This window comes from Falco punctatus (assembly GCF_963210335.1).
Source record: "Falco punctatus genome assembly, chromosome: 4".
Lineage (NCBI taxonomy): Eukaryota > Metazoa > Chordata > Aves > Falconiformes > Falconidae > Falco > Falco punctatus.
Window position 1 is genome coordinate 24,569,528 of NC_137583.1, and position 259,927 is coordinate 24,829,454.

The 259,927-nt window shown below is 41.0% G+C and overlaps 6 protein-coding genes across 17 annotated transcripts in view; 3 read left to right on the forward strand and 3 right to left on the reverse strand.

Moving 5' to 3' along the window:
* Window positions 1-39,664: 39,664 nt before the first annotated feature.
* On the forward strand, window positions 39,665-47,049 carry TRH (thyrotropin releasing hormone; the record flags this gene model as incomplete). The annotated part of the gene is made up of 2 exons (XM_080387673.1): window positions 39,665-39,959; window positions 41,136-47,049. 2 exons carry the CDS (start codon window positions 39,665-39,667, stop codon window positions 41,720-41,722), a joined length of 882 nt encoding a protein of 293 aa, XP_080243799.1. The 3' UTR covers window positions 41,723-47,049.
* A 4,950-nt stretch (window positions 47,050-51,999) lies between these two features.
* On the forward strand, window positions 52,000-70,434 carry RBSN (rabenosyn, RAB effector). Of its 2 annotated transcripts, XM_080387583.1 has the most exons (12): window positions 52,002-53,997; window positions 54,352-54,632; window positions 57,636-57,779; window positions 59,638-59,738; window positions 60,383-60,428; window positions 60,541-60,702; window positions 61,573-61,814; window positions 62,683-62,753; window positions 64,402-64,488; window positions 64,967-65,069; window positions 65,479-65,553; window positions 66,472-70,434. In XM_080387583.1, the coding sequence occupies exons 2-12, from the start codon at window positions 54,470-54,472 to the stop codon at window positions 67,594-67,596; spliced, it is 2,319 nt and encodes a 772-aa protein (XP_080243709.1). In that variant the 5' UTR covers window positions 52,002-53,997; window positions 54,352-54,469; the 3' UTR covers window positions 67,597-70,434. The 2 variants fall into 2 exon arrangements, with proteins under 2 accessions (XP_080243710.1, XP_080243709.1); XM_080387584.1 differs by lacking the exon at window positions 64,402-64,488 and having other exon boundaries at window positions 52,000-53,997.
* On the reverse strand, window positions 61,149-72,241 carry MRPS25 (mitochondrial ribosomal protein S25). Of its 3 annotated transcripts, none has more exons than XR_013928122.1 (6): window positions 72,046-72,241; window positions 71,856-71,962; window positions 71,537-71,624; window positions 71,085-71,323; window positions 61,633-61,747; window positions 61,149-61,475 (listed from the first exon to the last, which is right to left on the reverse strand). XR_013928122.1 is itself a non-coding variant. In XM_080387663.1 (5 exons), the coding sequence occupies exons 1-4, from the start codon at window positions 72,177-72,179 to the stop codon at window positions 71,131-71,133; spliced, it is 522 nt and encodes a 173-aa protein (XP_080243789.1). In that variant the 5' UTR covers window positions 72,180-72,241; the 3' UTR covers window positions 61,149-61,747; window positions 71,085-71,130. The 3 variants fall into 3 exon arrangements, 1 of the variants encoding a protein (XP_080243789.1); XR_013928123.1 differs by adding an exon at window positions 63,933-64,044 and having other exon boundaries at window positions 61,149-61,747; XM_080387663.1 differs by having other exon boundaries at window positions 61,149-61,747.
* Window positions 72,242-75,940: 3,699 nt separating this feature from the next.
* Window positions 75,941-122,553, reverse strand: NR2C2 (nuclear receptor subfamily 2 group C member 2). Of its 7 annotated transcripts, XM_080387615.1 has the most exons (16): window positions 117,275-122,553; window positions 116,379-116,533; window positions 114,060-114,143; window positions 102,915-103,025; window positions 99,568-99,768; window positions 98,367-98,469; window positions 97,130-97,309; window positions 94,867-95,014; window positions 93,113-93,206; window positions 92,566-92,699; window positions 90,823-91,000; window positions 89,688-89,809; window positions 89,028-89,167; window positions 85,948-86,085; window positions 84,293-84,398; window positions 75,941-82,146 (listed from the first exon to the last, which is right to left on the reverse strand). In XM_080387615.1, the coding sequence occupies exons 3-16, from the start codon at window positions 114,117-114,119 to the stop codon at window positions 81,972-81,974; spliced, it is 1,890 nt and encodes a 629-aa protein (XP_080243741.1). In that variant the 5' UTR covers window positions 114,120-114,143; window positions 116,379-116,533; window positions 117,275-122,553; the 3' UTR covers window positions 75,941-81,971. The 7 variants fall into 7 exon arrangements, with proteins under 7 accessions (XP_080243741.1, XP_080243742.1, XP_080243740.1 ...); XM_080387616.1 differs by lacking the exon at window positions 116,379-116,533 and having other exon boundaries at window positions 117,624-122,553; XM_080387614.1 differs by lacking the exon at window positions 116,379-116,533.
* A 5,642-nt stretch (window positions 122,554-128,195) lies between these two features.
* Window positions 128,196-238,255, reverse strand: FGD5 (FYVE, RhoGEF and PH domain containing 5). 3 transcript variants are annotated; one of them, XM_080387543.1, is made up of 21 exons: window positions 237,986-238,255; window positions 225,448-228,388; window positions 195,689-195,818; window positions 185,015-185,073; window positions 184,874-184,904; window positions 171,178-171,333; window positions 169,122-169,274; window positions 166,840-166,927; window positions 163,795-163,845; window positions 161,566-161,624; window positions 155,020-155,091; window positions 153,371-153,439; window positions 145,775-145,858; window positions 144,088-144,167; window positions 140,100-140,199; window positions 137,814-137,951; window positions 136,614-136,716; window positions 134,737-134,867; window positions 132,928-133,056; window positions 131,057-131,205; window positions 128,196-130,310 (listed from the first exon to the last, which is right to left on the reverse strand). In XM_080387543.1, exons 1-21 carry the CDS (start codon window positions 237,996-237,998, stop codon window positions 130,274-130,276), a joined length of 4,773 nt encoding a protein of 1,590 aa, XP_080243669.1. In that variant the 5' UTR covers window positions 237,999-238,255; the 3' UTR covers window positions 128,196-130,273. The 3 variants fall into 3 exon arrangements, with proteins under 3 accessions (XP_080243669.1, XP_080243670.1, XP_080243668.1); XM_080387544.1 differs by having other exon boundaries at window positions 166,840-166,924; window positions 169,122-169,278; window positions 171,182-171,333; window positions 237,986-238,254; XM_080387542.1 differs by having other exon boundaries at window positions 169,122-169,278; window positions 171,182-171,333; window positions 237,986-238,254.
* A 12,670-nt stretch (window positions 238,256-250,925) lies between these two features.
* LOC308063937 (uncharacterized protein) overlaps window positions 250,926-259,927 on the forward strand; it is a 40,783-nt gene continuing 31,781 nt past the window's right edge. The window contains exon 1 of the mRNA XM_080387654.1: window positions 250,926-256,202. The gene's annotated coding sequence lies outside the window, so the exon portion shown is untranslated. The remainder of the gene's footprint in view (window positions 256,203-259,927) is intronic.

Consider the following 259,927-nt stretch of genomic DNA (forward strand, 5'->3'; position numbering starts at 1 on the left):
AGCAGAACATTAAACCTTGCTTGCAAATACAATGGCAGCTGCTTTGGCCTATCTTTTAACCTTCACTGGCATGCTCTGACAAAAATCTCAGCAGTCATAACAACACTGCTTTTGCTAGCATGGCAGGAATAAAAAGTGCTGAGCCGCAAAGCTCACCATTAAAAAAAGGAGACCAGGAAAAGTGTGAGCCTGCAGGACTTAACCGAAAACAGGCCAACAACTTGGCAGCATAGAAAGCAGGGCAGGGGTCACGAGTTTGCTAAGAGCATTTTCACAAATACACGTGATGTCAGTGCTTTCATGGCAAAATGACACCTGTTAATCAGGTAGATCTGGAAAGACTGGATAATATAGAAGATAAAGTTCTCCAAGACTGTTCTACTGGAAGCTGTGGCACAGCAAGAGACAACTGCCAATTCAGATAAAGACTAAGTCATCTCAGATCAGGGTTTAGGGCAGTACCTAATCCTAGGAAAGAGTGCCAGGAGGTTAGGACTTCCAAGTCAGATGTGGACTTTGAACCTGCAGAATGAACCTGTGTAATGACGTGTCAGATACCAAATGCTATGGGCAAATCAGATTCAAACTGATTTGGTTTAATTTTTCAGCTAGTATATATATCTCTAATACATACCCATGCAACTCAAGTTTCAGGGAAGGGAGTTCTGTTTGCTTTCAAGCATGCAATGTCAGGTACACTGCAACAAGGATCCTGTTAGTCCACGTGCTTATCTGGGTTCTTTCTGGCTTATGATTTCAAATGCTTGCTATTGGGGATTCTGGATGGCTCTGTTTGGGGATTTGCAGTATAAAACAGACTTTAGGAACTTGATTTACAGAATTTTCTGACACAAAGGCTTGTTATGGCACCATGGGTTAAGTAACCAAAACTATTTACACATCACTTTGGATCTGCAGGACCAAATCAATAATGCCAATCAGTTTATGAGTGATGACTTCTCGAACACTATTGCGAGCAAGAGTGTCCACTGGCATAGTAGGTTTCAAAGCTAGCCAAAACCTCTGATGGGAACCAGAGGTGCAATGAAAACAGTGCAAGGGCAGAAGTATAGTGCGAGCACTGACTGTGTGATGTCATTGCTCTGGTATGAAGACTGTGTTTAATTAGTAGGTAGGGGAATCAAGGCCAAAGTAAGATAATTCTGTTCTAAAAGCACATAATGGAGGTTAAACATAACCAGCATGGATCATAGGGACAGAAGGAAGATGGGATGCAAGGCCACCTTCATCTAGGTAACTGTATCAATGATATCTTTCGAGGCCAAAATTACCTATGTAACAGTGTCAGAAACATCAAATTTGGGTACAGATGTAACAAAATCGGGACAAACAAGGAAAAACAATTAGATCTGAGTTGTTTATCTGTGAGGAGTTTGGGGAGACCCCGTGCTCTAGCATGTGATACAGTGTGTCCCCTGCCATGCAGCAGGCTGTGCTGCTGGGGAACAGACAGCATTAGTGAGGTGATGCTGGGGAACACCCCTGTGTTTGGGCCAGTTAGTATGTTGGAGGTGACACATTTTCCCCCACAGAGGTCCACTGGACCTCGACTGCCTTGCCCTCCCATGGAGGGCCTGCACTGAGAACTGGCACAGTAGTGATAACGTTGAAACGCTGCGGATGGGGGAAAGGCATGGAGAAGAAACACTCCTTGCTTCGACACTTCTTCTCAATGAAGCAGAAAACCCTGCAGAAAATAATGGCGCATAGATGGGCAACATCTTGTTTTTCACACTCCACACGCTGCAGGGCATGCTGCAAATGCTGTAAATGAAGCCTGATTTCCATGTGGCTTTGCATGTGTAGAAGACACTGGGGAGAGCAGAACAAAATGGCATCTCCCCTGAACTGGGTAGGACTTAGGTAACGTTTATAGTCTGTTAACACTCTGGCTCATAAATCCTGCTAGTGTGTGCTGTACACACACCCTATGGTGCATAATTATGGCTTCTTCATTACCTCTTTTATTTATTACCTGTAAATTACCAAGGCAGAGGATGGATTTCTGAAGCAAAGACTGCCTAATGGGAAGACCCTCCCTTGGAGAGGAAAAATTGAGGCTGGACAAGGAATAAGCATTTCTCCCAGGAGACAGAATGAAATGTGTGCTGCATCTTTCTGCAGACTCCCTTCACTATTCACCTTCATGAGCCAAAACCCAGCTGAACCCTTCACAGTTTACCCTGCCTTTGCAGCTTTTGGAGACACTTACACTGGCAAAGCATGAAACCTAAGTATTTTACAGATACCAATTGGGCACTTCACTCAGTACTTCAATAGAAGTAACTTGAGAGAGATGGAAAACTGTCTACTGATGGATGTAACTAAGAATTTGATCCACAAAATTCTAGGTCTCCCCGGAAAGTGATCTGTATCCTCCCTGCTCTGTTACACACTGAGTTGATGCAGAGGAGGTGGTTGCTATGATTGATTTTGCCTGGCTCAGTCTCTGCATGAGAAATCTGGTAACTCTTTCCATACTGGCTTGTAGTTTTGCTGAGACAGAAACCGCAACACTCAGACTGTTCACTTAGAAAGGGTTACAGAAGGCTGAAGAAGCTGAAGGCATCAAAAAAACCCCAGACTTCTTAAAAAGGCTGTGTATGTGTGGTAAAGTAATCAAAGATCCAACAGGTATCTCCACTGGAAAATACTAGTTTAAAAGATTTACATCATATTTCCTCTCTTGTGTTTAGCAATGGCTAACATCTAGGAGGCGTGTGACACCCACATGATAACCAAAGTCCCAGTTAGTGTCATTAAAAAAAGCCTGCAAGGCATCTGTTAAACCAAAGCCCAGTGAAATCATATTGCTTTACAACAGAAGGAAAGTCTGGTGAGCTGCAGCGTAACAGAGATGGAAATTAAACCAGAAAGTGCCCTAGTAAAACAATCACCACTGGAAGCAATTTAAGGGGGGTAAAATGTAGAGCTTGTTTTTCTCAAAAGCCAGTGGCTGGACTTAAAAAGAAATTTCCTTAATTATGCAGAACCACAGAACAGTTGGGGTTGGAAGGGACCTCTGGAGCTCATCTGGTCCAACTCCTTGCTCAAGCAGGATCAACTACGGCCAGCTCTTCAGGACCACGTCCAAATGACTTTTTTAGTACCTCCAAGGATGGAGATCATCCAGATCATTAGTGCAGATGTTATGTGGGACTGGACCCCTAGGGCACACTGCTAGTTACTGGCCTCCAACCAGACTTCATGATAGTGATCCCCCTGGGCCTGGCCATTCATTCAGTTTCGAATCCACATCACTGACTGCCTACCCAGCCCATAATCTACAGTGTGTTTATGAGGATCTTATGGGAGACAGTGTCAAAGGCCTTACTGAAGTCCAGCTAGACAATATCCACTGCTCTCCCCTTGTCTACCAGGCCAGTCATTTCATCATACAAGTTTATCAAGGCAGTCAAGCATGACTTCCCCTTGATGAAGCCATGCTGATTATGCCTGATGATTTTCTTGTCCTTACTGTGCCTGAAAATTAGCTGCTCCATCACATTGCCAGAGAACAAGGCGAGGCTGACCAGTGTGTAATTGCCTGGGCCCTCCTCCTTGCCCTTCTTGAAGACAGGAGTGACAATTGCTTTCTTCCAGCCTTCGGGCACTACTTTCAGTCACCATGATCAATCAAAGATTATTGAGAATGGCCTTGCAATGACATCTGCCAGCTCCCACAGCACTCCTGGGTGCATCCTATCAGGGTTCATGGACTTAGGGTCCAGTTTGCTGAAGTATTGCCTGACCTAATCTTCCACCAAGAGTACATTTTCCTTGTTCCAGCCTTTCCCCCTGGTCTTTGGGACCTGGGATTCCTGAAGGTCGGTCTTGCCAGTAAAGACTGAGGCAATCAGGCATTCAGTACTTGAGCCTTTTCCAGATCCTGTGTAACCAGGACCCTTGTCCCATTGAGCAATGTGCCCACATTTTCCCTAGCCTTCCTCTTGTCTCTTCTGTACTTACAGAAGTCCTTCTTGTTGTCTTTCATATCCCTGACCAGATTTAATTCCATCTGGGCTTTAGTCTTCCCAAGTTCGCCCCTGGATGCTCGGACAATGTTTCTGTATTCCTCCCAGGTTACCTGTCCTTGCTTCCAACCTCTCTGTATGCTTCCTTTTCATGTTTGAGTTTGGCTAGGAGCTCTTTGTTCATCCATACAAGCCTTCTTGCATTTTTGCTTGACTTCATATTCACTGGGATGGAACACTCTTGAGCCATGAGGAGGTGATCTTTGAATATTAACCAGCTTTCTTGGCCTCCCCTTCCCTCCAGGGCCAACACAATGGAGTCATTTTTATTCAAACTTCCAAATCACAAAAGGCTAGAATGACTTCAGGGCCAAGAATCAGCAGGAAGTGCTTTAATGGGAATCTTTTCAAGCTAATTCCCAGAAGTATAAGAATGGTTATAGTGCTTTGCTTTGAAATACTCCAAGAGTGGTTCCTGATCAGGGGCTCACTTAGTCCCAGGTACCTGTATGAACAACTTACAAAATCCTAGACTAGAAATTACTCTAATGCCGATATGCAAATAGAGCCATGCCATATTACTGTACCAGTGAGCCAGCTGCTTATGTTTCAGCAATGAGCTCAAACCAGGCTCCAGGTATCATAACATTTCTGCGTTTCTGACTGATCTGAGCATTGCATCCCACACCCATCAATGCACACAAGTCATTCACAGACCATAGTGAGAGTAAGATGTGCCCAGCTACAACACCAGCAAGAAAGCAAAGAGTGCAGCAAAATGTGAAAAGTTCACTGTAGAGTAACAAGATTCTTTCAGTGTGTTGTAAGCAAACAGACTTCCCATAAACTCTGCCAGCCAGTGGCTTGCTCCTATAGGTCCTGGAAGTCAGCAGCTGCTTTCAGTTATAGAAAACATTTTCTCTATGCACTTCTTCTCTTTTGTTCATCATGGCTCACCAAGTAGAGCACAGCCTCCTAAGGAGCAGGAAAAAACATACCTTTTACTGCTAAACAGACTCTTAGCTCTGACCTCTATGTCAAAGGAGCAGGAAAGGACACTGATGCCAAGGTTGGCTCTGAGTGGTTACTATGGCTTGAACTGTCCGTCAAAGGTACAATCTGTCCAGTTTTGGCATATCAGAAACACTTAATCCAACCTGGGGTATGTCAGAGCAATAGTATATCCCCAGTTGGATATTAAAGGGGTTGTAATTTGATTGTCTGGCTCCTGTGACTAAACTGCTGCAGCTTTGCTCTTGTGGTCCAGAAATCCTAGGGAGCTTTCCATGAAATTACAGCTTGTTACAACTTGAAGGATGTACTTTACTCTCTAGATAATGGTGTAATGCAATAGTATGATGACGAAAAATAATGTACCTTCATGTGCAAAGTGCCCTGTCTCTTCTAAGTGCTCTGATCCATCTGAGGAAGCTAATAAAAGAAAATAAATTAACGCAAATAGTAATAAAAAAGTAGCCTTTTCCACGTGGCACTTCCAAGCAAGTCAGCCTCATATCGTTGCTCTTGAGATAGATAAATGTGATCAACCCCCTCTGCAGATGAAGATGCTGTATTAAAACACATGACGTTGAGCTGAAGGGAAGTTTGAGCCTGTCACAAACACTTAAGAAAACTTGTGGCATTTTTCAAGAAAGATATTCTGTGTCTTTTCCACTAAAGGATGTCACCAGACCAATGAATTACTGGGCTGCTTTCTCTGCTGGTACGTTTCTCTGGCTTCAACAGAAATACAACAATAAACCAATGGACTATTAGGCTCAAATCACTAGTGGCCACACAGAATAAGGAGGACAGTTCATTTCTGCATTATCATATTCTTTTCCAGATCAGTAGGAATGAGGGAGGGGAGGAGAGAAAGGAATCTTTCTCTTAATGTATGCATGCTTAGCCTCTTTTCTTAACATTGGTGAAGTGCTGCTCAACTTTGTGAGACCAATAGCTTTACAAATAGTTTCCTGAATGACTCGCCTCATTCTCTAGATAATGGCGTAATGTAACAACGTGATGAAAACTAATACACTATGATTTTCACAGTGCTTTGCCTCCTGTGAGCGATCAGGACCTACATTAAAGTTTCTACACTAAAAGTCAAATCAGTAATATGAATGATTAAAAATACAGATCCACTCTATGTTTGATGCTCATCAAGCAAATATTGTAGCTATTGCAAACAAAACCACCAGTATTACTAAATTCTGATGCTGGAATGGCAAAATCCCAAGGTCTACTCATCAAGTAAAAAAAGTCCTTTTGTTGCCCCAGAAGGCCCTGTCTGGGGCCATCTCCAGATCCAGTAGGTAAGGAAAGTAAAGCAAGACTCCCATAGGTATTGACACCAACCAAATAGGGACTGGGAGTATACAAGTGACCATATCACAAGGCAAAGATGAGCTGCAAATGTCCTAGACCACTTTCCCACAAGTAGAGGTCAGGCAGTGCGTAGCAGAGTTGGCACATTTCAAGGGATGGAGAAGGCAGGAGAACAGCAAAACACATTCGGTACAAGGTAATGGATCTGGAGTATGCAGGTAGCATTTTTTCTCTGGGGAAACAGGTGAGAAAAGCCCAAGTATTGGGCTAATAACAAGGAATGGAGGCTCTGAAGGGATTAATACCCCATCATAAAAAGCAATGAAAATGAATAATATCCCCTGTCCTTTAAAATGTGGAGGAAATGTATTGCTCTTGTGTACTTTCTGGGAATGTTTTCCCTATATCAGTCCTGGTACCAAAAAGACCAGTGGGGGTCTATGGGGTTGGACCATATCTCTTCCAACACTATGCAGGAAAGGACAAGAGTGGTTTCTCCTGTTAATGTTTGTCTGGTTTAAAGACTCATGACCTTGTTTGCCAGCTTCTGGAGCAATGGCAGGTACACAGACTGGCATGTTAGAGAGGCAATGCTGGCACCTTGGCAGATCCATCTTCCCAGACTTCTCCTTGGTAAATTCCTTGTACCTGCAAGAAAGCAGCAGAAGATAAAGGAGCCTGCTCAACTGGAAATTCCCAGCTTAGCTACTATCTCTTCTGTTCAGTTTGAAAAAAGGCAACTGAGCATAATCAATGTTTGTGCTGTACTTTTTCCCCTTAGTATCCAATCACAATCTCTGCACATAGTGTGGAAGCTGCTAAATGTAACAGGAGTTGCTCAGCTAATGACTGAGACCATGAACAATGTACACAGGTGACCACCTTCTGTCCTGCAGTCACCTCCACTCCTTATTGCCATGGCTACTCACATAGCAAGGACAGATGACCTGCAAACAATATAGCTACTGCATTGTCATCATTTTCAGCACAGTGCAATGTAACAAGTCTGACAGATCCAAATTTGCCAGCACCGCATTTTCCAATTCAGGTTGATCTGCCTCAAACTGAGATAGGGCTGGTACAGTAGTTCACAAGATTACAAAACAACGATCTTACCTGCTACTTCTACATAGTAATGAAATGATGGCATTGCTGTAAGATTGGAAGTCAGGTTCAAACAGCTAAGCTAAAACTCTTCATGCCTCACGCTGTTTTACAGAATACCATGAGTCCCTTCTCTGACTGCCACTTCATCCCCAGAGTGAGCTGTGCTTCTGAACAACCTGTGGTCATTCCTGCACGAATCTGGTTAAATGGCTTGGGTGTGATTCAGTGTGAAAGGCTCTGTTCAAGATATACAGCAAGAAAGCAAGCTACTCTGCATCTACATCAGTGTTTTTCACAGCAGGTGTTGGCTACAGTACCTTCCTTCTTACCTCCCAGAAGGAGGTAATATTGTGGGAGGAAATTACATGCAACACTGACTTGATGTCAGCTCAACTACAATCCAGCAAATTAGTGCCTGGCCAGGGTAAGACAGAGACACAAAGCAAGAGCTTTTGAGAACCTGTGACCATTGGGTGCAGAATCTGGAAAGGTCCTCTTGGGATGAAAGATAAAACAGAATTTGTCTCCCTCTTTCTTCTCAGTGGCTGGGTCTAGTTCCCAATCTCTGTTCCACCAGCACAACAGCTCCTGTGCTACTCCCACCATTCCTCCTCCCCTGGCATCCCGTCCCACTCCATAGCAGGGGAACCAGGAGGGAAATGTGCAAATTCCAAATTGATGATGTTCTGTGCCATTTGCCAGAGAAGACCAAAAGCTATGTCTCTGGGACAGACTCTCCTTTTATTATTCACTTTTGCTTACAAATGAGACATTATTTTCTTACTCTGTAAACTGTTTACATTTGTTCAAGCATTTCACAATAGCAAAGGCAAGGATGCTGCTAAGTAACTTTCTGCTACTGACAGCCTGATCCCAGTTGTGCTGAACTCCCTCGGCTCCTTGTCATTTCAGCACCTTACTGGCACGCTTCAGCCCTCCAGTGCTCAGCTCCGGAAACAACACCACAGCAACTTTCACAGAAAGTCATTCCCCTTCCCACTCAGAGCCTGACCCAGGCCAAAATGTGTATAGTATAGGCTGGCAACAGCCAAGACTCTCAGCTGAACAGGGCAAATGCATTTGTAGTCTGAATTAATCTCCTTTTTTTTAGGTCTGGTTCTGTAGGTGCTGAGTTTTAGCACTTCTTGTTGAAGCAGAAAGGTCTCAGTGCTTACCAGTGTTAGACCCTTTCTGTACCTGAAATTGTAAAAGGTATGTTTCACAGAATCGCAGACTGGTTGGGGTTCAAAGGGGCCTCTGGACATCATCTAGTCCAACCCCCCTGCTCAGGCAGGGCCACCCAGGGCTAGTGCCCAGGACCGTGTCCAGCAGCTTTTGAGTATCTCCAAGGATGGAGACTCCACAAGCTCCTGGGGCAACATGTGCCAGTGCTCAGTCACCCTCACAGTGACAAAAAAAAAGTGTTCCCTGATGCCTGAGGGAACCTCTTGTGTTTCAGTTTGTGCCTACTGCCTCTGGTCCTGTCACTGGGCACCACTGAGAAACAACCTGGCTCCATCTTCTTGGTACCCTCCCTTCAGGTATTTACATACATCGATGAGATCCCCCCTGAGCCTTCCCTCCTCCAGGCTGAACAGTCCCAGCTCTCTCAGCGCTTCCTCACAGGAGAGCGGCTGAAGTCCCTTCATCAACTTCATGGCCCTTTGTTGGGGCCATGTATGTCCATGTCTGTCTTGCAGTGGGGAGCCCAGCACTGGACACAGCACTCCAGGTGTGGCCTCATCAGTGTTGAGTAGAGGGGAAGGATCCCTTCCCTTGACCTGCTGGCAGCGCTTTGCCTGATGTAGCCCAGGATACCATTAGCCTTCACTGTGGCAAGGACATATTGCTGGCTCATGTTCAACTTGGTGTCCACCAGGACCCCCAGGTCCTTTTCTGCCAAGATGTTTTCCAGCTGGGTGCCCCAGCTTATACTGCTGCCCTGGGGGTTGTTCCTCCCCAGGGACAAGACTCCGAACTTCATGAAATTGTCACCCTGCTTTCCAGCCTGTCGTGGTCCCTCTCGACTGCAGCACGACCCTGTGGTGTATCAGCCACTCCTCACAGTTTTGTGTCATCTACAAACTTGCTGTTTGCCTCCCTGGGCACCTGGCACACCGCTGACTAGCTCTGTTTCTGCCTACAACATTGCAGCATATTCCACGCATTTGTCACTCTATTTCAGGGTGACCTCATTTTTCAAAGGCCTTTCAACCAGTCAAGTCCAACTGTACAAAATTGGTGTAAAATACTTAGAATGCTATAGTACTTGCCATGCTGATGCATCCACTATTACCTGAACTGCATTACACCTGCCAAGGTGGGGGAGAATGTTTCCCAGATTTCCAGATGTAGGCTCAGAGGATGGGGGCCCAGTCCAGCATTGCTCTTGGCATCACAGCTCCCAGCAGGGAACACGTCTGAGCCAACCCCACCGCTCATCTGAACTACCCCTTGCTGCGTGTACATTTCTTTACTTGGTGAATGGATTGCCGTTGATTCCCAGCGGTCTTCAGAGAACTAGAATGAAACCCTAATCATGTTTTTCCCCTCAGTGAGGCGTAACTGCTCCAAGAGTGAGCGTAACAAACCGACCACGTCAAATCTACTTTTTTTAACCCAGCAGTGCCACCTCCTGCTCCCGTTACCGCGCTGCAGCTGGGCTGGCCCAGGAGCCTCCCTCGCCGTCCCGTGCCCCACCCCCGCACCGCTCCACCTCCCTGGCCGTGCACGGCCGTTCCCACCGGCTCGTCCTTCCCAGAGCTCCCCGGCACGCACGGGGGCGGGGGGGCGAGGGCTCCCCGAGTGCTGGGGGCGGCGCGGGGCACAGGCCCTGCTGCCCAGCAGCTCCTCTCGCCCTCCTGCCCCCGCGGCCGCGGGTTTGCGCTGCGGGAGCTGGCAGGCTGACTCGCAGCCAGCACCGGGCAGCAGCCGCTGGCTGAGGAGTCCACGGTACCGGTGCTGATGCGGCCCTCGGGTGTCGCGTGATGCACATGAGAAAGCCAAGCCTTGCCGCAACATTCAAAGGCCGCGTTTGCACACCACTGGCATCCAGGGAGAACAAATTTTATGCGTGCCCCTGAAATACATAACAAAGCTGAGGGCCCCTCTGATACATCAGACCCGGCAACTCACGTTCATAACGAGCTGGTAACATCTGTACAGCCAGCAGATGTGTTCTTCTACTAGGTAAGTGCGGGCGGGATGCGCCCAGTCACCAGCCAGGAGTGCCGATGCGCACGGGTGCGCCGCATACTACGCGGCCTGCGAGCAGGGCAGGGAGCGCGCACAGAGCTCACCACCACCGTCCGCTCTCCCGGCTCGGCGAGCCCGCCCAGCAGAAAGGCGAGGCCCCCGGGCGGCCGCGGCTGCAGCCCCTGCCGAGGGCGATGCCCGCCGCCTTGCCCCGCCGGGCGCGCTGCCGGGCGGCCGCGGCAGAGGGCAGCAGCGCGCCGCGCTCGGGCGCCGCGGCCACGCACGACCGACCCCCGCTGCCCGCCCGGCCCGCGGCGCCGTTCCCCGGCGGCCGCGCTCCTCCGCTACCCAGCGGGGCGCGCAGCTCCCGGCGCCGGCTGCGCCGCGCTCGGCAAGGCCCTCGCGTAGGAAGGGCGGAGGATCAGGCAGGCATGACACTCGTGAGAGCTCCGGGTTGTCCCAGCTAAGGCAGCCAGGAGAGGATGAGGCGCAGGAACACTGTGCGGACACAGCTGTCCTCTGCCCTGTCCCTCCTCTCTCAGTCAGGGGAGACACAGGTGGACTCACGTAGCTGGGTGCTCTTCTGCAAATTGGGTGGTAGCCTGCCCAGACCCCGGCCACGCAGGTCTCCCGCACAAAGAAATGCTCACTGAGGCAGACAAGGGATACACAGAGAAAAACACTACATCTCCCTGTTGCCACTTTTGTGTCCGCAGGAAGCAATGCAGAGTTTGTAATCACGACTTTGAACTACAAGCAAGTTCGCAAGCAGTGCAGATCGTTGCCTAGCAGGCTCAGACCTAATTGCATGGGTAGGTGATGCCACCTTCTTGCTGTGAGCAGCCTTTATGGACCAGTGGACCTCTTTTAAAGAGCTGCTGGAAAGTTCCCTCTAGCTCTTCCGAAGTGATCAAGTACAGCATCTAAGACTACTCCAAACCCAAAACCTTCTTTGACCAAACATGACACATTCATCACAGTAACTTCCAGGCAGATCACTTCCAGGGGGTATCCTTCACTTTTTAATCTACGCCCCTGATGATCATCAAGATTAGTGCCAGCATATATAGAATGTACAGCACTCCTATGCCATGTGATGCCTCTCTGTTTTTCCTGTTAGCTTAGAGCTTAGCTTCCATCTCTCAAGTGGGTGATACAGAACCATTTTTTAAACTGTTGACAAAACCCAGTTTTATTTCTTTGAAGGATAAAGAACGAAAGGGTTGGGGTATAGCTGACCAGGATATGTCTACACAACAGACCTCTGGAAACAGACAGGCAAGCTCCATAGCTCGCTCTGGCATGACTAATCTGCAGCAGAAAGACACTACTATTGCACATAGTGGGTATCATAAAGACACATGCACACACACACACACACACAAAGAAAAGAGGGTCAGACCAGAACTGCACATACGGACAACTTCCAGGAAGTGCGCACACTCAAAGCAGGGCTGAAACCTGAGTTTCCTATCTAGTGTCTGGGCTAAAATTTCATGTTGGTACTTTATTGCTTACTACACACCAGTACCCTGGACTTGAAGTGGATGCAAGAATTATTTCCTGTAAGAAAACAAGCTATTAACTGATCTATAGCCATTCTGGGTATTTCCACCACTTTTATTTCACGCTGCTACTGCAGTTTTCCCTGGCTGTGCATTTTTAATTCAAACTTTGTTGTGCTGAACTCATGTCTTGAGAATCAAGAGAGAAATTATTTAATCCTTCTGTTGTATAAAATGGGAAGAATGACTGCACTGAGGAGGTGGTGGACTAATGAAACCTTTGGGAGCAGGTTATTCATTGCAGGGGTGGGGGGACACACCACAACACAGCTGTATCATAGCAGAGGTTACAGGGTTCCATATGGGCCAGATCTTCAGGTGGAGTAAATCACAGCATCTGGCTCAGCCTGGTTAATCAAGTAGTGCCTCTTCAAGGGAAAGGAGTGGGTAGGTAGCTTACATGCCTCAGTCCCTAGAGTTCATACTGCTCCTCTGATGCAGCACTCAGCTACATCATGGCCACTGACAATTAATCAAATATTAACACACAGCTCATTAGTCTGAACACTTGTAAACATATCCAACAGCATTGCATCCTTCAGAGCAACTGTGTTCATCCCTCTTCTGGCACCACAGGGACTTTGCTGCCTATTCGCAATGTCTTGTTAGCAGCTGCTCTTGCCATCTAAATGTTTTTCCGCCTCACACTTCATGTTCATGTAAAGGCTATATAAGGAGCTAAGCTTGTAACACAGAGTTACAGACAAGAGTGTGTTAGTAAAAATGGTGTTTTATTCAAACCAGTTTAGTGCTAAGATGGATTCACGAAACATGGAGACATTCAGGTCAGTTAGAAATGAATAAACAAACCTGACTATTATTAACTCATGAATAGATTTCTGCATCATTTTCCCCCCCCAAACAGAACAGTGGGACAGTTTGCCTTTACTTAATTCAAGAGAAAAGAAAATGCTCAGATGGGACAGAAATCAGCAGTGTGATATAGGAAAGGGGTTGTGGGATTGTGTCATTGACGGAGCATCTGACAAAAAATGCAACATACCAAGTTCTTTGTGAACCCCCATTACATAGAAAAGTGAGAGATGTTTGCAGGGAAGCTGTCTATTGCTTTGTGGCAGGCTTTGTCAGTCTTCAATGGCTGGCTGGCTCCTACCTAGTCTTGTTACTGTTCCTGGGAAAAGCTACATGCACCAAACTGATACTACCACTAGCAAGAGGACGGCTGGTTATTATGGAGGTTGCCATAATGGTTCATTTTGGAGGAAGAGAAACAGGCTTCTGCCCTTGCCATTTTATTTCACAGAAACCAATCAGAAGTTAAGGAGTGTGCCACAATTCCAGTGCTAGCTCTTTGCAGGCAGGATTATTGTGCAGGAGACCTGCTCCGTGAAGTCCATTCTGAATACCTGGGCAGGCTGGTGAGCAGGCAGAAAGCTGCCTGTAATGAGGTGCTGCTGATACCTACCTCATCTGCCACAGTCTAGCCCATGTTAATAAGAAAGCTAATAAATGCTATGAGAACATGTACGTATGCAGGGGAAATGTATTTAGAACTAGCTGTTTGGGTGTAAGTTTAATGGGTCGCTCTACTGGGTATTTCCTTAGCAGATAGTCACTGGTATTTACATTCTCTGAAGTTAAACTTTACTCCTTCCCAAAGAATTATAGAAGCAGCTAGGTATAGTTGTGTTTGCGAGCATGAGGCAGAACAGATGGACACCAAAAAACTGCAGGGCCTTTTTTTAATGAGACCAGAAATCCTGCATGTATGCATTAAACCAATGCAGACAAAAAATCCAGGATGCAGGCTTCACTGGTGCTCACATATGATCAGAGTGAGTGCTGGCAGATCAAATTCCTACCAGACATCCTTCCCTCAGAACAGGATTTTGTTGTGACCTATTTCTTTCAGGCTCCAAGCTATGATCCAAGAATGCAGCTTTTCTTTCAAGTGATGATGACTAAGAGAGCATGGGGCAGGATGCATTTTTAAGTTTATACTTTCTATAAAGCTTTTTTTCTGCACTACCATTACAGACGTATGTGTTTACACTTCTAGGGCAGATCCAAGTATTTCTTAGTCTCCAGGTGTGTAAGTGTGCTAAAAACACTGAAACTGCTGAGAGGCATCAGCAGTTATCTAATATAAACTTTCATGGGCATGGTGTTATATTAGACCTAACAGAGATCTATAGTAAATATAGTTGGTTTCTCTATAACCGCATCTAAACAAGAGATGGGATTTGTATCACCAAAGTAGTATAAAAAGAAGAAACCACATCCCTAAGAAACCTCAGAAGCCCCAAAGAAAACCCACACCCTTGTTTGACAATTTTTGAATTACCAAGGTTTGCAAGTAACAAACACACAACTGGCCTCATCTATTGGAAAGATTCAGAAATAATTTAAGATTAGCCCATGTCTAGCTCTGGGTAAGTCAGTGACACAGTACCACTGTTTTGCACCTGCAGCTTTAAAACTGTCTTACTGCTCAGACCTCTTCCCATCCCTAAGCAGCGCATTTTATAACAGGAAAAGGCAGAAAATGCAGGAAAAGGGCAAAAAGTAAAAGCTTTACTAAGTCACTGTCAAGGAGCAGCAAGGGCTGGCTGCTCTCCTGGAGCTGAACGCAGTACCGCAGTTGGCAGGGCAGAGGCCTCCTGAAGGCCACAGCCCGCCCCATGGTACCCGAGCAAGATGAACAGGAAAGGCCCAGAGGCTGGTCCTACCAGGAGCCCAGACGACCGCACAGATTTGTAGTGGTGACGCACATCCAAAGCCAAGCTAGGAAGTCTAACTGCAAGTCAAGGCCAGGTCCAGTGATTGCCAGTCAGGGCCACGGCAACATGGCAGGCTGAGAAGCCAGCTGGATCAGAGTCCACATCCAGGAGGTCCATGGTGAACCGAACACACTGAACTGAAGGCTGGTACACCAGGCCTGCCCGAACGGAGCCCCCGGGCCTGCAGGCAGGGCACTGGGGAGGGCCAGGCCAGGCTGTTCAGGGCCATTAGGGCTGTTAGTGCCTGCAGGGCCCTGACACTCAGGAGAAAATCATTAATTGCAAATAATCAAGGAAAGATTTTAACTTACACTGAGGGAAGACATTAAGAGTCAGGCCAATAATTAAAGAAAAGATGAGAAAAAAAGCAGAAATAATAGCTATAAGAAATAAAAGCAAGACAAAAGTAAGCAGGACAAAGGGGAAACATAGCAGCCCTGGGCCAAGCTGCTGGGTTAGTCCGGTTCCACAGGCAGAAGAGCAGCAGAACAGAGGAAGACTTGGGACACTAGCTGGTGGCAGAGGCACTCTTGAGTTTGCATCAGGGTCTGCTCTCAGGTTTGGATTCAGGGCTGTTCTCAGATGACAGAAAGACCTGAAGCAGGAAGGACACCAAGAATGTTATAGCGAAGCATTGGCCAGAAGCTCCCTGGCATCCACCAGGCTCAGCATGCAGATTCTGCCGTTACCCCTGCACAGCTGGGAATGCGGAGGGCCAAAGCTCTTCTGCAAAGCACATCCTGCAGCAACAGCAGCGGAAAAGATCAAGGAAATTCAGCAGAACAGGTTGAATAACTGATTGCTTTGAATGTAACTGAAAGATTTTGCCAGGGTCCTGAGTGCACTAATAGGCTTAATGGCCCTGAACAGCCTCACCTGCAGCTTCCACCCACACCCCTGCCCACAGGCCCAGGAGCCCCATTTCAGCTTGTGTTGGGCTTTCAGCCCCTGCATGAGCTACACTGAAAGTGTACCAGTTTCTTGCTCTTTCATAGTTGTGCCCCACTGATCTGGATCCTGACCACAGATTGACTTCCCAGCTTCACCTCAAACTTGCCTTGTCACTGTGGACCTGCCTGGCAATCACCAGACTGTCTAACCCTGGTGACAGCCACTAGGCCTGATCCTGACCTGTGGATTGACCTCCTGGCTTGACCTTATCACCACAAACTACCCTGACAATCTGGTTCACGCTGGCTGCCATCCTCAGGCTGCCCTGCTTGCTGCACTTGGGTACTGCAGCATGAGCTTTGGTCAGCGAGGCCCCAGCCCTGCCAGCCTTGTCGCCACTCACCTCCTGGTTCTCCATCCCTCAGCGAGGCCCCGGCCTTGCTCTTCCCAACAAGTTTACTCTGAGCCTCTGGATGAGAAGGGGAACTTGGATGTTTATCCCTGTTTCTGCTCAACAGCAGCTTCATGACAAACATCCTATAGGTATTATGCCTGACAACGTGACATCAGGGGAAACGCTCCAGTCTCAGTGTGTGGGGCAGTGTGAAGTCAATACTGACATTCATTACAAATGCTGTAATTCCAAGGCTTCATGTCAGGTTTCGTGTTGTGTCCTGGCTGAGACCTAAATGAGTGTGAAGTGGCTGACAGCATTCTCATCACCATGGCAAATTATTTCATTGGGCTCCTGATGAACAGCAGGTAATGCAGAGGTGCCGAGGCATGACAGGAACACACAGCAGGAAGCCATAGAAGACATTATTGATTCAGTCACTGGAATGAGATGTCCCAGAATAATTATGATCAACTACTGGGTTTACTTACACAGGAACGAGGGATCAATACTCAGACAGACAGCTTTGGAAGAATGATTTGGTGGCATAATGAGTTTCTCTTTTTGTGACAATGAGTGCTAAACTTCCAGTTCTCATACACTGGGAGAGAAAAACATGCTTCCATTTTTCAATGTAAGTAAAACCTTCCAGGTTTTCTACCTTTCTGAGGATGCATGCAGAAAATGAAGGCTGTGGAGGAGACAAAATGGATTCAAGACAGTGAGCACAGTGTACTTGGTTGCATTTCTCAGAGACTCGGTGCTTTCAGGCTTCACAAGGGAAGTACAAAGCCCATGGATACTCCCCCAGTTCAATTTACCGGGTAAGAACCTTTGTGAGAACAAAATTGAATGTTCTTACAAGAAGGAGCCCATTGTACAGGGAGCACTTCAGGAGAAATGCTGGAAGGAAGGACAAAAATAATGAAAAGGTTGCAAATTTTAAAGACTAAATTGAGTAGTGTAAGATTACCTATTTCATGAGACATCCTGTAGAAATTTAGGTTAATCAGGCCTTTTTTTCTAGATCTATGTAAGTAATAAGAAATGAGAAAATACAAACATAGATACAAGCCAAAAGCTGCAATAAAATCCGTAATTTCCACTTGTGCTGGAGGAGATTAAAAAAAAATTAAATAACTCTTTGGTGTAATTGTTTCTTTATGTCAGCTCAGTATGTAAGTAGCAAAGAGGGATTCTGACTGAAGGGGACTACTGTTTTACATTAATCCACTGTCAACAAGTTCCTATAGGATCTTGAGCAAGGCTTGAGAGACATTTGCACATGCCAGCCTATATTGCAGAGTACATTCAAAGCCTGAAAAAGTGGCATGTGTGCAGGGCGGGGCTGCTGCAGGTGAAGCACTTAGGAAACACATGCATGGCACAGTCAACTGCTGGTCATTCCTCCAAGACCAGTTCCTACCAGAGCTCATTCTGAGCAGCTGTAAGTCCTACTAGGCCAGATGCTGATCTCAATTATACCCATACAGGCTCTGAGAAATAACTTGTCTGACTGTAAGACCTACTGGCTGAATGTGTTGTTCAGTCTTGAAGTTCATCTATTTGAAGAAGAGACCTAATAAAATCACTTAAGTCAATACAACCAGCTCCAGCTATCCCATGGGGAGAGCTGGGAAAAGGGACAGGAGGGGCAACATGTGGATGACACAGGAATGCTCATATTCCATAGCAGGCTCTGCAGGGAACTACTGAAAGCAGAAGTAGTGTGCTGGCCAATACTGGAACTATTCCCTCAGCAATGGAACCAGCTTGCAGTTAGGGTTGGGCAAAAATCAGGTTTACTTTTGGAAAGGACAAGGATGCATTTTTTTTCATGTAGGTGGAGTCTGGAGGCCAGACCAGTGGGTTGAGGTTAACCCCACTAGAAAGTGCTGAATGATGGTAGTGAGCTATGGTCCTGCATTTGTAAAGAAGTATTTCTTCTGATGCAATTTATAACTAGTAAAAAATAACTAGGAAGACAATTTGTGAGAGCAATCAGAATCCAGCCCTGACCTTATGCACCAGCCTGTAATACTTGTAGCCATGAACGCTCAGACAGGACAGGCACAAAAATATTTAGGGATACATCATTTCACCAGCATGCTTCAAGCCCTTCCACCCCCACAAAAAAAGTGAAGTAAATATGCCTCAAGCTTCACCATGCTGCAGCTTTGCTCAGCAAACATTTCATTTTATGTAATGAAGTGAGTATATACCTACTTGGAGTCCAAGATTAAAACTATCATTTACTCTAAGTGCTACGTAGTGCAGGCACCTTCTTCACGTAGTTGAAAATGCTTTATGAAATCCAAGCAGCAAGTACACAAAGAGATAGTGAACACAGAACATGAATTATCTGTGTAGCCCAAACCACACAGATATTCTGTTCATTGCTTTGTTTTACAAAGATAGCTAAAATTTGTCATGCTCCATACAACAAGCTTTATCTCTCACTGACTTGGTCAGGCAGAGAGGATAGCATAAAAGATCTGTCTGGTCTCATAAACAAGACTTGTCAACAAAGAAGTTTGTTCTACATGAGGTACTGCTGGATCAATAGGTAGAAGGCTGAAAGGAAATGTCACTTACCAAGGAATAAAGACACATTTTGCAGGAACAATGTGTTGTCATTAGGTATAATTGGGCAAACGGTGGTATGATCTTAAAAGCCTCAGTTGATCATATTCCCTCGAGTGCATTATTCAGTTAGGGGAAAGGGGTGCATTATATACGCCATGCTTTATTGTACTCCTGAAGTGGAGAGCAGGTGTGAGAAAACAAACAAGTCTGTAATGCTTGCTTTGCAAATCAATGCTTAATCACTCTGGCTCTTATTTCCATACCAGATTTAACTTTTTGATATTTATGAGAGCAACTTGGCAGCTCCCCTATTGTGGCTCAAATGAGTAGCAGGTCCAAAAGACTTTTTTTTTTTTTCCAAGGCTTTTAATTCCTAATACTAGTGCATATGGTTTATTTCAGGTCAGAAACAGCAGCTATAATGAGACACCCAACTGAAAAAAAGATTGGATGAAGAAGGCCTGCTGGAAATGCGAGCCACACAATGTAAACGGATAGCATATAGTTCCACCATTTCCTATTTCACTGTGTAAGTATACAAGTATTATAAGAGTAAGACTTCAATATATAAAGCCTAACTTACATCTTCCATTCCTTTTAAGAAGTCACTTCTCTTCCTGTATTACTTCACTACAATTCCCATCACTTACAGGATAAAACTGGAAGTGAGAAGCCTACTTCCAGGATATTCACAGCACGTTCACCTTTGAAATATTCTCAGTCTTTGGGACCACAGTCTGCTTATCTAGCTGGATACTGTTCAAAAGACATCCACTTCAACAGGTGTTCAAGGGAAGCCAAAGGGCAGGAGGTCAGGCAGTGGGATGAAGAGGAGTTTCAGTAAGTCTGCCGAGTAGTGAATTCTATGTGAGTGGGAAGGAAATACATATTCTCACGTATTACCACTATGGCTGTTTTCACCTCTCTCCTGTAACACATTTTTGTGGAAGAGCGTTAATGTTTTTGAACAGAGTAAATAAAGTACACCAGCACACATTGTGCAGTGCTGGAGGCAAGGGATTGGATTTGATGGACCACAGGTCTAAGTACGGTATGCTAAACCATGTGCTATGAGGTGCTAAGATTGCCAGTGGCATCCCTACAAATGGTTTTATTATCTCCCTACACACAAGTGAATTCCTATGCCCACCATCCTCTCAACCATTATCAACAGCAGTACACATTAATGGTTTGATTAATAAGGGAACTTTTAATTAAAACCTGAAAGAAGAGACATTTGACCTATCAGAGCAGAAAGTGGAATACTGCTTAATGGTGGATTCCACATAACAAAGTTACTGCAAAGCTAACGTTTTCCTTTCTGTGTCCAAGAGCCATTACTAAGAGAAGAACAAGCTGGTTAACTAGGACATAAATGAAGACAGAAACAAAGACCACAGCTACCTCTGGGAGAGAAATTAAGCTTGTATAAAGTGTTACAGCTAACATTTTCTGAGCAATACTGTTTTACATGTGGTACAGCACCATGCACAGAAGCATGGCTACTGCACATGAATAAGAGTGTGGCACGTGACAATGCAGTCAGTCAGTCTTGGTCATCATTTCCAAGCCACAACAGGCCACACCATGTGTTCTCTTGTGGCTGTCTGGTGACTTCCAGGGAGCTATGCCAATGTTAGGGAAGGCTAAAAGTCAACAGTTCACTCAAAAACCATCATGGAAGACCACTCCTCACGTTGTGCCAAGCTCCAAGATCACAGGAACATCCCTGAAGGCTGTGAATGTGAATAGTTCTTTCTAGTTGTCAACATAGCAGTAGTTGAGATGTAGCAGTGACTTATCACAGGTAATTTCTCCTTGTTGTGATCTACTCTGTTTAGGGATTTAAGCTGCTTCTTTTGTCTGGCTTCTGTAAGATACAAACTAGATGTGAAAATCTTTCTGCTCTCAGAAATTCTTTATTTGAACCACCCTATGATTGCAAATAGGATGTTGTTATCAAAGCAGAAAGGGCAGTGCATAAAGAGAATTTAGATTTTCTTTTGATAAAACAATGATTGCTAAAACCCCCATCACTCAGGTAATTAGTGTGATGTTTTCAGATGCCTGATACAACAGCTTCAAGAGGGAGTTTATCATCTCTGAAGAGGCAGCTCCCAGACTGATCTAAGGACAGAAGAAGTAAAGGCATTGCAGTTTGAAAAGTAACTGCCTCCTTCCAGTACGGAGTTTTGCCTCAACAGTCACTGGCCTTGCTTAGTCATCACATTGTCTGTGGATGAGGAGGAAGAGAGAGCGAGCAGAAGTCTGGCTACAAATTGCCTACAGGTGCTGTGACCCATGCCAAAGAGAGAATCAGAAAAGCTATTTCTTTCTGCCAACAAACACCTAAAGGCTATCTGAGATCTGCTCCCAATATGTCTGTTTCATTTTGTCTTCCCCTCACTAGGTCTGCGATCGAGAGCTTGGCAGGGTGGGCCCACACTGTCAGAGTGTCTGCATTGGGGTACAAACCATTATTATTACATTGGGTAGTGCTATCATTAGAGTGCAACATTTTCTCATTTGTGCAGAAATATGTATCTAAATTAAATGCAGAGCTGCTAATGAAACAGTAATATTTACTACACACTTCACTACCTCGTCACAGTTAAATATAATTGAGTTGTGTTCCAATTCTACCTGGGAGCATCCTGTGAACAATCATGTCACAAAGCAGCCCCAGAAGCCCTGGAATTCTCTCTGGCAAGAGGTAATTAAATAAATGTTTGCAATCTTTCTTTTCTAAACAAGCAGACAATAGCAGCCCCTGCCCTTGATAAAATAAGGAAAGATCAACAGCACAGTTTGTTGCAGTCCTAGAATTACTTGCACTAAGAAGCAGGTCTTATCACATCAGAATAAAGGCAGAATAAATACTTCAGTCTTTGTCCTTGGAATGTCTAGCCCTGTGCCAAGAAGTTCTGACCCTTCTTCATCAATCTCATCAGCATGCTGACTAAATCACCTGGGGCTGAGCAGTCCCTACAATTTATGCAAGCAAGAATATGGTATGGATAGGAAGAAAGAGAAATGAGACTGCCTTTTTCAGTGATTACTTGTAATTAGATATGATTATGCTTAACAGTGACCCAGTTGATGTTGGTCTAAAACCAGGCTGCCCCAATTCTACCCTCTCTATGCCTACAGCTGTGTGACTGTGCTCTGTCCCTTGCACCAGCAATTCATTATAAAACTAATGAGTTCCTTGAACCAAGATAGTAATATGAGAATTCTCATCAACTGCTGCTTAATTACAAGGTCACCAATTGAGTATTTTAGTTTTCTCCTCAGTCCTTGTACTCCCCTAAAGGTAGTTTGTTCACTGTGACAGATACCCTAAGGAAAAATGCTCCCCTGACAAAGAACTCTAGTGGAAGTATCAGGCCTGTCACCTGGCCAAACAATCCAATAAAATTTTCTTCTCTGCTGTTTAGTGGCTAAATTAGGAAGTCAGTGTGTTCTTATTTTCAAGTCTCATATGTGAAGTAGCAAGACTTAATTTAAAGACATCTTGTTCAGTCAGAAACATCTAAATGGTCATTGATTATTTTTCTTTAGTTGGATGTGTGAGTCTCTTTAAAAGTAGAAACTTTGTTATTTGTACTCTGTCCCTGTTGCTAGACAGGCTACAGGGCTTGTGTCAACATCACTGGAATAAAAAAATAGGAGTTTGAACAAGTCAAGCCTAAACTCTGACACTCCTGAGAACCAGAAGGATTGCCACTGAATTGAGATGAAGAAGGTGAGGCCCAGTCACTTTGCTTAGTTAGAAGCATCTGCAAGGACCCTGGAGAAAACCACCCCAGAAAATAGCCTCATGTATGGACACTTCACAATAGCTGCATTGATTAGCTGCAGAGACCTGCAAAATCCCCTTCGACTTTTATGGGCAGAAAAACATAATTATGCCAACATCTTGGAAATGTTGAAACCTAAGTCTCTCTGGAAGGTGACTTCAGAAATGTTGCTCCCATCACTGGAATCTAAAAGCAAATTAAGTCCTCAAATGAGTACGTTATACGCAAGTAATTAGGTCCTCAAAGGAGAGAACATTAAGATAGCCATAGTGTGCTATCCAATAGAACAGGACAGATGAGTTAAGAGTTGTTTTCCATTCATAACAAGCATTTGTATAAACACACTTCCCATGCTGCTCGTGTTCCCTGTTTTTTGAGACAATAAGCACAGCAGTAAGGTTAATGTTTTCACATGGCTATGCTGATTTCCCCTGACTGAAGGTTGGTGTACAGTGTATAGAAAAGGTGTCCACGCAGACTCTTACTCCTGGTCATTTTTCTGAATACCACTGCAGATCAGAAACTATGAGGCTGGTCTGCAGTAATCTAGGTAAAAGAGATGGTTGCCCTTGAGTCACACACATCGACAAGCATCTGGCACTAGGGGCTCTCCTAGGCCCCTTTGTCTTCAACATCCCTTATAAAACAGATAACACCCACGTCAACTACCCACATCTGCACTACCTTCAAGGCTTTCTCTGCCCCAAAGTGATGCATTTCTTCAGTTCACAATTCCCTTGGGTTTTTTCCCATGCTAAAGCTTTTGTGAACACATTTCAAGATGTCCCTACCTAAATACAGTATTACCAGCTGTAACTCACAGATGTCCACAACTGAACCAACCTGTTTACTACATATATGCTCCCTAGCATGCCTAGATGATTCTTACCTCTTCTCATTTCAGCCACACAATCTTAAAGATTCAAACCTGGGCCCAAAGCAAGAACTCAGAAGAAGCCAGAAGCAAGATTTTACTTCTGTGAGAGGCAGCTGGTCCCAGCTCCCACATCCCACTGATTCAGCAGCTCCTGCTTTGGTCCCATCTTCTGAGCCTGGCAGTAGTCTAGCTCCTGCTGAGCTGGGAGACAATTCTTTCTTTCACTTCAAGTACTGACTGCCTTGTGCAATCTTTGCTGTTTGCTGGGTTGTGAGAAAATATTAATTCTATTAATATTTACAAATTTCATAACTCAGAAGATAACACCTGCTGTAAGTTACTGATTGTCACTTCCTAATCCATTCTCTGAGCCCCTCTGGTTTCAGCAGCAACACAGCACATTACTCAACAGTACCAGCAGCTCACAGCTAATACAAGAGATGCTTGTATTATAACCTTCTTGCCTAATGTTCTCAAGTTCTTGAAGTACAAAACAGCACGCTCTGCTGCAAGTGCCAAGGCAGTTCTAGAAGAAAGCAGGACTCCTTTAAGAGTATTCAGTTTGTGGATAATTCAGGTTTTAGAATCCAAAGCTATGAGGAGGCATGAAACAAAAGCTTTTCTTTTGTGTCCTGTTGCTTTGCAACATGATTCAAGTGGAATGTAAGTGGAGATGATTGGGAATTTTGCTTCAAAAGTGCACTTCTGACCTGAACTACAATGCTAGAGATATCCTGTATCACCTATTCGCCCCCTTAGCTCCACTCAATGAAGCTTAGCTATGACATTTTGTCCAGTGCTCCAAGACAGACCATCTCACCTATGTTAAACATGAGGTGATGCATGCTTGTACCTGAACATCATCTGTTTTCTTCATTGGGTTTCACCCACACTAACTGGTGTACAGGTATTCTGAGTAGGTCATAGAACAGCAGTCTTATCTGTGAACATGAATTTGGACTCCTAATCTAAGTTAAAATGCCACTTACTCTGTCTTCACCATAAAGGACACAAATAGTTTGTAGCAGCCACTTACTGTAAACCTTCCAGAATACCACTGAAGCAACTGCTACTGTTATTATTCGCAAGGAAAATGATCTTTTGACAACCAAATCCCATCCCCATCAACAGGTCACAGCTGTTGCCAGGAGTGGTGGCTGTACCTTGAAATTCTTTTGTTTTTTTCAAAAGAAAAAGTTGTTCTGAAGCTTCTGATCATAATGACTGATCTTCAGGAAACAAATTTTTAAGTACATATCAGATACGGGGTTTTAATACCTTGAAATCTCAAGTGTATGCTCAAGGCTATGGGTTGGGTTCATCGCTAGCATTATGAAAACAGTAGCATCACTACGTTTTGATGATTTGAGGTTCTCAGAGTAATCAAATCAATTTCTGTCCAGTTTAGCCCGCTGCAGTAGAGGGACTTCTACTTTATTTCTCCGCCAGCCTTCACCTCACACTTTATGCCCTCAGGTTTTATTTTTCCATTTTTAAAAAGTCATGAATATTCAGGAGTGTTTATAAAACAGAATAAAATGTGGTTTTATATAGTACTTCTTGTACTTGGGCTGCAAGATCTCCTTCTCCAAACAAATTATTCTGATTCTCACAGTGTGCTGATGGAACAGTTATTATGCATCTTGGAATGACTGCCTGGAAATCGGCCTATGTATAAAATAATGTGAAAGCAGCTTTCTTCTGGTTTTTGCTTTCATTTTTTAAATTAATCAAGATTCTTCAAAGAAGGACAGGTAGAAAAGGTCAGGATGCAAATGAAAATGCTCTGTGTTACAAAGAAAAAGTGGTTTTGTCTTAAAAGCTTGTGCTTTATTTAAAATAAATTAAATGAAAGAAGTAGTTCTGAATGGAATTATGAATAAGCTCCTAAAAATGGAGTTTAAAATGGTAAAAGTGAGAAGAAATCCACTTCTGCCATAAAAAAACCCAGAAAATTGAAATTGGAATCTGAGTACTAAGTACATTTAGGTAGCTTACTGCCAGGTGGCTGACTAGTGTTGTCTTTTGCAGCCAGAGTTTTACTTCAGAGCTGGCATTCAAGGAGAGAGAAAGCCAAAGGGAAGCAGGAGGAAGGATATAGATCAGGGGTCCTCAAACTACGGCCCGCGAGCTGGATACGGCCCCCAGGGTCTTCAATCTGGCCCCCCAGTATTTACAGAAACCCCCCCGACCCCCCCCACCCCCCCGCCGGGGGTTGGGGGGGGAAACCGAGCAGCCGCAGATGACTGCCTGCCACTTCATCCACGCCAGCCCCCTGGTTAAAAAGTTTGAGGACCGCTGATATAGAGAAAGTCAGAGAAAGGGGGAAGTCATGGTTGGGAGGCGCTTTGATGGCATGCAGAAGAGCACAGCTGTATCCTGTAATGTTCAGTTTGGGAGCATGTATTTTGTTACTAATACAGCCCAAAGGTAATTGCTCAACTTCTCTTTTACTGCAGTTCTCACAATCTCACATTATTTTACTGCTCTTTCTGATATTGACTGATACCAGACCCACAGGAGCAGCTGAAACATTTGGGTCAATGCCAACTCAGCCCTGTTACAACCTATGGCTTGTCTTGCTTAGAAAAGATTTAAAAAACAAATAAAACAGAACAGCTCCCCAAGAATGAAAAGCACATCTGGGTGAAAAATTGTCAGCACCGTGTGGATGCTGAACATTTAATAATACATGGCCAATATTAATGTATACCAGTTAAAGATGATATAATGGATATAGCTGCCATTTGTTTCACTGGGCTCTGAACAGCATAGCTGCACTGGCAAGTACAATCCTCTGAAACGTACCTCATTAGCTCTGTCGACCTGCCAGAGCTGCTACAGACCAAATCCTGGAAAGAAATGCCACTGAGCAGAGGCGTTGCTGTTGTCTACCAGATAGAAAATTTACTCCAGACTAGACCAGAAACAATTAATAGACTATTTCCCATTCTTAAAAACACCAAACAAACAAACCCCCACACACAAAAAAACCACCCTGCACCCCTAGACTTCCAGCCTCATTCTACTTAATCTTCATCTTAACTGTTTTTTTTAAGTAAGTAAATTCATCCATGATATAACTCCATTGAAATTACTGCCTCAACCCCAACCTTGATTCGGTCTTGAACCTTAAATCAAGGGAGTTTTGACAGGAATTTGGTTCTGCTGGGCTATCAAACATTGCTGGTACCAAATTAAAATAGAGGATGCTTAAGTGAGATTTCTTTGTGAGGGAACTTCTTCCTGAGTCTTCTAAGCTTCACAAAATAGTTGTATTTTTAGCATCACTATAAAGAAACTTTCTTTTTGAGACTCAATATCAACTTCATTTTACACCTCCCCATTGCATACTGCAGCAAAAATAATAGGCAGTCACTTCATGAGTCATTTGTTTATCTCAGTGCCTTTGAAGCATGGATGTGATCAATGACATTAACATATTTTCTGAAGTAAAAAAACATTAAATAACCAAAGACTTTCAGCAATCTCTAGTGATATCAAAAAAAGATATACAATATCGCTTTTTTAACTTGATCTTTTCACTTGGATCTCCAGGACGTAACACCTACATTCTAGGTGCTAAAATCACAGACTTATTCTAGATCTGTACTACTTCAAGGGCTGAAGTTGATTCACATGCTGTAGTAGGACTCTACTTCCACTCTCACACCCAGAGAGGACAGCTGGCCAGACATACCTGGCACCTAGAGGCTGCCACTGTTACAGATATTATCAGGTCTTCAAAAGACGAAAGTGCCCAGGACAATGACTACTTCCACAAACCTGGCTACTTCATTTGTGTCTAAATGGGGAAGATAAACGTTTGAAAATTTCATCACAACTGTCAATTCATGGTCATTAATTTATTCTCAATTTTTTACATTGTCAATTTGCCAGCCAGTTGAAAACTCTAAGCACCATATTTTAGTAGTAGTAAAACTCTTGCAGTCCTGCACACTAAGTTACTGTGCTAGGAAGGTCTAAACAATAATACCATGTAGTCAGGTTTCTGAAGCAGAAATGCAAAGAAGACATCATTTATTATGTAATCAGACACTGCTTTACCTCATTAAGGTCCTCAAACTCTCTGCAGCTATACATCACTGACCTTGTAATTAAATGGTTTGCAGCTACCAGCGGGTAAAAGGACTTAATAAGCTCACAGTTTAAGTCCTCCATAGAATGAGCACATTGCACCTGGCTTGATTGGCAAAACTGGCTTCTTTATACAAGCCAGGAAAAGGACTTGCTAACTTAGAGCCAGCTTTACCAATAGTTCAGAGCTCCTCTGTATCTACTGCTGTACTGAGTCTGGTTAGAATGGAGTTAACATAAGCACTAAGCAGTCTGCCATGTCCAGGTGCTCAGAAAGTGCCAATTGGGAAACTGTCCTCTCTTAATCTGGTGTAATTTTCCATATATGCTGTATGAAACTCCCTATGTAAAACCAAGTTAAAGTCTACTCTGTGGGGTAACAGCAGTTGAGAGGTTCTAGTCCCTAATGAGATAGATGTTGAATTTTGCTTCCGGAATGCAAAAATCCACATTGTCTGTCATCAGCATCAAGGGTCTGACAGTTTAAGTGGAGATTTTCACTTTTTCTTGGGACTCTTGCACACCATTTTTTTCTAAGTTAGGCACCAATCTCATATTACAGACTGGAGACAGAAATGCAAAACGTAAATGCCTTTAAGCAGCTCTCTGCAAGATCATCTCTGTTCTTAAATCTATACAGGATCTTACAGCAGTCTTTACCCAGAAACCTCAGACAACCTTACTATTGGAAAACCTGGCGGATCCTTAGCCTGGGGTGATGTGCTCATAGGCAGAAATTATGAGGGATGTACACAACTCTTTATTCTGTAGAATTCTGTAAACATCTCGTGCTTAGCTAGATCAGTTATTTGTGTCCTCAGAGAGGTGAGAAAGGCATATGTAACTGAGGCCAGTGTAGTGTGCTGGGTTGAAGTCTCCAAATTCTTTTCACAGCACCATGTTAAAGAGCAGCTGAACCATGACTGAGAGAAGCAAACTTCAGCTGGAGATGTGAAAACATAATGAACTATGTAACATACTTACAGAGGTGGGTATCATTAACTTAGTATCAATTTAGCAGTGTTTTCCAGTTCCCCACTACAGGTTGTATTGACCATCTTTGTACAAAAGGATGTTTCTACAACTACTTTGCTCAGTACTTGGCCCCTCACAGAACTGCAAGTGATTCTAATGAAGATGGAGTTACTGTTCTTCAATAAAAGCACAAGTAATTGTAAAAAGTAAGATTTACTCTGGTGTTGGCATAGAGATCATTTGTTATTCAAATAACAAAGGTACTATGTTCATAAAGTACAGTAGTGATCAATGGCACTACCTGTTTATCAGGCAATGCTTGGCATTTCCATAATTTCTCCATGCAGTAACACTTGAGCTTCACTTACTCAACATGAGCAGTCGGGGCTCAGAAATAATCTCAAATTATTCCTGAGATCTCCCAGAAAGTATTTTAAAAACAGTCTATCAGCTTCTTGTTCTTGATGAGCCATTTCAAATGTCAAAATATTGGGTCACATTTTTGAATAATAGCTACAAAAATATAATGTTATGAAAGTTTTAACTCCACATCTTCCATGATGGCCTCTGAATTAGCATGGAAGTGCAGGTCTAAAAGGGACTTATAAGAATTATTATTTTTTTACTTTTTCTAGTTGCTTTACTTTTTTTATAGTTTCTAGATGTATAAGCATTTTCTAGGTCACCTATAGATCATCAGAGGGCAAATTTAACAAAAGGATTGTTTTTATTAATGACCTTTTACTCATCCCTTTGAAGTCATTCTAAACTCTGCATTGTCTTGCACCACAACTTGAAAATCACTAACGTGTTACAGCTATACCTATATTCAAGGATGTTAAGACTATCGCCAGCCATTCCAGGAGTGCATTGTAGAATTCCATCATAACATTTAGGTGCCAACATAGAACATTTCAAATCTGCTAGCAGCTATAGACAAGGAAAGAAAACAAGCCAGAGGAGAAAACTAAAGTCATCAGTGGTTTGTATCAAGAATCCTGTGAAACTGCACCTTTAACAGGATGCTGCATCGTTATTTATGGGCCAAGAAAAGTGTTCATATGACAGTCACCAAAGCTTCACTGGAGTCCAATCAAACACAATTTTTCTATTTACCATTTTCTTGACTTAAATTTGCACACCAGGCCCACTGGTCCTGGTGAATTCCACTTGCTTCCTAAAAAACCCAACCCAACTATTAACAACACTTTTGACTTCTCTTGTCATGATCCAAGACTCTCATAGCACATCACAAGCATCACACAGCACACTGTATTGTATCACTATTGCTTATTTGTGGGCAGGGAACACAAAACGCAGGTATTTAAGGGTCTACCTAAATTAAAGTTACCATCTACGAGAACTCTGACTCTGGTTTTAACTACAGTTGGATTTCTACCTTAATGCAGTACTAAGAGTCACTAAGCAATTCAATGGGAGAGACAGAAATAGAACACAGCTATCCCAAATCTCAGACTCCATTCTAATCAAATGACCATGTGGCCTTCCAGCTTGGTGCTTATAAAAATACACTAGCTGCTGTAGTTTGCATCTGCAAACCACTGTCTAACTGGCTTTTAAATGTATCTGTGTTCACATTCAGGCTCAGCCGAAAAGGCCTGGGGGGAAGGGGGTGACAGAAGAGTTGAGAAGCATATAAACTTTGTGCCTCACATCTTCTTAGCAGAAGCAGGTATCAAAGGACTCAAGGATCTTCTACTCCAGTGCTTCCTGTCCATTCACTCAGCTTCCCTTGGGATGCACAGAGTGTGCCAGCTGGGCAGATGTGAAGAGGAAGCCACGAGAAGATCACACAAGCCATTTCTAAAAGCCAGAACTACTCATCTCAGAACAGCTTTAATTATAAACTCTGACCTGAAATACCCTGAATACCCAGTGATTCTCACTTCATGCTGTTTGCTTGTAAACAAGCCCATTAAGCACATTGGAGTCTATTGTTATTACAATGACTATGAAACTTATAAAGGTGTGAATTATATAAGGGTCTTTGTCCTTAAGTAGCTAGTAGTACCATATGAAAATCATCTTCCTTGAGTAACTGGTTGTGGGGATCTTTTTCCTCATCCCCCAAGTCTCTCTGTTGTGCATCAAGCTTCATCTAAGTAAGTATGAATGATGGACAGGGGAACAGTTCTAAATGAGTACTCTCCTAACTTCCCTCATATCAACTAGGTAATTCACTCAACCCTCCAAAGAAGGGACTTGCTGACCTATTGTGCTCTATGAAGTGTGCACACCTCTGCACTATATTAGATCTTCGGTGACTTCTGTGGTTAGCTATGTACAAGCTGTAGCATTTCCCAGTTGATTTCTAGCCACTAATGCATATCTTTGATACAGCAAAGGCTTGGATTTTAAGTAATAGCTTCCAGTTTCACTAGGACCATTAGTGATGAGCACAAGTGGTAGAAATAAAAAGCCCCCAACTACTCAATTTGCTATATGCTTTGCAGACACAGTGGGACTAATGGACAGTACCAGAAGCTATTATCGCTACTATTTGCCTAAAACCTTCCCATAAATGGTCCATGTTTGAATCGGAGAGCTAAAACTCCAGTTGTTTTCATCCTGCTGGCAATGCCAAGTGACCAGCTTTCTTATAAGCCTGCCTTGCAAGGGGGAAGAAATCCTTGCCAGGATAAAATGACTGTCTTCTTTCTTCCAAGTCCTTTTGAAACCCTGCAGCAAGGCTTACAAATCAACCGTAACCTAGCCCCAATTAGCTTGATGATGATCTACAGCGACCAAAATTCTTGAAATATTTATGCCCAACACAACCAACATGATTATTCCATCCCCTCTTATGCCTACAGGTGTATATGTACATATGTGTGGTAGGTATAGGTATCTGTAGGTGTATGTATACACACATATGTAGGCGCATATGTAGGTGTATGTACATACACCTATGCTTCATTCTAACTCTCTTGGGATGGACAGTTTCAGTTTTACTTCTGTATAGTACTTACATAATGGGATTCTGATCTTCAGTGTTGCTGTGCTACAGGACTCTTAAAAACCAGCAGCCTAAAAGATAAAATGATTAACCTTACTGCAGGAAGAATAATGCATGGTGAGCAACTTTAAGCCCTCACAAAATGAACAGACCAAGTAACTTAGTAACCACTAAGAACAATACAGCACCTAGAAAAAAGGAACAGTTCATTAGTAAAAAACATACACATAATGCATATGTATACTCACAGACACACAGAAACAATAGAGAGGAAGGAAGCAATACTTGAACTGTTATCTATTTCAACCAGCTCAGCTGATATGACTGGTACCTGAAATTATCTTTGTTAGTAACACCAGACCCCTGTTCAAAATTGCTCTCTACATCTGATTCCAGGCTGCACCTTCATTAAAAATACCTGCTCTTGGCTGCTGTGTATAGTAGGCACAAATGCAGCTGACTTGCTGATGTGGTCCTGCCACTGGCCCAGTTTTCCCTTTATCAGACCAACACAGACAACTTGAAAGCATATCACATTTGCACTGCATCCTTAAAGCAAGACTTGAGGTCACTTTTACTGAACAATGTATACAAATGAACTGCTCGCTTTTACAGCAACTGAAAACAACAATCAGAAAATTCTTTAATTTTAAAAGCTGCTATAGAAATGTCTAAATTTCAAGAGGAAGATGTTCTACAGTGAGCCACAAGGGTGGCTAGAACTCATTCTGCTTTTACTCCATCTTCTTATTTGTGCTTCCACTATGGTCTCTGATCAATAACCACTGGGCATGCATTATGCATGTCAAGCCTTCAGAAGCTTCTGAGCCTTGTACCTCTGACATCTGAACAAGTAGGGGGGATTTTCAAATATGCTCTGTGCTGACTGCTCCCAGCAAACTTGACAGAAGAACTAGCTGCAAGCTGAGGATCATGACTTTAAAACCCAAACCAGCATTTTCAAATGCTTTGACCAAACACAGAATCTCTTATCAGCTCTCCTCTGGCTCACAAATTTGCTCACTTTCACACCCAATTATAGCTTCTCTATTATAATTAGGATGTGTTAGCAGCAAGTGTAAAGGAACAGCATAGAGGAAACAAATTGGCATGTTACTCCTTTAATTGCTATGGGAAGCAGCAACCATCTATTTACAAACCTCCCACTGAATTTCCAAGTTACTTGACAGTGTGAATCAGACTTCCTTCTTAAAATGAAGCTGAATGTCCACCAATACTATCATACCAAATCAAATCTCCCTGGGTATCTTCTTGCTACATCACGAAACTTGCCCCAGCTTAAGAACAGTATTTTGGCAAGGTATACCGAGCTGTAAATTTGCTTTGTCCGATGACTAATACCCTGTTGGAAGGGAACAAGAATCTCTTGAGTGCTGTCATTAGCAGCTGTGAAAAAACAACAGGTGGGCAGCTGGGTTTTTTTGGTGCCTGGAGGCATCGCATCTTGCTTGTTTCATTAAGTGTCATTATTTGGTTTGAAAGATCCTGGACTGTGCCTGAAACAAGAGACAGGGCACAGTGATGCTCTTTCTGAAGATGGCCACTTCCTTCCCAAATCACAGGGTTCTCTTGACTAGAAAACTGTAGAAATGACCCTGCATAAACACTGCAGAGATAATTACAAAATAAACATTACAGTGAATCCGTTGAGATCTTTAATTCCAAATTGCCATCATCCCAGAAGGAACAAACTGAGTTAGACTGACTCGTAAGTATATAATTAAGCCTGTCAAGTTCTGACTCCATAATATGCTGTTTAATATTGAAAAGTCTGGCAGTAAACCAATATGTGGGATTAATGTCATAATGCTTTGGTTTTGCTTCCTCATGAAATTATAAAACAATTTAGCTGATATAAGCAACATGTCATTTATACTCCTTTTGGCAACAGTTTTAATATTATACGGGATATTCCTCCTTCCCTCTAATATAACAGCCTTCCCTGGCCTTTATGGATTTAAATTGGTGGAAGAGAGCTGCGCGCGCTCCATGTGGACTTTACTCAGTAATTCTATTAAGAGCTTCCTCGCACAGAAATTAATGTTCTCATCTCATTCAATACTTGTCCTATTCATTATTTAAAACAGAAGACCTAATCTTTCCCTATATTAAGTTTCCTCAAAGGATTTTCTATTAGTTTAAAGGAATTCAAGAGATTCAGCTCCAACACTTCTGTGAGGGATCTGCATGCATTTTTATGCGGTGTAGAACACCTATACCAGTAACCAGGACCTCATCTACACTGTCTAGAAGCCAATCTGGAGCTAATATTCCTGTTCTGGCCAGGTGCCAGAAGTCCAGAAGTCTGCCTGGCCAAAAAACCCATAAATCCACAACTTCTTTCGAGATGCCCTATTCCTTGTTTGTGAATCTGAGATTATGTTGCTGCTGTACCCCAGCGTGCAGGTCTAAGACATGCTTCATACTCGTTTCAGTACTCTCTGTGATATTTCTGTTTCTAAGCACACCTATTACGAAAACTGCACTGAAGTCTCAGAATGTCAATGTTTGTTGCTGAGCAGCTCCTATTTTCAGAGGAACAAAAAGGATCATTAGCTACATCTAATCAAGTTTTACCCAGGTACTTTAAATCAAATAGAAGAACCTGTTAGACTTAAGTATTTCTGCACCCAGAGCTCAGATTGCTACATCCTGGGGAAACATCGATCTCAGTACTCCTATGACGACAAAGATTTTGTTGCTGAGATGCCCTGAAGATCCTGGCCCACAGAGCAGAATCTCTGTCCACTTCCACCAAGATTCTTGCATTCACTTTCCTCATCCTAAACATTATTCCTCAGATGTCTTAGTAAAACATTTGTCCTGCCAAAAGAAAATAAATTTCATTTCTAAATCTCCAAGCAACACCAAGGCTACGTATGGAAAATTACATCAATGTTTAATTATCATCATAGCTAGGAATCTGAATTCAATTAAATTTGCTAAACCTCAGCTTCCAGGTACTAGTCCTTCTTATGCTTTTACCAGTATAAAGACAGAAAACACATTGTTGTTATCTTCTCCAACTGTAAGGACATAAACACAGTAATCAAGCCACCTCACAACTCTGATTAAATATGAATGCTAAACTGAACAGGATGGTATCTGGCCAACACTTTGACCATAGACTGGCACTGTGTCTGGGATGGGGATATTGGTAATTAAGTGCAGAGAATATGGAACTGAAGGGATTGCCTGTCTTGCAAGTCTATTCCTCTACTTGTGATTTAGAGGGCTGGAGCTGACAGTTTAATAAGAACATCCCATCTGCAAGAGCCAACTGGGGATGTACCACAGAAACAAGTTTCTGTCAGAAAATGTTTTTTCAAAACTGACATGCTTTGTAAACACATTTTAGCTGAAAAAAAATTCCACTGAGTTTTGAGACCAGCTTCCTTAGCAGGGCTGGTGAGGAACCAATGCCCCAAACACACACATCAGGAAGCCCGCTCAGATTTGCTAACTCTAGAACTTCTTGACTGCTCCCAGCTGCCTGATGGTCTGTGCAGGTCAGAGAACTCCCCATTGGGGTTAAGGTATTGACTCAAGATTTGTGGGTAAACTCCAACACAAAGTAACAATCAGTACAAACCCCACCTTATACTCCAAGGACACGACAAATTTTTAACCTTACTTCTTCACAATACACAGACAGCAACCTAGCTCTCCATGCCATCTAGTTTTTTGTTTTTTTTTAAATCCTGCAAAAACAAGCCAATTCACACATTTCTTGCCTTGTGAAAGAGATAGACTCTGTGCAACAGATGGTACGCACGATGCTTAATGTGCTCCAATATTTTATGTTAAAAAGAATAGAGAAAATGTGATTAACTGAAGAAAACATGTAACGAGATTGAGAAGCTATGACTGAAGCCTTCAACCACATGACGAAAACATCCTTTATTTATAAGACATGCTGGGCTTCAGCAGCTTATCAAGAACGCACTGTAAGGAGCCAGCAACAGAATTCTTTACAACTTCACTGTTCTGTTTCACTTTTCTGAAGACTTGTTTAAAAATGCAGCTCCCAGGCCATCAATGCCCATTTTAATTTATATGTCAATATATTAATTTTTTAAACTCGGGTGTCGTACCATAAGAGACCTTAAAAGAGTTACCAACCCAGGACATTCCAAGCAGCTAGTGTGAAGTAAATCTAACCCCTTACCAGGTTCACAATGACTGATGCAACAGCAGTTCCCAAATCTAGGGCATAGCTGACTATGGTATAAATAATGTAATGGAGAAGACGAGCCATGAGCTTGTCCAAAGGAATCAGGGGGACACAGTTTAGTTTGTGATGGCTGGAGAGTCTTAAAAAGAAAGTAACTAAAGGTTACGTGACAGACTGGGCATTGACTGCACAGTCTCATGCATCTGGCCCTTACTGCACATGCATAGCATGACTCGGTAAGAGGCTTCTGCACAGAGCAGCTCCTGCTCTATCTAAGCTGGAGCTACACGTGCAAGCTTTCTATGCTGTCTGGATTAATTTAAGCTTTATTTCCAGCTCATAGTTACATATTATGAGGACTTTCACATTGGAAATAGGTGGCAAATGCTGATTTATTGAACTGTAGTCATACACATTTTCAAAGTGTAAGTCTTATCTATTTTATTATTTCCAGGCAGCTGAGAAATTCAGTATGCCAACTGCTGTATAAGTGAAATCTGACTCATTCACTCAGTGCTAAGATGAAAAATGTTCATATGGGAGGCTATTCTTAATAAAAAATTCTTAGCTGCTCCTTGATTTAATTTGCTTTATGATTTTGTATATGTGAAAGTGTTTCAGCTGTTTAACCTCCTCTTTTCCCATCTACGTTTTTCAAGAGTCATGCTTCAAAGTGTGAAAGGATTTTTTAAAATTCAATTCAATATGTGAATCTTTTCAAGTCAGAGACATCCAAGTTCTAAGGATAACCCCACTTAAGGAGAAATCTGGCTGATTTCAGTGGACTCTGGATTACACATTTTGTTAGGGAAGATCCAGAGCTAAACTACAGACAGCTATTTCCTTGTTAAAAAAGCAACTGCTATTAATGAAGGCATTTAAAACACTTTCCAGCATTCTTTAGATTCCTGGAAAGCCCTAGTGCATTGCTTAAAATTAAAAATATATAAGATCTGTCTTTACAGGGATCTTTGCTTTGGATGAGGGACTATTAGCTGCCCATTCATTGTTTACTGGCCTGCTATAGTAAACTGCCTGTTGATCTTTAAATTTAATTGCCCTGCCAGTCTTTTGTTCTCATGCCTGCTCAGGAAAACAATGCTGACATGGTCTTAAGATTGGCAAAGACAATTATGTTCTGCACATAAGGTGCACGGTATCTCAAACTCCCTTAGAAAACCAAACAAGAAGGAAAATATATGCCATATATAATTGTTACAAATTGTTATGTATGCCAATATGATTGTTAAAAATGCAATTATAATGCTGTAAGCCCCAGTCTCTGTCCCCACTGCAAGTCTAGAACAAGTGCATTGACACACAAGACTCTTCTCAAATTACACCAGGGTAATTAATATCAAAAAGCACATCTATATACAATTGCTGATACATTTTTCCTGAGATATTAAAACAAAATTCAGATGACCATACTCTCATGAATAAGACTGACGTTACGGCTGTGTTCCATTAAAGTCACCCCAGAGAATCAGCTTTCATTTCCTAAAGAACCGAAAACAACTTTCTTCTTGTGTATTTTCTGATCCATCACAGAAAGGTGAATGGAGTGGGGGAAAAAAGCTCTGTAAGGTGACCATTTTTTGTTAATTTCCAATGGATAATAAGCCACACTGACAGAGAACAACTGACTTTGCTTTTTTACCATATAAAACTATTATATGGTAATCCCATCATCTATTCAGACATAAAATGCCTTTTGCCTTAAGGAAATTTACAGGTCACATGAGGATGCACATGATCTGTAAGCATAACTGATCCACTTTTAAGTGCAGTGCTTTTAAGAGTATCCCCAAAATGCTTTGTGTCTCAGACTGTGGCACAGCACCCTAGAGAGATGCTAAAATGCCAGTGTCCTACCAAGAAGGCATTGTCAAGGCATGGTAACAGGTTGTTGGGTTTTGTCACTACTTACTGCTGAATTCAAATTTTAACTTAAACACTTTGATGGCAGGGATGAGGACATACAAAGGTAGTTTTGTGTTTGTGACAATGGTAGTACATAGGAAAGCAGAAAAACATTGACTTCACTTGGTTGAAACCTTCCATGTAGTAACAATAAAAGAATCCTGAATTGCTTCAATACTGTGAGCAATCTGTATTCCAGTTTTAGTCCCACATATTGTCATCAGGATGATTAAGATTATCAAAGAATTACTGGCTCCTTATCTGTGCCATTTGCATGATCTGTTTTTAGCAGTACTGTGTGGAAGAATATCTTAAATAAACAGATGGGTTAAAGAGAGGGAGTCTTATTTCTAGTTACAATAGTATAATGCTTTCTGAAGCACATAGCAGCAACATAACTGTTTCAATATCTTGTACTATGCACCCCATATTCTAATGTACTATCTATGGAACCCTATGCCAAGAAAACATGGACTTGTAAGCCAAAACCTGTATAGTGGCATTCAGAATAAGAACTCATGGTATAACTTTACTAAAATATAATCTGTTACACTTTTTCATTGTTTTTCTTCCTTAGCTTAATTACCTACCTCTCTGTATTTACTCCACAGTGCTTGCTTAATAGAGGATACACAAGCTTATTTTTGTTAAGCAGAGAAAAAAACTTCTTTTCCCTATAATTTCTTACATAAAATTCAGCAATATCTTTAGAGAATGGAAAAATAGCAATTTCTGGGAGCTGACCATGGACATAGGGAGGTCAAGAAATAACTACCAGAGTTTTAAAATGCATTCCCAATGCAGATCTCTAACATCAGTTAAAAAAAAAAGAAAACAACACATCACCTAAATTACCTCACAGCTATTTGCATAAAGGGTCCAGAGGCAGTACAGTATAAGTACAGAGACACAAGCCATCCAAAGACCACTTAGCAACAGTTCTATTGGATACTCTCTCTGTCTGTAGCAGAAAAAGGGCAACTCTGAAGCTCAGATGTGCAAACAGCTTTAAAGGACTAAACAATCTCTTGGCAGATGCATCAAGCAAAAATCTGAAACTACAAGTCAGGTAATTTACGAAATCATTTCCTTTCTAGCTGGCTAAATTTCCTTCTAAATATCGCTCTGAGCCAAATAACCTACCTGACATTGTTAGGACTGTTATCCAAGGACTTCATCAGAAGTGACAGAAACCTGCCAGGTAATAAACTCATTCTCTACTTCAAAAAAAAGGTAGAACTTTTTGTTCTTGTGCATTTCTTTTATGTTCTGAAGATATAATTAATCTAAATGACTGCTATACTAATATTAAAGATGTATTCCATTCTGCTGAAGGAACTCTGCTTACTGGAAAATAAAACCACAATAAGTGGCGTTAGAAATTCCAGTGCTAGCTAGAAAAAATAGAGAAACTCTTGTTATCTTGATAAGAGGTAATAGAGGATAACCATTATTATTGTGTCTCTGAAAAAAATGAGGTGCTTCCCCAATGCAAGAAACATCCCTGACCAACAGAGCATAGCTATATTACTATATTGACAAATAGACACACAGCTACTTTAAATGTATAGAAATAGATATTAAAAAACTAATGGACGATTAAAGTTGGGCTGTAACTAAAGGTGGAATGAAAGTGCTGCAAATCCCAGTATTATTTTTAAATGAACCTTTAGCAAAGGGAATTGCCTGGTGGAGACTGTAAGTGCAGGTATATGTGTGTGTACCTCATGTGGGGAATCAGTAAACACAAGAGTTCAAGAAGCAAATTATTTTTACCTCCCAGCAGAAGGCAAAGCAAAATCACTGGCTTTCAGAACTATCTGTGCATCAGGAAGTTAGGTGCTTAAAATGTTCATATTTATTCTGCCAGAAAAATTAACAAGTGCCTGATTTTAATTATGAAGAATTTACAGATTCTTTGAAGAATATGACATAAACTGAGAGGTTAATAATAAATGAGGAAGGACCCTCATGAAAGACTTAATCCCTATAGCAGCGCCAGATTTCTTTTCCAATGTCTGGAAATATTGCTATTGCTACTAGGTTTGTTTGCTCCATCCTCCTCCCCTGTTGTTCTCTCTCTAGTGGAAGCTGTAAGACTCCCCGTCCCACAATGCCATCTATCCAGCTGCCACTGCTGTTCGTCTGCCTCACCTTGTGGGGTGTTCGACTCAGCAGGGGGCAGCCCCTTTTGGAGGGAAGTGAGACCATGGGAAGAAGCCCCCTGGATGACATCCTGCAGAGATCTGAAAGCCTCATTCTTCAGTCTGTCCTCAAGAAAGCTGAAAAGGAAGAAGAGATGAATAAAGGTATATATAACACCAAGGATATCCATCTGGTAATGCTGGCATAGTACTTGGTCCAGCGTATAGTTCCCAGGTTCTAACATATGTATTTGTTACTCTAGCTAAGGGCAGGGGAAGGATAGGAGGTGTGCTGCAGCACACTGACACAGAGTTCTCAAAAGGCGCTTTATTCTTTAAGATCTCCCTGCTTAGGCAATGCTGTATCACCACTAACCAGCTGCTGCATAGCAAGAAGGCAGAAGCCTGTCACAGAACACTTGCCTGTCTGGCAAGTGCTTCCCTAGGGAAGCTCTAAGAGGACATTCCCAACTTTCGGACCCTGTACCTAATGTTAATTTGGAGGTGGGAGTGCTGCCATTCACCTACTACCTCAAACTACTGGTTTCTACACCCCCAACAGAGCTGGGCTTTTCTGTGGCTGGGAATGCAGAGGCTGCTCTAGCGTCTGCCACCTCCTAGCTTGCAGATGCTCTGCTCTCACTAGTCACAGCAGCAGAAACAAATCAGACTCAGGCACTGCAAGAAGCAGCACCTAGGTGCCTGCCAGCAACAAGGAGCACAGAGTCCTTTCAGAGTGGAAAAAGGAGCAAGCCCCAGATGCCCATAGAAAAAGCCTTCCTCCCCTCTACACATGAATGCTGAGAGCTGGTCAGGTCAATCCAAGACCTGAAATATTAAAAAGAGCTTAAGAATGAGCAGGAGATACTAACAGAGTTATGACTGGTAGCTGGAAACACTGAGCTAGTTTTCAAATGTCCACATCCCTGCTTCTACTGGTCTCGCAGCCCTATCCTTTCCCTGTCTTGTGCTCACTTCCAGCTCTTCCCCACCTCCTGCAGCTGATTTCTTTCAGTTGCTCAGCATCTTTTACTCACTTCCCTTTACCCAAATCCAACACATTTACCTGAATCAACACATTAGGCTTTGTCATTGCATGTCTTTCCATCCAGCTGCAGCTAGTTCTAAATAGATAATCCATCTTTGCTAAAAATGTGGCAGAACCATTTTGACAGATGCCATCCAGAGAGATGAAGTTCAAGACCATATACTTCTGTTTAGTTAAATGGGCATAATAAGAACAAATTATTATCCTGCACCACAGAACTCCACAAATTCCCATTTCAACTTCCTTAGTGAGGACTATGGGGGATCATTAATACTATTCTTTTCCTTGGACAGGATCAAATGCCCCTCTGCCAGAATGGCTTTCCAAAAGACAGCAACCTGGGAAAAAGCACCTAAGTGACCTGGAGAAGAGACAGCATCCTGGAAAAAGGGATGTCGAGGAAGATGCATCTTATGAAGACATTCAGAAGAGGCAGCATCCAGGAAAAAGAGAGAGAGAAGACAACCTTGACAGCTACCTGGAGCTGAAAAAGCGACAGCATCCCAGCAGCAGGTCACTAGTGAATCAGTACACTGACATCCCTAGTGCACAGCTAACCTACTTGAATGAGTTATCCAAAAGACAGCATCCAGGCAGAAGGTATTTGATGTACAATCACCAACATCCTAGTAAAAGAGGTTGGAATGATGACATAGACCTAAATGACCAACACAGCGAGAAACACCAGCACCCTGGAAAAAGGCACTGGAATTCTGACAGTTCAGATGATGCAGGCCCCTGCAGCTTTCAGGAGTCCTTCACCTGTAAAAAAGGCAGCTTGTTGCTTGATTTAGTGGAAAATGTTAGCAAAGACAGGGTAGAAGAAAAACGCCAGCATCCAGGAAAGAGATCAGCATGGGAAAGTGAAACAGAGGAATGAGAAAATAATTGTGTATCCTTTGCATTTGGTGAAGCAAACAGCCAGATCACTATAAAATTCTCTTCACTCCCTTTTGCCTTCCTGCTGCTGACCTCTGCATCTATCTTAGTCTTCAAATCCTCCACTTTAGGAAAAGCGCTTATTTCCTTATGGGCCCAGACCTCAGAATAAACCCAATGTGTGTCCAATTTTCTGTTCCCAAAGGACTAAAACAGGCTTTTAAATATCTGTTCTGATGCTGCTAAAGTGGAATAATTATATGGTTTACTCCCATATCAGTGAAATCAGTATATTAATAGAGAGGGAGAAACAAGAACAACATATGCCAATTATTTTAAAATTAAATTGAATAGGTTTTCAGTTATAAATAATACATTAATGAGAACTGAACCCTTGCACACTGCAATCTGTCCAGACAGTAAGCACTAAACACAGGTAGGAACTGTTCCAACTGGAAAGATTAGATGACTGACTTCATAGTTTGACTTGGAACTGGCACATAAACTCCCTTATCATCTAAGAGGCTGTGCAAAGGGTTAAGGCATGCCAGAGCATCTCAATACCAAATTGTGAACCTGACTGCATATAACCCATACTAGAACTCCCACCCTGGTGTATCCACATTTCAGTCATGACACTTGAAATCATGCCTTTTCCTCAGACATCTAAAAATGAAACAAGCAGACATTCATTTCTTCCAAAAAGGATTTCCAGTGTCTCTCCTCTCAAAGGAATGCTTTTACTTTCCATGCTGAGACTCCCAAAAGTGTTTATTTGATATGAATGATTCAATAAACATCAACAGTCAAGTCTGTGTGTCCTTATTGGTTGTGCAAATATACCGCAATAGAGTGAAAAAACATAAAACTAACCCAAGCTAAATAAAAATAAACAAACTAACATCAAAGGGTATTTTTCTAGGCACAATCTTGCATGCTGGTGGTCAGCACATGTTTATACATAAAACTGTTTCGCTCCTGAAGTGGAAGGATGATTTGCATATAGACATGATTCCCTTTTTAAACCTTCTACCCACACAAAATTATGCATCTGGGCTAAACCCACAGCAGCCCTGTCACCTAGTTCACAGGGAACTTTTACTAGAAGTCTGATTTCCTGTTCACAGGTCTAAACAGTATTTTCTGATTTTTGCAATTAGTGCTTACTTATTGAGTGCACTGTTATTTGTACCACTTCTTGTACATTCAAAGAGGTTATAGTACGTCAGTATTTCACTAGAATGTTATTTTTTTATAAACAAATGAGTATGTTTTGCACTGACATTCATCTTTTCATCCCTCTCAATACCATCAAGACACATTAAGTGCCTTGAGTGTTCCTTTCAAACAAGACTGTTTCCCCACTCAGTGCCTCAGAGGACTGCCTTGGTTACAGAAGTTAGTTTTGCCATATGGTTTAGTTACTCTGAAGAATAATTAACCATCTCAGTGAGTTTCACTGAAGTAAGATGCTCCCAGGCTGATCAACGCTTAACATGGTCTATCAAACAACTTCTAACTTTGGAGATCATGCACTGTTTAATCTATGTGACAACTGGCAGACCCCTTCTGTTGACAGGGGGTTTCTAATTCACAAGTGCAGATGAAATTCTCAAAGGAGGTAGCTGGGAATGTTCCATACACCCATACACCTTGAATTCTTTCAGCATGCTTTCTTTATACGGTGACTTTTAAAACGTTCAATTTTCATTGTATAAGGGGGAGGGGGGGAAGACTTCTCTAAAATATAGCATTTCCAGCAATTTATGAATGCTTCTTAGAACTCAGGGAATGCTACTACACAAAACCGCCACCACTCCCTACAAAATGCCCCAAATAAGTGAAAAACAGAAAGGAAAAAAATGACCAAGTGTGTAAACATAGGCAAAAGCAAAACCACATCACAGTTCCTGCAAGACAATGATGCTGCAGTGGCTGCTACAAGAAAGCCAAGGTGGGAAAGGGAGAGAAGCACCAAAGCCCACGCTCAGTTTTTAATGTGCAGGTGCAAACAGCTGGTTCAAGCTACTGGGTTACTGCCTATAAAATCTACCACGCTGAGTAAATCTCAGATGCGCTTTAACTGATTTTATGTATGTCTAATTTTCCCATCTTCTTTTTTTTGAAGTTCAGAGTGCTCCAGTATTTGCAGAGATGCCAAGTTCTGCCAGGGGTTAGTCACCTGTTTAAAAGCAAGACTATCACTACTATAATTTTTTAAGGAATTATTTCCATTGGTTTTGAGTTGTTTTCTTTTGTTGGGAGTGTGTGTGTGGTTTTGTTTTGTTTGGGGTTTTTCTGGTTGGGTTTGTTTGTTTGTTTGTTTAAAAAAAAAAAAAAGCCAAGCCCCAGCTGACAGCACTTTACAGTAAAACACATCAGGTCATTAATATCATGCCTACAGGTTTTAAGATTTGTCTCAGTTTAGAGCTGCTGAAAATGCACTTGCCTGGCTGGGAGAGGCACAATGTAAGCAAATACTGGGAGAGCTCTGACACATTTCAGTTACTTAAAACCAAAAACCAACTTTTTTACTCCAGCAAAAGGTCTCTGGAAAATGACAGAAACACTCTCAGGGATTCCTGGGCAGGGGTGGGACCACATGTGAGATTCCCTTCCAAGTTGCATAGGCCAGTTCAAAGGACAAGACACAGATTTCCATTCAGAGAAGCACGTCAGGCCAGCATCAGGACCCATACATGTCCATGCACAGAAAACAGAGCAATTTGGACACCGAAACATGAGTCAAAAGTCCTGAGCTTCTGCCAGTGACCTGGGTTTGAAAATCCTGGAAATTCAAAGAAGTTGATACTGGAAAAAGAACTGAATACAGGACAACTTTCTGCATATTTCCCATGTATATTACAGTCAAAAGAGCCAGCAAATCTGCTACCGAGGCACTGTAAAAATGCAACCATCATTGCCAAGTAGCCAGAAAAGTGACAGCCCCAATAGAAATCCCACGAGGATGAAGCACGATACGCTTAATCTTCCACAGATATTTGTCTGATTATTGCTAGTTGCAGTTCTCTTCAATCCTGGGCTTTCTGTGCCTACATGATTATTTTGATTATGCTAAACATGGCTCATGGATCTACATTATCTCTGAAAAGACTTGGAGATAGAGCTACAAGTGCAACTTAGGAAAGAATGAAATTAATCACTGAACTCAAATTTTCAGGTAGGTCAGAATTTGTACTTGGGGGGATCTGATAACCTTAATTCCATGCATTTTTGAAACATAAGACCATTTACAAAAAGAAAACAAAAATCCTGGTTTTCTCCACAAAAGCTAACATTTACTTTCAGTGGCAAAAATTACTCCATCGTTCTATTACTTGCAGAAAAGACTCATTTGAGAAAAGGAAAGGGAAGGTTTTCATTGGGGAAAAAGATTACGTATTTTAGGAGTTCTCCTATCTTTTTTTTTTTAAAGTAACTCAAACACAATATTTCAATCTTGCCAATAAATTTTGTCCAGACTTTTGTTTTGATTGAAAATGCATTTTCTCTCAGTGTCTGCCTGAAAATTTTCTCTCCCTTAATTTCCTCCTGCCTCCTGCAGTGCTGCAGACATACCTATCGTCATTCAAGTGCAACATTCTTTCTGTTACAGACATCATCCTCAGAGGACCACCTGCCACTTGTGATTTGACAGTTTTGTGGCTACGAAGCACACATATGCACAAGTTCTGAAGTTAAGTTTCTGTTAAATTTACCTACACCCTAAAAACTTGGCTCTGGAGTTTGGCTAAGGGACTAACCAGAGAAGAACCAGCTTTTATACTACAATACTCTGCCACTTTAAACAGTAAATATAGTGCAATCTCTTAGCAACATGAACTACACAGATACATACTACTTAGTTATAAGGTAAGAATTTGTTAATTGCAGCTCTCATCGTATACCTTCCCCTGTCATCTTTTATTACAATTTAACGTCCATGCAAACACCTACACATTACTAGCTTTGCTCAGTCACACATGTAAACGTACTTGCACATTTTAGTAACAGCAGAACAGGGCCTTTCAGTTGCAAAGTTCCTTGATGAAGTGCACTATCTGTCTGTAAGACAGTCCATGGCTCTTCAGGTATGGTAACAAATCAATAGCAGACTTGGTCCAAAGGTCATGGAAGCCAGTGGAAAAAATCTCCCTTGTCCTTTGCAGAATCTGGATTAGGTCCACAGAACAAAGCTGTGCACTAGCCCTAACATGGCACCACAACCATGCAAAATCTTATTTCCAGCTTTAATTGAGAGTAAAACAACCATGCACAGATGAGTACTTTGTTTATTCTACTGCAGTTTTAAATTTCTAGTATGTTACCCGTTATTAAGACATAAGGGAATTTCATTCCTAAAGAGCAAATTTTACAAGTGTCTTCAAAATGAGCTTTGTTTTCAAGGGGGGTGGGGTGGGGGATTGATGTGAACAAGCTGTATAATTAATAATTTCTGCAACTAGTTTCACCTTCTCTCACAATTACCTTCCTGCGTCCCCTCCCACACACTTACCAGCCTTGACCTCTTTGCTCGCCCACTGTAATTGGCATGGGCTGAGTGTTTCCAAGGGACACATGGCCCCAACAAATGCCCATATGACTACTTTTAATGACCCATTTTGTTGGAGAAAGTTTGAAAATATCATCATCACCTCAGCTGAAGTAGAATCACTGCTTGCTTGGTAATTCACTCAGTTAACACTAAACAGCCAGCTGCAATTTTAAAGCATCAGTCAGTACACTGCTATTAATAAAAACTATCAAAAGAAGTCAAGAGGAAAAGCACTGCAGAAGGGATGAGCCTGGGTGACGTCTAGGCTGTACAGAGATATGACACAAAGATGCAGACAGGGAAATCCTTTCGTTTTTACAAAACTGATATGTGGACTACCTGCATTAGAGGGCAGAAGTCCACAACCCCCTCCCAACAATAACAGCCTGAACTCATCACTCCTACAGGGTAATGAGGAAGGATTCAGGTTGAACAGAGGTATCTGATAAAAACAGATGGGCATGTTCCTTGAGAAAACAGAGCTGTCTACCTGTCTATTACTTTTAGACCTGTGTGAAGATATTTGTGGTTTGTTTTCCTTGATGAAGCCACTGCAGCTTAAAAGTCCAAAGAAGGAAATGAAGAAAAGGACGTTTATCAATTACCTGCCAATTCACTTTGTCTGCTTACATGAGATGAATGAGCACAGGCTGAAGGAAGGTAAAGCAGAACCAAAATCTTATTAGATCACAAATTGCATTGGTATGCTGAAGCATGATACTGACTCCTGACAGAGACGGGGCATGTCAGATACTGATACAATGGAATGACCCCAGTCATGAGTTTATTTCAGTCACTCTGGTTTGAACCGACAGCAGTAATCCAGACAAGAAAGCAGGATCTCACAGACACAGCGGCACAGGAAGTGTTGAGCAACCAAAGGAACATCTTCCTCATTTACTCACAGACAACACACACTGCACCTTCCTCATCTTCACATGAATTGGAAACAAGGAAAATCCAGACTTCATAAATCATGCAAATACTCGTGTAGAATGGGGTGGAGGTAAACCAGGATCCAGTTTGCCATATGAAAAGAAGTTAGTTCATTGCCATCTGCTCTCTATAATGGATAGCCTAACTGAATGCAATTGAGTATGACACAGCAAAGTCACTTTAATAGCTGCTTGGTATAGGAAAATGTGAGATTATGACTGGGAAAACTAGGAGAGGTTGCCTGAAATATGATTGCTGTTTTAGACTACTTTTCATAGATAAGCATGTTTCCAGCATAAATTCCCTCGATTTCGAGGCTGCTACTCATGTGTGAGGTGCCTGAAGAAGCTACTGTAAAGAGAGAAGAAGAGCAGGAAGAGGGGAGACAAAAGCCAAGACATGAAAAATATAGTAAGACTTTATGAAAGGTTCTCTGAGCCAAAGCAGTCAAGACAAAAAGCAAGCTCCTTGAACAAGCAGGTGGTGTTGAAGACAGCAACAGCCCTGCAACAAAAAAATAATCACAAATCATTCACTGTCAAATACCCACTGTTGAGAGTATTCCACTTACTGATTTCAGACATGCCACTTTCAAGATGTGAACTGGTTGCTATACAAATTTGTAGGGGAAATAGAAGACAAGAGAGGCTACAGGAAACAGCAGTCACACATGGGTGTGCTGGAAATCTGAAATGAGCCCTGAGCATAATCTAGACATTGTAGCTATATGAATCCTACCGTTAAAACATTAAATAAAATGTAAACACAAAGAAATTCTGAATATTCCTGTCTCTCCTCTTTATATATGTAAACGTGGTGCCATTCCACGGCACTCAGGACCAATATGCCAGATTCTTCAGCAGTGTTAAGGGACAAGATAAACTTGAGTAGATGACTGGCCTGTCGGTACTGAAGCAGTTAATAGGCAAATCAGATAAACAAGGCTCAAAAAGTTGTCATCTACAGCTCTTACAAATCACCATGCTGTCAATTTTGATTGATGAGTCTGCAAACACAGGAAAAATCATACCCTCTACATAGACTAATTAAACAAATTTGGTTTGTATCAAAATGTTTACTATAAGCAACTGGAGTATACTGAATATGAGTTTCGTTAAAAGGAACAGCGATATGTAAATTTTTTAGTTCTCTGAACAAAATGAATAATACAGAAAATGTTGGTTTAGATCCACCTAAACAATCAAATGAAATTTTCTGAGATAAATGAAAATTAAAGTTCACTTTATGTTGTAGGAAGAATTTTGCGCTACCCATTTCAGCGCTGGGAGATTTTTTTTTAAATCATAAAATTGAATTCAGGCCAATTCTAAACACAGCATTAATTGAAACTAACTAGCTGTTTAGTTTAGGGACTGGTTAGAAACTCTGGTTCCACTCTCCTGCCTCAAAGTCTATACTGAACTCAACATTGTTAATTTACAGATATTTTAAACTTCTTTTCAGTGAGTAAGCCATATTTGGGCAAAAATGTTCTACTGCATTCTGTGAGAAGTAAACAGGTATGATTAAGAATTACTTTCAGTCTACATTTACCTCTCCTGTCCTGGGATCAGGTTCCCCATTATTTAACATTCCAAAAGACACTGAAGACATTACAAGAATTGAAAGAATATACATGAATTTAACTGCAACACAGTTCTGCCAGGACTGTGCCACGGTTACTGGGCTGACTGTGTCCCTCAGCTGTATTCCCACTGAAGCCTCACCTCTTGGACATCAGTAGCAATGACCAACTTTGCAACAGACAAGGTCTTAGAACTCACTGAGTTATTAAAACAACACACAAACATATTTTACAACTTGTTTACTCAGTGTCTGCAAAGGGCTTTGAGCACGACAGAGCAGGACGAGTTACATAATGGATATGGGGTTTTGCAGGCTGAGCTTTACAATATATTCCAGTGGCAGAACAGAGCAGTATATGCCTGGCTTTGCTTCTTGAGCAAGTGTTTGGAACACATTCCTTTCCTGGGCTGTTGCTCATTTACACTAATTCACAATGGTAAGCCATTAATGATTCAAATGCAGTCCCCAACAGCACCTGCAGCATTTCAGTAAGGTTTAATGTGTCCCCCAATACCTCTCTTCCTACTGCAACTACCTGGATGAAGACAATTTTTGATGGAACATAAACAGGATTGCTTTAGACTGAGCTAGATTTTCCACTTTGTGAATGCTCTCTGTGTGGAACAGTGTGATGAGCCAAAGTGTCAAGCAGCCAAAGTCTATTCTCATTTACACCAGCACAAACATAGATTACACTCCACCTCTGTAAAGGAACGTGTCTTAGGGAGACAGGAGACCAAACTTCCCTTTAAGAGTAAACAGACACCATTCAACACATCACTACACCTGGCATGCTAATTCACATTATCACTTCAATAATTCCCTCTGAGAGACTCCCAGTAAAAGTCTAATACTCTGGTAAAGATCCAAATCATATTAAACAGGTGTAGTCACTTACTGGGGAATGAGTTCCTCAGGAAGTGTAAAGACCACTTATATTTGGAAACATACAAACAAATGACATTTTTCTTTCAAAACACTGATTGATATTGATCTTTTCAAGAGTGATTGATACTGCATGGTGTCTGACCAGTAATTCAAAAAGATTTATTTGGCAAGATGCGTTCTCATAGTCTGTGGTCAAACGTAGTACATCCAAAAAAGCACAATTAACTAACTATAGAGTCAGTTAAATGTTTAATTTCTGGTGCACATGCCTGCATGTTATCATTCCTGACACAACTCACCACAGGCAGTCCTTCTCACTGTATTATCTGTGTCCCATCAGTAGGCTATTAGACTTCGATTGTTGCATTTACCATTTTAATAAGCCTTTAAGAATTTTCTTTTCAAAATGAGCAGTTACTGAAGCTGTAGAGAAGGGCAGGTTTAAGTAAAGAGCCTGCTGTCCAGTACAGTCTTGCTTTTCCTTATACCCAATTCTTACTACTTCTAAATGACAGGAGAGGACCGAGCGAGGGTCATCAGGGCCTCACTGCTCAACAGGCAGGACTATCCTGCCTGCTGCAGGAGAAAAGCGTTTTAAATGGCTACGCAGCCCCATGTGCTCTGAAATCCACTGCGAAGGCCCCCAGCATGTCTTCGGTTGCTCTCAGACGTGCTTGGTGTGCCACCTAGTGACAGGCACCTCTTCTATTCCCCACCCACCCCTTTCTCTTGTCCCTTCCCTACACCCACTCAATGAACAAAATACACAAAACAGGAAAACTTAAATGCTTACAGAACTCCCGCTACAAGCCCTGCATCTACTCGTCTTTTGTTCTTCACTTATTCCCACTATCGTCCTTCTCATACTCACATACTGTCCCATCCAAACACAGATCTTGCAGCTGTTTCAGAGACACTTGTATTTTGCTGGAGCATTCTTTCACTGGGTTAGTGAGTTCTGTATCACTGGCTTCAACAGGGTTCTGGACAAAAGGAGCAAGGTAACAACAAAGGGAGGGGTAGCTGGTTCCACCTGAGCTTTTCCAAGGCACAAGCATGGCTCAGTGCCAGGAAACTGCCCAGCTCCAGCAAATCCAAGGGAAGGAGGATGATACCACAGGTGAATTCTCAAAGGCACTGAGCCTCAGGCTCATTCCTGCTCTCTGCCTCCAAGTAATACAATTGGGAAAAACAGTACCCTGTGTTGCTCCAGGTTTGTCTTCCTCAAGCATTACACTGCAATGCCCTCCTTCACATCCCCAATTGCCCACTTCCTCCTACCCCATCCAAAGCCCTCAGATTCATACACAAGTGCCTCATCAGAGATGGGAATCAATTAAATCCTGGATTTTCCAGCCTGTTTTGAGAAGAACTGTCGTCTTATGGACGAGCTAATGGAATTCTTAGCTTCCAGTCTGACAGAAGCAGCAGAAACACAGGGTGACACAGGGATACTTCTGTGTAAATCAACATCATAAGATATAAGCAAGCAGAAAAAATGAAGACTGAGGGCCAAACTCATATTTGATGAGTCAAAGGAACATACAATAGGATTTACAAACTGTTCTCTTAAGGCTTGCCTACAGTGCCTTCCTCTGACTTCCTTCAGAACTGTAAAAGACAACTCACACGGCACAGAATTAAAGAAAACTTCAAAACTGTGAGCCTAATCCACAAACTTAATGCCTTCCTTGAAGGAAACGTGTGCCTGCTCCAAAGAATGGAATGAAATGACTCTGCTGGTATTATCACATAGGCAATAATTTCAATTTTTCAGCACTAAGCAGATGTACTTACTATTAGAAACATACTTGAATCCTCAAAAATCTGCTAGCTGTATTAGAGAAAGAAGCAAATACTGTAATTCCTGCATTCAACAGTTCCTAATCTTGGGATCAGCCAAGATAAGGAACACTCTCAGAATTAGTATGAATCCAGGAAAGCAGAAATTCAAAGTGCTGTAGCTACCCCAAATTTGTTCCCCCTGTTTCCTTCTGTAACATGGATGACTGAATGTGATGCTCACAGGAAGAGCAGGATTTTATATAGGAGCTAATGTAGAATAACTGCTATTCCACAATGACTGCTCCAGGGTCCTCCCTGTTCAGACATGGCTTAAAGTCTTGTACCTAAAACTGATGCAGATAACCACTCCCTACTGAGAAAGGCCACAGGAGACTAAAGTCTACTTGTACTCAAGGTTCACATACTTCTGTAGGAAAAGGTGCCTTCTTACGGTGTGAACACAGTAAAAGAGATCAGAAAATAGGCATCTGTGGAAAAAAAAAAAAAAAGATGAAAGGATGACAGTAATGAGAGAACATGTTTATTAATTGAATCCCTATTTCCCAATATAAGCCTACGCAATGAGAAACCCCTGGAGCTTTCATGAGATGTGCATGCTAGGTGGCTTTGCCAGCTCAGGACTGAGTACGTTGAGGAGCACATTTTGGCAGGCCTGTTCCATGTGCGGTTAAATCTCTCCAGCTAAGTCTGGAAGAGGCTGGAAATACACTTTTTATACAACAAAAGCAGCATGAAAAGTCAGACTGTTACTTCTATTTTTCCCTTTTTATCCTTTAAGTACCATCCTTCTTTAAATGCACTGCTAGTTTCATTTCTAGTCCCTACATGCTGAGGACTTTGCAAGTTTTAAAATGACACTGGTAACACAACAATATTTTCAGGTTCTTAAGACCATGGCGTTAATACAGCTGCTTAACTTATTACATAATTTTTTTTAAATTGAACAAGCAATCATACCTTCTAAAAAAAAGCTTAAAAAGCTTATAATTTACCTGAGTGCACTGCAGAGAGAGCACCTGACTAGGGCAGCTTTTATGGCATGAAAAGATCTCTTACTAGCTTTTAGTATCAAAGAGAAAGTGGGTCTGCTCTGCATGCTGAATAGGAAGGTGACTGTAACTGACATTCCACATTATTTCCACAGCTGCCTGTTTCCCTTTTCATAACTGAATGAAGAATGCATTGTTTTCAAAACCATTTTAAGACTTTGATTTCCCATTACACTTGCTGGATGATGGAGCCATAAATACAAACCGCGTGAAATTCACTGGTGATGTGATAAGTGCTGAGTGGTCGAACCACAGGAATGAGACCAAAACTTAGAATGGCTATTAAAAACAGCTGTGGATGAACCGTATCTGGGATCATGCAATATCCTTGAGCTGGAATTTGCAATCCCTAGAAGCTGGGCATCTAGTTATAATTCAGGTCTTGGAAAACACTACCCCTTCCCCCTGCTCCTTGTTGAAAATGTGTATTTTTTTTAAAGGACTTAACTTCAAGGATGAAAGTGCAGGACATTAACAGTGAAAATCCACCTTTCATGGACAGGACTGGTGTAAAAAAACATTGCTACGTAAAAAAATCTCTGCCTCCAAAGGCCTGGAATTCTAACAGATAAAGCAAAAGTATGGTTATACACTCCTATTATTTCCTCCACACACTAGGGCGTGTGGAACAGCGCAAATTTCTGCCAGTCGAGATTAAACAGAATAGCATCAGAAAAGGGACAGTGAAAAGCTTCTATCATTGACTTAAACAGCTCTTTGTCAGGCAGCAAGGGCAAGCAGCGGTGAGGGTCCTGGGTTAAGTTTGGAGCTCTGTGAGTAGCAGGTCGTCTAGTGCTATGGCTTACAGTTTTGGAGCACTTCCGAGTGACCTGCAGGCTAAGACTTGAGAACATCAAGCTTGCCCCTGCTGGCAAGGCTGGTCTTGTTCCCAACGTGGTCAGTATAAGGATACAAAGCACAAACCCAGCAGCGGCTCGCAGAGGCGGGGTTACGTGAGTCCTCCAGGAGCAGCGGGAGGGAGAGGAGGTCGGCCTCCCCCGCCCCAGGCCCCGCTCCTGAGGGGGTTCTGTCACCGCGGCCCCGCACTACCTCTCCCACACGCACCTGCGAGCCTGGGGGCGCTCCAGCAGGGCCACGACCAGGGGCTGTCCCTGGCTGGCTGCAAACAGGGCAACCGCCACCGCCCCTCAGGCTAAGGGAGGCCCCGGGGAGGCCGTGCCCCCGGCCATGCCTAGGCCACCGCCTCCCCTGCCTCGCCCTCCATCGATAGCTCTGCGCGTCGCAGCGCAGACCTTCGCCGGGCCTCACGTCTCCCTCCGGCCCCGGATGAGCCCTCCTTATCCCCTCCCTTCCCGCCCATCGATGCCTCGGCGCTCGCCCCGCCCTCCGCCGTCACGCCAGCACTCCCGGGCAGTTGGGACGCCGAGCGGGTGGGAGCGCGGCAGGCCGTGGCCTCCCACCGCCGGGGACACGCACCCCTACCTCAGCGCGGAGGTGAGGCCCGGCCGCCCGCCTGGGGGCGGTGGGGCGGGGCGGGACGGGGCGGGGGCCCCGGCGGCCGGCGCGAGACCTAAGCCCCACCCCTTCCCCGCGCGCCCCCCGACCCGGCCGCGCGGGGGCCCGGGCCCGGCGTGTGCTGCCGCCCCGCGCCTGCGCAGGGCCCAGCGGGGCGGCCGGCAGCGCCGGGCCCGGGCCTGTTCCCCCCCGCCCCCGCTGCCGGCTTCTCCCTCCTGAGCGGAGGCGCGAGCGGGCCGCGGGCCTGCGGGGCCCCGGGCGGGTGCCGCATGCGGGACTGTGGAGGGGCCGGGCCGCGCCGCCGGCCTGACGCCGCTGCCCGGTTTCTTTCAGGAAGCCGCGAGGGACGATGCCGGTGCCGCGCCGTTCGCCCCCGCGCTTCGTCACTGCCAGGCGGCCGCGCCGCTGCTGAAGCCGGGAGCGAGCGTTGACCCGCCGCCAGCGGCCGGCCATGGCGGCCGGCTGCCCGCCGCCCTTCGGCGACCCGGGCGAAATGCGGGAGGGGTTCCTGTGCCCCCTCTGCCTGAAGGACCTCCAGTCGTTCTACCAGCTTCAGGCGCACTACGAAGAAGAGCACTCGAGTGAGGACAGAGATGTCAGAGGACAGCTCAAAAGTAAGAGGCATGACAGTGGTGCTAACGCGTTCGTTTTCGCCGTGTAAAATTCCCCGTGGCGAAAGCTGCTTGTGCTGCCAGCGCTCTCAGAGTCATAGCACAGAATCGTTCAGGCTGGAAAAAGACCTTTAAGATCATCGACCCCAACCCTTAACCTAGCACTGCCAAGCCCACTGCTAACCCCAAGTGCCACCTCAGCACGTCTTGTAAATCCCTCCCGGGATGGGGCCCCCGCCACCTCCCTGGGCAGCCTGTGCCAGTGCTTGACAGCCCTCTCGGTGAAGAAATTTTTCCCAACATCCAATCTAAGCCTCCCCTGGCGCAACTTGAGGCCATTTCCTCTTGTTACTTGAAAGAAGCGACCGACTCGTACCTTGCTACAACCTGCTTTCAGGTAGTTGTAGAGAATTGTCTCACTTGTCTTAAGAATACTAAAATACTAGTTGATGTGCATTGCCAAGTGGGGTACAGGGTTCTGTTTTTCTATATGCCACCTTAGGCCAAGGCATAATTTTTATGTTATTCCCAATACTTTCAACAAGTAAATTCCAAATCAGGCACTTAAACAGTCATCACTCTTCAAGTATCTGATTTTCTGCATGAATTTTATTACTGGTCTGCTGGGGTTTTTGTTTGTGTGTTTTTTTCTGATGACTCTTGATTTACACAGTAACCCAGATGAATTCCCGATCATTACTTGAAGACCTTACAGGATATGGTGAATTTCTGGTACTTGCCAGGTACCAATTCATTAATCCCTGGTTTTTGACAGTAGATAAAGCTGTTGTTGCAGTTAAAGTTAAGGAATGTGGTTGGTGGGAAGAGGTGGAAAAGAGTGTGGGTGGTGGAGCTGGCTGTAGATGCTGGGAGTGTCCCAGGGTTGTGCTGTGGATTACCAACTGTTGCTGCTGTTTGAAAAATCCCTTTGAGTTCTGTTTAACTAAAATATTTTTTTTTTACTTCTCTTGTGTACACAGTGTCATTTTATATTGAGAGAAGAATATGCAAAACCTGGTGATAAGTCTGTTCCCTGCAAAAATCTTTCTGGTTTTATTATATTAGAGATAGTGGCCTGGCAGTCTTGAATTTTTACCCTCACCCCCTTTTTTTTCTCCCCTCACATTGCTGATTATTATTTCAAAAGTCTTTTCTCAGTGAAAAGTTTGTTTTTAACAAGCCTATCATAGGGGTAGCACAGTTGAATATTTAATGAATCTTTAAGTTGCTTTCCATCATCTAGCTACTTCTTGGCTCTTAGCACTGTGCTCTTCTTGGACAGTGAAGGTAGATTGGTCAGTACTGCAGTCATGTTCTCATCATGCGTAGATACAGTGATGTAATAGCTGCATCATGAAATGCTTCCATGGAGCATTTAAACCACAACAACAGTATGGTTTTCATTGCGATTAGAGAAAACAGCAACTTAAGCCTGGTAACTTTTCCCAGGTGCTTCTTTTATTTAATACAAAACACCTGCATTTTGATTTTGGTCTAGTGTTATTTTAATCTAAAATAGTGTACTGTGGCTTCTCAGGCTGTCTTTCTTATGTGTTCTTGCGTAAAGGATGTTGGTTTCATCTGCTTGCTTTCTGTCCTAGTTGTTCATGTTAAGGTCTATCCAGTGAAGTCCCTTCTAGAAGAAAGGCCAGCAGAATCATCTATTTAAATTACTTGTTTTAGGGACTCGTGTTCAAACTGTGGCTCACAAGTGGTTGCGCAACTTTGTGCTGAACTCTTGACTATCCTAATTGTGGAATTCTAGAAATGCTTACAAATCACCTTATTACTTCAGTCATGCCGAGGTGGTTAAATTTGACTTCATGGTAAACAAGACTGTGAAATTTCACTTGAAAAGCTTCTGTGTCTGCAGCAAAGCCCTGAGGCATCCCTACTTCCTTTTTTGAGTATGTCAGACTTTCAAAGTCTCGAGTGCATCTACATTTTCGATGTAGGTGGTGTAAAATCCACTTAAGAAACTTCAGTGTCTAAGCTGTCCAGTATGGCAGATGGGGAGGGGGGAAGGTAATCCTCTTTCTTAAATGGTGTTGCAGTGCTGGCAGAGCCCTTGCCAACTTGACACAGTTGGGTTGAGCAGTGCACTTTATATCACTGAGTGTCATTTTGGGAGGTAGCATGACATCAGCAGCTGAAAAACAGCTAGGAATTACTATGTCGGCATGAGGAGCCTGCTGGCACAGCCCTAGTGGCTGAAGCGCAGAGGGGGCAGACTCCGGTAAGGTCAAGGTGGAAATTCCAGTGTTTCAGACAATAAATAAGAAAATTAGAAATACGAGAGGACATGCTAACTCATGGTTCCCAGCAGCTTGTAAGAAGGCTTGATGTATAAAAGATCCAGTTCAAGGAGGTACTGAGTGTGTTTGGAAAAGGAGCACCCTCAACTTCTGCTAGTATTCAGACAGGAACATAGCTGCAAGGGCAATAAAAGCTCTGAAGTTTGAAGTTCCTGGTCTTTATTTTTTTTTGGCCCAGGAGACTGCCCTCCTCTCACTAGCATTCATATGAGGTGATGCAGTGGGCTGTTTGGTACTCTTGAAATTATTCAGGTGTACAAGCACACTGAAATTTGTAGTTTGAGCAACAAGACAAAGAAAGTGCTGAACATCCTTGAGTCATGAAAAAATCATTGGGACTTGAGAGAATGAAGATGGTGTCTATATGATGTCCCAGAATGCTGTGAAATGGGTCCCATAGTTGCTAGGACAGCTTACCGTTCTATGGTGAAGTCCCTGAATGGAGTGTCTAAAACTACTTTGTCATTAGGACCTTAGTGCTACTACTTTATGACAGATAAGAAAGAGCATTTTGTGCCATCTGTGATTCTCTGAACCCTGTTCTGGTTCTAAACAGAACATGATGAGGAGAAACTTGTTATCAAGGAGAAGGGCTTGTGCTAAAAGATGAGGAATAATCCATACTGGTTTCATATGACAGATATTCAGTGACTGCTTGCCACGTTTGATAACTTGAGTTTAACTTTTTCAGATCTAGTTCAGAAGGCCAAAAGAGCAAAGAAGAAATTGCTGAAACAAGAAGGAGATGACAGAACTGATTCTGGATCTCAGGAACGATATGAGTCATTCAGCTATGGTGGAGTAGATCCATACATGTGGGAGCCCCAGGAAGTAGGTAGGAGAGCTAGAAGGTGATACACAGTGGGGTTAACTTTTCTTTTAATCTTAATTGGGTACGTGCTACAGTATTGCTGAAGTTGCATGGAATTGTGTCTGCATTGCATTTGATTTGCTGTAGCATGGAGTTATGGTTTGCATATTGATTTTGTGCAGCCCACCTACGTTGTCTGTGGGATGGGGAAAATGCAGGTAATGGGGGGGTGGGGGATAGAGGAAGTGTAGAATCGGTACCCCAGCAAACTTTGAGAACAGGATAGCTGTTAGTCACTTTACTGTGTCTGAGCCATTGAGGCCTGGTGGTGGATATGTATTTACCCCTGTGCATCCAGCTTTGTTGAAATGTTCTGCAACCACCTTGTGGCTTTTTACAAAACAGATAATCCACTAATTAATTATTATGCTATAGTTATAAAAAATCTCCAGCTTTTGGGCTACACTTAAAGTAGCTGTTAGTTTACCTGTCTGACAGAAAGCTTGTCCATCAATTTTAAACTTTCAGCTTTTTCCCTGGATTTGAGATGTAGGTCATCTTTCATTAAGAAGAGGTTTAATTTTTTTTTTAAAAAGGGGGCCAAACCCCCACCCCACCCCTCTGAATATAAATCTACATTTGTAGAATTTGAAGGATAAGTCGACTGAGCTTGTAATTATAAATACTGCTACTGGAAATTGCCTCCTACTATTACTGGAATGTCACATCTTCATGGGGAGGAAGCAGCACTATCTCTGCTGGTAAAGTGTTCCCTGTGCTGCTGACAGGCTAGGACTTAGTCCTTTGGATCTGCGGAGTCTGGTAATTACACTTTTGACTTTAATTATTTCAGCAGCAATCATAGTATAAATATTAGGTAAGAATAAATTTAGGCAGTGAACTAGCAGAAGGTTTCTGAATATTAGAGAAATGAGAACTGTTTCCTGATCATAGTGGAGCAGGTGAACCTTACAGGTTTTAGAGTAGGATTTGGTGGGTTTGTGAAAGAGACTGTGTGATGTCTCCGAAGCAGTGGTGGAATTCAGTTACCCAGAGGGGCCCTTTCATTCCTGTGAATTCAGCTTTGGAGTTTTTTTGGTTATTTCACTAGTATGAGGAAGTGAGATTCTTAAAATTACATAGGTAGTATTAAAAAGCAACATCTAATTTTGTGTTCTACCACTCGGAATAAAGATACTTTTTTTGCATTACTATTAAAAAAAATATTTTTTCTGTAAATTTGAATTTTTTTTTTAATACCTCACTTATCTGACTAGGAAAAGGATCAAAACTGAAACTTGAAACCAACATTGTAGAGTATGAATTGTACATTTCTTAAAAAGATGCTAATATTGTTCCTTTGTATAGTTGGTGATCAGTTATCTGTATATCTGAACTGTCATCAAGGATTTGATTCAGAACCTCTGAAGGTGGAAGGATGATCAGAATTCTTAAAGAGAAATTGCTGTTGCGTAGGCCTCCATTAATCATTGGATCTGCTTCTTCCCTTAGTTCAACATTGTAGCCAGGAAACTAGAGGGAGTTGGTTTTGAGACTACTACTAGTTGATAATAGCTTGCCAAACATAACTGAGGGCTGAAGAGGGGGGAAAAAAAATCTGTTGCAGATGTTCTCTGTAACATAGTGCTTGTTTTCTGTAGTAGAAATAAAACACTGTTTATTGCTAGCCTGGAGATTAGGCTTTAACCTGCATGTTTTATTTAGAGCAGCACTGTGAAAATGTAGGATTCTAATCTGTCTTTATAATTAGATTAGAACATGAGAAATAGATGTGAACAGAAGAGACAGCTCTCTTTCAAGAGGCATTTAAATCCGTACAGAACACCTGGGTCACTGTGCAAACTTTCTGCTATCTCTCCAGGTGCTATGAGAAGCCATCTTTCTGATTTCAAGAAACACCGAGCAGCCAGGATTGATCACTATGTAGTTGAAGTCAATAAGTTAATAATCAGGTTAGAAAAGGTAAATCTGCTGCTTTTTAATATTCTACCCTTCTGAATGCTTCCTAGATGAAAAAAAAATCATATTTTAGTATGAAGTGTGCCCATTTATCTGCCAGTGCACTTTATAAGAAATACTGAACTATGACTCTCCTCACGCATAACTGTTTTCCTTTTCTATCCTTGAGTGCTGTGCTTGGTCTGACCCTGTACTGTGGATATGATTTCTGTTTCTATGCACTGTTTTCAAGCTGAAGATGCTACTTCCACATGCTTCAAGAACCATCTGTTTTCCTGTATGTTTTCTCCATCTTTTACTTTACTAAATTTCTCTCTAATGTTTTTGTCATGATTCTTCCAGCTCCTTATTCTTCAAAATCTGCCAATGATATACTTACTTTTTGGCTCAGATGCAGTAATGTTGGATGCTGGAAGGATTATGTCAAAAATGCCCTGATTTGTACAGGTTTGGCATTCATTGTTTAGCACTACTTGTGTGAATATGGCATTAGAAATAAGATAGTTGCAGGGATCTGGTGTAAAACAGGCTGAGACTCGTATCTCCTAAAAGTGTCAGGTTTCTTTTTCTTGTTGGGCTGGGTTGTGTTGGGGTTTTTTTCTTGCAAAAGTACAGTTTTCTTGAATGAATTGTTTATCATCTTCTAGCTTACATCGTTTGACAGAGCAAACACTGAGTCAGCTAAAATAAGAGGTTGGTATGAACTTACCTCAGACTCTTTGCTCCTGTAGTTTAACCAGCTGAGGAATTAATTGAATGAGTATCTTATCTTGTGCGTATTCCCTCCCCTCTTGCTTGGTCACAGCTATAGAGAAGTCTGTTGTGCCTTGGGTCAGTGATCAGGATGTTCCGTTCTGCCCAGACTGTGGCAATAAGTTCAGTATTCGAAACAGACGGCACCACTGCCGCCTTTGTGGATCGATTATGTGCAAGAAGTGCATGGAACTTGTCAGTCTTCCTTTGGCAAGTAAGTACAGTGTGTGGTGTTAATTCCTGCTTTCCTTAGCTCACTCAGGGTGCTAACTGCATCCTGGCTTGTTGCCATCAGGAAAAAAGCTTCTGGTAATATTCTGCCTTTGCAGAAAACTTGGCCCTTAATGTATCATTGTTTCATGCAGACACTTGTCAGTGAAACAGAGTAAGAAGAATGATGTCTCCATTCTTTGTCTCTGTTCCTCGTTCATCTTTGGAAGTGTTACATAACACTGAAAGAGTTACTAGAAGTAGTAGTATATACTAGTAGTAAATGTATTTAATATTTAGTGTCTTACCCTACTGAGTACCATAACTATGCAGTATTAACTTAAGGAATTATAAGTGCCAAGGTTCTTGACATGTAAGATTACTGTGGCTATTTCCAGTCTTGCCCATGGTTGTCCAAATGCTGACATTAAGGAAATTCATCCACAAGCCTTGAAGAAGCCCTTCAAACTTTATTTTCTTCATCTAGTGCATTGGAGAGGACACAGTTCTCCAAGAGAATGACATTAACTATGCTTTTTTGAGCATTCAAGCATAAAACATGGACAACATTAATGTACCTTTTCTTCCACATGCTATCCTATATGCAAGCTTCAGCATGAGAAAGCTTCTAGGCGTAAGTAGAGTAGGTGGTTCTCAGCAGTCTGCTCTCTAGGTGCTTTTAGAATGGAGCAGGATTTATAGTGAAGACCCAAATTCTCACTTGCAGTCTTGGTTGTCATTGGTTCCTTGCATGTCTTTCATGGTTTTCTAATTTACCTGAGTATCAAGTTTCTGTTAAAGCACAATTCATTTGTGTTGGTAAAATCTGTCAGCTTCTCCAATCACTGTAAAATTACCTGTGTATAATTTTTAGGCAAACTCACTAGTGCCAGCAAAGAGGCCTTGGGTTCTCATACTAGCCCGAACTCCTCACCTAATAGTGTCCATGGTTCCCGCCGTGGCAGCATTAGCAGCATAAGCAGTGTCAGCTCAGTTCTGGATGAGAAGGATGATGACCGTATCCGTTGTTGTCGGCACTGCAAAGATACCTTGTTGAAAAGAGAACAACAGATGGATGAGAAAGAATACACTCCGGAGATTGTGAAACTCTATGAGGTAAGTCAAACTCTTTGCTGCTCTGATCCTCAGTGTATCTATCTGCAGTTGTCATTACCTGATTTTCGGCTTGTTACCTCATGTCCAAGCTCTTACTTCATGATTTAATACTCGCTTTCAAAAGTGAGTTCAAAAAGGCTTTATTGGGTGTTTATGCCACCTAACAAAGGTGTATTGGAAATTGTGGAGCCAGTTAACCGTATAGTATTTATATCCTATGATAACTCAAATGTTGTTTTAAGATACATCTTCATTCTAATCGTCTGGAACTAATAGTTCTGAGATGCCTTTCTTAAAATTTGAGCTATGTCAGTTGGGATTCCACGGAACAGTCCTTGTTTAAACCAATGACATGCTGTGTGCTTTGTTGATGGGCTGCACTGGAACTACAGGATTCAATGTCAGCACTGTTGTCCTCACACTGATGGCAAGTGCTTTTTTGAACCATCTGTATCAATCAACAGCATATGGCCGGAACAGTGTGTTCAAATATGCTGCGAAAGCAGGTACTGACAATAGTCAGGTATCTTTTCAGTAAAGTCTGCACACACCCCAGGTTAATATTAATGGGAGTTTCTGCTGGTGCACTTTATGAAGAGGTTTAAGGCTAGAAGTTGTCCAAGTCATCCATTAAAACAGCTTCTGAATTCAAAATTCACCTTGCAGGCGTACAGGGAGACTTCCTCTGTTCCTGCCCATGCCATCTGTGTTCTGAGGCTAACTGGAGGGTCGTGTCATCCTCAATAGTTAAATGGCTTTCACCACAGTCAACTTTGAATGTGCACAGGCAGCAGGAAAGGTTTATGTTGGCATGTTATTGCATTAGTTTTATTAACATAAGTTACTTATACATTTTGTCTTAAACAAGAAACTCCGACTCTGCATGGAGAAAGTTGACCAGAAGGCACGAGAATACATAAGGATGGCAGAATCACTAAAGTAAGCTCCATTTGCTGTTGTTATTTATGAATATATGTATTTTTCCTCCCCAAAAGCATGGGAAGGACTAAAGAAATGGCATGCTAAGGCTGCAGGAGTATGTAAATTGTAAGAAAAAGCAGTGTTAGGTTATCTGTTGTCTTTTGGATGCTCTTCAAACAAAGTAGTATTTAATTAATTATTAATGGTCACATTGCAGACAGAGAGGTCCAATTTATTTTTTTTAAAGTCAATTTCTGGTGAGGCGCCACTGTCATACTTTGACATGTCATGTTTGCAAAAAGGAAGTACAAAGTTACAATTCTTGTTGTGTAAATAAGCCTCTTTGAACTGTTGAAGTAAGATACTGCTGCCTTCAGCTGCATGGTATGGCTTCCAGGTAGTGCCAGCAGCAAATGCTTCTCACCTGTTCTTGTGTAAAGCGAGCCACCTTCACCTGACAGTTGTTCCTGAATCTGGCTGGCCTGCCCTGTGCTGCAGTGTATAAGCAGCACATATTGTGCTTCTGTGCGTAGTTTCTCGTGGTACTGTTCTCTCATTGGGGTAACTTAAACTTCTCCAGCTATATCTGCAGGAGGTTGTCATCTTATACTTCTGGCTTGTACAGTAGAGGAGTATAGACATTGGTCTTAGACTATGAAGGACGTTCATTTGGGATGTTAAAGTTCACAAATACTTCCTGTACCTGTCTTTAGATCGGGTGGTATAGTAAAATTAGGCTGTTGTTCATCATAACAAAACCATTTTTGTAAAAACACACCTGCCAAAAGGAAGAAACAAGTATAGAAGGTGAAAACCTAGCTAAGCTGCTCCTGGTTTTTGTCGATTCTTCATGAGAGTTGGTGTTATGTGGCTTGACAACTGAAGAAGAGTAAAAATATTAATGTCCTTGGATAATGGAAGCACATGTCAGACTTCTTACTGATGAAATTAAAGATTTCTGACCAGGACTGAGTCTCAGAAACTTGGATCATACGGATAGTGGCATTGCTTTTGAGAGAGTGATCCTTGTCTTTTGTGTTTGTGATACAAAAGGAGAGGAAGTCTAAAAACTGCTGAAAAGTCTTTCCCAGTAAATCATAATTTGTTTCATCAATAAATGTGATATTCTAGTAAAGTGCATGTAATTAATTGTGTCCCCATGTGGACAGTCAGTTACTAGCATCTTAAATGCTTTACCTATGTGGGGTTGCAGGCTTTTGCTTTCTGACAAATGCTAGTAGAGATAACTATTTTACTTCAATGGTATAGTTAGTTCCTCAGTCAGTCTGTTTTTTCGATACCCAGTTGCCTGGAAAAAAACCACAAAATAGATGCATTTGCTAAATGTGTGTATATTTTAGATGTTACTGGTAGAGACGCCTTCCTGTGTTAAAATACAATTTCTCCTATAATAGTAAATAATAACGCAATCATAAATAAAATTCTCTTCTGTGGAATGTTCATGTTCGCAAGATGATTGTCATTTTCCACTTCTGTCACAAGGAAAGTTTTTAAACACAATGAACTAGAAATAAAATCATTCAGCCCCTTTAGTGTTAGCTGTTCTTACCATTGTTGAATCTTAGTCATCTTGGGATAATTTTTAGTGTTATATATATTGTTAGCTGGGTGCATGTCTTACAATAAAGTTGTATTTATTTCTTAGTGCTGGGGAGACAACCTACAATCTTGAGCACGCTAATGACTTGAGGGTGGAGATTCAAAAAGTATACGAATTTATAGATGCCTTAAGGTAAAAGAAGATCTCTCTCTTCACCCCCCAGCATGTGTCTGTCTCCCTCTGTTAGGACTTCTCTGTAGTTTTTCTCAACTGTTGGTGTCTGTGCTGGTGTAGCACATACCTGTTTATTCACATGGATAATCAATTTGTCTGCTCAGTTGTAAAGAGCATGTGAAGAGGTCGCTTCTGTTCCTGTGCACCATCAATTTCTACTTCCCTTTCCAGCCTTAAAAACCATGCATATGCATTCCTCTGCAGTGGAAATAACTAAGCACTGAGGAAACAAATAGCAGCACAATTTGGGGTTTGTTTTGTTTTTAATTAAAAAAAAAAAAGTACTAGTGGAAAATGTTATAACCTGTAATACCCAAAATGGTTAACTTAAAAGAATGTCAGAAAGCTTTCACCCGTATTGTCGCTCTCCCTTCTGCTGCATTTTTGCTGGCCCTTGATTTTGAACTGACAAAGCTGTATGTTTGTTTTGGTTCAGTAAGAAGATTTTGAATCTAGGCTTGCATGAAGATCCCCAACCTCATCCTAAAACACTACAACTTCAGAGAATGATAAGATACTCAGCTACACTTTTTGTTCAGGTAAATGGAGCTTATGTTATGAGCTGTATGTATGTTTTGTACAGTGTTCTCTTCTTGGCCAGACATCCCTGTGGTTTGAAACTGTTTTGACAGGAGGTTTAGTTCTATACATTTTCTGTAGTTCCCCTAATGACTTATGGTAGCCTTAAATGAGCTGGAATACAGATGGTGTAGTCTGAGCAGCATTGAGTATAGGGACCTAAGAAAATGTGTGAATCTTGTCCTTGTCTCTTGCTGAGATGTGAACCTAGTCTGTGGTGCAGTTATGACAGCAAAGACGTGCTCAGAGTTGCAGCAGTGACTGCAGCATAGAAGTAGCCTTTATTTGTTTGTGGGGTGTTCTGTTGGTACCTCTCCTTTCAAGTACTGAATGCCTGCAAGCAACAGTGAATATTTCATGTTTTGCCAGGAAAAACTGCTTGGCCTAATGTCCCTGCCAACCAAAGATCAGTATGAAGAACTGAAAAAGAGAAGACTGCATACGGTAAGACAGGTTAAGATCTGTTACATCTTGCATCAGGGCCTCCTTCAAGGGCCTGGTAGCTGCATGTGTATGAGTAGTTGCCTTGAACATTGGATTCCAGTTTTTCATTTTTTATGCAGATCATTCCATACCCTTTTTCAGGGATTCATGTAACTGTCATTGTGTTTTGTCCAGAACTAAGTAGGTGTGTACTGAGCAGCTGAATACTTATAGAAAGCAGCAGTGACTTGGCTGCCCATGCTGTTTCTGCTGTAGTGCATGCAGAGCAAGCCCTAAACAAAAGTATGTTAGTTCATGTGGATTTTCACATTGTTTTCTGGAGTTCATTTGCACAAGTAGAATTTGGAGATTTCTATTAGTGGTGGAAAAGGACATACTGGAATAGGAATACCTCTTCAGAGAGAGAGAGAGGGTTTTTTCAGTTAGGAGGGAAGATGACAACTGTAAACTAAACCAGCTTTATCTTGAGGTAGAAATTAAGAAATACGAGTTGTTGCACTCCAAAAGCTAATGGTATCGGTGACCTTTAACACTGTTGTTCTATTACAGATGTCTGCTGTAGTCAGATGTGATACGGTTCCTGTCCAAATTAATCTAGACCACTCTTTGCACAGTGGCACTAGGCATTTTTTTGTTCTATATAAAGCACTGTCACTGCTCCTACTTGCTCTCAAGTTTGTAGAGGCAGATGCCATGGGATTTCAATCAGTATCATCAGAAACAAACTGAAGGGAAGCACTTGGGTAGTAATACGAAAATAAGCATTTTCTGCAAAGTAGGCAAAAATGCAGCTGATCCCTTTCAGTGATGGCCAGTAATGTCTAAGATCAGCTAACTTCTTGTACCTATGGATTCTTAGAACAGATGTTTTTCAGGCTCATGGTGTTTTCTTTACTACATTTTTTGTTGTTGTTTTAGGTGGCTCTTGAAACACAGGGAAAACAAGAGGAAAAGCAGAAAGACTTTATCTCCAGAGCTGCCATTAATGGTGATGCAACTCACCTTAAAAAGGGAACAGTGAGAAAATCTGAAGGCTGGTTACCTACATCTAGTGTATCAAGGGAGAGTGAGATAGCGGACCCCCTCCTCCAGCAGATTGACAATATCACGTCTTTTATTAAGCAAGCAAAGGCAGCTAATAGGATAGATGAGATCCATATGTTGCAAGAGAACCTGAGGCAGCTTCAGGATGAATATGATCAGCAACAGACTCTGAAAGCTATCGAGCTTTCTAAAAAACAGGCAGAAGAGGAAGAGATGCAGAGGGAGGAACTTCAGGTCCTTCGTGAAAAAGAGTGGGAAAGAGAACACCAGAAGTTCATGTCTCGGCACTCAAGGACATGCTCCTTAGACTTCAGAGAAGTCAAGCAGCATCAACATGAAGTTGCAAAAGAGGACTGGAACTTGACAGCACATGCATTGGATTTGGATATTACTCAGAGCAAAGGGGACCCATGTTCTGAAACTCCTGCTGTTGAGCAGCTGCCAGCTACAGAGCACTTGACCTTCACACTCAAACCCCAGAATGTCCCACAGCGTGGCAAAGAGCAAGACCAGACAGCCTGTCTAAACCCATTTGAAGATGAAGCAGATACCCCTCAGTTACAGGATGATTCTACTAACCCATTTGTCAAAGAGACTTCTCCAATGGCTTCTTTCTCTGACACAGCTCTGCAGAGTGATAAAAAAGAATATAATCCATTTGAAAATGAAGAGGATGAACAAACAAATGGAGCACCTGGCAGTGCTTCAAATCCTTTTGAAGAGAATGAAAATCCATTTCAAAAGCCTGGGGGCAGTTGGAATTCTGGGAATCCATTTGAAGAGGGATCTTCCACCAATCCCTTTGAAGTGGAGGATGGCAATGAGATCTCTGGAGAGGAGGCTATAGAGGAAGAGCTGCTTCTCCAACAGATAGATAATATCAAAGCTTATATATTTGATGCCAAACATAGTGGACGAATGGATGAGGTGGAGGTACTGACAGAGAACTTAAAGGAACTAAAGCACACATTAGCAAAGCAGAAGAAATCCAACTGCTGAAGCAGCAATAGGGCTGTGTAATAATTAAGTCTGCTGTTAAGTATGGGAAGGTAGAGCAGATACTTATAAACAGGAGTACAGATCACAAGAGGGAATTCTGAGAATCTTGACTTTTATGCACTTTCAGTTAGGCATTTCCACTACTACTTGGTCTTGAAGAAAGAATTATTGAGGTATGCTGCTGGTCTCAAATACTTGTACTAAGAAATTTTAAAATAACTCATTACAACATTATTTTAATGCTAACTTGTCCTATTGCGTGCTTATTCTGGTTACAGTGGTTAGGGAACTACGATTTGGAAATGTTTGCAATGTTGGTTTGTCATCTTTTCCCCCATTCTGTTGTAGTATTGACATTTCAAGTGGGGCTTTGACTAAAGAAACACAAGATCTTTTCTAAAACTTCCACATCCTCTGATAATGGCACAGTGCAGTGTTACAGGCTAGTGCAATTGCCTAATGGTGTTAGGAGAAAGTGCTGTTAAAAGGCTGCTGTGATTCTTTGAGGTGCAGGATGTACAAGCTTGCAGATCAATTTTGTGCAATGCCAATACATAAATGGGATCTTAAGGCTGAGAACTTTATAACTGATCTTAATATAGTAACTTTTTAATGAGTTTATAAAAATTCCCAAGTAAAATTTGGATCACCTTTACTTTTCCATTTGCTCTGAGCACAAACTATCATGTAGTAGAGCACACTGTGCTGGCTTCAGAGATCTGCTTGTGAGGGAACAAGTGTCTACTCAGTTCCAGGGAAACAAGCATCAGGCTAGCACCATTTCACACTATAATATAAAGGGTGACCCTCCAATTCCTAATGATTTTATGGAATGTGTTACAGATTCCTTTAAATTCTCTGGGTGACAGAATGATCATGTTTATTTGTGAGACTGGAACCCTTTCTTTGTAGCATTCAAGAAACAAAAGTCTTGTTTACAATGGAGAGCTGAAGTGCCACTGAACTGGAATTGTGTGAAAGCTGGAAGACAAAGTCTGTGGCTGCAGTAGTGCCAAATAGCAATTCTCTTTCATATTTGATGCCCCTCAGAAGTTGTTGGGAGAAGCAGGCATGTCTGTCTTAAATAAGCAGCTCCACACTGGAGTAATCTTATGGATCCTGTGGTCTGGGGGAAGACTAGTGATGGCCAGCACCTGTGGTGCAGGAGGGCTTAGAGCTGGGCTTCTGCAGATTGGTGGCAGAAATGTAGGATAACTTCAGGGTTAGGTCTGACTGTGCCTGCAAAAATCAGAGCTTGAGCTGCTCTGATTTTTATCTTTGAAAGGCAGAGGTCCATCATCAGATGTGTTTGAAAGGGTGGTGGGGAGGGTTTAGTCTAAAGGGCATGTTTATTTTAAGATGAAATAGAGTAATATCAGGCAGATCACGCTGTATAGCACAGTAACAGTGGGCTTACTCAGAAGTGTAAACTTTTTTGGAACAGGACATGTCTTTTTAATGTGTATTAGCATAGCCGTAGCCTAAGCATTGCATATTTTAGAGACACATAATTACACAACCTAAAGAGCAGAAACTCTCTAATAGTTTTATTTTGCTGTAAGTAAGTGTAGCTGGGGACTTGTGGAACTGTTTTAGAAAAACAAATCACTTATATCTTCACTTAAGAGCACTAGTAACTGTTCAAAGTAACTGAAAGCAGCCAGTTAAGGACAACTGACTTTCTTCTTACTATAGCCTACCTCTGAAGTTGAAAGGTGTGGAACACATTGTCTTAAGACCATGAAATTTTTATACTGAGATGTTTTATTGACTCCTTGAGTATTATTTTGCACCAAGCAAAATGAAGAAGAGCATTCCGAAAGGTTGTAAACTAACAAAACACATGCAGTGTGCCACCAGATTTATGAAGGCAGCAAAAAAGAAATGTTGAAATAGCTGAAGGTAAGCCCTGGAATTGTTTAACAGAAATAGTACAAGGTAGTTATTTAAGGCAGACTTGTTTGCTAGTCAAGAGGATTGCTCCCTGCACTGTAACACAAAGGGTTTTTTTGGTATCAACATGAAAAACATGGTTTTGGCAGCTTCAGCTTTCACATTTAAAAAGTGAGTTTTCCCCTTGTTAGAGCTGTCCTGCCTTGTTTGTATTTTCAGTCTAATACACTAATAATTGAAGTATCCTTATTGTACACAGTAATGTATTTTTACAAGCAGATAACAGACTAGCATACCTCATGATCTTTGCCAGTGTTAAATGTGCCAGACTATAGACATCCGATACTGAAGTCATCTCCAAAGTGAAGACCTTACGCCTAGTATCTGGACTGCTGTGAGGCTCACAAAGGCACAACAGAACGAAGACATCTTAACCATAAAGCTCAATAACTAGGATTGACTTTTGTTAAAATTGCATGCACTACTCTGTATGGAAACTTTGTAAACAGAGATGAAATAAAACATGTTTATTTTGTGCTGCTTGTCCTTGACAGTTTTTACAGGATGCTTTCACATGAATCACTGTGCAGTTTTGTATTCAACTGTTAGCTTGGAAATGCTGAAACACAGCTCTACAGTAATCTGCATATGTAAGCCTGACTTAAAGGTATGTGCAATTACCAATTTGCAAGAAATACAGTACAACCTGTCACGTGTTTATATACTGTTATTGGTACCATGTAATTGTTTCGTGGGGCTGAAGCTACAACGATTCAGAAGGTTTTTTGACCACATGCAGAGAGCAGGAGTGTTTGAGGTTAAGAGGAGGTATATAGCAGCACTGGACTTTAAAGCATAATGGACTCGCTGGCTAGAATTTGCTGGAAGTTGATAAATCTAGGCACAGTTTGCCTTTTTGTGGCTTTAAGGGAAAAAAAAAAGGAAGACCATTCAGGAAACTGTCTTATGAGTAGCTTTTTTTTCTTGAAGGGGAATAAAGGTAATCGTGAGGCATATCTTTTAAATGCTAACTTAAGTGTTCTTCAGTGCTGGTAACTCTCTGCCTTGATCAGTGCTGCTCAGAGCTGCACTATCAGCTGCAGAAGTTCTATCTTGTTAATGAGACTTCAACTGTTTGAGTGGTAACTAAAAAAATTAAGAAAATTCAGGCTTTAGTTTGAGCCTGGAGTAGCATTATCATTTGGCAGTCTTCAGGTGGTACAAGATGGAAATCAGCAGAAATGTTTTTACACCACTTTCTACAAATTGTGGAATCCTGGACTGCTTCTAAGATTAACTTTTTGGCAACCATGATCTTGGTTTTGCCACAACCTTATACATGCTGGCATGAGTAGGAAGGAAATACGGCTCTGGTCATTCTGTCTTTCCTCGTTCTGTTTTCTTTCTATGCAGTGTTGACTGTAATGCTTTGTAAAACTGGTGCCAAAAAAACTGGGTTTTTAACTTAGTTTATTTTTCACTTCAATTATTCTAGTTGTAGCTGTAAGAAAACTTGAGACAAGGTTGTCTGTACTATATGAACCTGCTTGTTCCCATTTCCAAGAGCTGTTAGCTCTTGTTTCTCATTGAAGTACCTTGATCATCCAGCCCCGAGGAAAAACAACTGCATAACTTGAGATGTCAGGCTGATGCTTCATTTTTTGTAGCAGCTTTGTATTTTCCCCTCATCTCCTTGGGCAGTGGCACAAAAGCAGGGCAGGGGACTTGGCCTTCAATTTCACACATGCATTCTCGCAGATGATACTTCCTGGGCCCAAAAGTTGCGGGATGTGACAGTTTTTTTCTTTCCCTTTCCTCTTTTTCAAGCGTTTCTCTGGAAAAGAGATCCATTTGTTGCCATCAGAAGCCTGGACAGCATTATTTCCTCTCCCCTCTCTGGACCCAGGCTACCAGAAAGATGGAGTGACAGTTCCTAGCCCCTGTCAGTTTTGGCTGGGAGGAGCAGCGTTTCTGTGTACTTGAAAAAAGCTCGCAGGGATGGTGTGTGCCGCATGCGAGGCTGTACGTTAACCCAAGCGTCACTTACTTGCTTTTCCCCAAGATTTTCCTAATGTGCTCGGTTATCTCTTTGTTGGTTTTATCCTCCACGTCGACCAAGACTTGTTCTCCGCTGTCTGCCAGGACAGATTCGCAGCGGAGCGTCAGGCGGTGCCCGCTGCCCCCTCGGTTCCGCACCGGCTGCCGGCGCGCGCCCCTCCGCCGCGGCGAACGAGCCAGGGCGCGCGCGGCCCGGGGGCAGCGGGCCCCGAGGCGAGCGCGAGCGGCTGCCCCGCGCCTGGGGGTCCGGCGCGCGGAACCGGCGCGCGGGGGGAGGGGCCCGGGGCGCAGGCGCCGGCCGCACCTACCCAGGTAGAAGCGGAGGAAGGGCGAGGGGGTCATGTTCCTGAGCAGCAGGATCTGCACCCAGGGGTTCCTGTACTGGATCTGGGGGACGCTGAAGAACACGAACCTCCTGGGAAGGGGAGGAGAAACAGGCGAGCGCGAGCCGAGGCGTCTCCGAGGGCGGCGCCACCCCCCGCGCTCCCGCCGGCTCACCTCGCCCCCGCGCTCCGCTCCCCCGCCGTGTTGTAGTTCACGGTCATCACCTTCACCGAGCTCTTGAAGACGATGTCGCCCTGGCTGAGGTACTGCAGCGTCCGCCGGATGGGGAACCGGCCCTTCATCAGCATGGCGGCGGCGGGGCCACGCGCGGCTGCCTGCCGGCCGGAAGCAACAGGAAGCACCGCCCCGCGCGCGCCCCGCGGTTTCCCCCCGGCGGGGGCGGGGCGGGGCGGGGCGCTGCCTCACGCGCCGTGCGCAAGTGGCGCCCAGGCCCCGCGGGGGCGCGCGGCGCCGGATCCCGGCCGCAGCCGGCCCAGAGCGCGCGCTTCGGGAGGCGAGGCGGCGGGAGCGGGGCGGGTCGAGGCCGGGACAGGCGGTCGCGGCGGTCGGAGCGAGCAGTGCCGCTCGGCAGCGACCGCGGGAAGCGGCGGACAGGGAGATGACCCGGGCGCGGCGGGGGCCGAGCTCCGCTTCTGTTGCTGCCGTTTGTAGTAACGTCATGCCTTGATGCAAATTACATTTATGAAACATGCTATTAGCAAGGGGTATTTTTTGTTAGGGGCTTTGCCCGTCCCATTAACCTTCATTTAAGCAGTTAAAAAAGCGACTTAATACATTATTCGGCACGGCCTGAATGAATGTACGTTTTTGTCTGTAACGTGGCAGGCAGCTCTGTGAAATGCAAAACATGCATTTTGTGCTCAAGAAAAACTTGCCCAACTCGATGCACAGGGCACACACATGCTCTGAAACTCGATGCACAGGGCACACACATGCTCTGAAACAAGTCCTGCATGACCTTCCGTTGGTGCATACTGACCTTGACTATCAAGCGCTTTTCAAGATGCCTGTTGTTTCCTTTCTGGCTGTTCTGCAGAGGATAGTATAACAAATGGAGTGTTCTGTGGCGTAGACACCGTTTCAGTTGGCAAGAAGAACAACCTTCTCAAACTTGGGCAACAAGACCTGGTTCACAGTAGGCCGCTGAATGAGAAGGACTTCGCTCCCTCCCCTGCTTAGTTCTCTAGACACCAGGATTCAACAGCTGAAACCTAAAGCCTGGTGACCCTCCTTTCTGCTGAGTGAAACCTCTAAGTTGTACAGTTTCTAAGAGCAGCAACAAGAAACTCGGGTAACGATATCTCTTCTCCTTATACATACATGGAGGATGCATTTACTGTTCGCAATAGAGTCCAAATTCATTACCTCTATTATAAACTGTGTGTGAAGGGAACTAAAACCAGACCCAATGAATTGCCTTATTTTAAAACCTGGGGATCAGGAAGGAACGACCAGGTAAAAGCAAACACAAAGCATTGCCTATTATTAGCTATCTATCTATCTCCTCCAAAAAACCCCACAAAACTAAAACCAGAAGGCTAAAGAAGATGAATTAAAACCTTCAGGAAAAGGTCCTTCTCCTAGAAGTAGCTGCCTGGTGTCAGTAAGGTTCATGGGATTTATCTTCCATTTTAGGCCCAATTAAATCACTCTTAAGATAATCACTGTAGTGAAGGGAAAACACACTTTCTCTCCCTCAAATTATGTATTTGGCTTAAACACCTAATGTTTAAGAAGAAATGAAGTGAACTTGAAAACAAAACTCAAGAATGCATTTATATTTGTAGTTCTCTTTAATGATATAAACCTCATTTAGGTAGTAGTAGTAAGCCACAACAATATAATGCCACATTTAAACAGCATTTAATAAAATGCATAACCTAAATCATGCACTGCAATACTCTATATACAAACACAACAATGCAAATTCCTCTTCATGACTGAAGACGTTGTTTAGATATAAAACGGGGATTAAGAAAAAGAACATGCTGTTATTTTTTAATGATATCACACATAACAATGCTGATTTCAGAAAAGCAGCTGTGAGAAATTAACAATTTTTGCAATATTTTTAACTTGACATTAAAATATAATAACATAAACAATAGTTTTCTTGATTATAACAAACAGAGACTTCCAGAAAATACCCCAAGGAATGAAGAGTAGATCATTGCTTTTATAAAAATTTGCTGGTTTTGTAGGAGCTCAGAACATCCTGGTATGCCAAATAGATACAACACTTAGACAAAATGCAGTTTTTCAGTTATGGAACTGTTTGAACACTGACTTGCAATGTACTTTGGCATACAGATTAGTTATTAAGAATATTCCCACATTCAATGTTGTTTCCATATCTGAGATTTTTAACATACATGCTTTAAGTAACGTGCTTTCTTCTTAAAGAATATCCTTTTAATTTGAAATTTATTCAGTCTTATTTTTAACCCACAACCAGCAAAAATACTTTTAAATGGACCTGTGTCCTCTTATCATTTATCTAAGATCATTAAAAAATGTACGAGAAGCCAGTTATTCAGGGGTGTTAGATACCTGGCAGTAGGTACGCTTCTCAGACTTTTGCCTTCTGTGATAAAATAGAGAGAGCTGATTTCACATTGTACAGTTTCCACATAATACTACAACAGAGCCTTTATTGCCACTTAAATCTGAGCATGTTTTGTCCTTCAGAATACAAACAATTCAACATGTATATAAAACAAGTACACAATTTTAAAATACGCTTTTTTCTAAACTGACAATTTAATTTTTAAACAGATTAAATCCTGATCAGTACCCCATTTGGCTTCCCAATCTTTAAAAATGTTACTGCAGTACGATGACGTTAATAGATATTCAGGTTTCCATTCAGCCTCTGATAAAGAGGAAAGCAAACATTACTCAAACAGCACTGATTGTCAAGACAGCAATGAAGAACCATCTGTCACAGGAATTCCTGCCATTAATTTAAGTAATTTTCCTGCTGAAAATCTCAAAAATAAGGTTTGAAACAAAAGCTTGCTACAAATGCTTAGTAAACAATATAGTAAGAAACAGAGAGCATTCTTAGCATTTTCCATAGCAAAGACTTCACGAGCAGAAGGCCTGACCCCAAAAGAGACTTGTGCTTTTGTTTAAGCGTGCAAGAAGCTGCATTATTTTAATTGGTGTCTCCTTGCCTGCTTAAACATATACACATCTTTGCCCCGTTGAGTACAAAAGGTAGAAATAAATGCCCAGAAAATTCCACTTCACATTTTTAATATGACAGAAACAAGAGTTGCTGAACTACTCCCCCACGCGGTCTGTGAAATGCTTAATAGAATTACTTTACAAAAGGCTTCCTTTGTAACTTAAATCATCAGAAGGGAAAAGGAACAAGAACTACTTATATTTTGATAATTTAGATGTTTGAATACTCCCTATGAGTAATAAATTGTCTTACTGCAAGTCCAACTTCATAAATGCTCCATGTGTCCAGCTCCCACGTGAACAATGGGAACTTCACACACACACTGAAAGATCCGCACAGATAACAGTTTCAGGAAAGGACAGAACATGAAAACTGACACTAGTCTGACAGCTAAATGAACTAACCAGCTTTGTTTAGTTTAAGTAGACCTTAATAAAGAGAATAACCTTGGGAAATGAATATACTAATTGAAATGCATCGTGAAGATCCTGAGTAAGTCTTGATGCTTGCTAAGAAATAAACTAACTGTAATCTCCCTCTTATTTGGTTACCACTGTAACAAAAATGTTGTTTTATTGAAGAGAGGACATAGTCACATAGTCTTTGTTTAATTAACGGTTTGGTTTCATGGTTATAGTTACAGCAATATAAGCATTGATTTTTTCAACAACATCCACTGCATCCTATTCTGTGTGCAACAGTTCAGTGATAAAGGGCAACTTGGTTCTCTTCCGATTAGTCCCTGCTGAACACTTGGAAAAAATCAATCTCTTACCAAGTTTCACTGCAAAATAAAAATTTACAAAAAAGTCTCTCAGAAGCTGGAAAGAGAATGATTATGTACTGAAAACAGGGAAGTATTTTCTATGACTGTATTTATTTATCATTGTTAACATACATTATATGTTCGATTAACTATTCACTGGCAGAATTCTACGCGTCAAATGAGAAAAGGTAAAGGGTAAAAACCAGAAAACCAGAAAACTGACAGAATATACTTGTCAGTTCTGAACAGAAAATGCTAAATTCAGGCTGAGTTTAAAAAATGGTGCAAAGCTCTGAAATTCATGAGGATTCACCTGCTTAAACAAGGCTTATTTTGGACTAAGAAATTTAAACTGGGAAGCTCTGGATCAACAAATGAATGAAAAGCTTTAACATACAGAATGGTATGAATGCACAGCTACGTATCTGTACATATATACATACACTACACCTTTTTATACACTGTACATAATATATTTAGACGGATAGGTATAAACATATACATTCATACACACATACATACAACTATGTACATATGCATTAGCTGCTTGAGTTTTAGACTTGAACACGCAGAAATGCACAACAGTGGGAGGCACAAAATAAAGATATGTAAAAATCTATCAAACCCTTTAAAAAGGATGAGGACAGGCATGAATTTAACAATAGTAAGCCACTTTCAAAGCATTGATGTAACTCAGACAATAAAACAGGCTGTGGGAATTACAGAACATTATGACAGTATCTGTGAAGAACTTGGCATGACTCCACAACAAAAAAGCTCTGTAATAAGGTAATTCTGGGGCTTGATGTTTTCCAAGTCTAATATTATTTAGACTTAGAGCACTTAAACTTTATGAAGAATTTTCCTTTATCTTGCAACCTCAGTATAAATAATGTTCTGATTTTTTTTGCACAAATAACTTCCCATATAATGTTGACAACACTGACTACAGCAGAAGCAGCGTTGTAGCATTATCTAGCAAGAGGGGTTATGACATTTTTCATCAAACAATAAGCCTGAACTTCGTTCAGGAAACTTTACTGTTAAAATGAGTCAGGAACTTTAGAATTAAGAGGTGCAAAAAGTAAATGTTTTCATTTTCTCCCCTTTGCCATGCCCTCTTGTTAATGTTTCATATCAAGCTGTTCTTTAAACTAATTTTCTGTCATTCAGGATCAGTAGAAGCTGGCAATTCGTCCTTCCTCTGCCCCTTACTCTTGTCTACAGGGTGAACATGGCCTCATTTTGTCGATTCTCCCTGGATATACGGAGGCATTAGGACTGCAGATGTGTGCTGCTCTCACAGCAGGCCCATGCTTATCATCAGAGCAAACCACCGCAGTAGCTGTCCTGGCTGTTGTATGGTAGCGTGGCAAGCTACCATGACAGATGGGAACCTACTTGTTTGCCTGCTATTTCTGTGTTTCTCTGATGGGCAAGTGTAGTTGAAAAAGAACCATCTTCAGTATCTTGGATGAAATCATTCAGGAGCCTGCAGAAGCCCTGCATACTATACACAAGAATGAAATCACTGAAGTTTTACAGTCTCTGCCAAAGAAGAAACACTCAGGAAACTGGTTTCGCCTGGAAGCTTCAGCCCTGACTTGTTTTCCCTATTACACCTCAGAATATGCCCTCTGCCAAAGGGTACTATAATGATAACGCAGAGCCAGCTGTATTCAACATAGAAGTCTTGAGTCAGTGCTGTTGACTGGAGGTGTTGCAGCTGCCCTGAGGGCCAAGGGCTTCAGTCAATGATAAAAAAAAAGACTTGGCAAATGATACCAAGTAATCAGTGGTGACCAACAATAGTTTCTTGCCCCAGAGTGCTCTGAAAACTAAGCTTCCTTAACAACTAACATTTTTGGGCATCTAAAATAAAGGCTTGTATGATCTCTTTGAAGGATCTCTCCTTGGAGATTTATTTTTTCCTCTTCTACCAGTTCCATGCCAGAGTAACTCCACCTGGCACCAAAAGCATTGTATCTGATTTACAAACCATGTAAATAGGCAGAGAAAGATTACTTTTGCACACGGTCTCAGTTCAGCATCTCTTTAGTTCAGCGTAAGGAAATCAACAGAAGTGAAGTAGTAGTCCTTCTTTCCCTTGCCACAAATGCAATAAAAATCATTATTACAAAGTTAACCCAAAATGCTCCTACACAATTGTTGACCACTGTTCTTTTTATCTGCAAGATTCAAATCTAGTTCCTTCTCAAAAGTTAGAAAACCAATGAAGCACATTGAGAAGGAACATTACTCTGCTTCATGACCACTCCCTGCATGCCACAGTTTCAGTCAGCATAGAATTCTAACATTTGTCTGAATGAATTATTACCAATATACACATATGCTCAAGTGCACATAGATATAATCAGATAGTTTATCACTGTATTTCTACTGAGTTAAATAATTTCATTTCAAGAGCAGCAGAAACAGGACTCGAAAATCTTGGAGAGTGGATTTTAGGCACCAAGTAGAGGATCAGTGAGATGACACTTTTCTTAGAATCACTGTCAGTGACCCCTTGATTCCTAGTTCTGTAAACAGAAGTTTGGCATTGAAATTTGGCCTTTATGAAAACAAAAACTATTTCCGTACTTAAGAAACAGTTTTTCAATAATTGTTACCATAATAAAAAACTCTCCCGCCCCATATTCATAAGCAAAAGTTTGCACTTGCAAAGAAGAAACAAAATTAAATTAATTTAAAAGTAAAGCTAGTAAGATTAGCCTGTTACCATCTTCCAGTTACTGGCAGAGGCGATGAAACAAACCTCGGAAATGAAAAGAACTACATCAGCACTGCAGTATTTTCTGCAGAGATAGTTTCAAAACATGGAGTTGGACCAGATGTTCAGAGGTCCCTTCCAACCTCAACCAGTCTGTGATTACACTTGGAATTCAGCACAAAGAAGCCCTACTGCGGTGGAGAACAGGGTTTATATTTTTACGTAGCAGTGTTTTAAGTGATTCCTTTCAGTGTCTCTCCATCATATGCCAAATCTGGCTCATTTTTGTAACAGCCCTTGAGCAGCTGTTACAAAACAGCTTGTGTTGTTTTGATATTAATATCACAAATAACTTCTCTTGAGTGAGAAAGATTAGGTTATTCATCACATCTATCTAATTATTTATAGCTAATATTCCAATATGCAAAAAATTTTAGATTCTGAGTAATTCTTAAGCTCTAGGATATACCATATGCTCTCCACATTTCTACAGTCCAAACTATTAGTCATAAGTGGAATCCTAACAGTGTACAGTTAGAGAAAGTACTTTTTGTTAATGGCATAAGGACTAAATTATCTTGGTTCTGACAAATGCAAGCCAGCAAATCATGCTGATGATGCTGAAGAGAGACTTTACAGCTTTTAGGTGGTAATATCAGAATCTTCAGTATGGAACATTTCACCTATTAAATGCATGCACAATAAACCAACCCTAGATATGGACTGCATTGTTGTTACTTCATTAACACAAATTAATAGTTTGTCCCTAAAGTCCTGGAAACTATTTGCAGAGTATGTGACTGCTAGAGATGGATGAAGGATATCATTATGTGGTCTTGCATTTGTGGGGAGTGTAGTTTATTTGTAAACAGAGCTGCATGATATTTACCATTTTAATTGACAAAAGTAATGCAATGCATACATTTTGCTTCATGCGATCCCTCTGTTCCCAAAAAACTGTAGTGGCTTTATTTTGTTTCCTGAACTGTTATGCTCACAGCACAAGTAAGAAAAGTTAGGAAAACAAATTTTTGCACAAAAACGGGGCCCTTGGTTACTTGAAAAATTGGAAGTTTAAATTATGTTTGTAATGAAAAAGCCAGCTGGTGTACATTCGCATTTGGGGAAAAAAGATTCCAGTGGCTAGGTTTTGTGCTAAGGAGTATTTAATTTGTAATTAACAATGCTTACTTACCTGCTTAAATGATTTTTACAAAATACTGAAAGCAAATTAACCTGCATAATCTTTTTTGCAATGAAAATATCACAATAGTTCTATGCATAATACTTTAGAACAACAATAACATAATGCGATAAAAAATTAAATTTTATCAAAACCAGCCACAGTTCTTTCCAAGGTAGCTACTTCTTCTGACATTAGTATCACAATTAACTTTTAAGTTGTGTAACTTTAAAACAGGGACTTTGCATCAGGAGTGTGGACACAATCACACAAGAAGTTACACTGCAATAAAACAGCTAGTACAAAATTCTGCATTCCAGTTGACTTAACATTCTGAGTGTGGACCTTCCATCACATTAAAAATATGACAATTTCATTTGTTACAGTAAAAGCTGAGAGAAACAAAAGTGCAATATTACAAATCTCTGCATGTATATTGGACTTTTTGTAACACCCTTTGGAGAAAAGAAGATTCTGGATGCTGTAACAATGGTAACTGTAGAAGACTGTAATGCATCCAGAAGCTAAAATTAAATAGCCTTCCATATCACAATGAGTGCTACAAACGTGAGCCTTCTAATGAGAATGAAGTATACCAGGTAAGGACTTTTCATTACATCAGAAGCCTCATCTTTTGGCTACAATTCAGACCCTTAAAAGACACAAACACCAACCTGGCTGGTGTTTCTAATTAAGTGTCAATAACAAAAGAAAACCAAAAGTGCTTAACTTATCATTAGATTTTTGTTACATATAAATACACAAGTAGAAAATGCCTCTACCTACCATACAAATAATTACAATAATTGATGTGTCTAATGAGCCAGGATCAGATGAGAGTATTAATTGCCATGACTTTTCTTTAAGCTTTGATTGTTTAAAATATTTAATGTCAATAACAATAATAAATTATACTAAAATGAAGCAATGCTAGCAGCTAATGGCCAACACTAGGAAACATTGATGGCTCATCACTGTAGACAATTACAAAGTAGTTAATTTTACAACTCCATGGTACATTGGACATTATCTTCCACTGTACATGACCGAATGTCAATCCTGACTGTGTTTCAGTTTCAAACTGAGTCACAGGAAGGTTGAAAGCTCTGTAAAACTGGGAGTGCTCAGTCAGGGCAGGGGAGGGAGGCGGGGAAGAAACAAAGGAAGAGAGCTTTGTAATATACTCTTGCTGACAGCCAGGTTCTACACATCTCAGTTTTTAAATTGTACCTTTGTCTGGATGATGAGGGTGTTCAGGAGTACAGAGAGAAAAAGTAAATTTGGAAATAACAAAGAGCATACTCAAAGAGCATCACACAGCTGTACTTGAAAGTGACTGTTCTTTCCAGTTAATGACTGATTTCCTCCACAATCAAAAGGCTTCCTATTAGAATAACATTTGTCATGACTGTGTTGGTCTGAATAGAAACTTTAAGGAACCTGAATATTTCATCGCTACTGTGGAAAGAAATAAATTTTTTTCTCCCAGTTTGGGTAATTACTATAGCACATCATAGTCACTATGACTGCATCATACTGTGAATTACAACTGCACTAATTAACAGATTATAGTTTCATATGATGTGGGTATCTGATTTAAGAATCCACATTAATATTTCTTAGCAAAAAAGCAAGTGACTTTTTGTAGAAGAAATGATTGTCTCCTGTAGCATTCTACATTTTCACAGAAATCATTAGCATTTTGACTAAGGACATATGCAATTTTTTTCATCTTCTATACTCATAAGCAGGATGTTGATGACATCATCACTTTGACAAGAAGTGCTTACAAAGTGCTAGTATTATACCCTGGCATTTATTAGATATTAATTCCAAGGATATTTTTAAATATATACATACTGTTCTTTTTTACTTTTAAAGTAATTTTATTACTAATCTCTGATATTATAAAATTCTATTTTTAACCACTGATAATTTCTAAATACAAAGCATGTGAAAAGTATGTTCAGTAATCTATAGCCTTTTAAATGAAAGGCATCAAAAATATTCCTTGTGGCAGAAAAGGTCCAATAGCAGGTCTTTGAATAGCTGCTTAAATTTTTGTCAATGTCAGCAAACAGACAAGGCGAAATCTGATAGGAAACTGGTAATAAGTTGGAAACATTTGAACATACCAAAATGCTATTAACTTTGTAATTGTATGTTTTTTACGAAAATTACTTCAATCCATCAAATTGTGGTGTTCCCACTACACAGACGTGCCAGTTATTTGGCCATTATATTCTGCTGTTTCCATTTTGAGAATGTAGGGGATTATGCTGTCAATGGGAACATTTCCAATGAGACCAGTAAAAAATAGTTCCTCGGTAATGCTAGAGCTCATCAGCCTAAGTGCTGGCAGGCGAACTAGAATCCGGGCTAGCCTGAAAAAGAAGTTCAGTGGATTATTAATACATATAATACCAGTTTAAAGTACTTTGTGGCTAAAGAGCTGGATCTGCTTTTATTATTACCATAACTCATGAATGGGAGTAAAGAGGCAATTAAAGCTAACTGAGCTACCACAAAAAGAATGGTTGCTTTTCTATCCTGCAAGTGAAATAAAAAGCCCCCCATCTTTCTTTGTGGTTTTCCAATGAAAAGGACATATTAATGCCCTTTTTGGATACAATGGGTATGTAAAAACACACAGTTCTCCAGGTCTACTTGTGAAATTCCCAACTCTGGAAGCACTTCATAGTTCAGGACAGTGCTGAGGCTAATAATAGTCATACTGACTAGTGAGAACATCTGCACAATTTTAAGAGTAAAATGCTTAATTAAAATTTAAATCATAAACAGCATAGTCCTCAGTTGCCTAGCAACTTAATGACAAACCAGATAGCAAAAAAGGGACTGGATGCATATAGGAGGAAACAAGAGAATCTGCTTCCGAAGAGAAAAGGTGGAGGGATGTGCTTAGTCATACTTTTTGCCAAATGCTGTGGGTTTTTTACATACCAGGGTGTTATCAGACATCCAGTAAACTAAAATGATCATATTGAATTTCTAGACTTTTAATGCATTTGGAATTTAGTACAGTGATGAAAGTGTATCAGCCGTGTTTATATGGCAGATGTATATCAAAAATGGCTAGATAAACAAATTTTCTGAACCAGAGCCACGTAACAGCATACCTCAGGCAGCACTGAACACAGGCTTCTGGAGAACACTTATAAGGTCCATCCTGCTAATATACCACATCTTGAAAACTTCAGGGGAAAATTGCAAAAAGATTCAAAATATGCTGCTGGTTTTGTGAAAATTACAACACCTGTGCTTCTATCTGAATTTGTGCCAGCCAGCATTCAGTTGTTAAAAAATAATCAGATTTTTACTCTAAACTTATCGATATAGACAATATCAATTAAATTACAGCACACTGTTTGGGAAATGTAACTCTCTGATTTTCTTCCTTGAGCCACTAATAAGTATACAGAACAAATTCTGTATTTCTTTTTATAGCAGATATCCAGCTCTCGTCCATCTAACTAGAGTAACTGAACTGTACACTGAATAAGAATGTGGGATTTGAGGATATTTCTGAAGTAGATAATCCCATCTTCACCACACCAAACTAGGAATCCTGATGCCCTTTCGGTTGCCCCACACAATGTTAACTGCAAGATGCATGCAGAAACAGGTTTCTGAGATGGGAAAAGAGCTCTCTTACAGACTTTTGTTTTGTTTTTTAAAGCTACACTACTGAGACCTGACTTAAACGTATGGGATTGCATGCTTCCTTACACGGGGATACCTCTCACAGTAAAAGAGAATGTGTTCTACGGTATATTGCTAGACAAAAATTAGAATTTCCCTTGCAGTGCAGAGAATCATTATGTTGATGGAGTTTGATGGAGACTGTTAGAAGATAGGGTAATTATTTCTAGCCAGTAAGAAACAGAAACAGTTGAGAGGTGAAAAAACAAGTTGGATACTTTCAAAGAGAAGTCCTTCGAAATGTAAAAAAAAAAAACCAAAGGAGAAAATAAGTAGGTCATGGAATTTCTTGTAAATAGAAGCTTAAGAGTTTGTTACTGTTCCCCACACGTAATCGTCATTTCTCCAAGGTCTATATACTGACAGTTTTAATACTTTTCTGCATATATAACTTGACAAATAAAGTATGATAATCACCTTTTATTATCTCAAAGCCTCTTTGACAACTAATTTGAAAAAGGAGGCAGTTTGACTTAAAGAAGTTAGTTATTCTTGAGACTTCTAATAAAGTAAGTCTGTTGACTTTTCTAAACATGGCAATGAGACTCCCCACCCCCACAAAAAAAACCCCAAAATTCCCTCAAGTTTGATTTACATGGAAGAAGGTATACAGGTATTCTTGCTTCTACCTATCTTTAAACAAACCTGCTTGCTTTTATGAACAAGGTTCTGTTTCTTTCTCATCAACAAGACAAGATGTCAAAAAAGAACAGATGTCAGAAAGGAAATTTTTACATCAATGATGCTATTTTTGTACTTTTGCCAGCTACAGCCCACAACATTACTTTGGGTACTATAGACAATAAATACCTATAAGTATCTTCTGGATAGGTTTTTTGTACATAGTCCTGCAATTCCATCTGTGCCTTCTCCTGGAATTTTTCTATTTGGGTTGAACTGGTCAGACCAGGGTGATCTAAAGAAACAAAACATTTCTTTATGTCAACTGTTTCCCTATACCTTGTGAAATATATGTAGTTACCAGATTCTCACATATAATTTCATTCTCTTGTATTGTGATGTTCAACATGTTAGCTGTATAAAGGAAACCATTCAACTGGACATTTGCTTCTGGCTTCAGAATTAGCTTGCTCAGTTTTCTCTATATAGCTGTATGTATCCACAAGGAAGTGGAAAAAGATTAAGCCTGCAGGTATGTCCCAGGCAATGACACTCTTAGTTTATGTTTCTAACCTTGCTACCTTGCTTTTTTAGATGTGTTTGCCTCTGTGATTTTGACTAACTATGCTGACTGAGCAGTATCTACAGTTGTTTTCTTGACAAATCAATTTCTTGACCTTCCCAAGTCTGTCTCACGTTTTAATTCCAGCTGGGTCAGCTCCTTAAAGAAAGTCACATGATCAGAAAAACTCAGAAAATAACACATCTGACTATGCCCAAATATCTTTGGTGTTGTGTTCAAAGTGCTTTTCCCTTGAAATGGGACAGCACTAGCTTCAGTTTGGAGAGTTTCTTGTTCTTCCAACTTGAATAAAGACCCTAATAAACTTAACGCAAATGCTACAGTCTGCAAAAAAATTTCAAAAGTGAACTTCTGCATACTAATATATTCTAAAAAATGTAAGTTTTATTACAAAGAGGAAAACAGTAACAATGCAAAAAAATAACCACCCAAAACACCCTGATAACAAGATACTCCTTTTCTTTGTATTTTGTTAAATTCATAGTAGTAAACACCTTTGAATTAAAGTAAATAATTTACATCTATGAGCAAGACTTTCCCTTTCAGTCAGCCTGTCAGCAGTTATAAATTAACCTTTGTGTGTCCTAGGAACGTTTCTCCACCTTTGCTGAAGACTCTATCACTTCCCATTTCTTTAATGTGCTTGCCTTATCATTCCAGAAAATCTCAAGTGTCTCCTTTGAGTAAATCCTCATATCTCATAAACACTGTTAATCATGTATTAGTTGTCTGCTGTTATTTTTTTGGTAACAAATGGAAGACAGCCTGGTTTACATTTAGTTTTGGAGATTTTGTGGAAGTTCCATATGAAATACTGTTGTATTTCTGCTCATATTTCAGCAATCCCTCCTATGAGTGTATTAGAAATACTGAAATTGAAGACAATTTCTTTCTGTCACTGTGAGAATGTATTTCCTCTAATCCTTCCTGCCATTTACTTCACTAATATTGTGAATACACATCCCAGATAACTTACTACTCATGGATTCTCAGCTGAAGATAATTGAGAGTCTAGTCTTCTACGGTGGGTGTACAGGAAATACCTGATATATTGGAACTGTAAATAACATGGATATGTTGCTCTGAAGTTATTTTTAAAGTGTGTATTTTTTGTGATAAATTATGGTGGAACAATCATTTTATCTGCAGCTTAACAGATCAGTCTGAACTCAAGACATTAGTCTCATAAAAAAAACACCTGTTAAAACATTAACATATGAATGCTTATTATTTGAAAAGATGTGGTTACGAAATTCCTTACCAGGGCTAAAGAGGACTATAGCTTTAAGGTATGCATATTCATATCCATCAATATCAAGCTTGGCCATGCTGTTACAGAACTCCTGAAGTTTCCAGATGTGTTCCATGACTTGCTTTATTCTGTCGCCAGAAAGTTTATCTACAAAAAGATACTGATTGCTATTTCATGTGAGCAAGTACATCTGATATATTAACCAATATCCTTTTATAAAAGAAATGAAGTGACATTTTAAAGTCTTTTGTGTCATCTGCTATCTTAAAACCACTTAACATAAGGATGGACTAAACAATTACGGAAGTGAAGATTTATAAAGCTGAGTCAGACATAGGGCTAGCAAACAGAATGTTAACACTTTTGCATAATTTTGCCAGTACAGCATAATCTGCAACACCAATCCAGTTCCAGTGATGTACTGTTGTGAGCAGAGACTCTCAAATTATGATGAATTATTCTACAAATGGCTAGAGTGATTCTGGAAATGAACAAAAGCACAAAACAAATGCTATCATGTAATCTTAATTTTAAATTCAAACAGTAATGAGGTAGTTTTTCCAGAAGTGAATGCAAGAGCAGGAACAACAGTGCTACTTTTCCCTCTATCTGTACTTTTAGAAGTTAATTTTTCATTTACGGTGGCGAAGTCTTCTTTCCTTCTGATGGGGTAAATTCACTCAAATACATGTACACAGATTCTTCCAGTGTTTGAAACATCATGTTATGTTGGCTTAACATTCTTTCTTAAGATGTTGATTTTAAAAAACCCAAACATATATATTATTTGTGGATAAGTTACAACTGAGTGGTATTAGCGGCTCAGCTAGGGAGAGAGAGATTTCTGTTTTGGTAAATACCGCCTTCTCTCCGATGGCATATCTGCAGACTAGTCAAAGAATGAAAACCGTAGAGATCACATTAAGACAAATTTTATATTATTTATTTATATTATATTATATTTATATATATAAAATATATATTATATATAAATATATAATTAATAATTACTATTATCAAACTTCAGAGAAAAGTCAGTTCACAAGGGATAAATCCTTTTCTTGAGAAACACATCAGAATAATTTTATTCCAGTCAAGATCTCTAATGCTAAAATTTCATATCATAATAACTCGAATATTCTAACTTTGCCTGTCCAGTCAATAGTACATATGATTGCTTAGACTTGTGCGCCTTACATGAAATCTTTGATTTAATTTGTAACTAATTTACATATTTTCTGAAACCACAATAAAGATTGAACAGAAGAAACATTTTTTGCACAATGTCTTGAAATAAGAATGAAAGCATAATCTACATTTCCAAAATAGATGAATTATGATACGAGTTTTTAGTTACTCAAGATGGATCAAGATAGACATGATGTAATGTTTTTATTTCTGTATTAAGTGGGAAGCAATGGTGCAGAAATACTCAGGAAAAGTGAACTGGAATTCCAGAGTTTCCAGATAGCCTCATCACTAATATGCTTCCTAGATAAAGTTCTGAAATTTCTTCACTCTGTTTTGAATTTTAAAGTTATAATACACAATATAGTATGATAACTTTACAGAATAGATAAATAAATAATAAACAAATCATAATAAAACAAATCATCCTCTTTTCTTGGCCACTCTCAGGTAACATGGTATGACTGGAAGTACAGGTTGCTGAACAAAAAAATTTATCTTTTTCTTTTTTGAGACATGGAAACAGAAGTAGAGCCAGCTTAAGGCTGTAACAGCCCCACCACTTACTCCTCCAAAACCTCATTGCCTGGGGTGTAGGTGAAAGACATAGATCTACTTATTCTGACAGAGATACAATTAAGAGCCTAACTCTGCAGAACATACAATGTGCATGTTTCCATATTAGTCTTTTAAACTCTCACCTCTCTCTCTGTAGAAAAGGAGCATCAGTATGTTGTATTTTGAGGGCTGTCCAGGCTCTCTTAATTTACAAAAAAAAAAATCTCACCCCCCACCCTGTATTCAGTATGAAAGCATGGTATCCATTTAAGAATCAATTTCTGTCTGATTTATTATAATGAAGCTAATAAAGCAGATTAAAGCAAATTTACTTTACTAGGACTTAAGGCTATTAAACATTTCTTCTCAGATTATCTACTTTTGTACATTTTATAATTCCAGTCAACTATTACTCTCCTCAGTAAAAGCCTATTTTCCAATTTTTGCTCCGTGCACAATTAATGGCACCACAAAAGTAAAACAAATTGGCACCAAATAGTATTGTGTAACTACTTTTAACTCACATTTAAATTTCAGCTAGCTTTCATGTGATATGCTGTGTTTGCAGAGTTTAAAGCTGCTAGTATTGATTTTTCCTCCTATTAAAAATGGAATGCTATTTTCACACTAATCAATCATATTGATGGGGAGCATCTTTAAAGAATGGAAAAAAAATAAAACCAACCCATCCCTAACAGATTACCATCCATTCTAGATATAACCATCAACATGCCAATACTGAATTTAAAAAAATAATAATTACATAAAACTTCTTAAGAGTGTCAAGCAAGTAGGTTATTTAATGCTTCAAATGGTACTGCAAAATACATTAATCATTACTACATTATAGCAATATCCAAGACCATTATACTTGCAAGAATATTCTTGTTGTGAGTTGGCAAATGCTATAGTTTTATGCTGCAAAGAGGAGAAGGAAAATTCTGGAAGGAAAAAAGTCTGGTGTGGTTTGGAAGAAGACATTCTAAGAGGGAAAAAAAAATGACATCTGGATGGGAGGAAAGCTCTGTGAGCACACCCGACTTCAGGATGTACTCATCCTTCTCTATACTGCCTGTCAGATGTAGAAGACAGGAGAATACATCCCCCAGCCTTATCCCCATTTCTTCCATGGGCACTTCTGTCCCACAGAGATCTCTGTGAGTGCAACAAAAGTTACAGATCACCAGGGGAAAGGTAATTATGCAAGAGGAGGCTTCTCCCACTGGATCCAGGGGAACAATTCTGCCACTCAATAGGAAACACCTAGCGAGAAATGTTATATAAACGTTCCTGTGGTGTTGACAGGACTGAACATGTGTAAGAATCACACACTGAACACATACCTTCCTGTATGCTGTTCTGGAGATGGTTGACAATAGCTGCCAGGATAGTAGACAGACTCATCACCTGCGCGCACTGTGCCAGGCCTAAGGTAAACAGCTCATTCCAGCAAGCACGCACAAGGCTTGTATTACAGTCCTGCCTATAAACAACAGAAAATCACAGAACTGTAGGTAGTTTTCATATCAGGTTGGTATTACCCTATGTTAATATAACCTATAATTATGTTAATTATAACAATTCATAATAAGGATTAATGTTTTGCAAAGCACTTTACTGAAAAGGCATATATTAGCATATTACAAATATTTCAAAAAGCAAAAAGCAGCAATAGGCTGACTACAGGGAACTATTTCAGGTTAACTGTAAAATGATGCTCACTAATTCTTTACCAAGATATATTTCTACACGTTAAAACGCTTGCTTTTGATGTGGCTTTAGTTTCTGTCACTGCAGTAATATCTGATATAGTAATCTCCTCTGCAGTCTTCTATTGTATTCTTCAAAAAGGAGAGAATATTGCATACTCTTCACACATTGTAAAGAATTCATTTAAAATTAAACAATACCATCATTTAAAAATTCAAAATAGCTGAAAAGTGTTCAGATCAGTGCTTAAATCCATTAGAAAGCAAACCATTCAACAGAGTATGTCCATTTACCCAAGAGCTTGAAATGCAGGTATGGACCTAGCCCAGTGCATAGAGAGGAAAAGTAGTCGTGATGCAGACTCACAGATGTAGTGTACATTAAGGTACTCTGGCATGGGACTGGGCATCGTCAGCTGCAAAAAACAGAAGTACAGTACAATATATACGGTTCAGACATAAACCAAATGTTATTATCAATGAAATAATCAGCAAAAACATTCAAACATTCTGTCATAAGCAACTGTGTGACAAGAAATTGTCAAAGAAAAACTATACTAAACTCATTAATACTAGCAAGGAATGCAAAATGGGAATAGGAGACAAGAAATCATGTGGGAGACAGCTCAAATGTTTCCCTTTAAAATGTTTTAATATTCATTTAATAGTTCTATAAATTTCATTGTTCTATGGAGTGTTGGCTAGCATCACAGTGCTATAAAAGATCTTTTAAAACTTTTTTAAAAAAGAATAAAAATAAAATCTAAACCCCTAATATCTAAATATCTATTACATGGCAGTCATGTAATAGGAATCTACAATCACAAAACACCATTAATAGAAATAAGCTGGTAGAGTTTGACTACATTAAGTATTACTTATTTCAGTAATGATCTTTGTATTTCTTGAAACAGTGCAATTTGATTACAGCAAGATGAACACCCTTAGTGTTTCTCACACAGTTTATCAGCGTCTGTGTGTTTGTATTCCATTGAAGCTGAAGCACCTCTAAAACACAAGACCTTTTTCAGTGGTCTAACGATAAGCATCTAAGAAGGCACTGTAACCTCTATACGAGGGAGCCTTTTAGATGGAAGCTTTATGCTATCTAGAATTACAAATTAACTAAGCAAGGCATCATACTATATAGATGATATGGAAAGTGATCATCAACAACACTGGAAAGTGAAGCAAATTTTAAAGCATTCTTCTCTCTATGGAAAGGTCTTATGAAATAACACCTATACTATTTAGATACAATTTTCACTCTTGCATGCTGTATTAGAAGCTTTGTAACAGCAGATGTTGTCCTAGATTATACTGCCAAAACTAAATATAAGAATAAAGAAAACACAGTAAACTTATCTTGGGTTATGTCTTAAGTGTTAGTTTGCTTAGTAAGACATTTAAAGAAGCACAAAGCACATACCTTAAATGTGACATGTGTATCTGTAAGTAGGGGTCCTTCCACCTCAATAATTGGTGTTGACTGATCTCTACTGATTACATGAATATTCCCTCCTCCTGTAGGATCCATCCCGTCTGCCAAGTTATGAGCTGTTGTACCATCTGTGGTATTAAGTGCTTTAGCCAAAGTATCAAATGCCCTGAAAAAAAAAAAAAGTAGTAATGAACAGCAAAAGAGTGCTTCCTTACACCTTAAAAAAAAATCACAGCGGTCAAATTAAATGCTATAAAGCATTTTCACTTAGAGGTAACGTATACAGGAACTGTTTATGCTAAAACACAAGGCCAGACTTTTCATTACAACCTAGCCCCTCTGTACTATTTGGACATCGATAAAAGGAATAGATCCACCTGTGCATTGCTGATAAAAGATGTCCCCTGTAAGGCAGAAACATTTTACTACTGTAAATCCTGCTCTAATAGGTTTATGTTAGTATTTGTACTAGTAAAGGTGTTTCTTGCACTTCACCATTCACTATACCCTCCTCATCTTGCAGTGTTTAACAGATCTCTGTGAGGATTATACACCAGATGCACTCTGGACAACACCCTGCAGTCCCAGTCCTTGATGTACAATTTCTGGGAACAGCGGAGAATAGTGTGGTTCCCTTCTAGACAATATGTCTGTAAGATACAATATGGCCAGATATTCCTGATCTCACAGGACATACAGAGCCTTAGAAACTGTCTGACAGTAACGTAAGAGAGACTGGTCCCTTGACTCCTTTATACACCAGCTGGGCTAATAACAGATCTTAGATTTAAAGAAGATTTTTGTGCTCCAATGTCATACCAGTGGACAGTATTATGGTATAGTGCTGTTTTGCCAGTATTTTTGTCAAGTTCTGAGGAGGGTTTTTTGGATATTTTTTTCTGCTTTAAAGAAAGAGTGCAACTTTGACTTAGGTCAACCTTGCGGTGTCAAGTATTTTTAAGTATCAGTTCACTCAAAGATTTTAAATAAAAAAAGACTAAAAAGCCTGAAGTTAAGCTCCTCTTAAAAATCTTCTGCTTGAGAAACAATAGACAGGTTTGAGACCAAGTATTTTTCTTACCTCACTATACTGCCAATTTATGTTGTCCTTCAACACCCAACACACCCCAACAAAACGCCAAACAAAAACAACCACAAAACCCCCAACCATAAAAATCTCAAGCTCTGCTGGAAATTTTAAGACTCCATGTTACTTTTCCCCATTTTTCTCATTAATAAAGACAATAAAGACTTCAAACTCTTTTTAAACATTAAAAAAAATAAATTATTAATCTTAGTTTAACTACATTTCCCCTACATTCCCAGCAGGTATTATGGCAGCAGAATCTCAAAAAAGAGATCTGCAGTAATACAGAGCAGGGCTAAGGGCATGAGCACTGTGGAGGAGAAGCTTCCAGGTAACAAGCCTATCATATAAAACAGTACCGAAGTGTTGCTATTTCTCAGAGTCACCAACTAGTCATTTATCATTTTTCTGAGTATGAAATCTGGTCTAGCTGCAGAACACTACATTTATAACACAGGACACAGTTCTTCACAAGAGGACAACAGCCAAACCTGAATTTCTAAAGAATTGGTTTTGTGTTTGAAAGTAGGGGGCAATCTTTACTGTGCTTGGTGTCACAATGCCAAATTACTTTGACAAATGAATGTAAGTATACACGGTACAGAACACTAACTGCTAAATAAAATGCAAATATAAAAGCATACCGTGTAATCTCACTTGCAGATTGCTCTTCTTGTTGAACTTCAGAAGTATCTCCATTATTTAGCGACTCACTGAGATTAGCAAGAGATGTTACAACATTTGCTAGTGTTCCTAAAGCACCCTGGCTTGTTTCAGCCTAAAAAGGAAGAACCATGTCAGTAGATCAACATTATAGGTGATGTATCATATGTAAATTTCCCGCGGTTTTAATCTTCTTATTCTTTTTCCTTTATGTACCTTTTTCCTTCCTCCTGAGCACCTACAGGAAGAACAATGATCTCTCAATGATCTTTAAATCCTACTGTAATCATCAGTCCTAGCCCCAGCTGACACATCATGTAGGGAACTACCTGTGGCTGACCTTTTACAGAAATACGCCCATGAAAAGAAATCATGTTGCTGTTCATCAGCTTATTACCTCCATTTGTACAGATCTTGAGACTTACCCCAGCCTTATCTTCTCAAGAGCAAGAATTATTAATGTCTATGTACATAGCTAAAATAATCTGAACAAATATATATGTTCAGAACTTAACTGAAGAATAATACCTTGGAGTCAGCAGCTAGGAGGACTGTTCCATCATCCCTGATCAAAGGCTGCTGAATATTCACAAGCATTCCTGGATCAAGAAGACCTGCTGACCTGTTCAAAAGCATAAGGCATGTTACAGTCAACAGCATTTTACATGAATCAGAAGAATTTCTAACAGCCTATGTCAGAATAAAAAGGATTACCAATTAATTAACAATTTAAATAAAAAAAGTAAATTAACAATTTAATGAAACTCAGAGTTTATTCATTAGGACTTAAGTCTTTCTGAAATTTTCCAAAAAGTAGTTTGAAAGGCAGAAAGACTGGAACATATTTTCCTTTCCTGTGCAAAAGCAATGGCAACTCCCCAGACAGCTGTCACCTCATTTGCTTTTTATGCTGGTTTATTCTTTCTTAAGGAAAGTTGTCTTCTCACAATCTCTGAAGTCACTTAATAGCTCCAGAGTTATGGATCAGACTTGGAAGGAAGGTGTAACTGTGCATTCCAAGTTAAACAATGGAGAACACTGAATTAAGAAGTTATGCTAAGAAAATGTATTTTGCATTCCAAAATATAGTCATGAACAGTTGTGTAATCAAGGTCTGCATAAAATCTCTGCTGCCTTTACTTCTGCTACTTTTTGACCAAACATTCTTTCCCTTTGCTGTGTCTAATTTAGGGAGACAGCGGGAAGCCTTTCCAGTCAGCAAGGGTAAGTTTGTTACTTACATGCATGACAGGTCAGGCCACGGGGAATTTCTAGTTTAAGGGGTCTGAGACTAACACCCAACATTGTGAACTATCACAGGCAGCAAATCATCATGCATTATGCAAATCTGAATCCTACATAAAAAACAGTCGTGCTCAATGACTATAATATTGTTTATAGGACTGTAAGGGATCTGTGGCACAAGGAAATCTCAAATTAGCAAATGTGTCTGTAAGGAGTACTTTTGAACAATCTGATTTGCAAACAAGAACACTGGAAAAAAATTCTCCAAGAAATTTGCATCCCAGTCTTCCCAACTGCAGTGTCATTTGTTCAACAGAGAATATATATATGTGTGTGCATAAAATGAAACATACAAATATATAAAAACCTGAATACTGAGATCCAGTATCTTTAGGTGGTTACTGTCCATTCATAAACTAACTGGACCTACAGTTCTACAATGTGTTATGTAGAGTTCCTTTTTATTCTATTCAGGATAAGAGAAATCTTGCCTCTATTTATTATGATACACATTTCCACACCCACTAGCTATGGTGACAACTGAGAGCACAGGAACCATCTCAGAACATCTTCTGTATAGTAAAGGAAGCTGCTGTTGTTTTGCTATTGTTGAAACTGGTCTCTTGGAATCTGAATCAGTGGTCACTGCAGTCTCTTTTACTACTGTCTTTAGGAGAAGGAAGACATAGCCTGCCATTAGCAGATTTGATTTCAGAGAAGTGCTAACCTGAATGAATCACAATGTAAGCCTAACTGCTTTTTGCTTGAGTATCACATACTCGCTTGTGCTTTGACCTGGCTGGACATGAGCCAGCTCTGAACTGAAAACCACCCAGCTGTATTCAGACATAAAAACTTCCATGAGAAGCAGAAGAGTCTAGTTTGGTCTTGCTAATGGAAACAGACGATTTCTGAAAGAGATCTCTGTCCAATTATTTAGAATGGGGTAGGGGGTGGGGGAAGAGTATAGGCGTGCCAGCAAAGTAATATGCACAAATAATAACTGTAAAGACCACCTGTTAAACTGAGGTACTCACCGTGTCCCATCTTTATCTGCCACAAATGTTGGAGTTGCTATTAGAGGGCTTCGCAGATCTTTTCTGATATAGATTTTTTCAGTGGAAGCTGCACAGTTGGTTGGTTTTTCACGCTGAACGTCAAAAGGCTTTCTTTCACTTTGAACCGCTACATAAAGACAGAAAACATGCAAATTTGAAAGAAAATGATTCAGCTGAAAAATACCAAGAGAAACTAAAATTATCACAATAGGATTTCAGTTTGCATAGTTATTATGGTATATCAGCTTACTGCAAAACTGAAAATTTAATATGACGACTGAACAGACATAGGCTCCAATTTCACAATACCTATAATTATGTAAATTTTAAACTAAGAAAGTTACAGATTGATCATTTGCTTTAAGTTTTGCTGAACTGGAGTCAAAGCTTGCTACTTCCTTGGCATTTAATAAGATAGAACATTCTGCAAAATGCGTTTTCAAATTGTTTATTTATTTTTTTTAGACATAAAGCTACACCTAAATGTTAGATGCAGTCATACTCCAGATGATTCGAAACAATACAAATGCAGAGTAAACCCAGAAAAACTCAAGACAGGCAAGTTATGTGAGAGATGCCGGTTAATTCCCTGGGAGACGTCTCTGCATGATATGCAATTCACTTGCATCCATTCATTGCACCCAGTTAGGGAACAGTATTCAAAAACTAACTAACCTTTTCAGAATTTAAAATATTTCTGCTTGAGAAGTGGAATAAAATAAGCTCAGTCTCCAATCTGCCAAATAAGTGTGGTAGCTCTTTTAATAAAAATGGTAAGAAACAGTAACGTTGTAATTTTAAAGGAAATGAAAAGTGCATCTTTATAATATTAAGGCATTATTATTAAACAGATTACGAGAAGTTAGCTGGAATCGAAGTCACTGAACTTTACAAACTCCTCTACAGCTTGGCAAAACATTCAACTGCATTGATTTTTCACCTGAAAATGAGGATAATAACATGAATAAAAGACTACAAAGATAATATAAAGAATTTTTTGAAGTGTTGTACTAATATTAGTTCTCACACTTCGCAAATGTAAGACATAATATAAATGAAGACAGTATTTATGTGCTATTCATTGTACCAATTTATTATACAGTAGCTATTGCTCTAGAAGATTAACATTATTAATAAGCAAAGAAAAAAAAAATCAGTTCTCCTCTATAGCCCTTTTGCATGTGACAGTAAAATACATGGATATGTGTGTCTCTGTCCTCATAACCAGCAAGAGTTATTTAGTTCCTGATTTTATTTTTGTTAGTATTGTTACTGTCAGCAAAATCTAGGGGCTTACAAATAGGTAAATCCGTTTTGTGGCATGGTGGATACGTAAGTATTAATCAGAAACCTGGCCCAAAGCCCAATAAAGTAAGTGAGCATATAGCTAATCATATTCAGGTAAGAAAGGTTTAGCTTCTGGAAATGCAGCAGTTTCTCCTATTACAAATATCTCACCCTATACTCAGCACAGCGTGTGCAAAGTACATCAGCATCATTACAGGTCTGGTGTTGCAGAGTGCAAATAAATCCAAGATCTCCCTATTTACAGCTTAAAGTTCTGCCTCCCTTGAACTCAGTGGTTGGAACTCATCCTGCCTAGATCAGAGTGGAAAAAGAGAAGTATTTGTTGCTTCACCTTACATTCTCCTTAAATTTATCACAAAACAACCAGATAATAGGCTTCACGAAGTGCTGGACTGAAGAATCAGAGGTGTCATAAATTGGAAACAAAATACATTGAAAGACATGTTTGGATGCCAACACTGGAATGATACGAAACACTGCGTACAGTATATTGTTCAAAATATGATAGTTTATATAATGCCTCATAATACAATGCTCACAAATTACCAAATTAATAGAAAAAAATTAAAAGGAAAAAAAGGACATCAACTACTATCCCTGGGTGAAAAAGCAGCAAAAATAAACTAGAAGGAAAGCATGAAACACTACACTCTGATTTATATCCATCCATGTTAAAATATTTTGTATTATAAACATACAATGTGTTTGTAACATGCATTCTATGTGAGGCACTAACTGGGCTCCTCAAAGACTACAAAACAAATTTCAGTTTGTTCAAAAAAAATCACTACTGCACCTCAGACATAAAATAGTGATGAAAGAAAGGTACTGTAGATGCTTTGGCTGCCAAAATGGAGAGAACACACTAAAAAGTGGTAGTCTACATAATTAATTATTTGGTAGGCACAATATCACATTGGGACTTAACACTCACATTCCATTTTCATGCCCATCTCCAGACATTTCTTAAGCCTACAAAACTGGCAGCGATTCCGATGATGTTTATTGATGATACAGTCCTGGTTGCTACGACAACTGTAGGTCAAATTCTTCCTCACACTCCTTTTAAAGAAACCTTTGCATCCCTCACAACTGACAGCACCATAGTGACGACCTAGGAAACATACATAGTTATCAGATGGAAATTACTTATATTTCAGCATAGAAATGTTCATCTTAAGCAAGTAAAACATTTGTGAAAGTCACTCTTTAAATTTATTTCGTGTTCTTACCATCATCTTGGACTATGAAAGCATTGTTAAAGTCTTACAGGATGTTTCTTGCTTACATATTGTCAGGGGTTTTTGGTGGGAGAGTGGAGAGAAGAGAGGAAGGCTAAGGCTATTTTTGAGTAAGAGGCCTGTGAAGTGGTAGTTCCCATTCTGGACAAGTACAGATGCAATTTTATCTGCTGTTACAGATTAGATATATTAAAATATAGATATATTAAAAGAGCACACAGTCTAAGAATTTACTAATTTCATAATACAAGTAATTTTACAATGAAATGCAATCTTAAAATTCCTACACATATCAATTTTGTAATTCAAATTACATAACTTCAAAAAATAAAAGCAAGCAAGACAGAGACACAGTAAGGTGCCTTCTCCATAGTATGAAAGCACAGGCTCCTTTCTTGGCTAACGTAGAAATTTCACCTTGTAGAAATAATACAGAAATAGACTCCTTGTTACTGCATGCATCTGAAACACTGAGGATTCACTTGATCTCTACTTGCCTTTTCCTGTGATATCTACCAGGAAGTCTTAAGTTTGTTAGAAAGCACCAAGAAGTGTTTTTATGGAGCAGGTAGGCTTTTCTAGGTGACATGTTTATTGCAAGGTTGCCCATACCTGTGAGGAACAGTACTACATGCTTCAAATAGTCTCCTTCATTTACCAGGAGCTATTCAATCATTATTTTGTCTTTCAACACATGCCAATTTATTATCATACACTCCAGCTAAAGTACAAACCAATATTCTTGCATGCAGAGTTTAACTATTCTGTCTGTATAGGAAAAAAGTATGATGATATCTTTTTCCATTTTAGACTCAATGGCTTTTGCCATCAGCATGGCTAAAATCAGTTAAAATACGCAAAACCTCCTCCCTTCATCCCACTCATCCTTTCAATCAAACTTTTAAAATACTATTTTCTGTGCTTCCTTACCTGATGCTTTATCGCCACACACTACACAATATTCTACTACCTGGGGCCGCTGAACATCAGCTTTTCCCAGCAAACGTTCCACTGAAGCAGAGTCTGTCACTATCTAAAACAAAATTCCATAACAAAAAGTAATTAGCCAATATTTTCTTCTGACACGAAAGTAAGGAGCTTGGCCTAAAGAACAAGATTGCTCTATCAGATGAGAAGAGGTAGCTGAATTTGAGATTAAGTATGACACATGCAATGAAATTAAGTAGGATAAAATGGAAGTTAATGAGATTTTTTACTGTCAGTAGTTGAAACAGTCATAGCAAAGCAAAGTCCTAATAAAACTTGTAGCTTTGTTCAGTACAAACAAGTTTCTTCACTTGTGCAGTCAACAGTATTCTTCCCTTCTTGCAATTACTCGCAAACAGCTGCTATATTTTAGCCAAAGATACAAAGTATTTCAGATGCTATTCCCGTCTATCCCTTCTCTAGCTATTAGGTTTATAGAGTTCAGAGGGGATAGCCTGAAGCTGAGGTCCACTATAGAAAGAGTTTCAATTCCAAAAGCCTTGGATTCCAAAACTTCTGTTCTGAACGTTGCACTGAACACAGAAAAATTAAAAAAAAACCCACCCCTCTGTAACATCAGATAACCCACTAATCATAATAAAATAAATTCTAAAAGACTGTTAATACAATTTTTCAAATATTTATGTAAGAATGATACTTTTTCCCGTAAAATATTTTCCATTGTACCAGTACCAATAGGGACCAGGAGCTTCCCCCCCCCCCCCCGCCCCTCGAAAACTCCTGTTGGTCTGGATTATGCTCAAGACCCACAAACAACTACGGCAGAGGACAGCTTCTTCTCCAAAGAGCTTGTTTCTCTCTATATCTGTGAATCTTGAACAGACTATCTGATATCCTGGCACTCCTCACAAGCACCATCGTAACTTAAGCATTTGCTTATGTCTTCGGAATTTTAATGAGAACACACAACATGGGTGCTGAGTGCAATGGAATGCACAAGGAACATTAAGACAGGAGGATTTATAACTGAACAACAAAACCTACAATTAGTATGGTCTAATTCCTGTCATTAACTCTTTAGAAAACTTTTGCAATTTGTCTTAAAGCAATTATAGACTTAAATAATCTAAAAATCAAAAACTGGAAAAAAATTTCTATGGTCTATCTCAATTACTATATTTACCTGAATTCTGCCTGGCACAATGTTGTCCGTGGTGGTAAAGATAAGCTGTTTGGCATTGGATGTCTCAGGTGCTGCCAATATCACCTTTCCTGCACCAGTTCCATCTGGACTGGCTAAAATAAACTGTTGCTTTGGAGACACAGCTGAGTCCACTGCTGTCACTATTTGGATTTTTTGACCTGTTTGCTGATCTGTCACAATCTGTAAAACACATTGAAGCATTTCATGAGCCACATTTTAAAACCTTTCATTTCATTCTGACTTGGAGTTATATGACACTCTCTGATAACTGTCCTTGTTATTTACTATTTTGCTATTTGTACATTTATTATATGGGTGCAAAGTTGTTGCAGCTATCTACATAGATGCAAAACAATAAAATCAAACCAAACATATATCTATATACATACCCACTGCATAGACAGAAAACACTAGACAGAACTGTGAAAAGTGTCAGTCTGATATTGTTAATAATTAAGAGATATGGGAAAATCTTGTAATTACACTTAACTGTTCAAATTAAGTTAAGATATAGTGGATCCCAGACAGAATAATAACAAAATGTAATGTTAAGGACTGCAGCTGATGAATGGCAGGTATATATGCCTAGTAAGACAGCATCACAGAAATTTCATAGAATTATAGAGTATCTTGAGTTGGATGGGACCCGTAAGGATCATCGAGTCCAACTCCGTGCTCCTCATAGGACTGCCTAACACTAAACCATATGACTAAGAGCATCATCCAGACGGTCCTTGAATTCTGTCAGGCTTGGTGATGTGACCACTTCCCTGAGGAGCCTGTTCTAGGCACCAGCCACCCTCTCAGTGAAGAACCTTTTCTTAATGTCCAACCTGAACTTCCCCTGATGTAGCTTCATTCCATTTCCTCCTGTCCTGTCACTGGTCACCAGAGAGCAGAGATCAGCACCTCCCCTCCACTGCCCCCTTGAGAAAGCTGTAGACTTCGATGAGGACCCATCAGCCTTCTCCAAGCTGAACAAGCCAAGTGACCTCAGCTGCCCCTCTACATCTTGCCCTTCAGGCCTTTCACCATCTTGGTCACCTTTCTCTGGACACACTATAATAGTTTGATGTCCTTCATACACTGAGGTGCCCAGACTGCACACAGAACTTGAGGTGGAGCCGCACCAGTGCAGTGTAGAGCGGGGCAGTCACCTCTCTGGACCGACTGGCTATGCTGTGCTTGAGCACCCTAGGGCACGCTGCTGACTCATACCCAACTTGCCACCAACCCAGACCCCAGATCTCTTTCCACTGGACTGCTCTCCCGCCTCTCATCCCCCAGTTTGTTCCTACAACCAGGATTACCCTGTCCCAGGTGCAAGATCTAGCACTTGTTCTTGTTAAATTTCACACAGCTGGTGACTGCCCAGCTCTCTAGTCTACCCAGATCTCTCTGTAAGGCACCTCTGCCCTCCAGGGAGTCCACAGCTCCTCCATATTTACTATTATTGGCAAACAACGTACATTTGACTCCTACCTCCAAATAATTTATAAAAACATGACTAAAAATTACTCTAGCTGACAAAAAAAAGCACAGTGGTACATTCTTGAGATTTTATTAATTTTGCATACACCTGACTATTAAAGTTATTTCTATATAATTCATTTATGTAATTGGCTTAATGTCAGAGTTAAAACTACTACTGAAAATAAATCATGAAGTGAATTTATACACACTAATATTCCTATTGGCTGTATTAGGGGTCACAATTATTGTGTATTTATTTCCCTAATTTTGATTACCTAGACTTTTTATTTAGTTGTCATGTCCTTTTTTTGTAATATTTTCATGCAGATCTTAACTAACGGGACAATTCACAGTGAAATCTGATCTGGCATTTGGACTGACACCACTACAATCTTGCCTGTATTTGTTTTGAGGAAGCAGGGATACTCTTTTCTCATCCTGGTATTCTTCTTCATCATGGAGACACAGGGTTTTTTTCAGAAGTATCAGTGATATAAGGAGGTAGATTATTTTGCAGAATTGAACAAAAGATCCTACCTTATGAATGTTGAACATTCATTATGCTTCAGTTATACATGTTGTGAGAACATCTACCTTGCAATGGAATATTGATACATATTGATATAGTTACTCTACCATGCAAAACAGAGATGTTACCAGACAACTGTATCAAAAATAGAAACCTTCCCTCGTAACAGAATCCTGATAATCAGCATGTGAAATAATAAGGCTGCCTTATTCCACCTTTTGTTGATAACTTTAAGGAATAACATCTTAAATAAAATACATAGCTAAACGTTAACTAAAGAACATCTCTTTGGTGCTGTCTATAAAGAAAAATCATATGGACTTCTTTGTAATTTTTCATGGATCAGATATAAGCACCAATGATAATAAAGACCTAAGACAAAAAAATTAGGTTGGATAAGAAGTAGATGACATTTAGGTTTGTAAGAAAAAAAGTGATGTATGTTATTATACATGTTGCCATTTGAATCTTTGATAATAACATTACAGAAAAAAATTTTATCGTGCATAGTGAGTATAATGACAATTTTTATCATGCATAGTGAGCATAATGACAATGTCAAAATAATTTTAAAAGTGTTTTCAGGGCTGTTCAGAGGGACAGCACCCACCCACCCTGATCAAGACACATCCCAGGAAAACTCCAGCCTGTGATGGATGATGCTTTGCCAGGACTGTTTCAAATGCCCTGGAGTGCAAGATCCTCTTTTCCAGCACCACCTCTAGCAGAATTACACGGGAGTAGGAGCGTACTGGCACAGAACAACGTCAAGGAAGGCAAAAGCTCGGTATTGCAGTACTGAAACACTCCAGTAACATTAACAACAAATCTCCTATCATTTGTCACTGCATACATTCTGGTATCTTTATATTATCAGTAACAACGACCCACTGTGCAGCATTCCCAAAGGCTAACTTTATCCTACATTGGCTAGTCTCCCACTGGCTCCTAAATAAGGCAGAGAGAGAAAGAGAAAGAGGAATGCCCTTGGAGGTGATGTTAGGTGTTTTGTTGTCAATATCTGCCCATTTGCTATGGCTAGAGCTTAGGAGATTTGTATACGTAGGCTAAGTTCAACCTCTGCAAATATTCCTCACTATCTACATCATCAATATAATTATTATATACAGCCAATTAGTCATCACCAAATACATGCTGAAGAAGAAAGAGAATCTGAGTTTGCACTAAAAATAATCCGTTCCGACAAAAGTTAAAAAAGTCTATGAAAGACTTTAGCATGATTTTGTATCAAATCATGGGAGGAGGTGGAAGGAGGAGCAAAAAAAGATGTAATAGTTAAGTTACTTAATCAATGGATTTTTACCTGAATGCGCTGTGGTGAAGCTACAGAGGAGTCTGTGGAAATTATCTGGATACGTTGGGAAGGGCTGGTCATCACTGGAGATTCAGATAGTGGAGTCTGAACAGTCTGCACCTGTAAATAACAAAGAATTTTAATTTACTGTTGCAGTACTGAAGTATTTTACATATATTAAACATCAGAGGGCCCTATAGCATAGAATCTAAATTTACTGGATAGATTACAGTCATTAAACCAACTTGGATTTGTTTTCAATGAATTGTCACAATATTGGCTTTTCTGGGGAACAGAATGAATCTGATCAATGACCAAAACCACAAAACCAAACCACCACCATCATGCCCTTCCCCTCTGTGCCACTCCCCACAGCTATCCAATACTCCCATTTTTATTAAGTTTAGAATATACAGACACTTATACAAAGTACCTTATTTAGTATTATTGCGGGGGTGGGGGTGGGGTTGTTCGGATATAAACATGAGCTGAAGCTATTCTATCAGTCTTTAACACAGAGAAGTATCTGCAGATGTAGATGTCTATATGTATTTTTTTCACAGTTGCTACATGCATCTTTGCCATTCTTCATTTGGAACCTGACCACACAAAAAATTAGGCTTAACCAAACAAAATCAGAACAAGGTTTATCAAAATTACCCTGGAAGTTCTTGAAGAATTAGACTATGATTAGTTCCAGATCTCTTTTTGTTTGTTTTCAATAGAGGAAAAGCCGAATCATTCTGCTACTTATAATACAGTAACTTAGAAGAAAAATTCATATGCTTATTTGTGCTGTACTCATTATGAAAGCTCTGCTTTCTCGGTGCATTTCACAAGTTACTAGTTGATGAGACTCAAAACATTGAGCCGTGTCATGGGAAAACTCAAAACAAAGGAGATAATTTGGTTCTAAACCCATACACTGCATATGTTCACCAGTATTTTCAAAAAAGTTGCAAAATAGTTGAAAAACAGTTAGTGCACACAAGACACTAGTATTTTGGACTGCAGCAGCTCCAGAGGTGACATTACGGTCCGCAGTCAGCAGCACAACATAAATACTTTTTCAGTCACATTCTTTATTGAAAGTTATTATATAAAAGGATGGAAACCTAATAATATTTAAAAGATGGCTGACAGCAAATTTTACACATGCAGTATATCTGAGTAACAAACACTGTAAATTCTTACAATACAATAGAAATCTATACAGACATTCCATTTCAATTGGAATAAAATGCTGCAGTGATGTACTCTATAAAAATGAACAGAATGTGGCATTACTGATTTCTTCAACATTCAATTTAACCCGTAACTACTTATTTAAAAACAGTGCATATAGGCCAAAACTTTGTTCTTTGGGAAAATGTTCTGTAATGTCAATGACTTAACAGCCTTGATTTTTAGATAAGTCCGCCTAATGCAAAATAAATCTTACTTAAATTTTAGAACAGATTTTACGATTTGATAGTTTCATAATTTAAAATAATTATATATTGTAAATGGTATCATTTACAATACTTGTAAATTTTGATTGCAAACAATAATTTGGGTTTTCATAAATAACCCCAAAGTTCACATTTACATTGTCCCACAGAATCTATAGGACTGTGTCAACTGTATGACTGAGTACAACAATTGTATTCTATATGGTAATTTGAGAATATCAAATTAGTGTTTATTACCAATCCTCCCAGTCAAAGGGAAGGGGTTCAAAGGAAGGCTCAGCTGAATCTGGCAACTCAACAAATGGTTACAGGACTGCTGCCACAGCCAGGAGCTTACTACTTAGACCATGAGAATCACTGAGAAACCTGGTCTACTGGGGGCTGATGGGGTCCATCTGACAGAGAAGGGGAAAAGCATCTTTGGTCATAGGCTTTCTAAGTTGGTGAAAAGGGCTTTAAACTAAAGCTGTCTGGGGAGAGAAACCTCAGTCCATTCCACTCCTATGAGTTTGATGCCAGTGCCAGCAACAGATGCTTAAAGAACTAGATGAACTTCAAGGTCTCTTGCAACCTAAACCATTCTACGATTCTATGATCCGCAGTGACACGTGGTCAAAAACAGGAAGTTCAAAGATAGTTTTTATTAAATACTCTTTTAAACAATCTTGGAATTACTTGTTTATCAAAATCTATACAGTTGGACAACAGAGTAGTGACAATTTAGTCATCATTTAAGCTTGCATGGAAAAAAAAATCTTAATTTTGTAAGCTTTTCTGTTTAATATACAAAAAAGTTAATTTGTGATGCCAAGAAAGAAAAACCAATTTTGATACCAAGAAAAATTTACTGCAGTATCTTTGGGGAAGCAAAGACATTAAAATACACAGCACTTTAATGAAGACACACTTTCTACTCTCCTGTTGCCTGTACCATAAGTAGTCCATATACTATAAAAGTAAACCTGAATTGAACATAGAATCTCTAATTATCTTTAATATACAAGTCAAAGTTGTGTGGTAAATGAGGAAAACATACAGGAGAGATGTAGAAATAATAGAATCTTCTAATTATTGGATGATTCAAGGCATCCAGCAGCAGAAAACAATATACCTAGGTGAGGAAAAAACCAAGATTCCCCAAATCAAGACACTTAAAGGACACATTTGAATAACGATCTCTACCTTGATGCCAAATTATTATCTAAGCTATGCACCCTTTTAAAGGTCTAAATTAAAGCAAAAAGATCTTTTAAAACTGTTTTCCAGTTCTTTCACCCCCAATTACAGAATCCTTAGCCTTTTTTTGAAATATTGTCACATCTTACACCACAATGCATTGCAGGCAGCTGCATTTTTCCATGTTGTTGAAGGATTTATAGCAACTCCTTAAAAAAATGCCAGTATATATATGGTAACTGCACCAAAATTCTTCTGCAAACATTTTGGGACTAAATAACCATTTCTTCTTCCTGGGTTTGTAAAGTACCTGCTGCAAAGGGGTCCAACTATACAACAGTGTTTTCAGGTACTACGTCAACATAAAACCTAGTGCTTTATGCTTTAAAACACTTTCTCAGTTTTTATAGAATGGACCACATCCTCATATAAAGGTTTATTTTTACTGATCAACTCCAGTCTCCTTTGGGTTATTACTCACCCTCACCACATGACTAGTTATCTTGTCTTAGGTGAGTTCTCCATAAAGTTGGGCAAGTCTGAGGCCAGCTGCCATTATATGCTGACATGTAATTTTCATGTTTAAATATTCAAAAACATGTATTTATTAAACTGAAAACAGACAAAATTTTAGTCTGCTCTTGGCTGGGAAGATATGGTATAACAACGAAAAGTAATTTGTCCAATACCAATAAATGCTTCAGTGTGCACATACAATTTATTTTTATAATCTTATTAACATGCATACTTATTCAGGATAGTGTAGGACTCTGAAATGCAAAATTTTACCTTCTTTTCATGCTTGTGTCCTTAATACTCAATGGAATAAGAACAGCTTTACATTTCTGACTGCTACTAAATATCTCAAGTTTATTTTCCAGAGTGAAAACACATGCCACTGATTGACACAGAATAATAATCATGGTAAATAAATCAAATGCAAAAAGGGAACATATTTTTGGAAATACACAATTTACAAAATTAAGGAAAAATAATCTTCTGTCATTTTGTTTGACAGGAATATTTCTACTTTCAGCATTGTGACATACCTACAAGGGATCTGAATGGATAAATATGTGATGCTTTATTATGGTCCTATCCAGTCTGTCATACCAAACTTGACTTGTTAAATCAAAGTATTAAAAAAGCCCAAAACAAACAGCCATGAAACCAAAACAAAAAAAACAGGAATAGTAGTCTGAGAATATGCAACACACTCAAAAAGTTCTATCAGAGATTTGCAAGGTTACCTTCAGACAGCTTATATAAATACTGTAGGAAAAATTAAGCTATCTTTAATTAGACTCCCAAATAAATTGAATCAAAGTATTCCGAAAGAAAATGGCTTGTACGTACTCATATCAGGAAGATAATACTGTTTAGCATTATATTAGGTTCACTTACAGGATTAAACATAACATTGACTATTCTAATCTGTTGTTCAGAAGAAAAATGACACAAGAAACCCATATCATGTTTAAAGCAACTGTTGCAGAAGCTCTACATGTAAAGAACTAGTCCTTCCAAGTCAATGAAGATATGTTTCTGCAATTCTAAAATGTATTTTAAAAAAATTAAATACACTTGAATTTCTTTAAGATGGGAAAGAGTCTCAAATGAGACTTCATCTTGAAGAGATGAGGAAAGAAACGAAGTAAGCCATATATCATAGAAGACTTCAGAGCACCACATTTTACAGAGGCTTAGTGAACAATCACTTAAAAGTAACCACTAATGCTGCAACTTAAGATGTAGTCAGAAAATAATACATGTAAAATATAGCTCAACCCCCCCCTAATTTCCCTACACAAAACACATCAAATACACTTATGTTAAGAGACAGGGAAAAAATAATCTCTTTTAATTCCCTTAGTACTGTTTTCTTCCTGGAGCTCCCTAGCTGTACACCCTACAAACTCCAGTACTTACAGTGTCAAATTCTTCCTGCAGTCTTACATTTTTCCTCAGCAAACCTCTGAGGGCAATCCCAGAAAAAAGTCAAGGTCACTTTCAGTCAGATCACAGCTATTTTCATCCAGTCTCCATTACTGAGGATTTCAATCACAGAAAGCAGCCAGGAATGTTTTTAAAATGCCCTCTCTGTGACCCTGTTCCTCTGAAGGTCAAGTTTACTATCATTCCCTGTAACCAAGGAAGAAGAATCAATGTATTCCTGTTGTTTTGTCACCTGGTGAAGGAGTTTGTCTAATAGTAAGATTAATTTCATCTGGAGAACATAGTCCCATGTTATCAAGCTTCCCCCTCCCCCTGTTCTCTGTTCTTAAGCCCCTCAACCTGCTCACTCTGTGAACTACAAAACAGCAAAATGAAATCTGAGAAAAGAGTCTGCTTGTATCTTGAATTATTTTCAAATCAGCAAAACTGAAAGGAAAGTCCACCACATTCCCTGTGGAGCATCTTTAGCCTTAAAGTTCATTAGGCTTTCTAAAGTAGCCCAGGGCCCTCAAATATGACACAGCATAATCAGTCCTAATACACATTACTTCACACAGTAAGTTTATGACACACGTGTGATACATTAATTTAAACTCCATAACAAAACACTAGTATGAAGTTGCAATAAAGGCTGACAAATGGGTGAAAGTAGAAAATGTTTTAGAATTCTTAGAAAGTAAAACTTGTTAAAGTTATAGCACTTGAAGTTTTGGGGAAAATGACCATGTGCTTGACAAGTTTTATGACAGTAAACTTAAATACAGTAGACTTCCACCACAAAGCCTTATGCAACAAATGCATGATCTAGGTGTCTTTAAGTAGCACTGGTATTTTCTATTAACTTCAAGGACTCCTAATCTTAGCACAGAAATATGCTCACTATTGAAATTAGGCTCTTTACTTGATAGAAAACACAACTATCGATCATGTAACTCTCTGGAACTAGTATCTATGAAGAGTTACTGTAACTCCTGTGAATGTATTTACAGCATGGGTACAACTTAAATGTTAGGTCAACCAACTGTGATCTAGTGTGGGGAAAAGTAAGTATTATACTTAAGACATGTGAGAAAACCCAATGAAATTTTAGTTGGATTTTCCTTGTGCTTATTATCTGACACCACACTTAATAATCTTGTTACTCTAGGCTTTCATTTGTCCAATTAACCTGGGAAAGACGTTTATGATACCCGATTAGCAGCTGTCTTTCCTGGGACAAAAACCAAATCCTGAATACAGTAACATTTTATCACTACATAACCCTCTGTTCAGAAGTGGACTTCCCAGCTCTAAAGTTTGGAATAGCTGTATTGCAAAGAGAAGGCAGAATCTTTGTAATACTTAAGCAGAAGTGATATAAAAACGCATTAAGAAAAAAAAGACTAGAAGTTTCCTGTTCTCTGAATCAAAAGACAGGCTTGCAAAGTAATAAAAATTTGAAATAAAATATGAAACCTGTAAACTAGTGTACTAATGTAGTTAGTGCTACATTAGTAACTACCAATGTGGTTAATGGCTTTGTCACAACTGCCCAAGTGACCCACAAAATCTCTAAGACTTCAGCAAGAAACATAAAATATACAAAATGCATCTTTAACCAAGAGTAACGTTAGATTTTTAGGGCATGGTAATTCTTTTTTGTTGATGGAACTTGTCTCAAGTACTGTATACTGCACAGAAATATTACAGCTACAAAGGCTTTCACTCTTATTTTTATAGGACATCAACTATGCTACTGTAATAAACACCCATAGCAAAGCAAAGTTAGTATTTTATAACTTTAGTTTCTAATAATTCAACAGTGACATTCATATAGAACAATACTTACAAGAGTATATATTATGTTTAAAGAGAGCCTCTTAAGCTACTGAGAAATCCTGAAATGACCATACATAGTACTTTTCACAGGAAAACATTATTCAGAAATTAGTCCAAATATCTATCATTCTACTTGGTGTCTTACTTTTGTTGTTGTATGTATCTCACTTATCGGAAATGTCCTTCTAAGAATGCTTCCCTAACTTCAGTAGAAGAACATTTTTTATATTCATGCCACTAAAAGCCAAAGTAATTGTACTGCATGTATACACTGAGCAGTTCTCACTAAGTGTAAACCAATTTCAGAGATATTATTAATATTATTGAAAAGAGAACTGAAATTAAAATAAGGCACAGGTAAGATACCACAGATCAAATATGTTCAACTGCACCCAGAAACCTAAACTATTTTTACAAGTTTCCTCTCATAAAACAGTTAAAGAATTTCAATGAAAAATATGGTACCAAGCTTTACACCATAAAAAAATTGCTACATCTCGAACCAAATCAGAAAGATTTATTTTTCTGTAGATAATTTTCCTAACAAACTACTTTAAGTATTAAATTAATAATAGGCTTTTAAGAAAAAATTATGTATTGCCTGGAAATATCCAAATAGATTTCTTTCACAGATGTAAGATACATCTAAAAAAAATTTTAAGTTATACTCTTTGGAATTTACTGTCCTGACCACTTGGGCCCTTTGTAGAATGGCAGCCAAAATTCAGATCCACCATGGAAGAACTCATCTGTAGTTAAACTGCCCTAACACGACACTGGTGTAACATCTTGTATGAAACATATGAAGGCAACAGTCATGAAAGAAGCTGCAATTCTTGGCTTACCTGTACACTAAAAAAAAAAATATCTCAGACTACATCTTGCATAACACCTTAAAGCCTATATTACAGCAGCTACAGCATATCTGGTAACACTGCATTCAGAGGCTGCCAAGCTGCATAAGCCATGCAGGATCTCTTTACTCCAGTATGTTTTATGTGAAATATACCATCAGCCTGAGAGGTGTCTAGGTCTTCTGCAATTAACAGTAACTTGACAAAAGCTCTATTTTAACTAAAAACTGTTTCAGAAGACTCAGCATCAAAACTCTAACGTGAAAATTTATCCAAAAATGAGAAAATGGCCAATGATAAGATTAAACACAAATGGCCTGATTTTACACTTAATTAATTCTTACAACAAAGCAAAACTTATTTCACCAGAACACAGTGTTTCTACTCTTCTTTTTCAGCAGACTGTGCTTCATCTGGACTTAAACCAAAATTGCTGAACTACTTATGATGTAACTTACCAGAGAGATCTGGAGAAGGTCAAGAAAATACTTTATGTGACAAAGATATACGGTATTTTTTCAGTCCCGTGGCAAAACATGCTTTCAGAAAGGCCCAAGATTTTCACAGGTTCTTATCAGGGCACAGAGGGAACTGAAAGCAACTAAAATTCTCCCAGCAACGCAGCTGGCATAAACAAGATCCCAGTAAACACTGGGCTCAACAGAGTCATCTCCTGTGACTCTCCCTGTAGCCTCTGACAGAGAAAAAGGATGCACTGGGAATAGTCTGTGGCTGTCATGGAGGCAGAAGGGGCCAGTTTCAGCAACTACTAGAAGTTCCTCCTGGTCACACCAAAGCTGACGTTGGAAAGAGGAAACAGTCCTTATTCCTCCCCACAGTGACAGTGCTGTTTAAAAACCACGTTAAAAACTAATTCACTGCACAGGGAATACATCTCCGCTTCACAACCAAATCCATTTTTCTGAAACAACATGCAAATCAAGTCAAAGTCAGTGCTGGGACTGAACCTGGGCCACTGATATATTGCACAGTGACGGCACTAAATAAACACTTGAGAAAAGTAGCATTACCTATTTTTGCATTAAGGCTAAATGTTAAGGAATACTGCACTGAAACAGTCTGGAGTTAACTAAGCTGCTTAGCATTAGTAGCTAAATTTGCTGAAGCCCTAGGCTGCAAGCTTTCACCCAGATACATTGAACTTTTACCTAATTCTGTGAAAGAGGTCCTCAAGAGCTGGTTCAAGCTGGAAGATAAGGAAACAAGGAAGGCTGCTAGAAGTATCAGTAGAAGCTGAAACCTTAGAGATAGGGAAAGAAACAGCCCACCTAGAAACAATGAAGTGACCCAATGAAGAACAAGAAGACCCCAGACTCTAATATTATTACTGGTCCAAACTGTCATGAGGGATGGAAAACTTAAATTGCAAGGTCATAACTGCCCAGGAATTTCTTTCTTCAGGGTCCCTCTGTGGAGGCACCCAGCTTGAGCTGTTTCTACTGCTGTACCACTCAAATTACCTTACTGGACTTAAAGCCTGAGGCTTTGCTAGGGCATACCCAGGGTGGAGAAGATTCTTTTAACACAAAGTATTTTTTTTATGCTTTTCAAAAGCTATTCAGGATGAGAAGGAATTGCCAAAATTCTGTCTGAATCCCCTAGCTGCCCTCTATTCTCCATCTCATGAACTGTAAGTAAAGGCAACTGCAGACACTAAAAATGAAACTCTCACCCAATCTGTTCAGAAATACACAGCTGGAAAAATGCAACACCACTTCTATAAAGCAGAAGCAAGCAACAGCAGTGAAACCATTTGAAACCATTACAAGGACAATTTTTAACAGTCCTAAAAATAGAATAAGTACAAAAATACAATCAATGCTGGACCGTGCTCAGTGACTTCTGTGATACACTCAGTTTCATGGGAAACCTGATCAACTATTGCTCAAGAAAGAAAAACAGCATATGGCCTACCTGCATGACAGTCTGATTTGGTGCTCAGCATCACAGTTCTCAATAAACCCATGCACTACATATGTGGCAACTATGTTGAAAAAATGATATAGCTAAACCTGCAAATATTTGCATTAAGTTATCCTATTTGCAACCTGTCTCTCATCATTCATAACTTAAAAGTCAGGGCGGGATTAATGACATTCTCTCCTTCCATTCAATTGTTACCAATTATGATATAAAATATGACATTCTAAAAAAGCTTCTCATTTTTAAGGCCACTGCCAAGTTTCATGCTAGATTTTCTCTAAGAAACAGTCAGTACAAATACAGAATTTTATCATGCTTCAAGAAAACTAGTCATGTGTCTACCTGTATTAAAAACTGTACCTGACTGAAGACACAAATTAGCAGGCAGGCAGCCATTCATAAAGAAATGGTTCAACATTAACATGGTCATAGCATTAATTAATTCTTAATGACATAATGCTGCTTATAACTTTTTCCATGACCAAGTTTTCATGGTGTTATGCAGTGGACAGGCATGTAATTTAAGGAGGAGTTGAATACTGTAAAGAGATGAAGCCCTCTATTTACCCACCGGCCAGGAAGAAATCACAGAGCTTCATACACTCTTGAGATGGAGCGATCTCTCCAGTGGCAAGTTACAACCATCACACTATGTTACCACGGTGCATTTCCTGCACGAGGAATTACAAATGTCACATATTTTATGTGCCTTAGATGTAATTATAGCACTCAAGTTCTAACAAAATAGTATAAGGTTTGCCAGTATTTCCATTACAGTTTTTTATTTCCAAGTTTGTTTGGAACAGTTTTTTAAAAATGCAGCTTGCCAAACTGATACCTGGTATAACAAACTAGAGTGAAAATCTGCTTGTTGGTTTTCAGTGTGAAATTTTAGGTTTTTGAAACTACTCCTTAGATGTTATTTCAGGATACTCAGTAGGCCATTTTCCACACTATTTAAAAAGAATCAAAATTTTTTTTCAGAAAAAAATTGCTGTTAAGCAGGGAATCTCTAATCCATTTCTGAAAACACAATGACATACAAATTTCCTTTGTATATATAGAGCTTCTTCTTGAACTAAAGATATTTTTTAAAATCCAAGTGTAATCTTAGTTCAATATGCAAAAAAAACCCCAAACAAATGTCTGAAAAGTGGCCTTGTCTACAGAGGTCTCAGCCTACTTGCCCTTCGTTATTTATGAAATTCCTTAATTATGCAATCATATGATAAAACATAGTAAATTTGAAGGAAATTAAACCAAATAATTTGAAACTGACAAAAATTCTCATTTATTTTTTGACTGAAGTTTGCATACTGAAGGAGATAAATAGATTGTTTTCTATGTCCACATTCACATGCAGTTTCAGTATTTATGACTTGATTTAGACATTATAGCTGTTGAGCATCCAAGCTTCAGTAAACATACATCAAGACAAGACATCACTTAATATCACTTTAAGTAGGTTTTGTGCTCTTTTTCTCATGGGTATAGACAGAAAATATAAAGGCTGATTTAAATTCATCACCCTACTGTAAATTCAACATAGTGCATAAGTAAAACAGGTAACTTCAAATACTGTTGTGGATTTAGATGACAATTCAAAAAATGAGCCAAAACCTTTCACATCCAAAATGGTCAAGCTAACAATCAAATGACCAGAAATTCTGTTACATTAATTTTTTTAACAATGCATAATGCAGCCAAGTTTCTCTATAGTTCACGTTGAATTTCCTACTTACACTCCTAACATAGGGGCCACCACAATGAAGTAAGGTAAACAAACTACATATTGGTTGCACTGGTCTCTTGTTTGTCCCCAGCTGTAAAGCAATACTGTTCTATAAAGATTTTCTGTTCCATTTACACTTAATTGTAAACAGCAAGGACTCCCCAATATATTATTCATTTCACAGGCTCATATACCAACTGCTGTGATATCATCTGTCACTCACCTCAGCCACCTGCTGAGTCTCCACTACCTGCTGAGCCAGCACCTCCATATTGGTTGCCATGGTGAAACAAGATCATTAGAGAACCTGTTTGAAAAGATGCCAGCAACTTCCATCAGGCACAAAAGTAAGGTTTTTGTTCTTCTTATTAAAGAAAGCTCTGATATGACTTTTTGACAGTTTACTATAACGTTTGACATATCTGACAAATAAGAAAATATGCCATGGAAGCATGTGTGTATATGCACATATATATACACGTATGTACAGAACATGCACAATGGAACCATAACGTTTAAAAAGCTGATACACACAGTTATTATTTTACTTCATAAAGCCTCTAATATACTATTTTTACTCTATTGCTTAAGCTGCAAAGTAGAGAAATTAGAAAGTTGTGAGTGTCAACTAGTCAACTACTGATGCAGTTTTACTGATGCAGTTTGTGGATTTCACCGATCTCTAAGGTCCTTTCCTCAACTCAAAAGAGAAACCTTATAGTTAAACCGCTTCTAAACTACATGCTGAAAAAGGAAACAGCAATCTAAGAATGCTGTTTTGAGCAAATTTTTTATTGAGCTATTCTGTCAAACTTCCATGTTCATGCATATTCTTATGGTAATCTTGCACAAAAAGGGAAATTAAAAGTCACACCTAAAATGTATTTTCTATTATCCAAACTTTTTTTAAATTATAATGCAATAGTATTATCACTCTGAGGAGAAAACACTGCTAGCGTTTTACCCTATTGTAAGATTCTGTATCTCCAACTTTATGCTCTTCAGGGTTTGGGGAGGGGGGGGGGGGGGGGGGGGGAGACAAAACAAAGAGGAAAAAGGAAGGAATAAGGAAAAAAAGACACTTCCAATACATTTTTAACAATCATTATTAAGGCTGTGTTTCTCCAACGGTAAATTTAATTAAGATTTCAAATTAATGCATTCAGGTTTTAATCATGACTTGCTCATTATAGAGCCAGAGTTCAGATGCTGACCCAGGTATAGGTAATAAAAAGGCATTCCTGAATGTTGGCCCATTTAAAAGTTTTATTGAAAACCTTCTGTTGGTACTTGTAAAGCAATTCATTTCACATAAAACTAAAAAAAAATACTATGAACAGTAGCAAAACACATAACAGAAAAATGCATGCATATCTCTAGCATCCACCCCTTCCTCCCCCCTTCAAATGTAACTTCTACAAAGGTAATGTTGAAAATGTAAAAATTTGTTGTTAAAAATATTAAATCACATTGTGGTAAATTAAACCTGAATAATATGTTGTATATGTCAATGGAAGACTATTCATAACAATGCATAATCAAAGTTGAGACATTCCCTATGGAAATCATATTTATGCTACTTTCTCATACAGAATGTCATTTTTCTTCAAGTGCTTAACTTGCACAGTAAGGTCATGAACCATTTCCACCTGACCCATTAAATATTGCAGCTTATGGATATTTCTCAATTGTTCAGTAATTCCTTTTCAGTGTTCTCATCTTATTTTAAAGTTATTTTTTATGTTCAGCAAGGAAGGTAACTATATAACATGCTGTTCTGGTGCTTTAAGATGAAGGAAACCCTGAACATGAGATATTTTGTTCATAGGATTACTTTTCTGAGACCCAATGAAGTCTTTACTGTCGTAAGGCTCTGACAGTTTTGCTGTTGGTGTTGTTATCCACCAAGGGGTTTTGTACTTTTGACCTTCCCAAAAGAGTAATAAACTCAGGCTATCTGATCAAATCCAACTGGAAGCCCAGAAACCATACACAGCCAGGCCAAGTAAGCTCATTAATGATGTTGACTCCCAGAGCATGACACAAAGCAAAATCAGCTTCCTATCAAAACCCTGGAGCAGCAGAGTTCATGAGAAAAAAACACTACCACAAACCAAAGCAAACCATCAAAAAAAAGGCAGAACTTGCACCAGGAAAATATTTTCAGTCTAATAGGGTGGCATCCAGCTCCATACGTGTAGATCAGGGGTCCTCAAACTACGGCCCGCAAGCCAGATACAGCCCCCCAGGGTCCCCCCCGCTGGGGGTTGGAGGGGAAACCAAGCAGCTGCAGATGACTCCCTGCCACTTCATCCGCGTGCCAGCCCCCTGTTTAAAAAGTTTGAGGACCCCTGGTGTAGATGCACGGCTGTCATATTACAGCATAAAATGATTCATTTCTCCTGAAGTTGCAGTGAAATTTCTGAGAAGATATTCTATGGGTACTACCCTACTACGTTGCCACAGCAAAAGACTGTATTCAGCTTATTGACATTCGTTCCTTTCTCTTAAGGAAACGGGGTTCTTAACAAATACGACGTGCCTGACTCAGCTACATGGCAAAGCAGGTCAGCATGCTTCAGCTTAGCTGGAGTCTGGAGAAGGAGGTGGGAAGAGACGAGGCTCACAGGTTAGGCTCTGCTGGGAACCTCTGTTACACTGCTACTGGCAGGAAGCCGCCAGGAAACCTTGCGACAACTGATACAACAGAAAAATCATGAGGCCGGTGCCCTGTCCGGGAGCGGCTCCAACACGTCATACCACCTGAACCCCTCGCCGAAGCAGACGGCGGCCTCCTTCCCGCCGCGCTCACCGCCTGCCCCCATTGGCTGCAGTGCGCTCGCAACTCGCCGAGGCACAGAGGCCCGCGCGCAAGCCTCTACTGAAAAGCCTTCATGCTGCTACTGCCCCGCGCGCCATGGAGCCACGCCCTTCCCTCCTGTTCCAACCAATGACCTCACTGAACACGTAGCATTCCCACACGCGCCAGCGATTGGTTGAGGGAACCGCCTTGTAAGCCCCGTGACCCCGCCTCTCGAGTAAGAGGGAAAACATCCGAGGGACGCGACCAAGCATAAGATGGCGGCACTGGCTGGCGGCCAAGTCCCAGGCGGGGCTGCTGCTGCCGCCATTAGGCCCCCTCCTCCTCCTCCTCCTCCCCCCCCACCCCCACCCCGTATATCCTTATGTCAGGTTATGAGAGGCCCGGGCATGGTAGTAGGGAAGAGGCCGGTAAGATGGCGGCGGTCTCAGCCCCGTATGCAAAGTACCCACCGCCCCCTCCCCTCCGCCCTCCCGGTGGCAAAGGTAAAAGGGTCGGGTTCAAGCCGCCGCCTCCGCCCGCTCAGACTCCATCTTCTCGCTCTGTGTCCGTGTCCCGAGCTCGTCATTGCCGCGACCATCGCCCCTACCACCCCCCGGACAGCAGACTGCTCTCACCGAGACCGGACCGGCTCCGACCTCAGGCGGCCCACATTCCGGCCCAGCAGCTCCGCAACGGGACTCCCGCACCGGATCGACCCAGCACCTCACAATGGTTCTCTCCCTCTCCTCCCCCCTCCCCCCGGAGCTGTAGGCCTGCCTGCTGCACAGCCGGTTCTCGCTTACCAGCAAAATACCGGAACCTTAAAATCCCCCCTCCCCTTAAACCAAGCGTTACCCCTCCCCTCCGCCTTTCGCAGGGGTGTCCCGAACCGGGGCCCGATGCCACCTCCCCGCACCCCCTCCTTTCTGCTCCCAACGAAAGAAACCCAACCGGGCCGCCTCAATTTTAAAAAACGATTTTTACCTCAGGAATTGGCGCCAAACGTGCCCTGGCGGTGGCCCTGACCCGGGCCCAGGCGGGCCGGTGTTGGGTGGTGGTGCCCAGCGGCGGCCCTCCCTCCCCCCGTGAGGGCGGCAGCGGTGAGGGGGCTAACGGGGTCCGCGGGGGGGGGGGGGGGGGGGGGGCGGGTCTGTATTATGGGGCCGCGCGGGGGGATGGGGGTGGTGTTTTGTTTTGTGTGCCGTGCCCCTGTGAAAGGTCAGAGTTCGTGACCCCGCCCGCCGCTGCCGCCGCCCGCGAGCGTTTCCCCTCTTCCTCTTCCCAGCACCAGGCCGGCCGCGGCCCCCTTCATCCCCCTCGCGGGGCGGGGCTGGGGACGGCGGCGGGGAGGGGCTACCTGAGCCTCTCCGAGCCTTCGCGCCAACGCTCCGCCGGGCAGCGCGCGCGGCGGGCCCGCTCCGCCTGTGGCGGCGGCAGTTGTCCCCGTCCCCGTTCCCGCGCGGGGGGTGGCGCTGGGTCCGGAGGCCCGTGCTGGGCGCTCGTGGTGCCCCGGCGGGAGGGGGCGTTGGGCGGGCACCTGCGGTGGGAGGATCCCAGCCCTTGCACGGGCTCGGTCTTCTGAGGGCGTGAGAGAAGGGAGCCCCTGCTTGCGGGCTGTCCGTCGAGACCCCGGCTTGTGAAGCTCCCCGGTGCCCTGCAGCCGGAGTTAGCGGGTTGAAGGGGATTATACCGCACGCAGGCGGGCGGTGCCGTTCCGTGTATGTCTCTTCTCGCCACAGATGCAGAGTCAAAAGTAGCCTTACAGTTGATGCTGGCTTTTGCAGAGGCCTCCACCGCCTGGCTGTCCTGAGTTTTCCTTTAATTTTGTCATGTCGGTGTCATCAGTGAGGGCTCTCCTGGTTAAGCTGCCTGTAAGTGAGGCTGCTTTGCCTCTGAATGTGCGATTGTAGGTATGAGCCAGGTTTGGGTGCAGCTGAGGTGGGCTGAGAGCTTGCCACTTTTCAGTGCTTGCCGTCTTTCTGAGCCTATTGGATGTTGACCTGTGACCCTGGCTCACTGTCAAAACTGTGTGTTGCTATTTTTTAACCTACCCCTATTAAAATGATCTTAAGTACGTGTAGCGAGTTTCTCTTTAGTAATTTGATGTGACAGAAGCTGAAGGAGCGGTCAGATGAACAGTAAAACTGGAAGATAGGATGCAATAGTAGCTCCTGAAAGGAAACATATGGAAAAGATGGCAGCTGACAGTCACCGCTCCTGGAGTTGTTTGGGTTTGGGGGGTTTGTTTGGGTTTTGGTGTTTTTGTTTGTTTGTTGTCAGAACTGGCAGTGTGGGGCGAGGATGTGAGAAATGTAGAGAAATTATGCGAAAAACCTATGAATTATGGCCTTACTCTCACAAAACAAGAGTTACTAATGCACATGATGTACAGATGTGTTTGCAATACATAAATAAAATGTTTGAAAACATGTCTTGGGTATTTGTTCATTACTGTAATGTTAAATGTATGAAGAATTTTCAAATTCTTAAACTATGGACCTCTTCAAAAGCAGATTTATTTTTTTACTTCATAAAACATACTATTAAAGTATAAATACATTTTTTGAATACAGATATGTGTAAGGATTTTCAGTATTCTCATAACAGCCTTGGTGTAGAAGTAGGTTAGGTATTAGGGTAGGAATGTGTTTCCCTTATCTAAATTGAGGATAATGACTTGTGGAGCAGCATCTATGAGTACAGCATGTTTTTTAAATTGACGATTTGGGGGAAAAAAGCCCACCTTTTAAAAAGTGCAATAGACTAAGATAATAAATTGCTGTTAGTCAGGCTTTAAACTGTGAGATGTGTATCTTGTTTGGTCATGGTTGTAAGCAAATATAAACTGAATTGTTAGTTTTGTCCTTTTATTTGCTATCCTCAAATGTTTTCATCAGAACCTTAATTTTTAAATTATTTTTTTTCACAACAGCTGTGTTCATGGTTAGGTAAAAAATAATTTCAGTCTTGAGGTCAGAGGATTCTCTGACAAGACCTAGTACTTCTTGCCAACAGTTTATGTTCAGTTCTGCATTCTTCAGTGATGGATTGTCACCTGCTGAATAAATGAAAGGAGAATCCCACCATGAACAAAGATGCTTTTGGGTTTTAGAGTCATCCTTATGAGCAGGAGCATCAGAATGTGTAGGAGGGGAAGGAAGTAGACTAGGATGCTTTCAGTTACATTTTTGCTTTCTATAGTAATTATTATTTTGAGCTCTTCAGGGAAATAGTGCTATTTTTCCTTGATAATAAAATACATTTAAAATTCATTTGCTTCTGCTCACTAGCAAATTCTCTTGCCCATACCTCTGAAAAGGGAAGTCCAGCATTTTGGTAGCTTTGGACTGCTACTTGTCTACTTTTCTGATTCCTGGCTGTTGGTATTTGGAGTGGATTGAAATTCTGATCTTTTCAGTTGATGTATAGATGAGAGCCAGGACTTTTCAAGGACTCCAAATAACAGGTGTTTGTGTTTTGGCATTTGTTCGCTTTTCTGCAGTAGTTGTTCTATACTTGCTTACCAGGTAAGTCGCTTTCCCACAAGTCGTCTTGACCCTTTTCACTACTCCATGTTTAGAAGCGTGCAAGAGTGTGCTTGGGGGGTGTGGTGTTTTCTTCTTTTAATTGGCTTGAGCAAAGGTGCGTTAGGTATCATGATAAAGATTTCTCAGTGGTCTTAGTGCATGAGAGAATTTACCAATTGGCTTAGAACCCATACATTAGAGGGATTGGCACTTAGGGACATGGTTTAGTGTTAGACTTGGCAGTGCTAGGAAATGGTTGGACTCAATGACCTTAAAGGACTTTTCCAATCTAAACAATTCTGTGATTCTATAGTGCAGCTTATTTACTGGTTTGCTCACCTCCATCTGTTCTTACATCTAGTCTTACAGTCATGTTGTGTAGGGGAATGATTGACACTGATAATATGTAGCTGTGGCCTTGCTTTGACAATGTGCAGCAGTGAGCCTACAGCAAAGTGGTTAAATAGCTCTGAGGAGTGTGAGAAAAAAAATGATGAAGCAGAGACAAGGAGTGTGGTTTGGCCTCTGGAGGATGGAGAAACAGCATGGACAGTAGAGTTTGACCAACAGTAAAGCTTTTTGTTGCTTGCTAGTTTATTTGTGTTGTGTTATTTCCTGACTTCTGTAACTCAAATTGCAACAATGTTGTAACCTGTTTTGACATAAGTTGTCTTTCTTTTGGTTTTACCTGTTTAAAACATGTGATTCTGCATGCAGGGGCTGGTAGGCATTGCAGCAGCAATAACCTTGTGTACCTTGTGCCCTTCTGCTGTATGATAGTCAGCCAGGAGGCCTAGCTAGGAAGGTGTTTTCTCTTGCACGAGTAATTACTGTTATTTCTTGGGCTTTGGAAGTGTTCTGCCCCTAGTGTTGTGTTTGAGAGCGTACCTCTGACTTGTCACTAGGCTTTTTTTATATGGATAGAATTCTTGTTGAAGTAAGTTTGAGATTTGTCCAAGGAAAGACTGGAAAAATGAACATGTATGTTTGAAGGCCCTACCAGTCCTGTCAAAAGAGTTATGTAAACCTGCAACAACTGAAGATCTGCAGTGGATTCCTTTCAATAGGTATTAATAATCTTTGGTATCTGAAGGGAAAATGAAAACACTTATTTCTGTAAACTGGTATTTTTGTTTCTGAAGGATTTTCTTGATGTACAGCATATGTTGGCAACCAAATGAGTATGTACTTATGAAAGACTTGCTGTGGCATAATGGAGTAGGAGAACAGAAAAGATGAGCAATCATTGGGATGCTGTTCCCATAAAGCAGGTGTGTGCTGATGGTAATTTCCAAGCATGTTATTTCTTCACCCTGTTGGATGCATACCTGAATGTACAGTCTGCTTCAGCAGGGCTCCCTCTTCTAGAGTTTTGTGCATTGTGAGAATCTTGCTATGGGAAGATGTTGCACTGAAGGTTTCTTGCTTTAGAGCCTAACTGATCCAGTGGTCAAGAGAAAGGGTGGTTTTGTCTGTTTACATCATTTTGTGCTTTTGAGCATACACATTTTATTTCTTTGTTAAAGCCCAAGGTCAGAGATACTTTGAGAAGTAGGATATTGCACTTGGACCAGTGGTCTAGTCTGTTAAAGCAAAATTCTCTATTGTTTTGAATGTTGCCAGTAACTCAATCAGTTACTGACGTTGCTGGAAGGCAACATACACTTTTTCCTCTGTCAGAGTGGCACTAGAAATAAAAATGCAGTAATGAAAATTGTATATCCTATGAAGTAAAGCTTGGAGATCACTGTGCAAACATTCAATAAGTTGTTTGAAAACAAACCAAGTAAGATTGCTTAGCATTATCTTGCAAACATGTTTCAGGTATATACATTGATCTGAGGGGGGGCGGGGAAGTGACCATAAGTGAAAACTACATGCTTTCATAGTATGATTTTATGGAAATAAAAATATGGTATCTTGTAACTTCTGAGCGTGATTTAGTTTCTTGTGTTTAAAAACAGTGAACAAATCCTGAGTTCTGTTGTGCAGTGTTGTACAAATCTCTCGGTAACTGCTTGAAATTTTGCAAATGTTAAATTTGCAGCTCGCAGTAATTGGTTGTGATAGTGACAGACTGTTATTTTTATTGTTGTTATTTTTTGGGATGCCTCTAAAAGTAGTTGGCACAAACATAACTGCCTGCACTCTAGTGAGACAAATCAGACTTGCCTGTGGGCTTATTTAAAGTTAGCTAATTTAACTAATAGTGGACGAACACTGTAAATCCAAAATTCAGTGTGATACACCAAATTAAAGATAACAAATGGTTACCTGCTTAGTGTCTATTCCAGTTCTGTCCATCGTCTTTCATTTCCTCTTCACAAATTTCTCTTGTTCCACTTACTAACAAACCTCTGACTGACACTGATAGAATAGAAGATGCTAAGTGCCACACATGAATTGCTGCTTTCCCCCTTTCTGCTTCCTGCTTGGCAAGTCGAGGAAAGGTTTAGAGTACAGGAGAAATTGTCTCCTTGTTTCTGCCACCAAGAGGCGGCCTTGGAGCAGTTCTGCTCTGAGCTCTGATGTGGAATGCAATCCTGCTTGCTGTGCAGCTCCACCGTGCTTGCTGAGGTTGGCAACAAAATGTGCAGTGAAGAAAACTGCATCAAGATTGTGACAAATTTTACTGCAGTTCTTGCAATAACTTCACTGAAATCTAGAACTATACTATATGCCCTTAACTTATTTAATAAGCAATATTGTATTAGAGTAGTGCTTAGATTTGCTAAATTTATTTATATGCATGGACTTCTAAAAGCATTAGTTATAAGTGCTTGTATAGGCTCTTTTTAGCTTTAGTTATGGTTGGAGAGTAATAAAATCAATAGAAGATGCTGGAGGCAGAAAAATATCAAAGACAACTGAGATACTTTAGAAGGTAATAACTAGACTGGCAGCAAAGAATTAAATGTCTGTCATACTGTGGTGAGTTGACCTTGGACTGCTGTCAGATGCTGACCCACCTGCCAACTTCCCTGTCCTTAACAGGACAGTGGGAGAAAATAGGATGAAAAAGCTCATAGGTCAAGATGAAGACAGAGAGATCACTTGCCAGTTATTGTCATAGGCAAAACAGATTCCACTTGGGGAAAATTAATTTGACTAATCGCCAGTTAAAATAGAACTGGATTGTGAGAAAGCCAAAGATTAAAACACCTTCCCCTGCAGCCCCTTACTGCCAGGCTCAATTTCACTCCTTCCCTCCTGACACTTCTGCCTTCCTCCTCCCCTCCAGCCCTCAGAGTAGTGCATGGGGGAAGGTGGGGGATCCAGTCAGTACACACCAGCTCCTCTCTGCCCCTCTTCCTCCTCACACTTTATACCTAGTCCAGCGTGGGCTCCTCTTCGTTGGTTGGTTCCTGTCAGGAGTGTGTGCTCAGTGTGGGCTCCTCTCCACAGCTCCCAGCTCCTGACAGGAGCATGTCCCCCAGTGTGGGCTCCTCTCCACAGGCCAGTTCCTGTCGGGAGCGGAGCATGTCCTTCGGCATGGGCTCCTCTCCACAGCTCCCAGTTTCTGTCGGGAGCATGGTCTCTTCCCCACAGCCCACAGTTTTCTTTCAGGAAGTGTTCAACTGCTCGCAGCCATAATTCAGAAAGGATTTTAGTGGTGTTCTTCAAACTTTCCTGCTGATAATAAGGCCTCTTTAGCTCCTCTCTTTTGTGGGCCTTTTGCCTCAGAAGAAAATGTGCTGTAAAGCTGCTATACAAGAAGAGGATGGAAGAGACCCCGTGGAAGTTGCTACTATCCCTGAGAGATCAGATTGAATCCACCGTACACCAAAGGTGAGACGGGAGATGTGTACAGTTAGAGGGTGGAGGGGAGGGTGTTTTAGATGTGGAAGAACTGTTGCAATGCAAAGGTGGGCATAGGCCAAAAACCTCTCTGGTGGTGGTAGTGGTGTTGGTGGTAAAGTACATAATAGACTAAGAGGGGGTCAAAAGTCAGGGCAGGCCAAGAAGTACACAATAAAAGCAGAATTTAAGGTTATTCATTTGTTTTAAGTGTTTAGGATTGACAGTATTATAGAGCTCTGGGGTTTAAGTTGTCATTTCAGGTAGTTAAAATTTTCATAGAATTTTCCTGAAACTTTGAAGACAAATTTTAAGAGCAAAGCTGATATCTAGCATGAAAGAATTCAAGTTAGAAGTGACTGAGAAGTATTAATAGTATAAGTTGCTTGGTCTTGTTAACGTCGCATTCAGTTTAAATCTCTCTTTTAAGTGTTAGAAGATTATCTTTGAAGTATGAGTCCTTGTGCCTTGTATTCAGGTTTGTACATGGCTGGGCAGTGCTGAGTGAAGCTAGTGACCTCTGTCCTGTGGGGTTTTTGCCCCCATTTCTCAGTAGCTGTCTCAGTAACAGGGGGTTTGCAGTCTGCTCTAGGCTTTGTCAACTGCAGAAAACTCTCACTTCAGCCTGAGTTCTGAATAGTTCTACTGGTTTATTTGGAAGTGGTTATTTAGCTATTGGCATGTGGCGTTATTCCATGCACTCATGATGCTCAGGTGGTAGTCAGAATTAAACATTTCAATGAGTAAAAGATGCATCTTAAATGAAGTTTCTGTATCTTATCTGTTATAAGGTTATTTGCTGTTCTCTCCAGAATATGCAAGGACAGAATGCAATGGTGTCTTGGTTCAATCTGTGGCATTTGCCTTTGAACTTTTCTCTAGTGAGCCTGTGAGCGTTATGTGCAGTTAGGTTTAGTTTAAAGTAATAGAGGGCACACTGTCTACTGAGACAGTATGCTACAAGGATATTGAGAACACTAAAGAACACAATGACTTCCCTCCATCCTGAAATGCCGTGTTCATAGTGCCACTGGACTTGCTTATTCTTCAGAAGCTTGAGTAACAGTTGCTGTTTTCCACCATGTAATTGACAACAGTGGAGCTCACCTGATCCCTTTGTCTTGTGCACCAAGCTGTTTGGCTCTCCTTTTGGTACTGAGGTCAGGGCATAGTTGTGCTGTGTGCACATTCAGACGTGTGTGGCCATGGTCTTTTTATTTGATACTGGGTTGTAGCTGTGTGAAAGTACAAGTGGACTGACCTTTTTTTTAAATGGAGTTTGTCATTATTTGAGATGAAGGCAGTTACGTGGTAGAGCAAAGATTTATTTCGTTCTAATGCAGAATCAGCAGAGTCAAGATTTCTCAGGCAAAATACAAATTCATGAAAAATCAGAGTTGGATTAAGGTTTCCTGTAATGTGGTTAAATGCTTTCAGAATCACTCTTTCTTGCCACTGTGGTGAAAAATTTATCGCTGTGTGGTGACTCAAGTCGAGATAGACACAAAACCACTCTATCTACGTGGCTGGGTTCAGACAAAATGGCGTTTATTATTTTTACATATTGCTTGTATCTCTTAGATAGTACACGTGTCAGATGCTGATAGGCTTTCTGTCTTCTTCTTGCTTGCTATTTGCTTTTGTTGTACCTGCCTCTATGCTGTGGTTCTAAGTTCCGGTTTCTTGCATCATATTTACATACTTGACATCTTTGTGGCTGTCTTAAAGGTACACAACTAAGTCTTTAAAGTCAACTAACCCGTCTGCAGACCTTAACATCACTGGGCACTGAAATGGAATGTTAGGAATCTCAACCAAGTGCTGTGAAAGTTGATGGATTTAGCAGACTTTATATAGGTATATGTGTGTGTGTGGGGGGGGTTGTTTGTTTTGGTTTTTTTTAAGATTTACATCACTTTGTGTTAATGACTGGGCATTCTTTTGTGGTCTTGCTCAGCAGTGAAATCCCACACTGACTGCAGCTCTGTTAGGCCTGCCAGCATATTGCGGTTGGTTTTGGACAGATCAGAAGGAAGGCAAAAAATTCTAGAAGGCATGCAGGAATATGGAAAGTATCGTGTACCTGAGACCTCAGAGTAGTCTGAGAAGGCGTATGGTTCAGATCCTGGTGCAGTCTTGTGGCTGCATAGTCATGCTGTACTTACTTTGTTGTGCACTCTGCTACTCAAGAGAATTGTATTTCTGATTGTAGAGGATAAAACTTGTTGATCCAAGAGTTGGTGTTTCTCATGTAGTGGCTGTACTATGAAGTGAAATTTTGCAGAGAATAAACTAGAAAGCATTTTCAATTTTATTTAATAAATTTAATATAGATATTTTTTTATTCATTAATATTTATAAAAAGCAGTTTTAAGACCAATATACAACTGCTGTATATTGAAGACTGAAAAACAAGAGCAGTGCAAAATCCTACACCTGCCCCAAAATTCACCTAAAGTGACCTCTCAATACGTCATACTCATTTATTACTGCAGGAACTGACTACTCTGTAAGAACTGTCAGTATGGATAGAAAGTAATTCCAGTTCTGTGGTGCTTTCTTTAAGACCACATTTGTCTGCTGGCAAGTACTACAGTTAATAATGTGGCATATAGTATGTGAAATGAAAATATAGACAGCTACTAGGCTGTTTAAACTATCCTCTGGTTTATTCTAACTTAGAGGAGTGAGGAAAGGACATAGAAATACAGTACTACAAGTAAAAAGATGAAAAAAATCAGAGCATATTTATGTAAAATGTATTCCCTGCCTTTCCAAAGCATATATATTAGAAACAATCTGCAACACTTCTTTAGGAAGTTTGATTTGAAAATAATCAAAAGAATGTGAAACCCTTGTCGTTTAGTAATAATATAAAGAAAGCATGGCGAAGAATAACGGTGCTGTTTCATGGGTGCTTTATGTTCTGAATATTTGTGAAATAGTTCTTTAAGGAAAGATAAATAATTAAAAAAAATTAATTGGGTCTCTCCGAAAGGAACTGTAAACCTGCCCTGGAGTCTAGAAACTTTCTTGTAAAACTTGCTCAAATGTGGTGCCTCAGTGTTACCCAGATTGAAGGATCTCACTATTTTAAATAGAAGTTTGTATGTTATGTTCCCAAGTTACTTGTGAAGTTAGACTACTGTTTTTAAGTGTAGCATGTAGGAGGTTCAGCAAGTGACAAGAGAATACCCTTTCCCTTCACTTTTTTTTTTACCTTCACAACCAGTGATAGTCACAGAATGTGGTTACAGCCAAACTAGTCTTTATTGCTTTTGTACCCATGTAGCAAGCAAACAGGAAAAGCCTGGCTGGCATTCATAGCTGTCGGGTTTTCATCAATTGTAAAAGCAACGCAGAATCAACTCGGGAAGGGTAGTAGTCCCAGGGCTAAACCAGCAGTGCTTGTGTAAATGGCATGGGATCTTGTCATGTCTGAATAGTTTCCAGCTCTGAATGACTTGTACTTTGATTTGGAAAAATAATTTAATAACTGTTAAAAAACCATATTTTAAGTAGGCATATACTGTAAGATAGATCTAAATATTAGTTGCAGATAATAGCTAATAATGCTTTCTAATAAGTAACAAAATAAGCAGGAAAATGCTGAAAAAACAAATGAGCTCAGCTTGCAGCTGTGCTGTTCTGAGTAGCTAGTATACTGTGACTTATTACTGAATTATTTTTTTGAAACTTTTGTGAAGGTGTTGAACAAAATCTGTTTTGGAGGAGTAATACTAGCTACAAGTTAGGAAGAAAGAGCTGTTTGTAAGTAAATGGCATATAGTAAAGTGAGTATCTATATACCTCTATTCTAAGATGTTAAAATTTTCTAAAAAGTGATTACTGGATTAACTCGTGAAATGAAGATAATTTCTGTCTCTGGTGCTTAGCTTTGCTCAAGTTAAATTAATAGTTGGACTGAAATTGTGAAGACATTTTTATTTTTCTCTTTGTGCTGTACTGAGACCATTTATATCTGTAACTGAAGCTGAGTTGACTGGTGGGTGGGCTTTAGTGAAGGTAAATGTGGTGCGGACAGAAAGACTTCATCATAGCAATTAGGTCTAAATCCTATTTCTGCCAGAAGGTTTCTTCTACCATCTTCTGATCTGATGCTTTTCCTTAGTTTGTCAGAGAATTTGTTAATAGGTGTCAGTTTACAGTAACTAGAACTGGAATTCAAGAAGGTAAAAATAATGTAAAGGAATAGCCTGTAGAACTGCAGTTATGTTTTGCTCTTTTATTTTTCACATTACTTAAAACAATGTTTAATAGCACTGTAACTTATTTTTTACAACAAAATATTTTCATGTATTCATTTCCTGCTTATAACTGAAAACTTCATATAACAGTCACTAAATGTCAGCACCTAAATCTTCCTAATACTGTTGTTCTATAGTGCAGTTTTGTTTTGTTTGGGACCATGGTTAGAGATCTTACAATGTATTCAACATTCTCATATTTTTTTCTCAGTGCAAAATCTTTTTAAGGGGGGATAAACATTTACAATGTATTGGTAGCAAGGCCACGGTTCTAACATCAAACCAAGAGTTAACATTGGTGTTCATCCATTAACTAAAGATTATGGAACTTTTACTTTTCTCATACTTGTTTCTGTTTGATAATCTCTGCTTTAGGAAAATATGAGACTCAGATGTATCAACAAACCCCCAAACAACTGTATTTTTATTTAGTGGTAGGTATGTATTTGTTGGTTTAAGCTTGTTTTTCCAGCTGATAAATTGAACTATCTTTATCATTTGGATACATATTATAGACCTTTAAAAATATGGACAATTCTAAACAGTTTTAGGGTTAAAAATTCAGATATCCATTAAACTTCTTGAAGAAAGGGAAAAATCAAAGTAATAAAAATCCCACCAATATATGTTAATGTAAGTAAATTCTTGAACATGGTATTTTTATACAAAGATATATTTTAATCATAAATGCCATTCTATTCTTCAGTCAAATATTATGACAAATATAGGACATAAAACCATTTTATTGCAATGATTAGAATACCACTTCTCAACCATCTTTATAAAAAAAAAAAACACAACAAAACACTAAAAAAACCCCAACCCAACAAAACAACAGAAAAACCAACCCCCCAAACTCCAGAGATCTGTATCCTCAGCTGGTGTAAAGCAGCACAGTATCTTTGAAGTCATACAGATACTTGGCTGCTGAGAATTCAGCCTGGGAGATGTAGTGCACAACAGCAGTCTGGTGTAAGATACGTTTAGCCACAGGAGCTCCAAAGCACTCCAGCAGAGCAGGTTCAGACAAGTGCATTTCAGCCAACCAGCATATTTCAAATGGTGTGCTGGTTATATTAAACTTCTTATGACAGTTTTCATAACAAGAACAGCAGAAACAACAGGAGCTTTGAAAATATAGACTATTTAAATAGAAGATAAAAATCTTAACACTATTAGGTAGACTAGTGTTAAATAAAAACTGTCTGTAGGTTTATAATAAATTAAAAATAACCTTTGGGTTTGAGTCTGATGCAGTATTTAGGGAGAAGTGATGTAATTTAGTGTCTGGATTTGTAGAGCTACTGGAGTGCATTTCAGAGTACTACAGTGCTATGAAATTAAACACTTTAACATAAATTATACAGTGATCTGTGTAAAATTATAAATTGATAGAAAGTAATTATCCTGGATTATAGCCAGTGAAGTGTTGGTAGACCAGGTAAATTGAATGTAGTGTTCATTCATTTTTTGTGGAAACAATTTAGCATACATGGGGCAAAATTTCATGCTGGCAGGTGTTAATGGATGAGTAATTAATCAGGCCACAGAACTCTTTAGAAACATGAAAAAAATGAATCTGTGGTTCAATAAAAAAATAAAGTGCTTTAAATGAGCATTTGTTGTTTACTGCCTTTTTTCTCATTTCATGATAGACATCAAAACCAACCCAATGAAATATGATAGTGCTCTAGAGTAAGTAAAATTGAGCCCATTACTTACTGTAGTCAGTATTTTCATGTATTTTCTTGTCTTGATGTTAGACTTGGTTTACTGTGGGACCAGAGAAGAAGCTTATAGCATAGGCTGAACTTGCATGGACATAAAGATCACCATAAATATTCTCTATTTAAAAGTTACTATTTGCAAAAAATTTGGATGTAAAAGAAGGAAGCAAAAAGAGCAATCTGGAAACAGTTCATATCCAGTGTATGTAGCCAGTTTGTCTGAAATACACTGTTCAGTTTTGTAAGACAGAAGAGGATTGCTGGAAGTGTATAGAAATCTGATCACTTATTCCAAGTTCATTGAATGATAGTTGCTATAATATGGATGCTTCTTCCATGGCTTCAATCCACCTAAAAAGGGCAGGAAAGAAAAAGTGGTACAAATTATATACGCTTTAAGAACATGGGTATCTTAAGAAAAGTAAGTATCTTAAGAACATAAAGCCTGAAGAGGACTGTATTTGCCATCCCAACTCTAATGAGAAACTATAGTTTTATGATTAAAGCAGGGAACTGGGTACTAGGATTTTGCATTCTAGTACAAACTTAGCCAGCAATTTATTGTAAAATCTCAAAGATAGTACAAGTGCTGTCTTAGAATAGGAAAGATCAAACCACTAAAGTATGTCTAAAAGCAACAAAACCTCCCAGAAACACTCATTCCTTCCCTGTGTGTCTTGAGGTTCTGGCATTTTTATTACTAATTTCATTAACTATTTTATTATGCGGAAAGAGTAGCATTAGAATGGAAAAATCTAAAAAATAATTTGTTTATGAGGAAATGAAGAGACAGATAAATAGAACACGTAAATCAGAGAAGTTTCTGTACAGTAGTCACATTTGACAGACTTCTAGGCATGACTCTTGAGACTCAGCCTCTTCTTTACCTATACAAGGGAGCAGATTCCCCTTCCTGAAGGAACTGAAAAGCACCAGGTAGATTTTTAATGTCACCCAGGCCAGTCAGATGCAGTTGGGCTTAATCAGTACTCTGAAAGCTGTTTCCTCTGTCATGAAGGCGTTCTGAAGAGGAGGGAAAAGCCCTACATAAGCTTCCGGACCTGTGCACTGGCTGGTGTGGAAGTCTGCCTCCATACCTCTGTGCTGAATTGTTATCCTCTGCTCGGAAGCTATAAAAGAGAGTCTGCTTGTGGTAGAGATGGAAAACTGTATCCATACTTCCTTCCTCCTTTTCTGGGGCAATGGTGAAACCCAACAAAGGCAAACTTTCTGTCGCAACTTTGTCCTGAAAGCAAACAAGAAGTGAACAAAATTTTGAGAGAAGGCTTGGAACAGTTTGAGGGCTGTTTCTGAAAACCAAATAATGATACAACCCCTCCCTGACAGGGCTACATAAGCAGTAGTGTGATTCTGTTGCTGCACTGGTGGGTCACACCCAAACAGAAGAAATGCCGGTGTACTGCACTTTTTTATCTAGTCTTAGTCCTGAACTCTGATACCACCTCCAAAAGTCCAGTTCTTCGTGATCATCCACATGACCACGAAGGTCATATTAGCCGTTACTGTAATGACTGTCTTTGATGTAATGGTCCAGGAGGCCAACAAGAGGTTACTGAGAGTGTGAGACAGTATAGCAGCTACCATTCCCAGTTTTGTTCCTTTTCACTATTTCTATTTGCTGAGTACAAGTAGTAGTCTTTTTGGTACCTTGTCGTTTCCTTTCATAGCACTAGCAACTTTCTTAGAAATCTGCAGTCTCAAACAGCACACTTGCTTCCCAAAATGCTGCTTTGAAATTTCTGAGCTGGTAATGAATTTTGCTTGCCAGACGCTGCTTTGTACAAGTTAAAAAAAAAAACAAACAATAAGCTTTAACCGAATTGCAGTTTAGATGTTACTGATAGAAGCAGTTTTGGTCACCGTATTTAGGTAATGTTTTCCATAAGTGTATGTTGCCCTTGCCTCTGCTTTTAGGACCTAAATTTCAAACTGGGAATGCAAAGTGTAATTAGCCATCTGTTGCTTTTTCCCTGTTGTTGAACCAGAAATGATCGCTTTTAAGATTAGCAGAGGTGTAAGGTAAATGTATTGGATACAGAATTTGATGCTAATGGTCTAAATTGCTGGCCAAATCATGAAGTCTTTTGTGCCTCAGTCTCCTCATCTGTTTAAAGAGGATAATGTTGCTTCGTGCAACCACCGTGATGATGATTTGAGTTTAAATAATTGATGTTTGCAAAGTCTTCAGAGGGCTTAAAATACCAAATATTGCTGTTGCAACAGTTCTGGCACTCTGTCCTTTGTTCAGTAAAATGAATTTTTATGCTTTGCTTATGAATTTGGTCAGTTATAACCAAACTTTATGTCCCACTTTAAATTTATTTATATTGCAGCTGTTCAAAAAGGGCAAGAAATTAAAATATGAAAAGGGACTGGGAAGAGACAAAATACATAAATGTAGTTGATATCAAACCTCCTTGGCTGTAAGGAAGAGTTTACAGGCCAATACAGAAGGCATTCTTCTCACTTCTGCAGACTGCCTGCTGTCTTTCACTGTTGGTACTGGTAGGACAAATATGTCCTGTTTATACTTGCAAAACTACAAGATTCTCCTTCCCACCAGAAATGGATCACAGCACCATCTATCTACAAAATAGCTGTCAGTTACCCAGTGCACCAGAAAATCCCTAAGGATCTTGAAGTCTTTGGGTGTGAATATGTAGACTAAGGTTCACAGTGGGTGACAGTTTGTAATAGCCTGTATAGCAAAAAGTCAAATAACGAAGGGCAGTTTGTGAAGAGGGTTGCCAAGACCCAGCTAAGGCTGTGGCTGGGCCCCTTTAGACAAGGACTGCTGCCTGGGGACTCGGTCTGTTAGGACCAGGTCTCAGAAGGCCGGTAGTTGTGAAAACTGCCATTTACACCTTTCACATTTCTTTGTGCTGCCTGTAGAGAGTAAAGAAGGGAACACAGATAGGAAACTATTTCAAGTCAGTTTGCACAGTACCTCATTTGCTGTGTAGGTGTAGAGGACTTTGCCTTTGATAACAAACCACCGTTTCTTCCAGTGTCTTTTGCCTCTCTTACATCTGCTGAGGTAACCACTGATGGTAGCTCCCTCTCCTGAGGCTGCCACCTAGAGCAGAGTAGGAGAAATTAGGATTTGTAACAACAAAGGCTTTTTCCCTCCTGATTGTCTTCGCATCACACCAGACAATCAGGTCTATGTCCCTGAAACTGTAAGTAGACCATTAAAAATATCGAGACAGGAAAAATATAAGCATAGTATTACAGTTCTTTTTAATTGAAGATTCTGGTTAAACTTAGTTCTCAGTAACTCTGAGGGAAAATATACAGTTGAGTTATTATTGAGGTCAGCAAGTTTACATCTGTGTTCTGAGAAGCCAGACTTGTCCCTTTTCCCAGGTCTGGTTTTTTTGGGTATATTAAAAGTACATGCTTCCAAACAAGACTTACAGTCTTGTGGCTGAACACTTTTACGATGTGGGTATATTTAGGACTTTGCAATGGTTTTATATCAGTTTATGTTAATCACTTGACTATGACTTGGTTTCATTTGTGAAATAATATTTCTGAGAAAAGTAAACCCTCTCACAGAAGTATTTTGAGATTTAAGTGCTTAATGTTCTTAAAGATCTGGAGTTCGAGTAGATGGAACTATACACGCACGAACACTGCAGTGTATGTTATTTGTTACAGGAGTAAATCGCGATAGTATTGCACTTGGAAACAATGGGCAGAGATTCAAAACCAGCTTTTGTGTCACAGACAGAAACTGAGCAGTACTATAGCAGTGTTTTGCTGGAGAACGGAAATGTTTCAGGACCATGGTAAAGCAAGTTAGCAAAAGTTCCAGAGCACTGCTATTGTGCGACAGTCCATCTTAACAAACATGTGCTGCCCCCTTGTGGTAGAAAGGCAATGCTTTTTTCCTAACGGGGCTGAAATTTTGCCTGCCAGTTCTTCCAGTATTTGATTTGTGTGTTTGTATTACATGCTTGTATCTCTGGCTCAGTTTCACCTCAACGTAAACAAACGTCAAGAAATTCCAGTGTCTTGGCTGTACAATGAGTTCAGCAAGACATGTGCACCCTGTTCTCCAATACAACGATAAATACCTGCTGATTTCAGTGAAATGGAAGTACCTTACTGTGCTTGAGTTCAATGGGCAACTTAGCTACTGAGACTACATCAACATGATTGGCACCTTGTTCCTGGAAAGAAAACTAATATAGCTGGAGAAATCCTGGCCTCATTGAAATTGGTGGAAGTTTTGTTTATGTTGGTGGGATCAAGATTTTACCCATTTGATTTGAAATAGTTTGGTGTGGGGTGGCGGGAAAGTACCTGCTTAAACATGTATGCTCCTGAATCGATTGCCAAAGATCAGATGCTATTTCCTAAGTGGTATTTTATTTCTCTTGAAATCAAAGTAAGATTTCACAAGTAAGGGTCTTATCAAAAAAAGGTAACAAGTCAACAGTATGTCATGCTCATTTGATAGTTGTCATTGACTGTGATCTGCCTTGTACTATGTAGTACTTTGAAGTCATCTTAAGTTTTCTAAAGACTTCACATGTTGATGAGCAAACTACAGTACACTGTTCTAACTGGATATCTCAGTGGGCTCAGGAAGCTTGCATTTTAAACACTATTATGAAAAACAGAAAAAATAATTGCATGATGAAAATGGGCTGAGCCCACTGCACACAGAATGAATTATAAACGTAGCTGTTGAAGTATGAGTACACAGTTCTCTGCAGTTCATTGCCTTTCTCAGACAGCTTGGTCCTACCTCTGTAAGAGCTGAAGGGATCTTCTTCTGTTTCTTAAAAGATGTATAATGAATATTGTGGAAGACAGAGGAGAAGGCACTGCTTGAACACCTGGATGAAGTTGGAGGGAAGCTCACACTTAGTGGCCGCTCTGAAAGATTAAGAAAATTCAGAAAGGGAAAGGGGGAAATGGATGAATCAGTATATATCAGACTAAGGGTAAAAGACACACAATACACTAATGCAGATAACTAAGGAAAATACAGTGCCTCTTCCATGGCCAGTTTTTATTTTAGCTTTTCTTTCCAATCACCCCTTTAAGTCTGATTAGATGGGTGGGTTTCATAGCAACCTAGGTTAATGGCAATAACCTACAGCTACTTGAAAGAAACCTGCAAGACAGCTGACAAAGCACAAAACACAGCTTGTTTTCTTCTAATTTAAAATCAGCATTAAACAAATGGCTTTTCCGTCTATACCCCCGATGTTCTGTAACACCTTTGCAGGATAGATTCACTAATAGGACATTCTTTCTGTATGAACCATTCTCTTTGAGTTCCGCATGGAAGACAGTTATTCTGTCACTATCAATCTATATTAACCCCACTCATCTGAGTTTATATCTTCATGATCTCACTTCTGGCAACACATATTATCTGGAAGCTCTTAGTATAAAGCACACCATTGTTTTAACACAAATCTGAGTTATCATTTCTTGGACACAAGAAAGCTTGGGTATGCGGTTTAGGCTGTTGTGACAGTATCTGTTCATGTATTTGCTTGGCTAGTGTGAATTTCTTTAATCAGAATGAAAAAACTAAACTTCATCTGTCCCCACCTTTTCATCCTTAACAGTACAATATGCCTACTTTCAGAGACTGTCTGCATGAATAGTTGTGCAAGAACTTTATTTCCTGTTCATTCTCTGTTCATATCTATGTAACACCTGCCCCCCCTTTTATCTTTGATTTGGGTATGTATCTAAATCAGGAAAGGGACATATAATAGGACAATAATACAGAGTTCTAGTTAGGCAGTAGCTCTTCTGCTTTGAATTCATGCTTTCATTTGTAACCAGATTAATTCCCCATGTAGAAAAGCTCTTAGTGACTCTGCACTTTACCTCAGCATTTCTTTTTGTAAAAGCTACAACAGGGATGAGGACAGTAAGGAACAGTAAAGCCATTGTTTTACTTTAATGGATAATCCATTTGAAATTATGGTGAGGAGCTATCACTTATAATTACATCACAGAATAGAACAGTTCAGTTAGAAGGACCTTACAACTGTCTAGTCCAACTGCCTGACCAATTCAGGGTTGCCCAAAAGCTAAACCATGTTATTAATGGCATTGTCCAAACATCTCTTAAACACTGACAGGCATGGGGCATCGACCACCTCTCTAGAAAGCCTGTTCCAGTGTTTGACCAACCTCTGGGTAAAGAAATGTTTCCTCATGTCAAATCAGAACCTTCCCTGGCACAGCTTTGAAGCATTCCTAGGCATCCTGTCCCTGGATCCCAGGGAGAAGAGATCAGCACCTCCCTTTCCATGTTGCTGCCTCAGGAAGCTGCAGAAAGCAATGATGTCACCTCTCAGCCTCCTTTTCTCCAAGTGAGACAAACCCCATGTCCTCAGCTGCTCCTCAGAGGACATAGTTCTTATCATTATTCTGGTTTATCAAAAGACTGGGGGAGCCCTCAGCGAGCCTGGCTTGCTAAAACAGTTTTAGCTGCGGTACAGTCTGGTGCTCCTGGGACCTCAATACACATGTCTCATGCTTGAAATGAGAAATCCTCTTTAACAAAACACAACGTGCTAAGCAGATCCTAAAGCCTCCCCATTATTCAGGCAGGAAATGCGTTTGTCAGTTTTGCCAAGAATGAAGGAATCTTACCTCTTTTCTTGAGTTCCACATAGCAGCTATCGCAGACTTTGGCTGCTTGATCTTTGAGGTACTTCATAGGGTATTTGTTTCTTGAACAATTTCGACATACAATCTGTTTCAGCAAGGAGAAATGCATGTAAATATAATTTAAATGTGTGTATATATATATATATATGCTTATACAAAAAAAAAAAATCCTCAGAACTGGCTGGGGGAGGAAGATGCATAGTGGACTAGACGACTCCCTCTCCTACAACTGTGTCAGTCAGGGTAAGTCTACTGGATGAAATGTGATTGCTTTACCCTGTTGTAAGCCAAGCGGAATTGATCACTGTATTTGGTTACACACCACTGCTATGCCCGTCTCCCCAGGAACTTATACCTTCTCTACCAGTGAATTACAGAAAGACCATTTTAGTATTACTTCTGTTTTCTTAGCTTTGTTAGTAACATTGTTTTCCTAAGGAAGCTTGCATGTTCCTATTGTCCCTGCATAAGTACAGGCTGATTTTCTCTGTGGAATTAGAAAAAAATAAAGTAAATGCTTTCTCATACTGACAAAAATCACTGGTAGTTTGATTAAAAAAAATAAAAATCACTGAGGCTAAAAGACAGCTATGGTTTAAAACAGGACTGCAGGTTTATGTGTACACACAATCTCCAGAGTCAGTGATAAAGGGAGAAAACCAAGAAAGCTTATAAATCCCCTTGGCTTTAGGGCAAAAGGCAGCAGCTCTTCTGTGGAGCACAGAGGAAACTATCCCTTTGGTCACTGACCAAACCATGCTCTACTGCTGAGTTTCTTCACTTTTCTTGGAAGATAATTTTACCAGCTACTCTCAGGGACAGGAAATGGACTAGATGTGCTACTGCCCTGTCCAGAACAGAGACTGTATTTTTACTGTATTGTTTCATTGTCTCTAGAGCTAACTGTATATCAGATGTACTGGCTAGACTCAGCAACAATTATCCTGTAAGCCTTCAACTACTAACCCTTGGGAATTAATTTGACCCTCAAGAGAAGGTTACTGTTTTTCCTACTAGAGTCATTAGAAACCTAATTACTAATTTAGCAAAGGACTAACAGGTTCTGTGACAAATCAAATTCTGGTCTTGATGATGCTACAAGTTTGCAGAAGTTACAGCAGTGGCAGCCAGGGTCATAGAAGTGTGAATAAAGACTCCCTGATAAGCTTGTACTGGTCTTACCTTCCCACAGGCATGGCAATGATGTCTCCTCAATGTGAGGGTAAAGTCACAGCCACAGTTCATGCACATCATGACATGGGACACAGGCACCAAAGTAGGAGGCCTCTCACCCAAGGGTATTCCAAGTCTTTCTCTTAGCTTAAAATCAAACAAGAACAAATTGTCTGAAGTGCACTCAGTCAGCCCTACTCCATTACATACAATTCTCCTCTCATTTCAGTCCTTCACCTGCTAAGATACCCAAATTTTCTAATTCTTAATGCACCTTGTAAGTTAGATACAGCTGCTTCAGCACGGAAAGACTGTGACCAGTCAGTTCATGGTGCTGTTAAACCAGGGTCACAACAGGTAAAAATCCATGTAGCTCTATTACTGGTCAGGCACTGACACTCTTCCACATCAGACAAGGATCTGGTTCACTGCAGGTGAGAACATAAGTGAAAGCCATCTTTTTATTAACAGCTTTTGAAATAATATCTTTTAAAAGTTCTATAGGTTTCAGTTGAAAAGGGTCTGAGCTCTGTGTCATCACACCTTGAGACAGGTCAGGGACAAGAGAGTACAGAAAACAGTAAAACTAAATTTATCCCCACACAATCCAAATCTGATGCGTGCTTTCCATGGCTGATCTGAATATAGGTAAGCAGCTTTAGAAAACGTATTCACTGTTCCTGTTTCTTAGAATGCACCACGTTACTGTGCTGTACAGGTGCCTTTGCTCCAAGCAAGGGAGCCATGCTCGATGTGGAACTGAATACAATCTAATGAACTGTGCTGAGAAGCTGTGTTACTGCAGGTTCAGCACCAAAGTATTACAGGTACCTCACTGTCAGTTCACAGCAGCTTAGTGTTTGGCGCAAGTAGTGCAAGCTCTTGTGCTGTTGAAGAACTGTTAGGAGGGTTTTCTGTGAGGAAATAGGGCTTCTGCAGACAAACAGGATTTAAACACAGAAACATCAAACTACTCTTTGTGCACATTCACGTTTACATGAGAAGAAGAGTTACAAAATAAAGTATTTTTTTATTTGTTGAAAAAGGATCTGGTTTAGGTAGCTATACTAACTAATTTCTAATTTTTTCTTGTTAAATATTTGGAAGTATATTGGCTTCAGGCCAGAAGGAAAATCCTGTTTTGTTGGGTTTAATTAATTTTTTACTTTCTGAAGTCTTCAAAAATTAAATCACAGAATCACAGACTGGTTGGGGTTGGAAGTGGCAACTGGACATCATCTAGTCCAACCCCCCTGCTCAGGCAGGGCCACCCAGGGCCAGCTGCCCAGGACCTTGTCCAGCAGCTTTTGAGTATCTCCAAGGATGGAGACTCCACAAGTCCCGGGGCAATGTGTACCAGTGCTCAGTCACCCTCAGAGTGACAAAGGAAAAAAAAAAAAAGTGTTTCCTGATGTTTGAGGGAACCTCCTGTGTTTCAGTTTGTGCTTGTTGCCTCTGGTCCTGTCACTGAGCACCACTGAGAAGCAGCCTGGCTCCATCTTCTTTGTACCCTCCCTTCAGGTATTTACATACATCGATGAGATCCCCCCTGAGCCTTCCCTCCTCCAGGCTGAACAGTCCCAGCTCTCTCAGTACTTCCTCACAGAAGAGCTGCTCCAGTCCCTTCCATCATCTTCATGGCCTTTGTTGGACTCTCTCCAGTATGTCCATGTCAGTCTTGCAGTGGGGAACCTAGCACTGAACACAGCACTCCAGGTGTGCCCTCACCACCACTCTTTTTTTTTTTTCCCCAATTAGCCTATTTAATAAAAACGGTGTTCAACATAACCTGAAATAGCATTTTTACTTTTTGTCAGATGCATTCTTTGCCTTCTTAACTGGGAGTAGTACAACTGAAATTAATGGGATAACAATAACATACATCAGCTGTGTTGGTACAATTTGAATATTGCTGGTGGGGCTTGTAGAGGCAGGGACTTCATCGTGTATATGATATAACTCTAAGTAATGGGTAGGTTGGTTTTCTTAAAATCTGTGAAGTTTGTAGCTATATTTAGTTCATCCAAAATAGTCACCCTTTAGGGCAAAACAGTCTTCCTCCAGAAGAGCTCCTGTTTAAGCGAAGACCACGGAGTATAGAGTGTGATTAACATTTCAGAGGTGGCCCATGAGCTGTGATGAACTTCATTGTTTGAGCTTGGCATGTTGGTTTAAGTGGAAACAGTAAGAAGTCTTGCCGCTAGGAACACTGCATTTTACAGCTCTCCTCTTTTCCTCTCTCTCTCCCCCCTCTCCCTTCTTTTTCAAGCATTGAAAGACTTGGCCTCCTCTTACCTCCACGCTGCTGTGGAAAGTGGAAGTGTTGTGAGCTTTGTAGTCATCTGGGATGTGTCTGCTGATGCAGCTGTACCAGTCATCCCTTTCTGAGCAAGAGCTGTGGAACGAAATACAGCAGAGCAGTCAGTGCCATGCACAGCAGGGACTGAAACAAGCTGTTTCTGGATCAGAGGAGAAAAGCTTCACTTTATGAATGTTTGCTTTTCTGCACTGCTGTGTTGATCTGGTAATTTTCTGACCAGGAAGAAAATTGACTGTTGGACTTACTAAGCAGGATGATTAGTGTAGATCCTAGTGCTCAATCCTAGATCACACAGGACAATATGAAATGTCTCTTTTTTTTTTGTCATTTCTGCCCTAGGTTTTAGGCACTCCATGCATGTAGTATTTGCAGGGGTTGTGCAAAGTAAGCATGATAATGCTTATCTCTACAGTGGGATGCTTAGATGATCTGTGTGTTTGGGAAATGCGGAAATCTGTCACCTATGGTAGATATGTGAATGCTTTCATCTTCCTCTAGCTTCATCACAGACAGTCTCCAGTCTCCCAGCAAGAGGCCAGGACAGCAATTTGGAAGGAAGTTCTGCATTCCCTCTAGTTGCAGTTACGGATGGAGGCCAGTAGTTCTCCAGACTGGCCTCTAGATGCTCCCTTTGCACAAGGCAAAACAGCGAGCACGTTGTGCTTCCCTGCTAGTCTAGATATCCCAGAAAAGCAGCGGGGATTTTACTCTCTGTTACTTACCAGACGCATTTGCTCTGTTACAGCCATAAGCTGTCCTGCCTGTGTTAGCTGGTTTTCCTGCTGTGACTTCAAGCTGTGCACTTCCTGTCCATCTGAAACTGCACAGCTCTAGCTGTTCCCAGCATCAGTCACAGGAGGGAATGCAACTCAGTGTGGTCTTCCCTCCCCAAATCATACTAGACATTCACATTAAAGCTACCCACTAGATTTTGTTGTAAAAATTAGCAGTGGCATCATTGCCAGCTGCTGTTCAGCTGTGGTTTCCTCACACTGTCCTCATGAAGGCCACCAAACAAGACATCTGAGAACAATTTATATTTTGTAGCCTTAAAAAAAAAAAAAAAAAAAAAAAAAGGACAAAAAGAGAGGAAATGCCAGATTTTATCAATGATCTCTGACTTTGCATCAAGAGCACCAAAAGCATAATCCCTTGTCTGAAATACACCAGCCTCTAAAATTCAAGAAGCCTGGAGCAGAAACTCTGAACCAGTGTATCTACTGCATATAGTCTAACTTCTGCAAGCCAAGGGGCTATGTTGTAGGAGATCATCTCTGGCAAGAGTCACACTACTAGTCAGTCCTTATTACTACCAAAAGTCCTGTCAAATTACACTTTCTAAGAAAGCTGAAGATGTCTGTATCTTCCGGACAAATCATGTTCACAACCTGCAAAGCACTAAAAGAATTCCTAGCTTTAACCTGTCTCTTCCTAATTCTTTCTTGGAAATTCTCTTCATTTGAGAATTAAGTAATGATTTACAAAAATCAGAGGAAATCATGGCCCATATACTGATGTAAATTAAAGCCACTTTGGAAAGGACAGATAAGAGAGACAATCTGCTGTTAAAAGCCTGATACCTAACTGGCCCCTTTAACCTCTTCTCCACTCCATTAAACATCTGTAGGCAGTAATCACAGGTAATTAAGGTCTAAATGTGGCAATAACACCTGTTTGCTGATGAGTAAGATAAATTACGTCAGTTGGCACTGGCCTATTCTTAATTAGCTATTTCACTGGTTGCATGAAGGCTCTTGCATCCTTAAGCATATAGAGAGGACAGCAGGAGGCATCCATGGAACACAGAAAGTGGTCTGGACTGGGATGGGATTTTGTCTTGTCACAGTGCTATCTGTGACTCTGAATTAGCCTTAAAAGGGTGGCAGCACTGGCTACATTCTCCCAGTGCTTTGGTATTTTATATGGGCACCACATAGTTACCCCTGTGTCTAAGAAGAACGTTTTTGAAATGCAAAAAAAGGTCTAAGAGCAGTATAAGCCATCTCCATAAAGGCTCTGTGCTCAGATCTGTTACCAGCTCACTGCAAGCCAATAACATGGCTCTTTGGATGAGTGAGCCATTTTCAGCAGGACATGTAAAGACCTTACAGTGCCATCTGCTCACACAGCCATGCTGACTTCTAAGCTTTGGTCATCCTCATTCTACTGTCTTTACTGCCTAGCAGTCATGATGTATTTCCTCAATGCATTCACCTTGTCTCGTACAAGTGTAAAGACATTGAGGTCTGGGTTGTGATTGTGCAGATTTGCAGCACTTGGGTGTAAGCAGTAAAAGATACAGTCTTTAGGGACGCTTGATGGTACTTTTCTGTCTTTGGTGCTCCTCTCAGTGAGAGTAGCCAAGGATGTTGTGCAGTGGGGTTAGGAGAGCAAGCCGTCCCACTGGTGTCTCATCAGCTCTGCGAGCCAGTACAGAAAGGGAGAGGAAAAGACGTTCTTGGATGACTTATGGCAGATTGGTCCCAGAATGAGCAGCACAAGGAAGGGAAAGGGGCTCTACCCCAGTGCTCTGGTAAGAGGCAGTCTCCCACTGGCTGTTATCAGAAAGGAAAGCTTAGTCCCAGGCCCTGGTTCTATCTACTACCAAAGAAACACAGCTTCCAGTGGCCTCATGTGGTTGCTTAGGCTAACCAAGCACAGACCTGGTATGAGTACAAAAAGCAAAGAAACAACATAACAATGCAAGCAGAACATCCCAGGCTTCTCATTAGGGATGCCAACTTCAGTTTCCCTGAATAAAGGAGACATGCAGGAGCTATTTCCCCTCTGCAACACAAAAGGGCTGTACGCATCCTGATTTTGTAACTGGCTAATTCAGAAGTACTGTGTGTATATTTTGAGGGTCGTGACAAGTGTGCAGCTCTAAGAAAATCTCAGGTATTGTCTCATTTGCTGGTTATAAAAGGAAATAGACAAAAAGGCGTTGACAGGTATCTGAGCACTGCCCTCAGATGGCAAGTGCTCTGAGAAGGTTGAGAGCCCCAAATTCTGGTTCTGAATAAGAAAGCACCCTCCCTGTCTTTCTACTGCACTGTGTAACTTAGGGAGGTCTGCTGTGTTTCGAGCCAAGTTGTACTTGGAGACTGATGGTGGGAAAGTCAGCTTAAAAGCATTGAAGACCTTGTTATTTGGAAGTTGTAATTTTAATACCACTGCTAGTGTGCTATGTCTTTTGTAGTAAACTACACCTGAAAATCAAGCCAGCCACCTTTCTACTGTAGCTCTAGGTAAATTTGCAGGATTATTCAGGGCTAGAAGCATGCAAAAATACAGTACACCACTATCTTCTTATCAGAAACTACATTCTCTTTCTGGTGTTCACTTGTGATCCCAGGACAGAGATCCTGACTCCCAGTTGCAGAGTGATAATACTACACAAACTAATCAGTGAAATTCCTTTTATTAGAAAGACAAATGAGGTTGCCAGTAAGGTTTCATTTTGGCTTAATAATTAATAAGTAACAACATTTAAGCACTATTAAATGCTTTTCTATCTGTTGCATGGTATTTTTACTATTTTCTCCAGCAGTTTTACAACCCTAGTGGTATGAGGCAACAAGTGAACGTATGGAAGGGAGATATAACACACTATTAGTGTTACAAGGAGAAAGTGTGATGAAAAGTGTGAAAAGATAATGAAAAGGTCTCAGGCTTCTTAGTAACACACTTTCTTCTCTTTCCTTTCTCTTTAAGACATCATCAAAAGCCAACTTCTAATCTTTATTCAGCATACGAGTTGAATTAGTTACAGTTTATGAGCTTTGCATTTATAATGAATATCTTCATTGTGTAATCAAGCACTCAGCCATTGTCTGTCACAATAGCACAGACTGAAACTGAGTTAAAAAAGACACCAGTTAAGTCTTGGGTATTGGTTAGACTAATCTAGAGACACAGCTCTAGAGTTTAACACCCTCTGCCATGGCTGTTTGGGGACAGTACCTTGCTGACAGGGTCAGGCAATATTCATCACATTCAATCTTCAGGACGTTTTGGGCTTTTTCTGTCACTGGGCGGCTGACCTAGAAATAAATGCCATGAACGTGAATGTGGACATGAGTTAAACTGTCTATAACCAGTATATCATATAAGTCTTAATGCATACGGAACTATGATGTCCCAGCCACCTGTTTCCTATTTCAATGCAAAGAGGTGGGCAGACAGGGTTTTCTGTCTTTTATATTGCTGGTGTAATGAGGAAAAAAAGCTCTCTATTTCAATAAGGTGGTGGTGCTAAACGAAAAGATAATCCAACTGTAAAGGTAAGGATAAAGTACCAGTCAGGGTTCAGTTTTGATATGACAAGCTTAGGAGATGTTTAGTCTGACAAGCGATAGACTAATTTGGGCAAAAGTTTTGGCTATTCTTGTAATGAATGGAAATAACTTTCCTCCTGACATGCAGACATTATACAGTGAAGCCCTTCAGTGAACAGCTGTCTGCCGCAAGGCTCTTTAAGAGCAAAAAAACCCCAAACTTAAAAGCTACAGCTCAGCTAAAAACTTTTCCCTGCCATGTAGTGTGTTACTTGCCTACTAATAGCAACAGCCACATGGGAGAAAGGTAGCTTCATGGTACTGATACGTGTTACTAGTAAGCATCTGTTGTGCCAGTGACTGAGCATTTCAAATGTACCCTGACAAGTATCTGCGCTGCAACTCGTTTTCACTTAATGGTAGAGTGTTTTGGTGATTCCTAACCTTGCTGGGAACTCACAGTTAGTTTTAGACTAAGAGATCCCTCCCACCTTTTCCTAATACCTCAACCCACCCGTGCCATTCCATTGGAATTAATGATTAGTAATAGTCATCTTGCATGTTTCCTAGCTCTCCAGACTTCTGACTTGCCACTTCAAGTCCTCTTTCACACAAACACAACTTGGCACATTAGCTATAGAACAGTTATGAAGGTTCTTGGTGGGAGGTACATAATGGATGGCTAGGTAAGAAGCAAAGACCCCTCCAGACCAATATCTCCTGTTGCACAGGTACTGGTGCCAGTAAATGCTTAGGGAAAGAGTGTAAGAGCAGTACAATTTTGTTCAGTTTCTGTAATTTGCAATTTAGAAATCTACTGAAGAAGAGACTGTGTTTATATCATTGCATGTAATAGCTCCCAATATACCTTTTCCCTGTGAAGTTGGCTAATCACTTTTTGAACACATTAATGCTTTTGATGAAAACAGTTAAAGGGCACATGAAAACCAAACAAGTGAAAGCTTATTTAAATTTTGAGTGGCGGGATTTTAAGACCAGGCAGACTAAGGCCTAGTGAATATATTGTAGGGAACAACCATGCATTGGCTGGAGACATGAAGAAGGGAATGGACAAAACAGGGTAATAAATCTTTTATGTCTCCAGTTTCATTATCAGATGGCAAATCTGATTTTGGCTTGTATTATTTATGTAGCCTGAATAAGGCTGTCATTCTAAGTCACAGCCTTATAGATAATCTTTTATGTTTGCTTTATATTATTTTTCCTTCTGTCTCCTGTAAGAGGCAAGGGAATACCCGGATAACAGGTCCATCGCCTCTTTCCCCTTGCTCTATATGAGACATAAACCAGCAAAGCACTAACAGCCCACTATACAACTTTAATTCCAGACTACAGTACAGATGAGGCATTACCTTCATGCCTGACACAGCCAAGGTGTTTTTCAGTCGGTATTTGCCATCCTTCTGGGGATATGTGTACAGCAGAACATCATTCATCTATATGAAAAGAAAGACAAAATCAATAATTTGCAATATGGCTTACAGGCTTGCCCATTACTCCTGGGGAGAATACCCAGAACAAGCAGTAACTTGATGAACTGCTAGGACTTGTTAGAAAGACAGGCCCAAGCCTCACAGATTAGATTAAGACCTGCATTTCCACAAAACTCTGGGGCGTCTGCATCCAGGACTTTGATGTCTTCCCATTTTTGACTGTTGCTGGTGGCTAAGCAAGTAGATAATCAGCTCTTTTTCATTCAGGTTGGGTGAAACAACTGCTTGTTTTAAGCGCAACACCATGTTCAAGTTGAGAAGACAGGCCCTGCATTTACTACCTGGCAGTACCAACTAACTGCCTAGAATGCTGCAACTCTGACTGTCGCAGGGTGCCCCTGACAGTGAAACGGCAGTGAGCCCAGGGGTAGGGCTCGCCTTCACAGACTTCCATTTTCTGGACAAAAAGGAAGCGGGGGTGAAGAGAGGTGCCACAGTCTGGAGGAACAATTCAGGGAGGAATGGTTTGGATATTTAAGAGTAGTAACTGTACTGCTAGCAAAACTCGCCTCGACATCAGATGGCTTTGGTGAGTCTGTGGGCCACAGCAGAGACCATGAAAGGGCAAAAATGAGAAACTTTTTTCATTTTATGAGGAAAAATAATCTGTAAATTAACACTCCAAATATTTCCATACTTCTCACAGCTGCTTGCAGAGGGCATGTTTTTCAAATTTTATAGTAAATAGGATCAGGTCTTCTCTGCCATTTTCCTAGCTTAATCATAGATATTACTGCAGCCTTTTGCCTTTGTGCTGACAAACAAATGAAACAACAGAACTGGACCTTGTAGGTCTTTGCTGGCCTCTCCTTCTCTTACTGCTAGAAGGAATAAAAGTATCGGTGGGTCTTAACATTGCCAAAGTAACACTTATATGTATGCATTCTCTTCTTTGCTTGAATAAGCAGGTCATGTTCTCCTGTCTTTCCAGACCTCCCACATCAGTACCAATATGCATAAACTCAGTCAGCTCCTTGATTACTGTACTAGGATACTATGAACAAAGATGTGCAAGGCAATGTAAAACCAAGCCATAGGTAATACTGTGTGATGCCAGGGACAAGGCATCTTAAATGTAAAAATTTTCATTAAATTGAAAAGTAGACAAAAACCAGCTTCACTTGGATTCCTTTGTGACAAAGACATTTAAATATAGACAATTGGATGGTAATACTGTATTTTGGAAGGAAAACTATGAGAAAGAGATGCAGAGAACAAGGAAGGAAACTAAAGAATGATTTGGCAAAAAAATAATGTATCCTGTATGACTAGAATTGTTGGGGTCTTGATAGTACTGCCTGACCACCTAAAACTGCTGGTGTAAAATCTTCACTCATTTGCTTGCCTGAAAAAAAACAGAAAGTGGAGCCTTATGGATTTTTTGTTAAAGGGTTTCTTTTTTCTGTTCAGCTTTCTTACAGAGCAGAAACAATGGTTAAAGAAAAATGACATGGAATTAACACTCATGGGATTAAATTCTTATCACCTTGGACTGAACAGCAAAACTGTTGTTGCCTTTATTAGGGTCGTGCGTTCACTCGTGGACACCGATTCATTAAGTAGCTGTCTGATTCACAGTAAATCAGTCTTATGTGCTTTAGCTCCCACCTTTAAAATTCAGATTCCCATTAATGTGATTCAAAGCATACCAAAAGGTGACTTTCACCAAAACTTTCACTTCAAATCTTACTACTTTTAAAAATTGATTTGGGTTTACTGAATAGGATCAGCCAATATTTTTGTAGAAAATGCTGAAACATTCCATTCTAACATTTTAACAAAAAGACTCCCATTCTCTCCTGCACTGGCCACTATAATGTGTATTTTTCTGCATCCTTCTAGTAAGTCTTCAGTCATGTGGAGTTTAAAGCATTTTTAATATAACACTTCTCAATTGATGATATAAAAGCATACTGTCGAGTCTGAATAGGAGCCTCATGCTGCCTTCTCTGTAGTCTAAAGTATTTACTCCTTTGCAACAGCATAATACAATTTCCTTAGAATAAGGTGACAAATGGTTTGTCAAAGAGTTTTTCTGTGATTTACTTATTGCACCATAAATTACACTCCATGCTAACATTAATCCAGTCAGCACAGTGACATCTGCACAGTACTGACCACACGATGATTCCCAGTTTAACCAGGGCTATGCAACACTGGAAAAATCATCACAACCTACTGTACACTAAGTATCTAGGAGGCTAAGGTAGAAAAAACTGAGCAAATATAAACCTTTCAGTGAAAAGCAGATGAAAGACATTTTCACTTGATATGACCTGTAGCAACTAGAACTGCAGCAGCCAGGTAGGAAAAAGGTAAAAAGGCAGGCACACTTTATTGCTAACATTAAGAAAATACTCTGTGAAATAGAAGAGCACTAATGAAATCTCATATTTGTCTGGTGATTCTGCTATCTCCTGAATGTTGAATATGAGAACACAGGACTTCCTCTGCCACACAACAGTGCCAGTACTTAACTAACTAGTTATGGGCACTAAGCCCAAAGAAAGGTAACTAGTTATGGGCACTAAGCCCAAAGAAGTGAACTCCTAAGAGAGAAGCTCAGGATTCTGGCATAATGTGCTACTGGGTTTCTTGAACAGCAAAGTCCATCTATTATATAAAGCTGTATATATATTTTTTAAAAGCAGCTCATTCTTTTATTACTGTTGGTTAAGGATGACATCCTGGTGTATATCATTGTCACAACGGCTTTGGTTAATATCCCAAGATTTTATTAAACATTCATGATGACTGCTTTATAATTGTCCATTGGAGGATTTTTCTCTCCTCCTGTTTTTCTCCCCCATAGTATATAGTGGTGAGCTGTGACTCTTGAGGTCCCACCAGCCACAGCTTGATACAATGAAATCATGACAAATGTTTCAAAGCTTGCTAAGCAAGGCATACATGTTCATGAAGAAAGAAGGGGTTTGCACTTGCTGCTGTCTACTTTGCCACATCCACACTGGAGATGTGAGTGGTGGCTATATGAATGGAGCTAGCATTAGTACCAGCAGTTTCAGGCATTGTCCTGCTTCACACTGCACAGTGTCCCCTGAAGCAGTGAGGACTGGGCCATGACAAAGGCTAATGTTGCAGCCCCTCAGGAATCTGTGGTAGAAGAGATTGACTGCTACAACCTGAAGGGGAGTTCCCAGAAGTCCTGGGGCTTCAGACCCACTTCCTGTTTGCCAGAAAACTTTTGAATAATTGGGATCCCCAAACTGCTCAGATATTTATATGGGAGCAAATATTCCTATTCTGCACTGCTCCATGTGCGCACACAGTCCCTGAAACACCAGCTGATAACTCAGAGAAAGAAGGATACATCTGCTCTTTGATTTTTTTTCTGTTACTATTTTTCTTTTTCCCCCCTTCTTTTATAATCCCCTCTGTTGTGATGGGAACCCAGTAACATTAGAGGTCATTGCAAGTTTTCTACCCTACAGTGTCCAAATTTATTGATCCAAGAAAGTTTATCTATGCCCTGCTGAACTGCTGGCATCCATACGTAATGTACTCTGTCTAAAAACTCCTACCACTTGTTCGTTTTTTCTCAGTGTTTTAAAGGATAGTTCATTATGAACCCTGTCTTATCTATTGAAGTCTGTATTAAACATCCCCTGAATGTCAGCGGAGCAGCCTGAATGTGTGCTGGGCTGCATTTTCCAAGCTCTGACTCTGAAACCTCCTATACTGCAGCCCTGCCAGCTAGAGCATTAAACAGCCTTCCATTTGATAGCAGCTTCCTGCACCCCACTTGCAATACAAGCAGCCTTTGTAGAGAAATTCTTGGAAGGGTGAGATAAGAGACCCTGTCTGAGTTGCAAAGTCCTGTGGTTGGGGGGCAGTTAGGGGGCCTGCCAGTGTCAGCAGCCTGTACTGAGCTGCAAAGAGGCCCCAACATCCTTGTAAACAGAGAATGGACTCAGGAAACAGGCGCAGAGCAGAACTCACCAAACATCCTGCCAGGAAACACCAGATTCAACAATACCAGCAGCCTGCACAAAAGAGCCAGCTCAAGTAACCTTGTGATACACACAACATACACCTGCCGAAACACAGGCGCATCAAAAGCCCCTAAATGTGTGTCCTATACACTCATGCCTATATGGACTGTGCATAGACATACAATGGTCCTGATAGGCATATACTCAAAGCACAAGCGCACACACTACGAAAGCACACCCTGAATGCACAGGCCAAGCAGGAGTCTGGCACGCACCCAATTCTTACAGCATGCTCTAATGCAGCTTTACTTTGATGGGCTCATTTGGGATGTGTAGGGGTTTAATTATCAGGGTTATCCTTCAGTGTTTACTCTTCCACTGAAAGTCTGTCCAGGGCCTAGGCTTGATTTAGCTTCAGTGAGAGTAAGTTCACTACTAAGAACTTAAGAAAATGCTGTTAATGTAAAAGTCTGGTTTGGGTAGCTAGGGTAAATACACTTATTTCATCCAAAGCTAAACCAAACTACACCTATACATCTAAGCTTCTGGTGATCTTTTTGAATGGCAGCTGACATGTGAAGAAGTATCAAAAAAAAGTGCCACTTGTGAAGAGTTTTTTTGATTAATACATTAGGACAAATTCTTATCCTACCTTAGTTTTGCCACTGGTTTCAAAGGATTATGATATGGTCCTTAGAAGATACGGGCTTTAAATTAGTGTGTGTTTTAAAGAGACAGTGTTTAGGAGATTATTCTAATCTTGCGTTTTGTGGGTTTGGGTTGGGTTTTTTTTCCACACAGTGTCCTCAGGCATCAGAATCAAGACAGCACATGGGTTGGGCTAGATGCACTATCAGCGGGAAGGGTATGTTCATGCAGGCCTTGGCTGTTGCAAAAGGTATTGGCAGTGATGGTTGGTAGGGCCTTAAGACTGATGCAGTAAAGGTGCTATATGCCAAGATCCAAATATATTGCTATAGCTGCACAACAGTTATGTATCCACAGGGTACATAGTCCATTCAGCAATGCATGAATGGTGGTGGTAGCGTGAGTGGTTGTGGTTCAACAGAGAATCCACAGCATTAGCAGTGACAAGCAGATAATGCAAAACCATTCAGGTGTTAATGCAGGAATGACCATATTGCAGTGACTCAGTTTCACCATACATGGCATTGCTTTGCAACCTGAGGAGCTTTCAGGGTAGAGACTGAGTGAAAAATTCACTGAACCCAAAGGCAGATGTTTGCCAGTAAGTTTCAAACTGTTTCTAAGACCCACTCACCTGCACCCCACTCCAACAGGAGACATAATATAGGAAGCCTGAAGAGGTTGCAGCTTCACTGTGTTAAGAACTGGAAGGCAGCCAGTTTTATGTGTCTCTTAGTTCTTGAAAGTGACCACTATGGTTTAGTCTAGCTCCACCACATACTTTGCATGACAGCACATTTGGTCACAGTTTGCCTTTCTGACTGAAAAGAAGAAAAAACCTCTGTTTCTGAATACTGAGAGCATCTATTAACAACAGGACATTGGCTACTTTAATGTCTGCAGCTGCCAAGAGACACTTTGCTCTTTGCAGTTAACATCTGGGTTTGAGCAGCTGAACTCTCCCCAGGAATCAAAAATAGTTCCTAAACTAGCAAGTGCCAGAAACTAATTTCTGTGCTTTCTTTGTTCCAGTAATACTTTCAGTGTCTTGTGACCTTCAAGCTGATACAACCATTTTGGACTACTTGAAATTTATCTCAGTTTATCCCAGGTTTATATTACTTTCCCCTCAATGTTTATTATCAATCAGATTTCTGATCCTCTTAAATTCTCTATATCAATTATAATAGCTAGGTTTGTGACACTTCAGTATTTGTCATAGTGAATTATAATGGCAGTTATGAACACACTGGTCCCATCGTTAGGCACAACTCCAAAATGTTTTTGTAATACTAGTGAGGGAAAGTGTTTCAGAAAAGAGATCAGTAAGCAAGCAAGTACTTTATGATGTAGTCATCAGTAGGCTTACGTGTTACTGCTGCTGAGAACACTGTTTCTTAAGAACAGCTCCTGGAAATTCTGGCATTGCCATTTTCCCTTAGCTGCAACAAAGTCATGATTTTGCCATTTATTGCTGTTGTTACAGTCCATTGCTGCTGACTCAATAGAACAGCACTGCAGCAATCTCATATTTGAAGATTTGAGTGAAATCCATCACTTTCAGTACATGAAAGTCTGAATTTTCACAGAAACCAACGAAGCCATCAGAAAAGTGCAGTGCCAGCACTGTGTCCATCCCATCTGATCTTTCATTATGACTGCCATACATGGTTGAGGAGGCATTAAGAGGAAGAAGTAAGAATTAATGGCAAAATATATGACTTCTGTTATAAGCCATCTCTTCTCCTCACAATGATCCCAGGGTGAAAAGCTTGTCAGCACTTACAGAGGCTACAGCAAATACATATTCCAGACATACAAGCCATTTATTTTAAAATAAATTCTGCAAGCAGTACTTTAATGTTAATAGTAGCAGTAATGCTCAGTTCTTTAGGGTTCTTTTCTGGGAAGGAGCTCTAAAGAATTTTTCAAACATGAATGGGTAACCAGGTAACAAACCCCAACGACACAGGCAAGTATTATTTTCCTTTTCATACCGATAAATGCATAAAAATGCCAGTGGTTACACAATAAGCTATCTGAAAAGAACAGAGCTCAGGAGCCTGGAATCTCACATACTCTGTAACTGCTCAATGTAGTGTGTAATGCAAAACAGAAAGCATGAATGTTAATAGCATATTTCTAAAACAGTGGGGTTTCATGTGTTTTGATTTGCAAATAAAATACTTGCAATTTTTACAGTAGGGTTGTGGACCCTTGTGAAGGGTATTCCAACCAACTGATGAAAGGTTCATTTTTCTTACCTATCTTAGAAGAAGTTTGCAAACCATCATTGAAAACTGTTGCTCTAATCAACAGGAAGCTGGAGGTGTATGTTCAGAGGGACTATACGAGGCAATTCACACAATTATCAGGTAATTTACATATATGTGGACAGCAGGAACTAAAACACAGTCCTTAAGCTTCAAGGATACAAATCTCTCCCAAGTGAATCCAAAGAAAGCTTTCATAAACTTTAGCAGTAGGGTGCCCTAATCAGGTCTCATAAGGCCTTTGGGTTGGACTTTCAAGTGTGAAGCTTACTTGCTCAAAGTATTCGGGAGCTCACATCCTCCTGATCACCTTGGAAACTTTCACTCTTTTGCAGAATTATGGCCTAGTCAAGGCTGTATGTAGCTGTGGCACAAATGGAGGGCTGCACAGCCCATATTCCTGTATGCAGGGCCAATGGGACGTGTAAAAAGGGCTACAGCCCTGTTAGTAAGAGAAACTGATCCACCACATCACTGCTGAGGGTTAAATAACTTGCAGCCTGGAATTTTCTGCCAGGGTCCAGGGCTGCATAAGTGCAGAAGATACAAGAGAGACAGTAAAAATATAAAGGAAATCTTACCAAGAACAAGTGCCGAGGGTGTCTGTTTTTGCCAGCAACTTTCATCAGTGTTCCTTCTTTAACAAAGATCTGAAGGAGAAAACAGCAGACTGTAATCCTGAGGCTTCTAATTCTGAATCTTAGTGAGAAAAGAATATTCCTCTGGGGAAACAGGTACTCTAGCTGCGTTTATCAGCACAGGAACAGATAGATACCTCAACACTTGCTTCTAGCCTTACTTCTTATGATCTGGCTTAGTCTTTGCCTGAGTTAGCCCTGCTGCTCTTCATGGCTTACATTTGTATCAGTACTGCTAGGGCAGGGGTCCTCAAACTACGGCCCACGGGCCGGATATGTGCCGGCCCCCTGTTTAAAAAGTTTGAGGACCCCTGTGCTAGGGTTTGAAACCCGCTTGTCCTCAGCCCAGTGCTCCTTTACTGTGGATTGTGCTCAGAGGTGACTGTCACAGATTGCAAAGCTAACATTAATGGGCTTCAGAAAAGAACTCTTGTATTTAAAAATCTTCTAAAATAGATAGACCAAAAAGAAAAGCTGAAGCCTCGCTACATCCGCATAGCTATGCTTGCATACATAATCTGTATGTGTTTGCAAACACAGTACTTTGTCTTTCCATATTTTTACTATGTATGTAGATAGGACTATGTATGTAAGCAGCTAAACCAGCATAATAAGAATATGATTGCATTACTGTTTGAAAAGGTCTAGAATAATGTGAGTGGATTAACAGTCATCTGCTCTTTTTGGATGGAGAACAGAATCTGGTGTAGTTTTCTACTCTAGAATAATTTATAATCGAAGAGACCAATCCCACAAATTCTGTACTCTGGGCTTCGCAGAATTTGTTAAAGCACTTCCTGACCAAGGACAAGTGAGAATAATGATATTAGAGGAAAAAATAGAGGTTGACTGCAGTGTGTACCTGATGAGGATCCTTATGCTATGAGTATGCATGGCTTGAAAAGTGCTTCATGAGTTTTGCTAAAGATACTGGTGGGCTGAAGGGAAATCTAGAGTTGCAGAACTCAAGAAAGAAATCTTTCAAAGTGTAAAGGCAGGTTGGAGCTGAGGAAACTGGATAGGTTTGAAAGCCAGGAGAAGAAATTTACATTTGATGTGGATGGCAAAACAGAGCTATACACTCTGCCATATTTCTTTTCACGTATTGCTTAAAAATGGTATCTTGCTGGAAAAGCAACACTGGGGAATTGGGAGAATAAAAATTTGAAAACAAATAATTTCCCCTGATTTAAGGTCCTTAGCCAGCCAAATAAAACTCTGAGACTTTCCAGGCTGCAAGCAATTCCTGCTAGTGTTACAACCTTTCAGCAGTAGTATACAGGGAGGAAAACAGCATCTCCAACAAAACACATTACACATGGTGTGGCTGAGGACAGCTGGAGTGAAAAGTCAGATGGCTACTCTGTGTAAAAGCAGGGGCAACCCATGTCTCTCCCAGCCTGAGGCTCTCGGCACATCTTTTTGTGCACTGTCAGAGTGATGGTTTTTTACACAACCCAGTGCTCCAACTCTTATCAGTAGCTCAGTAAACAACACCTGTAGACATCTGAAATCTGGCTATCCACACAATCAGAGATATAGCTGGCCGGAAACAATGTCCTTATCAGCATAGGTCTGCCTGCAGCACTCACCCTTCCTGGCTGCAGGAGGCCACTCTGCCCTCTCACACTGTGCTCAATGTGCACCAGCTTCTGCAAGTTTTCCTGGGGGAGAGAAACAGCGTTTAGACCACATGGTGACTATTCTTTAGACAAGCAGGCAAACCTTCCCTCACCCCTTCTCACCATTTTATTTCTCTTTTGTGGTTTTGCAGAATTAGCTTTCAGAGAGAACTGAGCCCAGGGATTTCACACTTAGAAAGTCTTCCAGCCTTACTGGTTTTACAAAATCTCCTCGCATCCCTTCACATCTGCTATGGCCTTCTACAGTCCTGTTACCTCTTGATAGCTCGGTTCATCTTCAAAAGGGCCTGCTAACTCCATATGTCCCAAGTGTATAAATATATTGGCTTCTTTGCTGACTTTCTTGCTCTGGGAACTAATAAACTGGGAGCAGAGACAAAGTACAGTATCTGCTCCAAAGGCCTCTACATTAGTAGCAAGACATGGATAATCCAAAGAATGTTTTAATACTGTAAGACTCTTGCTAGGATTATCTGGAGGTTTATATTCTGTGACAACAGATTAATGGCTTTGCAATAGGGGATTTAGAAGGTTAACTAGTAAGCAGGCAATGAAGCTGCATCTCTCTTTTGATGCTTTGCAAAAATCAGGAACTTCATTATCAAACTCTGATACTATTAACTGCCTACTTGGCCTTAAAGCACACAGTCAGTGGGCACTGGCATGTGACACAAATTTATCTGTGAAGATGGTAAATAAGATTAATCTAGCTAAGCCTGTGCTCTCATTAAAACAAGATGGTACTAGATGGAGATACAAAGGAGGAAGAAGGGATGTCTGTACCTTTGCAATATTGCTAGAGTCTTTTCAGATCTCTTTCCATTTAGCAGGTGAGGCTGCTAAAACGGAGGCTTGTGGTTGTATCTGGTCAGGATAGTAGAATGGGCTGCACAGCCGCAATGAGTCATCACTGGAATATGTCTAAAAATTAGGAGTCTCTTGTCTAAGTTAGCCATTGTATCAGAAATCCTCAGTTACACACCCAGACTACGGACCATATTTGACACAGCTTCATGACCTGGCAGCCTTTGACTACAGCTTTCTGCTATGACAGATAATGGTCTGTTTTCCTGTGCTCCATTGACTGGCATTAAGATACTCCTGGGCTTAGTTAGACTCATGCAGTGTATCTGCCTGATACAAATCAGTGCTGTCTACAGAATCAGCTAATTAAGAAAGCTATCACAGATACCAGAATGAGCATATCCATGTCAACATGATGGTCTGTCAAGGCTAATTTACCCTGGATTTCAGCTAATACAATTAATATACCTATCTCTTTTTGAGATAAGCCCGAAATACCTCCATATGTTACTGCCTTGGTGAAATGTTACACTTGTTTAGCATGATGCTAAGTTTAGTTCTTAATTGGTAACTGCATATCAAACATATGGAAACACCTACAAGGCCTGACCAGCACAGGGCTGCATTGTGACCATGCAATATAACTGGCAGTTGACACATTTTCAAGAATTTTAGCCATCAAGTATCATTTTTGCAATGCAGGAAGTGGCAAATGGAATTTTTTAGGTCACATCTAAAATACTGTAGGCCAGCAAAATGGAAACAGAATGTATAAACTAATAGCACAGGAAATACCAGGGATCATGGGACAGCAGACATTTGCAAAAGACATTTGCAAAGGACTTTCCCATCACTAAAGGGCATTTTAGCCTTGGCAAAACTTGTCAAATTGACAGCTTCCACAATGGAAACCCATTCTTCACAGAAATCCACAGAAAAGGCAGTGCCCTCCTGTGAGGCACACTCACAGCCAGTGCTAGTACTACTCATTGGGTTTTCTGTAAGAGTGAGAAGAAGAGCTGCTGCAGCTGAGATGCACCTCAGCTTTTCTTAGGACTGCTGGCAGAGGTGCCTGTTGTAATGCTGATGTTTGCAGTATGGACACATGTTCACCAGGAAATGGACAGAGATGTATCAAACTCATTTCCTGCAGGAAGTCAAACAGCCATCACATGTGAAGGACAGTGATTTATCTGGGAATGTGAGCAGCTGAGAGAGGTATAGTTTCCCTACAGTTCCCCTAAAATTCCGTTTTCTTCATTCTCCTTAAAACTATAATCATTCTCCATTAAAATATCCTTTACAAACACAATTAGAAAATGAAAACAAAGCTCCACCCAACTAGTACTGCAGATGTGGGTGGCTGAAATCCTTCTCTGGCCATTCTAGCAGTGAACTGCAGCTTGCATCATATTATCATTATGTCTATGCAGGAGGAACACCTCCCCAAGGAATTCACCAGCTGTTAACAGCAACAATGATTTATAGCTCTTAGCATCTCAGGGCCTCTGACAGATCATAGAAATTCAGAGAGCAATACAGATCCTGCATAGTTCAAGTAATGAATGTCTCCTAGAGTTACAGACAGACTTAATGCTATGTGGTGATGGCATTTCTTATGCCTCTGTTTGTACATCTGTAAATTGTGAACAGTATTTTCCAACTTGATGAAAATGCTGTGGAGATAGTTAATATCATAATGCGTCTGAAAATCCTGCATTAATAGTTTCCATGGAAAAACTGCTTGAGTGTTATTATCATAAAACAAAAAAGCTAATAATGATTCACTGATATTCTGCAGAAAATGTAGATCATAATTCAATGCTCCTGTCAGATTTTTGGAGAGTAGTTTGATGAGTTGATAAGTGGCAGCAGAAATCTTCCTCCTTCCAGGTACATGCCAAGTCTAAATTATTGCTTAGAACTTTAAGCAGGTATATGACAAGTTAGTCATACTTTATCTTGAGTGGCACTGTTCAGTTTGTTCTGTAATTAGAGTATTAAATTCTCTGCATTTTTAAAAATCCGAGAAAAGAAAATAACTGCTTGTTGTGGCTTTTGTGGATGGGATATTAATTCAGGAGGACAGCCTTTGATTTAGCAGAGTATCTCATGAACCTGCACCTTCACAAAACCCACAGCATTCACACAGATGGGAAAGAAGGAAATTTTCTTTTATTTCTTCCAGGCCATAGTTTTGAGAAAGAGCAGATGTGCTCTGATGATATGATAAAAAATTAAGTGTAAAAATCTATGTGGAATTTGCAATGAAATTGTTAGGAACTTAGCTCTTATAGTTCTCAATCTCTAATACAGGTATCCCTAAAGCTGTGAGATTACTGTGGAAGCTTTTCCTGAGATCTGTTTTATGATGAAAGATTTATTATTTTGGTAAAAAGAATGCTTTAATAATGGAAAAGTATGATTATAAATTCTTTGCGTGAGGAGAAAGAAAGTCAGAATCAAACTTGTTGAAACCTTTGCTAAGTCTATAGTTTCACAGTCATTCTGTAGAGGAGCCAGATTACATTTCTTTTTATGATAAAACTCTAGGCTTGCTAGACTACATCCTCTCTGCAATCTACATCTGTTCTTTTGTCTTGGTGACAGAATAGTGTTTATGTATTAATTAACTAGTGGTTATTGCTGTCAATACTTAACATCACTCAGAATTAGTCTGTATGAACATCATTGTTTCCATGCACGCTGCTTTTCTGTTATGCTTCTTTGTCTCTCCTTTCCTTCTCCTCCTTCACCATTACATTTGGCTGTAATACAACTACCACTTCATCTACAAAAACTTCCCTTCTAACTTTTGTCCTTATCCTAGCTACTATAATGTCTGATGACAAAATAGTTTGTGCCGATGCCCAAAGTATCTTTAAATAAAGTTGAGAGTAAGCAAGAAAAGAGATCAGCATAGCTGATAGTTTACATTCAGCAAAGGTGCTCAGGCTGTCTGCTGGCTGAAACAGAGTGTGCTGCTTTGTTTACAATGATTCATGTTTGCAACTTTTCCTTCGCAATTAGGAGGAGTAAAAAAAGTGCTGTCTTTAAAATGAAGGCTTGAAGATTTTGGGTTGTCACAGAGCCATATCAACGCAGCAAAAGGGCTGATGTTATTGTATGAAGACAGAATGTGTTCTGAGGTAGATGTGCCAGGATGGGGTTGGGGGTGGCAAATCTTGGAGCAGAAAAGCAGAAACGGACTTAAACCAAATTAATAGGTCCAAACTTTTTTAAGTTTGCATTGAGTGAAAAGGCAAATCTGATTTTTGAGTTCTGACCTTAAAAACCTTGACCTTCAGAATGCTCAAAATCTTGATCTGTTGTCATGGCTTGAGATCATGTCGGCACAAAACCAGGAACCCACCAGTTGGACTTCACGCTGTGGTAATTTTGTCAGTGGCTTCAGGAGAAGTAGGTCCAGAGCCTCAGTCTCTGCTTTTAGCTATCAGATGAGGAAGCAGGCAGATCCGCGAAGACAGGCTTCTCTCTTCAGGAAATAGGTAGTTTTAACTATAACATCTCTTTCTGATACAAATGTTAGAAGGCTTGGGTTTTGTCTGTTGCTGGTCATGAGGAGATCATCACTGATCTTAGTGCTCTGAAACAGCCCATGAACACATGGGCTCCATTTATGACCCTGGCACAGATATCAGAGACATGGCTTTTAAACCTGAGCAGCAGAGATTTCCAGATGTGAGCAAAAGTTGTTATTCTTGGCTCTTGGGTTCACTTGCTGCAAGCAGATGCTTCCACTTCTCTGAACAAAGCATGAAAGCTTCAGTTTTAACATATGAAGGGCACTCTGGGTTTTGAGACTCCTTCATTCTTACCTCCCAAGCTGTTGCAAAAAAACATCCTTCATCTAGCTGACCTACTGCATTTTTGCCGTGACACAGTCTGAATTCACCATTTCACCCAGTGCTTTTGTTCCCCTGCAGCCAGAGGGCAAAGGCATTAAAGGGAATGTGCTGAGTCAGCAGTGCTGGTGTGTAGCTGTAGTGGCTTTCAGCATGTATCTTTCCCTAACAATTCCTGTCCATTCATTCTTTCAACCTTAAAATCCTACCTAAAAACAAGCTCTTACTAAGGAGGATGGTTCATGCCTTCCCTTTGTCTCCATTGATGCCAAGGTGTTTTTTCTTTGTTTCTTGAATTTTGTGTTTTGATGCCTGAATGATTATTAACAATCCACTCTCTGCTCAGTAAATGAAATAATAAAGAAATTAGTTGAATGCCATCGGTAATTAACCAAGGGAAGAATGTTTGCAATGCCAAAGAGATCTTTAATTTAGCAAAAGCACAGTAAAATCCCGTGCAGGATGTTAAATTCAGCAATGTTCACATAAGAAGTAAAATGCGATAGCTTCCCCAAAAATATAATACATTCCCAATCACTTGGAATCCCCGTGACTCAATGCAATGATAAAATACTTAAGATGAGACACCTTTTGAGAAAGAAACACTTTAGTGAAACCACTCACAACTGGATGAAATGCAGGATGCCTGGAATGAGGTGCTTTGTTCTCTAACATATGTGCTACGGAACACAAACCTCCTTGGTAATCTAAATGACTTGAAAATAAGTGGTAAAAAATGGCATTTTTAAAAATTTTGGCTTTATTATGACTACTTTCTAGGTCTAGCAAGCCTAGAATTTAATCATAAGAAGAAATGTCACCTGGCCACTGCAGAATGACTGAAACTATGGACTTATGGAGCAAGATTTCATTAGACTGCGAAGACTGTAGGTACTTCTTTCTAACTACTTGAGCTGAATGCTAGGTCTGTGTAGCAAAAGCAAACATGGACCTCAGGAGAGAGTTTAGCTGCAGGTGTGGGTGGCAAGTATGAAAAAAAGAAAGGCACTGCCTTTAATTATCACCCAGAGGTCCACCAAATTGAATTCCTCTGGAACCTGCTGGATCCCATGTCCGGCAGTTTCTCTACTGCCTGCTATATCTCCTGACACTGCTTCTTACTAATGTCAGTAGAATATTCCCATCATCTTAGATAGAAATCAGACCTAGATCCTTGGAAACAAATGGTCATTAAACCAACTATATGCAGGCTATCTTTGACAGTAAATTAGGACTATAATATCATGTAAGCAATATTAATAAATCACACTGACCTGAAAGAAACTGTTCATTACTTTGGGAAACTATATAACATATTTAGATACCTAAATCTGAGTTTAGACATGAGCTGTAGCCTATGAAAGTTTTGGCCAGTCTATTTGGTTGTGTGATCATTTGCAAGACTGTAAACCGTGACCTATTCTTTTGAAGTAAAATGGGATTCCAGAATTGTGGAAAAGTTATGTAAATGAGCTCAGAATGTATCTTTGACAGTACATTTGTGATGTCTTCAACATTTCATATCTAAAAATAACCCAGGCTAGAAACAGAACAGTGAAAATTCCCATCTCTCACTTCATTGCTCCACATACCATTTCAGCAACCCCAAGACGGAAAAAACCCCTTTGTGCTGCTTGCTACAGTGACTTACATCTTGCACAGCTGCACTTAAGTGCATCTGCAACACTGTAAACCAGATCTGTATAAACCCTTGAGTGTCACCCTGGAGGAAGCTTCAGAATTTAGCAGAGATACGTATTCACTTCAGCAGATGTGCAGAAAAGATACTATCGATCAGGAGAGCATGTGTCACAGTAGGACTCACCGCTTGGAGCATGCTGTCATTGGCTCGGTCCGTGATTTCAGAAACAATGAATAAAGCAGCTGAAGAATGAAGCAAAACAAACACTATAAATCACATAAAAGAGTAGGAAAATAATTCAAATCCCTTCTGTTTGCAAGAGCATCTTTAAAAAAAAGCAGGCATCCCCAGCAGCAGCTCCTTCAACTACTTCGGTACCTTCAGAAAAAAACTGCCCAGCAAATTTATGACATGGCACAGTGCTGTCAGTTCCCCTTCCCTTCATCATCCTATTCTGTGAAACTCTGCATTGTACTTGTGCTGACCAAGAGAGCTCATGAGGTCCCTTTTAAACACCTAGCGTAACACAAAATTTTTTTGTGATGTTTTCTAGTTGCAGACTTTCAGCAGTTGGAGCTTGTGGTAGGAGAGATTAATGTAACCCAGCTTTAGCCATTCAAAAGCATTTCAATCTAAGGTGATTTGTTTCCTTTTATTGCCAAGAGAGAGGACAGGTCATCCCTTTCTGACAGAAGTAAGTATGAAGTGGTGACATGAATTAATGCCTGGATTCTCCACTGGCAAATAACCTGGGACAGAGTGTGTTTGCTGTCCCTGAGAGCAGTGGTGTAACATGGCTCAGGTCCTTATCTCAAGTCTCTTCCCCTATGGAACAGGGCATCCTATCCGTTTCTGGACATAATCTGGGAGCATGCTAGCTGTTGCTGGCCTGAAATGTGTCAAGCGTGTGCCAAACACAAACAAGATAGGCAACTGTGGCCACAGAGCTTGAGTATCTGCCCTGGCCTTATTTAAATTACTGGTATAGCTGTAGTCCTACTGTCAGTGACTAGGATCTTAAATCTTGCACAAAACTCTACTCTTGGTCAGAACAGATTGACTTTCACTCAGCCACAGACATTGCTACCAGTTGGTTTGGATTCACACAGTGTAATAGAGGTGAACTGGTTTCATTAATACAAGGTTATTTCTGCTTACTCCAGCCTGGAAGCTACTCCCACTGAGGCCAGAGCTAAACCTTGCTTTGACTTCAGTCGGAGTAAGAGACTTCTGCTTTATCTATCTGATGTGCTGGAAAGGATGGTGTTAGCAGTTGAACGTCTGGATTTGTTCTTGATTGTGCAGGACTGATTTTTCTGCAATGTCTTTTCAGTTTACTTAGGCTTAAGGAACCCAGAATACAGATAGACAGTTCAAACCTCCTGGGTTTCTCCAAAGTCCACAGAGCCCAGCAGGCATACCATAGATAATGGTACACAAACAAGCAGATGGAGCCATCCCAACTGACTTTACAATGATGTCCTGGTTTCAGCTGAGATGAGTTATTTTTCTTCTTAGTAGCTGGTGCAGTGCTCGTGAGAACAATGCTGATAACACACTGATGTTTTCGGTTGTTGCTGGGTAACATTTATACTAAATCAAGGACTTTTCAGCTTCTCAGGCCCTGCCAGCAAGAAGGCTGGAGGGGCACAAGAACTTGGGAGGGGACACAGCCAAGACAGCTGACCCAAACTAGCCAAAGGGATATTCCATATCATATGAATGTCAGGCTGAGTATATGTAAACTGGGGAAAGAAGGTAGGGAGGTATGTTTGGCATTATGGCATTTGTCTTCCTAAGTAACCATTACACGTGATGAAGGCCTGTTTTCCTGGAGATGGCTGAATGCCTGCCGATGGGAAGTGGTGAATGAATTCCTTGTTTTGCTTTGCTTGCGTGTGGAGCTTTTACTTTACCTATTAAACTGTCTTCATCTCAACCCATGAGTTTTCTCACTTTTACTCTTTGATTCTTTCCCCCATCCCACCAGGGGGAGAATGAGCGAGCCACTGTGTGGTGCTTGGTTGCTGGCCAGGGTTAAACCATGACAAATGACTAGGCCAAATATGGATGGAGCCAAAAGGGACTAGGATTTCTCTGATGACTGGGGCAGAACTACAATATCTGCACCATGCTTGTATAGATGGTAATTTCTTCTTCTGTAAATTCATTGTGTCAAAATTATAGGAAGCCCACATGTTTCAGTGAAAAAAGTAATTATTGCCCTAAATAATAATATTGGCCTAAATAATTTGTCTAAATTAGTAATCAGTTCTTATAGATGTTATGGCTAACCTATTAACACAAAGTGTTGAAAATAATCCGCTTGCATATACTACCAGTATAGATCCTGTACCTCTTTAGAAGCAGAGTTAGCAAAGCAGAACTTTTGTGCTACCCATTTCATTTTACCTTGTGTGGCTTCATACTCTGTAGAATCAGGGCAAAGATTATTCAAGTAATCTGTAGAAAATAATCAAACAGAAACATCCAGTAATCAGAATACAGACCCACATAATTTGTAATATTAGCTAAAACATAAAATCACAGAATCATGGAATCACAGAATGGTTTGGGTTGGAAGGGACCTTAAAGATCATATAATTCAACCCCCCTGCCATGAGCAGGGACATCTTCCATTAGATCAGGTTGCTCAAAACCTCATCCAACCTGGTCTTGAGCACTTCCAGGCACCCACAGTAATGTTTCGTATCACTTTATTCCCAAATAATTGTGTATAGCCTCTTTCCACAGCAAAACTCATCTTTGACTGCATTCTACTTTCAGAATCAATGCAAAAGCACTGATACAGATACAGAATCATCACATAACTTGGCAGGTACAAACGAATAAATGGAGAGTGACAAAAATATTGCTTTGTTTCTCAGCCAAGAGAATTGCTGAGTAGCCCCATTTTACAAATAATTGTTTTTCTAATGAATTCTATTTTCCCATCTGAATGAACAGTGTTGGCTGCAACGACTGATTTTCTGTATTTATAGCAGATTAATTATATGCGGTTTATAGACACAGGAAGGAAGACTATGGTTCTGTGCATGCAGAGTTCAATGATTACTACTGAACTCAATCACATTCTGAAAATAGGTTCTGTAAAATGCACACAACAGGACTTACACTTACAGGAATTTTATTTGCATTATATACAAACCTTTAACCTGTCAGTTTTCCTTGGACTACTGGCCTTGGATCATCTGACTGTTATTTGTCTACGTCTTTATGCTTTTAATGATTACAGTATACGAGTGCTACCATTAAAAAGCCTAATCCTGAAAGACTTTGTTCTTTTCTTTCTGATAGATCCAGGCTACTAAATTCTACATCCAAGAATCAGGCTTCTGTGCTGAGAATGGTGCTGTGCATGGATATGCGTTCCACTGAATGTTCTATCCATATATGTTTCTCCTTCTAGTGCTATGCCCTCCCTGGCATCCTGAAATCTTCCTGGTTTTTACCTGCATTCAGGAAAGCATCTGCCTGTACGCAAGTCAGGCAGGAAGGGGTTGTGCGGTGTTATCAGGCAGTATTTATAATTCCTTTTCACAGCTGCAAGATCTGTCCTTGGCTGTGGACATTCAACTGAGTGGGCAACTCCTTTTGGCTGTAGTACAACAAATATCCTCATAAAATACCCTTCCTTATGTGGTAGAAACAGCCAATTATGGACACACAAGTACACCTACATATTTTAATTTTTTTTTACTCTATCTAGAGAATCTGAAGGACTGCACTGTTCCAGACCTCTATCTTAGCAGGCAAGGAGTGGCTTGGTTTCTTGAGGTGAGGAGCTGAAGCAGTAAACCTATTTTCTGGAATATCTTAATCCAGCAGACTTTATCTCACTACACACGAGAGCTTTCATTTTCCCAGTTAGTACCCGTAACTGGGACAAGGAGGAGCTCAAGCTGCTTCAAGCATAAATGGAATACAACCATTGGAGCTGCACTGAAACCCTTCCAGCTCTCCTCACAAAATGCCACACTTCGTGTTTGCAATTTACCTTGTCGACCACAGAAATGGGCAGAGAAAATGGAGCACAGTGCGGGTATTGCTGACAGGGTCATGCCAAGTCCTTTTTCTTAGATGCAATATTTGTGCACATGCACTAAAACCACTGTAAGGATCATGTGAGACTACCAAGTACTGCAACCCACAAATCTGGAAAGTTGCCCTTAACGTAGACACACCCAGAGAGGGAAGCAAGTCAGACAGAAAATATGTCCTACTATTGGCATTTGTATTGCTTGTACTAAAAAAGCAAAACCAGCTGTGAATGAGTTGCATCCTTGATCAAAGTGTCTAGAGCAAGAAGAAACTGCTGCTAATCTGTGCTGAGAATAAAAATTTAATATGGTCACTTTGTTCTGCATTTATAGGAGTCCCTTCAAATATGCTGTGCCCTTCATTGACTGTCGAGCACAGGCAGGGTGTTTAGCTTCCTTTTTACTGTCTCGCACATAACTCATCTTGCATCCCTCTCCACCCACACCTATACAGAGTCCCAAAGCATTTCTACATCTTTATGTCTATAGATCCTTGCTCTTTTGTGTTCTGATCTGACTAAACTACTTGACAACACTGAGATTCATTGTTACATTTCACCATTTCCTTCCCCAACCAGTTCATCAGTTACAAACCTAAACTTCACAATTCTTTCCAGGGGCCACATCCTGCTTCAGAAAGCTTGCTCCCCTCACAGGTTCACACTTGCTAGATTTGCTGTGGCTTGTAAAGAATGACCCACCAGCAGGAACACAACTCCACTCAGAGAAACTCCAGGTGGGAGTGATATATATATGGTCCTGAATGTAAAGGGAAGTTGTTACTGTAAATGTACAGTATATGACATTTACATCTGTAAATGTACTGTTAATGTAAATTTGGATATCTCTCTCCTGCAATGCAGAGGAATTGGACTGGGATTTTGACTTAAAGTTATCAGTAGCCTTAGGTGTACTGCTCATAGAGCTTAGGGTGCAGTACTAAGTATAGCTGCTTTGTTGATGGAGTAGAAGGAGATGATGCTTGCCACTGTCACACAGGATGCACTGCAGAGCCCCCTTTCTGGGGACTGCTGTCTCCTACTGTCTCTAATAATTGCCCTTGATGTAAATAAAATCAAATTTGTTTGCTGGAAGTGAGGCTGAACTCCACCTCTCCTAATTCACAGAAGGAGAAAGCCAAGAAGGAATGGCTAAAAGCACTGACTTCACACTTTTTTTGTGACCTTTCAGCTTGGTTGTGCTGAAGAAGTGCCTGCTCCTTTCCAGGCTCCAGGACATTTCCTGAATCCCGTACTAAGCATACTGGAGTTCCCAGGAAATCCCACACTGCTTCAGTCTTATTTTAGCTGTCTTGGCATCAGTGTGTGGCACAGTGGAAGCACAGAACATCATGGGAGGGTTTCCACTGAGTACCTTTGAGAGTAATTTTACTGACCTGTGAGCAGCACACGATACTGGAAGACACGCTGCACCACTTTCAAAAGCTGGTGTTTCACACTCTGAGGGCTGCCATCAGAGTTCTGCTGTCCTCAATGGAAGTGAAAGGAAACACAAAGATCAGGGATGTGTGAGCTCAGAAGCAAACTGTTGTCTCCACCTGATGTATACTATGAAAGTTTGCTACCAGTTGCATGCATAAATTTCATTGAACCATTCCCAATTTACCCAGCTTGCTCAGGATATACATTGTGTGTGTATATATTGTGACTGTAAGTAAGTACTGTAAACAATTTATTTCCTATGGCATCATTCACAAATAGTTTGGACTCAGAAGGAAAAGGAGGAAAGCAAATACCATTTAGAAGGTAAAGGTTGGATAAAGGTTTTAGGGTGGCATCTGAAGACAGGTATTGAGATCTCAATGAAGTTTGTCATTGTAGTTCCTTTTTTGGACTGAAAGTAAAGTGTCTTCTGGCTGAAACATTTTAGTATCTTATTTCAGCAACTGAGCAAAATACAGCAAAGCATCTCCCTGTGGTTGAGTTGGAACTCAATGTCCAGAGACATTACCCCGACCAGCAATTAAGTGCCACGCAGCTGCTTGCTCACTCCCTCACCACCCAGAGGGATGGGGAGGAGAACTGGAAAGGAATGTAAAACTCGAGGGGCTGACTGCTCTCAGCAAATGTACATTCAAGATTGTGCTTAGCATTCCCAGTCCCCCACACTCAAGTCAAAGGTGCCAGAAACAAGATGAGGCCCTAAATTCTGTGGTGTTAGACTGTAAAGCTAATAGTGGCCATTAAATAAATAAATAAATAAATAGGAAAGGACTGAGAGACACCTCCCCATCATTTGTCCATGTATGCATGCTTGCAAGAGGGCAAGAAGTTACAGAGCTCACTGATTCTAGGGCAAAATCCTGCTGAACTTATCCTAGGAAAAGCCTCATCTACTTTCTTAGAAATAAATGCTAATTCTCAGTATTGATAGTTAAGACAGAAGTGTATAGGCATGTGGCTGGGAGGGATGCTGGGAATACAGGCTGCCAGTAGAAAGCCTGCATTTGCCAAGTTTATGTTCAGAGCAATGTGAGACATCAGAGCTCCTCTCAGCTGCTAACAGGAAGTAATTGTGGTGACTGCAAGGTATCTGTTTGTAAATGCTGACTTCCAAATGTCTTTTGAAATTAATGGCTATCCTTAATATTTCACATGTGCTGCAGAGAAAAATATAATCCACACCCCACAGAGCTGGCATTCTAAATAACCATTAAGGTCTGATCACTAATTTATCCTTACAGCCCCTCTACCACCCAAGTAAACATTGTTATTTCTCTTAACATACAAGGATAATAAGAAACAGATTTTCTAGACCCACAATAAAGCAGCATAGCTTTTAATCATTTTAGCTCAATGGAATCAGTGTGGCCCAACTGAACTTTCCCATCCACATATGGGTTTATGCTTTTAAAATTATGTGAAGTGGCCACATTGCCAGTGCTTTAAAATGTAAGCGGGAATCATGGAATTTCTGTCACATGTATCTTGATGGTGTTTTCCAGTTATTCGGCATGGATGACTGAGTTAACACAACTGGAAAATACATGCTCCTTGCTGCAGGGCCAGAGGCTACAGAGCATTCAGGGAGTCTAGATGAAAAGAACGCTGCATGTGTCTGGCCAGTGGAGTTTGTGTTTTCCTGTGCAGTTCAGTGTTGCCTGTCACAACATCCTCTAAACAGAGGAATTAGTTAACAGGCATTTAAAAATGCAGAGAAATGCCAGTTGTAAAGATGTTGTGGTTTGATCCCTGCCAGCAGCTAAGCATACATAGAGGCTAAACATAATTTCATCCTGGCCAGACCCAGTACAAAAGAAAGGATAGAAAATGCAGTGAAAGAAGAGAAGATATGAAGAGATAGTAATAATAATAGTTATTAACTCAAACACATCCTCAAAGAGCTTGATAAGTTAATATGTGACTGAGAAACTACTCCACTATGTGCATATATTTCAGCAAAATATACTTACAAATCTGTAAATTCACAAACATTCTATATGTGCATACACAGGGGTGTGTGGGCATCAAACAGACACAGAAAAACATTATTCATATGTGAACATCTCACTTCAGTTTTAGCACTAGGATGTGTGAAAAGAGCTTTTTTCCCATTCTACCCTGTGAATACTGGTAGAGTTGCATAAAAAGTATGTTGTGAGTAAGCCCTGTGGCACAGCTATGCATTAGTGCAGGTAAAAAAACATGGGAGCGTTACCTCAAACTCCTGAATTATGGTAGCCAGTTGGGAATATTTAAGGCAGGTTTCATCCAGCAAAGCCAAATTCTTATCAAACTGCATGATGTATGCTGTGTGGTGATTCAGCCTTGATTTTCTGGAGACAAAAACATCAGCAACTTTCTGCTGTTCCTTCCTAAGGCCACAGAAAGAAAAGAAGAGGCAAATATATAAATAAATAAAAATTAAATAAAAGCCATTCTTGTTTCTCATTGTATTAGACCCACAGGGGCTAAGGACATTGGGCACCTAAAACATAAGTTAAATGGCAGGAAGAAGGGAGTGCTTCACTGACATACTGGACAACAAAACAGGCTGCTGTAGAATGGGCACCACGAGAGGCTGATTCTTTGGCTGTGCTTTTGCCGTGGCAGCACTGTGTGTCTGTAGTGGGTAGGATGTCTCCTTTACGGAGACTTTAGTTGCTGCAGCGCTTTGAGCACTGGTTATGGGGGACAGTATAATGTCTTAAGATGTAATATCATATCTTCAGCTCTTCCTTCATTGCCCCCTTCTTAGCACTGCCCCACCATCATCTGTCTCAGCACCCAGTTGCACAGCACTGAAATATTTACGAAGCATGTACGAGAACATGACAAAATCTGAGATTGCAAATGAATAATCATAGTTAGGGAGGAGCATGAGTTCCTGGGGATGTCAGAGCAACAGATTGTCTGGGGGAGCGCAGGCACAAGGAAGGACTTACTGGAAGATTCAGAGGTGGTGGTGACTTCGGAACCTGTATGAGCACAGCCCTATGCCGTATGTCATCATTGTGTCGGCAGCATTTGCGACAGCCCTCTTTTTTCCTCAGTGCCACAGAGTTGTTCTCACAGAACCTTAGGGCATTTTCAGTTGTGTCTCTTTTGTCTTTGTGAACGTGCAGCATGCTGCTAGAGTAGGGCTGTGACTTCTTTAGAAACAAGTCACACCGTTTCTGTTTGTGTTATGAGTGCATGAATCATAACTCATTGATGACATTTTTAAAGTCTTTCTGTTGTTTGTGACAGTCCCTTGGTGGACGCAAACCCATTTACAGCTACCTTTAGCCTTTTCTTTCCTTGTGAGCTTTGACTTGAAAGTGCAGAGCTGACAAGGAGAGCTGTGCCCTGCATTTAGGATTGTTACTGAAAAGTTCTCCTGTTCTAATTGACTTCCTTAACTGTGCAGTGGCAGGGCTGGGATAGGATCAGCCACTGTCAGAAACCACTGTCTCCTGGAGTCCCACAGGGTGGAGGTGTGAGGCTGCATCATCCATCATCAGCTGTCAGGGACAGAGTAGCTCCATCTAGGTCAGGGGCTGCACTGGTTGTGGTAGGTTTAGTCGGTTGGGTCTGCAGTGGTAATTTCTCTTAGACATTCTTGTTCTGGCAGTTTTATTAGTCTAGGGCCTGGCAGCCTGGCTTAACTCAGAGGTCTTAACTGAATGAATTTTTGAGCTTTGTCTGACCTAGGCATGGTCTTATTTTCTCATGGAAAGACTTTGCCCTGTAAGGATGTTTGGCTTAGGTGGAGTCCCTCAGCAGACTGACGGTGTCTGTTTGGCTTGGAAGCCTAGCCTGTGCAGAGCCGCCTTGGTGCTGGAAGTGAGGGGTGTCCCTTATCTGAGAGCTATGCAGTTGCTACGTAGATTTCTGTAAGCAGATGATCCTTAGGATCGATTTTGATGTCTGCTGTTCCTGCCTCTCGTGGCATGAGCCTGTGACCTTCAGGCCATGAGTGTGAAGCTGCTTGGTGATGACTATGAACTAGCATCAGGATAATGCATATTAAGCAGGCTGTCCTCACACTTGACTGACAGGGCCATTTTGGAGTCATGCACAAATGTTTCAGTATTTGGTTTCTTAGCCTGATAGCCTCTACATTTACTTCCTGCCCGCCTGTATGCAAAATCAGCTGAAGTAGTTCAGGTTTTACTCCTTTCATCTCTGCTAGAATCCCAGCCTCCCTGCTAGTGGGGTCAAGGGGACACTGATAAGTTCACCCACCTTCTGTGCAGGGTACATTAAGGCCATCAAACCATGCCATTCCATACTTGCCATTTAAGGACTCTTTCTTCCAGTTCTCCCAGGATGTCTTGGTGTAATTCATAAATTTCAGGGAGTTCACGTAAGCCCTGCTTGAGTTTAACTTCTTCCTGTTCATTTTCATCTTCTTCTCCAAGCACTTTCAAGATACCTTCATAGAAATCCTGTGAACAACAATACAGAAATTAGCCAAACAGACTTAAAAGACATCTGTTTTCTGAAATTATCATTACAATTTCTTGACTCCTAAACTATACTTTCTTGGAATTGTAATATATGCCATCAATAGTCATAGAGTGTGCTCAGCATAGCAAGGCAATCATAGCATATGTTTTCTTCCATCCATTAGTGCATACACGTTTTCAGCTGAATTCCACCATCCTGTCAACCCAAAATTGAACATTTCACCTGACCAAGCCATCAGACCCTTATGCATAAAATGAGTTTGAAATCTTTATTTACCTTGCCTTTTTTTCCTGCTTTTCTGGGTGTAGTTGGTCTCATTTTTATAGTGTTTCTTAACCATAAACATAATTTTAAAAAATGAAAGATAAGATTTTTTAGTTACTTCATTGAGTCCAACAGCTTGACATGAAAAACATCAGTGCCTACATGTCTTGTGCTAAACTTTGCAACACTTGTCTCCAAATCTGAACTTAAAGAAAGGAAGAAGCTATAAATTTAAGCTATGCAACAAATCATTTTCCCTATGAAACCTAACTGAGACATTTTTTCCTCATCTTAGAAATGGTTTTGATCCTGAAGTGGTGGGCACACAAGTAATTTCCTCTATATTAAAATGTAGCCAGCTCTGGTACATAATAGAGCACCTGTTTAAGACTGTGTAGCAAAATGTTTCCCCAGCTTTGACTTGGAAGTGAGGAATAAGGCCTCCATCTGAAACTGCAGTAATAATTTGTGTTAGATTCCCAGGCATTAGAAAACCATCCCAACAGCAGCCACAAATATTTTGTGTGTAAAACATTATTTGACGTCTCCTTCATCCAGAGCTCTGGATGCTGAAATGTTTTCAGGTCGAAGCCTTATTCCTACAGGCTCCATCTTCTCTGCTTCAGACTTGTAAAGGAGCCTTTGCTGGCACCTGAGTACGCTCAAGAAACTTCGGCCCCTGTGGTGCCATGGCCCCTTTCAGGCTTTTACCAGCCATTGCTGTTTCCCCTGCCTGCTGCTGCCAGACACAGCCCCTCTTCACAGGCAGTGGCTAGAGAAGCTCAGGCATTTAAAGCTGCCTGGGCTTTGTGGAGGTCTGAATGCCAACCGTGGCAATGGGGTGCAAGGCAATGCACAACGCAATGCAGGAAAGCTTATAACTAAGGCTTTGCTGCTGAGTGGCATGAGAACCCAAACCCAGGGGTTCTGGCTGCCTTTGCCAGGAGCTGGGGCACTGTAACCAGTGGTTGTCTTCATAGCGTATCTGGTGTTCAAAAGCAGGAGCCTTCATTCAATGAAACGGAAAGGATGTGATTTCAGCATCTGCTTCATCAGTATTGCTACAAAGTACAAGTAATTGAAAAGTGTTAGTATAGTATTCAGTGATTGCCTGGGCATGGTCCTGCTGCACTGTTACAAGTTTAATTCTGCTCTGTATTCCTTGTAAGGAGATCTGTTCCTCCATCAGGGTCAGCTTGGGCTCCTTACTGCTACATTTTTTATTTCTGCTAGTCAGGCTTTCATGGGCCAAGTGTCTGAATCTCAGTTTTTCTATGAAAATAAGTGAACAATTAGAAACCTAAGTGCATCCCAGTTTGTGATGACAGCAGAAACTGGGCATTCATATACAATTATTATGAACTAGTTCTGTGAGTGCCTTTTCCAATCCTCTTCTGCGTCCCAGTAAGCCATGAAGCGCATGGAGTTTTTTATTGCACAAGATGAGGAAAAAAGGGGTAAGAATGAAAACTAGAGTAAATAATCAAAACAACAGCTCAGTAAAGAGGCCACATTAACTGTGAGGTTTGAAAGCTCCTGATAACTCATTTCGGTACAGCAGCTGCAGACTAGGAGATTGCAGAGCTCCCTTCTTTATAAAAAAACTATTTGTCCTTACCAGAACTTTTTTTTTTTTTTTTTTTTTTTGGGGGGTGTGGTGTGAGGGTAACACTAGGGGGGTACAGCATCCTCTCTGATTTCTAGTCAGCCTACACACACTGTTTTTTTCCAGTAAGTACCTCAAATCAGGTATTGTTTTTCAATTCAGCAATAAAAATATTTGAATGGAGGCTTTGTAGTTGAATATACTTAGATTCATTGACTTTGAAGCCAAGAGGGACCATATTGATATGATATGATCAAGTGTGGTCTGGTCAGTAGTACAGACTGCAAGACTTACTAGAATATAGCATTACTAGGAAAACAACCAACTTTGATTTAGGACAGAATTTACCACATTATGGATATGCTAACACTGCATCCTGAGGAAAAAAAAAAAAAGTGCCAAAAGGGGCTTTTGGTGTTCTCATGAAGGATCAGGTAGCTCATAATGACATAGAAAGCCCAAGCATCTAGTCAAAGCAGAGCTGGTAGTAAAGCCCTGGTTGCATCCTGTCAGACTAAGACCATCACACCAGGAGTTGTTCTTCCAGCAGGTTCACACTGAGCTCTGCTTCAGCCCAAGATCTAGTGTGACAAAAAGCTTTAGTGTCTGACCAGTTTGGCCAGATCCATGCTATCAATGTATTTTTTCACATGCTACTCTGCAAGCAGTGAGCTATTATTAACACGGTGGGTTTTTCAAAGATATATTAAAAACATTCTCTGTCTACCCATAGAAGCCAATTCATCAGAAAAAAAATGCAGCTGCTTTAACAATCACTGAGAAGGTGATTCTGCTGGATGAGTTAATAGAAATGGCAGTTAGATTTTCCACTCAGAGACCATTTCCTGGCCTCCTACTCCACTGTATGTGACGTAGCCAAATATGCTGTGAAAGGAAGCAGGGGCTTGATAAAAAGAAATCTCTAAGGTCGCACAGCTCATTGAAAGATACCAAGCTGTTTCTATCTGGCCCTGAACCAGGATGGGATAGGTTGAGTATCTTCCTCTGTCAGGATCTAGTGATCATGAGACCTATTGCCAAAAAGTCAAGTTCTGTTCCCTGAACTTTTAGGGAGAATCTTATGAACTTTCCTGGGCTGCACTGGGATTTACCATGGCATTTCTCATGACTCTACCTTCTGTCTAGTGAAGTTTTATAAGTACATGGAGTAATTAAGGAGTCTGAGAGAACTGATTTCCATGAAACTTGCTCATGTCCAGGTATGAGCAACTCAATAGAGTACGTTTCACTGGGGATCCGTATTTTACATTAGATAGTCCACTTCAGTTTGGTTAAATCAAAGTAGCTGTCATGATTCCAGCATGCTGGAGATCTAGTTGGTATGACTGTGGTCCTGCTGAAAGGTTCTATAAGGAGCAGGAGAGCCTCTGGGCAAAGAACTTCAAAATTCCTCTCTCTACACCAGTAGGAACTGACTCCAGGCAAGAGCAGATTTTATTCTCCTCAGATTAATTCCTGGTTTTTCCTGTTGTAACTGTGTAACTGCAGTGTACACACTGGCTCTCACTGTGAACTGGAATGACTGGAATATCTAATAGATACTAGCCGAAAGGAAAGTCACACATACACTATGTTTTTTTAGCAATTGTGTCAGATGAAGAATTTATTTTCTGAAAAGCCACTGTAATTAGGTAAAAAAAAGATCATGATGACAATTTTCTTTTTGACTAAGTATATAATGGATAAAACAAGATCATAATTTTTTTTTTAAAGAGTATTATTGTTTTTCCTAATTACCTGGGTCTGGTTTCCACAATGTGTCTGCCCTGGTACCACAAATAATGCCCATGTTATGCTACTGCAGCTCCTATTTTTTCTGGTGTGTGAGTAAGCCTTTGTAACTACATATTTCAGCCAGTGTGTGCTCCAGATGCTTTCCATCCAACTAAGACAGTCAATCCATCTTCACAATGCTTTTTCTAACTTAAAGGAATCTGCAACTTTTCGAAGTCCTCAGCCATCGTAATTAATCCAGATTGGGGAAAGGGAAAGAATCCAAAGGGTTCTTTCAGCTTATTGTGCCTGGGGAAGTGAATAGCTGTAGTAAGTTCACTACTGATGTGCCTACTAGTTCACTACTAGTTCACTACTGAAGTAACCTACTATGTTACAGAAATGTCATCTTTTCCAAGTTAACATCAAACAGTTCTTTATCTGCCCACTTTCCACCATAGCTAGCAACAAGATTAACACCCTTTTCCCACAGGATCTCAGTGGATTTAATCAGTCATTAATTGCCTGCCCCTTTGATTATAATGAATTCTCAGACAAATTATTTCATTCCAGTTGCGTGGATAGCCAGCTTCCTAATGATTAATAAAAAACTTGCAGCATAACAGTAATCACTATAAACATCCATTTAAAAAAAAGTCACTTGAAAATGCTGAGTGCTTGGGAAGCCATTAATCAAATGCAAAGTGCTTTTGCAGTCTCCCTAACTCTAATCAATCATGGCACCTGAAGGTCTGCAAGTCTGTCCCCCAGTCCCCATGTCTAAAAACAGAGGGTACCAAATGCTGAGTTCATATAATTCCCTGCTGGGTTAAAACTTTCTGAAAAGAGCAGCATGAACTGAAGTCATTCAAGTTCAAGGCTCTGATGGCCACAGAGTTCAGTCTCATCCAGGGGCATATAAACCTACTGATCTCACTCCTGTCTTATGCCTATACCTGCAGCAGTGTTTGTGTGCGCATGTAAAAGCATAACCCAAGCTGGCTAGGTGGCACAGAAGATTAGGAACTGTGACATAAAATACATTTTTGAAACATAAAACTTTTCATTACATTTTGGGCACCCATAAATAAGCCTTTTATAGCCATGCAATGGCCAAATCCCTAACGTCCCTGAAATAAGCCCTACAAATAATTAAGTGAAACAAATAGGATCAAAACCCACAGCCACAAAAGTTGGTTGGTTTTTTTTTTTCTTTCTTTTGTTTGTGCCCAACACTAACACACACACTTCATATTTTTTTACCCAAGAAGGCCTCTGAAGAACTTCTGTTCTCTGCTAGAAATGGGGACTGTAACCTGGAGCTTGTTATAAGGGCATGAGACAAGAAGGAATGCAGGGTTAGCTTCAACAAGATCTTACAGTTTATGTGGAGCACTGCCTAACTGTCACATGCTTGGCTCCTGGAATCTGATACCCTCTGTGAGGTGATGAGGCTTACTGTAGGGTGCTGGGATATGAGATGCTTTAGAGAGGCTGGCAGTGCCTGCCAGCGCTGAGAGGAAACAGTGATTACAGGAAAGTGCTGGAAAAAAAAATACTTGGTTACCTGACTGGGGGCTACAGAAAGACAGCCCAATTTACCTGGGATCAGCAACGTGGAAACCTTTGTAGCAGGTAATTGTCTACAGGGACTCTTTCAAAGGAGTCAACAATGCCAGCAGCCAGAGGTTTTTGGTAGAACACTAAGCAAGGAAGTTCGCTGCAGGAGTCAACATCTATGTGAAATGTGATATTCTAATACAAAGGCAAAAGGGGCAGTTAATGGGACAAGAGTTAGTTCTGGATTTTACTTCCAGGATTTTGTAAGCAGATGCAGAAACAGTGAGATTGTGTATTAAATCTCTCCAACAATTGGGCTGAATATGCTTTGGAGTCCAGCTGCAAAAATCAATTGTAGCAATCCTGTATACATATCAACAACCATTTTGCAAGATGGGATACATCCCATACATACTGTGGTCCTTTAGCCTTTATTAGCCTGAGAACATTTAACCTTGAAGGACGCTATTGAAAGGATGGAAAACTAATCTTTTGTCAGCTAAACTACTGCTTCAGGCCACTAGTTTACCCAGGAGAAAAACCTTCATGTGTGTATATATATATTTGTTATGTTGGGTGATTTTTCTTCTTTAACTTCTACTTGAAAATAATCCAGAGCACAGTAATTCAGTCTGGATCTAGAATATCTGTTTGCTTTTCTTGTGTATAACAGAATAGGCCAAGTTAGATCAGTTCATCCAATGGCATGTGGATCCCTGGGGAACCAGGGGCTACTGCAACCAGTCTAGTAAGGGCAGTTAGGAAATACAGGACTGAAATCAGTTTCTACCTTCACTGTAAAAAGCTGATGGTTCTGCCACCTGCAATAGGCTGAAAGCAGCTATGTAGAAAGGTGAGTAGACTGTAGGAGAGAATGTCAAGATTTTGACTCAAATGTTTAGCAAAACAGATAGCTCTATTTGAAAGAAAACCTTCTCAAATTGGACAAGACATGCTGATCAGTTGTTAGATTTATTTCTTGGTTTTCTGTTGTTATTTCTTCCTCTTCTAAAGCAGCAATGTATAAGATACTGATCCATTCATAATGGAAATCCTAGTTCTTGTGTATTGACTACAATGGCAGGAGAACAGAAGGAGAAGGGAGTACCCCATTATATTTGCTTTGCCAATAGTAATTTATAGTCCTACAGTTTGACTAGCAGTTGTTCTGTAGGTGGGAATGGAAGGTTCCTTCTCAGTGGCTCTCAGCACTCTGTTCCCAGCATTAGGCCTGCACTTGAGCCAGAAATTGTGAATTTCTAGTAGCAGATGGTGATTGTAGAGCAAAGCCACACTTCAACAGTTCAAGAGAAATATCTGAAAGGAAAAGTATTTCTGTGACCAAAAAGTGCACTTTATACTAGAAGGACCAGATTGCTAGACTCTGTGGCTGGATTAGAAGAACTCTGAATGCCTTGCATTCTAAGTAGTATGTTCAAATGTTGGGTGTTGAAGCAAAGTCTCTGCCCGCTCTGTGTTGTTGCATTGTTTCACAGGAATTGCAGGAATTGCCTGCAATTATGTACATAGCAGAATAAAGCTCAACTGCTTCCCAGATTCTGAAGTATCTTAATGATGTTGACAATGAGGGAAAGAAATCTTAACTGAAAATGAGTCTAATGCAGTGCTTTGAAGAAGCTAATCACCTGCTGTTCTTTCAGTCACCTGCCAGAGAAAAACTATGTAAATTTATACCAACCAAAGGTCTGACCTCTAATGCTTTTGTGGCTGAATCACCTTCCCTGCTTATACCTCTACCCTGTGTTAAGAACAGGAAAGGACTGAAGGTGAGTAAATTCACCTAGGGTATTTCTACAGTTTTCAAGGAGAATTCTGGCTGGGGAGATGTGTGAATTTCCATTATGGAATGGAGCTGAGGGAAAAAAACTAAAAAGGGAGCGTACAGAGCAGATGCCTTGGTGGAAAACCACAGCCATTTTTCTGTCTCAGTCCCCAGGTGGGGATACTGGCACTTCAGCTGCAGAAATTATGCCTGCACAGAGCATATTCACCTTGCTCATGCCATAACTCCCACCTAGCATCTAGACTTCTATAGTTTTCAATAAATAATGAAACACACATGCATCCAAAAATCATTTTGCATGTGTATTAGAATTGTAATTGCTTCCTGAGTCAAGCTGGTATTTTAATGAACTGGTAATATTGGGAAGTAAGCATTTGACCCCTCAGTGAGTGGGCCAGGGAGGACAACAGGAAGTCTTACTGCAAGCCCAAACTTAAGACCACTGAAGTCTACATGGATTGTGTAAAATGGTGCAGCCTATTACAACCACTTTCACTTCTAAAATGAAGGTGGATTCAACAGATACTGAAGATTGCAGGATTCTAGGCTCTTTTGGACATCTAGGCATTACACCTGAGGGGAGGCTGAAGAGTTCAAAGGAGGAGAAGAAAGTCTATATTAAAGCTGAATGAAGGCAGGAGATGCTATACAGTATGTACATGTGACTCACAGGTGGTTCTTGGAGGTAACCATTACGGCCAGCAGCCTAATGATTAGGAGTTCCTAATGATTAGGAGAGCCTAATGATGAAAGTGAAAGTGGCACCCCTGAATTAAAAAGTGGCACATCTCCTGCAGCGGAGTGAGCGACCCTTGATCTGCACTGAACAGTGATCTTCCCAAATTTCTCATTACTGAGGTCAGCAGAAACAACACCAGATGAACAGCAGAAAATAATGATCATTCAGAACTGGCAAGCTGTAGAGTATGCATTGCAAATACTGTATCTGTGGGGCTTGTTACCAGGGAATTGTCTTGATGCAAAATGTGCTAGTGTGACTTCCCTCTCTTTTTGAGAGATACAGATTATCTGAAAGCTACTTTGGCTCAACATTCCCACTGCAGAAGCTCCCTGTCCAATACATAGCTATTTTCCCACTGCCGATGAAGATGACAATGAATAAATAAATGAGAAAAACCCCCAGCCTACTGTGAGGGCAGACTATTCTTTTGTAACAGTGCATCTTTAGCCTTTTATAAAAGCTTCAGAGGGTCTGACAGTGAGCTTGCTCTTCATTTAGCCAGCATGTTCCATTCACTAAAGCATTTAATTAGGGAAGTAATGACTTGGTTTGTCCAGCAGAACTTTGAATATCATCCAAGAAATTCACAGTAGTAAAAAAGTCTCAGCCAATCATTCACTGGAAGTGTAAATAATTAGAAAGATGGAGTTCTGTTTTGTCTAACATGTAATACTGGCTCCTAAATTAGATGTTTATTTTTTCTTCTTGAGAACTTGCTGCCCACGAGACTTCTGAAAGTAGAGTTTAACCAGTGAGCCTGACTTCATGATAATATGCATTTAGGTACCTTTGAGTTAGTGACTTAAGCACTGAGATGATTCTGTTCTTTTTTATTTCTGAAGATACACTTTACCATCAGAAGCCTTGGGATGCCAAGTGCAGTGTTGGAACCCAAACTGCTCCAAAGGCTGGAGAACTGGCACATGTTATATCTGTTCATGTCATATCCGTACCCATATTTTCAAATGCTGAGGAACCATAAATCTGAGTCTTGGTGCTTCTAAGAATTGTGGCCCATTGTTATGAAGAAATAGAAAACAGGAACCAGGATCAACTTTCTTTGAACAGGGTTGTGTTGGGGCTGGTGTTTTTTCAGTGCACAGCTGTCCTTTTAGGTACCTTAATTCAGTAAATGCCTCAGAGGGAACTAATAATGACTTCAAAGAGGTTTATGCAGAGAAAAAGGTTATTTTATGTACAAAAGCCAAAGACAAAATAAATGTGAACATAGTACGCTATTAAGCAAATGCTTGATCCCATACTGGCTGGGATCATGAGGCAGAGCCACACTGAGTTTGATTTGTGTGCATCTAGTAAAGTAATTTGAAACAGACTGGCTGAAGGGAAGGGAATAAACTGGATTCTTGGTCCTCAAAGGTGATGTGTGAAACATTAGGCTGAGAAAGCAACCTGCAGCATTTTAGTTCAGGAGCAAGCACTAAGAAAAAGATGACAAGTGCAGACTGCATTACTGGGGAATTAAAATAGGAGAAAAGAATGACAAAGTTTGAGGATTAAGTGATCCTGAAGGCAACACAGAGACTAATCAACTGTGGAAAACTAAATTGTGAGTACCAAGAGATCAGGGACTTGGACTGCAAGGCCCTGCCAGTCCCGTCTGCTCAGTCCAGAATGAGTTCTGAACTCCCTGCTCCAGAGAACTGCATTACCTTTGAGTAGGGCAAATAACAGCTAACCCTTTAGATTATTATCACTACTACCACACCAACTGATACCGAATTTGTGAGCTAACACAATGTTTCCACTCTTTCAGTTCAATAGCAGAGTGGGTGTATGGAAATGTCATCGTTTTGGCAATCAATCAATTTATTAAAGTCTCTGCTGAAAGGCCAAACAGATTCTGTTATGCTGAATGAATAGCAGCTCCAGCCAAGCCTGGAAATGAGATGGGAAACTGCTCCTGCTGCAGACTTAAGAAAAACCTTTTTTTTCTTTCTGAAACCAGATAGGGTGTGGCTTAGTTCCTTGCCTTTCTTAGTACATTTGGATTTATATAAGAAGATGGGGCTTGAGACCTAAAGATGAGCATTTAGAAACTGCTTTCTTGAGAAAGTTGGTGATGGAAAACAGAGAGGAATGTCTGCCTGAGGTGAGGTATGCTGTTGAGGAAGCCTTTGGTTCTAACTGGCCATGAATGGGGTGTTGTACTTTGAGGACAGTTTGGCGAGTGTCATCGCTGGTGGTTGCTTGTGACATCTGCCTGTGGGACTGGTGTCAACAGTGAGTGGACAGTGAAGCACAATTTTTTACTGATATGGCTATTCCTAACACTATTCAAATATGCAAATAGGAGTAATTAGTTCATTGTAACTTTTTGCACTATCACAGTATTGAAAAGCCTTAGGCAAAAATACCCCCATAGTCTGAGGGACTTCTAAGTTGTGAAATTGGTAATGGTTTCTCTAGATTTCCACAGTAGTACACTGGGCAACAGGTGAATATAAAGATCCAACAGTAGTTGGGGTGGGAAACATAACAGTGCTGGGACTGTGGCTTTCTAGATTGAACATGATTACAACAGAGAAACCTGCAGAGTGTTTCTGAATGCCACTGCAGTAGGTAGCTATCATGCCAACATCAGTCTGTAGCACTGGAGATGGGATATGCTAGGGCTATAGGCACCTGACAAAACACAGAAATGAACCCTCTGATCCTGTTCCTGTAAAGATTTTTGATCTTGGCTAAACTAAGAAGTACCTGAACTAGCAGTCAAGTGTGAAAACAGACCAGCTGTTCCTCTCTTCTCCCTCAGTCTTAACCCAGGTGCATTCATACATCCTCACTACTTAAAAAGCCAACTCATAGAATGATTAAATCTTACTTGAGAAGCTTGCTTGTTGACTGCTGAAAAAAACCTTCAGTAGGCTCTAAAGGAGTGTATGCATTTGGTGATGGGGCAAGAAGGGTATTTTTCCTCTGCAGAAGAAAATCATTAATCAAAATTTTGCACCCAAAATCTCATCCTAAAATTGATGCAGATCTTTCTGAACTTTCTGACTTGAGACAGTGGGAACTAGGAAAAGGAAATTGAAGAGTGCATGGTTACAGTAATTCTGACATTACATGACCTACAACTGGCTTAACTTTGCAAACCAATGCATTCATTCAAGGGTTTAATTTGGGCCCATCTCTTTTTTTAATTTGAAATTTTAACTCCTCTTTTGGTGCACTAACTTTCATAATTAAGGAAATAATAAGCATATGCAAACCACTCATAAAATCCTATCACTTTAGTGGGATGCACAGTCAGGGAAACAAAATCCCAGCAAAACAGGATTCAGTGGAATATTCCGTTACAGGACTGAAACATATGTAAAAAACAAACAAGTGCTTTCAATTACAATTGACTGACAGAAACAGAAGAACTTACCTAGTCATAGAAATGCTATTACTGGTATCTTTGCCCTGATATATTAATCAGCTGATCCAAACCTAATGATTAAGTATGATTAAAACAGAGCCAATTTCCCTCATGCCTTGAAACCTTAATTCCAGAATTTTCAGGTGAAGCTCCAGGTAATGTTTCTTATTTTCCGTAATAAACATTTCTGCTTAGAAAGTGTCTTGAGTTCCCCAACAGGAGAGCAGGGAGTAGTTACATTTTTGAGTCAAGCCAGGAAAACTCTGTTTTCATTCCCTCATATCTTTGAGCTGGCTCTGGAGCACTGCAGTAGATAAAATTAGCAGTTGAGCAGAGTTTTTCCCTAACTAACCTATGAGCTGTAATTTTTGTGAAGGTTCTTTTCATAAGGGATTACCAACAGTTTGGAGTCCATCCAGCTGGAGGGGAGCAGCATGCACTTGCTGCAAATTAGCAAAGATATAAACCAGAATCCCTGTCCCATTCCCAAGTTGTCAACTTGGAAAAGAGAGCAAACATGACATTTCCTGTTCCTTCCACATGATTTCTACAGGCAGAAAATAGGATTATTGTGAAAATGTGTAAATTTCTCATTTACACATATAGCCTCAGAGCCAAATTCACTACACAGGGACTTAACAGAGGAGGGAGAAAAGGGCAAAGTAAGTCCTGAAAGGACTGGGAAAGTTCTGAAGCATCCCTTTTCTGGCCCAGCAACAGCATAGGTAAGGCAGCCCAACAGTAACATGATGCTATAGCAGCCATGAGGCTGCGCAGCCATTCATTCTGTGGCTAAAGCTGCTGAAGTGCATTGCAAGATCTGGGTCTATATTTTGAAGATTTTTCAGGCTATGTTAGTGAGCCACTTTTATGTCCTAGAGGTATATGGAAAATGCTAGGATACAATGCAAAGGAAAGGCCTCTCCTAGACACCTCCACTAAATACAGTGCACTGTACATGCATTCCAGTTCAACCCTGCCTTTACATGCTGTCCATAATGTACCAAAGTACAAATGTACTTGGAAATGGAAAATTAAATACATTAAGTATGTTTTAATTAGATGCATCTAACAAAGATGCAGAGTGGCTAATACTCTCTGTGCATGGTGTTTTCCTGTGTGTATATTTCTCTTCTATTTTGATTTAGAAGCTGACAGAGCCTTTTCTCTTTTTTTTCTTGATGATACCTTTGGAAATCTTGATTTCAGTAAGGTTTGTGGGTATTCTTAATAACCAGAAGCCCTGTAGTCCGCAGGTGAAGAAACCACTCTGGCTTCCCCAGATGTCAATATAACTACAACTATGTCTCACTTGTGTCAAATAATGTGTTTAGCTGTGCAAAAACCAGAGGAAAGCCAGGACAGATGAGGCAAATGGCTGGGCAGGTTATCATCAATTTATCAAAATCTCGGCAGACCCCAGCTACGCCCCTTAAAGTGTTTGGTTCCGAGTTGACCAGCTTGGCAGTTTCTGATTTGTTGAAATGCAACTGACTGCAAGGTGATTGTCACATTTAAGGCTCCTCTCCTGCTTCTTGTGCCCAAGCTTGAGAAGGCTCTTAAGCTTTGGCAGGCTGCTTGAGAGGCACAATGAGCAGGCAGCCATACAGTGCTGACCTCGTTACTTTTCTCTCCATCAGAGTTCCTGTTTGCTGCTAGGGTTTGGGGTGTACTCCAAGGACAACCTGAGGCTACTTTTTGCCTTCTCAGGTAATTTCTTCCCAAGCAGTAAGGGGTATGCTTTGTGTGGTGGCTATATTCCCTACTGCCTTGCAACTAATAGCCAAGAAAGATGTTGAGAGCAAGGCTACCTAAGCTGTTTACCAGTCTCCAGGAAAGCAGTGGCAGCTCTGTTAAAGGGGCACAAAGTCTTCTGAGACAAAGCCACCGGTGGGTTTACACCATGCAAGAGCTCTCTAACAGGCACTTCCAGTGATTCTTCGTGTGTTCCCTCATGAGTTTCTGACACTGAGTCTGTATTTTGTCCATGGTGATATTCAGGCCATGCTAGATATTACTGATATTGTAGTATCAGAAAAAAGAAGATTAAAAGGAAGCAGAGTGAATCCATTCAAACCAAATCCCCATTCTTCATAGCTCTTCTCCTGTCTCTCTCTCTCTGAAGAGACAGGGTTCACCCCTCTTTATCACCATCTCCTTCTTTGTGCTAGGCTTATTCTGCATCTTACACCAGTCTCAGAGCCTCAGCAACACTGTTGGCCGACACTCTTTCCTGTGAATGACAAATGCTAGATTTGAGGATCTGTAGCAAGAGCAGATTAGTGGCAGTCATATTCCTTTGCAATGGTTCACAGTAAGCCATTCCTCCTCAAATTCATGTCAATCCCTTCAGTGCTTTTATGTCTTCTAAATTGCAGCTAAGTGAAAGGGCAATTAGATTTCAGTGATTAAAATTATTTACTTACCGTATGTAACAGTTGGAGCATCTCCACGTATCTGAGGAAAGAGACAAACTTTTATTAATTGCCATCAAATCATTGTTGAAGGGTGGATTGCGTAGCTTCACTTTTAGGAGAGCAACAGACATGTCATAACAATGAACTCACACTTTTTCTGAAGACATCAGCTCCTGGGCAATGAGGTAAGCTCTGGACTGGCCTTCTTTCTGTCAACAGCAAAAACCAGAGACAGTTAAGGGATGTCTCATTCCAAGAAGTAAAGCAGAGTTAGAGAACACTTTAAACTGACATATTCCTTCAGTAAAAATAGTGACCAGGCTTTTATTCTTTGCTGTTCATTTTCTGGCATCCTGGAGTCCTTTCCATGACAGGGTGTTTCCGCTATTCAAATACCAGTAATATAGTACAATATAGTAGCTGCTAAGGCAGATGTCAAGTTTGAAAAATGTGTTCTTATTGAAGAAGGAGAGGAATTTTCTGTTGATTTTTCACAGGTCCAAAATTTATCAGAGAAGCAGAAAGTGCTTAGCTTTGAATAGCCTCTTGGCTGTTGAGGCTCATACCATGTATTTAGTACTCTTAATAACATGAAAAATGGAGTACTTTATCACGGTCATATTCCAAACTGTTCTGACTGCTGAGAGACCTGTGGATGCAAATGGGGCGAAGGGCTTTTTTGCATGCTAAACAAAATATCTAAGTTAAATGGCCATAAATATCTCCAGAAAGCAAACAGTTCAGTACTCCAGCAGACAACATTGTCTGAAATCTCAGTGGCATCTACTTAACTGGTGGGAAAGAAGCAAAGCGTATGGCTTTGAGGTGCAAATGGCTAATCCGGATACTTTGCTCCTATTCATGACTTGTCCTTAAGTAAGAAAGAACCAAAGCACGGCAATATTCACTGAAAGAAATCAACTGGGAAGTGTTTGACATATTTAGCAATGGTGAAGTAGGGAACTAAAACAATAGTCTAGTAGTAGTAAAGAAAAGCAGCCCTCAGTGACCTAAAGTGGACTCTGGGTAGATGGGTTCAGCAGCAAGACTTTGCAACATTGTTTGCCAGACCAGGTATGCTGGAAACTCATTGCTTACCGATCTGTTTCTGAAAGCCTACTTAGGAGATACTGGGACTTGCTGAGGTACAATGATATGAGTCAGGTGGGAAGTTTGTGGCTGTTATTTCCTCCATAAATTCTGCATGAGAGGGCTGCTAGGGGTCAGGGAGCACAAAGCTTAATTGGGACCTCTCATAAAAAGTATTGATGGGACCCTAAACCCAAATTTGACTTCCCACAAATGCTGACTTCCCAAATCACACCTGATAGATCAGATACACGATTGGGATTTTCATAGCAGAGACTGAGCAGTAAAAAATGCCTAAGTGCTTTCAACTAAATGTACTATAGGCGTTTTACTCTCTGTCCTTCCTCATCATTAGCATCCCCTTGGGATGCAGGTGTTCTGGAACATGATAGAAGTATCTGAGTTGCTCGAAGTCCCATTTCATCATCACAGTGAACCATCTGCACCATTTGTCTCTACAGAGGGATCAGTCTCTGGATTTCAGGATTTTCTTCCCCTCTCTAAGCTTCTGGTTCATTCTGCCTGCAGTAAGCTGCAAATAGTGTAGGAAAGAATGAAACATTCCCTGAAGCGCTGGAAGCTGAATTCAGTCATGTGGATACCTGAAGTGTAAAAAACCCAGTAGCAAGGTCAACTGAAACATAATTGAAGCTATTTCACTGCCCAACATCTGTAAATTAGAAGAGGAATATGTGATGGAACAGAAGTTACATTTTTAAGATTCTTCCAGTTTTAATAACTTCAGGCATTCATTACAAAAGCAAGGAATTCAAGCACCAGCAAGTGAAATCACCACTGTCTATTTCAGAGGAACCAAGGGCCAGTAAAAGCACGTTGCAAATAGATGCCAGTACTGACTGCACACAAGCAAGATCCCTTGCTGCTCTGTGAGTTTTCACCCTGGGAGTGATGGACCCCAAGGAGGATTATGATCTAGTCAATAGTCAGTATGAGTGAAAAAGTTCTTGAATCCTGATGATGATGGGTTAAATGAATGACGTTTATGCATAGAAAATGAAGGGTCACAGTGACCTCTTTTTCATCTTTATTTCTGTGTACTTTTCCTGGGAGGCAACTGAAAATTGCAAAAGCCAAATGAGATACAGAGTGAACTATTCATCAGTCTTAGATGTCTAACCCATCTTTCCTTTAGCACCAGGAGTCTGAGGGTATGTGCCCTGGTACTTTGTTCCTTCTGGCTGGTGGGTGCCAAGGAGCATGCTTTGAATCACTTACTTCTGGAAAACTACGCTACAGTTTAGTAGCATGCACTAGAAAGATCTTACATTTTTTCCCTAGTTTCACTTTCCTGCTGGGAGGAAATATTTGATTGCCCCTTTTCCCCCGGTTCGACTTTGTGAACACCTCTTGAAGAGAATGGTGTGCCTCTCCTGGTTGTCCCAACTGCTGTAGGAACACACTAGAGGCACTGAGTTTTCTGTTCTCTCTTATTTTCTCTACGTAGGCATAGCAGAACAGATGAAAGGGGTGTGTTTCCTTCCGGGTCACGTGGCCCAATGCTTGCTGCTCAACACATCTTCTGTAGACAAGCCTGGCTCTGGAGTGCCAAGAAGCAGAGTGCATTTCCCCAGCAGGCCAGGCCCACTTTCCCTTTGCATATACACATTGTCACACTCTGTAATTCCTCTTATGATTAATACATCTTGGCCAAGAGAGAAAACACAGGGACCCCAGTGTCACATGGCCTGTCTAGGGCAAGTTTGAGACAGTGTCTCTAGGCGTTGCCTGTCTTGTGTTATTTAATTGCTGTTTGTTTAACCAGGAAATGAACTCTGAGATTGACGACAGTGTCTGGAGACAGACTTCTGGGAATTGGGGATAGAGAGGGTGCAGGTCCCTCAAGCACCAAGTTTCTGAAACTTAAGTCCAAGTGATTATTATAACACTGCCAAGCTGCAACCGTTTCAGTAATCTTTATTCCCTGCACACCCGGTCTTGTGCCCAGCCTCGCAGTATGGCTCCTTTCCAGTTTCCAGGCCTTACTGCATGCCTCTGCTTAGCAGATGGAGGCCATGGAGCCATGTGATGACCCACGGCTTTCTGCTTCACTTAGTCTTCTTGTCTTATAGCCTCATCACCCCATCCTCCCCAAACCCAAATGCTTAATAAAATGCTTGCAATATACAATGTAAAATTGCAATATGTAACTGAAGTATCTCCCCATTCTCTCCATTCTGAAGAACATGCTGGTGTCAGGAAGGTCACAAACATAAAAGCACTTCAACCAGGTTAGAAGCTTGTACAGTTGCTGCAGCTCAGCTGATTAGCCTTATTTGTGAAGCAAAGACGATACTGTGCGATCATCTCTCCATTGACTAACAAATTAAGCCCTACAGCCCTCCTCCAAATGCATACCTCCAAATTGAAAACTAAGACCTAGAGATGACTTGTGACTTGCACAGTTTCTCCTTCTCCAACAGCTGATGTTTCCCAATATATAATGAAGCACACCACCACCAGAAAGCTTTTGTTCAGAACAATAAATACCTAAAAGCCTGCAGCTCTTTACAGGGCACATGTATGAGCACAGCTGCAGTTAAGTACTAGTCTTAGGCAGTTCAAACTGAGAAACTTTAGCTTTCACATCCCTTTTGTGCCTTCTAACAGAACAAACATTTGGGCTGAGAAGGGGGAAACAGTGGAGAAAGGTGGCTAATGGCCCATGCTGAGTGTGCTAATATGGCACTTCACTGTTGCAGGATTCCCTTCTCTGTGTAGTAGTGATCCCATTAATGTAGGGGTGGGTTAGGGTTAGGTGGGCCCTAACAGGCCATGCTTTCATTAGATGGTACTTTATTGACAGTGCCAGTCACTTCCCTATGAGTCCAGTGCCAACTCTTAGTTCTGCTGACCCAGATGTTTGCAGGACCTTGATCAGAACCGGAGTGGTCTCCTGATCCAGCTTAAAAAATTGTGGGCCAGGGGCGAATCTCTCTCCATGAGGCTGGAATGAGCTTGTATGGCCTAAGAGCAGCACAAGTAGTTCACAGAACAGCTCACTAAAACTAAAGCATTAGTACTGTCCAAGTCACTAATCTGGAGTACTCCAGATACAATGCAGGAGTAACCCCTTGCATTTGAAAAGCAGATTAACAAGACACAGAAGCAGCAGCTCCCTTCTTCTGTGTGCCACTGGCTTGCCATGCTGATGTGGACAAACTGCATCTCTTCGTCCATTTTCCTATGTGTATGTGTCTTATTTCACAGACTCCTCAGGACAGGTGCATTGCAGCTGGATGGTACCCAGCACAGGAGCACTTCTGTCACAGTCAGAGGCTGACAGCAGCCTCCAAGCTTCAGCCTCTGAGCTGAACGACTTCATAATACCCTTTTTGTATTATTATGAACTATGTAGCAGTTCACAGTGATGTCACAGTGGTGCCAACAGTAAACTGAGGCAACACAAGAACAAGTGACTTTTTCAGGCTGGCTCTGTGAATCAGTGAGAGAGAAGGAAAAGCAGTCCACATCTCCTGTCTCTGAGGCCCCTTCCTTGAAGAGCTAGATTGCAGCTCTCCTGGGGAATTATATCAATCAAGAGCTGTCCCTTGAAAAGGCATCTGAATTAGGTGCTTCCTCAAAGCACACAAATCTGTCATTCCCAGCTCCAGCATATTTCAGTTTGTGCGTGTGTTTGTTTGTTTTAATATATGAAAGTTAAAGGTTTGCAAAACAGAATGATTAATGTAGAGTCTGAAAACCAAGCCCACCCAGTGGAAATGGATAAAGTGCAGCAAAGGCAGTTTTATGTACCGCTGCCATGCGTCAGTAGCTGCCTTGTTTGTTGCAAGACGTTTGTGGCTAAGCTTAGTGTTCCCTGTTTGTGTGGGGTGCAGGTCCCCTCTATCTGCCATACTGGGTCACTGACCCCCTTTCATCCACTGCCTTTTATTTTGAAACCTGGGAGAAGGGTGGAGCATCTTGCCTCTAGTGCTGCCCTCTCACAAGCACAGCATTAGGGATGTTTCTGTATGAAGTTCCCCTTCATGCTCCCCCCTGCCCCAGCACATCCCCATATAATGGTAATAAGCACCCCTCCAGTCTGGCTAGTACTAGATATATTAAACCTAAAGCCCTAAATGACTAGCCAGAATGCTTTGGGTTTTCACTGGCCTACAATCCAGCCACATCTGGTCTGAATTCCCTTTCTTTTACACCATGTTACTCTGGTTACAGGCTATTCACCTCATTACAGACTTTCACATTTTGCCACCAGGATAAGATCACATCTCTTGTACGCTGGCTGTATACAGTTCCTTGTAACACATTGCTGGTTTTAGACTGAACTCAGTAGTATTTGCGTACAGATTCATATACTTTTAGATTTCCCATACGGTTAACTGGCAAACAGATCTGTGTTCTGGATGAAAGAAATGTCTTTGTGTTCTAGCTATGGCTTTATTACTTGTCTAGGATTTGTATTAATTTATTTCCTGAATGCTTTATAGACTGTAATAATTACAGGTATTCACACAGATTAATCACATTCTTTTCTTACTATTCTTCTGAGATTCCACTCAGTTCTTCAGATCAAACTCCCTCCTGCGTTTAAAAACAGCATTTTTAATTGTTCCTTTGCCTAGTAGCTTAATGTAGGGTTTGCTATATGACATTCCTAACTATAAGAGAGTTCTTAAAATAGCTGATGTTGCTACAATATTCCTAGCACCACCTTTACCCAGCCACTGCTTTCTCCTTCCAAAGGCACTCTGTAAAGGAAGACTCAGTCTATTATCACTGTGGTGCAAACTGTGCAATTGATTGCAGTCTAAATGCCTTCCATTTACTATTGGGTTATTTTTAAGCCTGTCATTTTGTTTGATCATCATAACTTTAGCATGTGTGTGACACAGTCTGGATCAAGCAGTGTGATGGATATAGCTCTTGAAGTCCAGTCCAAGGCAATGTTTTATAGCAGTGTTACAGGACTGTCTGCATGGTGCTCTGCAAGATGCTGGAAAAACAAATTCTTAAATTAGTGGATGGGTTCCTGCCCCTTACCCATCCCCACAGAACCCAAAACCTGTGCTTCGTTTCCGTGTATTTTTTCAGAAAATTTTTGCACCACCATGGGGCCTCTGCTGCATCTCCCTGCTGTGGTTTGTCCCAAACGTTTGTGCCCTTCACCAAGCCTAACCTACATCCCCCAGTAGAGCCGTTAATGTAGTAGGAAGGCAGATGCATTCCTGATACTATCAGCTCACTGAATCCCTTGAAAGGCTTGATGTTCCCACAATGAACCTAAAGGCTAGCAGCTAGCTTTCTGCCTTGTCTGCACATCTGATCTCTAATCTGCATCAGCTGTCCCTCCTCTGAAGACAGCATAAAAATCACTCCTCCCTTCTGGGTCCTGTCTTCAGTCAGACAGATGGTTACATGTGGTAAAATAATTGTCTTCGAGCTCCTTTCAGTTTTGTAACAATTGGAAGTTGTAGGAGGTTAGTGACAAAAGGGATCAACCGGCCAGAAGACCCAGTCCTAAAAAGTACCTACAAGAAAGGAACTGTCTGAAGACTCTTGCTTGAAGATTCTGACAATAAAATGAGAGGTAGAAGCTATGGAGGGGTAGCTGATGCAGCATCTTCTTCAAACTACTGAGGCAATTAAAAAACTCAGATCATAACCAGCAACAGGTGAAACTGACCAGCATGTGTTAATTTTAGTCCATTTCAAACCATGGAGCTGAGCTTCATAAAGCAGACTTTCAAGATTATATCATCTCTGTTTGTGAACTTTTTAAAACTGGAAATTCTGAGACTGCTACAAAAACTAAGTTCTGCCAAAGGGAACTTGGTTTGAAGTTGGTGTCTAGTCAAATCTGAACTATTACGCTCATTTCCCCTTAAATTCCTTTAATGCTTCTTAGCTGGGTGTGTCCAAGATGGATTTACCTGGTTTTAGCAGTAAAAAACAATCACAAAGTTCAGGCTTAAATCCAGCTCAATGATGAGAGAAAAAATCCGGGGTTCTGCATCCTGGACTTTGAACATTTGTCTAACGAGTGATGGTTCAGAGGCAGGAGATAAAGAGAAGGTCCTTATTTTATTTGATAGAAGTTTTTTGTCCCTAACTGAAATCCCTAATTCCTTTGTTTTGTTTTGTGGTGTTTTTTTTTTTTTTTTCTGTAGATAGCTCAGATGCCATCATATAACCTTCAGAGCCCAATACAGGAAAGCCATGTGTCACCTTCTGATAAGCTGGGAGGAATTTAATTAAATGAACATATATAAAAGATGCATGAATGAGAGATGGTCCAGGAGTTCTTCTAAATTAGCTTAGCAGGAAGAAAAAAAGAGTGAATCTCTATCAGTAGTGTAAGCGGAGGGCATTGCATTTTGTAATATAACCAAGCAGAATCACAAAGGTTAAGAGAACTTACAGCATTCCCTGCCTCTGAGTTCTCTAGATTGTTATCATATGCCAGTGGACTGAAAGGAAGGAAATAAAGTGCTTATTTAACCAGAAAGAATGAATTTTCACTCTTAGTTCTATATAGAAGAATAAAAACCACCAGGTGACTTCTGATGAGAAATGCTCAGCTTCTCAGGGTTTGAGGTACTCCCAAGTGGAATAAAGGCAAAAATTTGAAACCCACCTCCTCTTTTACATTTGTATACTTGTCCCATTCCAGTAGGTTTTTAGTAATAAAATTTCCTGTAACCCAATGGAGATGAAAGCCTGTCTTTGTTTGCTCTTTAAAATAAAGCAAATAATGTAAAAAATACCTCAACATATATTATTGGCTATGATTCCCAAATTGTTTACAGAACGGATTCCAGTATGCCCTAAAAATTTTGCCATGCTCATGTGAATCTGGTCACCAGGAGAGCAGGGGTTTAAAGGAGAAGAGCTGTTGAAACAATAACAGGAAATGTGTGTACAAAGCTGATTTTTAGAATTATATTTACTTATAAAAATGAGCCTTAAAAAGAAACACCAGAGGAAAAAAATTCTGCAAACTGGAAGTCTGGCGGTTCTCTAGCAAGCAGGCTGGGAGAAAGCAGGTGAGATAAATGAAAGCATGCTGCTTGCATTTTGATACAGGAATTTGTTCATGACAGTGAAAGGCAGCAGGTAGAATCCAGCTCAACGCAAATGAAAATCATGTATCTGAACATAGGGAGCAGAGAACAGTTAAATATATTGCATCCTTCATGTCAGAACCTGCACAGTTTTCCCTCAGAAATTGAGTCTTCCCTGTCCATCTTTTCATTATTGCTTCACACAGCCTGCAGCCATGATGCTGAGACTGTCACAGAGTAGCAAGAGTCCTGATGCTAGGTGACCTCTGACAGCCCAAATCAGGTGTCTCCTTTAACAGATTGGATCCTGGGGACATCTGGGACACACAAGGTTTGACAGGATGGTTCCCAGGACCCTTTAGTTTGTCCAAAGGGATGTGTGCCCTAATGAGGCTACAAGAACAAAGATGCTCTAAGGTGTGTCAGTGCCACTTGTCATCTCTAGATCTTCTCTTGGTCCCACATACAAGCATAGCCCCCCTGACTTGGCTTACTAAGCAAATGGCTTATCCAGGCATGAAATTATTGCTGCTTCAGCCCCTTTTTAGAGTCTGTAGCTAGAGCCCAGTAGATTGCAGAGGGGGTGATGTTCCTACAGCCAGAATTATAACAGGCAGATCAGGTTATGTCTGCTTTCCTGGCCTGCTTCTTGGCAAGGTGAATAGCCATGTGCACTAATTCATCAGCCAGCTTGGAAATATGGCCTGTACTCAGATGGAGCTGTTTTAAGAAAGCTCCCCAGGAGCTTGTGAAAGTCTGGTCCTGGGTACTGTGTTCCTTGCTGACAATTAGTTTGGTAAGCAAAGGCCAACCAAACCACCAGACCTGTTCTGATGTTCTTTCTCAGGCCTGTACAGATATTTTGTTTGTGTTCACCTGAAGAGTGAGAGGGATACCTCCAGCCAGACTCTGAAGCACATGCTTGTTCTCTGAGTCCTGACTTCCTCTGTGACAGCCACACAGTTGGTTGTCCCAGCACAACAGTATAATTAAAATACATGAGATGCAGTAAAGGAGACATTTAGAAAACTGTAATATCCTAGTGTCTTGAGTAAACCCCTACAAAAATGGCAATAAAATTGGTTTTAGCAGTCTTGAATTTGCTTCCAAGTGCACAGCACTTGTGTGCATAACCCTTGTGAACTCAAGTCACAATTTTCTTGTCACTTCTCCACCGGCATCACAACTAAGAGATGCTGAGAAACCTGACCAGCTTAAATAACACACACGAGTGCATGCTCTATAAGTGCTAGTGGTTTGTCAGCTAATATAACTGAAAGGAAAAATATTTTTCATTTAACAGGGAATTTCAGAAATTTGAAGTCTTTTCCCTTTCTGAAAAAAAGTGAAAACAAACAACAAAATTTCATGAATTTTAGAGGAAAGAAGGGTTTTTGCAATTGTTTAATTTGTTTCATGTCAGTTAGAAGATCAAACCAGTTTTTTCCACTGGTACCAGAGGCAGCTCAGCACCACGCAGAGTAGACTTGAAAGCGGTACAGCATACAGGGAAATCAAAGGAAGCTATTCTCCCTCAGAGATAAGAGCAACAGCAATTTCATTTGTTTTCACTGTCATTCAGCTTGCAGTTTCTTTTTCTGTTTCTCAAGAAATGGTGTCCTTGTAAGGGGAAAATTCTGCTCCCCACTCTCTATAGCTGCCCTTGAATAAAGCTTCACATTCTGGAAACACTTGAAGAGATCTAATCTTCCTAGAATCAATGTACTTATGCTTCTTGGCAAGAGTTTACCCTTACTCAGCCATCATTTGGTTTTGAAGGGGCATGTGCACAGACCTTTGCAGGTTCTGACACGCATCCATGACCAGACACAAGCCATCTACAATAAGGAAGCCACATAGCTGTGCTGACACTGAGAGACCAGGCCAAAGTGAAAGACAGAGAGAGGTGTAGGAAATGAAGATTTGCTATTTTCCTATGCAGCCTTAGTTCCTGGGCCTCAAATTGGAAGACTTCAGAAGAACATATCCCTTTGCTGCATGCATACCAAATGGGCTATGCACTGGGGTGCTTGTACTCAGAGACACATTATTAGATTCTTAGGGTCCTGGTTTTAAGAACACACACACACTCACACAGATCTGTGAAAAACAAAGATACTCAATTCCATTTATTTAGCCACTGAACTGTTCTGGAGAAAACAGCCTCGTATGGTCTTAAGCTGTGGTCACATTTCCATGGTCTTCTCCATAATTTGTTTAAGATCTGTTGTACTCATTAGACATCAGTAAAATAAACCCAAACACGAGTACATTTTCCCATGATGAGAGAATTTTGAGATGGCAGAGACCTGTTAGACAATTTACTCCATCTCCCAGCCAACACAGAACTGGTCCCAGTATGTTATTTGTCATTGTTTTATTCAATGTAGTTTTAAAATTCTCAAGATCACAGCTATATCTCTCTTCTGAGTGAGACATTTTTCCTGACATTCAAGTAAGGCCTTTCCTGCTGCCTGTTGCCTCTGCTGTCCATCTTAAGACTCCAGGTCTTTGGCTTTGCACGTTATAGGGGCAAATTGTTGCTAGTGCACTGGGGGAGTAAAGGATCAACAGCTCTGGCATTTCTAAATGAGCACCAGGCAATAGCAGAGAGAGCTGAGAATCCAGGTTCTTCTGTACATTGTTTCTCCCTCTCCAGATTTCACACATTCCCCATTTTCAGCTCTTTTACCTTGTTGACGAGGCTGGAATCACCTGGGCTGGTCTCGTCATCTTCTGAACTCTTCTGTTCCTCATCTGATGTGACGACCTCCATTGGTATCACAGAGACTGGGCACACTTTGTACGGCTCAGTGTAGGCACTGCAGAGAGAAAGAATAAACTAGCTCACTGGTGTTATTCCCAGACACTCGGGATTGCTCAGACATAATGAATCCACACATTTCCCAGAGGTAACCAGTCAGGGGCAGGGAATCCCTGCAGACCTGCTGGGCTTGGAAAACAAGATTTCTCAGGCTTTGGCTTTTTGCTGCCAGGTTCAACAGCAACCATTTAGGCAAGTAGAAGGATCTGAAATGAACAGTGGGAAGTTAACTGAACTTGTTCAGGCTACCCCAAAAGATCAATGTTCTGCCTCAGTTTGGAGTAAAAAAGTTCATGTTTAGTTGCAACCAGAACTGCTTTGTTCCTCCCTAGTCAACCCCTCAAAATGGATGTAATAAAATCATACTAACATCTCAGTGCTCATTAAAAATAGAAGTTAAGATATTGTAACAATGGCTTTTCTGGGAAAACATCAAAAGGATGAGAAAAGTGTAATTGTAAGACCAATAGCATCAATCAAAGCACAAGCTAGTCAGATCTCAGAATCCTTGAGTTGTTTCAAGGAAATCTGAATTCAGCTCCACAAACCCAGAGAAAACCATGTACTGGATCTGGTGTATAATATGGGCCAGTGGCTTCCCAACATTTCCTTTCAGAAAAAAAATATTAATTTTTTTTTTAATTAAAGTTGCCAGTGATTCCAAAACTTCCACAAAGCATGACTAGAGGTAGGTTCTCCAGGTGGTGCTGGCCCTTTACCTTAGAAAGTTGTCTTTTATGGCTGAATATGCTGAATATGCCTACCTCTAAATTCCAGATACTGAATCTTAGTCTGCTGAATTGGAGGCAGTCTTCCAAATTTTCTTACTGTGCAGGTACTCACAGGCTGGTTCAGGTTGTCCTCTCAATTTGTCTTTTGTATGAAATAGGTGAAGGTCTTGGTGTCTTACTATGTCATGCCTCATGTCATGTAACTGTTCTAAAATCTCTGAACTTTATTCAGTTATCCATTAGCATTAATGAATTTACTAACCATTTTAGCACCAGTTTTTACTACCAGCCAGTTTTAGTGCTGTTCTTGGTACTGCAGAATAAAACTCAATATTCTGGCACTGGCAAAATAGTGTCAAGTATACCAGTAGTAATACCCATCTATTCCTACCTGACTTTACTGTGTTTTTACATTCAAGGATCAGATCAGTATTTTTGGCCACAGTATCATTCTGGGAGCTTATATACAGATTATACACCACAGTGGCCCCAAGCCTTTTACATTTCTGGAGGTAAGTTCCAGCATTCAGCCAACAGGGCAAGTCTGTTGTCTTGAGAAACAAAATCTAACATCTCCATGTGTTCCAGTAGACATCTTGGCCAGCCAGGTCAGTCTGTAATGTGGGCCTAGCTTTCTCAGTGTATATGGCTTCTTCTCATGTCCTCTGAAATATTTTTCATTACTTTCACAGCTCTGCCTCATCTCTTTATTTTTGTTTGATCTCCCACTTGGGGATCCCAGATATGAACAAATCAGAAGCTTCAAAGCCAATGATAGAGTGATAGGAGGCTGGGCAAAGTTGTGTTAATGTAATTGGCAGAGCAACGAACAAAGAGACTCCCACAGGCACTGACTAGATTTGTATTTCCTCTTGGGAAGGAAACTCCCTTCATATCTGCATACACTTCCAAACTGCAAACAGGGCTCTGTGTCTCCCCATGGAGGTGCGGCTGCCAGCCTTTCTTTGATGTTGCCAGCTTTTCCTTCACGCTCAGAGTCAAGGAGCTCTTGGAAGCTGCCCGGTGCATTTGCTACAGCTGGGCAAAGGGCCAAGCAGCAGCACTGTTCCTCACCATTGCCTTCTCTTGTTTGTTACTAGTGTCTGCAGTTTTCCAGTGTGGGCAGCATCACAGCACTTCCGAAAACCTGCCTAGCTACAACAACAAAGGGGCCTCAGCACAAGTGAAAGCAAGAGCAAGGCAGATACAGGAACAGCTTGGGAGGCTTATTAATAGTTTAGCCAGTCTCCTTCCTTACTTGCACAGCGTTTCTGCAATTTGTAATTGTTTGCCCCAGCAGATGTGAAATTAAGTCCCTCCCTCCCTCTCTCCCTCCTTCTCTCTCCGATAATAACTGCATTATGTTAATGTAAGAACACATTATAATTTGGGAAGAACGCCTCCATATATTAGTCTGGTAATCATTATGAATGGCATTATTAAAGACTCATACAGCAGCAAAACTTGCCATATTGCTGAACTGTTGCATGGGCTTCATTTATAGTAGGCCTGTGGTTCAGTGGCACTGGTTTGTGTTTAAAGAGAAGTCCTGAAATGTTACGTTTCTCATTTGCACATAGAATAGGCACGGGCATTTTTGTGCCACCCTCCCCATCCTGCCCTTCTCCAGCCACTTCAGCAGCATGCAGGTCTTCACTTCTGAGACTCTTCTATATTGGCATAGAGCTCCTGGGCAGTACACCTTTCCTGACACCCAGCATGTGTTTTACTCCAACAAATTCACATCCTTTTATTCATTTTATATGTCTATGCTCTTGCAGTCTCCTAGCAATCCTAGCTCCTGAAGACTTGAACTAAGCCTAGGAACTGGTCACCAGGTGAAGGTGCCCTGGGCAGCTTGGTCTTCACTGATCCCACTGCCAGGTGCCTGAAAGAAGACACCAACGATGCAGAGATAGGTGGCAGGTGACTTCTAAGGCACAATAGGTTTTGGGAAATTTTGTAAAAGGACAGTATGAAGAATAATGCAGGGCAAGGTCTTACCCACAAAACAAACCCTTCAAGTATGCCCACACAGTTACCATATCTGCAGTTATGGTATGTACTAAGATAAAAGGCTTAGGTCTTTTATCTAGTACAAGCTTCTGTGCATGCACCCTGTGAAAACGAGCTGTATATATTTTAGTATTTTCCAAGAGACTATGTAGGTTACTTCTGATGTTGGTAAACTGCTAATACTGGAGGAACCTTCCAACTTGATATTTGAGAACAGAAAAATAAACTGCTTTCTTAATATAATAGAGTCATTGAGATCAATGAGCTGTAACCACTGATCATGACAAGAGTCCATTTCTAATACTAGGGAAGTGGTCACAGTCAACTTCATGCACTACAGTTCTTCTAAAGCAGTTGAATCTCCATTGATCACAGGATTACAGACTAGCTGAGGTTGGAAGGGGCTTCTGAAGGCCATCTGGTCCAACCCTCCTGCTCTTGCAGGGCCACCCAGGACCAGCTGCCCAGGACCATGTCCAGCAGCTTTTGAGTATCTCCAAGGATGGAGACTCCACAAGCTCCCAGGGCAATGTGTGCCAGTGCTCAGTCACCCTTAGAGTGACAAGAAAAAAAAAAAAGTGTTTCCTGATGTTTGAGAGAACCTCCTGTGTTTCAGTTTGTGCCTATTGCCTCTGGTCCTGTCACTGGGCACCACTGAGAAGCATCCTGGATCCATCTTCTTTGTACCCTCCCTTCAGGTATTTACATACATCGATGAGATCCCCCCTGAGCCTTCGCTTCTCCAGACTGAACAGTCCCAGCTCTCTCAGCGTTTCCTCACAGGACAGCTACTCCAGTCCCTTCATCGTCTTCATGGCCTTTGTTGGACCCTCTCCAGTATGTACTGGGGAGCCTGACACCGGACACAGCACTTCAGATGTGGCCTCACCAGTGCTGAGTAGAGGGGAAGGATCCCTTCCCTCAACCTGCTGGCAACACTTTGTCTAATGCAGCCCAGGATACCATTAGCCTTCCTCTGGGCACCTTGATTTTAGGTGTCTGTGAAGTACCTTTCAGTGTGGTTTTGTAAAGAATAACCCTTTTATAGACAAAGAGTAACCTAACTTTATAAAGCTGCAGTAAAGCAGAATCACTGTGTTAAATTGCAAACTGCAATCCAGGATAGCACAAGGAGAGAACTCCACTGGACAGGACAGGGATTGCCAGCCCATTTCCCTCAGGACACGTATCCAGACCACAAACCCCACAGCCACAGATGGTACTTACTGGCTTGCAATGGCAGTTTCTGAGAGCACCATTAGTACACAATCTTAAAAATGCACACAAACTGAGAAGAGATATTACTTTTTGTAAAAGGATACACAAATGCTGAATTAAAACAACTGTTGTATTTGAGAAGCTTCATTTCAGAAACTGTGTGATCTTTGCCTATGAGTTCCTAACACGCTCTTGAATAAAAGACCCTATGAAACTGTAAGATGATACAGGCTAGGAAAGAAGAGTGAAGTGATGGGTGCAGTGATCTCATGAACAAAGAATGGAAATCGTAGAATCACAGAATAGTTTGGGTTGGATGGGACCTTTAAAGGTCACCTAGTCCAGCCCCCCTGCAGGAAGCAGGGGCATCTTCAACTAGATCAGGTTGCTCAAGGCCCTGTCCAACCTGACCTTGAATGTTTCCAGGGATGGGGCATCTACCACTTCTCTGGGCAACCTGTTCCAGGGTTTCATGACCCTCATTGCAAAAACTTTCTTCCTTATACCTAGTCTAAATCTTTTAGTTTAAAACCATTACCCCTTGTCCTATCACAACAGGCCCTACTAAAGCATCTTCCAGCCCAATGCACATCCTGATAGAAATCCCAGAATTTGTTCAGCTATTTTTAGTATATTGCAGGAAAATGGGGAAAACAGATACAGGCAAAAGATTCTAATGCTGATGCTGCTTCTCTACTGGTAACGGGAAAGTGCAGGTGGGATTTGCAAAGTAACCTAAGGCAGTTAAGCACTAAAATCCCATTGATTTTCAGTTCTTTTAAATGTCTGGTAGTGCAAGCTTACACTGCTGAAGGTGCTTTTGTCTAGTTTTGTGCTGAAACTCTCAGTAATGTTGCTGTGGTTAGTAGGGTCTAGAACTGAAAAAAAATCACAGACAGGACACAATAAGGGAAACTACCTCTAAATCAGTGATTAGGTCATTGCAACTGGGGATACAGGCCAGATTTCATAATGATTGCCTGTCTGTTCCTGCCTTGACTGGGCAGGAATAAGTGGAGGAGTTTGATAGGAGGAGTGAGGTGTGCACAGGTAGAGCTGCAGACATGATCAGTAAAGAATGTAGTTATGCACCTCACCAGCAAGTCTCAGTGGTCTGAACCACGAACTCTGCCTCTTGCATAAACCTGGGACACAACAAATTGCTAGTTGTTGTCCTAGTCACTTGCAATTTCATTTGCTTCTTCCCTTGAATCCAGATCAAGCAGGACACCGCTACCCCCTGATAGCTCATTAAGAACTTCCCTTCTGTCTTTTCTCATCCTATTCAGGGAAACCTTACCTTCATTTTCCTTCTTATTCCTCCTCAAGACCAAGTATCTTTAATCACATCAGTGTTTAGTGAAACTACCCTTTTGTTCATCAGCTACAGCAGTTTTCTCCTCATCCCTGAGTCCAAATGTATCCTAGCACTTTATGTGACTTACAGGGTCTATCTAAGGGCATGTAAGATGACACCATGCTAAATTCATTACCTGAAACTAACCTGCAACAAGGCTAAGGTTTTCTATACAATTAACCATTATAATTATATAGATTATGCATATATAATCTGTAATTATATATATGTCATAAATGTTCAAGACCTTGTGTTTCTTTATTCTGCTAAATCATATTTTTCTTTAGCTCATTAAAAACACTGCTAAATAAACTTGCTGCAAGCAACAAACTTTAATGCAATGGAAGATGCTAATAGAAGTGTGAGTGTGAAGAATAAAGGGAGAAATAGTCTGAGTCCCTGGTCTCTCAATAGACAAGGTAATTCCCAACTAATTCTCTTCCTTGTAGCAATGATATGGCTGAGTAAGAGCAGTTTGCAGACACATTACCTGCTGCTCCTCCAGCAATTGTCTGTAGTCATTCCAGAAGTTAGCCAGCAGGACAAAGAAAGCAATGGGCCTTCTGGGACAGTCTAACCTTAAATTAATTGAATAAATGCAGGAGGATGCAGTGCAACACAAGTCTTTTACTTAGCACCAGCTACATTGAAATTAGCACAGCTGCTGATTAGGTACAGAGTAGGGAGAAGCCATTATCTACGTACCTTCACCTGTGAACACGTATTGGTACATCTGGAAAAAGGTGTTCTGGAGTCTACAGACTCTCTGGTTATCCTGCCCCTATAGTGATGTTTACATTTTATCTCAAAGGCAAAGGATCTGTGAACTAAGTGGAGGATGAAAGTATCAAGGAGGGAAGCTGAACTGATCATTGCAATAGCGCTAGCTCCTTCGTTAATGAAGTCAAGACACAAGTCTCTACTACCTATGATCCCTCCATAGCACAGGTTGGGACAAGTCTGAGCACAGATGGTATGTGCATGGGAAGTGATGGACCACTGTGGAGATATACAACAGGTGTGACAGCTCATGATTCACAGCCTGACAAACACTGTATTTTGTCTAGCTTGAATGTGCAATTCTCAAAGAGTTACTTGCCATTTTTTTAATTCTGCACCTATCCTTCAAATGACCATGCAAGTTTTACCCCATTCCTCAGCAATGATCACATCAATTGTTTAGGATTTTCAGAAGTTATTCAGTCAGCATTAGTGATGTAAGAATTTAACTGGGAAATTTAACAGTGGCAAAAATACCCAGCCAAGGTTATTATAATAAAAGCCAAGGAAGACCATGATTTTTTTTTTTTTGCATAACACCACAAATGCTCTTAGCTATAGGCTCGTCTCTTGGCCATACACATAAGCTGAGTTGGTGGAAATCCAGACTTAAGGTCTGTCACTTCCCCCACTTGATGTAAGTCCTCTCTACCAGTAAGGATTAGATTGCCTGCAGTTTGCTTTCGATAAATTTGTGCATCAAGTGATGCATCCTAGAGAAAGGCTCACAAAAGTGATTTGCCTTTTGCTTCATGGTCTATGCTTCAGCACTGATCAGGAGGGGAGAAAGGGAGTGCTCTTTCCTGTAGGGTATTTATATTAATATATCCCTGGAGCTCTCAGTTATGCTTTATGATACCTGTGGAACTGGAGTATCCATCCTTTCCATCAAGTGGCTCTTTATACATCTGAAATGAAGCTGGTTAGGCTGTTAAGATGTGCTGGCAATGCCCCTTCAAATACCAGTGCAGTAGATCCATCACAGTGTCTATAAGGTATGATCATGTGTGTTGGGACAGACTTACAATGTACTTCTGCCTTGCAACTGAACCTGCTCAGACAGTGTAAATGTGCTAGAAATTTGTTGGTCAGTCAAAAGCAGTCCAGCATCTCCCTGTAGCCATAAGCATTTGGGTAGCATTCAGATGCTGTGCAGTTTTAGTGCCACAGTGATTCCCCGCATGTTAATCATATGGGATGGAGTGGGCCAGTGGGATACTCCTGTGACTGGACCCATCTCCAGGGCAAAGCAAGTGTGATGTGGCCAGTGAAGACATCCAGACTGCCTCATTGCAGCTCCTGAGCACCTCCTTCATTTTCATGTGTCCCTTCATGGACAGAGGACTTCTTCTAAAATTGGATTTCAGTATTCCAAAATGCAGTTTCTGGACAACGAGACTGGGTGGCTTATCATTAATCTCAGGAGTGTGACACGCCATCACCAGCCAGCCTGAGTTAGCTTCCTTGGAGTAAATTTGTTTCTTTTGGAAGTCAGTTTCAACATACTTCCAGTTTAAAGAATGGTATGAACAAGTGGAGGACTTAAGGAACCTCTGCTGTGTTCATATTTGAACTGAACCCATAATTTGTCTCCATAAGGTATATATAGTGTAAATATACAGCTAATAATACTTAGAGGTCAGGCAAAGGATACCTTGCTTAATGATTTCCAGAAACAGAGTCTAGGGATTGCTCAGGTTTTAACCATTGTGGCAGCATTCAGTTAATGACAAATGGATTAGCTTCTGCCACCCTCCCTGTTGTCCTTCACTCTACATCCCCAGTCAGTGCCAGGACAGAGAAAGAGAGAAGAATATTTGACACTGTCTTTAACTGGGGGGTGAGGGGACACATGGGAGGAGAACAGAACCTTTTTTTCTAGAGATCCTGCTAATTTCTTTTCTTTGCATCTGTTGCAAACTGCAAATTACATGATGCAACTTAAGCACCATTAACATACTTGAAGAGCCAAAGAGCCCCCTGGTTTATTTTCTGAAAATTTCTTCTTATGGTTTCAAAAGCGCCTGCAAGTAAAGATGAAAGCAGTACTTGGTCCAAAATGTCACCACAAGATGAAGAAAGCAGTAGAAAGACTAGAAACCACATCCTTGGGTCCCATTCTTACAGTGGAACAACTGCTATTAAAATCTGATTTTGCCACTAATTATCAACACATGGCTCACCATATTCACTGTTTCCATACAGTGGGAATAGGAAGTGAACTCTCTGGGTTTCTGGAGTAAATGCTGACTTCTGCTCTGCCTTTTGTGGGGGACATAATTTTTTTTTTTTTTAGGATGTTTCATCCATTCATTAGCAAAACCACAATTCTGAATTGCTAAGAGACAATTCTTTCAGTTCTTTGCTAAAGAGAGGCAGTGGTGTTGCATATAGTTATGCCTAGATCCACCAAAGCTCTGAAATGAATGTCAGTTATGACCCTAAATATTTTTCTATGTGTATTGGTGATTGCATTGGTAATTATTTGACTTGAGTCAGCAAATCAGGTTTGTATGAACTACCTAGGAAGGTACAGTTATTCTCTCTCTGTGGGGTATGCCCTCTGCAAGTATAACCTCCCTGAAGCCAAGTGGTGAGATATCTATATCTCAACTCAGATTCAGACATGCCCAGTTTACAAATGACTAGTTAATTGCTGCCATAACCTCTGCATCCACAGACCCCAGCTTGTGTCCATTCTGACTCCTCTGTCACAGGAATTAGAGCTTATAGCTGGAAATAATATACTGGATTTATATATACAAGATGGAGACAAGAATCTCACCTGGACACAGCTGGGTTATGCACATATATAAAACCCCCTCCATCCACTGGGGAGGGAAAAAAACCTCCACAAAAAAAGCCTCCAAACTCCTCCTCTATTATTGAAACAAATGGATTGAATGCAACTTTTTTCTACATGCAGTACCCCTATCCCTGGCTTTATTTCAGGTCACATGCCCAGCAGTTACTAGTTCAAACCGTCTTTCTTGAACAGTGACATCCTTACTGCAAAAAATAAAAGTAATATGAACTCAGTGTAGTGATGGTAATTGGGAGAGGCAACAACGTGCTGAATGACCCTGTTTTATTAAAACTGATTATTTATTTTCTTGTATCCATTTGTAAATTATTTTTTTATTTCATTCTGCAAAAGAATGACTCATTACTAAAGGAAATTAAAGTCCAAATGCATTTAAGCCAATAAAAGGAAATGCTTATTAGTGCAGCATGTGTTTAGCCCTCAGTTCCCTGTTATGGCAGATCATCAAGGCAAGTATTGCAGCTGAAGTCTGAAAAGGGCAGGAAAGACATGATGCATGCTAATAACATACATAGCCAGACAAGGCAAGGTAATGCAGGAATAATGACATTTCACACTCTGAGGCAATAGCTGTTTTCCTGTCAAGGCCAGAAAGGAGTTTTTCCTCATGCCACAAATGTTTCAGCTTGAATTTTGCTCTTTCTTCCATTGGTGTGGTGCAGGATATAGCAGAGGGGAAGAGGATTTTTGCTCAGGTGTGTAAGGCTTTTACTCTGTTGTGGACAACTTTAGGTACAAAACTCTCCCATCTTCAACTACTGCTCCTAGACGTACTCACAGAACAATGGTGCTAGTGAAGGTCTAGTTCTGGAAGGGAATGCAGGCAGTGAGGTGCACACAGGGCTTTGGGCTTCATCTTAGGGAGTGTTCTCTGTCCCAGCCTGGGGCAGTGTAAGTAGAGAAGGGATAAGAGAAAACCTGATGGTGAGGTTTCACTAGCCATGTCCCAGATATGCTGGGATGGATGAACCTGATGTTTCAGGCTCAGCCACATGTACCCTGGGGTGAACCACTGTCTGCAAGCACCATTCCCCTCCCTAATCCTGTGGCTTTAAACCACTAGAAAAAACAAAGCAACTGTAAAAGCTGGACATGCCTGAAAACAAAACACAGTGTCCTTGGGCCTTGGACAAGTGGCACACCCCCTCCCTGCCCTCCCAGGCACGCTGGAGAGGCAGTAAGCTGTGGTGGCCTCAGCCTGCGCTCAGCCTGGCCCTCCGGCCCTTGTCCTGCATTTCCTGTAAACAGGGAACACTTCCTCCCCAGAGATGACCTGGCAATGAACTAGCAAGGGCTGACGCTCAGCTGCACCGCACCCAGCGCCCCACCATGCCAGAAGGTACGATGGGGAGGCTGATAATACATAATAGGTTATGAAAGGCAGCCCTGCTGTTTATAGACTCCTTTGAGCACATTATTTACGTCGCATGTGAGCCACCACGGAGCTTTTACTTTCACTAAATCATTAACTTCACAGGCACCCAGAAGTTTTCCATCCAACAGCACCAGCAGAGGTTTTCCTTAAGGCATCAGCACAGCTCTTCTTTAGGCTTCTCTTTTTCTTCTATCCCTTGCTGAATCACAGCCCTGTTATTCTTCAGCACCCTATTGCTTCCCATCTTGGGTAACATATTGCTATGTTGAATCCTTGCAATGCTTGGAAACCTGAACCAAGAGGGGCAAAATGAAGACCTGAGTGCTTGGCAATGACAAAAGTCTCCATTTTGTGCTGTGAAACTCTTCTTCCTTCCCAGACCATGCAGGCCATATATCTGCATCATGTTGAAACTTTCGATACTGCACATCTGTCAAGAGACAGAAGGAAAACATCCACTGATCATCAGGATGGGTTTCAAGTGATTTGCTGAGCAACTCCTAGTCACAGCACAAATGGCCTGACAATTAAACCAGTCAGCACTTTTGCCCTGTTTGCCTCTATAAAATGACTTATCTTAGTGACAGTCTGACTTTGGATACAGTGGTGTAAAACTGGGAGGAATTCATCCTGACTCCAGTGGAGTCACTTTATATTTATACTTGTGATCTTTGAGCAGAATAAGACCCTCTGATTTCACTCTGAATCCTCTGTAAGATTTATTCCTCTCATAGATCAGTGACAGAATAAGCCAACCACCTAGAACTGCATTAATAAGGAGAAAGGAAAGATGTCCTCTGTAAGAAGTGATCTTCAGCTAGTCACCTGGTAGTCATCTCGGACTCTGAGACGTACACCTCTGTGGGGAGACCACCATCTGGGAAGCAAAGCTGAAACCGCTGCCCTACTACAAATTCTTTGTTATTATCTTCGACATGTTTCTTAAATTCTTTGTGGATTGGCTGTCATTTGTGTAAAGTGGTTAATCCCAGAGTAATATATTTAAAATACAGCTAAGACTGAAGGCTTTGGACACTGTAGATCCCTACCAGCATCTAAAACAGAACTGCTCAGTTCATCTCCCTTAGGACACAGTTTTGCTTCTGTTCTTCCTGTTGATTGCAAACTAAAAAGGATTTCACTATTATGGTCCAGCCCTTAAGTCAACGAGGGTTGGGTACCCCCAGGATCATGCCCATGCTTATTTAAATTAAGGCATAGAGTAATGTTTACATTCTTGTAGCCAAGCTGAGATGCAGAGATCTACCTGGAACTATTTAACAGTCATGTTTGCTAGCGTTGCTGTTTTCTGCTGGGGGGGTGTGTTCTCGAGTTACAGCCTCTCAGTTGCTTTCAAGCAGCCAAGCTGGCATGATTTCTGCACAATGGCACACACTGGAGAAGAACACCAACAATGGAAGATTCAGGTAGTGCCACTTGCGCAAGGAATTGCAATTTATAAAAAAATGGTGGGTAGACACTTTACAAAAAGGTCTGGATAAATCATTCTGTGGGAGTTTTGCAAACGGAGCTAGGCAGAACAAAGGCATGTTTGTTACACACAGTGGGCTCTCCTGTCTTACAAGCATAATAAAGAGTTTTAAAGTTTTAAATATGTAAGAATCTGGGTCCAGATGTGTCTCATGGCTGCACAATGAGCTGAGCTACACAGACCTAGAATATCTTTACAAGTCCTACACCTTAGTGTCTTTAGGTTTGTACAATACAGCAGCTGCTCTGTACTTCTGCACATACAGTCCTGAGACTCAAGAGTACAGCTGGGACTAAACTATTGATTCTGGAATCTAGCCTGGACTGAGATGTGATTAGGTGTCAATTAGGCAAATGTGATCATTACAGCGGTGCATGGATCCAACTCATTACAATCCTTTGAGAAGATCCAGTTTAGCATAATTCTTAAGTGATAATAGAAGTGAACACTCAAAGGAGGATGCCAGCTTGGAAATGGTGTCAGTGAAAGACAAACAGAAAACTGAACTTGAATCAATCATCATCTGCTGCACCCAGAATTTTTAGTGATCTACTTATTAATAGAAATATGAATTCTTGGCACCGGATTCCAAAAGACAGCAGAACTGGTGGAAGACAGAGGGCTTGGTTTTGTTGTGGGAAACACTCTTGGATTTTTTTTTTAAGTTTTCTGGAGTTATGTCAGGAAAAGACTTAAAATTAGTATTCCTAAAGCCTTTTAGATAACAGAGAAAATTACACTTCTAAAGCTAGTAATGACAGTTTTCAGTTCTTTTTTTAAAAAAAAAACACAGATTTTATTCTTAAATTAGGAGAAGTAGCAGCTAATTAGCACCACTAATACTTCACAAAGTCCGAATCTGCTACAATATTCAGACAACACACAAATTTCTTGCAAGTACTGCCTTGCTTAGAAGTTACAAACAACTTACATGATGAGTTCAAATATGAGAGATTTTTCTAAGCATTTTCATAGCACTACTGATTTCAATTTCATTTGTGCATAAGTAGAATAACAGTTGGTTATGCACATGGGGGAGTAAGGGCAGAACACGCAATTTCAAAAGCGGCATTAGGAACAGTAGGATACTTGTGATTTGTAACTGCCATTTCCAAAGTGCTTGTAATGTATGTCAATTAAGGTGTCCCTTTCAACGCAGTGACATCAGTCTTTCAGAGCCAGCAGTACAAGAGTGCCCAAGTGTGCAGTGTGAGTGCCTTCAGTAGCAGCACGCAAGGGGACGTCACAGTGATTTACATATTACTGTCCCACAAAGAATTAACCTTTCAGTAACTCAGCATAAACCCTTCATTTGACATGTGCCTCAGGCTGAGAATGGTACTGAGGTTAGAGGGGAGTTAAGGGAAAAGTATAGGAACAGTGGATGCTGATAAGGTGTCAAACTGCATCCCAAGCTACCAACTCTGCAGAAAAAGAAAAATGAACCAGTAGCCCCCATGCAGGATTGTACATATGTATATGGGACTGGCTTCAATTTACAATAAAACAAAACAATAATTTGGTTGGGCTCTCTCAGGCTTCCTGAGGCTTGATGAATGATTTAAGGTTCCAAATTATTAATGGACCCTAAAAATAAACTTTATGGACCTCAGAAGTAAACTTCATAGAAAAAAAGCCATAATGAGGTGGATTTATAGGATGAAGTTCAGGTGCTAGTTTTAAATCCAAGAATTTCAATTTGGGTGGGGCCCCAAAGTGACATCTAAAAATTTCAGGATAAAATACTGTAAACCTATTAGCCTATTCCTTTCAAATTCAAGCCCTAATAGCCATAGTCTACATTTTCCTCAAAACTGTCAAGTCCATCAAAGTTGCTAGAGTAATGTGAGAAGGTAAAAAATTTCTATCTATTTTGATCTGTATGTTTGCTTGACATCAAATTTTAATGGAAAATGGAAAGAGATTTTTTCATGGCTCTCAAATAACAAGCAGATTACAATGACACAGGTACACAAAACCTTGTTGCTTGAAATCAGATGTTTAGCACTCCTGCATCTTTACTGTTGAGCTCCAGAACTGGAATACTGACATAGAAAAAAGTCCCAAAGCTTGAAACTTTAATGCTTGTATGTTAAATGTGTCAGGGAATCTTTTTAAGTGGTGGCTAGAACTTTCCTCTACTGTATGTATTAAGGCAACAAACAAGTCTAAATGCCTAGACAGACAGACAATTTGTGGCAGACTTCTTGACCTAGGACTAAGACAAGTAAAATCACGTCTTATAAACTGTGAAAGAACAAGAAAAGATGAGGAATGAGCTGTGTTATGAAACAGCACTCCATGCAATACGAGTAGAGGAACAAGCCTCAGAACCATTTTAAACACAGCCTCCCTTATTCCTCTAGACTCTATAGAGAGACTGAGAGTGTTCCTCTGTCCCCCTCCAGATCAAATCATCCTGTCCTTACACCTCCCACACAGGCTAAACTAGCGCTGATTCTTTGCTGACGTTGCAGAGAGCTCAGCAGCAGACCAGTGTGGAAAGTGTAGCCCAGGCTTCTGCTCTGGGGGCAAGCAGAAGCAGCCAGCAATATACACAGCATCAGAACTGTCATCCCAGGGAGGTTGTGTAATGATGTGGCCAGAAGCCATGGCCCAGTTATGACAGCTTGAAGCAGGGATACAAAAGACAAGAGCTGGCCCTCATCAAGCAGTTTTCTGTGGCTTAATCTCGCTTCTATCTCTGTAATAAAGTGTTCTATGTACAGGCAGATTTAGGATCTGCTCCACATTTATTGTTTCACTTCCCAGGGGTCAAAACACTTTCTCTTTGTATGTGTATATTACAGTCAGACATCTGACAGCATAGCTGTAGGATGGAGAGTCAGGCTGTTCTTCCATTTCCATTTGACCAATAAAGCTAGTGTGCATGGCCTGGGCCCCCAACCTGAAACTAGCTCAGCACCAGAAGACTGAATAGGTTTTGCCTATTTAGCTTTCTGAACAGGGTGAAACAAGCCCCTGGAACAATGTAGAGGAAGAGGACATGGTGAGGGTCAAGGAGGAGGATGGACTAGGCAGTAGCAGAATATATTAGCTTAAATTGTTTTAACACCATAGTCTGGACTTTAATGTGGGGTGCACAAGTCCATGGGGCCATGCGGGTATACACACACCGGTATGTCCTGGTGTGTGCACAGTCCTGCTTACCACTGCAGTGTATTCTGCAACCACTTTGTGCCGTTTACTTTTAAGAGTACACTGTGGGCATGAAGACCTGTATCCTACAGTGCATCAGGAAGGAGACTAGTGCAAGGAAAGATAGGATCCATATGAGCTGTGGAAAATGCAGTGAAGCTGCCTAGTCTATTTACAGATTTGAAAGTATCCAGGTATGCCTTGTTACCATTTTGTGTTGGTCGTTCTCTGCAGCTGCTCTCTGCCTGCTGTATCAAAGCATGGATGTTAGTTGTCTCCCTACTCTGGGAATGAAGGTACACGGGCAGAATAAGAGATGTGGTAACCTGGGTGAGTGATTCACACACTCCCAGTAGGTTGGCTACATGACTGACGTAGGAAAATAGCTGGCTGACATGGGGAAATCACTGATGTGCTCAACAACCCCTTTGAAGGCAGGCATTGCTTTACAGACTGTGGTGTTGGAGCCACTGGCAAAAAAAAGGTTGTGAAAGGTCACGAGATAACTCTAACCACTCAAAAGATCTTGTCTGGCCCAGTACCATATAGTATAGCATGATGTTTTGCAGCAGGTATGCTGTTCTCTGCCCTAAACAATCTGTTCACTTATCACTGAAATGAAAATCAGTACCTTTAAGTAGGGCATGCTTCAAGACTTTCCAACAAATCTTCCCAACTTCCTGTCATGGTCCCCTTCTCTGAATTCTCTGGTCTGTCACACAGATTTCATGGTTCAAGTGATGCCATGTTGACCTATGTGAAAAGTCCTCAGATATCTTTTAGAATAGCATCCTGCTATAGTATTGCTCCTCTTTATGCCTTGAAGCTTTTTGGTTGAATTGTCATCACATTCACACAGCTTTTCATCTGAGACACTTACTTTTACACAGATTCTGAAAGTCAAACACTCTGAACTCCTTTACAGCTTAAAGCAGTGATGAAAAAAGTATTTTATCAGCTACATGTAGAATGGCAAACTGATTATGGCAGAATCTGAACTGTTCAATTTGTAGAGGACTTTACCAGGAGACAACTGTTTTTCTTTGCTGCACACCAGAAGCTTAGAAAAAATTTTTGAGCCTCAGAAAACTGAAAATAAATTATTTCAGATGTTCTAGAAATGAAGCAGAACTGTGTCCGGTTTTGATTGTCCTGAGATCAAAACCTGTGAGTATTTCTTTCTCTCTGTGACTGGTGTTTTAGGCACTGAGTTGTGAGAAACTCAGAATCTAACTCCCAGAGCTGACTGATTGAAAGTGATCTGGGATGAAAACCAGACCTGGGAGAAGCAGAGGCTGGGTTTTCTGTATCTTAGGCTACATCATATAGGAGTTTCCCTTAGAGTTTGTCAAAATAGACACATTGTTCACACAGAATGCTTTTGTGAATTTTTCCCTTTTGGAAAATGTTTCAGCGTACTCTGTTTTCAGGTGGTAGTCTGAATTATCAGGGCAATCAAATCATAAACAGCTGTTCAGATCCTCAGATGTACAAATCAACAGAGTATAGCCCTGTACCCCAAATAAGCATCTGACACAGTATCGTTTTCTTATCCAGATTCCACTTATATCAGAACTTTTCTGACTATGATACATTTAAAAATGGTTTTCTGACTATGAGTTCTGGATCTAGTTAGAAAAAGATGATACATGACACAAAAAGAAACTGTCTGATGACATGGCACATATTGTAGGTCAGAAATCAAGGGTATGATCCTGATTATTCTTTCTTTGTTTATTTTTGGCAGTGTAACATAGTCACGAAAACTTGGAACCAGAGTCTTTATGTTCTATTTTCATTTTATTGCCAGTTCATTATTCCATACTTTTCATGGAAAATACTCACAGTAAATTCAACATAATGAACACCATGCTGCTTTGCAGGACTCTTAACGTAGAAAGGGAGTTGTCGTTTCCTTGTACTAGCAGGATCAGCTGCTTTACCAATACCATGTAGCTAGGTTCTGGTAACAAACCAGGGGAAAAATGCAGTGAAGCTAGGATCAGAAGGAAACCTGTCTAGATGACAGAAGTAATATTCCCTATTAAAAAAACCCAAACAATAGAACAAAGTACTTTTTGACTGGAGTGAGACCCAACGAACACCCCTCTTACTGCTGGCAGCATTACGCCAGCTGTTTGTGTTGCCAGAGCCACAAAGGAATTTGTGCAGATTATTCAACCTTTCTTGCTATCGATAAAAATGTCCTTTACTCTTGAGGGCCATTTTTATGAATGGTCAGCCCTGGGCTAAATCCCTCCCACAGAGACTTTCTGAAGCAGTGGCAATTTGTGCTAAATATGCCTTAGCCTCATGCAAAGACCTCAACATCATTTTCCTACAAGGGAACAGTTGGGGAGTTTTGGATAGCAGATCCCTTGAAACACAAGTTGAAAACAGCTGTCTGTTGCTCTAAGGCCAGCATATGCTTGTCCTGTCATTTGGTCGTGTGGTAGGAAAACACTGAAAAGTGCGATTTTTTTCCTGCATCGTTTTAATAGTGTTTCTAAGTGCTGGTACTGCAAGTGTCAATGACCTCAGACAGTGTGAGGGAGACTGTCCAGAATGCTGCTCTCCCCCAAACAAAAATGAGTCCTGAACAAAGCAGTGCCCAGTCTCTTGGGTTTTAAAGTTTCTGAGCTCCTGCAAGCTGAGTGTGCAAAAACACCTCCCTATCAGAAGGGCAGGGAGGTTTGGCAGCTTTTCCTATCAGTTTTCAGAGAGATCTGAGGACATACGAAAGGAACTGACACTACTAAGAAACCTCTTATATTCATGGTTGTCCTTCCAGCAGGTATTCCCTTTGGACTTGAACACGCATACTGGATTTGAAACTCAGTTATCCTGCAGACTTACCACGAAACAGAGCTCCTGGAATTCTAAACTAACCAAGACCTTGTATCTGGCTTTTCTTCCCTGATGTTTGGGGGAAATATCAAATGAACTGAATTGTTTTGCATTCCAGAGATTCACTCGGTTGTTAAAGCAGAGTATTTCCAAAAAGAGAGAAACAGAGTTTAACTGCTAATACATCGGGCTGAATGAATCTGCTCATTGGCTCTCCTCTGTCTCCTAAAACATCAGTTTCAGTTCCCAGATTAAAATCAGAGCTGGCTGAACTTCTGCTTGGCTGAGGCTTTTTAAGTTGAAAAACGAGGCTTGTCATGACTGAAAATCACATAGATGTGTGACATTTGGCTGGGATTATAAACTATTAATTAATTCTCTCCCCCCCCAGCCCCCCCAATTCTGGAAAATCAAAACCATCTTAATTCTGCAATTCAAAAGTATGTTTTAGTTCACAATTTACTTCAGTATCTCTTTTTTTTTTTTTACTTGCAAATTAAACAATCAGAAAAAATGTTGGGAACTACAGAATTCCTTTGTTTGCTGGGGTTTTTTTCATGGCCTTTTCAGTTAGGCACACATATTTCATTTCTCGTGAAGCCACTGAAGCAATGCTTTTCCTTAGAACTGCAATCAAATGGCATGATAAATTGTTTGTCCAGCACAGATTATAATATGTTTTTACATTTTTGTCATCTTATGATATGTCACTTTCATTGTGGCTCTTTAGCCTGAGTGTATTTACTGTAATGTGTTTTTATTTCACTGCCATTGTATGGACTTTTTAAGCCTGACAATGTGAAAGCAAAAAGTTTAAAGGAAGGATTTTGAGGTGCTCAGTTTTAGCTCACATATTGTCCTTATATTTAAGGACCAGAAGATTTGACTTCAAAGATATGTCATGCTGTATACAATCCATTACTTTCTGCAACCTTTCTGAGCTCTCCTAGCCAACTCTCAGAACTAAGAATGCAGTCTGATACCTGAAATGTAAGAGGGTCAACGAGCCTCACTGAGAAACTTTCATCAGAAACGCCAAACTGGCTATTTTTAATAGGTCTGCCTGCCTAGAGGACCCATCAGGGAGATGCAGTGGGTTAACACCCGAGTTCTTGGTCCAAATTTACTAAATGTATTCAAGACATAAGGATGAAGTGCCAACAGACTGAAGGGGTATTTAATTTGAAACAGCTGAGAATGGCTGGATGGAGGCTGCTGAACACAGACCCAAGCAACTATCACGTGTCTCAGTTCATCAGTACCTAGCTGTATTTCCTTTGAGAAAAAGAAGTCTGAGGGCATCCCTGTGATACTGATAAAGCTGGTGTAGCATGAGTCAGAACACCAAAAGGTGTTCACTGATGGTAGGTCTAAAACTGCTTACTCTCGGCCTTTGAAAGATAGCATCTAATTAATCCAAGTGAAAGGGTCCTTTTATAGATAAGCTCTTTAAGAGGGGTCTTGGCAAAACACGGTGCCTCTTACTTATGTTCTTCCATCCGTTAACTCTAATTGGTCGATTAAGATAAAATTAATTGTTGTATGCCACCAAACAGCAAATCTTTAAGGCAGTTTTTACATTAACTGCCTTTGGGTCCTGTAAAAGAAGAATTCTTGTAGGATAATTAAAAATGCACTGTACATTATAAATAACTTTGCTGGGTGACACAACAAACCATAAACTACTAGATTAGATTTGCATTTAAAATGCTATAGCATTCTGTTGGGTTTGTTACAAATCTAATCTAGAGACATACCCCATATCATTGAGCAATGGATTCTGGAAAGGCTGAAGAATTGTAATGTGCAATCTCTCATTCAATAAATCTTCTCAGTAAGGCTCAGGGTGGGGGTGGGAGAGGAGAAAGGCGTACATAGAACACTCATTGACAGTAAAAGACCCGACCATTTCAAACAGGCTGCATTTTGCCAATCACCACCCTGTCTGCAGTGCATGCTTTTTTTTCTGTGGTGCCAGGAATGCTTAAATCTCACCAATATCACTTCTGTGCCCCATAAACATCATCCAGGGCAAACCTGCAATACACAGCAGACTCTCTCCTCTTGTGTAACTGCACTGAAATACATTTTTGGTTCATGTAATGGAAATAGAAGACAAAGAACTCTACCTAGGCTTATAAGCCCTCAGGACATTAAAGATGGCCACATGTATACATTCCTCCTCTGCACTGTAATTTGATCAGAAAAGTAGTCATCAGAATAGAGTCCAGCTGCTAATAAAGCCAACATCTACTGAGGACTTGGGACCATTTCCTGGGAGGTATATGGGACTGTGATTCTATGATAAACAAAGCCAGAGTTAGATCCAGCATGTTGTGGCTGAACAGCGGCAGCCCTCGGAGGCTATGCTGGGATGCACCTGCTGTGTGATGGTGAGGTGCAAGGCAAAACTCTGACGGGGGATCACATTGTCTTCCTGACTGTACTCTCTCCCCATACCTGCAGCCTCAGCTTGAACCAGGACAAACAGCTCCATGGATATGAGGAAACAGGAGAGCAGGCATGGAGCTGCTGCAAGATTATTACCTAAATCTGGACAATGTATTAAAATCTCTCCTTCTTCAGTATTAATAAGACATTAACAATACTGCCCAAAGACACTTCTCAAAGGTGCTTGTTTGAAAAGCTCCGCCACCAAAGCTGTCTTTCTGTCCTTGCTGTCTTGGAAAGGCAGTTCCCCACTCCTCTCTTGCCTGAACATACAAGGTGAAGCATGCCTTGTGCCCAGACCTAAGCAGCGGCGGGTTATCTCCCACAGACTGCTCCCTGTCTCTGAGCAGCTGGAAATCCTGCGTGAACCACTATCACCTTCTAACTCCCTGTGGCAATTCAGACAATACTAAAGTAAACAGAAATAAAGACATGACTCATTTCAGAGCTGGCTGTGGCTATTGTCAAGAATTTCAATAGGCTGTGCACAGCCTGAAGTTAAGGTATAGCACTGGGATCCCTTGCTCTGCAATTAAGTTAAAAAACTTTGTTTCAGCTTTATGCTGCAAAATGCAACAACTGATGAAAGCTTCTGAGATTTTATTTTCCATCATGTTCACCAGCTCAGAAGTGAAAATGTCTCTTTCCCTGGTCTCTAGGCTCAATCCCCTGATCCTCCTTCCCTCTGTTACAGCATTTTTATGGGACTTTCTCCCAACTGCACCGATCCAGAGCACCGCATGTGTTCCACACTGACATAATGAAAAGGTACGTATATTTTTATATATATGTATAATTTTTTAAAAATAAATTATGTTTCTTTAAATACCTTATCACAATGCCTATGATCACCACATTTCTCCTTGGCTTAAAAACTGTCAGCAGAATTCCACACGATAGACCCACACAGGTCTTTAAGGGACCTGAGCCCCAGTAGTAGACCACTTCTGTCCTACCTACATAATTAACATTGTCACCCACCCTAGGAAGCACTCGACCTATGAAAAGGAAATTCTCCCTCTTGTAAAGCTTCTCATCACTGCTATGGGTGCATGCTAGCTTAATGTAGGCACAGGGCAGGGCTTTATGGGGCAGAGAACTAGGAAATTAGTAGCATCAGCAGCCAGGATTTGTTTCTCTGAGAAAGCAAAAAGAGGAAAGGATGGGAACATCTTTCCTAAAACAATTATCTGAAATCTAGGCTGAATCTGTAGCTCTGGGCTTAACTTTCCTCCCAAATCCAGGTGCCTTGAGAGGCTACTTTGCTTAGGTTTGTCTCCAGGTCTAGCCTAGAATTATCTTCCTTCTGCTCCAAATGCAGAGTAAAACAGCATGAACTATCGGTAGCATTGGTATTATTGTATACAGCAGTAAGCCAAAAGACAGTTTGAAAAGTGTTGAAAATGGGGGTCTTTTCTGGATACTCTCTGACAGTCATGCCTGTACTGAGTAGCTCTAGCTGGGACAAGTAGAAAAAACAAAGCATGAGTTGATTTTATCTTCTTGAGAAAATTATCTTTGAGTTTTACCCTTGACAAGAAACAAGTAACTGGGCTGCTCTTTGGGATGAGAATAGTATGGATATGGGCAACATATGGGCAAGCATATTACAGAGCAAATCTTGTTCTTTGGCTAACAAATCATGTGCCTTTCTTCTGCCTCTGTCTTCTAGAAAATGTCAGAAACATCTGGAAATTTGGTGCTGCTTCTCCTTTCACAAGTCTTCCTTGTGTATGAGACTCTCTTGCTTCTCTCTTTAGATTTCTTCCCCCTCGTTTGCTCTTTGCTGAGGCAGAAACAACCATAGCCTTATGGTTTTCTTAGGGCCACAGTTCAACTGAATTAATTATCAATGGAAGGGGCACGTTGCATCTGTATCAAAAGCAATCAGGTGCTTTAGCCATACCTATTGCTGCTGCATTTATCCAAGGAGTGAAAGGCTTCAGGAGTTTCTAGTGGCTATTTGCCGTGCTTATCTGTTGCAATATCACAGCTGTATTTCTCAGAATTGATCAAAATGGTGACATTGCTGTTAGGATTCTTCTGCCAGCTGCGTAGTAGCACACTTCAAATGCTAAACCATTGTCATATCTGCTTGTGCTACTTGGTTAGACTTTACCAAGAAGCTGTAATCCTTTTGTGATAAGCAATTATGTTCTTTGCCAAAGTGATGACTCCTGCTTGGACCCACTCTACCTGCTCCTTTGTTTTCACAGAAAGCCTGTGCACTGTAGAACTGCTGCAGGAATCAGACATCAGGGGAGAAACAGGACCTACACAGACAATAACCCGCCACACCCTCAGGGAGTGGTCACGGGGAACTTTTGATCTGCAATCAAGATGGTATATGGGGTCAGTAAACGCACAATTTTAAGGACCACTCCTTCCCTGAGCCTGGGAGTTCAGCAGTAACAGTAAAACTAATGTGCAACTACAATTACTGTCTTGGAAAGGCTTTTTGCTCCCTTACCCCAGTGATCTCCCCCAAAACTTCAGTGTGTGCTGGGATCCGCAGTTAATGTCCCCAGAATGACAGGGAAACACAAATTGCAACAAGAATTATTTGGGAAAGCAGCATGGTGGCCTGCAGAGGGCACATCTACCTGCTTTCTTACCTGAAAAGTCCTTACTTAGACAATGAACTTAGGTCAGATCACTGTATCTGGCTGTTCTACCTCTTGCCCTTTGCCTTATTCAAATCAGGTCACAAATTGGCACTTCCCTTCCAAATGCAATATAAACCACAAGAGATAGTGGGAAGATGTTTTTGCATTTGGCAAGATGCATTCACTGAAACCTGTCGAAAAGCTTGATTCTGTGCTCCAGAGAGTTGCACACAGTGTTCCTGACAGAAACCCAGGGAAAATCTCCACTCCACCATCGGCTCCACTGACTGTCCAAACTTCAAGTGTCTATAGAATGACTGTCTGAGGGCCAAGCTCAGCTACTCATCACTGCATTCAAAGTAGCAGGGAGTTAGCGTCTCTATGTTCATGTTTTACTGACAGACTGTGTTTTGTATTTAAGGACTTTTGAGTGCCACATAGTTCAGCCATAGACACTGGATGGTATTAGCTCAACAATTAATTCCCTAGCACGCAGATGATCTCTTTTAATTTATGCACTTTTTCTTTCTCACCCATTTTCTTACATAGGCTTTTACAAACTTGCCTATCTGTGACAACAGCACATGGGGGCCAGTGATCACCATTGGGGAGGAAAGTTTTGTCTACTTACCCTCTTATTAAAGGGTAAAAGTCTTTAACGGAAAAGAATGGTAATGACATTTATTATAAAAAAAGTGCTTTCTGCTTACAAGCAATAGAGATCCACTGGGCCAGACTCTAATCTCAGCCATCTTCAGTAAAATCCTTTTAATTCTTTGTTGATTGTCTGATCAATATTTGAATGAAAGAGATCTCTAACCAATTGTGAAGAGACTTAGAGACTTCCTAAACTCTTCTAGTATCCTTTACAGAAACAATTCCAGCTTTCTCATAAGCTTGGAATGGGCTTAAGTGTGTGAATTTGAAGAATATGAAGTAGCAGTAAAACAACCCACCTTCTTAGAAACAGTTCTGGGTTTTTTTTCTAATAGGAGAACAGAGTTGTTTTATGAACCACAATCATAGCTACATTTTCTTGAATGACTGATGGACTATGTGAGCCACAACCTTCCAACATACTTATTTCCACAACTTTTTGGCAATGAGGAAAGTATACAAAGACTATGATCTATGGCAGGCATTTGAAAGCAGACACTCTTAAAGGCTTCAGTCATATCATGCTTGGAGATTTAACACTCTGGTGCGGGTATTATTTAGAAGTTATATTGTTTCAAATGTCTTCAATAATTGAAAGAAAATGGAGGACAGTAAGGTGAAGAAACTGGTGAAGAAAACCTGCTTTATTCAACTAATTTAAAGAAATGAAGAGGCGGCATCTTCAGTTTCCCCCTGCTTTAATGGGTGCATGCAGGTTTAATTCACTTTACTCCGCTGGACTTCATAGAATGGTCCTGAAGTTTTGCTTCTGCCCTTGTATGCATCAGACTTTCAAATTGTGCCTCTCTGCGCTAAGCATTAAATATCAGCCTTGTAGGTTAACTGACACCCTTACTGAGCCTTAGCTCAGCAAGAACTTATCTAATTTTTAAACGTTAGAGATGCGGATCAAGAGCGGAGCTCAATTCTGCATCCGCCTTTGACGAAGAGTTGATGAATTCTTTCCGTAGTTATTCTCAAATCACATCAGGTACATTTATGAACTTCATGAGTGTTTCTCCTCAAATAAGCATCTCTTTTCCGGCTTTCCCATCTGTCTTTCACTGCAGTATCTGAGCACCTCTGACATGCTGCCACTTTGACAAACAGTATTGCTGTGTTGGATTTTCTAAGAACTTTCTTTTTATTTGGAAACGTATTGGTCTTTTATGTAAATTAGAGCACTGTGAATTTTCTTGAAGTTATATAAATGACTTTGATTCACAATTTTAACAAAAGATGAATTAATATTCCTGTACATTTCTGTGTATTTTAAACATGACAACACTGATTGTCTTTTCTTGGTCACTATTATTTTGATGTGTGTACTATTTATACTGAAGCTTCCATTACATAATTATCTCTAGACTTTCACCTTATCTTTCCTACACTGTGCCTAGATACCACACTGTGCCTCTCTTAAGTGCTGGTGATTTAATCTTATATAACGTATGTGCTTCTCATTTGAAGGAGCAGAGCGCGCCAGGAATATGACATCTTGATTTTATTGGTTAAAAACATGTACTGTTTTGGAGGAAATTGACTCTAATGGTTTAATTTTCACCTTAAGCTTAAGGGCATATGAAGGTCTGAGTAGCATATTATTCAGACCATTTTTAGGTGGAGAATTCATGTTTGAAGATGTTGATTATGCTTAGCTGTTGTTAGGCTTTTTTTGGTGTATGTTACAGAAGGGTAGAGAATAGATGGTCATACAGACTGTCCCTGGCTGCAGTCTTGGAGCTGATCAGTGACTGATGACCTGCAGGCAGCACAGAGGATACAATCATTTAAGTGGCATAATTTGACAGAACGCAGGTTGATGAATCCAGTGGTGAGCAAGGGGACAGCTAAATACTCATTGGAGGAGAAGTAACTGCTCATCCACTGGATTTTTCTCTTTTTAAAGGAGGGGTATTTGAACTCTCTATGGCCCATCAACCACAGGCAGTGGTTCTATTGCTGTCTATCTATAATACAATTTTGGTATACATTTTGGAATTGATCTGCACTGATATAGTTTGTGATCTTGTGCGTAGGCCTGGCAGAAGCGCAGACTGACTATGGCTGTGTGCAAAGAGGGTTGCTTACAAATCTTTTAATGTAGCTGCTTACCCATGAAGCATCCTCTCCAACGCTAGCAGTTCAGATACTGACAGTGTTCTATCAGTCTCTAAGCACCTGTGCATTCCTGCTTTGGTCTGGCCAAATTAAAGGAAAAGTATCACTTGCCTGACACGCATAAACTGTGTTTTTTCCCTGACTTTCTACTAAAGACAAATTTTTCTCCATCTTTTCCTTAAAGAAGCACATGCCTTGGGAATAAAACACATTTACAAAGGAACAGGATACTGAAGAGGTTATCAGTTTTCTGGACTGTACTAAAGCTGAGAAGAATCAGGTACCATATGTCTTGAAAAGGAGTGGAAAGTCAGAGCCTTGGGAGTAATTTACAGGCATAAGACTGCAAGGCATGAGACTAGAGACTTACTGGGAATTACCATGAGCCTTCGTGTCATTGCACAGAGCACTGGAATCCCCACACTGGCCCTCAAGAATTCCCTTGACAGTCAAAGTCTAATCAAGCCCTGCTGTTGTTTAAGTACAATGATGAGACTGAGGTTTTTCTAGTATGTATAGATGACCATTTTATGTAGAAGGATATAGGACTGTACAGGTAACAGGAACATGGGCTTTTAGCTCATTTCTTATGAATGTTCAACATCACAGTGGCATTAGCTGTGGAACTGCAGGTATATTCCTTTTATTCCTCTCTTCTCCCTATCTTTTTTCCTTTCCGGGTTTTGAGCATCTTAGCAGAAAGAAGGATTGAGACTTAGCACACCTGGTAAATCCAAATCATGGACTAAGTAGAAAGCAAAAAGGGGAAATGAACTGAAAACACCCAACCCATGCCATCTTCCTGATCTTATCTAAACCCTGATAAAAGACTCTCTCAATCTCTCCTAAAAGCACTGGAAATGATACTGTGGTAGACTATGAAATAAGTGTTTGAGGTATCTCTTTCCCATCCCCTTGATGTTTATCACACTGCCATATGCGCAGCTAATGCTCTGAAGGTCAAGCTGGGTTAGCGAAGCAATTTTTTAAGACGTGCCGGAGTACTTTAATTCTAACTGACTCTCATCTGATGAAAGTTTAGCAAGTAACTTTGGTGAAATTGCTCTGACTTGTAGCTGTTGAGGGTCAAGGCAATGCTACAGTTTACAGTGTACTGTTCCAGAGGTGGGGCACAGCTGTCTTGCTTTCAGCCTGAACAACTGGTTTGTGTTGCTTTGTACTTTGTAGGGCAGCTCTTCAGAGAAAGGGGGCTGGAAAGTGACTTTTCAAAAACAAATGAAAATTGAGTCTGATATAGGCTATGTGGACTAGGGAAAGATCAGGGGAATTTTGTCCAATTCCACTTCTGTCCCATTATTTCTTCACTGTACAGAATACTAATGATTACCTATATTGTCATACACTCAAATCAGAGTTTAATTGTTAATACCAGATAACTAAATTTTGGGGATACACAATAACTGCCCTTCAGGGGACAATATTCCAAGTTCTATTCTGGCAATGGTAATTCTAAGATATATTTCTAGAACCCTTTCGCTATTGATTTTTTCTATAAACTTGATTGCCTCTAATTAGAAATTATCTTAAATCTACTCCACATGGTCTTTCCTTTTAAGCAAGAAAATTGAACAGTTACTCTTCTCATTCTGTCAATTTATGTAAGGCCCCCACTTGCCCCGCTTTTCCCCAATCACACACAGTAGTGGAGGTTCCCATATTATTATAATCTTTAATAGCACTCTCACGTTCTGTTCTCTGAAGTGTAATAAAAAGAGTTGTACTTGGCCATTCATCAAAAACGTAGCAATTCCACAAAGTATCAGCAGATGCTAAACACCAGGGCTCTGCAGGTGAATGCACCAAAGGGAAGTTCATGGGCTCAAGTCTCATGTATTGCAACAGTTTAATCCAACACACTTGTACTCTCAAATGGTTGAAATCAGCCTGCTCATATCCTGAGGCTTGAGTTCAAAGTAACTTTTATCCCGGTGTGGTTGTGGTAGAGCTGTGTTTGATAGGCATTCATATTAGAAAGCTCAAATCTATCGAGAGAGATTTTAGGCAGAACTGCTTTAGCAGGAAATAAAACATCCATGTCTATACATCATGTACGCAAGTGTAAATAGGTTCATGTACGTGCACTTGTACAGTTTGCTTTGCTTTACGATTAGACCATACACTGTTTCTCCAAGTACATTATGCCACTGGATGTGTATTACCCATTTACATTTCATCAAAGCTTTTCAGGTATGTCTTTGGCCGAAACATCCCAACAAATACAGCAAATAAGAGCTATCTCAGCAGCAATGCACGTATATCGCTGCCTGCCTGATGTTCTTCCCCTCCATCCTGGTTATCTTGATAAAGGGGTTGTTCAGGAGCCTAGCCTTCATTTCACCCCCAACAGCAAAAACTACATGCACAACAAGCAGCAGACTGAAACTTTTTGACCTTGAGGCTTCCTGAACCAGTTTGGATTGGCTCTCCCTTTGAAAAAACAGGCTTCCACCAGAAGTTCATAAATGGGCCCAAGTCACAGCAATTGACGTAGTTTTAATATTTTAAACTTGGTTCTTCAAGAACTACCTAAAATGGGTGGCATTTCATGGACACAAAGAACTGACCGGCTTTTCCAAGCAGAGCTCTGGGGATGTGGCTGTGTGCTTTGTGAAGCTGCACTGTACCCCACCATGTCCCAGTGTCAACACCACTGGGGCTCCCAACGCTGGAGGCAGCCAACATCTCCGAAGCTAAACCACAGACCTGCATCCCAGACCCCTCAGCTTCAGACATGTTTTGATCGACAGCTTAACCACTGATGCAATCTCTGTCCCCTTGTCATACCTCCCCCTCCCCTGCCAGTTCTTGCCTCTCGGAAAGACAAAGCACTGTACATCATTCTTGTTTTAGGAATGGTTAGCAAGACTCACTCAGAGGCGTTAAAGAAAAGTTCTTTTACTCCCCAAGTCTGAAATACCAAAAGAGGGATGTGTGAAATGCCCATGTTTCTTTCCATTCATAATGACAAGGGAGAGGAGCAGAAAAAATAAATGTTGCAAAAAAGCAGGAGTATTAAATCTTTAAAATTATAGATGAAAATGGACAGGAAAACCTTGCTTTTAAGATGTTTTATCTTTTTTACACAGCTCTAACAAAATATAACTGCATTAAAGACATTCCTTTTCATTCATTTGCTTTGCACCTTGTTTTCTCATTACCTGTTTAACATGAACTTAATGGAAAACACTCTTCTTACACCTCTGCACTCCACTGATTATATGCTATAATCTGACGACAAATTCAAAGGTCTTGAATGCATTGCTCCTGTGTAACTATGAAAAGGACATTTTATTGTTTGCAAATAATCTAATGGAATAGGATCACAGATTGTTATTAATGTTAGCAATGCATGTGATTTCAGACAGAGCTATTTAATTAATTTATAAACCAGCAGCTCTGTCAAAGGGGCATAATGATAGGTTTTAAAGCAACTTCTAAAATTGTCTAGTCTTAGTTCATGATTTGGGGTTTTCTGGTCTACACTTAACTGATGTACTTGGAAAGAGAAGTTACATATATAGTGTTGCTTTGAGAAATTGACAGGAATGAAAAATTGAAGCAGGAACCCTTCCAGCAAATAGGCTCTTTTTTCATTCAGTCAAGACAGAAATGTTTCTTACTGAAGAACAAAGCAAGCTTTTCCCCCTGCCTCCACCCCACAAGCCACAAAAAATTAGATCCGTTGGATAAAATAAATGTTTTTAAACATTCTTTGGTTTGTATTTATAAACCATAGGGTCCAGATCCACTGGACTTGCTAGCATACATTTACAAGGTAAAGAGTTAATCTGGTGTCTTTTTATTTTCACTGAAAAAGGCTTATCTTGTATTCTTCCAATCTTTCTTGTAAGCATTTCCTGAGAAGGGGTATAAGCCAAGCAACATGGAGGACCTGCCTATGACACCTAGCAGGGGAGGCCTTGCCTGTTTGGCCAGGGTTAGCAGGTCTTACATAATAATTTATTACAGTACCTTTCTGTTTCCTGGTCTGTGGTTTGCTGCTTGTTCTCAAAGCCAGTAAAGCTGCTCATATCCACATAGCCGTCATTCTCATTAGCAGCAGACAATGCCCTGCTGGGATCTTCAAAAAACTCAGTAAAAGTTCCTGCTCTGGTGGATCTTCGAGGAGGAATCTGTATGTTTTCATAGTCAGAGCTCATAGCAGGAATGTTCTCATAGTCAGATGTGTCAGCATTGGGAAAAGAAATGGACCTAGGTTTTGTTAATGGGAGTGGCATGAAAGGAGGCCTGGACCTGTCCTCAAAGGACTCCACCCTTGAAACACTCTTGCTGAAGGACTTGGGCGTTCCTTTTCTTTTACCATCCTTATAGAAAAGAACAGCCGAGGGAGACTCAGATGCACGGAGCTTCCCCACATGTGATTTTAGTTGAGGTGAACTACTTAGGCTCCTCCTGTCCAGGTCCATCAGCCTTGGAGGCCCGTGATAGCTGGACTCTGACGAGGACCTTGAAGAGGAAACATTAACATCTACATGGACTTTACTTTCAGTTTTCTTCTTGAATTTTAGAGTGAGGAACCTCTTAAAGGAAGATTTCTTTTTCTTGGAATACTTATCAGGTGAGTCATTCTCTATCAAAAGTGAAGGGGAACTTTTAGTGATTGGCTTTTTGGTGATGTAGGCAAGTTCAAAAGGAGGTGGTATATCAACAACTGAGGATGGAGTAGATAAGCCACATGATGAAAGGTGATTTCTCTGGGAAAAACTACCTGAGGAACCATTGACACAAGGCAAAGACAAATTGTCTTCTGTCCTTTTTATTCTACCATCATCCAGTACACAGCCATCACTTTCTCTGTAAACAGAGACAGGTATCTCTCTCCCTTCAACAGAATAAGATCGAGGATATAAAATAAAACGTCTTGACTTGGTTGGTAATGCTCTGTTGGCTTCCGTTGGTTTTCCTTCCACTGACAGTAAATTATTGCTTAAAACTTCTGTCCCAGAGCCATTGCAGGAAGATGGTAAATCAGTTTCAGGTCCAGCTTCTTCTGGAACAGTTTCTGGGACATAGCCTGGCATTTTCCCAGAGAGTGACCGTGTTCTAGTGACAATGCTTTTACAATCAATGGGCAGCAAGTTGTTTTCACCATCCATGCCCAATCCATCCCTTTTACTGCAATCAGTTCCTAAATCAGTCTGCCCATCATGAGCAATTTCATTTTCTGCAGGAAGCACATAAGGGTCATCTAGGGAATCACTGCTAGTTTCTCTTTCCTCTGATTCTTCAGGCACAATGACCACTTCAGGGACTGCTAGATTTTCATGCAAGATGTGTTTGGTCCCACATTCTACATTCATTTTCCCATGCTTATGGACTTCTAACTCTTCCTCAAGTGGGACCTGTTGATGTGGACTTGGGACACGTTTGCTGAGGCTGTTTGCTTCCAACTCATTGTCTTCAAGTTGCAGCTCATCTGACTTAGAGGTTTCCACAATATTTTCACTATGCTCTTCAGCAGGCGTATCTTCCAGCTCTGGGTCCATCCCTGGACTACTAGGTAGACTATTGGAGATCACACCCTCTTCATCCAGAAAGGTCCCTTCTGTTTGAAGATTCTCATCTGAATGTTCCATGGGTACTCCCTCACCACATTCATTCTCACAAGGAGCAATCTGACAGGCAGCATCCGTATTCTCTGCATTCACAGTTTCTTCCTCCTCTTTCCCAGAGTCTTCGCTTGCTTCACAGGCTACCTCTGGTGTCTTCTCCTCACCTCTCCTCTCAGTGATCTGGCAGGTATCACTGGCATTTCCTGTGTTTGTATTACTGTGCTCATCTGTGTCTGCTTCCTCCTCTTCAGCTGCTGCTTGATGGATGGATTCTCCTAAACCATTTTCAGTGCTGGGTTGATTTTCACATGGTTCTAAGCCAGGAGCTGTTTCTTCACTGGCCTCATCAGGCAGCACGTCAGGGCTTGCACAGTCATCATTTTCTAACTCCCCCTCCATGTTCAAATCAAGCTCTGCATGCACACCGTGGTCACCATCATGTGCTAGACACTCATCTCCCTTTTCTAAAATCGTGGGCAGTTCCTCCTGCCCTGCCTTCTCACAACCTGGGATCGATTCATCTTCAGGTAGTGGCATTAAAATGGTATCTTTACAGATATCACCCTTTAGTTCCTCATCTCTACTCAAAATGTTATCACTGTCAGTCTTACAATCACTGTTGTCTGTAAAGAGTTCCAGGTTGTTAGGAGTTGCCTCCTTGTTTTTTGTTTCACTACAATCACTTACAACATCCTCATCTTCATCTACATTCTTGAAAGCATCTTTATCCCCATCGGGGGCATCTGAGGACTCCTCACAAAGTGCTTCAGACTGGTCACAGTCTCTGGTTGACTCTTCAGAGTCTGGTTCCATTGGTTCAGCAATATCTGAAGAGTTATGGTGCTCATCTTCGGTAACGTCTCGATTGCTAGTATCCTCATCATTAGCAATGTTATCCTTTTCCTTCCCTACCTCTTCTGGAGTTTCCAAGACTTCATTTTCCTCAGAGGAATCTAGGTTCAGATCATGCTCATGTTCCAAGTCATTACAGTCTTTGCTGGTCAGCTGAGTTTCAGGAACTACAATGTATTCATTATCCGCCTCAGATTCTGGGCAATCAGCATTGCACTGGTTTCCTTCATACAGCTCTCCATCAAGACACACCAGTTTCCCATTTGAGCATTTATTTAAGTTATTGTTGGTATAAACACTGGATTTGCCCTCACTGTCAGCTGAGAATTTTGGCTTGGGAGCAATAGGTGGTTTGGGACCCCTAGACATAGAGCTCAGGTTATGAAGAGTATCAGCCCTTGGCAGTGAAGGAGAAAATTTGGAGACAGCTACTGGAGAAAGATGACCAATAATCTTTGGTTTCGGTGCTAGTGGTGGCTTTGTGATTTCTGGAGAAAAGAGAGAAAAGCCATGTTAGTCATCTTGGTTTCTTAAAAAAGCCATCAGAATATATCCTACATCACACTTTATCTTATACCAATGACTTCTAATGCAGAAGGATTCCAGCCAATAAAAGGCTCAGCTCTGAAAAGAGAAATGAAGGAGTTCTTCAGCTAAATTCAAGTGAGCGCTTGGTGCCCAGACACACAGCCTTCCCATCCGCCACTACCATGGAACAAAATATGGAGTTACATTTTATTTGTCAAACAACATAATCATAAGGCATAAGATGGTCTGCTGAAAGCTCAGCTAATACTTTCCATTGATTATGTAGCTGAGTTATAATGCACTGAATAAAATACTTCAGCCCAAAACATGAAAAGAGTTACTGGTTTAAACTTAAGTTCAGTTTTCAGTATACAGCTTCTTCAGTCCTTTCTTTAGTCAAAAGATCTCCCATCCTCCTGTAAATGCCAGGACCCCTTGCAGGTACAATCTTCTCTGAATGTCAAAATATGCTGTTAAAAAAGTGAATTATCTTGCAAAATAAGGCCAGCCAGAGTCTCTTAACTCTTTCTAGTGGAAGTGCTGACACATGTAGGGGAATTCAAATAGATTGACAATAAACTAGATTGAAACTAGATTAATTACGTCATGTATGGCCATTTTACTCACAGTATAGTTTATATGCCACAGCCATTTCCCGCTGTCTTGGTCCTGAAATTTATATTCTTTAACTAACTAAATGAAATGCTGAAAGGCTGCAAAAATAGGCAACAATAGGGATCCTCCCTCATGAGATTTTAGATGAGATGAAATATGTAAAGAAGCCAGTGCACCAAATGGTTACAGATGGTAACAAGTAAAGAGAAGGGGTTTTGCTCTTATAATGCCTCCTAGCCATCAATAGGTAATTACATAGTTAATTAATCAGAAATATATTTTTATAATTTTAATTAACACATTTTAGTGGAAAAAAGGGGAGCTCCCCATTGCAAGGAAAAGCACAGGACAAACAGTTTCATCATGAGAGCCAGGAACAAGTCCTTGTGCAAAATCCTCATGCCCTACACACAGGAAATAAGGAAACAGCATCTCAAGAGATACCATTTAGGACATGGTTCCTGTGTGAAATCCTATCCTAAATCATATTTCAGAAAGTGTAGCTACTGTGCTGTTACATTTTGAGTATTTTGGAATGCAGACTTTTGACATCTGGAACTGAAAACAATTACAATTCAGCTGTGCTTCATACTAATAACAGAGTAATACTGAATACAAACTGCTTAAAAATGATTTTCTGATTGTTATGATATTTGGTGTCACAGTACTTTTCCTATTTTTATCTTAGTCCGACTGAAGTAATTTTTATTGAACTAATACTGGCATACTTGTTTCATTACTCTGGGAGATACAAGAGGCTGTTTCTTCAGATCTTCTTAACCTTGCTGAAATTTCTTCCAATACTCAGAAAGATGCTGGCAATTTGGCATTCTGATAAACCAGACCACAGTGTTTCTAGAATTATGAGACACCAGAGAGATTTCATGTAAGCTAAAAACTGAGTCAGTGATCTCAGCTCAGCCCAGGAATGAAAAGTCTGTTCTAATAAGGCACCTTATTGCATATACTGATTAAGAATTATTCTGTATCTGGGGGTTTATCTGACCCAGCTTCAAATGTGGGAGGCTTAAAACAACTTGTGGAAAAGGAGGGAGAGAGAACTGCGTATTCGTCAGTCTCCAGTACTGTAGTGTGTACTCTTGTTTCACAGTATCCACTGCTGCTTTGAGCTGCACAATATCTGTCTAACTATTGAAATCACAGAATGGGTAGCTAATCTTTCCCTCCAGATTATTTCAGAAATGTTACATGCCAAACACTCCACCACTGCTGAAGTACCATTGCTTCTGTTGCAGCCAGCAGCAAGTCTGCAGCAATTAAAGGCTGCAGAGTGCTGAAAACTGTTAAAACACAGGGAAGGAATTGAAGTGGGCTGAGTGTCTTGTAAGCCTGGCTCCCCAGCCAGATCTACCTTTTGGATTTTTAAATCAGTTATTGCAATGACTGAACATCCTAAACTAACTTTCTGGTAGTAAAATGCATGAAATTTTGATTAGCTAGAACTGATTCCTTACACCTTTTCCACCAGAAATGTGCAATGCACCCCTTAGCACCATAATGAGGCATTTTTAGGACTAACCTCAAGGAAGAAAAATCACTTTGGAGGTATTACACCACTTCCTACAGTCTCTGGCTTTTCCTAGGAATGTCTGTCCAAGAGCAGGACACAAATATATCTACTCCATTCCTGGGATGTGACAAGGCTTGAGCACAGTCTCTGCATTCCCATCCTCTTGTCAGATGGAGTGTCTGTACTGAAACACTGAGTAATAAGAAAAAGACTGGACTGCAGAGAATGCTAGGATCTCCCAGGCTTTGTCTTAGGAACAAATTTGAAATAAAATAATGTAATGAAGTCATTTTCTTTATGTAAAATAACCATGCAGACACACTTAAAAAAATAAATAGCTTAAACACAGTTACTTACTTTCCCTCCAGTGATAATTTTATACAGCAAAAGGAACCAAGTAATCCTGAGTTTTTCCTTCTGCTACCTTCAGTAACATTGCTAGAAGAAGAGCACTTATGGTAATGGACACTTTTGTAGTACGGTAATAATAGGCATTGTGATATCCTACTCTGACCCACTTGTGCCAGCTACTGGTCACTACTGATTCCTTCCAGTTTTTTCCTAACTGTTCTGTGCATTGATCTTGCCCTTCTTTCACGAGGCTCCTTAACCAATTTTTTTCTTTTTTTTTTCTTTTTTTTTTTGGTTGTGGTTTTTTTTTGTTTTGGGGGTTTTTTTGGGGGTGTGTGTTTGGTTTTTTTAGGGGAAGGGGGAGGCAGTGGGAAGAGTACAAGTGTTTGTTTAAAAAATAACCCAATTACTGAAAAGAAAGCACTGCTCTTTGCCTTTTATCAACTCAATTTCATTCTGCTTAAATTTCTGCTTCTTTTGTTGTCTGAGCCACTTGAAAGGTTCTGGCTGTAACTTCCAAATGGACACAAAACAACACTGCACCATAAGGAATGTGTATGTTCATAAATAATTGTGCATGTTTATTTTAGGATGTGGTTTATGTTGGAGGGAGACACACCCACCTTGTGCTTAAAAGGAAACTCTTAGGGAATAGGAATTTCTTTAGCCTGCTCCTCCCCTTATTGTTCGATGCTTCCTTGTACTGACAAGGACCTTTTCCTCTCCTTACCCACCTTCCTTCAGGCAAAACTGCACTTCAGCATGGTTCCATTCCTGCCATGGCCCATATGAAATGACATTACTCTCCTCCCCGCCAAGTTTCTAAGCGGTGAAAAGTAGCCTAGCAGCTCTCCTGGAATGACAATCAACCCATACAGCCCTCACTGTTCAAAGCATTTATTAGAAACAATAAACATTTTGTAGTGGGGTATTGCCTGAGACACTGCAACTACCCACTTTGAAATGTTCTCCAGATTTAGGAATTAGCCTAGAATTTAATTAAGGCTTTTAAGGGACCATATGTACTAACACCAACACACCCCCATCAAGCAGCTGGGTTTTGGGTGAAGACCTAGTTAAACACTGAGATTTCACGTTTGCAGGAACATTTGTAGACATGCCCCAGGCCCATGGTTTTTGATAGTTGCCCAGGAAATTACTTAGCTCTACACTGCAGATACTAGTTCCAGCCTTGGGTGGTGCCACAATTCAGTTCAGGCATCTCTTAAGTTGCTGAAAGTAGCTTTTTCTAACCAACAAACTTTTGTAGACCTGTGTTTTCTTCAGGCTTTTGGCATTAATTCAGCTCAGACATATGTTAAAATAGGAGAGACACTGAGGACAAAGGACAGAAATGCACTGCATAGTTCAGGGATCTGCAGAGCTTATGGATGGAAGTGACAACGCAGGTGGAGGGACCACACTGCAACAGTGGGATGAGACTGCACCAAACCTAGAATCCCAGTGGGAACCAATGCACACAAGTCCTGTTTGTCACTGCTTCTGACCAGGAGGAAGGGACTGAAATCCACAGATGGAAAGTGCCTAAGAAACAGGAGGTAGAAGGAGAACAGCCAGACAAGGGCATCAGAAAGTCTTAATTCAGCTCTGATCAGGAGCTGTAGAATTTCACCGAGCTATATTAAAACTTGCCATCTACACAGCTTTGGTCTGAAGTCAGCAAAAGGTGGACTATATACCTTAATATCATCCTTATCTGATTCCTGTAATGAATTGCTCATTTTTAAAATAAAGCCCTTATTTCCAGTTAGTGCTGCCTGGCTTCTATCTCCAACATCTGTTATTGTTTCTTCCACTGGGTTGAAGACTCTTTTTATTATTCGGTATTTCTTTAGGGAAGACCTATACTTCCCTACAGCTATGTCTTGGTACATCTTCTTTCTGTAAACTAAACAAATTAACTCGTTAGATCTTTGCAGCTTTTTCTTTTGGATTTTTTCTGAACCTTTTCCAATTTTCCAATAGCCCCTATAAGATACACAGGGCAGACCTATGGGATGAATTTCACAGTGGGTACTGATGATGCTGTCTACAGAGTTCAGTACTTTCTTAGATCCAGTTCTCACTATTCTCCATTTTAGCTTGTTACTTTATAAGGTTGAATTGCTTGTCCATTATGACCTCTAAAGTGTTCCCAAGGCTGTGTTACCTGTTCATTGCCTCTAAACTGATAGCTTTATAATATGCATTAAGTGTAATTTGTTAGAATGGATCCAACTTAATGATCCAGATCTGTTTATATAATTGCCCTGCCTCCTATGTTAATTACCTTTTCACCAATCTTCACATCATAAAGTGAACTTTGTCATCTGATGCTTTTCTGTTTGCTTTCCTACCAAGGAAATGTTGGACAGTATCAACATAATCTTGGTCCCAGGACTATGCATACCACCATTTGATAATGTTACAGAGAGAACTACTACAGAAATTCACTACTGCCAATTAGCAGACTTTATTTCTGTTATATAAATGCTTTTCTCTTAAATCCGAATGTGCTACTAAAATACTACATAGGCATCAATGTATGTCTTTGTATCTATACCGTTGCCTTTATCAAGAAAGTCTGTAACTTCTTCCAAAGACTGGGATCAAATTCCCTGTTTGAAGAAAGCAAAGTCCCACCACTGAGGGAATAAGCAACCGTAAGAATAGCAGCAAATAGAGGAATTAATTTACATGTCACTTGCCAAAACACTATGATAAGACATAAAAATTCTTTGGACCAGGAAGGACAGAAGTTATTTCATGGTAGCATTTCTATTTTATGAACCAGGCAACAAGATGAAACAACAAAGAACCTACCCTATACCAGCAGCCAACATGTTCACGCTTCCTCTCACGTCAAAGCATGACAGTGCTAAGAGCTCATACCATTGACAAAAGCCACATGTGCCAAATGCTGCACAAACCCAGAAACTCATGGAAACAGTGTGACTGCACTTACAGTCATAGGTAGAAGTTTCCATACCTCAGCTACCAAACACCACCAAGTTCTTACAAAGCAGGACAGAGAGGAAATTCTATACCTGTGTCTATTGCAGCTTGTCTAACAGGTTGGTTTGTGTTTTGACCATGGTGCTTACTCCTTACTGAGAGAGTGGTAGACAAGAGCGTCCTATCAAAGTAACACATGGAGCTTCACTGTAAGTGAAATGGACAGCTCTTCTTTTCAGAGGAAGAGCTGGCTTTGGACCTGGCCAAAACATGGGCACCAACCACTATTGTAATGCTACTAGGAACGTAAGGCAAGCCAAGCAGAGTCTCTCCTAAAACTCATGTATTACATTTCCAGTACAAGAAGCAGTAGGTTCCAACCTGTAATTAAAATTCTGCCAGCTGTCCAAGTCAGACAGTGAGTGTGTGTAAAGCTGCCTATATAGATAAGCCACTGCAATGTCATTCTGAATTAAGTACCCAGCATAAGCTGTGCAACCTGCTTCAGTATGTTAGAGATTAAATAGATGAGGTAGCATGATTTACAAGGAAAGTATAAACCCTTTTGAGGGGTTCAACTCATAAAACACCAGTGCTGTTACTCGTAGGATCTCAGAATGTACTATAAATAACCAAGATATCATTAATTTTGCAGTATGAGCTGCAAAAGTAGTTCTCTTTGCTTTACAGCATGTAAATGCATCACTTACCTCACATGATCAGAGAAAAGTTTGAAATTATGAAAGTTACATAAGAAATGAAAGCAGTTGCATGGGAGTCACTTGAAGTGGAAAAGGTATTTAGACTCAGATTTTCTAATAATATAGGAGTGCAAGTCTTCTTTCCAAATGGGAACTCAGTCCAGACTTAAGTATCAGCTCCCACTTTGACTTGAACAGGAATCAGGTACTTAAGTGTCTTCTGAAAACTGGGGCTTTAGGCACTTGAGATATGAGACCCTGTTCAAAGTCAGTAGATCATTGGCCCCTAAATGCCTCAGGCATTTGTGAAAATGGCATTTCAGCTTCTGCTTAAGTCTCATATATTTAAAAACATCTATCCTCTCTTATCAGTGTATGTTCTTCAAATGTGTGATCAAAAGTACTCTGTATATAGCAAGAAGGCTCCACTAGTGTGAAGACAGACCTATAGTCAGTAGTAACTATCCCATGGGATTTTTGTCTTCTTACAAATCTTAATTGAACTATTAACAGCTGGGCTGTCGAGCACATCCCTCTCTGCAGAAATAAAATGCTGTTCTGTACAGTTACTGGAATCCATCCTCTATGATTAGATCAATGCATTATGACTCTGGGATACCAGATCAATAGCTTACAAATTCCTCTTACTATATAACTTTATCGCAGCCATCTGTAAATATAATACAACGGGTAACACCTCACAGAGAAACACTGCTGAGGAAGGGAAAAAATCTAAAGACAATATAATCAGAAAAGGATGGATTTTGACCCAAAAAAATCTTGATCCTGAAAATTCTCTGGCATTTTCACTGTCTCTAGCAGACTGTACATACAAGTTTTGGTAGGACTGGGGGACTCGGTTATGAAAAACTGCAGGTACACAACAACGAAATAATCTTGGTTCTAAACTACTGGCTTTTATTTCTTTTTAATGTAACTGTAAGTGTTTGTGATGTTTGCAATTTGGCTATGCCTTCACAACAGGAACTTCACATTACAGTGGACAGCTTATATTCACCTGTTGTTTCATATATTGCCTCCTAGGAGCCAAAGAAGATACTGGTTAAAATTCCCTGACAGGTACATATGGCAGCTTTTCCTATAACATTTTCAGTAGCAGCTGAAAGAATATACAGTCTGCTTACACCTCTGAACAATCTGTAGTCTAACATCTGTACATTCTTCCTATGGGCAGCATCGTCTCAGCACCTGGCAAACAAGTCGGTGCTTAGAGGCTGGAAGGTCCTATGTATGAGGCTGAGAGATGGGGGTCTGTCTCTTGTCTCTTACCACAGATTTCCTGTGACCTTGGGTGGATTGCTTCATCTTTCTTTTCATATCAGTTCCGCATCTCTGAGGATAATCCATATCTCCCTTCCTGTTTTCTGTCTGCTGTTATTTCAACTTCTGTGGGATCAAGGCTACCATATACGTGTGCAGATACGACTCTGATTACTGGGGCTACGTATTACTTACTGTAATACAAAGATCACTAATGCTGGTCCCTGAGTTGTCCCAGTTAATAAATAGCCCTCTCCTCCAGATTCAGTAGGAAGTTCTGCTTTGCACTGATGGGAGAGACATTCCTTGCATTGTGTGAATGTACAAAACAAAAAGGCTGAGAAGGGATATGAGCGCTCTATAAATACAACCAGGAGGTAAACACCAGAGGAGGAAAAGAACTATTTTTAAGCAAAAGGACAATGTAATCACAAGAATAAATGGAGATGGATCTGGTCTGGAAACTAGAACTAGCAGTGGAAAGAGGTTCTCAGTTTTGTGAGAGGACTATCAGGAGAGCTACCTAAAAAGTTCTAGCTGAAGATATAATTTGGTGAATTAATAGAAGGAGTAATATGGACTTTGTGTTCTGTAACAACAGGTACTGCTTTTGGTAACGAAGGTAGTCCTGTTCAGTCCTACCTTTCTGAAAAATAAAAGCTGCTAGTGAAATTCAAGTCTTTACAAATGGAAACATCCGATATTCCTTACACTGCACATCCACAGACAACAGGATCAGATTGAGCCAGTCAGTTCTAAATAACGGAGAGATGAAGAAAGAGAGGTTGGAGCATCACAGCTCAAGCAATTTTTGGCTGGCTCACTTAGCTTTCAAATGAGTTTGTCTCCTGGGAGGGACAGGGTCCGGTCCAGACAGAATCAGAAAACAGAATGGAAATGTCACCACTTTTGGGGTAGGAGAGTGTCTTGCTCTCCGCTCCAAGGGGAAAAAGAACCTTTTGCTTTAAACTCAGAGGAGTGGTATGACACACTGATACAACAGCAGAGGGCTAGCTTTGACCTAAAAGATCCTTTCCAATCCTATGTTCCCTGCACTTTGGCAAACAATGATTCAGTCTCCCAACACAACAGTTGTAGGGCAAGGTATGTAGCGGTGAAATCTCTGGGCTTTGGGAAGTACCTGTGCAAGTGAGATGCCCAGCAACATTCACCTTCTGGAACAACTAAACACAGCGGAAAATTTCAGGGCTAACACAAAAAGACCATTCCCCTTCTTCTCTAGTTCTAGATGCAGCACTAGATTTTTCTAAGTAACTCCTGCGTTAGTAATAATTGTTTGCTGGATTGTTATGTTTTTTACACACATGCCTCACCCCTGAATATCAGAAAGTGTTGATGGAGAATTTAAGGTTTGCCCCGATTTTCCAGTGACTTCTTTTAATGTTTAACTGTTAAACGTCCTGTCTTTCATATCTGCTCCCTTCTCGTCCCGTCTCTTTCACCTTCCCAGTTTCTATCAAGGAAAAATTCTGGGACGTTCACAGAAGGAAGGAGGAAGGGTCTGGGTTTGCCTTGGAGAGAAAATTCTGCAAAAAACATTACCTCCTCAAAACCCAGACTTTCGGAAAGAAAGTCACAGCAAATACCCTGGGGGCTTCGTTGAGTGTGTCCGAGGCGTGAGCGGGCGCAGAGCCGCATCCCTCAGCGGGCGCAGCCCTGCCGAGCCGCCAGCCTGGCTGTCCCCGGAACCCGCGCCACGCCCGGGCTTGCGGCTTGTGCCCGTCCCGGCGGGGCGAGCGATGGGGTATGCACAGCCCCGGGGTGCGCGGCGCCCCGCGGAGAGCCAGCGAGCACCTGCCGAGCTGGGGGATGAGGAGGGCCTGGAGCAAAGGTGCCAGTCCCGGTGGCACGGCCCAGGAGCTGCCGGCCCCGAGGGAGGGTTGCCGGGACGGGGCAGGGGGCTGTGCGCGTGCAAGCCCCGGAGAAGCAGAGCCAGGACGAGCGGTGCCATCCCAGTGATACTGGCCCCGGGGACGGGGTGTGCCGGCCCGAGCGAAGGAGGGTGCCGGTACCGGAGGAAGGAAACCCGCCCGGCGTTTGCCGGCCCTGGGGAAAAAGATGTCCGGAGACGGACAGCCATCCCGGCGGACCCGCGCACTTACCGGCGTTGTTCATCTTCCACCGCAACTTCGCTCGCTGGCTGCCCCGGGCGCTCAGAGCATGGTCCCGGGGGGCCGCCGCCGCCTTCGCCCCGCGCGAACGAGCCCGGCCCTACAAGCCCCTCCAGGGGCACGGGAGCGCGGGCGTGGCAGCCGGACCCGGAGCAGCGGGCTGGGCAGGCGGCGGTGCCGGCTCGGGGACGGTCAGCGCCGCGGCGCGCCCCCGCCCTGCCCCGCGCGCGGCCCGTCGGGGGGCGGTGGCGGCGCCCGGCGCCGGGGCCCCGCACGGCCGGAGGCGCGCGGAGCTGGGCTGGGCCGGGCCGGGCCGGCCGGGGCGGGGCGGGGCGGGCGCGCGCAGGCATCCTCTGCCGCGGAGCAATGCCGGTGGCTCCGGGGGGGTGGGGGGGGTGGGGAGGGGAAGCAGCACGGAAGCCTAAGTCGCGAACATTTAAAGGCGCAGCGGGCTGCCCTGTCCTCCGCCCCCCCCTTTCGCGTGCCCCCCCTTTCGTATCCCCCACTCCCTTTCCACTGCCCTTGGTCCCTCTTTGCGCCTTCCTCGCCCTCCTCCCCCATTCCTCCTCCCGCCTTCTCCCCCCCCATATCTCCTCCGTCCCCCCCTCCTCCTTCCATCCCCTCCATCTATCCTTTCCCTCTTCATCCTTTCCCCTGCTATCCTTTTACCCCTCTTCATCCTTTTCCTCCCGTCCACGCTTCCCTCCTCTCCATCCTTTCCCCCCCTCCAGCCATCCTCCCCGATCCACCCAACTACCCTCCCCGCACCCACCCCCCGCTCCCTCCATCCTCCCAGCCCCGCTCCATTCCCCAGTGGGGCACGACCGCCCCAGCCTACGAACCCCCACGGGGAAGGAGGCTCGGGGAAGCCCCCCTCGCCCCAGCCCCGCCCCGCCCCGGGCATTTTTCCCTGGCCCGGAGCATCCCTGCGGAGCCGATAGCACCTGCTGCTGGAAGCGGTGTTTGAGTGCAGGGAAGCCACGGACGGTCCCTCGCATACAAACCACGCTTGCTCAGAGCGGTTTGAGACAGCTCCAGCCTGCTGTCTTTTTCCTCTCTCCCGTAAACCAGCTCCTGGCTCAGTGAAGGTAACGCGGGCATCCCGTGGCTGGGCTCTTCTCCCCGTTTTCGGGCTGGCAGCAGCACCAACCCCCAGTCAAGGCTGGATCGCCCCCTTCCTCTCAAAGGAGGCATAATATAGCCCTGCCACCTTTTCCAGTGGAGCTCACGCAAGAAAGTGCAACTCTGCGCATTTCCCTCCCCTGGCAAAGTAACCCCAGGGAGGCATAGTTGACCCCAAGGGTCGCTTCCCTAGGCAGGGAGGGGCCATTCCTCCCCAGGGCAGGACGGTTGCTCGCACCGTCCCAGAGCTCTGCATGCCAACAGGCTGAGGGGGGGAAGAAGCAGCACGTTGTACCTGCTCAGTGTCCAGGCTGGGGTGTGTGTGAAGCTGTCAGGTCTTGCTTTGACATTTTGAATCCCACAGAAATAAGGAGAACTGCTAGAGCTAGCATCCGGAGCAACTTAATTTTTGATGCTGTTAGTTCTGCTTTTGCAAAGTACTTCATAACTAATGTCATCCTGCTGGCAGATGCCCTGTAGCATAGTCAAAGCTCTTTTTCCTGACTTTTCAATGCTGTCTCACTGTGACTGATGCGATGCCCTGCACATTAGTGCACAGACTTCTGAAGAGAGAAAGCAAGCAGTGAAGGAAATGGGAATGAAACCCTTCTTTCTGTGGGCTTCAGTCTCTCCCACTGAGGCTGGCACACAGGAGTGCTGGTTTCTGGTTCTCTAGGGGACCCTGGTTGTATCACTACAGTTCTAAGCAAGCATTTGCAATCCTGGATGGTTTTGGAGATGCATAAATTTACAGTAGAAGCTCCTCTATTACTATTCTGACTGACATCAATGAGGTGATGGAAAGGCCTATATCTTCCCTCACAGCATAACGTGCCCACCTATGACCGGCAGCCATCTGGCCTTCTCCGATCTTCATGCACTGGTCCCTGATTTATTCTTGCCACCTGCAGCTTTGATGTCTATCTCAATCAATACAAATAACTTGTGTCTACAGAAAGAATCATCTGAAGCAGCTTCAGAAATACAGATTTAGGGCCTTGCAAAGTGTGGGGAAAATGTGACACAAGAAAAAAGAAAGCAGAAGTAAAAAAGTCAAGCAAAGTACAGGTGACTTGGAAAAAAGTCCTTAAATATGTTTTCCAGGAGAATAACTGGTTAAACAGCTGCAAAATACTAATACATTAGGGGAGGGAGCAGCAGGAAGGAAAGAAACATGTTTTCACAGAAGAAATGAAAATGTGGGCTGCAGAATTTGGGGGATTTTCCTAATAACCTGGAAAACATAGTCTAGGTAGCAAAGTTTTCTCATACCTAGATACATAATGGGAAAACGTTGGTTAAGTATATTACTAGGAAACAAAGCCCTTGTAAAAGAGATTCTGCAAATTGATCGGGTGGTCTTATAATGTGCACTTCACTCAAAATACTTTTTTGTCTGCTGTAGGGCACAGAACCATGACACTTAAAACGTTTTGATCCAAACAATCTGTGAAAAATTTCATGGAACAAAGAATGACTCTTTTTCTCTCTCTCATTTTCTGTGAAAGGAGCTAAATAAACACTCCAGAAGAACATTATACTTAATGACAAGGGAGCAACTCCTGCTCCTAGCATTATGCCAGTAGCTCAGTCTGGCTTGAGGGGCAGGCATTCATTACTCATGATTAGTTTTCTGACCTAGCTTTGGAAAGGGTGAGTACTTCTCACAAGTTCCTGTCTGCCTGTTCTCAAATGTGCTTCCTGCCACAACGGGCAGGGTGCCAGGGTACCTCCAGGAGCCACTGACTCCTCTCGTTCATCAGATCTGATTGGTTTGAACTTTGAACTGGTTTCTGTTGGTTAAAAATGCAACACATGCAATGCTATGAGATACTGTGCTGTTCACCAAGGAATGTATTCTTGAGCTGTTCAGACTCATTTTGGACCCCAAGGACTCTGCTGGATGGGCAATTAAGCTACAATTTGGGTGCAACAGGAAAAAAGAAACAAACATCTGTGCAGTGATCACAATCTTAAAAAAAATTGGAAGTAAGCAAAAGGCTTATATTCTCTTTATTGTCAGTCTAAAAGACAATCCAGAGTATAATTTCCTGTACTGAAATTATGAAAAGCTTTAGAGCTTTATAGATAAATGCAAATAAGGACCATAAAAGAAATTTGTCAGTTTATCCTCGAACCCTCTTCAAAAATAATGGGGAGTGACCTGTATTACAAATGGAAGGATGGGAAGATGAACACACATGAACATGTTTAGGAGATGCTGAAGGGTCAAATCAAACTTTTGCAGCCAAAAGAGGAATCTCCACTTTTGCAAGTATATACTGCAATGGAGAGTACTGAAGGATGGAGGTCACATCACACAGAACACTCCTTGAAGCAAGCTGAGTTCAGCACAGAGGAATCATCTTCCCCAGGGAGAATCCATGACTTAATTGACTAGAAGTGAAATTGACACATCTGTTTTCATTACTCAATTACTGAAATAAATGAAACAGATATTTTTAAAATAATTCCAATTAATTTTTAATAATAAAATTACTTTTAATGAAGGATTTTATTCAAAACATAACCCAACTAACCATTTAATAAGTTTGATGAATTTTAAAACTCAGGTGAACATCTAGGCTTATTATAGGTCCCCATCCAGCAGATGTGTTAAGTACATGCTTAAATCTAAGCAAGTGCATAATCTGTTTCAAGTAGGGCTACGCCATATACTTCTGTGCCCTATTAATTAGATCAGAGCTATGCGGCATGTTGGAATCTTATTTTTTATCATTGTAACATAAATCGTAGCACTGTGCCATTTTAATGAAGTGCTGGAGACTGTCTGCATGCTACACTACCTACGCATCCCAATAGTTATTTTAAAACCTCTTAATGTTATTACATAGAGGTGTTCTTCAAGATGAGGTCTGCTTCATTATAAGCAGTCTTTCAGGGCATTTTTCATGACCTTCCACTCTGCTCTCTCTTCTTCATTAGGGTTTATAGATTTGGGTTCCAGGTTTTGGGGTTTCACTTACCTTGCTTCCTGGTACATCAATTTCAGAAACCAACATCACCTTATAAATCTTTACAGGCATATGGTCTTAGTTGCCTGAGAAATCACCTATTTTCATGGGATTTTGATATTTCCTGGTGCATTCTAGCTGATGGCATGCCACTTTGGAAACCATGGGACAAGGAGAGGTGGTTCAACTACAGTCATCCCTGCTGGTGGTCTGGCAAAGCCCAAGGGTGTAGATCGCTAGGACAGAATACACAGGGTAGCTAATCCCTTGTGTTTATCTCTGTAAGGGTGCCCAGGATATCTGAAAGGCTTAATATATGGCAGACAGTCGGTTATGTTGGCATGGACTAATGCTGATCAGGTCTGCTTTAACATTGTTGTGCGTAACCATTTCAGTGATTCATGGGTAAACTGGTGCTGCATGTAACAAAAAGTGAAATCATTTACTAAAGCAGGATGGAAAAAAGTGAACACGTCAATAAGCCCGTGCATTCCTTGGGATGGCAGATGATATTAAATGTAAAATATAGGCAGCTGTGATGAGCTGAGTATAATAGCCACCTATGGTAAATAATGATAGCTAAATACTTTTTAGATATTTATCTTTCCTATAATGGAGTAGCACTGGGGGCGGTTGTAGACTGATGTCATTGCTGCCTGATGACAAATTTCTGTGTCTGTGGAACTTTGTATGTCCTTCAGTGACTGGTACGTCATCTCTCCCTCACTTTCATGGCTTCTGTTCCCTCTTTGCTCAAAAGGCTGCCTGACACTGAGAGGCTCAGACCCAGAAGAGCAGGGAGTGCTGTACATGACAGCTTGTCACTGGCCAGTTGCCTGGGAAGCCATGAGAGCCACTGGCAGAAAGATGTTGTATTAGAATTTAAGGTGCATTGACAGGAATGTGTCTTAGGTCTGTAGCATAGTAGCACTCCAGGATCTTTCGGTTTGAAGTAAATGCTCTCTTGAGAGTCGTTGGTAGAGAAGGAAGCTGAAGGACCATCCCTTGGATGAGATCTTGAAGATTAGTGGTGAACCATTCTTTGGAAGAAAGAAATTCAAGCAAATGTTATCAAGTCCTCTGGGACTGAGATAAAATCCTTGACCCTCCAGGAGCCCACTGACTAGCTAAACTAAAAGTGTCCTAAAGTGAAGCTTGCTCAAGTCAAAGTTGACAGCATTACCTCATCTCGGTGCAATTTGGTACAATATTTTCTGGCACATAAAGATCAATTCTTCCTATTGTTGACCACCAGTGTACTTTTTACGATAGACAGTTTGCTCCCTGCCTTCACTCTACATTTGTACTCTACATGAAAACTGATAGCAAAGGACCTATAAAACATATGTCACAGCCTTGGCCCTGAAGAGTTTACATCCTAATCGCAGGCAAGAGCAGACAAGTAAAGACAAACACAAAGGGAGTGGAGAGGAAGAGAACAACAGGAGAGTTATAGCTATAACATGATGATTATTCTTTCCTGTACCAGCATACCAGCATCTGTAGCATATCTTTTTTGCAGTACCTGTTTTTTGCAATAAGATAAAAGGGATTACAATTACTCGTTATTCATGACTAACACTGAAAACATGCTGTTTGTTATCTATTTATGGGAGTTCATCACAGAATGCAGGAGATACTAGATTTTGAAGGATGACTGATGTGTACAGACCCCAGAATGCTTTAGGAGAGGAAGGCTAGAAGGATAGTGGAGTCAGGTCCTGGGAGACCAGTCTGTGTTTGTATTCCTTACAAAGAAATACAGCTGTGAAATATTCTAAATATGGATTTAACTCTTACTTAATCAAATGAACATCTGACTGTTTCACTTGCTGTTTTCAGTAAAGGGCCCCTAGTGATAGCACCAGTCCTCTCAGGAAGGAGGTTTATGTGCTTCTATTAAGGTTCATGATGCCATCAAAGTTCTTCTGATGCATTGAGTTTCTGAGATTCATACTGCTTACTATTTCTGTAAAAACAGAGTATTTCTAGGCAATGGTACAAAATCTGAGAGCTTATACAATGTCACAGTTGAGTCCACTCATTCCTCACTGCCATGGAGATTTTCTTTCCTTCTCAGCTGCCCAGATGCCTAATTCTCAAGTCCTTGCTCAGTTTTGGCCCATGTCTTACCCAGGCAAAGCTTTGTTTAAAGGTAACTTAGCTTGCACAAGGATGTGGGGGTGTGATGATCCTGCACTCAAAGCACTTGGTGCCTATATTTGCAAAATGTCAGTAGAGCTCTACCAGCAACAATCAGGGAAGTAGCTGAAAACACACTTCTATGGATTTACCTACTGCAGTTAGTCTTGTTTTTCTCCAGCCGTTCATACCCTCTCAGACACCATCTGTTACATAAAGCACTGGAGGAAGTAACATCACAGAGAATCAAATTGTGAGCTGGGAGCTGAAGGATGGCAGACGGGTGCTTCAGACATCTGTCAAAGTGAGCAAGTGTAAGTGAGGAGCAATACCATTGAGCGTCAAATCTTATGCAAGTGTAAAACTGATGTCAGTGAAAGAAAAATTGGGCCCTGAGTCAAAAAAGCTGAGATTTGGCATAAATTAAGTCAACATCAGTTCTAGCTTCACTGGGACCAGAGCTGAAGCCCACTTCTGGAGGTCAGAAAACTCTTGCTAAATTTCATCTGAAAAAGGGGGGAAAAAACCCCACCCAGCTGGAGAAATTTTGACTGGTTTCCTGCATTTGATGGGACCATGCATTTAACACCCCCAATACATGCAAGTCTCCCTCAGCAGTGAATCATCAACGGGAGAAAAGGTTATGGCAACGATGATTATTGCTACCTCTGAGCATTGTTTTGAACCACAACAATTAATTACATGCCTCATTTTTATCAGGGCCATCTACTGGGTGCAATGTGCTGTGTGAGATGTACAAATAGGGAGGAAGCCAAACGCCCATTTCCTCTTAGTATTTGGATTTGTTTTGGTCTCACTCCAGTGTCAGTCCTGCTCCGGGCACCTTCCACCACAAGTCCTCCCCTTAACTCTGCAACCCACTTATCACTGGGGCCCTGCTGGCTGTGGTAAACCTTGGCCGCATAGATTAGTAAAGCCACTGACCCGCAGTGGGGCTGGCAGCTGCGTTCTCCATTTCCTGCCCAGGCATCTGCTGCCTGATTGGAGGAAAATCGTTCTTAAACCTTCTTCAAAACAGGAAACGTCTCTTCTCCCAGCTTCCTGAGGCACAGGAACCGTCTCCGCAGCAACCCCTGGACAAAGAAGGCTCCTATTAACTACTGGAGTGCCATAACGGATGCAGTGGGAGGTCATAATTCAAGCCATGATCTACCCTGAGGCTGGAAAGTGCCTCTGTGCACCACTGCTCCCACCCCTCTGTGCCCACGCTGCTGCCTTATTAAGCAGTCTGGAGGTTAATTAGCACATGATAATCCTATCCATTGGAAGCATTTGTAAACACTTTTCATCTTCATGACTAAATATTGATCCTGTGTCAGCAACCTCTGGAACATAATTTTGTAATATGTCCCCCCACCTTGAGGAGTTGGAGAGGTGACTGAACATGGTGACACTGTCATGCTCTCAGGGTTTTTTTTGCATGGTGTACCTTAATATTATGTAGTCTTTTTTTTTTTTCTTTTCTTTTTTTTAATGCAACCGCTTCTTGTACCACCCAAGTATTGTATGACTAAAAAATATTGACATCTCATGCTTTGCTCGTTGTGTAGTTTCCCACTTATGATCAGGCCTCCTTGAAAGGTCTGAGGTAGAGCTTTCAGAAAATCTGTAGTTAGAATGCAGTCCATTATGGCCCTGGAGAAAACTACACACACGCTTGTAATGGGCAGTTTGCATCATTGAAGGACCATTGCTAGCAAAGCCAGTGGAGCATAGCTGAAATGAATATTAACTTCTGTAAATCTGTACATGCACAAACAGTCAAAAATTTGGCTTTAAATTTCAGATTTGGTGGGTTCTTTTACAAAATGCACGTGGGCCAGCTGTAGCTGAGGTTAAAGTGCACCTCACAATAAAAGTAAATGCAATAGATGAAAATAGTAAACAGTGATAAATCGTTGTTCTTATTTTTGGTTTTGGACATAAATTCTACCTTCCCAATCACCTTTTCACAGCAAATGCAGAGCCACAGAGCTGTCCCTGTCTGCTCCACCCATAGAACTGAGACATTTGGCTGTCCGAGTATTTTTCCTGGTGTTCAGGATTAAGGAAATAGAGCAGTAGGACACAGCAACATTCAGAAGTTATCCTTCCTTTGTTTCAGATCCTTTCTCACCAAATACTCCCCGAGAGTAAAGTGCTGCAGGGGAAGCTCCCCTCAGACTGTCTGATTTCCCGCCAGCAAGCTATGCTGTTGATCCTAGAATGGCTGCCTTCAAGGTCCAGGCTAATTATTTCACATGTGTCTGTACCTATTGTAATCTGCTGTGCATGATCACAAAGGGAGGCTGCTACGTACCTGTGGCTTATGTCTGCTGTAACCCAGGCCACCTGAACGCCTTTGCCAGTAGTGGATAGAGAGGACAGCGTGGATAGAGAGGTCTTGTGGCAGATGGGTTTCTCTTTAAGTTTCCTGTGATCTTCGTACACACAGAAGTGTGTCCGTTCACTGCAAGTGACCGTTAAAAGAGAGAAGCAAAGTTTTCTGAGAAAAGCAATTTATTTTGATAGATTGACCGATCTGGGTCATAAAGCAGACAAGCTCACCCTCGTTCCCCTCACCAGATTAGGTGAAGAAACAACGGGTTTTAAGCTCAGTACAAGCTGGGGGTACCTTTTTTCTTGTTTTAGCCTAGTTATAAATGTGAGAAGAATGTAATCAGACACAAGATTGCTGCTACAAGTGTCTCCAATTCATCACTGTTTCTGTGACTTGTTCTTTGGGGGAAACCCCTAAACCTAGCTCCTAAAAGTTGATGTTACACTGTATGAGGTGAGGTAATATAAAAGTGGATCAGAATATGGAAACATTTTTCACAATGGCTGGGACTGTGGGATAAACTGCTTGTGATGTATCTATTCCCTGAAGCCAGCCCTGCTGGGAGCCAAAACTGGGATGCAGAAGTTCTGAAATGGCAAAAATTTCTTATCTTGAGCATCTCCCTCCTTGTTTCTTCAGCCTGTCTTGTAGGCAGTGAAGACCATTTTTTGCTATTCTTCCATGTCTAGAACAAGGCAAGTGCCTTCCAGCTTCTGTGGTGTTATTCCACGGCCTGGCTGCAGTGCAAATCAATGTGCTTCAAGTGGAAGTTACATGTGAGGAAGGGTGAGGCATTCCTGCAATGCTGACTCACTTCTCACTGAACCAGGCAATTAACTTTTTCAGTTTGCTCTTGGACACTGGTAGGTGTGGTGAGAAGCCCCATCAATATTGATCACAGTTTGCTGGATAAGCAATAGAGGACACATGAAAGCCTTATGGAACCAATGTACTCTGGTATGCTCCTCATCTGGAGCATCAGCACTGAGAACTCTTTCTTCTGCCCGGCATAGTTTTGCCTCTAGGAAACATTTCTAAGTCACTGCAGTTGTTCAAGGATGTAAAGATCCCTTTCATTCCTAATTTTGACATTAGGTTCAGACCACACCAGAATTTCTTTGTGGAAGGTATCTGAGTGGTTCACTTTTATGGAGCACTGCTTTGTTGTTCTGCAGGCACAACTGCCACATAAATACTATTCCTGAATGAATCAGCTCCCAGTAGTGCATTTTGAACATTTTTAGACATCACTGGGGAAAGAAAGCGTGCACAAAACAAGAAAGTACCTATACAACCATTTTGTCAAAGCAGAGCAGGAGTATCTTCTGCTCACTTTCTGGGAGTACTTTCTTTCAGTACTTTCTTTGAACCCTGGAATTAATGAAATTTGGTGTCTCATAAATTTGTGTCATGGTTGCCTTTCAAGTCAAACATGAGGTAAAGTCTGATTTAAAGATCTTGTCTGCAGCTGAGCTGTTAAATAAAAAAGTTCCTGAATTCCTTACCATCTGATTAAGAGTGGACTCAAACTGCAACTTCTCCCACACTCTGTTTACTTCTTTCTTGTCTACATGCCAATCCTAGACTCAGATCTTCAGTGACAGGGTGTCAAGGGGAAGGGAGGAAAGTTCAGCTGAAGGGACTTTAATATGGAGGACTGAAGTGACAAGACTCACAATAATTGTATATGCTGGTATTTATGATACCTCTAAAGCTGGGTTAGAGATCCCAGAGTCCACTTTCTATCTAAGCAGAGAAAAAGAGGGACACAATTTAATCAAGTGAGATTATTAGAAGCTGTTTAATTTTCTTTAGTGTTTTGATCTGTAAAGACAGATACGACACATGAATGCCTCATTATTCATATGCCTGTGAAGCAGTTGGCCCCTCCCTACTCCCTCTTCTCAAATATCCATTAATGTAATTGATTCTAATAATGGAAACAGCATCATTGTTGTCTCTATCCCTTCTCAGTGCATGTCTCTCAGGAAACTCTGGCGTGTTCCCGAATGTTCCTGCTCTGCACCATTTTTCAGACTGTTTTTTCAGAGATGTAGAGCACCCACAGGCTCATACATTCTCAAGGGTGTTAAAGGTACTTGCATTCCTAAAATCAGGATATTGGATTTTTGGTTTATTCCCCAGGAAGCTAGACAATATTTCACCTGGGTTTCCATCACTTCGGGATGCCTTTGGTTTCCTCTAGCTGTGGCTGAACCAGACCCATTTCATGGTCAGCCTGAGGATGTTTTTTGTGTGCCTTAGTTAAGACAATAGTGATGGAACCAATTGTGTGGGGTGTTTTTAGCCCATTACTTCCATTTCATTACAACACAGGTACAGCGGCCTCTTTAAACGTCTTGCAGTGCTCTACACACCTTTTTACTGAAGCCATTAGAATTCAAGTCATGCTAGTTCTGGGACATTTTTGCATCTCTCCACATTTTCTAAGTGTCCTTCTTCCTGCCATAGGGAAGGATTCTTCACAGTCTTCGCTGTCTACAGGTCTAGTGGCAGCTGTAGGTGCTGCGGATGTTAATGGGCTAAAAATCTTTAACTGGCCTTGCAAAAAGCTGAAGAATCTGAATTTTAGTGGCCACTTTGCAAGTCTTTTTATGGATGTTTTCTGCTTTTAAATTCTTACTTGCAGCCTGACTACACGTTTTACCTAATTAAAATATTTCGGCTTCTTGGTGGAATGATATGAGTGAATAGAAATTTATATGACTTTAGGCAAGGCTATTGTTTTACATTTCCCTGGAAAGCCATACGCCCGATTAAGTGATCTTGTGCAGATAAAACATGGCTATTTGGAATGTTAACAAAGGTAAAAGCAAAATAAAATCTGGCGGCTTAACAAAACTGTTTATAGTTGGTGTTGGTAAAATAAAAATAGTTGGTCTGGCTTGGCATTCTGTGTGGTGAAACAGATTTATAAATTTTATATATAATTTATATAACATATTATTATATTATTGATATTATATATTATATATTATACATATTATACTATATATTATATAGTATAAATTTATATCATAATTACACCTATATAACTATAAATATATAATATATAATATATTACAATATATATAATATATTTATATTATATATATAATATATGATATATAATAAATATATAGCAATTTTAACGTGTGTTAAATGTCAAGTACTGTGTCAAATAGCATTCTCTGTTACCTGTAGGGCAGCTGGCTCTCATCTGTTTTCTTCAGTTGATTATTTGTGGCAATAATGACAAAGTTTAAGGGGTGTTAGTGACATCATGCTGGCCAGGGTGTGATATGCAAAGGGACAGCTTGCTTTTCAGCTGTGCATGAGAAGAACTAAAATCTGCATGGGGACTGTGAACCTGGAGGCTGCTGTGAGTTGCTTCCTGTCTAGCTCCACAGTGTGCAAAAGGTGTCCCTTCCCAGCTGCCAGGGCAGTCCCTTGGGATGCCGCAAAGCTGTTCGTGGTGCCACCAACTGGTATAAGTGCAGTTTGGAAAAGACAGGAGATGAATGCCTAGATAGGCCAGCTGGCTCGTGACTGTCACTGTACTTTACCCAAGGATCTTGCTGGCACCCCGGTGGAACTGTGGTGTTGGGAATATTACTCTGATGGATAGGTAAACAAATTCTCCGGGTCACACAGTGTGTGGCTGAGCAGGTTGCCCGTCACATTACATAACCTACGCCTGTATGTTGCACCCCTGTCACCACTGACTGCTGTCTGAGCAGTTCACAGAGCTTGTTGCTATTTTTCCAGGGGAAGGTCTGCTGCTGATTTTAATGTGCCCAGTTCTCCTGGGAAACTTACTCTTTTTGCTCCTTTTTATACCTGTTGACTTCCTCCTACTCAGATGCTTTTGGGGAGGCTGGTGGGGTCTGTAACCCATTCCCTGGAGCATAACTTGTATTAAATTTGGCTGAGATTTTTCCACCCAAGAAGTCATCAGGGACAGGCAGAGAGGAATGCTGTCCTTTTCTGACCAGGGAGTGTGCCAGGTGCAGCAGGCTACTTTCAGACCCATGCTACTGATTCAGTAACTGCTGGTCAGCACCACAGTAAAATTGTCCTGTTGCTTTTGAGCACTGAGTTAATGTGCTTTTTTACCTCAGGGACACTTCTGGGAAAGCAACCAAAGTCTCCCTGCTCAAAAACTCAGCACTTCTCTATAATTATTTCCTCGGAAAAATTAGCTTCCTGTTTTCAGCCCCTCTCTGCAGAAGCGCTTCCTTATCTCCCTGTGACGCTTTCACTTTGACAGCCTCATGAGATGATGGCAGCACCTCTTTACCTGTAGACTGCTGGCCACAGAAGGCCTTTGGCCTTGTACGTGCACTGGCAACCCCCTCGGCCCGTGGGCGCTTGCACCCTTTGAGGCTTGTGCCCAGGCAGGATCAGCCTTGCAGCTCCCCCACGCCTGGTGGGTGTGGAGCAAAGGGTTGCTACTGTTTCTTGGCCTGTCTGGCAAATCCAGCCTTCCTCTTTGCACCCTTGAGGGAGACCCTGCCAGTGTTCGCTTGAATGTACAAATACAGCTGCTGTTTATTGCCTTGTTTTTCAAGGAAAGCCTTCAGTACATTCAGAGGCTCAGGGAATTTCCACTATTTTTCTCAAAGTTGTTCCCTGCTCCGCACCACCCCCACCCCCCACCCCCCCACCCCCCCGCCCCCGGCCTTCAGACACACACATTGTGTTGTTTTGACGTAATTTCAAGCAAATATTTTGCCACCGAGAGGCACTGCAGGGTCACAGAGGTCCTCCAGGCTTGGGCTTCAGGCTTTCAGACCTCACCAGTAAACAATAGCTCTATAACTCATTAAAACTCCCTTTTGATGACTTTTTCCTGTTTCTGATTGTTTTGGAGCAGCAGGGGTGGATTCCACACTCAACAAACTTCTTTTTCCTGCTGCTAAATTTAAATGTCTCTGAACTGAAAGGAGTTACTAATCTCTTCGACAATAACGCTATCAAAAAGCAATTGCAACTGTAAACAAGATTTTTAGGCTATTTATGAATGCTACAAGGGAATTGTGACTTGGTTTAGCAGAATGATTTTTATCTCCAGGAAAAATTTTAATTGTCTTGTCTTTTCTCATAGAAAAGTTACCCAAACCCTGGTACTTTTTCTCCTGGTTACTGTAGCCCCCTCATTTTCAGAGATTTAGTAATAGTGATGTCCTCCCGTCGAGGCCTTGCATGAAACAAAGCTTATAATCCCCCTTCCTTGCTTGCCTCCTATCCACTTCAAATTGATGCATTATCTTCTGCTTCACGTCATTGATTCAGCACTCCTATTTCTGTCTCCGTATTTTTTCACTGCATGGTTTTCTCCTGCTTGCAAGTCTCCCAATTTATATGATTTACCTGTAAAACTCTCTTGCCCCACTGAGTTTCTTGCCAGTTTGTACATTCCATCTTTTTTTATGCCAGGATTAAACTCCTGAATTTTTCTACCACCTCCTTTTTCCTTGTTGGCCAGATATGGATTAATCAATTAATAATTTTATTTAAGGGACAGGAAGGAGAATTTAGGAAAGTGATTTGCAAAGAATCTGATTCAAGGGAGAAATATGTTTAACCATCCACATCCTTGTATCACATATACTGCCCACACATACCTAGACCCTGATCTGCTTAATCTGTACTAATCTAACACAAACCCTTTTTTTGTAGGTAATAGTGCAAGTGATAAAAAATGCAGTTGAAATGGAATCTGTATAGCATGGGCCCACATATGGATTTAATTATCAAGACAATAGTTCAATTATGTCATTTGGAAACCTACAACTAGGATCTAAGGGGGAACAACATATGAACATGTATACCAGATACAGCGTGTCCTGAAGACCTCTTGGTCAATTTGCTGTTATTATTTGTTAAGCATGCCAAGGAAAAATACATTTTTCCTGTCCAAAGAGCTGATATCTTCAGCAAAACTGAAACAGACTACAAGAAGCTGATAAATATTGACATTTTTACTACTTCTGCTTCTCTTGGCTCAGTTTTAAGCACCCTTTGAGAAGAACATTTGTAAGGTGACACAGTATGGTAGGTCCTAGGGTAGACTCCATCCTAGAAGACAGAACGACAAAAAGACTTTTCCTGAAAAGTGTTACACAGCTTTTTCTTTTTAGCAACCTGGCTACCAAAGTTGTCCTTTGCAGTCAAATTCAGGGACAGAGAGGGAACTGCTCCATCTTTAGCAGATGGTGTGTAGTCCTGCAAGGTTTGCCACCACAGTAATGAAACTGTGATACCTACCCTTTAAGGACTATGGATCCAGGTGTAATATGCAAATTAGATAATGTATGCCCTAGGCTTCACTGAAATCCTTCCATAAACCTCCTGGAAAGATCAGGACAAACTGGTGCCCTCCAGAGGGGGGCACTTGCCACTGAGCCAGTGTTCAAGTGTACTTGCCACTGAGCAAGTACACAGCTCTTGTGTCCTAACAGGATATGATTATTCTCAGCCTGCTTCCACTGGCTTCACCAGGGTTGCACCAGAAGATAATCTGGCCCTGTGTTTCTCTTCAAGGCACCTCCCAGGACTGTGCTCCCATAATTACATGATTTTGAGTATTACACAATTGACCTCAGTTAAACTGGTGATTGGTAAAGTCAGCCTAAGTGACTGATCGTGGCAGCCGATACATATTGTATCTCACCGCATTGTTTACACCTGGCCATTGAAAAACCTCACAATGCCTGTGTGTTGTTAGTTTACAACCTAGCTTTGAAGATTACAAGCTCTTCATCAGGTTCAGCTGAACTCTCAGGCATCTAAATATACATATAATATGCTTATTGTTTGTAGATTGTGTAATAGATATTTCTATATGTACTTGTATATGTATTTACACATATACACTGATTACTGTGTGCATATATACATGCCTACATATATTTATTCTATATAAATATAAATATGTGCACACTGATAGTTGGTTTTTAAGAAAAAATAAAACAAGATGCATATGCTGTCCTAAAGAAACTTTGAAAATGAAAATAATTGTTTTCCTGAAGCAAGTATTTCTGTGTTTTAATTTTTTTGTTTTAGTATACTATGTGAGAATGTGACTCATGTTTTTGTGGAACACAATTTTAAAAAGGTATACAAACGAGATACAAATTTTTTACAGCTGAGCCTCAAAACTGTCTTTCTAACACCACCTTGAAAAGGCAAGCTAAATATAGGCAGTGCGATTTCCCTATTTGCTATACCTCTGCTCTCCAGTCGTATTTTCTATTTTGATTCTGCCATGCTGCATGCAGTGTGACCTTTGAAAGATAGCAGTGAACTTCCTAAGTGTGTTGGCAGTGTCTCTGGCCACACATGAGGTGACCCTATCAACTGTGGGATCCAGATGTGAAGGACTGAAATGTGGTTTTCCCAGCAACAGCACTTAGGTCTCTCAGCACCTTCCGGACTGCCTTATTACAAGCATTTCTTGGCTGACTCTGGCTAGCACTGGAACAGCTGTGAGGCTTGTGGTTAGGGTTTTGTATGGGAGCAAGGCTGTTCCTTCACACTGTTTAGCTAAGGGAAAGCATGGGGAGCTCACATTTGTCTCTGGCAACCTCTACATTCTGCTCAACTTCAAAGGAGATAAGCATGGAGGCTGGGGATGCAATGATAACAGCTGGCTGAAACAGGGTTTGTTTTCCATAATGAGGTCATTTAGCCAAGCCATAGGATAAAAGAAAGCGTTGATATTTTTCCAGCTCTTCTGGGACCTTTCAGAACACATTTGATAAGGTGCAGGCATTCTTCTGACTTCTAATAGCTTCAGATGGGATTCCATCTCTGAGTGGTCATCTTATCCAGCTAAGCTTTTCTGTTAGCAATTTCTATCAGAGATTTTGCAGTACGTATTTTTCTTATTCAGCAACTTGGGAAAAGCATGTACCTACCTCTAGGTTAAATCTAGAGACAAAAGTAATTAAGCCTGTCTTGGCTTCTGGTGTTTGTGTGTGTAGTAGTCTTATGAAGAAGTGCAGATGGGACAGGGAATTCCTCCAAATGGTGAAACTGCTATTTCATGGAGTAATATAGTAACTGTCAACTCATGTCCACTAGATCTTAACATTTTAGAAATGCTTCATCAAGACCCATGATTTTGGATCCTCTTTTCCGTATGCAAATGACTGCACCAAATAGTCTTTCCATTAAAGCTTTAATTGGAAAAGTTGTGAAGGTAATATGACTCCACAGAAAGCTGGCCACGGAGCATCATTTCTGTGGCCTCACAAACCACCACACGGAATTCAGCTTGGAATCCACTGACTGAAAAAGCTTTCTGCTGGAAAAAAAATGAAATTTTCAGCAAAAGATGTGTTCCTGTGAAATTATCTGCTTCTCATGAGAAGTTTCTATTTTTTGATTTGAAAAAAATGTCAAAATGCTATTTGCCTTCAAACACCACCAAATCTCTGTTCAGTATGGCATGATATTGTCCTGTGGGCACTGTGCATTTGAATAACAAGGTTCCCTGCACTGGATTCTTGTTTCCTTTATTGTATGCAGGCCCTTTTTAGTTCTGCTATGTTTGTGTACAGTATCAAGGGACCACCCCGTCTCTGATTTGGGACAATTTTGTGCTAATGCAATATCAAATGAAAGCTATGGTAGTGATTATTCACATTAATTTAGAATGAAAGCAGTGGAAACATACAGTAAAATATGCCTGTAAAGATGAAACTCTCTCTCTGTCTCTTCGGTTTTAACAACATTCAGAGATACGTAATTGGTTTCACATTTGCTTAATTTCCTCCTATTTTCATTCTCTTCTCTCTCATTTCATGCTCTGTTCTCTCTTCTCTTTCTTTGCTGTGACAGAGCTGTTTTTTTCAGTCAGGCACTGGACAGTATGGTCCTTTTGCCGCACATACAAGCTGGACCAAATGCAGGATTTACTTGGTGCATAAGAAGATCAGCAATTTCTGCCCATCTTTGGGAGGGAGATTAATATGGGCACATTAGAGCCAGATGATCAGGAAGCAGGAATGATGCTCTGAGAAGCATCTGGGAAAGTTTCCTTCCTAGAAAACCTTTCCAATTCACACGCACCATGCAGTTTTTTTCCTATGCAGAAATCTTGCTTTGATGGAAAATTCTTTTATCAACCTCAGAACAACTCTCAGGGTTATAGCTGTGATTCTGTTCATCCTAACACTTGATGCCTCTTTTTCATAAAAAAAAACCCAAGTCTTAACAGAAGTGAAAGTAAAAAGTTTTGCAGTTTGCAGCTTGATCATCTCTCCAGAAAGATCTGAACACAAACCCTGAACTGAGATTCCCAGCTGAAAGCACTTTTAAGATCCAGTCCCCGTTGTTTGAATACCTCTTCTGTATCCATGTTTGGAAGTGGATTTGCCAACTTTTGTGGCTTAGCGAGTGCCTTTTACAGCCACCCTATCCTAGTCATGAAGAGTGTTTCTTTAGCCACCACCCCTGTCCTCTGTCATACATCATATGCTCCCTGCCACCTCCCCATTCCTGGATATTCTACAGACCCAGAGGTCACAACCTGCATTCTGCTCCAGGGTTACAGGGGAAGTTATCTTGCTTGCATTTCTAACTTGTCTACAGGGGTATACAGGTCCAAGAAAGGGGATTGGTGAGTCCTTTAGTCTTTAACATGTTAATTCTGCTGCTGCTATCTTTTTTCTTCTGCTGTGAATCGGTGAACTTGGTTACCTAAGGTGTTCAACATCTGTCTCCAACCTGTCACTGAATGGCAATCCACCCATCCTTCCAGATTCCCTGACTCCTTTCCTGTGCAGCTTTGGCCCCATGATGTCAGCAAGGTTTGACTGCTTCCATATTTGCTTTGGGGGCATCCACTTAAGAAACAAGGTGATCTAAATAATCTGCAATTTAGGCACTGAGGGCATAGGAGCCATCAGCTGGCTTTGTTTTAGACCACCCTGGAAAATCAGATACCTTTGGCCATCATTTATGGCACAGACCAGACTTTGTGGAAGCAAGATTTGTCCTTGGGTTTGCCTTGGCAACTTGCTGTTGAACCCACATGCTGTATATAATCTGCATAATTTAAAGTGCACCTTTTATCGAGTGTTCAGGAATAGACTCCATGAACGGCTTGTGTTCAAAACAAAGATTGCTGTGCTCAAGTCTGTATTATACAAGTGAGAGTTGATCACCAGGCTTCCTGGGGAGATCCAGATTATGGCTATTTCCATGAAAATAAAAGCTGATTTTGATTCCTTCTAGATAGTTGTTGCCAAGGAGTTGAAGTGACTTGTCTCAAAGTGAGTAGAAGCTCCCCCCAGACACAGTGTGGTATTTATGTAGAAAACAGTTGTAAGGAGCCCATGGTGCTTGGGAGCCAGCAGATTGTCTATGGTCATCCTTGCAAGGATGGGTTCACTGGCCCTACGTACAGAAATGCAGCTGCCACCTGTATCCCATGTAGGGGAAAGAATGAGAGCAACACTGAGTGGGGATGTGACGTGGGGGTTGAAAAGGGTCGAACAGCCTGAAGACGTTTGTGTCAGGTTTTCTTGTTTTCCAGATCTGAATCTATCTGAATTTCAGCTCATTTCTAACTGCCTCATGAGGCATCTCAAGCTGTGTAAACAGTAATGCAATAATGGCAGATCACAATGCACTCATCACAGACCATGAAGAATAGCCTACGAGCCAAGCAATATGTTCTCTCCAAGTGATATAATGCTTCTTGCAGGCAGGAATATTAATCACTCGAGGAACTGACAGGATCTGATGGAAGAGACTGTTATTAATATTATCTCCCTTGGAAATACTTGCGATGGTAATAGTAATTTTAATAATGCCAGAACAAAATAAGCTGGGTTGGCTGGTTTTGTGGCAAATGGGAATGCTGAGAAAAGCAATACATAAACAGAGATACTAATTCATGAAGAAGGTGACCAGATTTCTCTACTGACAGCTCAGATGTGACTGGTGGGGGAGGGAACTTTTTGTTTTAAAGGTTTTATTTGCTTCATCAATCGTCAAAATCTTGTTAAAAGTCTAATTCAGTTATCATGTTCTTGTTGCTGTCCAGAGACTGAATGCATTAGAGAGACTTAATATACAATTTCTGCCACAAGCAATTTACTGTTATTTTATTATTCTAATCTGGCTGGTTCCCATGGAGTTTCTGAAACCAAATCATATCAGAGGAAGATGAATATTAACAATCCTATCTCACTCAGGAGAGCTAACAAAAGAATGGAGATCTCATGCCTTGGTTCAACACAGATCGTTATGAAATGGCCATGGAAGTGTTGACATTAGTTCTCATGATTGCAAGTTCAGTTATTTACTACTCAGCTTGAGCACAAGCTTTTTCTTCACCTGTGCCAAGACTCAGCAAGATTACAGTGGAAATAATGAATTTATAAGTTAAATAATGAGGTGTGTGGCAGAAGTAGAACTGCCGTCAGGGTTTAGTAGAAAACCAGAGAGCCAAGAGGACTGCATTTGATTCCCTCCTTTGTTATATTCTGCTTTGCATGTATGTGCAATCTGCCTCAGAGTATTGTATGTCAATAAATAACGAACAAACAGATAAATAGGAGCACTGTCTTTAGGCAGATGGAAAATTGCCCAACATTTTTAAAAATATTAAAAACATCTATGGGTTAAGAGTTAACTCAGAGTACGCAAGTAGGAGACATTCAAGCTGGATTGATAGCTGTGACTGGGAGTGAGTCTACCGATGCTGTATTACTTTCCCAATGGGAGAACTACAATCAGGCATTTGGCTTTAAAATTTCTCAGGCAAAAGGAGGAAAAAAAAATTGAACTGTGGAAATTGATAAATTTAAACCTTTCTTTCTGGACCAATTCTCTCTAGCAGAGGTATCAACTAAAGAGAAAATGTAGACTTCTCTCAATATATTTGCAAGATGCACTTATGAATTACCTGTGTAAGGGAAGTGGTAAGACCATTATTTAGTTGCTTGTGTGACAAGATGCTGATAAGAAATGCTGAGAAACCCCTCTCCCCTGGCTACCTCCATTCCAGAGCTGAATTACTTAAATAGGGAGTAATGCTCTGTAGTAATGCTACTGTTCCAGTCTGTGCACATTGCTGCCTGAGATGGACATCAAGCTCCATTCAGGATTTTAATAGCCTTTGGGCAGAGACTTTGCTGTTACTATGGCCTGGTATCTGAGGCCCTCTATTCATAGGAACAGCCACTCAGGACACTTCAGTTAAAAGGGGTTTCTATTGAAAAAAGGCCAGTTTGTCTGAAATGTTTTGGGGAGGGAGCAGGGGAAAAGGTGGAAATTATTGACTTGTGTCTTTTCCACAAAACAAACACTTTAATTAAAAACTTCATTAAAAAAGTGAAGGATGTAACAATGGTGGCTTTGCAATGCCTGCTTCCAGTCCTTCTCCTAAGCATGAGAAATATTCCATCAGTTAAACCAGGCAACAACAACTATTTATTATTTCCTGGTGGCTGCTTGGCTTGCAGCTGGCTGTGGAGCTGGAAGATTCCTCTTTGCCTTGCTTGGCTTCTTCCTGGTCCTGATTTGAGCTATGCCCTATTCTCCTGCATGAGTCCTCACCGAACTTTGTCACTTAGTCAAAAATTGTCAGGGCAGGTCCCAATAGCAGGTTGCCTCATGTGCTGCTGACTAAATTCTCAAACCAGGATCAGTGACCAAAGAGTGATCATATGGAAAAACTGTGTGAAGGACTGTGCCAGTTTGGATAAACAGTTCTCTCTCTAGTCAATACTCTCAGGTTCAGGCCAAACACAGCATGCACATATGGCTCAGCCACTTCATACTTGCACCAGCATTTAACACGCTTTCATTTCATCTGTTTTCCTCCTCGTTTACCAACATTATCAATAGGCTTGAATTAAAGTGACATTGTGGGTTCAACTGTTTAACACGGGTAAAATGAGATGACGTTGCAGGCTTGCGATATGGACACATTTTCAGTTGGAAATAGCACTTTCAGCCTTTCCACCTGCTTTTTCCTGTGATAGAAGCTACTTCATGAAACTGGAAGCAAAAGCATTTCCAACACCATTTTAGGTATTTCACTCACTTCTCCTGCCTTGCCACCTGTTCTGTCTAAGCAAGCAGCCTTCACACATGTTCCTTCTCTGGTCACCTGACACAAGTAGGCCAGTCAAAGAAGAAAAACCTCTGCCAGTGACCAGAAGGCACTAAATAAAAGCAAACCACATGAGATGCCTGTGAGTCTCGGAGAGGAGTAGCCCCTATTAGGAAAGGATGCAGCTTTAAGGAGCAAACACCTAACACTCATACTCCTTCAGGGTAATATTGCGGGTGCTGGAGATCAAACCCAGCAACACCACCGTGCCACTGTCT

What these genes read in the sequence shown, in the direction of transcription:
- MRPS25 (XM_080387663.1), bottom strand. Translation starts at nt 72,179, where the DNA reads ATGCTGATGAAGGGCCGGTTCCCCATCCGGCGGACGCTGCAGTACCTC. An exon ending in GAGCGGAGCGCGGGGGCGAG is followed by an intron (nt 71,963 to 72,045) that starts GTGAGCCGGCGG and finishes TCCCCTTCCCAG; the next exon opens with GAGGTTCGTGTTCTTCAGCG. An exon ending in AAAATCTTGGGGAAAAGCAA is followed by an intron (nt 71,324 to 71,536) that starts GTAAGTGACGCT and finishes TCTCTTTTCCAG; the next exon opens with AGAAACGCTTGAAAAAGAGG.
- RBSN (XM_080387583.1), top strand. Translation starts at nt 54,470, where the DNA reads ATGGCGGCCGGCTGCCCGCCGCCCTTCGGCGACCCGGGCGAAATGCGG. An exon ending in TAATAATCAGGTTAGAAAAG is followed by an intron (nt 59,739 to 60,382) that starts GTAAATCTGCTG and finishes ATCATCTTCTAG; the next exon opens with CTTACATCGTTTGACAGAGC. An exon ending in GAATTTATAGATGCCTTAAG is followed by an intron (nt 64,489 to 64,966) that starts GTAAAAGAAGAT and finishes GTTTTGGTTCAG; the next exon opens with TAAGAAGATTTTGAATCTAG.
- NR2C2 (XM_080387616.1), bottom strand. Translation starts at nt 114,119, where the DNA reads ATGGCAACCAATATGGAGGTGCTGGCTCAGCAGGTAGTGGAGACTCAG. An exon ending in GATGGGCATGAAAATGGAAT is followed by an intron (nt 95,015 to 97,129) that starts GTGAGTGTTAAG and finishes GTCTTTATGTAG; the next exon opens with CGGTTCAAAGTGAAAGAAAG. An exon ending in TATAGTCCTCTTTAGCCCTG is followed by an intron (nt 84,399 to 85,947) that starts GTAAGGAATTTC and finishes TTGTTTCTTTAG; the next exon opens with ATCACCCTGGTCTGACCAGT.
- FGD5 (XM_080387543.1), bottom strand. An exon ending in CTGATGTCTTCAGAAAAAGT is followed by an intron (nt 184,905 to 185,014) that starts GTGAGTTCATTG and finishes CTCTTTCCTCAG; the next exon opens with ATACGTGGAGATGCTCCAAC. An exon ending in TGGCTGTGTCAGGCATGAAG is followed by an intron (nt 144,168 to 145,774) that starts GTAATGCCTCAT and finishes ATTTATTTCTAG; the next exon opens with GTCAGCCGCCCAGTGACAGA.